The following is a 288,358-nucleotide window of genomic DNA, read 5'->3' on the forward strand; positions in this document are numbered from 1 at the left end:
TGCCCTCGATTTAAATGGTGGGCTTGTTGTTGTCAGGCTGCATGCCTTTTGAGTCTTGATATTTATGCAGCTTTGCACAGTCGTAATGCTCAGTGATTTCAAACAGAACATCCCTGGACGTAGATCTGAATAAATCACTTCATATGTGTCCTGAAACATTAATGTTAAGTCCAACTGTGCTGGTTGGTGAAGGCAAACAATAAGTGAAAGTGTGGAGCTTTAGTTTGAAAGTTGCCCACAAAATAGTGCGGTGGTTCAGAGCCTCAAAGGCTTGTTTTTGACCAAAGTGGGTGTTTCCTCCAACTTGGCTCCTTCTATTTCTCCCATGTCCTGTTTGGCAGCTGAAGCATATGCTATTACATAATTGAGAGCCTTTTAGTGTTGAAACAGTTTTTTGTTCTTGCAACAGGAGGAGACTCCAGCTTGGCTTCAAAGTGATGTTGTTGGAAATCAAAGACTAGGGCGGAGATCCACAGCCCTTTGCGGAAGGCAATGTTGTGGAGAAATGTTGTGACATAGCTATATAGAAGGCAGATGAGCTTATTACCAAATATCAAATCATTGTAAAAAAAAAATAAATAAAATGTTGGGGGGGGTTAAAGCACCCAGTTTGCCATGTTTCTAAGGAAGTTTGATAATTCCATCTCGTACATCCATTCACTTATTTCAGGTGATAAATATCTTGGAAAATGAATTACTCAACTGTAAATATGTCTATGGTGGTCTGCATGTAGGATATTTCATAACTCCCTTACTAATTTATGTCCTATGATTCTCATAAATATAGGTTTGACATCAAATTTGATGTGTTTGTCAACTTCCACCAAATCTGAAGCGATGGCAGCTATATGTCAGTGTGCAATGTCATTCTTTTCCACACCAGTGATGGGAGGGAAATGAAGAAAGCAACTTATGAAAGGAGCTGTTGTATTTGTGACATTCCCAAGCAGCAGGGGGAAAAAACAAGAGGACCAGACTGTAGACCCAGTCTTTCAATTGCATCTAAAATCGCTTTGCACCATTTGGAGTTTCACTGTTCCACTCTGTAAGAGCTCATCAATTCAGCCTCTGCAAATGTAAATAGAGGGTCCACACAGGAGATTTAGGTTGAGTGACAGCCATTATAATATGGGATTTTACATCTGCACATAAACCTGTAAGTAGAGACAAAGGGAGAGTGACAGAGGCTGGAGTGATCGCCTCAGATTTCCTGCAGAGTTTATGAGCCCAGATTAGAGACTCCGTGCAGCGATCATAAATCTGTGCTGCTGCCGAGGGTGATGGATGGAAGGAGCACGGTGGTGCCCCTTTCTTTTTACAGAGAGACTAGGTTGTCAGTTGGCAGGAAACTAATGCTATAAATAATATATGAATGCATGGTACCTTGTTACCTTGAGTTGGCTGCGTTTGAGTGTTATCATTGTCCCGTGGGCCAAAGTGGAATGTCACTCAATGAAACTGTTAGCAGGTGGGAAAAGATTTCTGCAGCACCAGCACCCGATGAAGAGCAAATTTGATTAGATCACGGCAAAATAAGCAAATAAATTTGAAAGCATGTGGGAGTCCTTTATGTAGAAAAATAAATTAGCAGCTGCATGAAGCCGCACACCTGTGGTTTGAAATGTTGCCTACATGGAAACTAGACAGTTTTAAAATGTGATTTTCATACCATGAGCAAAAAAGGGTGATTTCCTGAAATTGTCAAATATGGTGAGATTGTTCAAATGGTTAAAACTGGTCAATTTTAACGATGTTGGAAACATTAAAAGCATAATTTCTTACGAAGCAACACTGAAGATGTCAAAGCATGGGTGACTGAAAGAGACTGAGGAAGAACTCTTACTCGCTGAACAGATTGATAAAAACTCCTTACTTAAAACAGATTGTAACACTATTCTGGAATGAAATTATGGATATAGAATAATCCTGTGCCAATTGAAAGGGAAAAAAATAACTAAACCTCAAACAAAAACTTTTAATTTTGGTGATGAATTGCAATAGCTGTTAGCAAGACAAAGGGCGAGCAGGAAAAAAGGGCAACTTACAAAATCAAATGTAAATCAGGGTCATTGTTCACAGACACAAAATACATCAATGACTCGTTTAAAGACTTCTATTCAAAATTATACACCTCTAGTTCAAAAGCCACAGAAGATGACTTTAATCAGTTTTTCAGTTCACCCCCCATTTCCAAAATCTGATGCAAGTTTACAGAGACAAACTGGACTCAGACTTCTTGTTGCTAGAGGTGCAGGGAGTGATATAAAATGAAAAAATTCAAATGGACCCCGACAGTTACAGACCCATCACTGTCCTAAATTATCACCTGAAAGTAATAATCCTTGCCATTCTTTCTAACAACCACACTGCTAGATATACAATATCAGCACTGGTCTCACAAATACCATTATTTACATTTCATTGTCTATCCCCAAGTAACATGACAAAATTACCTCATCACAATCAATAAGGATAATGGTTTTTTTTCAGTTTTGTACCTTTATGATTTCTAATTTGGGATGATTATAGAATATCATGTAATGGAGGTTAAATAGCCAGTCAAAACATACTTTCATATTCTACCCTGCTCAGCAGATAATAGTAGTTATTAGTGTTGAGGGTTGAAGAGCAGTAGAATTGTATCTTGTTGAATTCCACTTATCACACTTTCCATTAAGGTAATCAGCGTGGGAAAGTGAAACAACAATATTCGAATGAGTTGATCTGAAGGAAAATTAGTTCTGGTTGTGGTTGGAATTTATGTGCTGGTGTGGGAGAAACGACTGGGGCACAATTACAGATGAAACGGCTCCGAAAACAGTGTAGTTTAATGTAATGCAAACTGGTATTTGTTAGAATTTTGAATCTCTCTAAAATTATATATATATCATATCTGTTGTATCTGAGCAGATTCAAGCTAAATAAATAATAAAAAAAAATAAAATAAAAAATAACCTTCAGGTTTATTCAAGTCTCTTAGCACTGCCATATCACAGACACTATAAGCTCTGCTGAAGGGCGTCTGTGTGTATGCATGCTAAATTGATATCAGGGAGACGAGTGGGCGGGACATGTCATTCACTCTGGCCGCATTATTGGCCACTGTGGTGGAACAGATTAAAGGTGATGGTCCCCGAGTCGTCTATCCAGGCGTTTTTGCCACTTTGGGTCTATAATGACGGCTTTAAACAGCTTTCAGTGATTTTTTTTTTTTTTGATGTGAACAGAAGGAGAAAGAACATGTGCGATGGTTCAAATATTCCATCTGAAATGAGAAAAGCGGCAACACAGAGGAAGTTAAAGGTTCTATTCCCACTGTGGCTGAGATGATAGATGAAGACGTTTGTGTCACCGGGGTGCAGTGTTTTATTCTCGCAGTGACTGCAATACTAAATATACATCACTAAAACACTGCAAAGCATCTGGGGGACATACCCACGACCTAGCGTACATTACTATTGAAGAGCTGATAAAAAATAAATAAATAAATAAATCCAAGGGCAATCAAAAGAATGTTTAATTTTTTATGATCCTACGTGGAATGGCTGAGATGATGCAACCTGAGCAAATTGACAGCAGTACTCTACATTGTCTCGCAGTACTTTGAACACTGTTTTATGTTGAGTGCGCGCACACTCAGACACACACACACACACACTGTGAGCACACCTCTTCACTTCATTTATATTCACACGGATACAAAGATCACACCCATTGCACTGACTGTCAAAGCAAAATGTCAAATTTTGATAACACACAACACATATCCACAAAATATATCTTAAGATTGAGGTCATTTGATAATTAAAAAAAAAATCTTTTTTCCTTTTAATATTGGAAATCGATCATATTTCAGAGAATATATGCGAATCCTTCTGAAGATTGCATTATTCACACAGTCAATAAAAAAAAGTCAATCCACAGTGTTAGCCAGTAGGATCTGGCATGTTGACATTATGCACATTTCCATAACTGTTAATGACAGATATGATCAAGTTTTGTCATTAACATCACAACAACAAATACTGGTTTTTAAGAGTGAGATTGAATAAACGTTTGCCTTTGTAATTGTTCTGGTCTACCACATGGTAGCTAACAAAATACCACGATCAGGCGGTGTTAAAAAAAAAACAAAAAACGAAGCTGGCTGGCTTTTTCTAGGTTCATGACCTTGTGAGCAGTTTAGAGAGAGGCCAGAAATATCTGATAAATCACAAATGATTGTTTAACATTGTAATCCAGATCTACAAGATTCACAGTTTTAATATGATTACAGCAATCATTGTCTTCATTTATGATGCATTTATGCTTTCATCCTTTACCTGCACGGTATACTGATGATAGAATACGCTGAATAAAATGTCCGGAAAACATGCCACAGGGTGTTGCAGTGACAGAAGAAGAGTGGCAAAAGAAGACGGGAGAGGGAAAAACAAAAGAAATCACACCCACCAGTGGGGATGCCGCGTGAAGGATCTTGACCTAAGCACTGGCGCTCATTCAATTACGTTTTTGATGTGCCAGTGCAGACAGCGTGTGGGTGTGCTGCTCTGATTGTAAATGATATGCAAAAATCATGCGGATAAACATGTCGAGGGCAGGCCCCGCTGAGTCGCTTACTGTAACAGCATTTTCTCAAATAAGAACATACATTTCAATTTGGGTGTTTGTTCTTTCAAGTGTATGTGCCGGAGTAATTCATCTGATTGCACGTCGTTCTGTGTCTGTACCGGCATATGGCTAATAGCCATGGTTTGTTTGCTTGCTCTGCCCGTGATATCAGTCACAACGACTCTCCTCGGCTCATATGCGAAGGAGCGGCGCAAAGTTTTGTCTGCAGGAAGCCACTGGCCGGTTGCACATTACCGTCTCGCTCGGTGGCCCGGTGTGTAATTGCGGCGCTGCATCTCAGATAAGCTTGTTGTAATCGTCTAGAGTACAATGAGAGGCGGTTTTACAGACTAACATTTTCAAACAGCAGGGTCCATTGTAAAACTGGAATACGTGTGTGTTCATTTAGTGCTCTGCTTTCGTCAGTGATCCGACTCGGTTATCCTCATATGTTGGGTTATATGTATGCATATGTTATCATTTTGTCACGTCAATGCTTTCACAAGCACATGGACGTTTTGTTGTCGTTATCAGACCGACAAGCTTTCTTGTAAGATGTTTGGAAAATGTAGGCAAAAAGACGATCCTCAGGGGGAAAAAGATGGAATACTTCCGGCACAATTTTTGGAATCATGGGTGAATTTCAGGCCTCACAAGTCACCAAAGATCAGGTTCACACTCGGTGTTTCTCACTCTGACTCTGGGAAATTCCCTCCTGCAAATGGCAATTAACTAACAACACAATGCTGCCCCAAAGCCCCAATTATTCCCAAAACAATATTTCTCCCTGACAAAGTCTATAAATTGGGACTTCAAACAAACACACACACACACACACACACACACACACACACACACACACACACACACACACACACACACACACACACACAACACAGGGATGGCCACTTTCACTGCAATCCCTCACTCACAGTCACACAAACAAATTACGAGGTGGCGTGCGCACACACACTCACACAAATCAAACGCGGAGCCGCTGTCACAGTTTCACTACATTAACACTCTCACAGATACACAGTGACGACAACCTTGGCCAGCATTGCTTCCTTTGTCATGAGCTCTCTGATATTTTCAAACCCTAAAACACTGAAGCCCAGACACATTTTATTGGCGCGGTGTGTATGTTTGTGCAGTAATATCACTCACAGTGTTTGAATATGCGTCATCATGTGGAGGTGTGACTTTCAGAGTCGGCCACCATAATGGGATTCAGGCCTTTTCCCTTTCCAGGCTTGGTTTGAGGTTTCTGTGTTGATGTTTTTTAATTTAATTATTTAATTAATTTGTACACTTTTGTAGAATGAATACAAAGTGTTGTTGGGAATAGACCCGTATTAAATGCGTTTCCATTTAATGTGAGGAAGCGGGGTTAAACTTGGCCGTTTCTACAAATTCACAACATCAATCACTGTGTCAACAGCTCTTTCCTGGTCAAGGTGTCCTTTGCATCTACCGATGGTCTCATTTTCGTGTTTAAGTGTTGTCTCTGCATCCACGTCGTGTACATATTTTCACAGATTTTTTTATATTTTGTATATTCCTGCTTCAGGCTATGCATCCGTAATACCAGAAGATCTGAAGCTCTACCACTGCAGTTCAAGCTTTCACTCTCGCTCTCTGCTTGCCCTCCTGTCCTGCTGGCTGCTCAGCACTCTCAGTGGGAAGTGAAAGGCACTTACCAGCTATGTTTCCTTCCGAAATGTCAACCGTGTAGGAAGTAAAATTTGTGAAAAGACATTTTGGTGCGTTTCAGTTTAGCACCAGCTGCTTATTTATCAATGTTTCATTGGCTTCACTATCCTGCTCGAAAATAACAAATCTGTATCGTTCACTGACATAAAGATTCAAAGAGATCGTTTTTGAACAGCCTACAAATTTGCAAGGTACCCAGTTTGGCTTTCTGGTGTAGAACATCACACTAATTTTGGAATTTGACTTCATTATTTGGGGAGACAGTATATGACGGGTGCAAAAAAATCTGACACCCAATCTGACAATTTGACAATGTTGTCCATGCCTCATCTGATGTTGTTTTTTTTAAAGGGGCCTGCTTCAGTATGACAGTTTACATGGCTACAACCAGTTTACGCCACTGTAACATTTTTGGCAAATACACAGATGGAGTGTTCTTAGATTAAAATCCACTGTCAAGGTTGGGAGAGCATATCATCTTTTTCACCCTTAGTAGTAGTAGCTCCCAGTGGACGATTCCATTACTATTGTTATACAGAATGTGCTCAGGATTGAGTATAATACCCTGAGACTGCAGAAATGGTAGAAATGCACAAGATAAATCAAATTAATATACCTTTTGTTCACACTGCACCTCGCAACAAGCTGTACCTAACTCTTGGCCCGCTCTCTTGTAGAATAGGACTACTGGAAAGATAGAAGAAAAGCTTGTCCTTCTCATTGATCCAATTTTCAGGGTTTCCTCTATAGCCCCGCCCCCAATCTTCTGTTACCAAGACGGCAACGGTTCTCATGTGGCTACTTAGAATCTTTCCATTAAATCGAAGCTATTTGGCTTCGAAATACGCTGATTCATCACTGCCATAGGCCTCCTGTGCTTTTGAAATATTCATGACGCTTCAGATACATTTTCAGACTTGTTTGATGCCCCGGGCAATGGTGAACCTGTACAGTGGAACATACAAAGCCTGCGCGGGTATGCTTGCATGTGCTAAAAAAGAAGGATCAAATGATTCCTGCAGGACTCATAACTTTCCACAGAGTTGACCACATGGACAATTCATTCAACAGCACGCCCCGGGGCACAGACTTGTGAAAGGGACCCCTACTCATTCCTGGTACCCTGTCTAAGAGAGACACAAAATCTAAACCAAGCAAGAACTGTAGCCTTGATCTTGCGTTTTTGTGATTTTCTTAAATTTTTTTTGTCACATTGGGCATATTTATTTTGCACCATTTTGCACCTCTGGAAAGCTATTGCGCTTCTCTGTTATTTTTTTGTCAGTCTTTGGCTCTTTTGGGTTGTCACTAAATAACGAAGCACTATGCTATTATCAAAATGCGTAGATCTGGCATATACACTTTGTATGATGGCGCAACTGACGGGTCATAAGTAAATTGTATGTCACACGTACACTCAAAAATGTTGAAAAGGGCAGAGAAAAGATGGTAGTATAGTCATATGCAAATTATAGCATGCTAAGCAGAAACAGTTCATCTGTATCAGATAATTTTAATGAAACCGGCATTCATGAGTTGAATTGAATCTATTGGAATTTATCACATCCAGTCTGGATCTATCTTTAGAGCCTTGCACCAAATGAGACAGTCCAAAGAACAGAAGCAGCTTTTGCAGCTTATCGGTACATGACCAGCTATAAGTAGCATTAATACTGGGCTCTGCACACAGCAGCTGCGATGCAATAGGAGCCCAAAATAAACAGGAGCTTTTCTGACCTACATCTTATCTACATATTTGGAATATCCATCGTCTTTCAACAAATTATACTTTAAAAGTGAATCAGTCATGAGGTGCGTTTTGGATGTCCATTTGCACAACAAAGGTGATCGGAGCCACTGAAAACACAACTTTTTGAAAATGCTCTGACTCCCATTTCCAAGGAAACTGGGGGGGGCTCCATTTTTCTAAAACGCTACTACTGCAAATCCACACCACTGCCGTAGTAAATAGTTGGATAATAGATGGCAAATACATGGATAACAACAACAATGGCGACCTCCAGAGTGGCATGACTTCCAGTCCATATTCCTTTGGAACTTGGCAGTTTTATATTTGAGAGTCACCCGTTACAGCAGTCGTATTTGGTCGTCTGTCCATACGAATGTCAGTGTACTCCCATTGTTGATATTTATAGTATACTGTTCTTTGTGCGTGACAGTGTGACAATGGCCTATGACATTTATCACACCAAATGTTAAAATGTCACTCTTGAATGAAAGGGAACAGGTGCGGTAAACTTTGGCAAAGGTTTTCCTGAGCTTTAGTTTGGAGCTACAATGATTGTGCAAAATGAAAATTGCCATCGATTACGTCCCTGAAATTGCTTGATTAAAATGCATGTCAGATGAGTAGCTTTCCATGCCTTATTTTTGCATTACTCTGTCTGCCATCGTGTTTTGCATTATTCTTAAAGGTCAGTGTGCTATCAAGCAAGCAGCTAAAATGTCATCTTGTGCCGCGGTAAATTGTTCACACTTCTTGCTAATAAAGACATCTGTTTTAGAACGTAAACCGTCTTTGGTGCGTCTGGCATTTCAAAGACAGCGCTCGTGTTTGAATATAAAGGATCTTGGGCTATTTTTAGTGCTCTCACGACCCATGCGCGCACGCACACACATACACGCGTGCTCACACTTTAACACAAAGACACACACACGCAGGCAGGTCAATCTGGCGCGGCCTAACAATGAGAAATGGCTACAAGTGCCGCGTGTGGGAAAGGATTCAGAGATGGAACAGGAGTAAAAGAAAGGGAGAAGGTGATTTTGCTGAAGAGGAAGCGATGTAGAAGCCAATGCACATTATGAAACCTTTTCATCAGCAAATTGAACAGCAAGTATAGCACATTGGTTGTACAATAAATCTTTATATTTGTCTATTTGGCCTCTTATAAACAAAAGATAGCACAAAATAGATATAAGGCAACTGAGAGAAGTGTTTGCCAATCACATGACGTGGATGCATTCGGGATTGTTTAAACATAAATTGAACAGTAATCCAGGTCCACTCAGCGTCACATGCAGGATTTTAAAGGGTGATTGCTATTATCAGCTGACAGTTCTTCAAATCGAAACTCAAATCTGTATGTGGCGCTGCAGCCGAAGACACATCTTGAATTCATGCAGAAAACAGAAGCTGATTGTTTATCACAAATACCAAATGAAGTTTAGTGAGATTTACACAACTTATCCTGTGTAATATATGGACTAACTGAGAAGGTGATGAAGGGAAAGCCAAACCAGGTCAAACTATATATTAGTGCACCGTGTATGGAATTGTTGAGGATTTTCAATTTTTCATGAAACAACTGCAGGTGGATACATAATTTTAGCCCACCAAAAGCCAAATTTCACCAGTAAACGTTCAACATTCAGTTCTCAAGTCATGCAGCCGTTTAACTTATAATGTAACTTCAACAGTCATGAAGGCTTGGTTATCGTAATACAATTTATTTGATAAGTCGTCCGTCACTAAGCCTTTCAATTAGGGCTGAAACCACTAAATGATCTAATCGGCTAAAATTAAATATTAAGAGTGAAAGTTAAGAAGTAATTTTCTCATTGATTAGTTGGTTGACAGCAATTTTTTTACCATAAGCTGTTTTTCTTTTTTTAAATTTCAACCAATGTGTTCTTGCAGCTACCACCGTGTGGCAGTAATGAGCCACCTGTGGCTGTAATGTAATGCACAGCAGGAGAAGCAGCGAACCGCCAATAGTTGGCCTTGTCACCTGCGCCACGGCTTGTTCAACGCTTGGAGCAAGATGCTGGAGGTGACTGCCGAAAGATCCAAGAAACGGGGAAAAAAAACGACACAACTTTGGATAAAATAAGTTATCCAAAGTGTGGGAACACTTCACACTAAATCGACAGAAATAGTGTATGACCTGCAAACTGAGACAAGATTGAAACAGCAGTTTATATTTCTGTCCAATTATTGCTCATTAAGCTCACTGTGTTTGTGTTAAACTGTTTTTTCCCCAGAATTACTCAAATAAAATATAAAGGATTTAAGTCAAGTTCTACAAGGCAGTTAAACTGGAAACCAGCTCATGGGTGGTCCTTCCTGAAATGTACTTTACTGCATTGCAAGGGACCTGTAGAGAATTGTCACAGGATTAACCTCCTCCCTTTGGCAATCCGAGTCTTTACGGAAAACACACAAGTTCACCTGTTCAGCTCACAACGCACTGATTTATTTCTTAGTCTCCATACTCAAGAGTTCAATTCAAAGCTCAGAGCCAGACAATACCCTCAAGACAATAAAGAGAGAGCACATCGGAAGTAAATATTGCATCAAGCTTCGCGAGGTGAATGCGAGGTTCATTGAAATTCCATCATAGCGCCAAAAAAATGCAGTGGAAATTGTGCCCGCTATATGGAAGCATTTTCGATTAACTTTGGTATTTGATGAGCATTTGACACCAATTTTGGATGCCTTGATAAATATCTGTCTCGCCAAAGATTTGGGGATAAAGGACAGCCAGTCGGTGAAAAAATGGAGAGCGCGATCTCAAGTCTGAGTATGTTTTCAAGAAACTTGGTATATAGGGCTTGGTATATTTACAATATAAATCAGTAAATGGGAATTCTAAGAAGGTGGGGGGGGGGGGGGGTACAAGAACATGGAAAGGACTGAGTTAAACTGAAAAAAAATCTTATGTTGACCTTGTTATTGATCACCTCTTTCCAAAATAAAAAATAGGATGTAATGATTATATTTATTAACTAGAATAATGTATTCAATTACATTTTATCAAGGTTCAACCTTTTTACCTCTTTTTTTTTTTTTAATCGAGAAAACCAAGTAAATGAAAATCGATGGTGCACCATTGCAACATGTTATGGATTTCAACTTCATCTCAGGTTTAATTTCCTGCAGCTCAGCTGCCAGTCAACTCAGCACTCATGGTGACCTGCTGTACACAAGTCTGTGGGTGTGCGGGCAGCTTTCCTTACTCACATCGGGTTCATAACAGTGATGGTTTGTTTTGGTTTTAGGTGAGCTTCTTCTTCAAACCGACGTGTTCGGCACCTTGATACTTGGGAGGCTTCACTGAGGCCACGCTTACACAACAACATTAAAAGAGGATATCTTTTGCTTTATCGTTTCTGGAAAGCTTTGCGTGCATTTTGCAGTATTTTACAAACAATGTTCGTTTACACAGAAATTGCAGGTCATGGTAAAACATGGAGAAAAGAATGCAGACGCTGTAATTCAACATTGTTACTTGGTGTAGCTGAACGGTTACATGACATTCATTTAAATCCCAGCACAGGAATATTATAATTTTAGTAGTGGCTGTGATTCTCTGCAGGTCAATGTGTGGTGTGACGCTCTGCTGCACCCGACATTGTAGCATTACCTGCTCTATTATCTCTTGTAGTATCTCAATGATTGTGACATCCCTTCAAACGCCTCTCATATTAGCAACTTAATCGAGCGCTTGTTGGAGAAATCAAACCATTCCGGCTTTTAATGTGCGGTGCCAAACAGCTGCTCTGGTGACAGGTGATTTGCGACTGTTGCCCTGTGTAATAGTTTGGAGACATTTTGAATGCTAATAGCTACAAAACAGAAGTTTGTGGGGAAAAAAATAAAAAAATTGACACCCGTGTCCTTTACTGAACAAGACAATCTTTCATTCCACCACAGCAGATTACATAAAAAAAAAAGAAAGAAGACCTGTCCTACCAGCAAAAGAAATTTGCATAGACTATTGTACAAAGAGGATTACAGGAGATTACTGATGCCGCAACCATTCAAATTATTTAGATTAAAACCCATTATATTATTACATCATCAGCTCTGATTAAAAAAAGAAATAAGTATATCTGAGAAGAGTGAATCTGGTTGCCCATAATACGCCAATTTAAAAGTAGGCAACAGTATGTAGGGATTACTTAATGCCACACATCGGCTGTGGGTCACAGCAGTCAGTAAATGTTGTTTGAGTTAAGTACACGAGCAGCTGAATCTCCACAGAGTTATGGTGACTCACTACCACATCTGATTTTACAATGTGGTATCAAGAATGATTGGGTTGTAGCCAGCAAGAGGATTTCTAAACATGTCAATCTTGTGCCAATGGATAGGTCTTTTTTTTTTATTTTTTATTTTTTATAAATGTTCCGGGCTACAAATGTCACATACTGTAACGTTCAATCCTGCTCTGTCAAAATCTGGGGTTCAGCCACGTTCTGTAGCAAATGAAGAGCATCTCTAAATGTTAATGCAGGTGTGTGCGTCTGTGTGCACGAACCCAAATGTGTGTAACGCACTGTGCATCTGCGCCGCTCATCTTCCTACTTATTTGATTTCTAATCATCATTTCCACTACAAGTCTCAAAGGAGTGGTTGTACAGTTTGCATTTGTGTATCCGTGTGTGTGTGTGTGTGTGTGTGTGTGTGTGTGTGTGTGTGTGTGTGTGTGTGTGTGTGTGTGTGTGTGTGTGTGTGTGTGTGTGTGTGTGTGTGTGTGTGTGTGTGTGTGTGTGTGTGTGTGTGTGTGTGTGTGTGTAAATGGCTTAGGGAACTGTCGCAAGGTAGCCGATGTAATTTCAGTCGGGAATCCCATCATGAATTCTTATGGTCTTATCTGTCTATTATTGCAAGCTTAGTGTGAGTCTGCGTACATGTGCACACTGTAAGTATGCAGCGGCAGTTTGCAGATTTCACGCTGTACGTTCTGAATACACTCCTGAAATGTCAAGAATTGACATTGCTGATACATTTATGACCCCTTGTTTTACAGACCCCTTTTTAGTGTTTCGAGAGTACCTATTTACCTTTATTAAAAAAAGAAAAGAAAAGAAAAATAAGGCGCACCCAAAAATTGGTGCTAAAGAGTGACATTTCCAACAGAGTAGCTGATAATGAGCAAGCATCATTTCCCTCTCTGCCCTTTAGTTTGTTCTCTGCTTCACACTCTATCCAATGGCTTTCGATAGATACAAATGTAAGATAGAACATCCTGGAGGGGATACAAGGAGCATCTAAAATACACTGTTTTTCAATGTTGTTTATTCATGGAATTTGATTGAATGTTCATTTCAATCAGAAAACAAGTAAACTCGTATTGCTTATGCCGATATTTGGACACAAGTTTGTGTGTTCCAAGAATGGGGCTGAAAGACAACTGTTTGAAATGACATCGCAGAGAAAAATATATTTTTTTTTTTTACAAAACAGCCTCATTGCTATTTTCAGTACTGCAAACTCTACTAATGACTATTCCTAAGACCTGCCATCGTCAACATGCAAATTAGCCTCTCACTTTAAAATGTTTTTAACTTTCAGTGCAGCATTTATACCAGTAGAGTTCACATTACTGTGACAGGTGGTCCTTGCCAAAAACCCATTGAACAGTTCTGGAAATAGTATTGTAACGATCGTTCTGAATCACCACAAAAGAGGTGCTTGAGTTGAAGACAGAATGAAAATCCTGGTGAAATAAAAGACGTATTTCTTCTGCCAGTGGCCATTACATCAGCGTCGCATTAACATATTTAATTATGACCTTAATGGAAATGTCTGACACTCTAGTCTCCGGCTGCCTCAAACCTCAAGCTGCATTATAACAAATGTAAGCTTGATTACATGTAATTGCCTTAGATTCAGTTATTAAATTGTTTTCAGTTATTAAAAAAAAAATAAAACTGCATTTGGCATATTTGGAGCCAACATCTTTTAATTAAACATGACTAACTGAAAAACGGTTGTTGGTTTTTATGAGTTCTATACTCACCAGACCTGTAAAGATGCTGTGCTGCGGTTGCTGTCACCAAGATGTAGGCTACTTAATGCGAGGTGGGGCCTCCATGATTGGGTCTTGGTTGTCCAGCACATTCCAAACATACTCAAACCGATTGAAAACTGGTCAATTTGAGGTTTGTTGCTGGTCAAGTTCATCTTAAATAAAAGTATTGTCCAAGGTGTGTGCTTCCATTGCTTTAGAGGCTGAGTCTGCAGCTCATATGCTTATTGCTTGTGTTGTCATCAGTGAACTGTAAGGCGCAGGTCTAAAGCCGCTCAAACCAAGCTTTGCGCTCAACTTGCACCAGTGAGTCTTGTTCCCACGACCTTGTCACTGCTTCATCTTTTCTAGTTCTAGTCTGGCCACCACTGTTTGGTACTTGCAACTGTAATTTTTGATAATTAGACTGTCCCACCCTCTAACAAATGTAACGATAGATTGTTACCAAGGTAACCATCAGTGGTCCTAATGTTATGGCTGATCGGTGTAAGCTGAAGATAAAAGGAGATGAAATATCCTGGCAGTCTGAAGAGACCCTTTGTCCTCCAAGATGGAAGTTAGTGTCAAGGAGCTCAAAGATCGGAAAAAGACTTGTGGAAGTAGACGATAAAACCAAGTGAGGATGAGAAGGACAAGGTAAAGAACTGTCGAGACAGAAGAGGAACACATGTTGAGAACACTATATTAGACCCAAAATAGCATCTAGGCTGTGGCTTTGGATTTTTTTATTTATTTTACTGAGTACTTCAAGTGTTTAAAGGATACTGCCAGCAGGAGCAGCAGCACAGAGATAAACATTCCTCTGTTATTGTTGTTGTTTACTGGATGCTATGAGAAAGAGCAAGCATTAAAATTCATTGCAATATCACAAGATAGAGGTGATGTGTTTGAGTGGGATTGTGTTTACAGAGCCACCATGCAGAATGTAACCTTAACTCCCACTATAAGGCTTTGGATTTACATTTAGTGGAAAAAGGGGAATCACATTTCTGATGTCTGTATCGTTCCTGTATGAGTTTTTTTCCAAACAAAGTAAAACATTTTGAGAAGCTGACCATATGTACTTTATAACCAAGATGGATGCAGGAACTACACTCGGAGTAGATCCACACTTTGTGTAAATACTATAGATACTTTAGTGTGATGTGTCCTTTCAATTCATATTTACCCAGTAAAGGTAAATGCTGGGGCTTTTTTTTTTTTAAAGTCAGTTTGCATTTAAATACTGTTTTTTTTATATCTACTTTGGACCATAGTATACTACCAACATATGCTCCTAACATATGCAAATGTTCCAATATTTCAAAAAATTATTTGGAGAGTCAACAATCCACAACAAGTATGTTAAGAGTCGCGTGGCTCCTGTGCATTGTGTATTTTGTGAAGGCGTGCAGGGAACAAGTGGTTGCATTAGGATGGAGAGTACCCTGGATTCAGCGCCGACAAAGTGCCTTGCAGGAGATGTAAAGTGGCTATAAATATGATATATTTATGTTATATTTGCTGTCATCTCATATGACACACTATGGCTTGTGTTTTTCAACCGTTAGAGTGAACTAAACTGAACGAGTGATGTTGAAGATAGAACTGGTTTCAGACATTAACAGCTCGATTCTTCGTGCTGTATGGGAATGAGGGATGGAGGCATTAAATATATGAGAAGGACAGAGCCGTAGAAGTTTGTTCATCCACAAATACATCAAATGTCAGCCTCTCTGGTGTAAATGTGTGATTTTATCTATCCTCAATAATATCTTGGCACTAGTATGACATATTTGCATGAAGTCAACCGGATAAAGCATTTGGCACATGTTCAACAGAGAGAAAGCTTAAGGTGTGACTGTAAACATGTTCCCAAACTTTTGGAAACAGACTGAATTCTGATCACACGTTATCCAATGTTTTACAGACACAACCATCAAGTTTATGTAAGTGCTTGCATTAGCAGAATGGACAGGCCCCTGAACAATACAACTAAAACATTTCAGGTATGCTTTGTGCTCAACAACAAGACTCTTTTTTTTTTTTCTTTCTTTACATTTGACCTATGGACACAAAAAAAAAATGCTAATTGGTGATTTGTGATGATGCAAAGGCTGTAAAAACATCATTTCTACCTTCTTCAACAATGCTTCGCTGAAGCATCGGGTTATAGTACTTACAATTTTTACTGGCTGAGATCTCACCAAGGACATAAAAAATTTATAAAGGAGCCAAAATAGCAGCAGGAATTCTTCAATTGGAGCATATGAAGAAGAAGAAGAAGAAGAAAAAAGAACTGCTGCACAAACACTACACACTTGGCTTGTCTTGTGTTTAGTCTGTTCAAACCTTGTAGGTCTGTGCTACATTCAGTTAAAATCGGACGCCTGGTGCGATTTGTTCTCATGGAAATAAATAGACCAAAACCCACTTTGATCCACAGTCACTTGCTCAGATGACACCGCTCACATTTTCTACACAATCTATCGGATTCATAATTGAGCAATGTTAACGGCACATGGCGGATCTGACTTTATTCAATAAAAATAAATAAATAAATAATTACTGCGTCTGGCGATAGTATCTTTGAGATAAAAGGTTAAAGACCACTAAGACAGGATGAATTGAACCTGATGATTCATAACGAGTGTGACGAGCCACATTGGTCTTGTGAGCTCCTCTTGTTTTGAAAGACTGATTGTTGTTGGATTTTTTTTTTTTAAATGTCAACCCAAGAGACAACAACTGAGACTTCTTGGAACCACGGCGTGGTCAGTCATGGATCTGAGCTCAAAGGATCATCACCTCATTCCCATCGATAAGATTAAAACGTATAATTCTACCCAGGTAGCGTTAGATCTTTATTGAAACACTCACTACATAGTGAAGGAGAACACAGCTCCCTTAATTTGGGCACTTTTGAAGAAACACATTTTGCCCCTTTAACTAAAGTAAAATTCAAGAAAGGACCTTTTATATTTTGCAGGTTTATTAGATTTTTTTTGTAAGTTTGAAAGCGTCTTATTTTCATATGTGTAAAAATGTATAATTGTCACTGAGACAATAAATGTTATTGTTGTTCAGCTTCACCTCTACTCCTTTTATTTGAGTAGACCAAAGGTTTTCAAATAACAAACCTAGGTTGTCGCACCGTAGTTTTTACAGCTATATTGCTTCAGAAGCTGTCTGTACTACAGAATAACGTTTTACATGTATTGTTGTAATGTGTTTCTTATTAATTTTACGTATTTATCAATTGCACCATTGATATCTTTACAAATTATTATTTTTTTTCTTAGGGCCAATGGTTAAAAATGATCAAATATTGAAGGAAAAAAAAATGTTTACAGATAAAAACAAAAATTTTAAAAGTTTCATAGATTACACGAAAATCGCTAAAATATACAGCATCTTCTTTTAAATGGTAAATTAATGTGGCCATTTATCAGTTGAACTAAAATCCCTGCTATTAGTTTGCTATATTGAGTTTGAAATTAAACTGAAATGTTGAATCATGAACAAACTGGATGATATCCTAAAATGACTGAGCGCTCAATGGGGTTTGCTGCTGATCCGCCCAATATATTACATAGTATCTCCTTTTATTCATCCTACTTCAATTTATGCAAATCCTTCTGCACATCAGCAGAAGTCCTGTGACCTTATCTCCTGGATCCATTACCACATCACATGCTGTACCACATGGCCGAGACCCTTTTTACTGTATGTGTGCGTGTGCTGGGGGTATATGTTTGATCTTGTAAGGGAATGAGGGCGCCAGCTTGATTGTATGCGCGCGTACATACCAGAGCACTCCGGATTGAAGCAGAGGCGAGCATGTGTAGGCGGAGGATACGAGCAGCTCAGGATTAATGGTTGGAAAAAAACAACAAAATAAAACAACCTTTTATCCTGGATGAATAAACATAGTGAACAAACAAAGAATCTTCACTTTTTGTAAGAGGTGCATTCGGGTAATGGCCCTGTAGGACAATTGAGCGTCTAGAGTAAAGTTTTAGTGTAATTTCTCCTCTTTTCATTTTCCTTCTGCTTTTATCTGGCATTCCAAGCGAGGGGATTTAAGTTTATTCCTGAATTCTTTCAGCAGTTTGGTGGGAGCTCAACAACTCAGACATGGGAATGATCAGTTTGTAAGATGCTGAGCAACGTATTGAGTCAGACTGATAAACTCCGAGGGTGCGTTCACACAGAGACAGTCCGGGCACTCAGTTTGATCGGGCAAACTCGTGCCGTTGCGAGAGCTGCTCATTTGAGGCACTTCTGCCAAACACTGGCTAAATGTCGGAAGGTGCACACGGGTTAATTACCATACCAACCATGCAGTTGCTCATCAGATGAGAAAATGGAGGCCTGTTTAATGATCGGAGTCCGCTTGGAAGTGAACCACGGACAACACTGTCAAGTGGGTTGGAGTTTTCGCGTTGCATGGGTGAGCTTTCACATCTGCACAAATGAATCCGACTATCAGAGGAAGTAACTAAGGCCATACAGCGCTGGTGTGAAAGTGTCCTAAAGACCCCGTCACGACACGGTTTCAAAAAGCAGCAACGGCTTACAACAATGCAGCTGTCATTTTCTCGTCCAGTGCCTATGCTGCAGAAATAGCCGCCGTCGGTACTGGGCTCACTGTCGCGGAACATGGCCTCATAATGCAGACGTCTGATCAGACGGCTTCGGGTCAGATGGTTTGCTGGCTAAACTGTTTGCAGGGTTGTAAATGGACCCAACAAATATGATAACAGAGAGGAGGATAAGATGAGAACACACATAAGGTCGAGACATAAAAATAGATTAATTGGTGATGAATAGTAAAGAAGGTAACGGGAAGAATGGATGGTCAATGTGGTAACTGAAAGCTTTAGTACAGTTCACAACAACACTTCTCCAATTTCTGCTGCAAGAACACCTTTGCTAACTCCTCTAATGATTACCCCAATACCAACCTCTGGTTCATTAACCTTTACCACACTTCTACATGTCATAATGGAACAGTGATCATCAAAACACATTTTAAACACACGCTTATCTACAGCAGCTGCATTTTAAACTCTGAGCCGTGTCCAGTTGTCCCGGGCCTGCTCGGATCCCCTCGTGTAATAGCCTCCTTCCAGGGAATGTTGGGGATGTTGAGTCAATCTTTCCAGACAGCGTTCTCCACAAAAAAGCCAACAGCATGCACTGTGACTGACAATGGGAATCACTGTAACCTCGTTTCAAAGGCGACATTTATGCAACACAATCAAGTCACTATTTCGGACTTGTTGAAGAGCTCAAAAACAGGAGATCTCTCACGGTGCTGGCATGGTTTTATAGAAACGCACTGTGAGCAATGCACATGGAGTCAAAAATGTCAGAACTTAGGTTTCACTTGAAGACTTAACCCAGTAAGCAGCTGTGATTGTCTTAGTCTTAGAGATTCTGAAGCATTTTGTTTACCAGCTGCCAAAGAATATTAAGAAGAGTGTTTAGAGTGTGAATGACCATATAGTGATACCTCAGAGTATGGATGAGAGAAGAGTCCAAAGAGGAGAAAAATAAATTTCAGAAGGAGAGTGAAAAGTGTTTCTGGGTATTTAGTGACTTTTTTTTTATTTGATGCAAGAAAACTTCAGTTGAAGCATTTATAGTGAAAAATGTAGGTCACACCGAACTATCACATATTTTGTTTCGCTGAAAAAGAATGTCATCCACTGTTATTAAACTGCTTTTTTGTTTGTTCTGGAAATCTGAGGAATGAATCGATAGTGTGGGGACCATTTTCACCAGCATCTTTATGGAACGAATGACGATTTCTAGGAACACAATCCATCGTGTGATGACTCGCCACTATCTAATCATCCACATGTCTTGTCCATATGATGCACTAGTCCAGCAAATGTTTGTTCAGTGATTATCAACATTCTGTGAAGTTGTTCTGAGGTTTCATCGTTGCATCTGCATTGATGCGTTGGAGTTTGTCTATTCGATAGCTTCAGAATCCCATTCCATGGAGGCAGCTTTTATCTGGCATTCCAAGCGAGGGGATTTAAGTTTATTCCTGAATTCTTTCAGCAGTTTGGTGGGAGCTCAACAACTCAGACATGGGAATGATCAGTTTGTAAGATGCTGAGCAACGTATTGAGTCAGACTGATAAACTCCGAGGGTGCGTTCACACAGAGACAGTCCGGGCACTCAGTTTGATCGGGCAAACTCGTGCCGTTGCGAGAGCTGCTCATTTGAGGCACTTCTGCCAAACACTGGCTAAATGTCGGAAGGTGCACACGGGTTAATTACCATACCAACCATGCAGTTGCTCATCAGATGAGAAAATGGAGGCCTGTTTAATGATCGGAGTCCGCTTGGAAGTGAACCACGGACAACACTGTCAAGTGGGTTGGAGTTTTCGCGTTGCATGGGTGAGCTTTCACATCTGCACAAATGAATCCGACTATCAGAGGAAGTAACTAAGGCCATACAGCGCTGGTGTGAAAGTGTCCTAAAGACCCCGTCACGACACGGTTTCAAAAAGCAGCAACGGCTTACAACAATGCAGCTGTCATTTTCTCGTCCAGTGCCCATGCTGCAGAAATAGCCGCCGTCGGTACTGGGCTCACTGTCGCGGAACATGGCCTCATAATGCAGACGTCTGATCAGACGGCTTCGGGTCAGATGGTTTGCTGGCTAAACTGTTTGCAGGGTTGTAAATGGACCCAACAAATATGATAACAGAGAGGAGGATAAGATGAGAACACACATAAGGTCGAGACATAAAAATAGATTAATTGGTGATGAATAGTAAAGAAGGTAACGGGAAGAATGGATGGTCAATGTGGTAACTGAAAGCTGCGCCGTGAGGATGAATGAGAAAAGTCAGGGGTGATAGGGGAAGAGGGACGAATAAGTATGAATGGACAAAACGTGACAGGAGAGGATTACAGGAGGGGAATGAATGGTTGGCGAGAGCGATTGAATGAATTGAAGGATGGGAAACTGTCAAATTAATATGTTTTTTTATAAGAATTAACTGAAGTTATTCTATGAAGACACAAGGTAGAAAATTGCTTTTTTTCTATGCTGGGCCACACTTGTTCCACAAAAACATAATGGAATGGGTGATGATTTTAAGAAGATTTACAATTACTTTCCACTTCTGATAACAGGTATAGCAAATAATGTAATACTTTCTTAGGAAATTGGCCCAAGGGCCTCACAGATTGGGTACAGGGGTCCTCAGGCTGACAGTTGCTCATCAGTTTACTCAGTATTATTATCCTTGTAAGGACTTTTAGGTTAAACTTTTCTGTGTGATTTAACATGAAAACATGAGTAACATTCACAACTCAATCTGTCCATCAGTCTTTTTCATCCTGATATTTTGCTCAGTGTCAAACTCAAAAATTGAGGAACATTTTCTGGAGATTCACTCTGAACACTTACAGTCTTCATCCCGGGGCCATGACCTCGCTTCATCTGGACATGCGACGCAGCCCAGCGGCCCAGGTGTCAGGCTGACACACCAGACACCCTGGTTCACGACCGCTCTCTTCTGTGTGTGATGAGCACTCGTTAGGTTTCAGAGAAAATGTTTCGTGACCTGGCGTAGGTCAAGGACATGGTTTTATTTAACTTGACCAGGCTGGAGCAACCTGTAAGAATCTCCTGTTAGTAGCGCACATCTGTTCCTTTATATTCATTAGAGAACGCTGGAAATCAGGACTGTCCACAATGTATTTGCTATGATTGCATGATGGGAAACTTTATTAAAGCTTGGGCAAGGGCAAAATCATGCAGCAATAATGCGAATAGTGGCGGGGGGTAAGCAATAGCTTCCTTTGTGGCTGAGGATGCTTTTTAAAACCTTCACCGCTGTAGATGAGAGGAGATAAGGACACACTAAATTGTCCCAGTCACTTCATTTCCTGTAATGTCCAGTTATTGGAATCCAGAATCCTGTCTAAAAAAAGGGAAAATCTATAACCTGTGAAAGTTGGAGAACCTAAAACCCAAAGGGATATTCCCAATACTTTAAAAAAAAATAATAAAGGAAAGACTGAATTATAAAATCCAATTATAAATGGTATACTTCACAAAATAAGTAGAGAGGTAAGGGAAAATAAACTAAAGCTTTTTTAAATTCAGAGTGTGGGTTGATCGGGAGGGTAACTCTTTGGTCCCTGCACTGAATGTCTCTGCTCGTGGCTTAGTGTCGTAATTCTTCTTTGAGCTTCTTTTATTTTGCAGAGAAGAGTTTTCAGCTTCAGGTTGAACATTTTCTGGCTGTAAAATTCTATTGTCCAATGCAGTCCTCTGGTCCTCCCAGGCACCTGTGAATCCCCTCGCTACAAAATCCCCCGAAATACCAAATAACAGCAGTTTGGACCCATCTTTTTATACCCCTAATCAACATGATTTGCAACATACACAGTCAACTTCACAGGATGGTTGCCCACTCGTCACAAACCTCTATGATTGGTTTCACGTTTCTAACAGTGAGCCAAGATTGTACGTAGGTGTACGTGATATTTACCAGGCATCACCGCCGGGAAACGTCTGCTTTTCGCGATGGTCGTTGCAACGATCTCTCGACCTTTAGTACAGTTCACAACAACACTTCTCCAATTTCTGCTGCAAGAACACCTTTGCTAACTCCTCTAATGATTACCCCAATACCAACCTCTGGTTCATTAACCTTTACCACACTTCTACATGTCATAATGGAACAGTGATCATCAAAACACATTTTAAACACACGCTTATCTACAGCAGCTGCATTTTAAACTCTGAGCCGTGTCCAGTTGTCCCGGGCCTGCTCGGATCCCCTCGTGTAATAGCCTCCTTCCAGGGAATGTTGGGGATGTTGAGTCAATCTTTCCAGACAGCGTTCTCCACAAAAAAGCCAACAGCATGCACTGTGACTGACAATGGGAATCACTGTAACCTCGTTTCAAAGGCGACATTTATGCAACACAATCAAGTCACTATTTCGGACTTGTTGAAGAGCTCAAAAACAGGAGATCTCTCACGGTGCTGGCATGGTTTTATAGAAACGCACTGTGAGCAATGCACATGGAGTCAAAAATGTCAGAACTTAGGTTTCACTTGAAGACTTAACCCAGTAAGCAGCTGTGATTGTCTTAGTCTTAGAGATTCTGAAGCATTTTGTTTACCAGCTGCCAAAGAATATTAAGAAGAGTGTTTAGAGTGTGAATGACCATATAGTGATACCTCAGAGTATGGATGAGAGAAGAGTCCAAAGAGGAGAAAAATAAATTTCAGAAGGAGAGTGAAAAGTGTTTCTGGGTATTTAGTGACTTTTTTTTTATTTGATGCAAGAAAACTTCAGTTGAAGCATTTATAGTGAAAAATGTAGGTCACACCGAACTATCACATATTTTGTTTCGCTGAAAAAGAATGTCATCCACTGTTATTAAACTGCTTTTTTGTTTGTTCTGGAAATCTGAGGAATGAATCGATAGTGTGGGGACCATTTTCACCAGCATCTTTATGGAACGAATGACGATTTCTAGGAACACAATCCATCGTGTGATGACTCGCCACTATCTAATCATCCACATGTCTTGTCCATATGATGCACTAGTCCAGCAAATGTTTGTTCAGTGATTATCAACATTCTGTGAAGTTGTTCTGAGGTTTCATCGTTGCATCTGCATTGATGCGTTGGAGTTTGTCTATTCGATAGCTTCAGAATCCCATTCCATGGAGGCAGTTGTCTGCATATATGTTGTTGAGTTCACTCGTGTGTTTAGAGCTAATGGTGCTTGATCAAGGAAAGTAATTCATACAATTTTCCATGAGGGTTAACAATTAATTTTCAGACAAAACGGTATTTTAGGGAGACTATTTGCAGAGATTCTCCATCTTATAGAGACTGACTCAATGAAGCTGAGATCAGGGCTCCGATGCATGACACATTTGCACCAAGCGTTCCCTTGGGATGTAAGCAGTTGTGTTTCCACTGCAATGTTGCACTTAACTTGAAAATATGTAGGACAAAAAAAGTACTGTGGCCATATATCTTAAATGCACTGATAATGCAAATGACAATACAAGTACACTTTGTCTTTTTCAACTACGTATATGCCAAATGCATCTTCCAAGGTAAAATTAGAGACCTGCTAAGTGTAAAAGCCATTATAATGCAGAACGGTTATATTGAAATGTTGAAGACGTGATGAAAACAAATTGTCAAACCATTTATTGAAAAATGTGTTCATTCGACATGCTGTCGCTTTTTTAGTGGGATTAAATTGGCTTTGAGTGAACTTGTTTCATACGTGCCTGTACAATACTGTAATACAAAAATGCCAACATTGTCAGTATGAACATCCTGCGTTCTCTACACTTTTGTGTAGGAATTTTTTATTTTGAAGAATAACAAACACTTTATCATGCAAGAATAAACAATTGTTTGTCCGTGCTCCTCTCTTATAAATATATATATATATATTTTTTTTTAAATCTTCCATTTTTATTTGTTTGGGTTTGGCTCAATGTGCTTGTGCATACGTCTATGTTAAGGTCTCTCAAGCAGAAGATTAAAAAATACAAATACGGCTCCTGCATTCATGCCTGTTAAGCTCCTCTGTGTCCCCGTGTAAATAAACAAAGAGCTGAATGTGCACCAGCATGCCGGCCCTCCCTTGTGCTTGTCACTTCCCGGTTTTTTGGGTCTCCAGCTCCTCACTGTCGCCGCATCTTTTCCTTCCACAGCCGACTCGGGCACCATGGCATAAATTAGAAAAGTTTCATTAAACATGTATGAGACTGTAGAGATCACAGGAGATTACCGCCGTATGAAGAAGTCAGACAATACATTGAGTTGAGGAGTTTATCCAACTTTTTTCTGGATTTTGCATTCCCTTGCGTTCCGTGTGAGTTCACATGACTTGGTTCTGGTGACTCGACCCCATGAAAAGATATTCTGCCTGAGCGGTGCATTCATGTGTATATTGCTTGGCTAGAATTTTTAGTTGAATGCTGCTGATCTGCCTGGTTCTAATAGTAGTTTGTTTTCCTGTTTTGAATCAAAATGTTTGTGCATGTGTCTACTTCACAGAGGTTTGTACCAGGACAAGCAGGGAAGCCCAGTCCCACGCTTCATGTTCAATTCAACAACTTTATTTGTTTTTTTTTAAATGTAAAAACAACCCATATGAAAGTCAAAGTGCAGTGTTTATGTAAGAGTCAACAAGCATTTAAAGGATTGCAGCATGTTCTTGTGGGCACTGAGACATGGCGAAGCTTGGCATTTGGCATTTCCTCCGGCCTCACAATGGGATCGTGTTTGTTGTTTGTGTCCCTGAAACACCCTTTTTGTTTTGCTCCTGTTTATTGTATGCTTCACTTCCTGTCTGGACAGTGCGGTCCAGCTAGGGCAGCGATGGTACACTCAATTATTTGCACTGATGTCGGATGTCATTTTGAGGGTTTCTTTGAAGTGCTGATTAAACACACATGTTCACACATGCATACAGGCGTACCAACCCATTCAAAATATGTGTGCTGCTTGCTTGTGATACAGAGGTACGACAACGTGCACCACAAATGACTTAATCTGGCACTTTGGGTTCTGGCATTGGCTATCCTTTGTTTTGTTTTTTTTGTATTTACATGCATTTTCTCTGCAAACACAATAATGAATATGACTGCTATGACATGACAACCACAACTTCTATGTTGATGCTTGATTTGATAAAATAGTCAGTATTGTCTCTGAAATGAATGATCAACCTGATGATGCTGACAGAATTCAAAATCAGCTAATCGTCCTGTGAATTACTCAATTTCAAGTTTTCAGAACTTCAACTCCCTTCAACTTTATTTATACAGCACCACATACTGTATAACAGTCATTTCTAGGTGCTTTTAACAGAGAGAAACCCAACAAATTAACTTGAAGGGACAATTCAAGTTCAAATATCACAGTGGCATCAGTATCACAGAGCCCTTAACCAATTTAGAAACATTAATTTGAGAAACATATTTCTTTGGACTGGGGAGGGGAGTCAAATATACACCACAGGAAATCACGCAAGCTACTCGAGCCAGGGGACTTCACACAGGTAGGCAGGTGTGATAGCCATTACATAGGAGGAAGTAAAGAGCAAGAACAGAAATGGAAAGGTCACAGTGACTTTGGATTTACACTCCCGGACGAGAAAAAAAAATAGGAACTTCTGAAGAACAAGACAGTATTTTGAAAATAATGTCCATTTGACATGGAAATGGCAGAGATGCTGAAAACAATCCGAGGCCACTAGTGGGTGCTGTTGTTTGTTTTTGTAATACAAACACATGCACGCAGAGGACAATATGTCACGTAAACAGACACCCACAATGCAACAAAAGCTTTCCGCTTTCACTTGGAGTCACTGTGTAAATTGGGCCTTAAATTGAAGTTCTTGCTGTGGAAGAACAAAACTGAGTGAATTCAACATGAATAGAATTGTATGACAATGTTTCGTTGTGGTAATATCACTTCATTTAGACAACTTATTTACTGATGTTACTCTGAAAACCCTTACATAAATGAATCCACATAAATAGTTTTGAGACCAATATCATTTCTTCTCACTGAGTAAACTTGTGGAACTAACTTCAAAAGTATCACAGTTTAATAGATGGATTAAAAATGTGAATCACCAACTGTATGAGTACACAAAGCAGCATGACTGGTTGCTGTATTCTAGATTGTGAAGCCAGAAATCGGAGGAACAGAAGAAGGCTAAAGATTGGGCTTTTAGCTCTTCTCAGCAGGAACTGCAGATAGTCCATAAATCCCTATCTGTCTCTGAGCAAAGTTAGAAGCAGTACCTAGTTAAAAGTCAATGCTGCAGACCTATTAGCAGAAAGCAGCGAAAAAGCAAACTTTGGCTTTAGTGGGTGTAGCGGCTGACCTAACTTGCTATTGCAACGAACACGAGACAAGTTTTATATCATACTGCTCAGTGTCTTTTCACATGCATCTATTGTAAATGATGAGTCAGTATAATTGACCTTGATTTTGTCTCATTGAATTTCACTAATCGTAGCCTGATTTCAAATGCATTGTATTGTATGATTGTATCGACTGCATTGTGATATCTGCCATTCAATGCTTTCCCAGTGAGGCGACTTTAGTCATACAGGGTTTACGTATGTACCTGGGAGCGTTTTATGGAGTTCAAATAAAGGAGAACATTGTCAGAAGCATTGATATAGTATGCAATATGATCCACGATGAAGTGGCAATATATTTCAGTTAGACTCAGTTGGGTTGCAGTGACGGCAAACAATATGTTCACATAATAGGATAGAATCAAAGCATGTAAAGCCTTTACATGTCCCTTCCACCCTTTAAAGTGACAATAAAGACGTAATGGATGTGAAATGTGTACAAATATGTAAGCTGTTTCACAGACAATAGAGGCTCCGCTGCATACTCCATATTGCTTTAGGCTGTCTATTGCATTCACCAAAAAGACTCCTTTTATTTTTCTGACCAGCAGCAAAGGTATTTAGCAGTGGAGCTCACAAATCTGCCTCAAACCTGAAGAAGGGCTTAAATACTATTCAGACTGTTCAGTGCTTTATGGACATCATCACATCTTGAATGCTATGGAGCAGTTTATCCTAGTCACTGACATCCATCTATGTTGTGTACATCTTTATCCATCCTGTAGTTGTAGTAGATTTAAGCAAACTATGGAAGATGACAGGATCCATCCTATAGGCAGGTCACCTGTCCATTGCAGGGATGATTCAAAGGAACAATCACCCGCGCTAACATGCACATCTACAACCAATTTTAAGCCAGCAAAAAAACTTAAATGACACGTTCTCGGACTGAGGTTACATGCAAACTCTGCCTATATAGGGCCCCAGGCCTCAACACATACTGAGGACAATGCAAGAGTGCTAGCCACTACACTAATGTGCGGCCTGTAGAGCTGATCTGTTCAAGTCAAACTTATCTATTTGTGATTCAGAGAAACCCTGCAGTCATTGTTAAGATAAAGTGTGGACGAGAGTCATGTCGTAGATCACTGGTGCATATTTTAAACCCTGCCATTTACAGATTTCCCATGGGTAGAAACCACAAATTTGCAGAGAATATATTGTCTTTTTCAGTTGTTGTTTTTTTTTTCCTTTTTTTTTATTTATCAAATCAACATGGAGACATGATTGTATAAGCAAGTACTCAGTGGTGGGATTTTAGTGGAGTCTCTGCTGTGAATTTTCAAGTAGCACATTACTTGTATCTATTTTGTCTTGGGAGGTTCCACAACGGCAGGGGGTGCTGCTAAAAGCAAACATCAGAAAGAAGTGGGTAACCAAAGCATAAAAGTGTACATGGTTGGAAGGAATAACACGAGGACAGATAGGGGAATATCCTGCCCTCGCAGCTAAACGTTTGGGATGCGACAAAGCCCCTTCAAGACCTTATCCACCACCAATAGTGGCAGTGTTTTTCAACAAATCTAATAATCTGACATATATGATCATTAATATAGTTTTCTTGTGAACCTGCGAATGAACCATAGAGCTCTTGGTCCAGTCGTATTGTTAAAGTTTCCACTAAAATGGGAATCAGTCATTTTTAGTCAAGATGAAGCTCAGTGCTGAAGCCATCCAACAAAGGATGAAAGGTATGGTCACCAGTACTTTGATTAACACTGAAGTGTTCCAAAGTTTAGCAGTCTTATGCGATTCTTATCTGTTACACTATGTGTCCGTCATACATACACCATACCTTCAGGAAGCAAATGAACAAACCTGAGACTCAAGTCATTGTTCCAGAACCATTTTTGTACAATGGAAAAAGTTTGGTAGGGGAATACATGGTCCCACTTTTTACCTCCTTATCTGCAAACTATTGTTTTGGTGCAGTGATCAGGTGTGAAATCTCTGACAGTATCAGAAAATAGTCTCAGACTGCCTGCGGTTGTACAACCATGACATCCGCCATCTGTGAACCTGTCTTAACTTTCCGACAGGAGGCAACAGATTCTAAGCCATGATCAAAGATATTGTCACGGTTGCTCGTTCTTCCATCCGAGACGGCCAGATTCACAGTGTGTCGCCTCCCTAAGAAACTCGTGACAACAAAAAAACACAGAGTCACAAGCAATTTGAGAGTCATCCAGTGGGCTATCTAAGCTATTTAAGCCCAGTGTTTGGAGGAAGTCAGACAAATCCACACAGGCACAAGAAGAAAATGCAAAACACACCGAAAGCAAACTGGCAGCATTCCTGGCTCTATTCTGTTCTGAAATCAGTGTCATATCAAGGTAAAAACATACCAAAACTACACAAACTAACAAGGAACCCAAATGAAAACAACCATAATTAGGGATCGTTATCAATAAATAACTGTGACAAAGCAAACATGAACAGATGAAGAAAGCTTGATAAAATCAATAAATAGAAATTGAAAATGTGATTTACAACTAAAGACTCTGTCTAGTCATTCAGAAACGAGCCCTTTATGTACATTCTCGGTTCAACCTCTTATGTGGACTGCCTGATTGGTCTTCCAGGAAACCACCCATTTAAGTTTTTGTAATTTGACACCAGCCTCACTGTCTTGCAGACTACTGTTGTGGCAAGGGCAGAAGGCCATATCAGTAATGGAACACATCCAACTCCCTGTAGACAGGAGGATTAATTAAAATAAAAAGGGAAATTTACTGCTGGTGTTATAAAAAATATTTGGATAAGTATGATTATTTACTATTTATTCTCATTAAATTGTTTCTGGTTGTCCGTTAGGACCAAACAGCAGCGCTGGGAGAAACACATGAGTCGGAGTCTTCTGATGAATAAATTCCATTCAAGAAAGCCCTCACAGTATGCTTTAGGTGGGATGCGAGTTAACTTTTTTGATCATTCTGCTGTTCTTTGAAGTGATTCTGCATCACAAGCTGTGTGGTTATGACCATTCTCCTCTCTCGGCCGAGCATATTGACCCAGCGGGTGAACAACAGCTGCTCCTCCGGCCAGTGTGAGCCACAAAATGCAGCGCCGCTCCCCTCCGGGTTTAATAAAAGCGCAGAGCTTGAAATGTTTCCTTCCCGAACGGGATATCCACCCGATGAAACAACCCCTGAGGTCCTGCCTGCTGCTTGAAAGGTAAACTCTCAAATGGGTTATCGAGTTTCACTGCAGCATCCGCAGCAGTGAACAAGCACACGACCAAAAACCCAAATCTTACTTACTTAGTACATTGGTCTCATTTTTCCATTATAATACTAGACAGTGACAAAATATGAGAAAAAAAAAAAGCGGTTGTTGACTACAAGACTATAGTGTAAACATAAAACGAGGCAATCGATTATATTGGAAAGGCATACCTATTTAAAGTTTGGTTAGAAAAGAGGAATGCATTTTTAGGATAAGCAAGAAAGCCGTGTTAATCCATCAAACAAAAATCATGACTAGTTTATGAAGCGAGCATGAAATAAACCAAACACGATATTGGGTACAACATGTCAGCAGCAGGTACTGGTGCTGGAAATGAGTTTTGGTCCTTTATCATCAACCTCAAAATTAATTCAGAATCTTTTTGAATGAATAAAGGACAAAAAAAAAAAAAAGAAACTTTCTCTCTTATTTTTTGTTAATCACCAGATAGATGATTACCAAAATATAATGCCACTAATTTATGCAGGAAAGATGAAGCCGCTTAATTTGCGCAAATGTCTTGTAAAAGCTTTGAAAAGGCAATATGATTCTTGTTTAGCTGTTGAGGGGTAATTAAAAAGAATGAGCCTGAGCAGGTGAATAAAAGCTTAATTTGCATTATTTTGATTCCAAGAATCCACCATATTTGTCATTTTTGACTGCAGTCTCATTTGAATCGATGATGAGCAGCAATAGAGACCGAAAAGCTCACCACGAGGATTTTTTCCTCGTCTGTCAAGATTAGACACTCGTCAGACTAGCAGATGTCGGAACTTGGCTTTTCATGGTATTACTCTGACTCTAGATTTTGATGATTGTTTTGTAATTTTTGGGAATCAGCCCATCGTGTGTTTCAGTGTTCATATATTGATTGAGGTGATGCTCCTGCGTAGAACCAAAAGATCAAAACTACACTTCAAAGAATCCCTGATTGAAATAGCTAATTATTGTGTATCTTTGTAGAAGTGTTCAGGAAACCTACAACATCCATCTCAAAAAGTGAGAAAAGCAGGATCTCTTCAAAGATCATAACTAAAAGACAAAATGTTTCTCCTTTTTTTTTTTTTTTTGTTTAGACACTTTTTCTCCAGCTGGGTCAACCACCAGCTACAGCCTCAGTGTGTGCTTATCTTTACAGGGTCCTTGGAGTTTGTTTGATTTTTGTTCGGCTCTGACATGCTGTGCCTACACTGACGTCTAATAATCCTCAAGGGGTGACCTTTAAATTCAGTTAGAATAACTCTCCTCTTTGTTTTATTTCAGTCTTTGCTCACACTATCTTCAGAGGGCTCTTTTGTCTTAGTATCTACGGTTATTGGGAATGAAAAAAACAAAAACAAAACTGTGTTAATGAAGTGTTAATTAATAGCTCAAGTAACCAAATCATCAAAAGAATTAGTGGTAATTGATGAGACGCTGCCTCTGTTTGTTCATCTGTTTAGTGAGCGATCAGTAACATCCAGGCTGTCTTCAAAAAAAGGAAAGTTCTCAAAAGAAAATGTAAAAATAACATGAAACAATCCTTGCTCAAAGGGACATTTATAATAAATAACTTGTTTAAAAGACAATTAAAATAGCTGTGGCTCAGTATTTCCACTCCCAAGGCTGGCAATCCGATCACCCATGATGTAAGACAAGACACAGAATCCTGTGTTGTTCCCATGAGTGTGCAAGCATCTTGCATAGTGGCTGCTACTGTTGGTGCGTGCGTGAATGGATGAATGTCAGTGTTGGCAGATTTCAAAAGAAGCTCAAAACAAGCAACTTTCTGTTGAAACCAACCAACCATCCCTCTTCTGTACTGCTTCATCCTGTCGATGGACACTAGAAGCAATCCCAGATAAATACATGTTCAAAGGCAGGTTATAGAATAAAAGGAATAAATAAAATATTCTATACTGAACAGCATAAAACAGGTGTGCTGTGAACATTTGTAAATTTTATTTAAAGCTGCACTGAGTGTATTTCCGGAAGCAGTGATGTTTTGTTTCCCTACTTTTTGTGAACATCTGAATCTCCAGGTACGGCTGGAAATACTCTTTCACCTTCTGTTCATCCCTTTTTACATTATATTTTTGAGGAGTACCTCTATATACTGAATTTTGTCATGATTTTACGAAGCTTTAGCCACGTGATGATGTAACATAACATGATTCTTTGAGAACACGCAAGATGATAACAGTAATGAGCACCACAAAACAATTACCGACCCATCTCTCCAGAGATTTTACAGACGGCACCGGGAAATATTACAGACCTGAAGGATATTATCACGTGGCTTACGGATGGGTTTCAAAAGGAGTCATTGTGGGTCAACTTTACAGCCCAACTCTCAATGTCCAGCTGTGTGGTGACAAAGAAATCCGCCTCGGACTGAAGGAAGCTTCACAAAGGAGGCTCTGTCTTCCCTGACTACAGCTATAGTTGAGGACCCCATCATTAAAAAGAATTCCAAAGCTATGACTCACTGCGCTCATTTTGAAAAATCTTGTGCTGCTACCGGGCTCATTCCAGTTCTCGATTAGGAGTTTGATTTTGCGTGTGAATTTTACTGATACAGCCCCTTTGCCATCTCAAGGCGACAAATAATTTGAATAAACTTTTTATTTTCTGAGCAGCTGGGGGAAATCTCTAATATCTCCCCTTCCTGCCCCGTGGAACAAGGCAGTCTAACAGGCCGATAGGACTGAACACCTGGCTCCAGTTAACCTACACCCAGAACTCGCATGGTTTTATTGACATTTTTACCTTGTTCGTGAACCGGCCCTTGTTCTACAGGGCACGCAGGCCGGGCCGCCATGTGTTGGCTTCCAACGTTCACGTGGTTCAGCCACAACACCTGGTGGTTGACCATTACCCCACTGTGTCTTCATGGTGCCCCCCCCCCCCCCCCCAAACCTCCAGTTCTGTTTTTTTGCACCTGCTGCTTGAAGTTAATCTTTAGTCACATCCATGAACTTCATGAGAAGCCAGTGTAATTTTTTTAAGTATCAGTGTGGTCTGGATAAACATACACTGTCTGGCTGATCGATGGGAACACTATGACAAGACCTGCTGCAAAGTGAGCACATGATAAATGTTTCTGTTTATATGCCAGGAATCAGGTGGTTCATTCTGTGTTCTTGAGGTGGCCGCAGACTAATGTTGTGATTGAAAACCTACTTGACACCACCTTGATGGTGTCCTGGATTCCTGGTCAGATTTTGAGGCTCACCACCATGATGGCAGGATTACTCCTTCAAGCTTCCCTTTCATAGACTGTCACAGTCTCACACTTTCTTCTTTTTTTTTTATTGCTTGATCCAATTGCAAAAAGAGCCAAGACAATGTGTGAGATATTAACACAGATTGCTATGTGATATTGTTTCTTTTTTAACAAACAATTTAGCAATGAAGGATGTTTTACCTTACTGGTATGTTTCGACATGTCTTCTTCAGAGCATCATCTGACGCGTGATGACATGTCGAGACGTGTCGGTAAGGTAAAACATCCTTCATTGCTAAGGTAAGACGACAAAATAATCATTATTCAGCTCGAGATGACTTTGATTTGCAAATTGCATTGACCCATATTTCATTCAGAACATAAAAGTCAATGGATCAAAAGATGACACACAGAGCCTCATGATGTGAAGAGGAAGGACCTTCCGTAGGTGGTGAGGGTGGCAGAAAAATTATCCTAATTATTATATAGTTTTCCAATCCATTGGACATATATTTGTGCATAATACTGCAAATGTAAACCTTTCATAACTTCAGTCAAATTGTTGGTGGGCTGACATTATCTTTCCACAATATCACTTGGCGTGGTGTAGTAGGTCGACTTCTGTTCAACTCATCTCTACCATCTTGCCCTTGAGCATCGCGGTCTCATTTGCCTCTGTGTAGGATTTTGAGACGCGCGTGAACACCATGACCTGAAGGACTATAACATGAAACAAAACTCAAACTCCATCTCTTGCATCTCATTTACTCGCTTTGGCTATCGCACAATTATATCAGGCCCCTCTGTAAGATGCTGTGAAAAATGACTCATCCTTCTGTTCTCGCCTTCTTTCTTCTCTCGTTAACTTTGTTTTTCTTCCCTCAACTCCCCTCTCCTGCTCTGCCAATCCCCTAATTTGTCCTCTCTCTATTCCACCCCCCCCCCCCCCCCCCCCCCACACACACACACACCCATTTCCCTTTTTCATCCTGTTTTTAAATCCACGCTCCAGCTCTCATCCTCCATCCACCCGACTTGCCCTGTTCTCCCTCCTGCTCGCCACCTCCCCAATGTACTTTCCTCTTCTTCTCCTCCTCCAAAGCTTGTGGTCCTGGTTAATAATTGATTCTGGCTGTCACAGTGTGCTGACAAAGACAACAGCAGGGCCATTAAAAGTTCCTCGCCTGTTCTTTCTTCCTGTTTTTTTTTTTCTCCCCTCCTTCACTTTAAAGACGAAGGCGCGCGCGCACACACACACACACACACACACACACACACACACACACACACACACACACACACACACACACACACACACACACACACACACACACACACACACACACACACACACACACACACACACACACACACACAGTGTCTCTTCTCTTTTCCCCTTCATCCTCTCCTCTTCTCCCTCCCCCTCTGCCGCCCATCCTTCTGCTCCTTTAAAACAGTTGACTTCTCCCTGGATCCTCTCTATTCTCCGCCTTGCTTGCCTCTTCGTATCTCACCCTTCATCCCTGCCTCTCTCCTCTTCCACTCTTAGTTGTCTTCGCCCATGTCGGTCTAATCCAAGCAACACCTAAGCTGATGTTCGCTCTGATACATCACAGCAGATGATATGTCGTTGAGGGAAGTACCAATGCCATTCTTATGTCAAAATGGTTTCTACTTTTGTATTCAGATCATGATGATGATGATTGCCAAACATTGTTTCAGGGTCTTGACAGTGTAAGAGTATCAGGATCTAGACATTGTCAAGAGTTGATAGTTTTGGATGCTGCAATTCAGATCTCCAAGGTCTTCAATATTTGTGACTGCATCTTTCTGTGGTAACCATCCACCATTGTGTCTGTTTAAAGTTAGTTGTACATTCAACTTTATCAAGTTATTATTCAATTACAATTCAAAAACATTGCAGACAATGAAGAGGTTGCATAAGCAGATGGTTTTATGATTCTAGATCTATATTCCTGAAGAATGCCTAATTTGGGCTTGATATCGTGAGGGGATCAGTAAAGTATTAGTCGTCTCTACTCTCTGGAAGCTCACATTTCATTTCTGTTGCCTGATGCATTTTGAAGAGAAAAAAAAACTTAGATGAAAAAATGAAATAAGAACTTTAGAATATGACATGTTCATTTTGGATGGACTTCCATTCCCCCCTTGTTCTCTAAGCGCACACACACACACACACACACACACACACACACACACACACACACACACACACACACACACACACACACACACACACACACACACACACACACACACACACACACACACACACTGTGTGGATTACACCTGTGTCTGACTCTTCTTGCACCTAGACACGTATCCCTCGATGCAAATGCTGCAATACAGACACAGAATGCCCCACGTGCAACCCCCCCCACAGTTCAGGGAGAGGCGGAACAGCACTAATCTGACACGCTCCGTCTCCCACATTCATTACCAACACTATAATCCAGCACACCTCCGATGTGATCAGCCTCCAATTAGAAATCCATCAAGCCCAAGGTGCGTTTAATTGCTTTGTCGGTGCCGTACTTCCCAAGCCGCCACCTTTCTCCCTCCCAGCTCTGCCTCCACTCACTCGGATATGCACTCCTCCCAGGCTGCAGGATGCAATTTTGCACTGACAATGATACGCTATTGCTGACAACGGTGTTCATCCAGCACAAGTTTGTACTAACAGATGCAGAATTGAGTTCCTCGTAAATTAGCTCATTGATTGAGGCTGTGTTGCACTGTAGTGTGGCGTAATTGACTTCATGGCTATCTGTTGGTGAATTTTGCTGTGATACGCACAACATTCCTGTCTTGTTTAACCACAACAAAGTGGCGACAGTGTTTGGAGGTGCGACTTCATGAGATTGCTTTAGGAAAGGTGTGACATTGTAATCAGTCCCAGAAAGTCCGCCTCACGGATGAGCAAGATAAATATATAATCTTACCCAGAAAACTTGCTTGAATCTTCTTCACCTCTCATCTGAAGTGATTCTTCAGAGTTGGAGACACCTTTCAAATCAGAAATGGCCTTGTCAAGAACGTAAAGTAAGTCAAGTGGTTATTGGGATACTTTCTTGGATGAACCACACCCTTGGGATGACAAAGAGTGCGTTTGGTCAACTAAAAATACAAAAATGGTAATAATGTCATGTCACTCAGTTATTCACCTTACATTGATATCTAAGCTGGTTTCCTGTCAACCTCTGTTTCCAGTACTTATTTCCTGTATCAATAAATAAAGTAATAAATGTTGGTCTTCCTGGGAAACGAGTCAGGAACATTTGCTTTAAAATTTAATTTATATTATATTGGAGGGTTTAAAATTGTCCCCATCCTGGATCATTCCTGTAAATAGAAGTTAAGTTTTAATTTTATTCCAATTATATAAAATAATATAAAAAGCCATCAAATGCTACCAATGTAAAATATTTAGTGGCAAATCCCATTCTTCCTTATGTGTTTATTTTCGCAGGTGTTATCAGAAATTCGTGTCCAATAACGCAGATTTTCCACTGCCTTGATGGATAAGCTCATAAGCATGAGGTTTGCAAACTGACCTGATTGTTAAAACCACGCCACATTTATTTATTTTTTTTACCTAAAAACCATTTCAGCATAGTTCATTTGATGCAGAGATGTCTGATTACAAGCTGCAAAGACTTAACATGGACTCAATTTACGTAAAATGCACACAGTACAAGGGGGCACCGGTGCTTTCTCTACTTCCACTCCTGGAATATTAACATAATTTATGGAAATATGATGGCATCAAAGAAGCACAGCAAAGGCTCTGGCTTCTGTTGGCAGCTTCACACTCACAGAGGCAGACTCCCTTGGGTATTTCCACAATGCATATTTTAATTAGCTGTGCATTGTCTCTGACTCGTACTTTACATACAGATTTTAGCAAGCGTTTCCCAAGATGCCGCTTGAACAAGCATCATTCAGCAAGCGCATTTAAACTGCTTCTATGTGTTTTTAGATTGGGTAGAAAAATAGCTGATATTATGGCTTACCAACAATCCAAAGAGTTGCATTGCTCATTGGATGTCAATATAGCAATGTGAAACTATACAACAGTTATTTGGAGAGATTTACTTAGAATTTAGTTTCAGAAAACTTCAATGGGACAAAACTACCAAAAACTGACCCCAACTATTCTACTGGATCATGCATAAACAAAACCTTTAAATTACTCATGCTGATGTTTAATGTGAAATATACAGGAAGTTAATATTTGACAGACCAGTATTTTTGTTTTACTTAATCGTTACTGGCTCTAACTATACTGGCAGTACATTCTGTTTTAGCACTAGTCATGATAGTCATCGTAATACCTGAATATAATTGAAACTCAAATAATATATCTGGTGGTTTAGCCACCTTCCCGTGGGCTCACCACCTGCAGGAAAGGTTCTTAATCGATGCAATGTGATCTGGGTGACAGTGCTCAGACTGCCACCCCCGCGACCCGGAAACGGATAAGCGAGAGAAAATGGATGGATGGATGAATGGAAATTTATGATGAGCCTATCTAGAGTGTAATGTACTTATTATTTACATTTTGTATGATGATTGGGAGAGTTATAGGTTTCACTTCACTATATACTGGTGTTTTCATCTCTTAACATGTCCACACTGACCCAACAATGGTGACTACTGCCATACCAGGCATTCTCACAACTTCCATCGAAAACAATTTTGGGTTTAGTGTCTTGCTCAACATATGGACCAGGAGAGAAATGAGCTCAAATGTATTTATTTTTTAATCTTCTCTTCACGATTTGTTTCTTTGCTTCTCTTGCAATACCAACAATGGCTCCAGGTCTTTGTCCTCTGATTGCCAATATTAGTTGTTTACATTTAGTGCCCTGTTAACACACAGATGTTATTGCATTCTGGGAGTTTGTTTACGCGGCGATGGGGCTCGGCGGCACAAAAAAGGTTTTTGAAAATGGCTCCCAAAGTAGATCATGATAAAACGCTCCAATTCCATCTCCGTATAGGAAAACACAACTTTTCTGAAATGCTGCTCCTGCGCGTACGCGCCATGGCCGTGGTAAATAGTTCTGCAAGGGCACCAGTAGATCGACAACAGTACTGGCAGAGTTCAGAGTGCCATGACACTCAGTCCATATTGTCCTGGGACTTCTGAGTTTTATCGTTTCCCATAATGGCAAACCAACTTTGTCGTCTGTCCATACGAATGTCCGTGTACTCGTAATATTTAATGTTTATAATGTATTGTTTTCTGTAAATGTGTATATATATAGAGAGAGAGGGAGAGCGAGAGAGAGGCCATACTAAGAAAAGGTGTAACATGACACACCGGCCCTGAATGGATTATTTATATATATATATATATTGAAAATACAACAGGAAGGTACCTTCATCCGCACTTAGAAAACCACAGAGGAAATAATCGGCTGCTGTCACTCATGACCGACAGCAGCTGCGACAACGCATGCCTACTTGGCTCAGTTGGCTTAAGTACTTTCACTTATTCCAACATTTTGTGGTGGTCCGTGTCTTGGTGTCATTTTCCACCACCTTCTACCAAAACGTTTCTCTCGGTTGGATCACTCTGTCTTATATGGGCACTTTTCTTTGTTTTTGACACACTAATGACGACATGTTAGCATCTCAGTGGGGTGACACTCTGCACGATTAGTTGAACGCTCTGCTTAAATCCAATATTGGAGGTGTAATACCTGCTGGTCGGGTTCCAGTAAATCCCATAATGGCTCCTTACAGACACAATAAGCTCATTAGCAGGTAAACCCTTTTGTAATCTTGACACATATTGGCTTTTAACCCAGGCTCAGGAAATCATAGGCGTCTTTCCCGGGGCCTCAAACTGAACAGTTAAGAAAGCTTTTTATTCACAGGGAGAGTCATCTTATCTGGATGTGTTTTTTCATTTCATTTCTTTCTTTCTGAATGTATGAATAACAAAAGATGCAATTTTGATGCCACAGGCCATTCTATTAGTCATTACTGTGGTTTAGTGAAAGCGTTAACTGCTTCACCCAGTTTTCATTACTACTCTCTTCATGCTACCATGCCTTGCTTGTTATCAACACATGATTGATTCTGCAGGAACTGGCATGTTATGTTCACTAAGGATAAAGTATGTGATTGGCCTTTCTTTGATCCATTAAAAAGGAATTGATTGTCATTGGCTAAAACTCAGAAATTTGAGCGGAAATCTGTTTAGGCTGGGATGGAGACATGGCTTTGAAATCAGATGTTGATCTTCAAAAATGTAATTGAAAATATTCTCACATATAGTATGTGTACTCACAACACAGACATAACAGAGTAAGTTGGTAATAAAAAGAATGGTCTTTAAACTGCAGGTGTAAAGCTTGAATTATATATATTTAAGAAAACAAACAAAAAAACTATGACGATAGTTGTACTGATGTTTTTAGTTTTTTTTTTGCTGTGCAGTTCTGAGATGCAACTCACAAGCAAGCGATTCACACCTCCGTGAAGTTGCGTCCTACTCCACGTAAAACTCCCTGAAAATAGTCCCAATCATTTATGCTGCGTTACTGCTGGAAAAATTCCTGTTTATGCTGCGTTGCTAAATAATTTCCCCAGGGATTAACAAAGTGATTCTGAAGTTTTAAATATATAACAAGTTTATTATGAGATTATGGTGCCATACAGAACCCCACATTGTCCAACTTGAACAAAAAACATTTGTATTGGTTCCTTTTCTGTCCTTATATTAACCTTAAGTTGCCTTTTGGGGGAATACATGCATACATTCGGACATTTTATACTTGTCTGTAGAGAGGAGTTTATTACAGCCTCATATAAAATCCACAATAATGATAGTAATACTATTAAAGCAAACAGAGCTCTGGTATCCAAATTCGGGTATCGGGATCGGATCGGAAGTGAAACAACATGGATCGGTGCATCCCTAGAAAAACTGTGGGCTTTTCTGAGAGTGGACTTGGAGCCAGTGAGGTATCTAAGGATCAATGCATGAATACATGCTACCAATTAGGTTGGAAATCTTTCTTGTATGCGTACTAATTGTGACTGTGCTTAGGAGCAACTCTCACCACCGAGCTCAACTGATTCATATCGCCTAATAGTCACTGTTTTGACTTATACCTTTATGAAGGAAGGACACACTGTTCCTTTGCCTTGCAACTGCAACTGCTCTCATTAGAATCATATTCCGATATCATTTGCTTTCCCACATGTCAATATCGTTTGTCTGTATGTTATCTATGCACAATCTTACATTTATAACAGCATGAACCATTCTGACATTGTACTAATGCTCAATAATGGATAAGACAGCCCCTGGAGATGTCAGGCTTCACAAACAGGGGTCAAACTGGGGCAACATATCCGTTCATAACCTAAAGGGTTAAGCAATCAAACGTCTGTCATCATCCAAGACATATGTCTACACGTGAAAGGAAAAAATGGGCATCATTTTGTTTTGTTTTCATTGCGGTGACATAAACCTGGAAAGGAGGTGAAAAGAAATCACAGAGTGTCAAGCTGATTCTGGATGAGGCCTCTCCAAGAGAGTGAGAATGAAAGACAGGGGGCAAGAGCCAGAGAGTGAGAGAAGGTTAGTGAGAGACGCTGAGGGGATTGAGAGCGATGTGAGAAGAAGAGAGCAACGTGAAGAGCAGAGGACATGGACACCAAGCTATGAAGTATAAGTGGAATTATATATTTAACATTGTCATCGAGAGAATTTGCCTAGAAAGATTCCTGTGTTTCTTGGGTTTCCTGTAGGATACCAAAAGTTGTATAATCATACAGATGAAGGCTTTGGATTGTGAATACAAAGGCAATATGCCACTCAACTGTGTGGATACAGACATTTATGTCGGAAAGTGGTATCAAACATTAGGGCACATAAAACTACCAGTCACTACTTTAATATATTAGGCAAGTGTTATTGTAAATATTAAAAACAGTGCATAGGAACGAAACAATGAAGACTGCATGTCAAGTACAGCCTTAATGCTAAGAATCCAGAACCTTGCCAACTCTTCCTGTTCACTTTGAAGAAAACAATGTCATGTAGCTACAGCAAGTAAGTTGAGACCAGACGGATCAGACGGAGCTCACGTGGGCTCATTCAACACACACACCATCCATTTGATTTAGCAAGAGAGGCCTACATGAGTGCTCGCAGTTCTCCCAAGATTACCATCACATTATATACCCTTAGAGAAGGGACTTTCATGCACTAAGCCCCTCAACAATTACACTAAATAACCCTCAGGTCTTTAGCATTGATATTCTTATTATACTCATTAGAAACCAGTAGTGTTTAGCGCTAGCTGTAGTTTTACTGTCCACAATGAGCTGTTAGTCTAGCCTCTAACCTGGATAAGTGGGGCACGGTGGCAATAAAGCACGTTTAGTTATAGATTACATCGGGGAGGGTTGTACTGCTGAAGTCCTCTTTGTCTCTCCCTACTATAGCATCAAAAGTCAACGGGTACTAAAAGAGCCTGATTTTCTTATCTTTGAAAGGATACATCCTGTTGATTGTGCTTAACCCCTCCTCACATTAATACAAGCTCAACTGGGAAGATATAGTATATTCAATGGTTATTGGATATTTATTTTTTTAAAGTGTTTAATCCATAGTCACAGACATGGCTGATCCACATGATGGCGTCATTATGTGCATTTTATTATGTAAAATTTAACAAACACATACCTGCTTTTTCTCTTGGCAAATCCAATATATTTAATGTTGCATCACTGCAAAGGGTTCATTCATGCACTTCAATAATATTACAGTGTTAAATCTAAGCAAAACAATACGGTTATCTATAGTCTACATGGCTTGAGTTCTTTTCATCAATGTACCAGTGGATCATTCAAGACATTTATATACAATATAACATTTTCTGAGTTTAGTGATCCACTCATTTCTGGGTTAAACCGGGTCACGAGTTTAGTCGGTTTGCCTAAATAGTGGCACATCCTGTAAAGTCTCATTTTCAAAATGTTCTCTCTGTGTTGCTTCTCAAGTTGTGTTGAGTGACGCAAAACAGAACCTAATCGCCAACATAGCTTGTGTCGTAGCTCTCTGCGGGAAGATGGCTGATTGAGATGAGCTGTGCAGGACTCCTGCGGCTCCACACATTCACACAAGTGTAGACTGAGACAATTACGCATCATGCGGTTTTAATTGTCTGGTTTACGTCTACGTATATGTGCGACTTTTTTTCTTTTTTTTTCCTCCTCTTTCTTCTGATTTCTTGCATACCAACATGCTCACACCTGTGTCCATAAATATATATGCAAAAATCCACCTGCTCTCATTATCGACCTAAACATGGAGCTGACTGTGTTGACGTAGTTAAAATGCAAACTGAATAGTTGATTCCTCTTGAAGAATAGGAATAATCCAGCAGAGGATTCATCGGTCTTTTAACTTCAAACATTATACATACAATGTAACTGCACTTCAACTGAATTTTTAATTATTCCCTATGAAATATATTATCATGTGTCAGAGAATAAGAAGGTTTTATCTAAGTGATAAATCTCATCGACTGTGCAGTTATGGATTCAATTAACATATCTTACATCACATGAATGCATTTCAGCAAGAATCCTTCTCACGAACCACCGTTGCCTAAAATTCCATTGTGGATATATTCTGCTTTTTAACCCTTTCAAGGCATTTCATAGCTGTACTGAGTGCCAATGCTTTAGCAATAAGGTTTCTTGTGTGTGACACTGACTATCATGGATATCCATGGTAACCAAGGCAGGAATATCTTTATCCATTTGCAGTGATGTGATGGTTCCACTTTTGTCTTAGACACCAAGAGCAATTGGTTAGGTTTTGAAAAATACAGTATTTAAAAAGAAATACAGTTTACCTTAATTATCAGCTGTTAGGGCAATTTTACCTCATAAAAATGCCACCAAAATAAGGCGAAGTGCATTGTGTTGCATTTATAGTTATGCAGATATAACAGCTGTTGTGCAAAAATCACAACAGCTGTTATACACATTTGCATGTGATACAAGACCAACTGCAAAGCGTTTTTTTTTTTTTTTTTCAGATGTTTGTTCAAACACAGCACATACATCGGAAATAGAAGCTCACACTGGATGACAATAATTGGTCGGCGTACTGCTGTTGTTGGGCCTGAAGGTGCTGTAAAGGCATCTGGTTCATTCAGTAGCAGATAATCCATGAATTCCAATATTGATCACGAGAGAGGCAAGTATAGCTGCTGAAGCTCAAGCCTCCATCCACATGGCTTCTAGCTAAATGAATCCACTTATTCATCCTTCAGTTAAGAGCATGACCTTCTGTTCCTCAGCATTATGAGCCTTTTGTTTTAGACATGTTCAGAGATCTCTGTAACTTGTAAATCAATAATTCTACTTCAGAACTGAAAATACTGGAATATCTTCCGATGACTTAAACAACCTATCATCTTAGAAGTTTTCCGAGATCAAACCTCTGAATTCACCTGATGCATCTACATGCTGGCTTACTAATCAACAGATAACACAGATGTTAATTATTCATGTTGTTGTAAAACCACGTAACTGTTAAAAAGTATTTCTTTATGCATATATATTGAATACAATATGTGCAAAGGTCCAGGTCTCTCTTAACCTCTTCAGAATGTCCACACACAATTAAAACACATCAGAAATCATTGTAAGAGTGGAAAAAAAAACCATTAGTGAACTGAAACACTAGTATTGGAAAAAAAAATAAAAAATTGGATTCTGGCTGTAGAATAGTGAACAAGTCAACAAATAAACAAAACAGTTTGAGTGTGTGTTACTGTCTGTCTCTATGTTATGTGCAGTTCTGGTCCCCTTTTCTTCACTTACCGTCGGACAGGATCGTCTTCAGCGCTCCTTGACCTTACATTAAACCCTGAGCAGTGTCGAAGAAGGATCACAGAAGGTTAGTTTATAGTGTGATTTTATAAGTATATGTTGCCTATAAGCCATATAATAATTAAAAGTGCCAGTGTATGTGAAGAATAACCCATCATCCCCCTCCCTACGCAGAGAGCCCATTAGCATATCCTAAACACAACGCAAGTGGTGTAAAAAATGGGTAGTGAGGACTTTGTTTTCTACCAGAAGAAGAGACGTGCAAACAAACTTTGAGTTGTTTTCACAAGGTGGATTTCTTTTTCCACTTATTGCAGACAGACATTATAGGTGCAGTGTTGAAATTCTTATTGTCATCTTATGACGAAAGTCCACAGGAAATTATTAATGGTGTAGAGAGACCCTGCTGCTCATTTGGTGATGAAGGCTGATCAACGGATTCATATTTTCTTTTTTCTTGTATCGTTGAGGAATGAGCACAACATTCAAACATATGCTTAAAGTGATCAAATCTAATTTCTAACTTTTTTTTTTTTTTTTTTGGATGGGGAAGACGAAAGTTGCCAGACGTGTCTGTGATTGTACCAGAAATATAATCAGTGTTATTTTTCCACAAATGACAAGATGAACGATTCACAGGGAAATCTCATCAATGTACTTTTTCGTTTTGGAATCAATTTGATTGCTTTTCAGAGATGCTTGCAAATTTGCTGCATGTCATTGCTCGTAATGACAGACTCATAGGCAACATCGGAAATGGTGGCAAACGTTACAACAGCCACCCGAGCTGCTAATCACGGCGATGAAGGTTTATCAGTTTCCTACACCGGAGCACAATACCCGATTGCTCACGGGTTTATTTTGGCCAACCGGACCTGTGAGAAATTTGCTCCTGTTGGTTCGGCACCATTTCCCTGGAAGAGATTAAAGTGGATTTAATTACATTTTAAAACAAGCACTCAGACACTGACAAGCACACGGTCACATATCGGTACGTTGAAACAGGTTTAATTTGACTGAAGGCCCCGAGGGAGTCATTTAGAGTTGGTTTATTCTGCACACATTGCCCTTCACTTGTTAAAAGAATAATGACTGATAATCTAAAACATTGCCTTTTTCTTTTTTGTAATCTCAACACAGTGGTTGCAAAAGGTTGCGCATGAAAAAGTACCTTGATTCCAGTGCGGCATGTGAAGCTGGAGATGAATCAAACATTTTCCTCCTTGTTGCTCGTTTATATACAACACATGCGTGTTGAGATGCGGGCGTGGGTAAAACCTGTTGTCTGTGAGTATTCCATCATGTAAACATCTCACCATGTCCTGAGGGCAAAACAAGCGAGGAGAGGAGCTCAGACTACCTGATGACTGTCGGAAACACACACACACACACACACACATGCACACACGCACACACACACACACACACACACACACACACACACACTTACACGCACGCATACACACGTAAACACGAAATGCATTACCACGGTGCAGCTTTCACCATCCCTGCTCTATAGGGAGATTTAAATGCTCCCACTGCAATATAATTTGCTTTCATAAGCATTAATTGCGATGTGCCTTCGCTATTTAGACACCAGCGAGTTAGGCACCTCGTGTAGTCCACCTGCTCATTGCAATGCTGATAATATACCGACTCAAAGCACACGGGGATGAGAAAAGAAAAGCTTCAACAAACGCATCATTTGGTGGACGCTTTTAGGCAGCATCCCTTAAGTGGATGCAAACATATGGTTTCGGATTTATGTGCTGCAAATTGGTTCCCGGGAACAAAATGGAACGTTTGCGTCACAATGCTGCTAAGATGCACGGAAGTCAGTGCTATTCGAGGGTTTTTCACAATGACTAGTCTAAATCTATTTGTTTATTGTATACAAACGCTCAAAACCACACCAAGGGGGGGAAGTTAGGATCACCGGTAATCCTCTCATGTACATTTTTTTACTACGAGAGGACACCAGAGTACCTGGAGGAAACCCATGCACACGTGGCGAGAACATGCAATCCGGCCAGTATTTGAACCCACAACATTCATGTGAGAGCGCTGACCACTGGCCTACTGTGCCGACACCGAAAAACATCCATGTGAAGTAAATTGATGACCCCGACAGGTCCAGCGGGACGGATGTGAACGTGTGTGTACTTTTCTCTTCGTGTTTCTTTCCTTCTGTCACAGTCAGCCGGGATCAGCCTCAGCACCCTGCAACTCCAAATTGGATTAGGTAGTATAGAAGATGGATGGATAAAGGAAATTGTGCTAACATAATGGGGAACATCATTTATAACTCGAGATATGTGCCTTAAGTGTTACGCCACAAGTGTCCCCATTGCATTGTTCCTCACATAAAGCTCAAAACCGCTTACAGTATCAAAAACAACACAGTCCAGCCATATTTTGGAAATCTTTGCATCCACTATGAAAGCCAAAATGAGTTATTTCTGCGGTCTAAAACAGATTTTAATGGTCTGTTTTTTAATCACTTACATTATGTTTGGTGTGCTTTAAGTGACAAATGAAGACATGAGTTGGATAAGCGTGGATGATTCAGATTAACAGTGTTTGGTCCAGTGTGCAGACTGCATACATATATATATATATATATATATATATATATATGCAGCCCATAAACAGCCCCTGGGGCTACGACACACAATTATCCAGAGACAATTGAAACGACACCTTGAACAAATTTCCAGGAAGCTTTTATTGGATGAGGTCCATGTTTTTGCTCGCCATTTCCCTTTCTTCTCTGTTTTTCCATGTTTTCTGCAGCCGATCGTCCTCCAGAGACTTAGGGTTGGCCTTGGGTCGACACGAGACAAAGCGAGAGGCAGAAGGGAGACGGCGCAAAGGAATGAGAGGAAAGGGAGGGAGAAGGATAAGAGTGAAACTGCCTGGGCTTGTTTTTCCTTCTGTCTGTGTCTTTCTGTTGCAACATCTTGCAGTAGTGTCTATTATGATTCATTAATTTAAGCTGTTTGGCACACCGATTCTAATTGCAGCTCGGATTTCATTTACTTTTCGATGGCACATATTCCCGCTCCCGCTTTGCCTCATCAAATCACATCACGTCATTGTTCAAAATGAGGCCAACAAGAATCCTTGGTTTCTAAACCCACTGCGCTTGTTTATTAATTTGCCTTCACCAGGTTCTTCCTGTTCTCGTGCCTCAGTGGGATTTGGGTTTGTGAGAAAGCTGTGAAACTCTCAAGATGTATCTCCAGGCGACTAGTAATTATCAGGTGAATGATCCAACAAAGAGTGTTGAAAATTAACAGATGCTAATGAGGCAAAAATAAATGGCCTGCCACTGCCAACGTAGATTCGTAATGCAAATAAACAACTAGGGGCCCAAATGCAAGAGGTGTGTTTGTATGTGTGTGTGTGTGTGTGTGTGTACACTTCCTTTTCTTGTGGTTTCGGAGTTTGGTGTTGATTTAAAAAAATAATAAAATATATATATATATATATATATATATATATATATATATATATATATATATATATATATATATATATATATATATATTTATTTATTTATTTTTCTTAATGTCTGGTGTAAATGCTGTCAAATGACAAGCCCATGGTAATTGTTTTCAAAACACTGTTGAACGGGACACTGTTTGCACATATTTTTATTTATTTTTTATTTTTTGTATGGCTTCCTTAAATAGATGCTGCAAGGATGTAGATTTTAGATATCCAGCTGCTAGATTGTGTGATGGAGTGTGCGACACGATGATTTTATTGAAAGATAAGCAACTTTATCTTTTGCTCATCTGAATTCGTAACTAACATGGGCTGTATTGCCATTAGCCAGTGTTCGTGTGTAATTATTCTGCTGCTGTGATTAATATTGATATTGATATCTTTATTTATTTTGAACATGTAAAAGAGAAATGTAGAAGGGACAACGGAATCTGTCTCCAATACATGCAAGTGTGAATGTACATGAAGGAAAAGGAGTAGGAAGAAGTATAAACTTATTTAATCCTGCCCCTCAACTGTGGAGTACATGTTTGTATGAAAATTGGTCTAAACCAGGTTTTAATCACGTTTGAGATTTTAGAGTTGGATGTTCACCCAGAAGATTTTATGATTGGGCATTGGCATTGTTGATTTTTTTTTTAAATTAAGGATGATCACAAAACAAAACAAACTCACAAGATGAATTAGTCTGAAAAAATAACTAAATAGACGCTCAGTTGCTGCTCACTACCACAGTATTAATTACTGTGCTTAGTATAACACAACTCAGCTGGAGTATCTCACACACAAAGAAATTCATTTAAAAACACAAGAATATTACAAAAAAAAAAAACCCTGTGCTTGAAGAAAACCGAAATGGGAACTTTTGAATAAGAGCTACTGAACTGTAAACGCACATCCAGTTTAAGAAACTCCCCAATGAGGTTGTCCTTTTTCTTTGTTTCCGCTCGAGCTGACAAGCTTTCAAAAAGGAGAAAAAAAAAAAACAACAACCCCCAAGACAACACCTCGGATTACCAACCCTGGCTTTGAAATCAATTACATTAGAATGTATTGGGTGAGATATTCGCTTGTCACACATCATCAGGAGTTTCTCCTCCTGCTTTGTGACCATTATTCATGACTCTCGAATATTAGGACGGGACACTTGCAGTCTGTGAGACCAACCGGCTTAACATCAAACACAAAGGACATACCGTATCACAATCCAAAAGCATATTTTGCAAAGCCCCAAACCCAGAAATCAAACCACCTAATTGTTTTCCATGTGCTGTCAATACGGATGCAGCATTTATCGGGTCGATTTCAGTAGCACTTGCAGTGCAAATAGAGTAACAGCTCTGAAAAATATAACTGGGGTAAAATTAATTGGGTGTTGATTTATTACCAGTCATGATTCCACTGAACTATTATTTTTTTGTCTGAGAAAAAGTCAACAAAGTTTAGTGACAACACCAAATTACTGCTTCCTCCATGGCCCCAGCAATTGGAATGAAGTCATGCAGACATATACGCACGATCTGGTCATTATTGATCGTCTCATAAAAGAGGCAAAATAGTTTCTGAAGACAGACTTATGATTAGCCTTTCCATTTGCCTTGATGCGTTGTCAATACATAAGTGTTTTACACGGTTCGTCAAACACTTAACAGCAACTTTGGTTCAATGGATATACTCTTTTGTATTTTTGTGTAATTGATTTCAGCTCCCACTTCATGCATTTATCTCCATTTGTTCAGTGGGGGTTGATAATTTCCCACCCTGACTGCAGCCCTCTCCCGAAACATGGTGAACATGTCTAGTTGTAATTGTTGGGAGAGGATATACCGGTTTAAAAAATACCAGTTGAATGCACTCCCCAATACAGTCAACAGGTTGCCTGAATATACCAGTATTATCATCCATGCATGTGAATCACAGAGTTTTCAAAGGAGTTACAACGACACAAAATATTCACCTCCTTCAGGGTTTGTCACGTGATTCTGGTGTTGACAAGTGATACTCATGAGTGACTCACAAGTGGGAAGATGCACATAAATGGGGAGTTTGAAGGAACGTCATTCCTTTTCAATATGTCTTGTCATGTTAGCATTATATTCTGTAAGGGCGGCGTTAATATTTTCTCAGTTGCTCTCATATGGTACATTAGCAGTGGTCAAATTGAGGCAATATGCAGAGTGCGTGTTCTGTGCAGAAGGAGCGGCGGCGGTCCGGTGAAAATACTTGCTGTGACCATTCCTTAGTAGTGAAGGATTTAGTGATAGGATGGGGTGTGGGTAAAAAAAAAAAAAATGAAATAAATACTTGACTCCCTGCTGCTCTGGTCACGGATTGATGAAAGGAGGAATCAAAAAGCCATATAGAACAGGTGGCGAGTCAATCACTCCTTTATTAAATAACAAGGAACACGAGGAACGTCACAACACAGAGAAAGCCTGGAGCACCAGGAACGCAGAGATGACAGGAAAGCAACCCACGCTCTTACACAGGCGAACCGGCAGACAAGACAAATAACAAAAGCCCTGCACATTACTACTCGGAACTGCTTATCCTAACATTGACTCTTTTTTTACCCCCAAGAATTGTAGCTGAGTATATCTGACATACATTTTTATGGAATTCACGCCTTTAATTTTTTCAAGTCCGGTATTTTCAAGTCTTCATGATGGACCTTAACCACAGTGAAGTTGAGCGTTGCTGACTGATAAAAAGCTGTCTCCAGGTATCCCTCCATTTGTCTCTCCGTCCTTCCATTAATCCATCTATCTATTCAGTCATCTTCCTTCCTGAGGGGTCTGCATTGTATCATGGTGGCAATATGGAGAGCAAAGAATCCCTAGAAGATATCCCTGCCACGACTTTCGGTTCTTCTCTGTGCAGAGGAGAAGCAACTCTGAATCTCTTGGACTTGGATGAGTTCCTTCCTACGTCATGAAATGAGATCAGCACAAAAAAAAATCACTTCACTCTCTGCAAAATGTTTGATTTCATGTAAGTGACACTCCTGCACTGGAAAATGTGCTTATATTTGTAGCCAATCTTCAAATCGTCAGTTTTAGTGTTGTAGCTGTTCCCGTATAGGTTTTAAAAGGTCTTTGCTTGCACATTGTTAATTTAGTCTGCTTTTACCTGCTATTTCTGTCTTCAGATCCAGACCCTGCCGGTTGCACTGCGAGGAGAAATCAGCAAGATTAATCCAGGCTCAACAATGTGGGTGAGAAAATGACCTAAATTTCTTGCGGCAGCTCTTTTCTGTAGTGTGAGCTGCTATTAAATAAACAAATCAAGCAGAAAGGCCTATTTCCTAAGACTTAGCAGGCAATGTCTAGTCATAGAGAAGTAAGAAGTATAATTTCTATTTTTTGTGATGAGGCGGTGGAGAGACGAGACAACACCAAGTAGATGGAAATAAAAAAGGTGAAAGGAGGAATGGTGTGGCGATAAAGAAATCAGACAGCATTGTGAAGTGTGCCCCCTGCAGTGTTTGTGATGGACTCTTCCAGCATGGAGCAAGCTTATGTAGCAGGCAGACACTGAATCATAAACCATTGCTAACAATATGGGATATTTTATCGTTATCAACACACAGTGCACACCATTTGACTCACAAGGACACATTAGGATTCCGGTATTGACAGGATGTCAAATATGTATTTATGGAACCAAGTAACTTCATTTTCACGTTTAGACAGGAGTGACTGTATTGTTTGTTTCACAAATATTTTCTTTAACCTATCTATGAAACAGTACGCGAGTACAAATGTTACTCCACTTTCAGAGTTCAAGAACTGGGAAACTTTTCATTGGAATACGTTTTTTCAAGTTTTTCAATTGGTCTCCTGATCTTTTGTTTTTCTACCATTATAAATTCCAGATTTTTTGAATACCACATCCATATGCATTATAAAATGGATTATTATTAATGGATATTGTACACATCAGATGAATACCCCCAGTAAATGTTTATTTTATAATTTGGCTTATTCCATGTATTTTCAAATTACATGTCAATTATGCATACCGACAAGCTTTAAAATTGGTAATATGCCAACATGGACGATGAAAACATTAAATCTGCACTGATTCACCTGTAAAATTGCATATTAAACACACAAGAGCTTTGTGCTGTTTGTGTCAAAGTGAAAACACAAATATCCCACCTATTGTCCAACATTGAAAACAGGCAAGGACATCTCCATAGAGTGCAGAATTTCCGTCACCACAATGACTCATATTCAATCACCAAAACTTTTCTGGGTTGTCTAGGTTTTTCTCTCACTTGATAACAAAACAGCCCCCAACTGAAAAAGAAAAATGAAACCGGCAATACAGTAATGCAAATGTTACCCCAGAAAGGCTCGTTGAAAAAAATAAATATTGAAATGTTTTATTGTTACCTGGATAAAATTGCATGCAAAAGAAAGAGAGAGAGAAAAAAAACCCACATTTTGCCAGAGGGAGGTTTAGCTGATGCTGCCTTGAACTGGATCAAAACGAGACAAATGACATGAAAAAGAAATTGTGTCTCAAGAACAATCATTCATATTCAAATAGCTTGATGTGAACTCTAAAATCCTTCAATGCCATACCTGAGCTTCACACTTCAGTCGCTCAGAGGTTCTACAGGCCGTTCAAATTGTAGCCTGAAGAAACCAAAGATTTTATTTGTTCATTATTACTTCATAAAAAACTGAACACAGAATCTTATCTAAAGGTTGTATGAAGATAAAACACATACATTTTTTGGGATTAAGGGGATAGTGAACAGCTTCCAAAACCTAAAGGCAGTTTACTTTGGGAAAGGATAATTTTTAAAGATATCGACAAGTCCGTCACTAGATTACACAGACATGGAGGTGCAAATTGCAAATGATTTGTGATTTTGTTTTTGGGAAAAGTTTAATGATTTCACATTCAATTTAAATTGCTATCAATGCCGATGGACTATGGGCTCAAACGAACAACACATCTCATGGCGAGGACGTCTACAACAATCCAAAAAGTAATTAATTTTATGTTAATCAAAAATGTGATTGGGGAAGGATAGCTGGTCCCTTACGAGGATGAGTGGAAAAACCGATTCAAAATTCAATGGAAAACGTTTAATTAAACACTATTTTTTGAGTGCAGCTGGTGAAATGGTTCGGTTCTTTATCACAATGCAGGCACTTGTAAATTGTGTTACAAAAATACAAGTTCCAATACCATTAAACAGACCGTTTATCTAATAAACCACTGATGAAGGGATTAACTCATTGACGCAGTGGTCACTAACTAGGTGAATTTGATTACATCTTGTGTGAACTTGTCCACAGTGTCATCTTAATGACGTCAATGGCTCTTTGGATTATTTGGACGGAGAAAAATCTTCTTTTTGTTGTTGTTAAGATGAAATGCTTACAAATGTCCTGCTTCACATCAAATTAGTTTTATTTATTTTCCTTTATATACAAATGAACAGTTTTTCATCAACAGACTGATGTGGTTTTTTTGCTCAAACAGGACTCCAGAAACAAGCATCCACTCCTGGATAAATTCATGAGCTATAAATAAGGTGCATCTCCCACTTTTGAAATCTGCTTCGACAACTAGAACCCGCCAAAACTCTCAGCAGCTGAACAGTGACGTGGCGCAGACTGATATGGCCCTGTTCTAAACAGCTGAGCTTGAATGAGCAGCGGCCCCAATTCATGATCAAAATACCTCATCAAAGTGACGTTCGTTGCCATCTTAATTAACCTCCATGTCTCTCGAGCGTTTCTCCTCCCTGGCGGCACCCTGCTGTCAAACAACTACTCACTGCGTAAAGTGGGAGTCACTTTAATGCCAGCTGAAGAAAATAACAGTTTTTCCTTACTGTTGCTGACGTGTAAATGAATCTATGCTTGAAATATAAAAGTGTATGAGTTTCAGGTTGTATGCAAATATCAATCACATATAATATCAACATGTTTCAAAATATTTGACTTTCTGATGAAAAACTATTTGAATATTTTTTTCCCCCCTCATTAAACTTAAGTTTTGTTTCTCAAGCTTGAGTGAAGGCTGAATGTTTGCGGTACGTGTAACCATGTGTTCGTGATGCCGGCCTTTGCTGCAGCCCACTCTGTCATGACGGGGAAAAACAAAAAGTGTTGGGAGTTATCAGGACGCAAGAATCTACTCATTTCTGCAGTGACGAGCAAACAAGGACATAAACACATCACTCGATTGCTTTTCAAGTAGACGAGCAATTCAAGCCAGAGCAACCCTCCCATCACACTCACTCACAAACATGTTTATTTTTTAACAATGTATAGAGCGGCCTTGTTCATACAGACTGCATCGGCCCTTTTTTTACCCAGTTCCTCCAGAATTGAAATGAAATCTCGTCGTAGAAGGTGAGCGGGGCCGAGGAAGAGATGATGCCTGACAAGCTGTGTTTTAAAGATCGTGGAAAAACATTTTGGATGTGGCATAACAGAGAAAAAAATAAGGTAAATGAACCATAACATCAACAAATCAATGTTTTGTGCAGTCACTGCATTGTATGACAGTCTGAACCATCTGTGTAGCTCCTCTCTGCTGATAGATATGACCTTTACTCGGTGAATGGAAATTTAAATAACACATGAGGGATAGTTAGGTAGAAGGAAACAATACAGATAGAATTGCAGAATTGAGGAGTTACAGTCATAGATCAGCCAGACACCGGCAAACAAACCACATCTCATAAACATGCAAAAGGAGGGTTCAAATTAAAGGCAAATGATTTTTTCTCACAAGGTCTTGTTCTCCAACTCCACCTTCGGAACCATTGCTCCAAAGCAAACAGTCTAAAGTCCAAGGCCCTAGTTATTTTCTTGTGAGTTCGGTTCAGTGCATTATTTATTTTTGTACATATTCTTGTTTCAATGCAACTTCTTTGAGAGCTTGTGAAGTCTTTTCTTTTCCTAATTGCTCATACATGCTCATGTGGGAAATTTTCAGTCTTTATCTACATTTTAATGCAGACATTAAATTAACCAGCACGGTGTTGTAGTTTGTTGTACAGGAAACTCACTATCAAGCTGTTTTCATCAAGAAGCAGTGGAAGAGAAGGCTGTATCTCAGGACTGGGGAACGTTCCTTTGTTAATATGTCAACTTTCTATGTGACACCTCAGCTGACACTCAATTTTGGGTTTCAGGCTGTTTACACAATGTTTCAAGTGAAACTCGTTTTTCTTTTTCTGCTTCAGACAGGTTTTGCGTTTTACCCCAAAATGAGAGAAATCCTGGAAACGATCTAGTTTTCATGTTGGTCCACCAGTGGGTGCTGTTGGTTGTTTTGTAATGAAACTACACTCGACTATAAAACTCTAAAAGTCCCAGGAGAATAGCCACTGGAAGTCATGACACTCTGGAGGCCCCCATCGCTGTTATTGTCCATCTACTTGTACATGTGCAGAAGAAGTAAATACTGTGGCGGTGGTGCTAATGCACAGTCGCAGGATTTCAAAAAGTTGTGTTTTCCTCCGTCTCCAATGGTAAAGGAGATTAAGGGTTTTACAAAAAAAATGGTGGTTTACCCCATTTGACTCTTTTCCAAAAAGTTCCACCTTGGGAGACGAGATCGACTGACAGAAATAGAGATCAACCAACCAGCATTATGATTGGAGGATGATCCAAGGCCAACCTTGAGCTGCCACATAAGCTGAACTGTCTCTTTTTTTTTCCTTTTGTATCGCAACAGACGAACATAATACCGATATGTGTGATAGACAATCAAGAAATATGGCAATACCTGCAGCATTAAACTCTTCAATATGATATAACGCCCATTACTCAAAATGCCGCGACCTGAAATGAACTGTTAGTTAATTTTCTGTTGCTCAAATGCGGCACTTATCACATCCGTTGTGTCCTAATGTCATACTAAAAATGACGTCTCCCCGTCTTTTGCAGTGCATTATAGTTCCATTCGGTTTCGATAATGAGCACATTATTGTTCGTGATGGTAGGTGTTCTGCTTTTTCGTCATTAGACGTGTTTCTTTGCTCCATATCACCGTTTGACAGTAATGATGTTGTTTGTCGTTTTACTTTGCTCTTTTTATGTGTGCTCTTACTCGTGTAAGGAAATAATATCAAAACGCTTTTGGTGTAAAAGATAATTGAAATTCAAAAAGCATTCTGCGTGCGTGTATGTGTGTGTGTGTGTGTGTGTGTGTGTGTGTGTGTGTGTGTGTGTGTGTGTGTGTGTGTGTGTGTGTGTGTGTGTGTGTGTGTGTGTGTGTGTGTGTGTGTGTGTGTGTGTGTGTGTGTGTGTGTGTGTCTGGTTTCTGGCTCTATCAGTGTATCTCATTGTGCAGTCTGTTGCGGCATGTTGCAGTGGAGTCTATTAGGAGTCATTAATTTGAGCTGCATGGCAGATTGATGCTAATTGTAGCTCTGAATCCATTTACTGTCAGAGAGGAAGACAGACTGAGCGAGAGAGAGGAAGAGAGAGCGAGATAGAGACAGAGAGAGAAACAAAGATTCCTCGGCAAAGGGGCCTCTATCCTGTAGCGTCAGCCATACATGCATAAATAGGCCACGCTTTTAAAACCAAAGAACTGGTACAACTCTTTAAAGCTCACACTGTATGAATATGATATTACACAATGAAAAGTTGCCCAGGTACATTATTATCAGAGCAAACAAATGCTGCACAGGATATGCCCTTTCTAAAGGTTGCATATCTGAAATGTTGGAAAAGAATAAGATCGACTATTGGTGCCACAGGGGATTTTCTGAGTAGAGAGAGAGAGAGAGAGAGAGAGAGAGAGAGAGAGAGAGAGAGACCGGCCGTGGTCATCAATCTAAAGAGATAGATGGTATTTCATCTTTCAAATTCACATTGGATGAGGAGCCGGGACACTTTCGAATGGTGGGAGCACAGATTTATTCGACTAAGTCTTTTATTATTAGTCAGGGCTCTGAGTACATCCAAGAACTCTAAAACGGACAGAGTTAATAACTCCACCCGCCTGTACGCTCCTGCTAGAGGACAACCACACACACAGTTCCTGTCTCCTTGCTTACTTCTGTCACTCTTATGAACATGGTTAATATGACCAGACAAAGACACTGCACTAGGTTCCTTGTATGTGATGGACAGGAAGGCACCAGGCTCATCCATTGTTCCTCTGGCCGTGATGGCTTTTAAGTTGGTGGTGGACACATGCTGACCAAAAGGTACACGTTATTAGTTTGATTGATATTGGGATTCCCTTTTTTTCCACCAAAGGGCGGGTTGCATTTAGTTTAAATCGGTTCAGTTCCATATCAATATATCCTCCTTGTGTCAGTTTGGCAATACGTGACGGGTGAATTGTTAAGCATGCTGATTCAGCCCTTAAGAATCCCTTACTTCAACCTCGCAGCCTGTGACCATATTTTTTTAGATAATAGACCGCAGCTTAAAATGTGTGACAATTTCAGCTCCAAACAACAGATTTCTTTTGCCATTTTTTTTTTTTTCTATGCTAATAACCCTTAAATAATGGAGCATTTTCACCTGTTTCTTCACTGTGAGTAATTGGTAAGAGCATATGTATAATATCAACATGATGCTGAAAGGCCAGAGATTCCATTATGTGCTGGTAATGAGGATGAAGAGTTCCCATTACCTCTCAGAGTCGCATCTCTCAGTTAAGGATTTGTCCCTAAAGTCCCACAAAAAGCACTCAGGTGCTTTAAACCACAAGTGTCTATAAGTGTGCTCCTCTAGATGAGCAAAGATTCTGTGCGATGAAAATGTTCTGTATGAAGACATTTACACCCGGATGACCAATCAGATAATTTCCTCTGTACGCTTGACGATACACACGCCTTCATTATGTTCTTGCTTATTTTGGGAAGTTTCGACAAAATCATTATTTTTCTCTCTGCATCGTCACTGTCCTTGCCCAAATACCCTCATACACAGTGATAGATGTGTTTGCTTTCCAATAGGTTTACCCAGTCTAGAATGCATAGTCAGGTGGCGCCATTAATCTCAGTAAAGTCCCTCATATTGATCGGTTTCACTCAGGTTGCAGGGCACTGGTGTTCTTGGGAGGTAAATCACCATAAGAATGTACACAATGACAATAATTCACTGTTAAGGTTGGCAAAGAATACAAAGTCAAAATAAGATGTAAACTGACAACAGGGATTTTTTTACTTGGATGAAGTGAAATTCTCATCATCCCTACCCATAACATTATTACCACCTGCCTAATGTTATATAGTTCTCTGTTTTGGTTCAGATATGGACATGATCTGATGAGGAATGGACTACAATATCTTGGTATTTGGAACAAAGATGTCAGCAGCAGATCCTTTGAGTTCTGGAAATTACAAAGTCCAGCCTATACGGATTGAACTTTTTTGTCCAGCAAACACATATGCAAAGTATTCTTTTCTCATTTTTGTAATTGTGAAACGTGCCTAATCAATCTGAAAGACAACACTAACATCAAGGAATATTGTTTACAAGAAAGAGTTAATACAACAGAATTCAGAGAGAGGGTTTGTGTCTCAGTGATAGCCACAGGGATGCTTTCCCAGCAGAACAATGCCCAAAGCATGACAATGCCTCTGCAGCTTGCTTCTTCATGTGGTGAATTCTGCTATCAGCGATGCACATGCACCCAGACGTCCACATGTTGTAGAATGTGATTGATTGACAAACTGTAGCTGTATTTTTTTTTTTAGCTGTCAAATACACAAGCAAATGAGAAGAAAGTTGTACTATAGTTTCCAAAAGCTTGACGAATGCCTCAAAGGCCTTTAGTCTATACCTAGAACTACTTTGCATAAAGTACAACCACATCAGTAGCAGCATTTCCTAATGTGTTTCTCCACATTTAGCCATAACATACATTAAACCACCAAGTACGATGTGACTGGACTGAAAGTAAGTTACAGAAAAATGCACAATATGTTGTTAATGGTGTGCGAGATGAAAGTCAAAAGCATCCAGACATTCAGACAATATCTGCGCCAGTAAAAAAGCAGCATGTGGACAAAACGTCTTCACTTGAGTTTAACTCTGTATAGCCATGCACCTTGACATCATTTGTAATTCAGTTTTCTAATTGTACCTCTACAACCAGATTGCATGAGCTGGTCCAGATTCCAGAACCACTTGCGTTCACTAATGGTCACCCTAAGGCCACAAACAGACCACAGACAAAACACTGAATCACATTAACAGAAGATGTTAAACTATTTCAAATAAAGGTAATGGACAGACTGCAAGAAAATTGAAAACTCACCGCAGTTCGTCCTCCACTGGTTTTCACAAGGTGTAGTTAGGTCTGCACCTGCTCTGTCACATCCTGCCTTGCAAATAGTTCAGTACCTGCTGGATGTCACACTTTTTTTTCACTCTCCACGGGCTTCTACTTTTTGCTAATCCGCTCCCATGTTGTTGCTTATACAACTGTGTCCAAACAATGTCCTGACGATGTGTTAAATTTTGTAAATAAAAACGAAATGCAATGATTTGCAAATTTTTCACTTTCATTTTGGATTTGGAGTCGGCAGAAAAGTTGTTGACTGGGTCATGTTTATAGGAAGAAAGCGTTCTTTATTAATTCCCTTGGAGAAATGATTTATTTTTCTGCGTTTACCAATGTTATTTCTCGGATGCAGTGGGCAGCCACATTACAACACTCTTAAGGTCTCACAGTGGTGACGTGTCCAATTTCAAACTTCTGATCACGCTTCTCGAACCTCTAGGCTACAACTGCCCAAAAACATATGGAGAATGAGAGGCATCGATTCCACTCTAATCCCCCAATTCTCCCATTTCTCGACTAGAAGACCCTTTTTTTTTTTTAAGTTCATACAACTCATAATCAGAAGAAAATCTATATCAAAAATTTCCAGTGCACAGCATCTGTGGCCACTAGATGGCACTGTACGACAAAAAGCCACACGGCAGAACGTAAACTAAAAATGTGAAATTGTGCAGCAAATGGAAACAAACACTATAATGTCTTTTTCTGCTGCTCCAGGAAACTTGTGAGAGGATGGTGAAAAGCACGGCAGATGGAGTGGGAGGAGCAAAGCGACAGATGGGTTCTCCAACAGCAGCTGATTACCAAGGTTTGTTAACAAGGGAGTTACATCTGTGCACTTAAAAATAAGTGCGGCATACACCAGAGTAAATGCTTATTCTTCTTAATGATGCGATTTTTGACAAACACTACATATACCCATGTGCCACTTATACTTTTGAAAATACGGTAACTGACTTTTTGATAGATTCAATTTTTTCTCTGACGAGGATTTTTGGCGGGTTTTTTTGTATATGATGCTACATTGGTAAAAGCTGTGGACTGCATGCAGGTCAATTCAGTTCCTGGACTTCCATGGAGGCAGTGCATAGTTTAGCATGGTCTTACTGAATTATCTGTGTTTTCCCCATTCACCATCGGTAGTTCTGGTTGGCTGTTTCCTCCATAGGCACAAATGCAACTCCATACAATCAGAAATGCTGTTTTCAACCTGATCATAACAAGCTCGATGAATTCTCTCATCTTTAGCTAACAGGAAATGGCTTCAGTTCAAATTAGTAATTTCTGATCCTTTTGGCGAGAGAACAACTTTTCACTTTGCAGCAGTTAAATTAAAATGACCTTTATCCAGGAAAAGACGACAGGTCCTTTCGACCACATAACATGTAAAGTTAGCTTTTGGTTTTGGAGATTTCATCCGATTCTCTGAACTAATTGATTTCCAAACTCTGTATACAACATCATTTTATTAAAGTTTTTCCAATAACAACAATGGCGGCCTCCGGTGTGGCATGACTCCCACATTGTCCTGGGACTTGGTAGTCGCACACCAGCTCTGCAATCATGTCACAGCAACACTACAATTAAATAATTTTAATTTGATAAGTTTAGCTCTCAGACCACATGTAGTCTGAAGGTGAATAGGATTAAAATAATCCACTGGTTAAGTCAGTTTCCCCCGGTGCTGTATACCTAAGTGGGGGTTCACACATCAGTGGCTGCACTGCAGGACATGTAGTTGGTTCCAACAGTGTTATTTTCTCAGGAAGGTTTCAAGCTGTGTCACCAAAATCAATAAACAATCAATAAATACATTCATTTAAAGAAATATATAAGAGTACCTTGGTGCCAGGTCATTCATCAGTGACATTTTTAGCATTTGGTCATTAATAGTTTTACTCCTTTTAGAATCTGCAGTGAAAATCTTAATGTAAAGATTTTGTTCTCAAACAGAATCAAAAATATCAGATCGATTTTGGAGAAAATAAATTATTTGACATATGTCCAGTTAATCTATTGTTCAAGCAGACTTAATCAACTCTAAACATTTGCATCTTAGGAATATGAACTATGATGGTTAAACTAATTGTGACGCGACTAAATTTTGAACTATCAATGCTGACTAATTGTTGAAAAGCTGAAAGTTTGGGAATAAGACATGACATTGTAAATCGAGACTGTAACGTGGATACATGTGTCACGTTTGCCTAAAAAAAGAAAGTTATTGAAAAGGGGGCTTTCAAAAAATGTGTGAAACCTCACCAACTCTCCTGTCGTGCAAATTCACCATCTTTTTGTTGCCCCCCACGTTTCGCGAAATCAGCGTCGGAGAAGAATACTGGCTTCTACTTTTACATCAAAGGAAAAAAGAGACGCAAATAAGAAAAAAAAGAAAAGTTGAGAAAGAAGTGTTGAGCAGGAGAGAGATTAAAAGAAAAAAGTTCTTCTGGTTTAATTTTACTATCTCTCATCCTGTAATGACCCTGCTCCCTCTCCCTGGCCTGCCAGTTCACTTATGAATATAGACAGACCTTTAATCACTGCCTCATGTATCCAGCAGCAGATAACGTTCATCCGCCCGGTGTTATGATAACAGTGGCGGGGCGAGAAGCTCACTTGAGAAGCTTAAGTGAAACCCGACCGTCATGTATTGACTTTGCAGAGCTGCTTCGTAGCCGGTTTACACTGGCGCCACAGAGCAGAACGTTGTTTGTGTGAGGGACCGCAGGCAAGTTGAAGTGACAAAGTGCAGATTGAAGTCACGAGTTGTCAGACCAATGAAAGACAGAGCAACACATGGGAGCGACACTAAACTTAAGGGGGACTCCACGCTTTCCCTGCTCTGACGTTGTCAAAATTAGATTTCCACGTGTCAAAACGAACTATAAAAAGATTTTAGGATGTAAAGCAGAACTGGGGGGGTGCCTAATGCAGTTTGCGCCCCAAAAAAGAAGACGAACCTTCCACACTCTTGGGGGTTTTCATTTGGCTTTTGTGTCCCGATTTACTCGACATGGTTTTAAGTGAAAACACATTGTTTTTGCATTTTCATTTCGGAAACTTTCTGTTTTCACACTGCAACTGTCTGAAAATGATGTCTGTCTTTACAGAAACGGCACAATTGCTGAAACTGATGTAGTTAGCATGCCAGGCCACAAGTTGGCGCTGTTTTTGGAATAAAACCACACGTGTTTAAATTGCTATTCCAGGTGAGTCTCAGCTATAAAGCTTCCAGGTTCCAGGAGAACGTGGAATGGGAGTCATGAGGCCGCCATTGTTGTTATCGCCAATCTACTTGTGCATGTGCAGAAGAATCATTTACTCCGGCCATGGTACACATGTGCAGTAGCAACATTTCTGAAAAGTTCCTCTTCCCCCCGTTTACTCCGAGGTAGGATTGGAGCGTTTTTTTAAAAGCTCCACCTCGGGACCCGTTTTCAAAAAAGTTGCATTTCCTCCGAGAACCATTGTTGTGTAAACAAACCCCGACAAGGCAATGGCATTTGTTTTTTTGTTTTCACTTTGTCATGTGAACGGGTCCTTTGCGGTTTTTACTGGAGAAAGTTGTTTAGATGTGGAATGTTTCTCTTTGCTCACCGAACCACAACCCGATGCGGATTAGGCTTGAAAGAAATGGGTGACGACTTTCAGTTTTGCACCGATTCTTGTTTGATCCTGTTGAGTTTGTTCCCGAAACATAGCGAGACCTGCTTTCCAAATGGCCTGATCGTTTAAAACAGGTTTTGGAAGAGAGTGTTTGCGCTTCAACAAACCGGTTGCTCTAATTCTGCAATGACAGCAGAGTTTGTTGTAGTTGAACTAAATCAAGGAAGTGTGAAAGTACATTTAATTATTCAGGACACTTTGTTAACGATCGTTGACAAAATCGGTTCTATATTCATTCATTCATTCATTAAGGCGACATGGTAGAGACTATATGAATCATATGACTCCTCCCCAGAAGAAACAGCCATCTGGCTTTTTGTGCCAATGTTTGCTCTTTAATCTTAATAAAAATAAAAGAGAACCCTTTTTATAGGGAGAAAAGACCAAACTCAAGAGTCTCAGCTGCCATCATGACAAACGGATGGAGAAGAACAAAAGGACCATAACTCACTGTCAGAATAGCCCTTTGGTAAGACAGTTACTTTTGAGAGGAAATCATTACCAGAACAAGTGGTATTTGCACCACATAGAGAGAACCGTATGAGAAGTTAAGAGACAATAGGGGAAGGAGAAACTTATTTAAATCATTTTTAGTGGCAGTTGCACAAATGTGGCTGATGACATTGCTTTTTCTCTCACTACAGCTTCCCCTCAGAAACTGTGACAACCAACAGAAAGTCCATTTTAAAGTATATTTAGTTACTTTCCACCAAGCGATCCAGTAAATAAAGTTATGACAGAAGTCTGACAGACACTTGTTTTTTGATAAAACATTTCATGCGTTTACGATGCTTTTTCATATTTAAAATAAATGAAATTTGCAGGCAATACCAAACCACTGTACTGTGTTTTCATGCAAAATTTAGGCATTGAAAAACAAAATGACAATGACATCTTCAACTTTTGTCTCTTAGTCTTGTTGGTCATTGGATGTTAAATAGTTATGAAGTAAGAATAAAACATGCTTGTGGTTCCCAGAGGATGCTCTACTGTGGCAAACCTGGAACCTATCTATTAAGTACTGTAATAGGGTTAACATTTTTGTTTTTGAAAAGCTTAACATTTACCAGATTAATTGTTTTATTGTTGTTGTTTTTTTCCTAATTCATCATTCATAGATTCATGATTGTAGAACTGTGTGTGGGACTTTAGTCATCTTGAGGGTAATGTTCTGAAATGTCTCGATAAAAAGCACTAAAACTAACAGTGCATATTAATGTCTCTCCCGCGATGATTTACACTTTTTTTTTTGCTGACATCGAGTCAACTCTTTGTTTCATTTTCACAAAGGCCTATTTGAGGAAACTCATGATCTGGTCACGTCACTGAATTCGTTATGAGTTTGCACATCAAACTTTCTTTTTAAATCATATTCCAAGAACTGTTGGCGCCAATTGTGTCTATAAGTTTTCTTTGTGAAATTGCTATACATTTACATAATGATAAGAGATATTATTTGAAGTATTCTTGATTTTGTAGTTTAATTGATGATTCGAATTGTGAAGATCTCTCCTCCTCCTAGTCAGGCCCTCCTCCTTATAATCAGGAGGAGGTGCAGCTGTGAGTGTGGGAGGAGTGACAGGCACAGGTAGAGGCCTGTAAAAACTCTAATCCATGTTAAGTGTTTGTGTTAATTAAGAAAGTCAACCACGGAGAGTATTTTTTTGTTTGTTTAAATAAATTGTTCATCTTTTATTTGAAGCCTGGAAAATCTCTTCGCGAGTGCTTTTTACTTTCTGCGAGTCGAAAATCTCCTCAAATGGCGACTCTTAATATAGAGTTTTGACACAAAAGAGTAGCCATAACAAGAACCTTTGTCAGATAGGCACAGTACAAGGCTTTTTTCTTCTTTTTTTTTTTTTTTTTTATTCTCCCAGCGATTCAGCAACTTGACAATGGGCTTCAGGAGTCCTTTCAGACATAAAGAAATAAGACATTCTTTCTATATGAATACATTTCTCTGTACTACAGCCGTCAAAAGAAAAATAGACCCGGGACATCCCCACGAAGTCAACCACTGTGAGGGAGGACCCCGGGTTTAGCTTTAATGGGGTTACAACAGCCTGTCAAACAAATTTTCATTGCAGCTTTCTTCAGTACAAAAACATCAATGCCATGGTGTTGGCACCCTGAACCAGTGTACTGTACAACATTTCCAGTATTGCTGCGGCTTCTTACAGTCCCCAGCTTTTGCCATTACAGCAGACATGTAAAGACTTTCATGAAGAGGGAGCACACGAGGATGCCCACGAGTGATACAGACCAGCCTGTGGAAACATGGATAGGAAACCTCATGCTTTGATAATGTGCCCAGAACTGTCACAAATGAAAAGAATGACATATGGATGCATTCATGCGCGAGAGAACAAGGTTTTTTGTATGGTGGAATGTATGGTGCCTTGGCCCTGTAGGTTCCTCCTTTTCAAATGTACAATGATAAGCAGGTAGGAAGATAAGTTTTCCACTGTCTGTGTATAGTGAGGTGTTACACTTACTTAATAACATTTTGAAACAATTGTAATTGTGAGAGTAGTGTTAAAGCAACATCTATCCATCTTCATCACAGGGCAAAGACAGTCAAACAGAAACACACTTCCGGGTAGTTTAGGTTTACCAATTAAGCTCACACGCAAGCGGTCTGGATTTGAATCTGCAATGATGTTGCTACGCCCTTAAAGCAACATCCTCTGTATTTCAACTTTAGTATAATTCTGAAGGAAAAACTCAACTCAAACTCAAAATTACTTTTTAATGGACATATTTTGAAATAGTCTCATTATACAATAGAGAGAAAGTGTCGGTTTTGAATACTTCCATGCAATAAAACTGTCCAGTACTTTACCCATGCATAAATCTCAATGTTTTCAAATGTGCCACAAAAAGTTTTTGTGGTGCAAATGTGTTTATCAGCCCAGGTGTTTATCTCTCAGTTGCAACTACTTAGGTAATTGCTTTCCTTTTGATTTTTGATTTCCTGTGTACACAGTTGTGGCCAACTGTAAAAATTTTTTTTACAAATATTATTGGGCAGGAGTCTTTTCAAGGTGACTCTACTCGTCAATTCAACCAACATGTACGTATGTGTTTGGACTGTGGAGGGACATTACCTCACATAAAGGAACACAGGAAAAAAACTAAACAAAAAGAAAACATTTAAAATCCAAAGGATAAACCAAAGCCCGAATTGCTACGAGTTGAAAGTACTAAGCACTGCAGCACCACCCATCAATATTCAAAGACGTTTCATTCAAATCGTCGTCATGCTGTTAAATCTGAGATGTTTGGTCAGTGATTGTAAAGGAAGGTTGGGCTGTTATCTCTAAGCAGCATACCGGTATTGGATATCTTTGTTACATCAAACAATGGAGGGACAATACACGGTAAGAGCAAACAGGGAGACCAAAGCATAAGGATTGATCTTCCTTTGTGCGTGTGCTATTGTGTGTTGGGCTCTCGCTAACGTTTACAAGAAGAGTTTAGCAAAGGGGGGAGGATTTAATCAGATACCCAGCAGAGGAAAGTCTGTTTTCACACTGACAACATGCTGATTGTAATGCACACGTTTGTATTTTTCCATTCGAAAAGCGAAACAAAACAATAAAGAGACAATTTGCTTGTTTGATTTCCATGATTGAGCCATTTTATCCCAGAAAACACACAAAGTCGACAGTGGTTATTGATTTGTTATTACTGTTGGTCAGTTTAGGGAAGAGCAGAATGTATTCGAGAAGAGAGCCATGTGCTTCCAGTCAATGAGCTGTATATGTTTTTGAATGTGTTTGTATCACAGAGTCGATAACGCCACAACATTGCCTGATTAAGTCAATTACCCCACATTTAAACAAAACAAAACAAAAAAACCCACCAATATCGTTCAATGATTGAATCCATGGCTATTGATTCCGAGTCACTTGACATTGATAGTCATTGTGATGACTAATGACTAAACCCAGACTGAAATTCTTTAAACACATGCTTCCGTTTAAGGATATTTCCAGTCCTCTCAGCAAAATGCGTTTTCCCAATGGAACTGCCTATCAACACAGTGGCACTCGTTTTTTTTACTTCTGTGGCAGTGAACCTCATCCAATCTGTACATCGAGGTTTTGTAACAGGCAGTTTGCAATGAATCACGTTTTCCAGGCGAAAAAATTAGACACATTGCCAATGATGCATGCTGACAATATAAATGCGAGTTAGAAAACTCAAGTAGCTAACTAATAAGTCAGTCAGATCATTTCATCGGCGTACATTGATGGACAGCGCCTGAAAGAACGACTCAAGTTGGCAGTTTTTCTTTTTTTTCTCGTCAACAAAATTTTCAGAAAGTGTCACATTCATTCTCTCACCTTTTTTTTTTTTTTTGAAACTATTACATGTTTCTAACCCGGAGGTTCCCTCAAAGTCTATCTAAACTACTAACCTGCAATATATCTCTGCCCATCCATCCTTCTTCTGTAGAGTTTTATCTTATTCAGGGTTAACAATGAGCAAAGAGAAGGAACACCCAGTAAAGGTCACAAGTCTATTACAGGAAAAATGCAAAGACACATTTACACTTAAAGACAATTTGGAGCCACAGGTTAACCTCAATCACATGTTTTCAATGGCGGAATGAGCACTGGTAGTAGTAATATGTACATGAGTCTAACTAATGTAACACAGCTTGAGCTTCAAACTAGCAGTGTTTTACATATAATCAACCGAAGAGCATCATTACAAGTATGCTGTGTGTTGCTCTGTGTTATTTTTGACAGTTTTGAAATGTGAAGACATTCAGACCTTCCTGTTTAAAGCTGTGTTTATGTGTACACACATTGAGAAACTGATACAATGTAAACACAGTATTTTACTCATCGATGCCAATTTGCTTCATTGTCAGACTTCAAATGAGGGAATATTTCATTCGAATCAATAGTCGCATGCTCCACTCCGCTCTCCACTTGCAGGATCACCTGCTGGTGTCGAAGAGAAGAAGTCTACTTCTTCTGCTCTATTTGTTACTGCGGATGGAAATGTGCTTGCGATGCACTGCCCCCTGCAGTTTGGGAGCGGGAGCCGCGTGTAGTATAAATAGCGCACACGTTCTCTCATGCTGATTCCGCACGTCTAAGTTCTGCACGTCACGCCCTTGCGTCAAGCATTAAACAGCCTTTACTGATGTTCTTCCTCTTCCATGTTACCTTGTTTTTGTGTCTCTGGAGCAGCAGATGTTTTGGAGCTTGGCCCGTGTGCCCAGCCTCTTTGAAAGCTCCTAAATTTGCCGCTCATATCAGAGCTTTAGACGCTGGGTTTATTAGTGATGCCAGCCTTGTTGTTCAGTGCTGAACGAGTAAGAGGCTTGCAGGGCGGCTTATCTGTCGGGGTGCACACACACACACACACACGTGTGCGCATCTGACACATCACGGAAATGCACCCTCAATATGAAAAGGCAAAGGCGTCGACACATGCTTACAAAAATGAGATGGCGCAAGCATGCATGTGAACATAGATAGTGATGCAACTGTTATTAAGGGTTCTCTCCCAAACATACGAGCACACAAGTTGTATTTGGTCATGCTGAGGTGTAAACAATTGAAAGATGTTTTCAGAGCGATTGTGGCCTTGTCTTGCTGGATGCTGCATGGATTTAAGGCATGCAGTCGAGACTTATCTGTGTGCCAGTATACACACATGCGTCCTCTCCCTCACAAACGTGCATCCACGCACTCAGAGAAACCTTATCTGAGTCAGCGTAGATAACATTGTTAGTCGGAGAGTAAGAAGCAGCATGAAACGAACACGTATCGGCCGAAGGAAAGTGCTTGCATGGTCACGCGACACGCGCAAGCATTGGTTCTAGGGTCATTGAGTCTCAAAGCAACATAAATATAACAAACAATGCTGCTTGTCTGGAGAATCTATTAGTACATGTATGCATGGGTTGTGTAGATTACGCAGATGTTGGGGGGGGGGGGGGGGGGGTTGTTAAGGTTGGGTAAAGAGCATGTAGTAATGCTTGAGTTCAGAATGAGTCAATACATTGTTCCACAAACATGTGGTATCATATAATTTGCGTGCTATTGTGTGTTTCTCACTATTGTTTTAGGTGAAGACACATTTTAAAGTTGAACTAAGTTGAGGGTTTGGCAAGTTGTACATATGTTCCCTAAAATTATTAGAACACAGCTCTGTGTGTATTTGTGTGTGTGTGTGTGTGTGTGTGTGTGTGTGTGTGTGTGTGTGTGTGTGTGTGTGTGTGTGTGTGTGCGTGTGCGTGTGCGTGTGCGTGTGCGTGTGCGTGTGCGTGTGCGTGTGCGTGTGTTTAAGCTGTCGTATAGAAAAAAGTGTTTTCAGCCTTATTATTCCAGAACAAAGCTGACTGTGTCAGAGCTGTCAAGACCTTGTCCGCTAATGAACCTCATACTGTATCCGTAGATGCTTCATGCACCAGAAATGACTCGACACTATAAAAGGCCAAGTTTAGTGTTCAAATGCCTCACCGGTGCAGGCCTTTCCCCTCGTACTCATACTCTTGCCGCCAAACAGATAAGGCTTTCATTTCACTGTACTTTCCTGTTGTTATTAATCCCTCTTTGCTGGCATCAGTCCTAACGTTTGTACTAAAGCTGGCTTGTCCTGGCTCCTCTTGGTCACAGGCTCCAGTTTCTAATACAATTGGAATTACAGCACCCCACTCTGATTTCAACAATATAATCATGTTCGTTGTTGCTATGCATTTGTTTTAATTACATTGTGGAGATTTGGCAAAAGCTAATGACCCAAGTACATAACTTCCCATTCTGCCTGTTCTGTCAGCAGATAAACAAAGTTTCATTAGTAACACAGTTTCACAGACATTAATTGGAAGCCCAAAGTGTAAACGATTATATATAGGGTATCTACCTGGATGTGACTCTCCAATAAGCAGAAGTGCCCTACGATCATGTAAAAGCTCTGTAATTCCTCAAAACTGCAGTACCGTAATTTCTGGAATATAAGCCACTTCTTTTTTCACACGCTTTGAACCCTGCAGCTTAAACAATGACATGACTAATTTATGGATTTTTACAGGTTAATGAGCTTCATGCCGCCAATACATTTAGCCTTGTCACATCAGACCAACGCAATTGCTGAACAGGTCACAGTGGACCAGTGAAACTGTTTTCATTGGTCCATTTGAATTACTGGTAAATCGAGCGCACTCACACTAAATAGGCTAAACTTGCCAAGGTGACCAAATGGAAATCGTGTAATATCACTGTAACTCCAGGGAAACTGACCGCTCGGCTTTACAAGGCAATGATTTCAAGTGAAAACGCAAAACCTTTGTTGTGTTTTACTTGTCAGTTTAGGCAGCGGTGCTCAGAGCCACTGAAAACGACTCCAAAGGTGGAACTTTTCGAAAATGCTCCGACTCCTTTGCCGTGGAAATGGGCGAAGTCGCCTCGTTCTGAAAACGCACGGGGCCCGTCTCCTTGTAGACGGCAGAAGCCCTGCTACTGTGCTCGCACACCACGGAAGTAGTAAATAGTTATTCTGCACTTGAAATGTCGTTGTGTAAACGGCGGCCTGAGTTGAAAGTTCTGCCTTTCTCCACTAACATTTGTCTGGTTGTCTCTGCTGGCATTTCAACAACCAACATGCCGAAATCATCTCTTGTTTGAGGAGCTTGGTGGTTTTCATGAGTGTAAACTCTCATTCACTCGATCAAAAGGGGCCAATGAGGGATGACTCATTAGGCTGCTCTCTGTGTCAATAATATGCCGTTTTTTTTGTTTTGTTTTTAAATCCCTCTCTGGTTTTCATGGGTTGTTAATCAACAGGGAACAAAAGTGATAAATTCCTGCCGGTCTATTTCAGAGCAGTTTTGTTTTTCAGGACAACGTACAGAGGAAGTTTAGTTCAGTCAGTGACACATGCAGCATGACAGAGACCGAGTCTTTTCATTCCCACTGGAGCTCACTATCACTGATCTGTCCATTTTTCTTTTTTTTTTTAAGTGACAAACGTTGGCATGTTAAAAAAAACAGACAAACAAAAATGCCAGCGTTTGATCGGCTTTTCCTGTCAGTTTTTGGGGTCTGGGTGCTTTTTCCTCAGACTGATGACATAATGGTGAAAAGACAGCCGTCTGAGTTCAAGCTGGACTACAGTTGTACGTCTCTGGAAACAGCGTGTTACACCTTCAATCTTCTACACCAGCCCAGACTGGCTTCAAACCCAGTGTCAGGGACGTTGAGCTCTCGAGCCTTTCCATGCGTTCAGTAATAATTCTCTCTACTATCTATGTCTGTAAACACAGTTGAAGTCCACAGTACTGTCTCCTTTGATTGCTTTTTGAGCTCTCCATATTCTTACTTTGCACTCAGTGACAGCATATTTTTTTTGCAGCTTGACAGTTATTATAAGATTTGGCAGCATTGATCAGCATCAACTTAATATGACCACCAGTAATTGTGTAGCTGATTAATTTGAGCTACTTATGCACCACTTCTCAGGATAGTTTTACTTTATGCAATGAAAAGTGTAAGAGATTGTTTGTTCACAATTAATTTTTCATTTCCATTTTTTTTTACTTCATTTCAGACATGCTCAAAATATTAAAAGACAAGACGACAAAGAGTGGATGTTTCATCCTCCTTTTACTCTGATTACAAGACGCCCTCACCTTTTCTGACTCATTAAAAAAGTTCTTATAGTCAGGCCAAGTTTTATGGGCAAAGTAATTAAAATATAGACAAAAAACTGTATTGACCTTGTGTGCAATCGTTGAACGTTCAGCTGTAATACAAAACAATAGTTGTGAGTGGCTGTGAACACTCACATAGTGAACTGTGATGTTCCCCTATTAACCTGGACTCTGGTGAGTGAAGCTCCTGATCACGATTGGAATGAAAATCTATGAGTTCATTTGTAATATATTGATCATCAACAAATCAGTCATACATACAGTTCTTGGGGAATATGTGAGACCAACAGTTGACTTTCAGAACATGTTCCCAAAACCCATTTTCCTTCAACAGCTGCGGTGGAAACAGGAACCTCTTTGAACCTTATGTCTATTTTTTGTTTCAAAAAAGAGAGAGAGAGAAAAAAAAAAAAACACCCTCACCTTGAGTTTATAGAATTTATAACAAGGGGATTGTCCTTAACAAGCAAAGTGTCACAAGCGGCCACTGACCGATGCTCCTGACATTCTAAGCCAGTAAAAGTGAAGGCTTCCACTGGTGCTGATCAGGGCATTGATTGTCTGATCATCTGGGGACCGTGTTGGAAACAGTGGTAAGACTGAAATAATTGGATGGCTGGATAGAAAATCCGCTCGCTGAGACTTGGATCAGTGATCAGAGTGGTCAACATCTAGCAAGCAATTTGAGATAAGGTTTGGGCTACTGTAAGGCTGTGTGGGAAGCACCGTTTGCTGATTCTTTCTGCTGCCATTGCAGGACATATGCTTGAGGAACACTTCGGGGAGGTAATCATTAAAATTTACGTGCCAGACCAAAGTCAGACTACATTCCGATCATGTTGGTGTCATCCCCTATCAGATGAAGCAAAATCTGAGGATAGAAGCACAAAGGCGCTGTCAGTATCAACATAAGCTCCTCTAGATCTGGCCTTCTGTCACTGTGGATCAACCTATTGATTAACTGTTATAGCTATTGCAGACGGCAGCAGGTCATATTGGCTGCAATCCTTTTGCGTACAGATGAGTGGTCAGGAAAGTATGCACTCAGCAGTGACTTAGTGCTTCAATCGAGATCTTTTTCCGTTCCCTCTATTACCTACACAGCCATCTTCCGTTCGTGGCATGTAACGGCTATCAAAATAACAATTACAGCAGTCAATTGTTCGGGAATCTTCACAGAAAAACACGACTTTCCTCACTTGCCATCCAAGCAAACTATTGAGTATCAGTTGTGTAACTGATGTGTAATCAGTGTAATCTCACAAGATTTGTGCGAAAAATTGTCAATGAATTCACCACAGATGTCTTTGACCAGAACATACCGATAATCATACATGTATTCAGTCCTGTTTGCAGATTCTGTCTGGGACTCAACAGACGAATGACAACTGCTTTAGTTTGAAAATACCCAGTTGACCTAACAAAATTACCATTGCTGATACTTTTGATTGGTGCCAGTCTGATTTATGTCGATGGTCGATTCCTACTTAACCTACAGAAAGCAGTCGACAGGTGGATACTAAAGTTACCATATCCAGGAAACTTGGATTCACTTTACATTGTGAAAAGAAGCTGAGTAAACTCACACGGGCCAAAGGAGAACATGTAGACTTTACACAGAAAGTATTGGGTATGAATCAGTAACCTTCCGCTGTGTTGGGACAGTGCAACACAGTAGCTCTAAACTGGGTTAACAACGTTAAGTTGTTTAGGCATTAGAAGTTCTTAGTAAGGAAAAGCTTTCACTGATAAGAGAAAAAAAGACGATTGTGGTTTTTGTTTCACACGTCTGGCTCACACCAGCTTTCCAGATAGTGATTCTCTACGTCGTCCCATGTTTCACCCTAATTAGCCCGGTGACAGGGACTGTTTATTTACTTACACTAGAGGCCACTATAGGTCCCCATGAATCTTAACCTCTGGCACAACTCTGGACAGCCAAATATGTTTGGGACTGATAAAAGCCCCCCACAAGATTTCAAAATAGAGTGAAAGTGCATTATAATTTGCTGTAGTGTAGTGCATCCAGAAAGAGGCAATTCCTCTGGAAATACAATAGAACTGTTTTTACTGGAGCCTTCCCATTTTTATGAGGAGAACATTCAAGTAACTGCTGACATTGATCCACATATTTTCTGTTTATTGAAAATTCAAAAAGCATTGATTTGGTGAAGTACAGGTTTTAGTGCCTTTGCGCAATAACAAACAACAGGGTTTGGCCAGTTAACAGCTTTCAGCTCACTGGGTGGGTAGCTGGATGGAAATCAATTCAAAACGCTAAACTTTCATCAGCTTAGTTGTTTCTTGCAAGTAATGCACAGATCAGTTTATACCTAACCCACGGGGATAGTTTTTTTTTTTTTCATCCTCACCAACGATACTTTATAACGGCTTGTACAAATGTGTTTTGTGCACAATCGCTTTTTTTTTTTTATCGTCTGTCCTATTTATCTATTTATTTATTTGAATTTCTTAGTTATCAATACCTCCATAAACATTGGCGTGTACTGCAGCGCTTACTGCAGCTTATACAGTGTGTATAACAATACCGTCATTAGGGCTACTCAGACTACTTTCTGCCACACTCTCGGTGGTGTGGTATGTTGAGAGCGACATATTTCAGATCTCAGAGGAATCCGGGTTAGTGGGGAAGTAGACCACGTTTTGGTGGGTAGTAGCAGAAAACAGATGACCAAGGTTGACTGTGTAGCTTTTAGTGCGCAGATGAAGATGGAAAGGAGTAGTGAAGACAGACGGCAGGTATGTAATCTTGAAGGAACAGCCTGTTAGCAGATCACTTAGCGCAACGGGTATGGCAGTTAAGTCGAAAATAGAATTTATTGCATTTGTAAAAAGTGTTTAACCACCACGAAAAGAGATTTCAGAATTGATGGCAGCACTGGATGGAGGAAGAACTACAGGTACATACAATCTACTCTATATTTGTAAGTCGACAGTCTGATGACTTTAAATGGTAAACCGATTGTCGATGCCCTCCATTTTATGAGTGCCTGGCCAGCGGATGAAAAGTCATTCCAGTGAAGAGCTATCCCATCAGCCACCTGACAATATCTCAATGAGCCTAACAGCCGTTAAGAGCCGATCAATAAACCGATTGGCAGCAGTAGTAACCTGAAGGTTAGATTTGGTAGGTTTATTGTCCTGATAAGTCATTCGGTGGCCCTCAGGTAACAGCTCGATGTAAAACCTCAGCTTAAGCCAAGCTACATTCTATAGAGAGGATATGCTGCTTGAGTTAACAACATAAAGAGACAGATTTGGTTCAATCTTGAATTTGCTTGTTGAACTCATGCAACAACCCTTTCTGTTGTACAGTGGACATGAACTATTATTGAACCAGAACATATATAGTGCAATGTAATGCCATTAGCAGTTCACTTAACCATGAATATCTGTATCGGTCTGCTGAGGCAAGTGATTTCACTGTACAAATATAATGACCCTTTTAGCAAAGTATAGCATGCAGCTAACCCACTTATAATATGACCATTCTCCCCTTTAAATGATAATCCCAGCTTGTTTCAACCTGCTGTATTACCCATGTGGCTGCTTTATAAAGATGGGCGGCAGTGGCAAAATACCCCCACGGAGCCTAATGACGATGGCTGCAAATCTTTAATGGTCTGCTGATTTTATTTGAACTGGAGTTCACAGAGGAAGAGTTAAATCAAAAGGAAAGTCAGAGGCAGAAGAGGAAACACAACAAGACTGTTGTGAAATACAATGCAGCTCTGGCAGCTTAGTGGCGTACCTGCTGCCATGCTGCCAAATGAAGATGAAAACCATTGCAGCGAGAAAAAATAACACAAACACAAAATAAAAAGCAAACACCGAACGAAAACTGGGACCTGTTGAGGAAGGAATTGGTAAATCGCCATGTGTGTACAGATGAGATTAATGCCAGCTGTAGAGCAACAACTAATGAATTTGGGGCTTTGAAAAACTGGAACAAAAGATCAAGACCGACCGGGTCTTACGGTCATCTCTCCATATGGTGAGGAAAATCTATTGCAGGATGTAAAAACATATTCCATTTACCATACGTCTTCACCTTTACACCCACTTGAGCACAGGCGCATATTAAATGCAAATCTAGCAGAACATGGGCGTCAATAGGGAAAGGCCTGTCAAAGAAATCAGTTCCAAACAGTTGATGCGGGGAAAGAAATGGACATTGCACGTCTCAGTAAATGTTGGAGAGACTTCAAGTTCATTTTTTTTTCAAGAGATCACCTCTTGTGGCCACAACAAAGGTGACGGGTACAACAACAAAAAAATGAATTGACTCCAAACAACCACTGGTCCAAAAAGGTTTGGACAGTGTCCATTCATCAATTTACTAGACTCCATGTTTTTGGATTGTGGGTGGAAACCGGAAAACTCGTGCATGCAGAAGAACATGGGACCTGTGAACAGACCTCATGGCTTTCTCTAGACCAAAGTGCGAACCACTACACTCCTGTGCAGCCCCGCTCAGACCTATATTATGTGATTTGTAAAAACAGGATGGATTATTAATTATTCACAGTACAATAAGTTTAGTCGCTTCGGCCGTTTTGAATTTGATTGCAGTGCCACAGGTCAAAGAGCTCAAGAAAAGAGTGGATGAAAAAAAAAAAAAAGCTCAAGAAGCATCTTCCAGCTAAGTAAGCTCAATAACAATAAGTTAGTAAAATAATTCGTCATCAACGGAGCTTTATAGAGCAGCAGAGTTTCTGAGAGGTAATAATACAGGTCCACTGCACACTTCCACCCTTTCATCAGTCTGTACTTGATTTACAACAAACCCTGGGCCCTCTGTGCCCTTTCAAAGTAAAAATGTAGATCAACAGTATTTAAATACAAAAAGTTTCACCTTGAGAGGCCTTTTCAAAATGTTTCAGCGGTTCCGAGCACCGGCGTTGTGTAAACAGACACACAGGAGGCAGTGAAATTCATCAATTTCTACTTGAAAACACTGTCGTGTAAACTGGACCGATATGTGAATCGAATACCCTGGACAGGTCGCCAGTCCATCACTGACAGACACACACACTCACATTCACACCCACAGGGGATTTGGCTTGAAATGTATACGTTTGGATTTTAGAAGGAAGCTGTAGAAGAGGAACAACATGCAGACAAACAATATATCTGACTGTGATGTAGGTTGAAAGACTAAATCTACGTTCGGCATTCTGAATCTTCTTTTTTTTTTTTTTTTTTTTTTTTGCATGAATGTCATGGATTGAAGTGAAATGCATGTACTGGATCATGCATCTCTTTCTCATTCTCTGACACGTTTTTTCAAACTGAGAAATGGCTGGAGAGAAGAGGGATGGAAGGCTGAGAAAATGTAATCTCGTGGAGGGTGATAGATATATTGGATTTCACTCTTCTGTAGGGTTCCACGTGGGGCAGTGGAGGATGGCAGTCGCACCTTCTCTTCCATTTCTCCCGTGCTTGATGTGCAGAATGACCGACGAGGAAAGGAGGAGGAGGAGTAGGTGGAGGAAATCATTCACTCCACCTGAGTGAAAGAAATGAAGAAATCAGGTCCGGGACGTATGTTTGTCAGTAAGATTTGATCTCGGATTGGCTTTCAATCTGCATCAAAAAAAAAACAACAAAAAAAAAAACTAATAAAAAAGAGATTTTGGTAGAATAACTTTCATGCAGCAGCTTTTGAGACATCAAGCGAGAAATTTTCAGTCAAAACTCAGTCAGGCAATCTGTCCATTTCTACTTCACAATAAAAGCCAGGGAACTATTCCATATGCCAACTGCTTGGACCCTACGTGCACCTTCAACAGCCTAAGAACCAATATTGCTCATTGGAGGGTGTGAAGCATCTATCTACGCACTGCACTGTGCGTACTGGAGACTGGAGACCGGCATATGGCACAGCTCGGAGCAACGTGCCGAGCAGCTAAAACTAATGAGCAACATCGGGCAAACTCTGCTGGTCCAAATGTCTCTGCTGATTAAGTTGCTGGTTTTGTATGAACTATCTTTCACCTCCTCTTGATATTTTGGCAAATCATTATCTACAGCCCGCCTTATGTTTTGTCATGGTCATTATTATTAAAGAATCTCCAGTATGCGGACGTCGCTCGTCCTCCCCATTGCTGATGGAGCAGGTGATACTCGCTGGGTTGTATCGGGAGAGCTGTCACAAGTACGAGTAGCTACACTGTGCAGTATCGGACCAGATACCGGTATCGGCGCGTCCCTAGATACGACTATGTAAAGTTTTACGTTTGTTTGAATTTTAAGCGTAGTGCTTCTGAATCCTGCTCTTTAAGTACCACTGTCCTAGATATCTCCCTGCTTCTTTAATGGAGCCACGCCTTTTGAGAGGTTGACTCATTATTGTAGAAATCATTTTGTGTTGGAGGAATCTAGAGCACGCAAGGAATTCGGGGTGCCTGAGGGAGCAGGATTGAGGCACACTGGCCTATACTATGTTTCAGAACTCGTTTCAGGGCATAAATGTCAGAGACGACAGACACATCTGTTGTGCAAAGAAGCTGCTTATAGATTAGTGAAGCGGTGCCAAATGAAGGGCTGTTATTCTGAAAGGCACAGCAGGAAGCCGGGTCCTTGCGTGTTGGTAAACCTGACGCTCGCCTTGCCCACCGCGCTGCGCGGATTAACGGTGCGGGAGAAGCGACCGACCTGCGCGGAGCAGCGAGGATCAGCGGGACCGGCGCGTTAAGCTTTTGGTGTGACACTGACCGGACAACGGCTTTACAGGGACCGTATTCAGCCTTTTTGATACTAAAACAAAACAAAAAACAATCTATTATTTTCTGGCTCCGGCTTACTGTGTATTTGGAATTCTCTCGCTCTCTCTCTCTTTCTCTCTCTCTTTTTTTTTTAAACTCCAGACCGCAGAGGAGACGCACAGAGTTAACAGGGTGAGCAACATGCGCAAAGGCTAGGAGGCAGACAGAGAGAGGGTGAGAGAGGAGTGGGGGAAAAAAAAAATCCCTTCTCCAGAAACTGTCCAACAAGCCAGGGAAGGGTCGCTTGTGGATTTTATAAGAGTGCGAGAAAATGCAATAAAAAGAAAAGAAAAGAAAACAAGGGATTTATCCAAAAAAATGGAGTAATCGGACTCTTCCACCCTTTTACCTGGGATTCTTTCTCTCGGAATTCTTCCCGTTTCACCTGCACCACCTGGAAGAAGGGGGAAGGAAGACGGGAAAAAGAAAAGGAGGATACTGAGGAGGAGGTGGCGGTGTGCCAGACGAAAGGTGGGCTAGAACCATTCCAGCTCGTTTCTCGGATGGTATTCTTCTTTCACCCCGCGGATGGAGGGATGAGACCGGGAGAGAAGACCGGGGAGAGCGAGAAAGAGAGAGGAGGGAGAAAAGGAGCAGGATGTAGTCGTCGGGCGCTGTAAGAATGCAAAACGGACGCACCCCTGTGGAAGGCAGGATTGAACTATAGAAAAAGGAAAGAAAAATACCCAAACGGAATTTACAGCCACCCAAAGGAAATTTACACACATTTACCTCGAAAAGCGCGCACATATATGGGGCATAAGCTCTCCTCTGGAGTCTATTTGTGTGGAGTTACAACTACAATCGGCACCATCATTGTAACGATGGGATTTGGAGAGATAATTGCGCCCTGACACTCAGTGAGCTGAAGGAACGTATCCACAGAGGTAAAGTTTAATCTCTTTTATTCCTTTGTTTTTTACTCGCAGGGTAGGCCGCTTGTTCTTTCTACTCAAGGATCTATTTTAACATTTATTTCTCTGGTGGAAGAGCAGGGCTGTTGTTGAATAAGGAGTTATTTCTAGATTCCCTCCCCGAGACGGATGGTCTGGGTGCTAAAGCGGGGCGAGGGGGGACAGGCAGAGTGTATTTTGATAGCGGTGAGGGTGGAGGAGGGAAATAAAGAGACCGGAGGGAGGGTGGAGAAAGAGGGGGGGGGACTGGAAGAGCGAGAAGGTGCCGCGGTAGAAAAGAGACAAATCGAGCAGTGAGAACATTACAAGGTCAAAATTGAGCCTGATGTAAGTTCGAAAGGCTCTTTACGCGCCTGTGCTCGGCGGACTCGGGCTGCACAGAGACTTTCTGTAGAGGCTGCATGCATTCATTTCAGCAGCAGCTCTGCACCCACTTCAGCGCGTGCGCGTCGGTCTGTGCGTGCGCGCGCGAGCTCAATCGGAAAGAAGCAAAAAAAACTTTAAGGCGCACACGCCTTTTCTTTCTTTTTCTTTTTTTCTTTTTTTTACTTGATGCGCCACGCACCGCATCGAACGCATCTTCGTGGAAGACAGATCGTTATGTGTCCACTCACACTCAAATGTATCACGCGTATCTGCGATTGTTGGCACGAGCGTAAGATGATGGTGCTTTATACATCCCTGACGTCTGGATGTGTGCGTCTGTACGCGCGCATCACCTGTCAGTTCTAAACGATGATTGGTGTGCGTGCACGCGCGCCCTTGTCCTCACTGGATATGTGACACCCAGTCAATGGATATGGGAGTCGATCGCATCCAGTCCATTTTGGATTTCAGATCTGACAATCTTATAATGTTGTCAAACCTTGTGCGTTGCAGTGCATTTCAGCATGAATGCTTTTTATGTCATTTTGCATGTAAAAATTGACAAAGTGCACGTGACAGGAATGGATTGGAGAGGAAGAAAAGGGTCTTGTGCATTCATACCCACTCTTTTGCTCTTCTCGCTCCATGTTAGCAGTAGAGAACCTCTGGTGTGAGAAAAAAAAGAAGTCCCATCGTATCCCTAAACGCATGCTTCTCCTTTGTGTCTTGCCTGAGAATCATTTTGTCTTTATGGGCGAGGATGTAATGCATAGAGCGGGTATTTTAGACATTGTGCCATTTGTGATGAAAACCTATGTGGAAGGGATGTAATGCAATGCCAACAACTCCCAACTATACAATAAGTACATTGCAAGAGCCAAAGTGTAGCAGGTGCCATAGTTGCAGGCTGATTAAAAAGACCCAGCATATCGTTGATTTTCAATGTGAAAGCCTCTAATAACACCCTTCAACAAATGGCAATTACACCCATGAATCAGCCATTTACAGCATCTTCAATGTGAAAATATAACATTTTTTAAATATATAAATAGTATGTGGTTCGACTAGTTTGCTATTGGAATAACCACAAGCACAAAAAAATAAATAAATCACAACAAGGGGTGTGTATGTAATCTAAGAGGGGATATACTCTTTACTCCAATAAAAACACACTCATTATAGGAAAAAAGAGATGAAGTTTGCTCTGATGATCACACCGAGTTCACTGTGGGATTTTCTGGCCTTTGACTTGGAGGTCTTTGCTAAAGCTTCTAAGGGCCTCTTGGCTGTTTAATTATGATGTGCAGTAAATCAATAGAAATGAGCTCATTTTAACCAACCATTCCCCACTGATGGTCTGTGCAGTTTATTATTCTTTATTTCAGGGCTGTGTAATGATAACAGGTGAAAAATGTGCACTCCCTTTCTCTTTCTTGGCTGTGGCTCCGTCCCTGGCTGGATTGGAATTCCAGGCCGCTTGCAATGGTACAGTGGCTTGCATTGATTGATCAAGGCAATAAATTTATGCACACGAGCCACTCATGCTGGTGCTAATGGCCCGTGGATATGGAGGCATTATGCAAATGCATCGGCAGTGTTCGGGAAAAAAAAAAGGGGGGGGGGGGTGAATGAACGAGAGGGAGAAACCGGTGATTTTCAGTCCATTTTAGTTGTATTTAGCCTCCCTATTTACGTCTGAGAGGAGTTGTTTGCCGTGCCATTAGGTTCGGGATGAATGGCAGCACGCTTGCAGTTCCCGACTGGGCTGTTGTGCTTTTACAGTAAGAAACATGTATTGAGGGTGAGAATAAAAATAATTAAAGTATGTTTTCTACAGCTTCTCCTGGCTGGTGTTTGACATGTGCTTTAAATACTACCTATTGTAATGACAGGTGTCTGGTTAGCTTTTAAGACTCTCAGCATGTGAAACGCATCTCTCCCACATCCCTGATTACCTTTCTCTCATTACTTTTGTCTCTCCGTCACCTTCATAGTTAAAAAGGAAAAACCCTGAGACACATCCTGATGGAGCACAGCAGCGCCAAGAGGCTGTAAGGTCTGCGCTTTATTCTTCACAGGGGCAAGAGGAGAGTTTTATTACACCCGTCTTTCTTCTTGCCCTGTGTTTATCTCCCTGCAACTTTCCCACTCGCTTTTCCTCCATGTGTTTCGCTATCTGACAGAGGGCTGCAGGATCCTGCAGCGTGGGTGGTGGAGCTCTAATTCAATTTATTCTGCTGCTCAGAGAGAGAAAGAGAGAGATAGAGAGAGAGAGAGAGAGAGAGAGAGAGACCACAGATGTTAGAGTACATTTCCTATTAGCAGCAGAGAGGCAGGACTTATAGCGAGCTGGCCTGACGCTGTGACATCTTGATCGGCTCTGTGGCCGAGCGAAGCAACGCACGATGGAGTGTGTCATTATCAAGCACAACACATCCTTAAAAAGTGAGTCCGTGGGGAGGGAATAAAGATTAACCACTCACCCTATATCTGTCTCTCGCCCCAACCACTGTCCGAAAGGCACATGATTGACAGCTCAACGGGAAGCTGCCAGACGAACTGTCCTGGTGACACATTCAAGGCTCGATCATTACATTGAAACTGAAGCAGCAGAAAGGCTTGGTAGAGCGTTCTGTCTCATCATGTAGGATATTCTGCATGTAATTCAGTTTCTATGAATTCTGCTCTGGTCTACAGTGGCATTTTATGAACCACAGATGTTGGGACAACTCAGTAGTTAGCATTATTGTGGCATTGAAAACGACCAACTATGGTTGAACATTTTGTTTGTGACAGGTTTTTTTTTCTGAATCATGAAGAAGCATTTGTTAACTTTTGTCAAGCAAATTACAGGAAGTGTCCTGTAATTTGCTTGACAAAAGTTAAAACACCCATGACATACTTGTTCTGTTGGTTGGTGCATAGGAGCTGCATATGAAGAGCTGCTAAGCTGCTGTCTCACTCTTCCCGACTCATACATTCCGTATAATTCAATGTATTATTGTGGTCTTGCTGTGAATTGGACATGTTGCCTTCACAAGACATGCATACATAGATAATTATATGCACGCACGCACGCACAGGAAGCATCCCCAGATTAGTTCAATTGCAGATGAAAGTGAATCATTTTTACTAGTTACTGAAGTTGAAAGGGAGCCTAATAATATTGTACCTCAGTTCCTAATAATGTGCACCTGACTGTGTAATTGTATTGGTGTATTGACACGTGGGCTGAGCTGTACTTTATGGGAAAGTCAAATGACTGACTCACTCATTAGGTCACAGAAACATGCCTTGTTTATTTCAAGAAGCTCTATTATCCGGAAATGAATGCTTCATGAAATAAACAGATTTGTTAATGAAGGACAATGACAAGACGCATCAACAAAATGGGTGACATAAACTACTAACTTGCAAACAGCAGCAGACACCAGCTTTTATTTAAAGCTGCCATTACATCACAGCTGTCACAGTTTAAAGCTCCTGTTATTCACTGTTGGACATAATCAGTGTTGCAGTCAGGAGGATTGTTTGTACTGTTAGGTTTGGCTTGGGAACAGGCTCAAAACACTAGACACCAAAGAGTATAATTTTATTATTTTAAAAGGCCAGAATTAAAAATCCAAAAGGCAAAAAACATTGAGCGTTATCCGCCAGAGAAACAGGGACACTGGAGCACAAGAACACAGAAGCACAGCCAAGGCAAAAACACAGACGGCCCGACTACCAGAGCACACAAGAAAAAGCCAATAAATACCAAAGTCCCCAGGTGAAGACAATCACATGCTCAGGTGAAGAACATCAGGGCAGTGAACAGCAATCAAACACAGGGAGGGGAAGCCAAGGAGACCGAAACCAGAGACAGTCACAAAAAAACAGAAGTGACAAAAACGTGAACCATGACCACTACAAGATTAATGAGCCACTTTTTCAGTAAACAGGAGTTTTGTGGAATAGTAACCATCACGTAACACTGGAAGTAGCTTTTTGTTCTTTCTCTTCAAGCTGTGATTTGGCAGGCTGACATCCAGTTGATCTGGTTATGACAATACAAGCTTTTTAAAGGCTCTACAAAGAAATAATAAATAGCACACACTTGCAAGTGTCACATAGTGTCTGTCCATTCTCCTCCAGAATACCAAAAAGTCATTTTGGAGAATCTTTTTAAACAGTAAGCTATTGACTGGCTGACACAGAGACCAGTGTTTCTGTGCCATCAAGTCACTCTAAATAATGTCTCTCTCTGCCAAGGCAGGATTAGACTCTGGCTGACTGCTAGCTCCAGTTAAGTTCCTGCTTAAAATCCATTACACAGTCTTTAATTATATTAGAGCAGATTTGTATGTTGTTGCCGTTGCTTGTTTTTCCTGTGCCATTTGGTTGTAATTTCAGCTCATTTTCCATTTAACTGCCACTGCAGCCAGGCTTTCTTTTTCTTTCTTTCTTTCTTTCTTTCTTTCTTTCTTTCTTTCTTTCTTTCTTTCTTTCTTTCTTTCTTTCTTTCTTTCTTTCTTTCTTTCTTTCTTTCGACAGCCATTGTGTGTGTGTGTGTGCATGTGTGTGTGTGCGCGTGCGTGCGTGTGTGACATGACAGCTGTGAAACATGTCTAGCGATAATGAGCTGTGTGCAGTGCAGATAAGTGCTTGAACGTGACAAGATGCAGACAGACTTATGACTTCCCACCCCTCTTCCTCCATTTGTCTGATTGCCTTGCGTGTGTTTGCATGAAGCACATGATTATAGGTCTATTTGTTAACCATTAATGTCATTTTTATTTATTTATTTATTTTTTCTGATGAATGGCGAGGGAAATAAGGCAATACAGTAAGATCTCACGTTAGATCAGAGGTTTTTATCTCAGGCCTGTTCGACATCAGATCACCACTTTTGCTGCACATCTTCATGTGTTTCTTTTTAACTTTATACATCACTCAAAAACATAGTAATTATTTCTTATCAGACTCTCAGATTTTGTGCTAGCAAGATTATTTCTACAGTTAAATAATTTATGAAAGCAGATATCCTCTGTTAGTTTGTATGTTACGATCTTTATCATGCAAATGTAAAATAAAAAAAATACGAGTGGCATGAGAGCCTCATAATCTCTGAATTACAACCATATAAAAGCCTTACTACCAAGACACACATTTTGTTTGAAATAGATTCACGTTAGCTGTATGTGTTTGATGATTATAATTATATATGGTATTCGGTAAAGTAAGATTTATTGTTGACCTTAACAAAAAGAATATCAAGAAACTGACTTATGACGGGGAGAAAAATGGTAAAAGGTGAGATCTGTGCCCAGGCAGCACAGTAGTGTAGCGGTCGGGACTCCTGCCTCATGGTGAGCGCTCCCCTGTGCGTTTGTGTGGGTTTTTTTTTTCCCCCCCATGTACAATCAAAGACATGCTTGCTCGCTTCATTAAGGACTATGACTTGAGCACAGTGTGAACAGTGAGTGTTTATCTGTTTCTTTGTTTTTGCTCTGTGATGGACTGGCGACCAATCAAAGGTGTGCCCTGGATTCATCCATAGTCAGTTGGGATTGGCTCCAGCACCCCGAGACTCTAAATGGGCTAAAGCAGGTTCAGAAGATGGATGGCTCGGAATTTTTTTCCCGCAAGTGAAAACAAGCTTGTTCAGTTCACTGTTGACTCCGAATCGTCTGCATGTGTGATGTTGTCTGTCCGTGATGAAGCTCATTTACTATTTGCTGATATATGCGATATGCTCATGTATAAGATATCAATGTGTTCACACATACAGTATACTTGTTGATGTGTATATGACGTCTTCTATCAGGACTTTGATGACTTTAATGATATTTCAATCTTCTGTGACTTTTTGAAGAATTCCTGCTGCATTTTGGTTACGGAAGTTGCTATTTGGTATAAATATAAGTTTTATGGCAGCGTATTGCAGATCCATTTCAAAGTGGGAAGCAGTCTTTGAAGTCTTGCGTTACTTATGCCCAAGTTTTGAACATTTTCATGAATGTTCTGCCAAATTATTGTATCATCACGGGATCTGACATGACAAATATCTTCCACAAAGAACAGCACATTCAATAAAAAAGGAGATCGGACTAAAAGGGAGTTTTTGTTTTTTTTAGGTTTGCTTTTTCTGCCTTATCCTCTGAACACCAGGCTTATTATAAATATTGCAACCCAGTTGTCACCAGTGGGATTCCACCAGACATGGCGCTGAATCTATAAAACTGGCCCGCACTCCATAAAATCACCGCTTCAGATTAGCACAACCCAGCAGTACAGTAGCTCTTCTGAGCAAATCCCGAGGGTGAAGTGTGTGAAGCTTTTTATAAATCAGAAGAGATGCTTTGTAGTCCTGCCATTTGGAAAATATTACTAAAATCCTGTCGTAGACAGCCGAAGCCGGATCCGACAAGGGCACAGGCAGCATTAAAGAGCTATAACATTACACATCCAACGATAACTTTGTGAGAGATATTGTGCAGCCAAAAAAAAAGGACATGGGTATAAATCCTGCCTGGGCCGACCAGCACTTCGTGACTCCTCAGGTAGTGTTTGCAGACTCCATCCTCGCTATGTCCCCGCCCACACAACAGCTGACAGAGTCGCTGACTTTGTACAAATGGAGATGCTAGTGAGTCCCCAGCCTGTGACTCTGTTTTCTGCAGGACTGCATTTGTGTGAGTATGTCCGCCGAAATCATCTGGTGTGTCTTGCATTATGAGCAGTGGAAGGAGAATAGAATGTATTCCAATGCTCTGCCGTCTGATAGTAATTCTTAGATAACAGACAATGAAACAGATCACGCAGTCTCACTGAACATTTTCTCTTTTCTTGTCCTCAGGCAAGTAGACATTTGCTACATACTGTACATTTGACATTTTCCCCGTCTTCATCACAGACTTGTCCTTTTAACAGCTGTTGATGAAGACGGGAGAATCCTGTGGAAATATGTCAAAGGAATGTTTCAAAAACCTACTTGCCTGAAGAGAAGAAAAGGGAAAATACTAATAATGAAACTAACTCCGGAATGAACTTATTAGAACTAGTTTCACTGAAGTTTACAAAAGAATATTACTTTTGTTTGGAAACTATTTTCTTGAAGAGTAGCAGCTCCTTGATTCTGATCCAACTGAGCCGTCTTTCAGACAGCAACATGATTTCGTTGTACTATTCTATGAATGATCCCAGTTACATTAGCATTAGCAGCTTCAAATTCTTTGTCTGCTGCTGATTGGATGTTGTTTGTGATTCTGTTTTCTTGTTTTGTTTCTGCATGTTGTTGCTGTAATTTTTTCTCGTTATGTTACTTTAAGAAAAAAAAAAAAGCTTATACAGCATCTTCTTCCAAATAATTTACACACCTTGAGCCGGACTTTATGAGCTAAGATTTCATCAGACTGACCCACATAATGCTGACAGCTCAGCAGATGTTTCTCACCAACAATTCAACAACATGGAAATTTGTACCTCGTTAAGAACTAAAAGATATTCAGTTAGAAAATTAGAGGAATATATAACCAGCTGGAGAACAGACACCAAGAAATACCTGGCATCAAAGACTGCAAGCTACTGCCAATGCTGGAGAGCACTTTACTAGCTGGGTGTTGAAAGAAGAGGGCAGGAGACCATGAAATGGTTAATTACTCTGCAGCTCTGTTTTCATTTCTTTGCGATTGCTTTCCAACTTCTTCTGTATCTGACACCCTCTAATGGCGGGCCGGCTCGAGGTGTGATTCTTTGCCAATAAAGTGTATGTGTAGGCCTAGATACCCTTTGAAAAATACAGTTAAGGCCAAATCCATAAATAACAGTACGGTCTTTGTCAACTTGTCAGGTTGAATAAAACCAGAAAAAAAAAGCACAGACCACCATTTCTACCGTCTCAAGACTCAAGCTGTCAAAGCCTAGGAGCATAAATACAGATCTGTTTTTTGTTGTAGGTCTTTTAAAGCCTTCATTAGATTCACAGATTCATTACTGACAATGGGAATGGATTCATCATGCTGAGAGCCGTTTTCAACGTGGAGATTATAGGCAGCAAATGAGGAAACCTACAGGCTTTCACTGAAAGTGGGTCACTGCTGCAGCAGAAGAATTCTGTAGTTTAGAATAGCACAAGTACATTAAACACAGTCACACAAAAAAAAAAAGACAACAGGATTGATTATACTAGTCTCATACAAAATAGATTTTTAAATTGAAGTGTTGCAATTGTGGAAAGGATTACATTCAACTTGGAGTAAGGAGTACAGGTAATAATCACATCAGTTCCCAGCCACATTGATACTCACCGAGCCAAATATTCCATTGTAGCTTCACATGCACTTACCAGCTGCAGGTTTCACAAGCAAAAACTACCTCATGCGGCTGCAGCTAAAAATAGAAATGGAAGCCTATGCTGTTTGAGGGCAAGTTTGACATTTCAGAACAATCGATAGACAGCTCCTCCTACAAACGACCGAAAACGTGTAATAATTGGACGCTGTAGATTCCATAGCTCAGGACCAATGACAACTAATCATGTAGGTGCTACACGTTCCTTATTGAATAGCACCTTGCAGGTGTAGAAACCCAGAAAGCTCTTGATGCGACTGCAGCCTTATTTTTATTTTTACTTAATTTATCCCAGAATTATTGACAGTAAGTACACATAATGTAAGACACGTTTACATCAATTCATGTTACACCTGCCACAAAGAAAGTCTACAGCCAAAAGATATATTTGACCTTAAAGATGAAGAAATAAAGCAAATACCGTAATTTCCGGACTATAAGCCGCAACTTTTTTCATGCGCTATGATCCCTGCGTCTTATACAATGACGGGGCTAATACATAAATTTTTAAGGGTTACCGGTTTTTAGGAAGGCAAACACTGTCCCGGACATGCAGCTCTCCCTCTCCCTAAAAATAAAACGTTCTGCATTTAGTAGCAGAGATGGCACTCAGTGGAACTGCTGTGAATTAGGTTTTCAGCACTATGGACAGCTCTCCACTAGTTCTGAGCTGGCATCCATAGTGCAATATAATTTCAGGACCATGGACAGCTCTCCTTATAAACCATGCCATAAACAGCAAATTGTGACAGATTTTTAAAAATGTTTTTAATCTCAAACAAGAAATCTGTCACAAACTGCTCTGTTTACGATGTCAGGATTTATTGGTCCCAGACTAGATCCGAAGTGTTTCTGGCAATATTGAAAATATTTAGTTTGAGGTGATCACGTACTAAAATGGATTGATTCTGCCTGGTTGCGGTGATCCAGGACAGCTCAAGACAGACTCATGGCTTAATAACTAACAGGAGCAATGCACAAAGTCACATGAAGCTCAAATCTGACTGAAATCCGTGGTTAAGCTAACAAGTTAACAGCTGACTTATGGTCACCAGCAAACTGCAAACTAGCTAGCCGGGTTTTGAATGTATCATTGATACGCTGGACTTCCGGTACAATGGAAAAGAGATTAAAATGCTCTGCGTCCCGGACAGAATGGGACGTGGTCACCCTAATTCCGGCTGACAAGTTCACGTGAGATACCTGTCATATCCCCTCTGCGTGCGGCAACCTGGTCTGGCACCCGGGCAGAGTGCAGGACTGCCCAGGATATTTATTTTTTTTGTCCTGTCTGGTCCTACTAAATCCGCTCCGTTCGTGGCTTACTTAACTGGCACTAGTACACATGATTTCAGCACTATGGACAGCTCCTCAATTATTTTTTAATGTGACATTTAGCATTTCACAACCATGGATAGCTCACCATTGATTGCAGCCAGTACATTTTTGACATTTCAGGACCATGGACAGCTCACCATTGACTTCAGTCCATGCACGTTTGACATTTCAGAACCATGGACAGCTCACCATTGACTGCAGTCAGTACATTTTTGACATTTCAGAACCATGGATAGCCCCTGGTGCGCCTTCAAAATGCACCTTTTGCATTTTTAGGCACACAGCTGCAGCTCCTCAACTAACTTCAATCAATTCCAGGCATTTCAGACCCAAGCCAACTTCTTCAACAGTTAGATCCTGCAGTTAAAGCATGTATCTGAAGTTCCGAAAAGATATTTTCATTTCATTTCAGCCCCACAGCTGTGCTCACTTACTGATGAGCAAAATGTTGAATTCAACTTGCAATCAATATCCATAGTAAAGACAGATTTATTTGGCTCTGGCATTTGTTTATCCTCACAGGTGTTTTAGCTACATCAGCACTATATGGGTCCTGTTTTATAATTGTACTATAGATCTTCTTTAAATGTAATGTGAGGTTGGTTTTCATAGATGGGTTTAAAACACTTCAGTGACCAACTGACCCGTGATCTAATAATGTCATTGTATCAATATTTAATCTCAGGCTATTGACGGTCATTGAATGATGCACGTCCCAAGTCAGTGCAATTGACTGTCAAATCATTGCTCTCGTATTAAAGCATGTCACTTCTCATCCATTGAAAATGACAGATTTTCGATGATCTCTTTTAGAGTTCTAACGGTGTGAAATATGTAAGGGAAAAAAAATTGATTTAGCTAACATCCATCAACAGCTGTATAATAATCATCAGTCACCATGATGCGCTTAACGTTTTTGTCATCCACCATGCCTGTGACGTGTTGTGTTTTAGTCACCGCGGCGTGGAGGCCAACAGTGAAGATGTTTTTTTTGGAGCAGCAGAGGGACTGAAAAACTGAGTAGATTAAATGGTGCATTTAATTAAGAGGCTTGGGATCGGCAAGTCAGAGATCAGTCGTGGCCCATGCCAACAATAGCTACATTTAGCCTAGCTTGTTAGCGTGCGCCATCTGTTCACACACAGATTACCGCAACACAGCAGGCGCCTGAGCTACAAGTGCATTATTTTGCTTCAGCGCTGCATAGGCAGCCACTCAGGAGGCTTGCACCCCCCCCCCCCCCCCACACACACACACACACACACACACACACAAACCTTCCCAGGGATTGTCTCTGGGTCCAGTGATCAAAAAGGTCATATTTATCCATTCATCTTGCTTGAAGTTTAAAACAACTGCGTGACTCTTTACCGTGTTTAGGAGGGGGCAGTTCATATCACTGAAATATCCAGCGCCTCTGTGTTATGAATGAATGAATGGTTTATTTGGTTTGCAGTTTCAATACAAAGGTTGAATTTTGTGCATTCAGTTCATAGTGCTTTTAAGTTCACACACACATGTTGTTGTTGTTTTTTTTTTAGAGAGATTATATTTACGTGATACTCTGTGTCACAATAAAATCGATATATATTAATACAAGCCTAACATTTGCAGCCATAGTGGTAAAATGAAAACCCGCCGTTAATGTATTTTCCAGTAAATACAAGAGAAAATAATCATTGTAGCTTTCTATGTTGCAAAATAAAAAAAAAAGAATGACCCAGAAGTTTTGACTTGAGTTTACGTTTTTGCAGATTCATCAACATACATTTTCTTTGGCTTGATTAGTGAGAGGCCCATTGCGTTGATGGTGGAGTTGTCCCGGCCGGGTGTTTGTTATGCGGTTTTGGTTCCCCCAGCTACACATCACATGCTCAGTTTCAAAGTGCCGTTAGTTTCAGTTAAGGTTCATCCATCTGCTTCACAAGCAGTAATGACTTCCAAATCACTGCATCCCACTTAGCTAGCTTTTACACCAAACACTATAAATAGGAGCCAGTTAATCCTCGCCGTTAGCTGTGTGTTTTTTTTTTTTTTTTCTCCCACCATTTATTTATTTATTTATTTATTTCACTTTCTTTCTCTCTGTCTGGCACTAACCTAAGCTCGGCAAGCTGCTACGCCGCAACAGCCACTTCAAAATCTGATGATTAGATGGGTTTGTCTGAAGGAGGTTGAAGCAATTCCAGGCAGTTGCCATAAACTTGGAGGACATCGAGCAACACAGTTAATGGTTTTGAATAAAGGCTTCCCAGTGCTGAGTTGCGGTGAAAGGTCAAGTGAAAGGATCAAGTAGGAATCTTCACTGCAAGAGCTATGCGTTACCAAAATTGGGTTATTTAAAGAGAATGTTTAAGTTCTGCCGAAATTAGTGCTTCGAGCTCCACAGGGCTCCTTTAAGTTCTAGTGAAATATAAACAGTTGAGTTTCTGTATATATTTTCTAATCATCAATGCCAATGTAGAAATTGACAAAGAAAGTGCATAGGTCATTTCAATTCAGTTTTACTTATTGATTGCCAATAACGCCGTCCTCATTTTGTGCCACTTTTAAGCAAGCATTAGTGGCTGTTGAATTAAAAAAAAAATTATAACAGGAAGAAACAGAACCAGACTTTAAACTTTGAGAAAGGCAAATTTGTATGGATACACAAATGTTATACACTTTAGTATCCGCTTTTTTTTCTTTTTGGTCTTGGACAATGTCACTCCACTTGAAGTTTGGCGGTGTGGTTAAAAAAAATTAAAAATATCACAAATGAATAAAAGTGGTTTCCAAGAAAAGTTTATTTATCTTTTCATATTTACAGAAGCTGTTTTAAATGGTTTAATCTCATTAATCAATTGTCTGTGAAATCCTCCTCTGTTATTGTGTCTCTCCATACCCTTAGGGGCTGTTTGTCTCTCATAGTGTCAGTCAGAATGGCTTGATCTCTCTCTCTCTGCCACCCTGCACACACACACACACACACACACACACACACACACACACACACACACACACACACACACACACACACACACACACACACACACACACACACACACTCATGAATGCATGCACGCAGTAAACAAATACAGTCTGTTCAAAAACAAACACAAGTGAGGAAAGCAATTGCTTTTAGCAAGCCTCTTCCTCTCTACGGTCTGATCCACACTTTCTTTGTTCATGTGTACATTATTACATCACTACTTGGCTATATCAGGGATTTTACAAGCTGCGAAGGAAGGAGGGGATGTTATTCTTAGCCAGATTGTCATTTTTAAACGTTTATCTAACTCATAGCATCAGTGGTAGATTTTGTTATTTTAACGTGCTGTTGATGTTTCTCTGACTGGATCGCGTGCGTCACTGTCTGACACCGATTGCCTTATTTTGTTAAAACATTTCAGTGAAGTCAAATAATGGCAGAAGACGTCAAGCTCTCAGATCAGGATAAATGAGAATGATGATTCAAACTGAATCTTTCTAGATTAAGATTTATGAATCAACGAGCATGCGTTTAGTCATTTTTTTTGCCAATGTGAAATTGGTCAAACAGTAATTACAGTGTGATTCTGGTAGTTTTAGATGATCTTCCTAATCCATTACTGGTGAAACCAATCGTCATTGTTTTTTTGGGTGGGGTGGTAATTTGGTTGAGAGTCGAACAGCATGTGAACCAAAGGTTGACAATGTGTTTATGTATAAAAACTTAGCCCTCTTTGATCGTCTCCATTTTGTATTACTTACTGTAAATACTTTGTATTGTGTCGAGAAATGCATTTAGGATGAGCAAAGGGAAAGTAAGGTGATATCCAGATTTTTTGGGGACGTTTACTTTATATCTTTCACAGCATACTCTTCCCGGAAATCCGCAGAGCGTCTTTTTTTTTTTTGAAGCCCGTTATCATGACTTGCAATCAGTTTATATACCTGGATCAGCAGTTTGTGCAGTGCTGAGTATGCTGTGATTAATGGAGACCATGCAGAGCGTGGATTCATAAAGCACAAATATATCCCTGCAAAGCTTGCACACAAAAACAATCTACTTGTGTAGGCAAGTATCAGAAGACACACACACACACACACACATACACACACACACACACACACACACACGCACACGCACACGCACACGCCATGTGGGCTGATAAAAGGATGTGCAGCATTACTGCAGCTGCCCTCTGGGAAACAAAACAAAGGTATGACTCAATCATTTACCGGCACCCTACGATGAGTCAGCACATTTACAAGACATAGACGAAGCATTCCAAACGTTGGTTTTGTGGACTTGCTCGGACACGCATATGTAAAAGAGTAAAAGCTCTAGACATTTTAATGGAGCGAAAGCATCTTGACCTTTGGACTTATCCTTGACCACACGAGTAATAGTGGGGAGTCGAGTAGCTGTACAGTTTAAACTGACTTGTTTTTGCCGACCCGTTATGGCTCAGGTTTTCACATTAGCGTAACAGATTACGACTAAAGAATGCCATTTGTCCTTTAAAGGCCAATTCATACTTTGTGCGTGTCTGCAGGGTGCACGTTGACCCACGTCATGTACCTCTGCGGTTGAACGCGAGCAGCTCAATTTTTGTGACCGTGCAGACTGAACACATCATCCCACATCCGCCAGAGCAATGAACAACAACAACAATGGACGTCCACTTCGAGGAGCACTTGATCCGCTGGTATCCCCATCTGTACAATCCCAATTTAAAAGAATGTCAAGAACTCCTGGTTTGATGTATCAAAAACTTTAGGAAAGGACGTGAACCCTGATGCATAGTAAGAATAGAATGGCGTGTATGGTCTGCGCGCAATTTCACAGTGGTCTGTGGACACGCAATGCAGAAAACATAGAAGAGCCTCAACACTCCTGAGTTTTCATACTGGATGTGTTTTTACAGTGGCCAGATCAAGGTTTGCTTTCCAAAGCGTGCTAGAAATGTCACATGCAATGGAAAGAGCGTGGAGAAGATCTTTTCTTTTTGTGTCTTTTCAGTCGCAAGGGCAGGTTTCGCCTGCAATGATACGGTTGCAGACTTAGGGTCAAAGGTTCACTCTGCTCCTCGCACTTGTAGTTTAGTTTATCTATGAAAAGGATGGGCCACTTGCAGAAAAGCAATGTCGCCAAGGAGATTAATAAAGTGTGCTTAATATGGAAATGTCAATTTTGTTAAGGATTCAGAATGGTTGATTGCAGTTATTCAGTTTAGAGAAGCTGGAAAAGTTACTTGAGTGTGTGAAACTCTTATACAGATAAAGATATACCTGGGCCAAATCTGGAATCAAACTTAAAAACAGTACTAGGGAATCCAAAGTAATCACGCCCATCGTTGTCCACACATTGATAAAATAGCAAAAAAATAGATAAAAGTCTTCAGAAGCTGATGCAGCTGAGAGTCATCGCCTCCTCACTGCTGTGGCAAAAACCTCATCCTTTCTGGGTATTACTCACCCCAAAAAAAAGAGTTTTTCCAACAGTCCCTATGAAAAGATCACAGCTGCTGTCATCGGGCTCACAAGTCCGAATAGTACTGGTACATTTTGGGTCTGAAGCCTGACAGCTCCTTCCTTGGCCTCACGTGGCTCCATTGTTGTCTGAGTCTCTTAAAATGCATTAACATGCTCCACACCACTGTAGCTGACATGTTCCTTCATCACAAGATTGTGGCCCCCGCGGTTTCTTCTGAGTCGATTTTGTGCGTTGGTGCAAACCTAATGAGGATCTATCTACGGCTATCTATCGAAAGTACGCTCAGATCTGATCACATTGGATTAGAAATTACAATCCTCACAAGTATTAGATTTTTATGTTTTTTTGATGACACGTTCAGACTGATGTAAAGTAACTCAGTCAGTCTTTTTTTTTAATATTAATGCTGTTTTGTTGATTTGAATTCCTTCACAACAATAAAAAAAAACAATCTATAAATCTATAAAAAAGTGTTTTATTTGCAATCTTTTATTCCATAATCAACAGTGTTTTATTTTTTTTACATTGACAACATATATATTATTAAAATGAAAACATCTGGATGTAAACTTAGAAAGGATGACAGCCGTTTCAGGAAACGAGTATGTCGATGTCACACTGTGCAGGAATCACACAAGTTAAGTTGAAGGTCAGTTGTTCATTTTCTTTGCTGCATGTACTGAGTAAACACACCACTGGTTGCAGTTTAGAAGAAAAGGGCTGGCAAGCATTAAAGCGGCGCAAGTCACTTGGCTTGGGGGATTTATTTAATTCTTATTTACCGAGTCCAGGTGTATTGCGAGGTGCAGTGAGTCACAGCCTGTGACCCAGTTGAGCTTTGTTGCTCAGCGTGACCTCATTCTGACTGCTCAGTAAAACAAATCTGATGCTGCTGCAGCGGTTTGCATCAGCACGAGACGACCGAGGCTGAAAACTTGCTTCATTCGTGCTTGGATAAGCAAATGTTGAAAACAATATTAATGCTGCTCCTGCTTTAGATTATTGTGTATCCTTTATGTAATCAGGGATTTCAGGAGTCAGAATAAACAACCTTACTTCCACAGTGAAGCTATATAACAGAGCAGAGCATAGAAAGCTGCGTGTGTGTGCACACTTGTACTATATGTATGCATTGTGTGTGTGCGTTGTGTGTGTGATCTCAGGTGATTGTCGAGCTTACAGACAACAGGCAAGTTGGCCTTAATCCTGCCCAGGGTGTACTGTATGTGTGTGGTCGTATTAGATGTGTCATATGTAGCACGTTAGCTGGTGGTCACAAGACCACACACACAGCACACGGCGACATAATCCTGTTAGCGAGGCTTTGGCTCAAAGGAAATATCTGATTGTACTAACAGTATCCAGGCAGTGTTTGCTTCTCTTGCCATCTCTCTGGGTACTCTTGTTTTACTGTGCGTGCGAGGTCCAAAACCTGGTGGCTGACTTCTTTCTTTGTCCAGAGAACCAAAATGATTTATTCCACAATATCTGCCGTGTATTTGAGGGTTTGTTTTAGTGTGAAGGTTAAAATTAGGTCAAGGTTTAAGTTGAGTTCATGTTCAGAATTACGCGCTTTTGATATTATTACCATTAGTAGTAGTGGTAGTTGAAATACGCAAAGATTTAATCCAAGATTTTGTTTATTTTTTATTTTTTCACACATTGTATAACAAAACATGCTGAGAGTGTTCACTGTAGTTCAGTGTTATTCATGAGCTCAGCTGGAAAATACATATAGCAGCAGCATCATTGGGAAGCCCATGTTTCCCCAATGGACATATTCACCTTGCATTTGTTTGGAGGCTGTGAGAAGCCAGTGCATGAGACGAGTGATATATGTAATGATGGTGGGGGGGTGGGGGGGCAGACTTGGGGATGGCCTTGTGTTGTGGTTTGAGCCTCTACAAACTGATTCCACTAGAATCAACATTTGAAGCACAAACACTTTCAGGCCAATGTATGATACTCTGACTATAAAGTCTTCTGACTATAAAGTGTACCTAATCAGGACATTCAAGATGGAAATCTGCTGTATTCAGGACAAAACACGTTTTTCAAGAAGGCAAAACAACGATTTGAAGGGCCGTCACAGCTCAACATTGCTGGTATGGCACTGTTAGCCTTTAGTTTAAAGCACTGCTAAGCCTAAGTAGCTTTTTAAAGCTGCGAGCATAGCTGCGGCATCTTAGCCATTTTACTTTATCTTCTTTGTCTTACTGTGTGTGTGTGTGTGTGTGTGGGGGGGGGGGTCTGTTCCAGATTTGTAAATAGATAATAACAAAATCCAAAGAAAAGCTGCTCTCTGTGAATAGAATTCCCGTGTGTTAAAAGTGCGTTCCGTTAACTGTCTTGTGTTTGGTATGTTATTTAAAATCCAGCTGATGGCTTGGAGTGTTCTGCAGAGAACACTTATCATTAATCTGGTCTGTTTATGTGGCTGTAATCTACTTTAATCTTATTGTTTCTGTCAGTCTAATTTGTACTTCAGGAACCTGGTGGAGAATTTGGCAACACAACGGTGCCAGGTGACCAGCTCTCTAATCTTGCTCGTAGGCATGGTTGAGTGGAGATATTATTAAATGTGTCGGGGTTACATTTCAAACTACAGGTGACTGATTTAAAAGAAAAATTATAAATCTATTGGATTTGTGGAGACTGTCCTCGGTGTTATATAGCTGCCGCTGCTGTAGAGTCCATGGCCAGGCCAGTTGCCAATGTACATTGTACCTTGACTTGAGTCCATTATCAGCTCGGGATGTCCTTCGCTCCAAGGGAGCTGACTCTTCTGTCCACAACAGTTTGTCCGAGTGACCGCCTCTGAATTATCCTTATTGTTGTGATCTTTTCCAGGATGACACCATCCAAAGGGATAGTAAGATGGTTTGATAATTATCCAAATGGTGTGAATAACTAGCTTTCACTCTAACACCCATGACAGATTTCAAACTTTCCAATGTCACCATTGAGAACACAGAATAAGTTTTATTATCCCAGTTTGACTTGGATAATCACAACTAAATTATACTAACCTTTTCTGTTGGCATGTGATGATACTGTTGAATTTTTATGAGTTGCTTATCTGTCAATAGTCAATGGTATTTTCTTTCTTTTTTTTTTCTAGTTGACAGAATTACCACCTGAGTTAATATGTCTTCATATTAATGACACATCCTGTTGGTTTCATTATCAAGTTTTGCCATCACTTTTAATTGGTCCTTCTGTCTCCTTGTGGGTGTTATTGCGTTTTAGGAAGACATCAATGAATATGTGTGCCTTGTTTCCATTCTGAGCACGTTTGCACACACGTGTGTGTGTGTGTGTGTGTCCGTGTGTGCGTGCGTGCGTGTGTGCGTTTGTGATCATGATGTCGTGATCTGAAGCCATCTGGGTTGCCTGGTGCATTTGCATAGCTGGTGTTAACCATGATACATATTCATAACCCGGGTTGAGAATGGTATGAATATTTATTTTGGCTCCAGGCTATAGACGGGTGGAGTGGGTGTGATTCCAATCAGAGGAACAGAACCTTTTGCATGGTTGATGGAAACACTTGATGATTGCTTGTGGAACCTTCAGTGTGAAAGGCCAGGTCATGCGGATATATGAATCGGCGTGGATATGTAGCTTGATTCAGACAGCGGGGGCTCTAGCACGGCTTGCTGCAAGAACAAAACGCTGAAACATTTTATATGGCGAGGGACTATGGATGGTGATTTCCTCCAAGTAAGCTACGGTCAATAACAAAACAAATGATTTAGTTAGTTTTGAGGTCTTGACTGTCTGAGGTCTTTGTAAATGTAAAAAGATTGATGACAAAGTGGAACAATGGCTTCTGGCCTTTGTGGTGGCAAAACCTTTTATATTAAATGGAGATATTGTGTTTGATTATTTGCACACTAAGCTACCATCAGTATATCTTTCTAAACCTATGATATGATAGTTAGGGGACATCTTGGTATTCGGGGTGTTCCCCAATGATGCTTCGACACAGGGAGAGGTCCACAAACTGTGTCACAGTGTTTATAATGTAACAGCAAAATTCACCAACATGTTAAAAATGTCCAAACTTACTCCTTCAAACTATTTACAGACATTATCGGGTTAAAAACTATGAGTGATTCTGGACATATCCAAATGATTTTCCATGCGTGCGTCGTATATGAGTGTTAAATTAACCTGTTGTGATTTTCAATTTCGAGGTAATACAGTGTTTGCCTGTAAATGGTTAAAAGCACTCTTGGAACAAGAGAAGAGCCGCAGGGTAAATTATCCGGCAAAGTCCTATTTAGATGCTTCACTGGGAGCATTGAATGACTCTTTGTTAGCACTGTTAACTGCTTGCTTGGCACTTTACTTGATTGAAGTACAGTTGGAATATTTGAGCAGTTATCACTGCCTCTGCAGCTGCTTCGGCTATCCTGTAAATTACCCAAATTGCCAATTCAGTGAAGCAAATACCTTTAATATTAGCACCGGGGACATTCACAATGATGCTGTGTTTCATTCTTCTTTTTGTGGCCAGTCAGTTGGACGATCACCAGCAAAGCTCACTTCGGCAACCTCAAAGGAAAATAAAGGTCTATATTTATTTCCATCTGATTTTTATCCAATTTGGCAAGCACACTTTTGGCTTTGATCTGCTCCTCCGTCAGTGCTGCCTTTGTTTTGAAGTCGTAACTGACAAAAACAGTGATGATGAATGTGTGCGAAAATAGCAACAAGCAATGCGCCGACACAAACATGTGAGTAATTAGCAGTAAAGGAAATATGTGGCTTTTTGCAATAAACACACGCTGTGATGCATTCGCTTTGAAGCAGACTGATCTCAGGCCCTGAAGTACAGTAATTTTACAGGCCCCAGGGGGCCCTGTTTTCCTGATGGGCCATATGTTTAGCAATGCTAAATAATACGATAAGCCTCAGTGTGAAACATTAAAATCTATTCAGGAGAGGAACATTTTACAACAGAAATGAGGTTTGATTTGAAGGAAAGGATCCAATAGTCGAGCTGAAGTGGAGGAAAAAACACTTTTTCCCTAAGATATCCATCACATCAAGAAGGATTTCTGGCACGAGTTATATTTTAGGAGAGTCGGGTGTTTTAGGAGATGATTGGATGTACGTATGAATGAATTTTTCAGACATGCCACCACATGTCATTTAACCGACACACATAGTTCTCTGTGTACTTGGGTACATTCAGTAAAGTAAAATTAGGATTCAATGCGTTGTGCATTCATGCTTGGGATGTCAACATATTCCGCCATTCAGACATTACCCTACTGCCCTAGATGCCCACCCACTAGTATATACATACCCGTGGCTAAGACAAGCAAGGAAAGTATGGGCAAGGACAAAACATTAACTAACCCCTACAGCCTGATTTACATGAGGTTTTTAAGTGAAAACTGTGAACTTTCATTACGTTTTGGCTCTTTGTTTATATAACAGCAGTGTTCTTATTTCAAGAAAGCAGCTCTATTTGAAAATGTTATAAATAGGCCTCCTATATATATATATATATATATATATATATATATAGATAGATAGATAGATAGATAGATAGATATCTATATCTATATATACAGTATGTGCTTACCTGATGTTGTGCAACCCCACTGCGTGTGATTTGTAGCTATGATTCATGTGCTCCAATTACTCTCCTAAGTAAGTAGTTACTTATTTGCAGTTACTAGTATAAAAACGAACTACTTTTGTAGTACTTTTAATAATGATGCTTAAATGTCTGCACATGGCGTAACATTTATCGATTTTAATAGAAAAACATTTTCCATTTAAGGTATTACGGTCCTGTTTACGTGACGTATTCAAGCGAAAACGGGATAATTGTGTTGCATTCTGGGTTTACATGACAGTACTCAGTGCCACTGCAAAGGCACGTTTTTGTAAACAACTCCTAAAGTGCAACTTCTCAAAGGTTTCATTACAAAAAAAACACTAACAGCACCTAATAGTGGCCCAACATGAAAACTAAATGGTTTTCAGCATTTCTGCCATTTCCATGTGAAAAGACATCATTTTCAAAACTTTATATGAAACTTTTCTGAAATGAAAAGGAAAAAATCATTGTGTTTGCTTGAAATGTCGTAGTGTAAACGGGGTCTACAACTATTAACATATCCTAGAAAGTAGGTAAAACTTCAGAAGCAGTATATTAGTATAACTTACACACAGACATGCAGGTAGTTTATATTTAAGGCACAGTGCAATGACCACTCTCTGACCATTAAATCTGAAAACCAACATCCATGACATACACTGTTCTGGTAATACCATTGCTTTTGATGTAATTAATGAATTCAATTACCCTTCTTAGCCTCTTTTTCTCAGTGCAGTGGGAGTTTTGAATATAAAAGGGCTGTTTGTGATTGAGTCCATAAATCATCAGCATGCAGGACAGATCGCAGGGAAAGTGCCAAACTATAATGATCTTTCACTGTCGGTAATACACCCTCATTCACACGCTGCATTGTTTGCCAGCACCGCGTTGAATACTGATAAAAATCTGAATTTGAAATAGAATATCTCCTGTGCAGAGGTGTGCCGATTTTCCAAGAGGTCGGGAAAAGGAGTGAGTAAGGCGTTATTTCTCATCATAGTTTTGATCATGAAGAGAAAATAAGCGAGAGTACAAATTCACAAGTGTATGACAGCTGAGATGGATTCATGGGTATAAATATAAAAGACAACAAAATCCATTGTCACGTAAACAGACACTCAAAACATATCACAATTATTTTCATTTTCACTTGAGAACATTGTTTAAAAAGCCCCTCGTTGATCCCACGTGTAGTTTTGGGCAGAATTTTCTGTTGTTAAAAAACAAAAAACAAAAAAAAAAACATTTTGGAAGTCAAGCATCAAACACAGGTAATACTTGGTGTGAGACAATATTTGTGTTGTGTGTTAAAGTTTTGTGAGAAGCGTCAGCCCTACTATACTTTCTGTATATGAAATAGTGTAGATGAAAAGAAGACTATGAAAAGAAAAGAAAAAGGACTTGAGCAGAGAGGGTATATGAAGGGAGGGAATATACCTTCTATTCCCCTCTGGAAAAATCACACCCGAGGGACACGCATTTATTTCTCTTGGTACAATAAGTGATTTTATGTGCGTTTAAATGCCAATGTCGGAGAGTGAAAGACTGATGCACATCTGCACTTTTAAGACGCTGGACTGTTTCCTTTTTTTTTTTTTTCTTCTTTTTTTTTCTCAAGGGCATGCGGGAGTAAAGGTGGAGTAATCCAGAATCGAACATCATTCAGCCACACAAACTGCACGCTATCCCAAATGCTTTAAAAGAAAACACCGGGGGAAGAACAAAGAGGCTCCTTGAAGAATAGACATGAATTATTCACTCCATTAGATAAGAGCACAACGAGAGCTTGAGAGAGGGAGAGACATAGAGGGAGAAATGGAGATGGAGTGCAAGGCAATGCAAAGAAGGAGGGAGACAGATGGATCGACAAGGACACTGGGGCTTCATATTGTATTAGCAGCGATGATGACGGAGTCTCAGGGAAGGTTCATTCAGAGATTTAAGATCAAATAAAGCAGCTTGCCGTCATTTACTAAACTGTCTAAAACTCCACAGGGTGCAGAAATATTACATCAACTTAAATAGATAAATAAATAAATGTACTTCTTCCCTGTTAAGATACATGGCATTACTTATCAGTATGGAGCCAGACACTGTGGAAATGAAGGTCTTTTTTCTGACTGTAGAGGTGCTTTTTTTTTTTTTTTTTTTTTTTTTTTGGTTACCTGAAGGAAAGAGTTTATCCAGTGAAAGTCCACAGCCAGCCGCGGCTTAGCTGCAGCATCTGTGCTGCTTTCCACCCAGATATGCTTTATCAGATTCAGGCGTAGGCCCCCTCTTTTGTATTCTGCTGCTAATGCAGTAGAGCTGTAGTCACTTCAGACAATCCGGATGCTGTAGCCGGTATAATGAAACTAGTTACTGCTAAGTGCAGGGTGCTTTATCAGCTGCACACAGTTGTTGTGATCTGCACTGCAGTGCGTCAGGAGCTCCATAGCTGGGCTAACTGGGCCTGGAGCATGTGGCGGAAATTAGCTGTATGTGTTTATTTAATTGGAAATGTGTTTTTACATAAAATTAACTCACAGCAGCTGAGCATCAGGAACTATCATCCCCCGTTAGACCACTTTCCTGTGGTGCTATGTATTGAAGTATTGCATAATTAATGTTTTTTGTATTGGTAATATGTAGCTGCGGAAGTGTTGCCTCAGTCGACACATTCGGATACTGAAATAAACTATATAATACCACATGGATTCATAATGCATCTAAATGTAGGATACGATATTCAAGTTTAGTTTACCTTTTCTTTTAACAAGACGTCTTGCAGTGGTTAGGACGTCTCTTGAAGAGATCGAGCCACAGTTGTAGCCAATACAGTTGTGTAGATCCCACAAAACATGCATACAACTACCAAACAACGCCGTACTGATAATTGTACATGCAAATCATAAGAAAAGCAACAACAACAATATTCAGCATATTACTAACGATACGTTTGAATTTATTGATGAGTATGGACGCCTGTTGCTTTAGATCTCTTTGGCAATGACTCCCAAGATCAGAGTGGAGAGTGTGAAAAGGCATATTTTCACTTACTCTTTTCAAATCATACATTATAGGTCTGTGAAAAAAAAAAATAGAAACTACTTCAAAGAGCCTACCTCGTGGCTGTCGTAGCTGGGAGCTCACCAAACTGAAATACCTTCAGGTATTGAAGATCGACACAAGTATGATTGTAAAGGCAGTCTGCCCAGTCGTTGATCAAGGTATTCATAGTTGCGTGTGCTAGATCTTTGTTCCTCAACACTTAAAGCCTAATGCATCTTCATCGACTTATATAGGTTGTGCAAATACCACCCATTCATCATGTACACCTGCTTTATGCCGAGTGGGGTCGCGAGCAGCTGCCATTATGCAAGAGACAAGGTGCATCCTCGAAAGATTGCTGAACCACTACTGTACACGTTCACACCTATGGATAATTTAGATCCAACAATGAACCTAAGGTGAAACCTAAGCATGTCTTCGTATTGTAGGAGGAAACTGAAGTTGCTTTAAAAAAAACAAAACAGTTCCATCTCGGTCTCTATTGATGTAAGTTTACAACGGTTCCACTCATCCGTCTGCCTTTTTATACCCACTTCACCCAGATTAGGGTCACGCATGACACGAGCCATTACCAGGAGACAAAGGGCAAAAAGCAGGATATATACTGACACAGAGAGACAGTTTTACCTTTTAATCAACCATATGCAAGTCTTTGGATAAAAGACTGTTCATACTGAGGTCCACTCTCTAGTCATCAACTTATTGCAGCTTCTGTAACCCAATGATTTGCGCTTTACCTCACAGAACTTCATTACAACTTAATTCTGAGTAATTAAGTACAGATGTGAAAGTTTATATAGTAAAAAGAGGCACTATTAAAAACTTACATTTTTCTAAATAGTGGAGTCTGTTTTGTGCATTTGTTTTGCCAGAGAAAAAAAAAACAGTACATGGGTGATGTAAGAGTGGTCACTAGGCTGAAGATGCAAGCAGAATCGTCTGCATTCGGTGTGTGATTGGTTGCTGGGTTTGGCATGTGATTCACCCGGCTCGACTAATGAATAGCCGAGCTTACTTAGTGGGAGGCTATTGTTGTGGAAGGAACGGCGTTACCCTCTCCTGAAGACAGACCTCTGAGGGCGTAGTGCCTTCTTCAGCGGCGCTCTACTTGCATTCGGAGATTCTGAGAAAAAAAGACTTTAAAAAGAGACACTGACCCTGCTTTCCTATAACTTACATCACTGAATTGCAGCTCGACTGACACCGTAGCTGTGCAGCAATAGGACTTTACCACGTTAGTGAAGATGATATATCGGCTGCAAACAGGCCTGTGATGGAGACAGATGAAAAGTTACTGAGTCCTATATATCAAGGGATTTTTATTTCAAAATGTTCAATTGTGCTTCTGTAGCAGCTCCCAGGAAAAAAGACTAAAGATTATAAAAGAGAGGAGTGAGATTAGAGAGGCGTATAGGATAAACAATCACATGGAAACCTTTGAAATCTCATTCTTTTCCCGTAGCAGGGAAAAGAACGCAAGGCAGAGCCATAGAGAGAGAATCAAAATACTAGAGTGATTGCAGAGTCAGATTGAATTTCATCATTTATTCAATAGTCCGAGAGAAGAAGGGAGAAAGGTGAAGTAAGAGGATGAGAGGGAGAGAGAGAGGGAGAGAGATAGAGACTAAGAGGCTTTAAAAAGACCCTGTAAGAAGTTTAATATCAGGTTTCCTAATCTTCTTTCTCCATTTCTTCCCCCAACCATCAGCTCCACAGCTGGCAGACAGTGACTGGGGAGGGCGGGCTCCACAGGACTACAATGAGGTAATTATTTATGTTGAGCAGGCTTTGCAAGCAGCGATGCAGGATGAAGAAATGTCAGGGGAGGAAGAATCAGCTTGGTTTCAGCTCAGAAAGCCAACAAGGTTTCTGCATAGAGGGGATGCTCTTTGCAAGTGAGATTGCAGTGCCGCTCCTGTTTGCTGCCTGATAAATGGACACAAACAGTCATTTGTCAAAGTATTACATCCAGGCACAGGCCACATTATTAGAGCGATACTACCACTGTTGACTGCAGAATCAGAAAAGGAAAAGCCAAATTGAAAACTCAAAACCCAAATTAGATGTCTTCCAATGATTAACACACAATATTGAACGTTTTGCTGAATGAAAGTAATGAAGTATATACAAGAGAAGACTGTCTGATGGTAGATAGTGTTTTATTAGTAAAGTCATGAGAAACTAACCTATAGTATTTGAGAGTTTTACTGTAACTGCTGCAAAGTGCATATCTATGTTGAATCTAGTACACATCTGTTGCTCAGTTAGTAGATTGGCTCATCTTCCAATCTCAAGTTGGTAGTTTGATACACCTCTTTCCCATACAAGTGTTGAAGTTTCCTTTGGAAGGACACTGAGCCCCGACTCGCCCGGAATGTGTGGAGGCATATTGCATGTTGAAGGGGAAGTCAATTTACTACAAAGATTACAACAACTTTCTAATGGAAAAGTAGAAATCTGGGTTCCAGAGAAAATACAGAAAGATACAAGGTCTTCAAGCTTGATGATTGTTGTACTCTTCCCTTTTAATGGGTTCCCGGTGAAGGACAAATATAGGTTGTGAAAGTCTGCTCCGAGGTATTCTGTAGCCTACAAGTAGACCTGTGGTCCTCTTGGGAAAACCAGGTGACCCGGAAAGTGTGAAGGAATGAATCAAATAATGAGAATGTGTGGGACCCAGTGAAATCATGACGAACCCTCAAGGTTTCGGTTATAATATCATTGCAACTTAAAATATGAATACAAATGTATTTATATATTAATACAAAGTGTCAATTTGGTGGAGGGGAAATGATGGGCGTGTGCATGTCTTCATCCATCCATCCGTCCGTCCGTCCGTCCGTCCGTCCGTCCGTCCGTCCGTCCATCCATCCGTCCGTCCATCATTTCATTAACACATAAGTTGAGAACTGGGTGCAAGGGTAGAAAGGTAAAAAAAAAAAAATTGTGAAATGCTTGTACAATACCATGAATATTAAAACGGATACACTTTAAATAGGAATTCTCTGAGAAACCCATATCGAGAAATGCTTTTTAAATGCCTAAACACCCAAAAGCCGCCATCCATAAAGCAAAGTCTACAGCAGTAGGCAATGAAATGTATTTCAAGTCAGACGATCAATTTAGAATAACTGAAGTAGGTTTGCATTTATTCAAATTATTTAGTTATGGTGTTTTTTGCTTGGACAGTTGGTAAAATGACTTTAATCACTCTGAGAGAGGATTCATGAGAAAAAAACACATACACAAGATAAAATAGAATATTCAGACTGCCGTTTCTCCTTTTGCCATGATGTGTTGATGCAGTAGTAGCGAGAAGGCAGGCCTGTTCTGAGAGCAACTTTCATGATTTTCACACCGTCTCCATAATGACCTGGTGGATTTACTGCATACTCGGAAGGCGATGCTGGGTGTCCTTGCGATCTTCAAGCTAAATTAACAGAACTCAGAGTGTTTGGATAGAATTCAGGGTTTGTATGTTATTTTGCTGATCCCTTGAAAAATTTGATTTTCTGGTGAAATCTCAGTTCACCGGATATTTGAATCCCACTGTCACTGGGTCATTATTGTGGGTTCTTGAGCAAGGCTGTGCCGATCTTACAGCTCACAGAAACATATACTCCAAATGCTGATGTCTTTTTCAAATGATTATATTTCTTAGAGTTTACCTACTATATAAGTCGAACAGCCTTTTTTTAGACAGACAGCCAGACAGACAGGAGATTGGATAAGGTGGTGCTGATTTGCTAACGTGTGGCAATGTGCTTTTGCTGGAACCCGGGGTGTCACTGCAGAGGTCCGGACTGAATAATGTGACGGCGTTCCTCATTTGTCTCCAAACCTGCGGGGAATCGAGCTACTTGTTATCCGTCCGCAGCTGTTCGGTTAGAAATGACAAGAGTCCATGACTAACACAGCCAAGACACCTGGTCAGGAACAAACGCCACGAGCACACCCGCACCCACAGACGCCGCGGTCAGGCTGCCAGATGTTGTCCAGACAGGGTAATTGAAAGGAGAACTGCGGGGACAAAAGGAAGCGAACAACAAGGCAGGAAACCGGGGAGAAGAAAGTGTGAAAGAGGTAAAGAGGATAGTGCTTGTTAGGCTCCTGAGGGAGGAGGGAGCAGGTAACTCAGGAAGGTTGTATGAGGAAAGGATATTTAAAAAAAAAAAAAAAAGAGTTACTGAGAAGAGGAAAATGGTGAAGTCATTTTTGGGTGAGGTGGGTGGAAAGATGGATTTCAGAGGAGAAGCTGCACAGCCATGGTTGCAATATAAAAAGCGACAATGTGCATTACTCAATAAGAGAACGAAAGGACAAACTAAAGTGTAAGAGGGAGGCTGCACAATGGGAGGAGCAGCAAAACAAATAAGTCTTCAAATCAATTGAAGTGACGAGAAAATGGCAGTAATGGAAGTGAAAAACATGAAATTATTTAGCATACCTTAACTCATTTTATGTATTGCCCAATTAAAATCTGTAAAATCTAAAGTTAAATGCACCAAAACAGACAACAAAGGTCCTGTTTGCTCATATATGTGTACAGCTTTTATGTGGCTTCAGTGAAAGGATGATTGAGACACTGCTTTCCAAAATTCCAGTCACATCATTACAAAATGAAAACTGGAACATCAAATAGAAAATTAGAAAGGCAGCCAGCCAAAAATCTTAACTGATTACTGAGATTATGAGCCGTTGCAATTAGACAACACTCCTTTAACCTTCTCTTGCAACACTCATCTCCCTTATTTTCTCTCAACACTTTTCCCTCTTGGCTCCTCAGTAGTCAACACTACAGCATCATATTTGTCTCAATCCAAAAGACATTAAGCCTCGCCACTCTCACACACACACACACACACACACACACACACACACACACACACACACACACACACACACACACACACACACACACACACACACACACACACACACACACACACACACACACACACACACACACACACACACACAATTGCATTGGTTTGACCATCTAAATGCTATTTGTACAGCTCAATTCAGCTCACAGTGGGCAAGCTGGGAGCAGCCTCACAGCCAATTCACTAAATGCCCCTGCTGTGTGCAAGTGTTTGACTGTTTGCTAATGGGAATATGGCTGTGGGTTACCTTTGCCAGCAAGCCTCTTCATTTGAGGTGTAATGATGTCAGTGGCAGAACGGAAAGCTCAGCCGTGTTCCAGTCGTTTTGCTCTTACTTGCTTTCCTTGGTGGGAGTGACGAGAGCATCAGACGCACCAGAGGCAAAAGAGAGTGACAAGCAGTCCCGCTTTTCATTCATACATGTAAATACAAGCACATGGCAGTTTGTTACCTCCTTTGTGAGAATAAATTATTAAATATGCTTCTAACTGATGATTTCATTATGATTTGGGGGGAAATGTGATAGAGAGCAACAAATTGCCTTCCTGCTATTCCCAATGCTTTACTCTGAATACATTAGCTATTGACTGACACACACACACACACACACACACACACACACACACACACACACACACACACACACACACACACACACACACACACACACACACACACACACACGTATTTGATAGCGCACAGTCTTGGCACTGAGCCCTTCCACTGTGTTCCTTGACAAACTAGGGACATAATGGATCCCCCATAACATCAAGCACAGACACACACACACGCACGCACACACACACACACGGACAAGCACACACACAGGGGAAAAGACATGAGTGAGGAGGCATAATTGAGATGTTTCAGCATGAGACAAGGGGAATCGGTGCTCACTGGCATGCATGCAAATTCAGGAGAGAAAAAAACCCAGCACACACACACACACACACACACACACACACACACACACACACACACACACACACACACACACACACACACACACACACACACACACACACACACACACACACACACACACACACACAAAAAAAGCAAAGCTACATTTTCCTGACTATTAGGCTCTTCAATAAAGAGACAGGAGCCTAATTTACTGAAGCTTCTAGTGATTACAACCATGGCAAAATGTTCTCAATTTCTGTTCTCTGCAAAGGAATTAAAACGCTCTCACATTCATGAAATGGATAATATTTCCTAATATCTAAGCGATACAGTGCAGCTGAAGGTTGTTTTTACTGTTACCCTTCTAATTGAAGCCTTGCATTACTATGGATTACGCCAACGTTTTGCGTCCGACAACTTACTAATGCCTTTTGTTTGCATTTGGTATGAAATTGTGTGGAGATCATGATGTTAATTGAATCTACGGCACTTCTGAGTTTCATGCAAGTGATTCACAAATAGATATTTGATCTTTCATGCAGAGTTTTGAAATCGCATTCATCGAGAGTGACTTTCCCTTTAATCTTTTGTTGTGTGTCACTACTTAACTATCGCACATCCACAAAGCCACATGGACATATGCTAAATGGGAGAGAAAGCATCAAAATCATTAAATCAGTGGATTTGTATCAAGACGCTAATATTAAAAATTTGCATTGTGGTCATTTGCCAAACAGGAAAATTACACATTCAATGTAAGAACATCCTGTGACCATTCAAATGCATTGTCATATGCAAAAATGTAATTGGGTAAATGAGTAAAATTAAACAGAACCATTATGAAAAGACACTTTCAAATACTGTATCCGATTTTTGTTGAAGTCAACACCTCTTATTTATAAACTACAGTGGATTACTTTTATGCTACATTTTTAAAAGTTATTTGTCGTAGTGATAATAAAAGTAGAAATAATGTTGTTTACAGATAAAGACTTGTTTCTCATTTAGCCACCGTAAGCACATCATTTGCCAAACTTTTTAAAAGGGATGGAAATTTCAGGGATGTATTCTCAAAGTTGTAAATCCAACCTTGAAATTGGCCTCCACAACCTGATCATTTTCATTCATAGTGTATATACCTCACACAAAATACCAGTTGCCTCTTCACAAACTGCAACACATAAGTCCTCTCGCGTACTTTTTTGCTGGACTGCGACATCAACTGTCACTTTCACTGTCGCTTGTTCAAAGGAGGTGTTTGCTGAGCAGTGCTGTGTTCTTGTCTGGTGAAAGTCGTGTCTCACATTCGCTCACAGTTGCACACACTTCACCGCTCAGATTTTACTCTGCCTGCTCCATGAAGATCCTGCATGACTTTCACACCTATTTCCAGTCTTACCAGCATCACAGCACCTTGTTAAAATGTCTCGCTCTGGGCCTCCTGAAGAGGAGACTTTTCTTTCTGCCCATTACAACATCCTGGAGAGATGGAGAAAAGAGAATGTTAATGCCCTTTAAATCTATAAAAAGAACCACACTGACTATGTGAGGTTACTTGGTCACACTAGCCGGTAAATGCAAAAGTGAATTTTGCCTGTAACCATTGAGCACCATTCCTAATTGATAAATTGGAGGTAAATGGGGATAAAGAAGAGTTATATATTATGCTGTGACTTTAAAGTTGACAGGTGTCATAATACAGGCTCATTAACAACATAATCAATCACCCGGTAAAGCCTCTAAAACTAAGCACTCTTCTCACTTTCTCCCTTTGCTGTCTTTCTATCCTCCCTTATTGAAATCAATCCAAACAAACAAATTCACACCGACTTCAAGCTGCTTACCTCAACTGTCTTGATGTGAATCGGTGGTTTAAACCACTGTCCACCAGGTCACAGCTTGCATGACATAAAAAAAAAACAACACTTCACGGGCACATTTGAGTCAAAAGAATATCAGCCATGATGTCTGGCATGCCCAGAGAGCGGCAGTGTGACACACACACACACACACACACACACACACACACACACACACACACACACGCATCCAACCAACTATCACTGTTGCATCAGGGGCTTTTAGCGCTTCTTTCCCGACCGACTGGTCTTACTAGAAGCCGTGAAAAGAAACAAGAAAGGGCAAAGTAAATCCACAGGAAGATGTTGCTCAAAGGTTTGCAGGCTGCTGCAGAATATGGTTGCGACAGCCTCCTCCCGGTTCTCGTATTGAAGTGAGTTTGATCTTGATCAAATGTGATCAAATGCAAATTCAGTTCCAAGTCTGTTGATCAAACCTGGAGCCTTCATAATGCCCTCACAGATCTTTTTTTGGAATATCTGTCATGAAACTAGGCAGATAAGAGACATAGCTGAATGTCTCAGGACACATGAATAGATATGTGATAACAGACACAGGACTGAGGGTTCAACACATGGCTGGAAAGAAAAAAACTCTCCGCTGGGATTTTAAAATAAAGCCGGCGACAAATAAAACAAAACTAGTCAAGGAATTGCAGACAAGAGAAGGATGACTCAGAGGACGTGACTTACAAGGACATAAGACGAAACAACACAAATAACTGGTGACATCCAGACAGAGCAAATGTGAGGCTGTCGATGAGAAATAGGTGAGGCACATTAGAGGGGGGTGGACGTATGGAGGCGCACACGCACAAATGTATTGTACAATGAAACATGGAGATATAAAACAAATCCAACACTAAGATTTAGGACCAGTTTTTCTGGGCAAAACAATCAGACTACAACATAACTCCAGAGGAGACGAGGCAGACCAGTTTAAGCAGATGAGAAACCTGAGACAGTGACACAAGACCAGACGAGATCAGGCAACCATATCCATTACGACACCTACGATCCTAAACTGAGACATAAAGGATTCAGACAAGACATGCCACACCTGAAATTACTGATCTATATCAGTAGTTGGTGTAGGGCTGGAATCACCTTTTCTTCATCCAACACACGGAGAAGCTGTAGTTTCTGTCTTCCTACTGAGCCAAACCGTAAAGAGCATAGTTGAAACGCTTGTACGGTCCTCACCATGTCATTCAGAAATCAGATAACAGAACATGTCCTCCCACTGGAAAGGCCTAATATCAGACCTGCTTTGCATATATATCCCTTTGCTTGTTTCATGTGACGTACAGTCTTGTTGGTGAGTGCTTTGCACTGAAATGTTTGTCAGAACACATAGTATTAGTTCCCAAAGTTGGCCACTTGTTTATGCAGACAATGCACTATTGTGAAACTTAATTTAATGAAATAGCGTTTCCATAATAAACAACCCAGGAATTTATGCATGACAGACAATTTCCTGGAACTTAGACAATTAGTAAGTGTTCTTCTCTTTCTTCATCATAATCAACAACCGGGAACCTAAAAAAAAACATTTTGAAAGGATGTTTGAGACTCATAACGGTGATCTAATGTATTGGAATTGTTCAAAGCAATGTAAATGAAGGACAATATTGATGTGCCTCACAGTAGCATGAGCAACGTTTGTGTTAAAGATTGTAAAAATAACAGATGTGGGGTTTTTTTTTTCTTCTTTTTTTTTTTAATTACAGATACAGCCTGGTCCCCAGTTGGATGCCTCCAGGATGGAAGTTGTCACCTCTGCTGTAAGTATTCTTCTTTATGCTTTTACATGATGATAAAATCATATTGATATTTGCCAGTCCAAGTGAATGCCATCACTGCATTGGACAATCATGGAATGTGGCGGACTGCGGCCACGTTTTAGACTGATTACTCTAAGATTGGCTCTCAGGTTTAGAAAATCAGTTCTGTGATAGCAGCAGACTGCAAAACCAGGGCTGATGTCTATGTTTGGTTAAAGCCTTCCAACTCACTCCTCTGTTTCTGCTGACAGAGGGAATTTTGGTAAATCTGTCAATGGATTTTGGAAGTGATGTGACTCGGGGAAGTGTTTTTACACTTCAAACACACACATCCACTGAGAGGACGTTACACGCCCTTATACTGTTCTCTCTATTTGCGTTATACTGCCTATAAGGAATAGTTGAGAAAATAATATTGCCTAATGTTATAATGTGAAAGTTTGATAAAATAATACAAAATAAAGCAGACATTTTATTGTCCTCATGTATTGCATCATAACAGATAACTTTGTTCAGATTATAGTATTAATAGTTCTGTACAATGCTTTTTGCTCTATTGGTGTTATCAGCTCTCAGCTTGAACTTTTCAAACATACCTGGTTTGTTTTCTCTATAGTCGTGCCTTGGCTACTGTATATGGCTATAAATATTATGAATATTGATTAACCATGAAGTGTATTTGTTACGAACCAAAATGTAGATTTACACTTTGTAGTTTGTTCGTTCTGCTTTCACATCTACTTTTTCCAGTCTGGTCTTAAAGACTGTACTACATTTCCATGACTAATGAGCATGATGACACCGGACGCATCGTGTTTCAAGGACGACTCAAACATGGCTTTATGGGAAATAGCATTGTTATGTTGCTACAATCGGAGTATCCTTTAGTTGCTATGTTGTGCAACTCATGGAAGCACATTTTCCTATTTTGCACCATGATTTCCTATTTTATCCAGTGCTTAAGTCTGTTTCATACACCCCTGTACAATCCCTGGGCCTTTGGCCTTGTTTACTTAACACAGCAGATATAACACTATTCCTACAGGTTGTTGTGTTTGTGAAGTTGACAAAAAATCAAGTCATTGAATCAGGTTTTATAGCCATAGCTTTTGGGCATTTTCTTTCCCCATGTTTGATCACAATTCATCAGACTGTGCAAACAATTTTACCTCAAACTTTTGAGCAGTGCAATTGGCTCACACCTCAGTGCATTTTTTTGACACCACAATCACACTTTACAATAGTTTTACTGGAGCTGCTCCAAAAACAACCTCTTCAGGTTGGTCTGGTCTGTTTTTGTCCGCGACAGAGTGGCGTGTTCGCATGTATCCTGTCGCACTGTACTTGATCCCAAAACTCAGCGTGGTTGCCCAAAGACAGGCCAGTGTGAAAAGTTTCTTTAGAATTTTGTCAGGAGAAAAATGTGAAGATGTGAAGCGGTGAATGTGACACACCTGATACCTTTGGTACGGATACTGTGAGAAATATGAAACTATACGTTAGTAACTGTTCCAGAAATTTTAAAGAAACTTTCTGAGTATATTGTCAGACTGAAAGGCTCATGAATTGGTGGAAGCAGAGTAAAAGAATTATTCCTAATTCTGCTGATTGTCCAAGGGTTTTGGTTAGTTGTGAATTTTCCCCATTAAAAATGTGCCTTCAAAGAAGCTTTCTTATTTTGCTTTAAGGATGACGAAGCTAAACCACATTAAATACGTGCCTGTAATGATAACGTACTAAAAAGAATTGGATCTACGTCAAATGAATTTTCCATTCAGACATGCTGGGCTTTTCAGAAATGATTATGTTGCACAGGAGGTGTCCTGCTGCAGCAATTCTCCTCGGCTGCAGCTGTGTTATAATAGGGTCTTAGGGTGAACAAAATCAGATTCTCTCATGCTAGAATTTATTGAGGAAGCACAATTGTGACAAGGTGCCACTGGAGAGGTGGTAAAATGTTTCTGCCAATTAGCTGTGAGACACGGTGTCGGAAAACAAGATGGAGCCAAGGATTGCTCGTTTTCACTCCCGCTCACCTTTTCTCATTATCACGCTGATTCGTTTTCAATTCTGCACAATGATCCGTTTTGGGCTTCTGTGTGATTACATTCCATCTAATATGGAATGCTGAATCACAGAAAGTCTTCAAGTGTACAGACTTACAGCTCTCTGGACTGGCACAATTTGCGTGTGTTAGGGCTGCATGTAAATAAGGATGCATGGAAACAAAGGAGGGTTTTAAAAAGTAGGAGGTCATGATGTGTTCAAACTTATTTAATACTAAAATCAGGCATCTGACTATTATTATCATTATTATTATTATTATTATTATTATTATTATTATTATTATTATTATTATTATTATTATTATTATTATTATTATTATTATTATTATAATAGTGGGCACATTGACACATTTATGGCAGTGGTTAACACTAGTGACTCACAAATAAGAAAGTCCTCATTTGAATCCAGGCCGCTTGTGTTCTGGTTGGAGTTTCTGCACTATCCCTATAATGGACGAACATTATTTGCCATGGTAGCCTTTGGTATCCTTTGACTTTGAATTTTCCAGATTAATAATCATCCATGTGCTGATAATAATGGACTAATGATTTGTTGGTCACTTATCTTCACAATGATAGTTTGCTGGGTACCACAACTTTCACAAAACTCCACAACCAAGGGCATCAAAGTCAAACTCAACCTTTGGCAATGTGTTTTGTTTAGGGTTGTCATTCATGCAGTTTGGTTTCTACAATATAGAGGATTATAAAAGCAAAGAAAGGCCATTGACTGAGTTGATGTGTTAAAATGTTATAAGCAAAAGTAAATACAATAATTTTGCAACTATTCATTTGTTTAGTATAAAAAGTATATATATTTGCAAGGTCATAACATTTTCAGGACAGTGATCCTTGAACAGGTCTATCGAACCTGGGAAAAAAAGGCGTTCTGATATTGTCTTTTAAATGTTCACATTTTCAGGGTGGTAATTTATCCACAGCCTCTCCTGTAATGCGCATGTAGAGCTTTTTAAAAATGTAAATCTGAATAAAACATGTATTGTATAGACCACTTGTTTGATCATGCCTAGTTAATCGATAAGCTCCGGTGCAGAGCGAATTAAAAAAATAAATAAAAATAAATTCTCAGAGTGTACTTACATTTATAAATGAATGCACATTGATTGAAGCTTGACTGAGCAAACAGATTAGTTATAAGTTATAATGGTGCACGCTCAGTTGTTTACACTGAAGTAATTGTGAAGTGATTACTAAATAACATTCCGCTGTGGCTGCATTTTGCGCAAGGGTTTAAAATGAGCTTAAACTATGACTTTATGTTGACTCCACTGGGTCTGGAGATGCAGTATGACTCGGAGCTTGTGTATGCGACTATAGGCTTCATGCAAAGCAAGGAGTTCTAGCACAATCCGGTAATTAGATGTACAACATGATGCTCATGCACTAAGCTCCCAATTAAGACAGAGTTCATTTATTATTCCCATAAAATTTATGATACATGGTGTTGTGTGTGTGTGTGTGTGTGTGTGTGTGTGTGTGTGTGTGTGTGTGTGTGTGTGTGTGTGTGTGTGTGTGTGTGGGTGTGTGTGGGTGTGTGTGGGTGGGTCTAGTGCTCATGCATCATATCAAGGCTGACATTTAATGTACTGCTCTGATTAATCACCGTTATGCATATAAGCACATAGAAATACAACACACACACACACACACACACACACACACACACACACACACACACACACACACACAAGCAGTTCAATTCAAGGTTACAGTCCAGACATCTTTACCTTGCAGTACACCAGAAGGTGACATTGTTTTGGCCGAGCTGGAGAGTCGTGTTTGCAGCTGCCGTTTTGTCGGTGTGAGCACAAATCTGTGAGAATAACACATGAGCAAAACAATTATTCACGTGGCGCTCAAATAAATGGGTGAAAGCACACTAAGTGTTATCAATTTAGTGCTTCTACTTGTTAGTTGTAGGACAGTAGAGCACGAGCTGTAATATATAACTGAAAGGAGTCACACTGAATACTTGAAGCTGGGCAGACACGGGCAGGAAAAATGACACGTTTTTAGTGACGAGAATCCAAAAGGCATATGAGAGAGAGAAAAAACAAACCGGGGACACAATGACCTACTTTAAAGAGAAAGTACTATGTATGATTTCCGCTGCGTCTTGAAGACAGGGAGGCAGCTTTCATTGAAGCGACTTTGAAAAATCCTACATGGAGACAGCGAAGACAGCTGGACACCAAACAGTGATTTTAAAAGTTAATGATCAAAATAACTGCTCTTCTAGAGGTTGTCACAGTGAAAGAAAATGAGCCTGGGATATAACTATATTGAGAGCACTAATATACAGTTTTTATCTCTGAATACAAGGTCTTTCTTTTTCAACCAGGGTTCCCGCCGACTGTCACACTTTACTAAGGGAACATTTTAATGCAGGCTGTAGTAATTTGCTTCTCTACCAGCCCACGCTTTGCCTTTGCCTTGATTGTTCCGCTTTCACAAAAGTAATAAAATTGGGCACTGTTTAATATCAGTGTAGCGCTATTTCGGTGCACTCCCTAATTGGGGCATGGAGGTGGCAGCATCATGCCTGTACTGCCTCTCGGAAGCTCTTACAGTTTATCTGGTCAGCATTAATGTTGCGTATACATAGAGGGCAGAGATGTGTGTGCACAAAACTTGCTCGAGAGCTCAGTAATCTGGAAAGGTGACGTGCTGCCTTTACGTTACGACACTGACCCGACGTGAACGGCTGCGATAATGCCAAAGCGGTTTCCAGACAAGTGTCTGCTCGTCCTCGGGTGGCCGAGATCAGGTCATATGCAAATCCCACGGAGAAAATGAGGAGAGACCTGAGGTTGGCAGGTCACAGACAGTTAAACGTCCGGTGTGATGGAACTTAAGCCTGTCAGCCAGGAGGAAACACACAAAGTGGCCTAAAGAAAATTATTTATTTTTTTTAAATTATTATGGGTTCCTGTGATGAAACATTGATAGGGGGGGAAAAAAATCATCATAAAAGAAACAAGCACTGATAGTCGTTTCTACAACTGCGCTGATTTTTGAAAATGATATTACTGCTTGCTAAATCATTGGAAAAAACACAAATTAGTGGCACAAGTTAGATTCTGCTCTCACCGTTGTTTACTATGAACAAGGATTCATCAACACACTCTTATGATGTATGCACCTGGATAGAAAAGGTGTTATTCACACATTTCAGGCTTTTATTTTTTCTACTCTGACAAATCAAACTATCTGCTGTGAAGAAGCACAACACAAAACTGTTGATATATGTCAATGCTGCTATAATCATTATCAATTCATAATATTATCTTATTCGCCCATGCCATGGTATCGTGGTCATTTTTTGTGCGCAGTTTGCATATTCTCTCAAGTGGGGCCAAACATAATGACTTTTTTTTTTTTTTTTACTTCAGGTTCACTACTTGTAATTTGTACATAGGTACAAAACAATTACCAATGCTTTCAAAGTGAAAGCTTTCTTGGACAAGTCATTATAAAGCCTTGAAAGCCTCAATAATTTCATGCCCAGTTCAAATCAATGTTTATTACTTAGAAACACATTTGGATGATGGTTTTCCTCTGTATCACAAGCCATGCACTCACTTGCCTTTTTTTGTTATGCATGTTATGTGAAGTTTTTTTTTTTTTTATTATTTTTTTTTTTTCCATGAGCTAGTGCTGACTAGGCTTGTGTATGACTTGTGTTTTGGTTGGTAGTTAGTTCAAGCGTGAACGGTTGTAAATCATTTAGTTTTGCTCACAGTTGATTTTTGTTGAGCCAGTTTGCGACAGCGAGAGTATGAAGTACGTGTATCTGTTTCCCTTCCCCAGCCCAGTCACAGCTCGTTCTTCCCATGAACTTGGTTTAGTTTCTTGTGAAAGTCACAAGTTAATCTTTGATCTTAAGCTGTTTCTACTGATGTGTTACTGTGAATTCACTTCATTTGTTGCACTCCAGGCCATTTTCTGACCTATTATCCCGTATTGGAAATTCTAGGATGGCCTCCAGCTCAATCTGTGATCCGGAGTCAAAATAAACTGGTGGGAAAAATTTATAAACATCTATGCACATATTTATCCAGTTTCCACGCCGTGCCAGGTCTAATATTTCTGGAAGAACTTTTACGAGCTCCATCTTGAGATAAGATATCCCTTTATTTATCTCGGATGTGGAGAAATTTCTTGGCTTTCTTCCAAATTGTAACCTCCCAAACACACAAACGCTGACTCGGAACATATCATCCCACATGTTTTCACCCGAAAAGACCCATCGTCATGTGTTCGACAGAAAATACTTTCCACTTGTTTTCCTCAAAAATACTGAGATGTGTGCTTAATTGGTCTAACTTCAGCTGATGGTAAGAGTATTGCATTTACTAGTGTAATACTACTGATGACTTGTTGTCACCACCAGTTTGGTTAAACAAATTGTAATTGTAAAAACATTTATAAATAAACACAGCGGAGAGCAGTAAAAGTTTCTCGTGGAGTACCTTTTCCACAGAGCTGCCGTCACTGTTGCCCTCACATGCTTTCAGTGTCCACCTCGATGACAGCGCGAGAGTGAGGGAGCGGGAGCACGCAGCAAAGTCGAGCGAGTATAATGTCATCTCAGAAAATGAGAGAGGTAAAGGCTGCGACCTGCGTACAGCTCTCCGTGCCTGACACAATGACTGTTAACAATGGAATTACATCTCTGTCTGGCAGACAGCCCGGCCTTGCCTAACCCAATATAACACAAGCAGTTTGTTCAAAGTTAGGCTTTACAAGAGGAAGATATCAGAGGCAGACGGAGTTTGAACCCAGAAAGAAATGCTGCTGGATGGATTGTCGTGCCCATAAACTTAAACAAATGTGATTTTCAGAACAAATGTTCTTATGGCTTTATTTTCCAAAGAGGAGCTTGAAGATTTCCTTTTTTTTTTCTGATACAAGATGGAACAGGGATCATAAACCTGTTTGAAACTAATGAGTATTAATGATCACTTGTCACAAACTGTTTGAATAACTAGAGTGGCACCTTAGAAGGTCTGATATTTTCTAATGGTTATACTAGGCACATCTTTTAGAACATGTTCACACTGACATGGCTCCTGTAGGCATCCAGATACTCACTGGCTCTATGTGATAGATTTACTAAGAACCGGTACAGAAGGATAACTATTGGGTTTATTGGCTGATCAACTAACAATAACAGGTGATAGTGTGGTGAAACAGATACAATGGAAAACAGCTCAAATGTCTTCAGACAGTGGAAATGATACTTAGCATTGTGTATCAGCATAAAGTCCTCACAAAGGTTTGCATGATATGGAACCTACATCATTAGTCAGACTGGCTTTTAATACTCAGTAATAAGATGACATTTTATTTTATTTTATTTTATTTTATTCATTTATTTTTTATTTTATGTTATTTTATTTTACCCTATTCTTGATAGAGTGAACATTTTTACACTTGTTCTCTTTTAATTTCTTTCTTTCTCATGTTACTGTTTGATTTTACTGGAAAGCCCTTAGGTCACCTTGAATGTTGTAAAGGGCTTTATAAATATGTTTTGATCGATTTTTGCTTGATTGATGCATATTATAAAAGCAGAAGCACTACAATAATAGTTGACATTTTTGGTTTGTCAGAATCGATCCTCAGCACTTCCAGCGAGTAAATCATCCTCTACTTGTGTGTGCAGTAAGTTTTTTCCCCCATATTTCTTTTTAGATATTTATACATATAATAGATCAGCCAACTTATGTTGGAGAACCGTGTTCGAAAATAAAATGTGAAATCACTGATGTCTGGAGTCAAACCATTAAACCACCCTCAGCCGTCCGACTAAAGCAAAGGGATGATACACCTTAAAATAAAGCCTCACTTTTTAATAGTGTTGTTGGTGTTCTTTACTGAGCTGACTTCCCCTGTCAGCTGGTTAACTTTGCCTTTGTTCTACCAGCAAATCTTGCCAAGATGTAAGGATCTGCTAAGCGCGCTACTTTTTTTTCTTCTTCCCTTGAATGATGAAATGGAGCAGATTAAATCCATGTGGTGAAGCCTGGCGGATTAGCAGACGTTCATAATTCTGCCGTGGTTACTGTGATTGCTTTACCCATGGGTGGTGAACCTAAGTTTGAATATTCAGCGACTACTTTCTGGTTCTTGTCCTTCTTGGGCACTTCCTGTAAATGAATGTTTGTCTTTATGGCATAATTATTACTGGTAACTCTCTTCGCTGAGGTGATCCATGTTGGAATTGTGCAGACTAATATTTTTGACAGTGGATATGCTCGAGCCATCTGAGAAGGAGTATTCATTTTTATAAAGACTTTCAGTAGTTGCATTTTATAGAATCAAAAAGGTTTGGTCAAATGAAATTGTGTGTTTTGTGACAAGTTCAGTTTAGAGTTTGGTTCATTAAGACTCATTCAAAATAAGGATGTTTTCATGTTTCTAAAAAACAAAAAAACAGTCTCATCTCAACTTGTCATAGTACTTAATAACTTCTAACTTAAGAAATGTAAATGGAAAGTAAGACATTTATATTAAGAAATAAAAGTCAAGTATGGCTTTAGTTTCATCCCCATTTTGCTACAGTTTGTAGAAATACTATTCATAATGACCTTGCTTATGTTGATGATGTAGTTTCAGATCAAGGAACCTTACAGAGTAATTGGTACCAAAATAATCAGACTAAAACAAAACAAAGTCATAACTTGTTTGTTACAGTTTAAATACTAAAGTTTTGGAATGCACACAATGTAGGGGAAAAAAAACCCTAAAAGAAAAATCTTCAACCCATCAATCATTGAGTTATGCATGTGACAAAAACCATCTACTGTAATGCCTGTTGTTGTAATTGTGTACACTTTCAATAACTTCGGACAAAAAAGAATGTCAGAATGCCACGCATGTCTGCTTTTTCTGAACGAATAATATTCAACCTTCATTCAGCACAATGGAAAGAACTCATGTGCTGTGTGGGAAAATGCACATGCAGTCCTGTAAAAGAACTGCACTTCTGTTGTGTATTATTTGAATGCCTCAAGAGGAATAAAGCAGGCGCATACTGTTCTGTATTGTACGTACGAGGCTTGATTGTGTGCGTGCGGCGGTAGTTTTAGTAAAGGACAGGTCGTGGTATTAGTCAGCGAGAGGGTCACTAACATCAAGGCAAACAGATGGTGGGTGTTCCCATCACGACATTATGCAATAGATATATAGGTTGTGTGGGATTGTATTATGCAATATTAGGACAAAGATTAAAGTGTAATCTGTCAGAACGGGTGCATGCGTGTCATACAGAGGTTTATGAAGGACATGATGCATTTTTAAGGTGGTTCACAGACAACAGAATAACATGTCGGCTCAAAAGCTCATTTCTAAAGCTGCCAATTACAAGACAACAGGTAGAAAATCACCTTGCATGCTGGTTCATTACGATTCTTTTATGCAACCCAGTGAACGGCCGCGAGACGCAGTTTAAAAGGCTCCTGATAGTAAGTTGACCCTTGCACGCAGACATGTTTTTCCACCACGTGTTATGTGTTATGTGTTCAAAGGACACATACACGCTGTTTAAACACGGATCGTGTTATAGCGTTTACATATTGCATCTGCGATTTCAGCGGTTTTGTGCTTTTCCCCGTACACGCCTCACATGAATTAAACACGCACATGAGGAAAAAATTATAAACCCTACAGTTACTCTCTACTCATGGGTGTATGTGTTTGGCAGTTTGTGGATGGTCCCAGTGTTGAATTGTGTTTGTGCTTATATGTTATGTATAAATAGACTTGCTGTGTGCGGCTCAAAGCGCGGGGCAGGGTACTAACGCTGCCGGTTCAGTGGGTTCAGCTCCACTGGGGCCTGCCACACTGAAATTATGTACAGTACCCAGTGAACCTGAAGAGGCTTTGGACTAAAAAGAAGAAGGGGAAAAAAAAAAAGAAAAGAAACTTGGCTATTGTGTTATACAGTAAGTGGAACTGTTTTTACATCACCATATATGAAATAAACATAAATCTGAGCGGTCACTGGGATGTAATGAGTCACTTTTATGCATTTGTTTTTCTCTGTTCAGTCTTTTCGCAGAGAGTCACTGACTCGGAATTAACTTATAGCCATACTGTTCCCCATCCTCCTCCTCCTCCTCCTCCCTTTTTTTTTTTTTTATACCCTCGGCCTGAAGAGAATATGGCATAACTAACCAGATGAGTTACATATGGATGGTAATTAGTTAGAGGCTGTCTGCTCAGGCTGAACGGATCGCTGATTTCACACCATACAGGAATGGTCCCCCCCCCCACCCCCCTAGATCGCCTCTGACAATGCTAGAATACACAACTACATTCATCGACACACAAAACACAGGTGTCTTCAAAATGAAAGCGTTAGGTGTTCCCCCGGGTATGCTCCAGATCTTGAAAAAGAGTCTGCGCATCTAATAACCCCCCCCCCCCCCCCCCCCCGCCGAAGTTAAACATACTGATTTCACTGAAATGGATGTGAATCACAATCCTACTGAGCCACACTGATGCTGATAAAATGAGAAAACCACAGTTGATTGTATTTATTTTTTTACATCTACACGAGCATTAAAATTGAGGTTGTGTTCGGAGGAGCAGTCAGAAACACTAACTGCCAATGAGACTTTCTTTATCGGGAATGTCCGGAATGGATTTCTGCCTTTGTATTTAAGCAATTTCCAATTGGTCGGGCGTGTTTATCCAAACAATGCACAATAACTCACAGGTCTGGTTGGCGTCTCGTAAATGAAGAAATCTTTTTGAGACGAAAGTAATGAGTCGATATGAGAGAAATAGTTGCGCTCAGTTGTTGGATCACATCAGCAATCAAAAACACGTTATTGGTGAGAAATCACTACATGTGGGCTCTTGATGATTTGTTTGTGTACACATTCCCAGTGCTGGAACACAAATCACCGCTTTTTGGTTGAATAAAAGTCGAAAGGTTTCTCAACTTAATACTGCTCCCCATTACTCTGAGCATGAGAAGGTTATTATTTCTCCTTTGCTTTTGTCCAGCTTTAAAAAAAAATTTAAATTACTAAACAAAAAACAAATAAAGAGACTATTCTCTTATTAAAGAAAAACCCGGCAGACATTTTCATAATTTGCAATCGAATATTCTATCAACTGTCACTCGCAGTATTGAAAGTTCTATAGATGAAATAATCCACTAAATATACAGCGGATGGAAAACATCTGTAGCTGACAAGAGAAATGTGTGAAAATTAAAAAAAACAAACCCCAAAGCAACTTGTCAGAAACATCATCACCAGAGCCAAGAGTGCTTTCGAGAAACCTTCACCATACTCATGTTGTAAAAAGATTTGCTAAGCAGAAATACGGAGGCTGTTCTGTGAGCCCAGTGACATTAGTACTTTGCCTTTTGGACAGATGGGATTAAAAGTCAACCCGTACTCAAACCATTAAAGATAATCCCCGTAAAATGAACCTCATAGTGTTTGCTGCTTCTTTCCATGTGCAGTCATAGAGGAATATTGCCACGATTTTTGTGGTGTTTTATTGTTTAAATGTACTGAATGAAACTCTGTAGATTATTCCAACATTTTCTCACATTTTCTTTGTGTTACTTGTGTCATGAGAATAAATGAAGAAGTAAATCCTGGACAACCAGTCCCAAGTGTGGAAGGAATCTGTTTTCCCGCGGTGACATATAGCGTACCATTTTATTATGAATGAACTGAATTCACTCTGGTTTTGGAGCTTCTGTTGACTCGCCGAAAGATTCTCTATGATTCTTTAACTGACCTCACAATGAAACCTGTCAATGACAAGTTGCGGTAGACCTCACTGTCTGCATTACAGACGGCCTTTGACTTTCCTAATGACTTTCCTAATGGACATTTTAGCAGCTGAAAAGGACACTTGCACCAAAGACCCTTTGTAAGAAAGATCAATGAACACATTAGGATTGTATTTCTTGAAAAGGATTTCTTGAGAACGTTGCAGCCACCAATCACAGTCAATTTAAAACAATTGAATCAGGTCAACTGGATTTGATTATATGTCAAAGGAACATGTTTCACCGCTTATTCACGCTTATGTAAGTGGATTTATCATCTTAGACAGATAAGAGCACACACACAGACATAAGCTCTGTTAGTCAATGTTAGATTTGTCATCATTCCATCATCTACAAGCCTTTAACATTGTTCTAGATATTTAATAGACATTATGAGCACTGGTAGGTGTAGCGAATGACACCGATTTTCGTTATTGTGACACTTGTTAATGGATTGGCTTTATTAAGCAGCATATAAACATTTTGTCACAAATCTGGTGTGTTAGACGCAGCAAACATGGTCATTCATAATTATTCAAGCAAGTCTGTCACAGTGCAATGGCTGATTGGTGAATGTCCAATGTAATATATCCTAAATTAGGGACTTGTGCGAATTCGAAGTATATCATAATCACCAAAAAGCCAATAAAATCTTCAATTCCCTGCAGATGTACAGTGATAAAAGTTATATCCAATATGGGGTTAATATAAGCCAGTTGACCGCACGTAGTGTATATGCTGTGTTTTCTTGACGTTTAAACGTTGTAAATCTCTTTACATCCAAAGTCAAATTCACCGTCGTGGACAAAAAAGTGCTCAGTCATCACTGTGAGCAACTTTTATTTATTGACTTTTCCAAGGACACTTCAACATTTGGACCGGCAGAGACAGTGATTGAACTTATTCCGATCATTGAATTGAAGGAGATTTCCGCTTAACGACAGGAGTCACCCCCATCTTAGAGCCTCAGATAGGCTACTTATAGTAAAATCCATATTTTACTAATACTCATATTTCACCAGCCAGTCCTACCCAATAGGAGTTCTGGGTTACTCTGTAATGTTATTGTGCCCCTGGCGGTTCAAAGTTTTCTATATGTATGCATGTAGGTAAAATATACCGTGTTTCATTTTCCATGCGCAGCTTCAACTAATTTCTTTCCGAGTTCCTTCAGTTCCTTTCTGTTTTTAGCAAAGGAAGACACAAGAATCCACACCATGCTTGCAGGATTTCAGCTACTGCTTTCCAACCAAACTTTAACCATGTCGCACCAACTAATAACTGAGTACTCTCCCTATGTGCTCAGTGGCATAGAACATACTACTTTCTGAGATGGTGTGGATACTGTGAGAAATGTGGGGTTTACTGAGTCGTATTTCGTAGTGCAAGTATAAATGCGTGATGCAATTTGTCGTTTAAAACCACATTTTATAGCTCGGGGCCATGTAGCTTATCTGACTTACGCTGAATGCAGCCATCCTAACCCAACTGCTCTTCAAAACTTATTTTGCTCTTTGGTCAAAGATGCAAACTTTGCTGGAATACTCACAACCACTGCTGTCCCAGATACACGTATACACAGCAATAAACACACTGCAGCAGAATGTAGCCTGGCCTATTTTTGAAAATAATGTTGTGTGTGTGTGTGTGTGTGTGTGTGTGTGTGTGTGTGTGTGTGTGTGTGTGTGTGTGTGTGTGTGTGTGTGTGTGTGTGTGTGTGTGTGTGTGTGTGTGTGTGTGTGTGTGTGTGTGTGTGTGTGTGTGTTCGTAGTTGTCTGATGTCCTTTGAAGTTTGCGGGCATTTTATAGAAAGATATATAATTATGCACAAACACACACGTGTGTGTGTGTGTGTTTGTGTACGTGTGTGTGTGTGCCTGCGTGGTTCCAGACGGGCCAGTTTCACAGGGCTGCAGATCAAAGGCATTTGTGTCTCGGTGGTGAACTGTCTTCAACTCTTTCTTCTCTCTTCGTTGCCTTTACTTGAGTTGAGGTCGGTCCTCGAGTACCGTTTTCTTGGACCTAGATATGATACATTAGATCACCTGAAAGTTCAGCTGCGTTTTATACGGGAAGGTTTTGACAGATGGATGAGTGTTGAGGTGTTGTGTTATCACACGTGCAAAGCTGTATATGCTGAGTTCATTTATATCATATTCATCATGGGTTTTTTTTTTTTTTTTTTTTTCAGATCGCTGTCGATTTTTACCCAAGTGCATTTAGTATCCACAAGAGGATGTGTTGCAGCTATAAAGGCTTTCACACTGTCGATATGTGTTTCTTTCCTTTGGCTGCACATTCAGCCTCACTTCGTACTCACACAGCCTGAGCTGTTGGTGCTTCTCCAATTATTTCATCGATTTTCCACAATTAAATGTCAACATAGATTGTCAACAAGCATGTCTGTCGATTTTGGTAAAACGGAGAACTCAGGAGAGAAAACAATGCATGCTGAAGGAGAACTTGTAATTAAACCATTCGACGGTTAACCACCATGAGGCATTGGCTCATAGTATCATACAAAAAAAAGTTATACTGCAGCAAACTTATTCCATACAGCACTTGGTCCCAAATGAAAAGGAAAAGCAAAGTTTACAGTTGCGTTTAATTACAGTGTATTCAACATTGAAAAAAAAAAAATCAAAATCAAAATTCCCTTTTTTAGCATGACATATTTAGTAAAATATAGACAGCCGTACCAAACGCAATCAAACAAACCTATTCAATATTGGTAACATATTTTGAGATATATAATCACTTTTTATTCATTCTTATTATAACCTCCCCTTGTGCTTTTTTCATCCATCTTTCAACAGCTCTGCTCTTTTCTCATATAGAGACCTTTTCTCTCTATCTCAATCATCTAGCTTAGCTTCCTGCAATCACTTGATCATTTGGAGAATCCATAATGTGAAGTTGTTGTTGTTTTTTTTTTTCTTCTTTGAAATAGTTACGTCTACATACATTTTTATCAGCTTTTGGTTGTTTTGAACCTGCTAGGTCCTGTGAAAAAAAACAAAAACTGTAGGATGTTTTATTGCTCAGGCCTAAATCAAAAGTAACGGTATTCATTATAGTGGAAAATCTGTTCACAAGCTAGAAAACATAAGCTACACTAATTAATTATTATTGACACAAAAATGATGGGTGCACTGAAATTTTGCAAGACATAAACGCATGCAATCTGCATTATTTTATGTAATTATTATAGATCGGTGTCTATATTATTATAGATAGGTATGTAGAGCTACATTATGTAATAAGTGTTGCAATATGTAACAAGTTATTACAAAATGTGGCCATGTTTATTACAAAATGAGTTCAAGAATTTTATTACAAAATGCGGCAGATTATTACAAAATGCGGCGTTATTACATAATGAGTTGAAAATGTATTACATATTGCACAGTTATTACATAATGTGGCGCTACAGGTTTCCATCATGTAAACCTGAATAGCGTTAACCAGTCGATGAGACGACACCTTGTGTGTGTTTGATTTAGGTCACTGGTGCATTAAATGTGTTCTTAATTGAGGTAGATGCCGCTTTGGTCACTAATGTCAGGTATTATATTATCATCCATAACTACCACAAACTGCATTTTTTGTGCCTGTGTGTTATTTCTACAAACCCACATGCACAGTCATACTGCTTCCCCACTTATTTCTGATCCGTGTATGTGTTTGCAGTGTTGGTGCTGAGGGATATGTCACTTCTGTAAATGTGGGAAATTTGCCCCACAGCAGCTGCTTCAACTAATTTGGCTCACGTCTTTTAATTAATTGTCACATTTTTTTTGACTGCTGTTTTAACAGATGTGACAGACCCCCCCCCCCCCCCCCCCCCCCCCCCCCAAAAAAAAACCTCCTCCAAAAATATGTTTTATCAGTATGTGTTGTATTATTTTCCCTGAACAATGTGAATAATGATGAATATGGATTTATATGCAGTTGCAATATAGCATATGCAATAGGTGACCCCGTGCTTCTGAACAAGTTGGTTGGATGATTTTAATTAGAATAAGAAATCCGACTCGTTCATAGTTAAAAAAAATTTTTTCCTGTTTTGCTTGCTTCTTCACTTCAGTGCGCTACCATAGTCACAACTTTTTTTTTAAATTCTCTTAACTACCGCTTCATAACCCTGTTATGTTAATTAAAAACTGAGTACACCTGACAGCGAGATGACAAAACAAAACAAAACAGGATTAAGCATAGTAAAGGAAAACATTAAAAAGTGCCCACATCTGGAAAAGTAATAGCCTGGATGTGTGAAATTCAAGATTGCATAGTGTGCGGAATCTAAACAAGTCTTTGTATGCATGGACGGTTTGTTTCTTACAGCTGCAATCACTCTAGAACAGGTTCCTTAATCCCAATTCTCAATATGTCAATGATAATTCTAATGTCATTTTCACAAAGGATGCCCTCTTCATTTATAAGCACAAATTCATCTTGTTTTGCAATCTCCAAGAAAAAGTTCAACATTTATGCTTCAGATACTCAAAGACGTTTGTTCTCTCTCTCTCTCTCTCTCTCTCTCTCTCTCTCTCTCTCTCTCTCTCTCTCTCTCTCTCTCTCTCTCTCTCGTCTTTTTGAGGAGAAACCATCTGTTTATTAGGCCTGTGAAAATGTATTAAGCCTGACATATCGCTGCAATGCAGCTCAATGGACTTAACAGTCTGGAACAAATAACAGTATTATTCAGAGTGGATTACACTTACACTTGCCTGGACCACCTGTTTCACAAAATCAAAATGGCATAAATCCCACAAATGAAATAAATAAATTCAGATGAATTAAATAAATAAAACTCGATTTCACTGTAGGGGATTAAGCCCGTGTTGACTTAGCGAGTGAACTGAAAACACTAAACAGCTGTCGGCCTCGCCAGCAGGTCGCCCGTCGAGCTTTCCAGCCTCAGAATAGCGATTCAGCTTCTTCAGCGCGATGCCAGTTGTCGGTGAACTCCCAGGCTACGGCCAGGTACAATGACTGTAGTCGTGAGTGTGTGAAACCTGCCGGCTATGAACTGCTGTAGTGTTCAGATTCACTTGTGCCCCAAATGAGTGTGCAGCATTGTGACACTCAGTGATAAGTCGCTCTGGGGAATGCAGTGTTGTCAAGTGGTCATGTTGTTGTTGTTGTTTTGTTTTTTTTAATATAAAGTTTATGTACTTTAGTGAGAAACACTTTTTGAGAGGCTGCTGCAAAATTTCAATCTCCTACATTGTTGGCTCGTGAAAAGATCATGTTTCATTGAAAAAGCGTCATGTGCATATTACTAACAGTCGAATTAATATTGATATCTAATAAGGGCACAATGAAACATTTTCATTGCTGTTTACAACAGAACAATGCACCATGTCACCAATCAGTGTTCGCTCACATTCGTGACCTTGAACTGACTTGCGAGTGATGCCCCACCCTCTTCCAGTCATTAGATCTGTGTCCAGTGAAAAGCCTTTGGGATGTAGTCGGATCGGAGATTGGCAGCACGAACAAGCAGCTGACAAACAAAACGTCGCACAGGGTTTGATGGGATCAAGTAAACCGACAGCAGAATCTGGAAGGGATGTTCCGGCATCTTGTTGCAATCCCAGCACCATGGACTGATGTTGATTAAAAGCAAAAGGACACATGTCATCCCCATGTGAGCACATTGGTGAACAGCTGACCATCAAGGTGATAGGCAACGTGTTCAAAGTGACCCACAGAAACCAAATCAGTATGCGTTTTTAGGGTTAGTCTGTACACACATTATTGAGAGGCCAAATTCATTGAGAGAAACTTTGTTCACAGTAATTGGTGAATTGACTCTTCTACTTTTGGAAAGAAGTATCGATCATACAAATATATCATCCCTGCATTTTGAAGGTAAACATCACAAGTTTGAATCTGTAGCGATATGGATCAGCATCTCTAAGTCAAAGTCCTTGGTTCTCTCAAAAGATGCCCTCTCAAGGGTAGAATCTTTTCAGGTGGAGGCCGGCATTCAAGTATCTTATTCATGAGATCAGTCACTGATTTGGACAGAGAGTCTGACTTTGGGTCATGACCAAAATAGATACTGGAGGCAAGCGGCCGATAGGAGTTTTCTCTGCAGGATAGTGTAAGAAACTTCTAAGGCATAATTGTGTTCAAATTCTATTTGATGTTTTCTGATGTGTATCTTGGGGTTTCATCAAATTAGACTTTCTTTTGTCTTATGGAGATCCGCAGTAATGCATGGGCAAATACATGGTCCAGATCTGCAAGTCTGGTGTGAAACGGCTTCAAACAAGATTGCTAATGAGAGCAGGGCAGTCTGGGGATTTGATTCAGCTGACTCGGAGCTTACCATTCCAAAACTGTGTATACTATGTGTCTGAGCATGACTTTCATAAAGCTCAGCATTTGGCCCTGAGGTTGGTGAGTTATTTTGTATTGATTAACAATCCACAATTCAAATTCCAACTATCACTGTGGTCGTTGTGGAGTGTTTTTGGAATGTTGTGTTTATCACATCACCACATTTGGGTAATGAAAATACACCAAAGCTCATTTACATTAGCCCCGAGATCAAAAGCTGCATGTGATGGTTTCCACTGGTGGGTGAGACCTCAAGCATCCTTTTTTTTAATTTTTTATTTTTCAAAGCAATTTGTCAGTACCTAATAAATAAATGAAAAAGGAGTTAAAGATCTGAGCTCCAGCAGGAATCACGGCTCATGATACATTTTTCTTAATGTTTTTGAAATTGCTCACATAACATGTTACTGGCATCAGGAGGAGAGTGTTGATAAGTTTGATAACGATTTGCTAACAGTTACTTAGCAACAGCGGGGGGTTATGATAATGAAGTGCTTCCACCAAAAATTAAAAGCTGAACCTTTTTCTGACCTTCATAATAGGTCTGGAAATCTGTCTGTGTGTAGCGAGGCCTCTTGTGCAGAACGTCTGTGCAAAGCCGGGACTCGACCCCAGCACACTGTATCAAGGTCTTAGTGAACCGTGTCGTTCTTCAAAGTTAGTGTTGGTTTAGTAATACAGCTACTTTACTAGGGACTGAAAACAAAAAAAAAGGAGTCCCTTTTCCAGTATCTCTAAAAGTCTTACACAGTCAGGCCTGTCTTGATAATATACATTTTATTGCAGTGTTGCCGTACCACAGTTTTGCCACTGCATGCTTTTTCAAACAGTGTTATGTCAATGTTTGCGTTATCGATCATTATTTGCTGTCGTGTAATTAAGATGTTAATAAGGGTGCCACGTTGGGTGACAGGTTGTATTTAAATAGAATAATTTAACCATGAGCGTTCATTACATAAACAGCTTTTGCATCTGTTTGAAAGTGCACCCTGCGTCAGTAATGGAGTAATATTACATATTCAATTAAAACCCCAATAATTATTTATTGTTTTTATTTTTTGAAGTATCTAAATAGCCTTAGGCACCTGAACATTGTCAAACCACAAACTTCTGCTAATATTTTTCAGACATAGGTTTAAAAAAGAGTGAGCTACTATTCTATCATGTAAAGGAGTATGTATGTATGTAAAGTATCTTGCGATTTACTACTTGTGTTTGTTAAAATAACATGGTTCTTTTGTTTTGGTGAATTTGAGCTGAATTGTCTTTTTAAAAAGATAAATGTGAGTGGACACAGGGTGAACCTTGGAGTGCTTTGTCAGACCGTTCAGAGGATAATCAGGCGCTTTTTCCACAGGATGAAGATCTTGTGGTACATTTCGATGACGTTTGAGGCATTGCGTATTTCTTCTGATGTGGGGGATCGGAATAGTTTGAGTGATTTCTCTACTATGATTTTTGTTTTTCATGAAGACAGTTTTTAAAAAAAAAGAACGCACAACACCAGCCGCGAAATCCAAACTTTGCACCTTATGAAAGGGCCTTTCGAGTCCTCTTCAGAGCGACGGCATTCGCAACTCAAGCAAAGTAGAAACACCCAAAGGTTTAAGAGAGTTTTGACTTTCAAAAGTAGCACTTGAAATTGAAAATTGCAGGTTTTTTCGAGAGAAAGACGTGGAAGCATTTTGTAGCATGCAGTGGCTTCTCAAAGGATGCCGTGAAAGGCGCTAAAACCAGCTCTGCAGCCTTCTGCAAGCACGTCTTTTTTTTTCTCTGCCTCTGTTGGTGTGAAAAGAGCTTAAGTGGAGATAAGTCCCTTGGAATGGGATTTCAGAAGAAAACTCTGCTTGCACTCACAAAGTGTGTGTGTGTGTGCGTGTGTGTGTGTGTGTGTGTGTGTGTGTGTGTGTGTGTGTGTGTGTGTGTGTGTGTGTGTGTGTGTGTGTGTGTGTGTGTGTGTGTGTGTGTGTTTCAGTGCTGAATGTACATCACTGTAGGAGTTTGGTGCCCACTTTCTCTGCCCTGGTTGTGGTCTTCAATTCTCAGGCGCATATGTTGGACTTTCTTTTTTTAGCTCCTGATGGAACGGGATGCGATAGTGTTCAGTCAGTTTGTAAAGATTTTAAGTGTGGTACAATTAGTAATTCATGCTACAATTTTAAGTTAACCGCACGGTATACAATTTGGAAACTTGTTTTACACAGAAGTACAATATTAATAGTTTATATTTGTATTTAGATGTAATGATGCCTTGTAGAGTCAATCCTATCAATGGATTTCCCCCTATACATAGATAGTATTTGTTTTTTTGCAGCTACTGTAAAACACTTTATACATTAGTCTCATTAGGTCTGGCTCGCTTACAGTTTATTGATGTCATTAATTTCTCACAGCCTTTTCACAGTTTAAATATGTATTTCTACTCACAAGTTACAATTTTCACACATTCCAGTTACTCATAAATAAACATCGCGGTTGTATTTATTTGGCTTAATTTCTTTATATATGTTTTGCTGTGTTTATTTATGCTTGTGTTTCATTCACAAACTTTTAAATCTATTCAGTACATACATCTTCCCATCCCTTGGCTTGACTTCATCCAAGTTAGGGTCACAAGGGCTTCAATCTAAAACGGTTGACGTTGGTCGAGACCGCATGTACATCTGTGGTTTATTTAGTTTTGCAACTGTTATATTGTGACATATAAACTGGCAACCTGTCCAGTTTGTGACTAACCTATCATCTGAGAGTTTTAGCGTCATTTTTGCATTTTCACTTCAGGAACGTTTTGCACTTGCACCGCAATGTTTTGAAAACAATGTCTTGTTAACACATAAAAGGGAGAAACAGGGACAGTGTAGGTGCTGTTATTGACTGGGAGTCACGCCGCTCTTGAGGCCACCGTTGTTGTTATTGTCCATCTACCTGTGCATGTGCAGAAGAATTATGCTGTTCCGAGCACATGCATAGTAGCAGCGTTTTAGAAAACGTGTCCCCCCCCCCCCCGCGCGCGTTTACAAGGCATTTTCAAAAAGTTCCACCTTGGAAGCCATTTTCAGTGGCTTCGAGCAGAGTTGTGGCGTAAACGAAGACCCAAAGCGCAACAGACATTTTCCATTTTCACTTTTTATTGTGTAAACAGGGCCTTTTTGAGACACTAACGGTTAGCTAAGTGTAATTTCAATTCACGATAACAATGTTGCGAAAAATATTGACAGGAATCAAATTTGCTAGTCATGTTTGTGAGATAATGGAGGCATGAAACCTTTTTTTCTTTTTTTTTTCTCCATGAAGTGAAATGTAAAGCTTGCCGCATACAACGCAAGAGAAGGTTTGATCTTGCTTCCTTCATGACACTTTGAGTCTGCGCCATGACAGCATTGCCGAGGGGGTGGACAGAGGGAGATCTGCTGAAGGATGATGGGTAGCGAGAGGGAGGCTGGATGGTGGGTGGGCGAGCAGAGAAATGGATGGATATATAGATAATTAGAGAGAGAGAGAGAGAGAGAGAGAGAGAGAGAGAGAGAGAGAGAGAGAGAGAGAGAGAGAGAGAGAGAGAGAGAGAGAGAGAGAGAGAGAGAGAGAGAGAGAGAGAGAGAGAGAGAGAGAGAGAGAGAGAGAGAGAGAGAGAGAGAGAAGGAGTGATACGGGCAGTGGGTGGCAGTCGCAGAGGGTGAGATGGTAAAGAATGACAAAATCAGAGATAAAAGATAGACCCACAAAGCAAACCCATGCTCACATACACAAACATGGCATTTTGTAACTGGTGCATCTTTTTACACTGAGATATGTGAAGTTGTATGTAAGAGAATTAATAATAATTGATTTGATCCTGTTGTCCGTCACTGTCATGGGACTTTTTTTTTAAATGTCGACAGTAAATAAGTATAACCTTAGTAAATAAGCTTATAACAATTTCATGCGGAGTCCAGCAAGACAAGAAATCTTAGATGGTCGGGGGGGATGACTTTTTTCCTGTATGAATTTTGCCCATTAGTTTCTGAAAAGAAATCCAGATAAAAATAAATAATCAGTCAGAAAAACTATTGACAATTCTAGTCAAGTACACATTTTTAGTGCATAAACTGTTGTAGGTGTAATAGAAATTAATTAATAATACAATACATGTTTGCGTATGTATGTGTGGGAGAACAGTTCTGATTGTTATGCCCTGTGGATATCAACGGTCCTTCATATTTTATAAGGTGAAAAAGGTTTAGGAGATCCAACGCATTGGGGCGCACAATGTAGTTTTAGCTCTTCCGGGTGGGCCCTCATCTAGCCACACATTGAGATCCAGTGTTTTATGGCGACTCCTGCAAACCCAGACTATCTGATCACACAATCACCTTATAAATCAAAGGTAAGAGGTACTCTGGATGTGAAAATATGATCGGACCTTGACTTAAATTCCATGCTCCCTTCAGTGCGATGTATTTTCATTATGGTAGTACGCATGGCCTGTTTAATTATAAAGAACTAGATGTCTTAACAAGTAACTCGTATGCTTCACACTATCAATTACAGACTCAGAAATCTGCAGAATCCTGCTGCAAGTTAAGAACGTGTAATAACGAAAAAATGAATAAGTCAGCAGGGTGTGGTGTTCCATGAACCTCACTGGCCGGATTTGTTCATTCACTTTTGCTCCACTGTGGGATTGTAGGTCGTCAGATTGTGAAATAAAGAAAATGCAGCTGGTGCTAAGTTCAAAATTGCCGGTATTTATTTTCAGAGCCCAGACTTACCGTCTGACAATATGGAGATGAGAACTCAAGCAGTCACTGGCAGCGTTTGAACACAGCCACAGCTCCTGTTAGCTGTGTTGTCGACACTGGCGCTTTTGTGTTTGATGTCTCTGCGAGTGTAGCTTTACTGGGCATGTGCTTTATTTTCGCCGAATACAGTTTTCACAGCTGGCGTGTGGCTCTTCACAGTCGTGAAACACGTTACTCACACGCTTGCTTGCTTGCTCGCCCGCTAAAAAGCACTCTTGCACAATCTGGGTTGTGTAACTGCCAATAACTGACCACACCTCGGTTATATAAAGTGCTCTCTGTAGTACACGGCAGGCTTAAAATGTAATTGGATTATTTAATATGTGGAAATTTGTAGGGACATCTATATCATTGTCTTTTACTACTGAGCGGGTTTGACTCGAAAGATAATGCCGTGTTAGACTTACTTATCATTCCCAGTTTGCTGCACACTCTTCTGCAAAAACAACACTGTGCATTTGTATGATGATAGAATCATGGACAGCATAGAAATTACAAACAATTAGCTTTTTTTTTTTGTGTGTGTGATGATAAAATGATACTCTACAGCCCAAGAGTGATGAAACTGCAGATGCCGTTAGACAAGCAAAGGGGCTTCTGCCAAATTATGCAAATTCTGCAGCAGATGCTTTGGAAGATGTTAAAATTGGATGGAGTACCTTTAGCATGTCCAAGAAAAACAGCCTGGCTTCTATTATAGCCATTCTGCAATGGGGGGGTTTATGACCTGTGAAGGGTGTCCTTCAGAGGCATCAGAGAACGCATCACCGTGCAGGACAAACTCAAGATTAGTCATCATCACTAATCTAGACCTCGATATTTTGTCTGTTGCACCTTCCCGTGACTAAACTCATTACAGCATTTGCAAGGAAGACAGGTGAGCCGTACCGGTGATGGTTCAGTCGGGAGAGTGGGTTGTACTTAATGTGTTTCATTGCCAAAGTGTCCTTGGGGAAGACGCTAACCTAAACAGCCATAGGCAACTGTTGGAAGTCGTTTCCATGGTTTGGTCATTACTTCTAAATGCTATTTTGGAAATAGGTGGAAACAGGCCTAACCTGAACCTCAGTCAAGTTTCAGCAAACAACTTGTGTCCAACACTTCAAAATTAACTTTTTATACATCATTTTATATATTTTCTGAGTTAACGTTTAGGATGCAACAGATGTCCCAGTGATTGTTTTGTTTGTCAGATGGTGTATTGGCTTGAATAAATATTGTTATTTTATACATCTTTCGCAATGCAACACGCCTTAAGAGTATTCCCTGCTGTTTTTAATCAACAGTTTCAATAAACCAAATTAAAGCCACAACATCAACAACAGAAATGAGCTGTTTCAAATATTACCGCTTCCAACACGGCCACTCGGTTATTGCTGGTTTCTTTTACAGGTGGACGCTTTCTGAGGCAGCTCTATCTTCTGGAGGTCCAGACATATAAAAGTCACCTAATCCAGTATTTGCAATGTTTTACATATTTACAGAAATGGACTTGTATTTTATTTTTTTTCTCTGTTAAAGCTGGGAACTGAATAGAAGGCACAGCCATTAATTCTCTCTGTGTGGTGTAGGAACAGAGCAGAAAGCTTAAGCTGGGAATCTGCAGTGCAGGGCTTTACACAGAAACACAAATGCAAACACACACACACACACACACACACACACACACACACACACACACACACACACACACACACACACACACACACACACACACACACACACACACACACACACACACACAGACACTGTTCTCCTGCTTACTGACCTGTTTCAATAATTCAGAAGACTGGCTTACTGGCTGGCTATGGTCTCTATCCATGGACTCGGTCAAGCACATCTCTCTCTCTCTCTCTCTCTCTCTCTCTCTCTCTCTCTCTCTCTCTCTCTCTCTCTCTCTCTCTCTCACAAACACACACAGTGACCTAAACAGTGATCTTTTTTTTCATATTGCTGCACTTTTACTGTCGTTCAGATCCATAGATTTGAGGTCATAAAGATCTTAATTCCATGGCACATTCATCCTTTCTTATTTGTGTTTGAGTGTGTACCCCAGCACCCAAAGTGTCCGATTCAAGCATATAGCCAGGTTAACTTCAAGCAATATGTTGTGAATGTGAATAAACTTGAGCGGAGTCGTAGTCCAGATTTTTATTCCCTCAAAAAAACCATAAATAAACATTGTTTGAGTAACATGATACAGCAATAATTTTCTTTTGGCAACCGTGGACATTTCTGTGGGAATATGTTTTATTTACACATCAAAGACTTCATATATCAGCCAATGGAGATCATCGATCATATTTTCTTTCCGAGGTTCTTGCTGGTAACCAACAGTTTAAAATCAATAGAAAAAAAAAATAAAAAATGGTGGGAATCAATCAAAATGTTCCTCTTCCAGAAAAACAGGCTATACATGAAATAGTCCATGTGCATTTTAAAGTTAAAACCCAATTTTGTCATGATTGTATCTTGTATCTTGATTGCTATGAATGATTCAAACAATGTTTTACTGAATTGTGTCATTGGGATTATTTTATCATTTACATTATTATTGTTATTTGGAGGTTTAAAGGAATGGTAATGATTACTGTTGATATGCGCCTATATTATGCACTTCATGAAAATGAGCTGGCATCAGTGGCTCACTCTTCAATTCTGTCATTAACATAACTTGGTTTTGCTTCAGGATCGGTGGAACATGTTTGTCTTTGTATTCATATTCCATACAGATATTCATGTGGTAATATTCGTAATTCTATTGAAGAGCCATGTTGATGCAGAGTCCTTTTAGTGGAAGACAGGGATCTGATCAGTAAGAATATGATACAGGCCAAACAATGTATGATGAGTAAGTGTTAAAAATAAATATAAGAAATCCTGCTCCGGATCACATCTCTCTGTAACTGTGATTCTCAACTAAAATAATCAGTTGTCATCTGTTCAAATGTGCAGTCTTCCATTTTTTTTTTTCCACTCTCAGTGACAATATGTGGGCTGATATCTTTCTACTGCATTCGTCTGCAAAGACACAGTGGTTTTGTTTTTGTGGTGTCTTTATATTTTTCCTGCTGTGAACCCTGCGATAAATAACAAACAAGCTGTTCTTTATCAGACTTCCTGTGGCTGTTCAGCCTAGTTATCTCTTTGCTTATCTTACTCTGTAAACACATAAGATGCTAAGTAATTGAAAGTGTTTACTATCAGTAGACCCTTTATTTGTGGGGATTGTTGCAGCTTTCATCATCATGTGGAACATTATGTTGAATGGTGTTGCTGTAAGAATTTCACCACAGGTACCAAGGCCTCATTAAGAGGAGACAGCGTTCCCTCGCAAAGGTCAGATTAAATCTAAGTCAGTGTCGCCTCACTCCATGGGCAAGAGATCACTGGTGTGTTTTCAGGAGTGTACAAATGAAAATGAGCTTGGACTCCACAGTTTTGCAGGATGTGGTTGTCTGGTGCAAATGTACAAGAAGATACACTCATAAAACCAAATAAACCAAATTAAGTACTACAGAGGAAATAAATCATACATGAAATTAAGAGTAAATCTAATCATGAACGTCAGTATTCCGGGCAGGTCCCCAGATTGTCAAAGGGACAATGAAAAGGAGACATGCAATAACAAACACGCGTGAGGCAGGACTTCTAACCACTACAACAAAGTGTCACCCCAACAATAGTGTCTGTGAGCAAATCATACACTGGAAATAACAATTCAGAAAGCGCAAATGTTATTGGCATCACATAGGAGTAGCTGCGATCCATTTCCATTTCAGTTCCAGAAGTTTTAAAAGGGGTTAAGTTTAATGTTCTGTCGCCTGCTCCGAACGGAAGTGTCTGGGTGTTACTAGCAGGCATGCTGCGTTTCTCAAATGATTCAAAAACGCGGTACACAAAGTATTTATTTGAACCTACTTATATTTGTTTACCTATTTCTTACAAGTTGCACTGTGGAAAATGTGTTACAAATGTTTAGGTTATCGACTTTCAGTGCAGTGGAACTTTTTCAGGGCACTTTGGGTTTTTAATCGCTGCAAGATGACAGGCAGCCTCGCATTGGCAGTCCGTGAGTGCTTTTGATGATTAACTGTAACAAACATTTTTTTTTTTTTTAGAGTGCATTCAGGTAAAACAGATTCGATTAGAGACGTCGGATGACTTTTATTTGTCTGTGTCTGTAAATAGCTGCTGCGACAGAGGTTGCCGTGGCGTCACATAATAGCCTTGGACCGGATTCTGCGGCGCAAGCAAATTAAGCAGGACACTCTCCACTTTTGTAGTCACAGCCTCTTTTCCTTCGGGGTCCATTTCAGGGAAGAATGGCATTTCAAAACTTCAGAGGTATCTTGTTTCAAATCAGTCATCCGGTACTTGGCGAGAATTAGCATGTAAAACACCATGTAATGTCTGCATGCTTGATATGCAAAACTTATATTGCCTTTCTCAAACATGCATTATTATTTTTCCAGCCTCTGTGCCAAAGGGTGTGTTGATGCACTTGTGAAGCTGGTGCCCTTGGAAGGAGGAGAGGGTGTGGTAGTGCATATTAACAGCAGACCAAAGACCAGAAAACCGATGATTCCCTCTTAAAAACATTTCAATGTCAGCACTGGCATTTGACAGCACAGTGATGAATGAATAAATGTGAAGAGACAGACGTACCTGCCATCGAAATCCACTGGGCTGGAGAAGGTAGATGTTCTGGATGTGATAAAAAGCATGTGTTTGTGCCATTCAGGCACATTTCATTTAAGGTGGTGCGATAACTCTTCATGCATGTGTGCATGTGTGTGTTTGCATGTGAGATACTGCAGATACCAGACAAAAACCACACTATCGATGTGAGAGCGATCTCTCAACCCTCTCCCCTGCATCTATCTTTATCTCCCTCCATCCTTGTCCTTTTCACTTTCACATACGTTTCCCTTCTCCCCAGTGTTTGTCTTTGTGTGAATGTTTTGCCTCATTGTGTCCTCTCTCCAGACCTTCTTCCCTCCTCTGTCACACTCACCTTTTGAGTTAATTTCCCTTTTAGCCCTGTCCCATTCACCCTCCCTCCCAATTCACTCTTTGCCCTCTTTCTTTCTCTCCTTGCTTGGTTTTGATCCCTCCCTCCCTCTCTCCCACCCTCCGTCCTGCTGGCTCAGCTGGTATAGAGGCGGCCTCTGTTTCAGCTACGTCCTCTGTCCTTTTGAAGGAGGAAAGTGAAAAGCAAGAGGCAAAGAGAAGGATGCGCGAATGGGGGGAGGGTGGGGATGGATGGAGGGAAGAAGTGAGCCATGGGTGAGGAATGAGAGGAAAAGAATCCAAGTGGGAAAATGGGATGAAGAACGCAGGATATGTGTGGATCAATGGTCCGGGTTGTTCAAGTCATTGATATCCAGTAGCAACGGCGTGTGAGGGCAGATTTCCTGTGTGAGAGGATCAGTCTTTGGGATGTGCACTCTCAACTCTTCACTCTTCCGCTTAGTTCACCGATGCACCGTTGCAGCTCTTTTGCTCTCAATTCAAGGCCACACAAGCTCACACACAGGCAGCGCAGAGGAATCCTACACACTTTAACTGAGCCGTAGATGATATATAGAAAGGAAACGACGTGTAATGTTAAAAAACCCAAAGACGTATTCGGAAATCTGTTTTTGAATCAAATACTAAATATGAATTGCTTTATTCTTTCTTTATCCCATAGTGAGTAAACGAAACCTTCTGAAGATTGTGGACCGGCATCCTCTCCCATGATGTTGTAGCTGTGGTAACATGTGATCATTGTGAAGAAGACAGTTACCCATTTTTGCATCTCCAAAGGTAAGATAATTAATTACCTTGTTTTCAGTCTATTTCTTGTTTTATCGACAGCTATACGTATTGTGTTTCAGGCCTTTATCATTCTTGTTATTCATTTTGATGACCAAAGACCAAAGCTTTATTGGTGGACCGTAATCAACTAAACAATGGTTACTTTGTTCAAATGTGGATGTGTACAGCTCTGATGATGTATGTTTTTGCTGAAAGTCCCATCCAAGTGGTATACCACTTCCTGTAAATTCTCCCCTGTTTTCAGTCTTCATGCCAAACTAAAGGCATCCATTTCTTGGCTCCATACCAAGGTTCCTGAATTCAGAGAGAAAGGCAAAAATCCCTATCTGATTGGCCAGTGTGCCAAAATGAATATGAGCCTCTTCGGCTTTAACAGAAACCACCGTTTTAGTTTTGTTGTATTGTATTAGTTTGATGTTACAGTAGTGAAAAAAGCTCCCTACCCCTGGGTCAAAGCAACAGGCTTTAGATGTGTCAATGTGATACCAGATTGGTTCGCTTTGACCTTGCAGTTGAAATAGATCAGTTGATCCATCGAGCATTGTTTGGGTGTCTAATAGAAACCTGATCTGTGTCATATAGTTTTGTGAATTTTCCATGGAGTGCTGATCTATATAGAGAAAACCAGGTTTTAACTCTTCTCCACAATGGAAAATGCCCTGTGGCCCTAACTCCAATTATGATCGTTCCTCTTTTTGGATAACAAGTCTTCAGGTTCCATTCTCCATTTTCTTTCTTTCTGCTTCTGATAATCTTCTATGTCCCTGCTAATGTTTCTAGGCCTGAATATTGTATCTTGTCATCTTCTTGAAGGCTTTCTCTGTGAGAAATCCACCTTTAACCTCCTCACCCCTGGAGACTCAGCTGCTCATTCCTTCCTCACTGTGCACCCTGAGCCTCCCTCTTTGTCTTTCCCTACCAAAGGGCTGCTTTCCTGAGCTTGCCTCCCCCTTGCCCCTCTGTTCAGCTCTCTGTTAGAACTCCACTTCTAACCTCGATACATCCCTCTGGGGTGTGACTGACTGCTGAACTCAGCTAGAAAGAGGCAGGGGGAGGAAGAAGAGGGGAGGAAAGAGAGGTAGACATTAGAAGGTATAAAGTGGTCAAGTCAAAGATCGATCTAGACTGATGCCTGGACTCATTGATGGGGTTGTTTTCATTTGATAGAAACAGAAACAAACAGTCAGCAATTACCAGCAATCATTTCAATCAATGGGACCATTTTAAAGAAAAACATCGCCGCTGTCTTGAAGTGAGCGTTTGTTGCTAGTTTATCGGACGTTTTGTTCTGAACGTGCTGGTTTATTATCATTGTTTACCTTGTTTTACCAGAGTTGAGTTAGACAACCACACTCAAGTATATTGTCAATAGACCAGAAGGACTTTTTTTTCCTCCCCAAATCCAAAACCTCAGAACTAACTACCTCTCGCTTACTCAGTTGTCAAAAGACACACGTTTGGAATTATTTTAATTATGATACCTAAATATCCAGTGTCTGAATTTTTTTTCATGCATCAAATTCATAATACTTGTTGCATTTCCCATAATTGTGGTCGTTGCTGATGATGCATCCAATGAAGTGAGTTTGTCAAAACTTTGCAGGATAAACCAGTGAACTGAGTGTACAACTTCAGATTTTGACACAATCACAATTCGTTAATGCCTAAAAACGGATCCATCCATTTTTTTAGACTACTTTTTTTTTTAACCTGGTCCATCACAGAACACCTAGTGTGAAATTGTAATTTGTATTCCTGCTGCCAGTTACATGCCTGACAGGCTGTTGCGGATTCCCTTGTCGCTATAGGTGGATGCAGAAATCTGAACTGCAGGGACCATGTTTGCCACTTGCATGTAAAATCCATCAGTGAAACCAATTTCCTGGATTGCATGTTCAGAACGATACTGTCCTTTAAATTATTCTTCACTGAATATAAACATATATGGAATTTGCTTAATGTGCTAGAATATAAGTCCAAATATATTTAAAACTCTGCATTGTATGTGTCACTTCACCTGGGTTATGTTTATTCTCAGCATCTTTCAATCATTTAGTCCCGCATGGATGCATAAGCGTCACGAGTGAGAGACATGTAGTGATACAGCACGCCGTTTCCTCCTATCTTCTTTTTTTTTGCTTCAGGGAGAGAGGGAGCGTGAGATGTGCAGATGTGAGATGTGAGACACGCTCAGGGAGAGATGGGAGATCAAACAAGCAGCCCTGTGTTTGTTTTATCTTTTTAATGAACAGAGTGTCACACTTTTCGATGCCTCAGAGTTCACGCAGAGGCCTGGACGCTGATTGGGGAATTCAACCTGCAACCCCAGAAGGTTTTTTTGAGAGTGACTTGAACTAATGCTCTCTTCAGAGTACAACATCCGTGTGTGTGTGTGTGTGTGTGTGTGTGTGTGTGTGTGTGTGTGTGTGTGTGTGTGTGTGTGTGTGTGTGTGTGTGTGTGTGTTTACCCCTGACGGCTCAGCAAAACCGATCAAAGTCAAGTCCCTCTGTCCCCTACTGGCTTTGATGAATGGAGGGGTGAGAAGGAAGGCTGAATATATGAGGGGATGAATAGTGACATAAAAGTGCAAGAAGCTGAGTGAATTGACAGATTGGGAGGGTGGAGTAGGGCAGATGGATATGTTTGACCTTCTCATCACCTTCAACAGTCGCGGCCCTTTAAGGGACACATTTCCTCTTTTTGTTTCCATGTTTGTCCCTCCTGGAAATGCCAACCTCAAAACAGTATTGTTTATTCAGTTTAGTCAAAAAACATGAAGAATTACACATGAAACACTCTTGGATTACAAAACAAATAGTACAGCAGTTTGTTGCGAAAGAAGCTATTAACTAAAACGATTGATGTAGAAGTCCTTTGACGTATAGGACTACTTTCAGCTTACTTGCTGGGTTTGTCAGCTAACTATTAATGTGTATGTCTGTATTTATACAATAAAATGTGTTGTTACAGGACACTCAACAGTGAGCGGGTCTTTAACCATTTTCTGGCTTGCCTACCTTATAGTATAAGTATAATCTTATATGATTCAATCACAGCACCACTTAGAAGCCCAAGTATTGTGAGAAAAAGTCAGATCACCATCAGGTTGCAAAGAACACATTAGAATTAGGAGACCAAACACTATTCTCATTATCACACCATATTTGAACCGTTTCATCAGTTTAATATGAAATGAAAGTTCCCCTTTATTATACTGCACTAGATTATTATTTCAAGAGTCGTCTGAACAGGTCTTCATCTTAACTTCTGTCTGGTGGTTGCGAACGGGTTCATAGTGATAATTGTTGTCGTGTGTGTCGTTCCCGTCATCCATTCTTTTTTTTTCGTCTTTCTTTCCTTTGTCAACCTCATGGTCACCCTCTTCTCCGGCAGCTCTTCACTCCGTCATAATCTGTCTAGATTCTGTGTATGCTCTCTGTTTCTCTCTCTCTCTCTCGCAGAGAGTTGAACGACTGTCTGGGATCGTTGGGTCAGGTTTGGCAGCTGAGGCCTGCTGGGAGGGAGGTGGGCAGTTCTCGTCTGTGTCACCCAGCCCCCCCCCTTGACTTGGCTCCGGTCCTGTGGGATAGAAGGTGTGAGGAAGGGATCAAGGATGTTGAGGGGGATAATTTATACATGAGAGGAAGTGCAAATACATAGGACACACACCCTAAGGTATTCCATTAGTCACGCTTACAACTTCCCCCCTCTTTCTATTGCTGTACTGCTGTTGCTTTTGTGTACCGGTGTTAGTCATGCTGAACACTTTACTTCCTTTTTTTGTTTTCGCTTCATCTTGGAGAAGACAGACTCCCAGCATGACACGGATGCAAATTACAACGGTACATGGATGCAATCTCGCATGCCGTTTGACTGCAGCTTGAATGCAGTTGCTTTGAATCAAAGTAGAGTGTGAAGAGGCATAATTTGATGCTTTTGCATAAAATGTGTAAAACAACAAAATTACATTGACCGGTTGACCATGAAGCAGGATTACATAGGGTGTGTTACTTTGTAGATTTCGCACCAGCAGCGTCAAGATGCAGAAGTACTTACTGTCGGCCTTGTCTGTGAGGCAGGCGAGGCATTCAACTCCCATTGAAAAGACAAAACAGTTAAAGGGGTTTTGTTATGGAACCAAGTTCTTCTTACCCAACTGGGGACTGAGCAGCTCCAGGGTGCTGCAGTGCATCCTCATCTGCCAGTTTCGGTTTGATACGCCTCTGCTGATAACAGTTTGCACATGATAGGTTGCAAAATATTCACAGACTACTTAACATGTATCTCCCCGAGGTAATTACTGACTCATTAGATGCAAAATGCAGTCAAACATTGAGAGATTGCACCATGAGCTGTGGTCCCCACCAAAATCAATGCAATTATTCGAAATTGCAAAAGAAAAATCAATAAATATATTTAAAAAAAATTAATTATTTATTTGGGTATAAACCAGTATGGAAAAATGACTGCGTTGCTTGGTAACTTTCACTTTAATACTGTCTTCCGATGGGCAAAGACAGTGGTGAGTAGAACAAAGGAGAGAGTAATATAACAGTTTATTCTGAGCGGGTGATGTTATGTAGGTGTGGACGAGTTGATGAAATCATGAAGGATGGGAGCCAACAAAATGGTTTTCCTTTTCATTGTGAGCACGTCTTGTGTTTACTGTGGTAATTGTTTGTTGAGGAACCAAGTTAGATGGAGACAACTGGTAGTATCATTGGTTGTATTCACAGTATTGCAGGATTCACCATAGGAAATAACAGTCTTTTTTTTTTTTTTTTTTCACTCACTTAGCTATACCAATACGATCTTGCTAACTCAAGGTCCAAAGAAAACTTGGGTAGTTTGTGTACATTTTTTAAATAATATTTTTTGGGGGGGTGAAAATGCACCATTTTTGTTTTTTCAATTTGTGAAAAGTCTCACGTTTACATGCACCATTTTGAAAACAATGTTCATTTACACAGAAACAGCAGCGACACTGAACTATGTAGTTTTCATATAGGGCCACTATTGGGTGCTGTTGTTTATTTTTGGAATGAAAAAGCATTATTGTGCAAACAATGTTTGAAAAAAGCAAGCAACAGTAACAGCTAATCACACATCCAAATATCTCGAAACCCATTGGATGGGACTAAGACGTATCAATTGCAGGTGTCTGTTGTAACAGTGAGGGATCAATAAAATCTTAAGTCTCGTCCAAAAAACTGATTGCATTATTCACGAAACAACTTTGAGCTAAATGATTATCAACCGAATTGACACTTTAGAAGCCACATGTAAGAACCATTGATGTCTTCAGTCTGGCAACAAGACTCACTGGAACAAATGCACACAATCATTTTTAGAAACGTCTTCAGCTTTCTCTGAGAGTTCAACTGAACTACGTTACTGAAGTGTACTGAAGACTAAAAGGGAATAAATGAGTGACTCTACACCCAAAAAAAATCCTTTCAGGTCTCCGTTAGTACAGCTTGCTTCAGAAATACACAATCTGGGATTTTGCTTTGAAAACACAAGTCTGTTTCCCTGATGCAAACATATGAAGTAGTTATTGAAAGAAATAGTGGCTCTTCATGAAAAAAAAAGAAATAAAAATTCATTTGAGGAAAAACTGATATAACTGTTCATTTCAGACAGTGAAAAGTAGAAATACTTTAGTTACTAAAGGGACAAAAAAAAAAAAAAAGGGCTCCTGTGAGCACTTTAAGCTTTGAACAGTGTGACTGAATGACCACTTGTTTGTTATTGGTATTACATTACATTACATTACAAGTATCATCAGAAAAATCCAACAATTCCACATGAGCATAAGGGAGTCTGGAAAGGGAAAGAAACCGCATATAAGAGGAGGAAACCTTTTGCAGAAAAAGGCTCAGAGGTGGCAGCTTTCTGCAAAATCTCATTTTGAGCTCCAGAAGGAGCAATTTCCACTCAAGTCCCCCCAAATCTTTGCGACTTAATAAAAACTGACAATGTTCAATAAGCCTGTCAGTTGAATGTACTGATTCATCTTGTTTATATCCTCCCTTTCCTTTCTGGCACCTATTAGGCTCTATCTGTTAATTTAGGAGTGATATACTGGTGTTCAGAAGTAGCATGCACATTTGGTTGGCTGAATACTCAAATTAGATTCTTTATTGTGCAGATAAAAACAGACAAAGCTTCTGAATTTCCTCTTACTTTCTGCTGTATTAAGGCCATTCCTCCTTGTTTATGAGATCTTGAGATGCAGTAGTGCTTCACAAAGGATGCCCCAAAGGATTTTGTTATCTTTCGTATAGGAAGTGAATTTCTGTCTCTATTGCTACCTCATCGCATTGCACACACTCGTATTATTTGTGACTTCCTTTCCAAAATTCTTGGCTGTTCTCTCTGTGTCTCTGTTGTTCTCCCACCGTAGGCAGAAGCAGGAAATGGAGTGTGTTAAACAGGATGTGAGGCTAGCCATACTTGTTTATTTTATACTAAAAGCCCAAAGCGTGGCTGCGAACCACCGATGGATGATATAAATGGTCAGAGGCAGCATGGTCAGACACTGAATCTTATTGCAATGCAAGTGGTGACACTTCCAATCGTGAAATGCTGAAAAATGTTTGGTCTCAGTGCAGTCAAAATATTTCATCTATGTATGATTAAAAAAAGAAATGGTTTACACAACTCGGTTGGTTGGTTGGTTGGTTGGTTGGTTGGCTGGCGACCGACCTGGGTTAACTCTGTGGCTTCTTTATGTGAAGTTTGCTCTCCCTGTAACAATGTGGTACTCAGCTTCCTCCCACAATCCAACGATGCGCTTCAACCTGTGACTCTAGATTGACTAAGTGTGTGTTTTTTTTTTCTTCTTCTTGCTTTTAACACATTGTGGGGACAAAAAAAGGAAATCGTTCACACGCTGCCTGATATATCCCATCCATTCAGAGCTGCCTCTGTAATGAGATAAACAGTCTTAATGCCATTCACCTGTCAGTGATTTTAATTCCATGTCTGCTTGTGTGCTCACGACGCCACCAGCGGTTTCCGCTCTAAAAAGCCCACCATGAATCAGCCTTTCAGGGGGTAGCATTTAAAAAAAAATCTAAGATGATTCGGGTTTATCTAAAATGTGGTAGATACATTCTTCTCTGTGCTTTTTATACATTTCACAAATGCATATAGGCTCCACATTTGTGCCTCACTGACTTGTTTCTCTGTTAAATGTGACGGGTTCAGGGAGACAGTTTGCAGATGCCAAGCTGCTCTTCCCTCGAGCTAAATGCGCCTCTACCAGCATGTCTGGCACCTTTTCATGGCTACGCTGTCTCACGTACACACTCTTGTTTTTTTTCTCCCCCCCCCCCCCCCCCTTACAGATTTTCACCTTCTTCTTCCAGCTCAGGTAGCTTCTGTCTCCCTTGTTTGTCTCTCAATCTGTGGTCAGTTTCTCTCTCTAGTTTTTTATTGACCAGCACGGGTTCCTTTTTTCCTCCTATTTTCTTTCAAACGGAGAATCCAGAGCTCATTTACTTTGCTCGCGGCCTTTGTTACAAATCCTTCTTTCGCTGTTTCTTTGCGTAAACCTCCACCCTTGTTTTTCCTGTGAAAAAAAAATAATAAATGGAGACGCTCCAGAGCATCACAGATTCCCTACGGAAAGTTGGTCTGCAGAAGGGTTTGTCCTTTTTCTCACATCTTTGATGGAAATTTGTTCGCTTTCAGAGATGAAAGGATCACGTCGGAGGTTTTCTTTCTTTTTCATTTTTCTTTTTTTTTTTTTTTTTTTAGGGGTGGGTCGTTTTGTGGGCTCTGCGCTGTAATTGGGCTGCATTTTATGTTTTGCTTGTTATTTGTAGCATTCTTTGTGTTTTTTTTTTTCCTGTAGAGCTGAATTGCCCCGAGACTGACCGAAAAAGCATTCCCGAGGCATTTCTGCAAGTGCCAGTGTGTGAAATGTAGGCCTGAGTGGGGGAGATAATGCCCGTGTTTGTAACCGGATCCATGTCCAGAAGCCACTCCTCGGCACATCACTCAGCAACACTACCTAAAACAGGGGACAAAGAAACGAGAAAACAACAGGCAAAAGACGAGATTAACAGGATGGAAGGAGAGCAACGGTAGAGAAGAGAAATTTAAGTATAGTTCACTAAGGCTTTTCTCCAAAAAAACACTGGTCCAATCATACCTTAGAATGCACAGTAGGTATTTCTCTTCGTGCTGAAAGTGGCATGCACGGGAGTTTTAGAGCTAGACAGAGTTGTATTTAGGGTTACTTACTTTTTCAGTTGGCTTTGCAAAGTCACATGAACAGTAGGAGGCGAGTGTCATGGAAAAAATATTGCTTGATGAGATGAAGAGGTGAAAGGAGCACTCAGAGACGCTGGATCGGATGCCCACATGGAGGAGTTTATTGAAAAGTTGTCAACGGGGGCCTGGAGAAATGAATCAGCTGCAGAGAGGGCCGTTTCAAAGTTTGCTGACTCGAGCTGCTTCTGATGTATTCATCCTTTTGGGTTCGTGCCGGAATTAGCAAAACACAAACGTGGTTTGACTCCAAATGTCTGCAAATGTCAGGGTCATTTATGGGATGGTCATAGAAGTAAAATGTGCGTCTTAATTCACATTATTTCGCCTTTCTCAGTTCCTTACAGATAGATGCCATAGATGCTTTCATTATAACAATTTGTGAAGGTGCATTTCTCTGTTTACATGATGTTACAAGTCAAATACTGACTGACACACACACACACACACACACACACACACACACACACACACACACACACACACACACACATATATATGCAGGAAAATTCTTCAAGCAACATATTTGCAAAAGAGGACTGGATAAAACAGATACATCTCGATAAAAAAATAAATAAAAAATTCATTCTCACTGGAGACGTAACATAACCTGAAGCTACAAATTCACTTTTAGCAGTTTTCAGTTTTAGCGAGACAATCAGGATGTTCATGTCCTTAAATAACTCCAGGGAAGCAGTACTTTTTAAAGACTACACAAAGCAATAAACACAAACACACAGATAATCACGGCGCAAACCTTTAAGCGCCTAACTGTACATTGCCCACACTTGGCTTAACCCAAATAATATAACTCTTAAGTAAGCGTTTTATTAATAAATAGATGCACACATTATTATCTATGGTGTAAGTAGAGACTGTGGTACATGTACATGTGTGCAAATACACAAGGAATGACAAGCAAAATCACAAACCTGCTGCGAAAAGGCATATCTACTTCAAAGTATCTCATTGGAATCATTATTTGTTCAAATATGCACACACCTTTTAATTTTCCCATAATTATTATTTGTTTTGACACTCAACAGTGACTGACTCGTTTTTGATTGTTTAAAGTTTCAGCGGTTAGTGAAAATTAATATTGTCAGCACAATTCAATGGTTTTAATTTTTATTTCTCCTAAAACAAACGGGTCTTGTTTGGAAATCAGAAAACAATACCAAAGGTGAATATTTCCAACAAATATCCTGCCTTATTCCTCAGACATCTCTCATTATGTGTGTTGTTTAGTAATACACATGATCATTTTTAATTGACAGTTTTCAATTTTTAGCTACGTAGTTAAGTGTGTGGATATTTTAATGAAGTTGTAACTAAAAAAAGCTGTCTCAAAACAGTCAAGCACCTATTTGAGCGACCCAGAAACGTTTTAGGAAACTCTACACGTGTTGCTGTCAGCTTGCCAAGTGACTTGCTTATTATATGGAGCGACATGACAACATGAATTTCTTATTACAGTGAAAGCGTTCTGACAGCAGTGGTCTATTCAAAAGGGTCTTAACTTTTTGGGTTGAGTCCAGGCTGTTTGCTGATAACACCCTCTATGGTCCAAGAGGGACGATAACGACTTCATACTAGATTATTACTCAAGCAGCATGTTTTTCTCTGTGTACCAAACACAGGCAGTGCCTGATAACAGCTCTGACAGCTGGCCATCAGCCATTCAGTGTGTCCCAGCAGGACAAGTGATTTACAAGAAGATGATCTTTACTTAAAAGAAACGAGTAAAGGAACACAGTGATGTGTGTTCGAAATTCAGATTTGATGGGGTTTAAGCTCAGCTGCGTGCCTGATTCCATCTCGTACCTAGTCTCCCTCTGTCTTTTTCACTTCATGCACTTGTCCCATGATGACTTTGTTAACTGCTGATGTATGTGGAACATTCAGTTCGGAAGTGCTCTGCGGTTGCCCATATATAGACATGGATGACTGCTGTTTTCTTTGGAGAAATATGTTGTCGACTCCCTCACCAGGAAATTCGCCGCCTACGCCTTCGTAATGACTTCTGTGTGCGTGTGTATGTGTGTGTGAGTGTGTGTGGGCACGTGTCCAGTTTACCAACTGTCAGCACAGGCTGTAGACTTAAGTACAACCAACAGACGGTTGAGTCATATGGTCTAATGAATGTCAGTCAATTTAAAAGGCCAAATATGATCAATAAATAAACAGATGTGCTCTAACGAGACAATATACTACTAACTATAAAAATCCTTTTGCGCAATTCAGAGTGCCACCAACAGTGTTGTTTAGATTACTGTAAATACAAAGGCACCAATGAGCTGGAAAAATAATGCATGGTTTTTTATGCATTAGTGGCGTTAATAAGATGTTGATGTGACACTTCACCTCTGCTGTACTGAGATTGTTGCCCTTTATTTCAGCTGAAGTTGCATAAAGAGCAGCTTGCATCTGTATGTTAGTGCTCCGTAAGGAAACACGATGTATGAACTAATGACTATGAACCTCCAGCATAAACACATTTGAGATAAACTGCATGCAAACAGTGGCATAGAGGTCCTGTCAACTGAAACTATTGTTTATTTATTGGTATTAGTCAGATGGCCTCTGTCTTAGTTCAATAATATGCAGACTTTTCCCAACATTGGACAGGGGTTTAGTGGAACAGGAGTAACGGTTTTCCAGCTTGACAACTGGGCATGCCTATACAAAAAGTAAATTGTATTTCGTTGCCCAGGAGAAACCGAGGGAGAGGCATTTTACCCAGTGGGATTCTACATCAGCTATATCATTGGTGCTCTGTGAAAGTCCAACTGGTGGCGTTCCTTTTTTGCAGTTTAAAACAGGATTTTCACGATTGTTGGTTTGACCAAAAGGCTACTTACTTGTGTGAAGCAAACATACTGAGGGTTTTCTGCACCGAGGATACAAAATGCACCTTCCCATGAGTCCAGCCCCCAGGAGGCGTCGGGGTAAGCAGTGAGATGTTAGCATAGTGATTGTATTCACGCCAGGAATGTCAACAAGGATTAAAGGTATGCGAGGATATCGCAGAAGGATAATGATATTCCTCACTGCTCCAGGACACTCACATATCCTCGACACAATATATATTCTGCTCTGTCAGAGAAAAATCTGCCACCTTCAATTGGAATTGCATCAATGGCTGTGCTGAACTTCCTCTGATGATCTTCCCTCTTCTCTCCCAGCAGCACAGGGCTAACCATAACTGCTCACAGGCAACCGCTCAGGCCCGCAGGGAACTGGTGGAGCTGAGTTCCAGATCCCGGAGGCTCCTCTGCACCAGCCACATTTGCAGTAGATCTAGTGAAACAGCCTTGACCGATGATACTAGGGGGGCCTCAGGGACAGGAAATGTGATCTCAGATGTGAACCACTAAGCCATGGATCTGCAGCTTGACTGCAACAGTACATCTGGTCTTCAAGCCCATTGAGGCCGAGGCACTAACAGTACAATTTGGCAGCACAAGTCCTAACAAGAAACCCTCAGCATCATACAGCAACTCATGAGGGGATCGTATTATTGATATTGGAAGTTCTACTAATATTTTTCTGGCGTGACCTGTGATTTAATTTGAATGAAATCCTGATGCTTGTCCAAGGAAATCACAAAGATTACATTAGGTGGTGTTTCAGGGCTGTTTCTTATAAATAATCAATGACCATATGTATGGTGAGCAACGTACAGACAATACTTTAATAATTTAAGATTACATAGCATGGTATTATTCATCACTTGTGTATATAAAATAGTTCTTATGACGATATATAAAAGGTATTTGATGTATTTCTATTCTGCTCATATTAAAGTACGTATTCATCCATACAAAGCATTACATTAAAGTTATTTTATCCAACCTTCAGGGATCATTTTGTAATATAACTCATGTGTTTATACCAAGATAAAACATGAATGGCAAAAGCTTTCCTAAACTGTTATATTACATGCTTTGACACAATAATAAATTCAGAGCACTTTCTTCTCTGGCACTGCACAGCCTTGCTCCTGTGTTCACACTTGGCATCACTGACTTAGATTTCAAATTTACAAATTGTGCTTTAACTCCACAAATTTTATTTTTTTTCTTATTGAGCACTACTATTTTCAAGCTCCATCGTATTACAGGTGACAGAGTTTACTATCGTTGAGACATGCAATGAGATAATAATAATAATATTAATATTAATTGGTGCCCTGTGAGCTTATCAGGTTACGTTTTAGCTCCAGTTGTAAAGGGACATTTAAATTACATTGGTACACTCTCCAAAAGGTATTAAAGGAAGGATGGTGTCCAGGTCAACTGTACATTGTAAAATGTTTTATGCAACAGGTCAAGCCAAGCCCGCGTGATCTCTTCAAGAGACTCTCAAACACCAGGGTGGGAAATACGGCTCGCTTCTGTTTTCCCCCAGTCGAGTATTTACACTCCACATTGTGACACGTGTGAAGTATTTTCATGCAAACAATATCATATGAAGTAATTTCCTTTGCCAGTTAGCAACTATCAATATTTTGTTAAGTGCATTGGAAACTGTTTACACATTCCTTTATTCGGGAGCTGTATGGTTTTAGTCATGGGGATATGCTTCTAGTCCACACAAGGATCCATAATCTCCATAACATGACTGTGTAAACTGATTTACACACACACACACACACAGACACACACACACACACACACACACACACTATCCTTTACTGTACACGTTGCATGATCCTCCAGCACTGAAGTGACAAGTAGCTTTTGATGGATAAATTTCGATTAGTCACACTTCCACGAAGTGTGTAGTGTGTATTGGCACTGGCATATACTGTGTGTGTGTGTGTGTGTGTGTGTGTGTGTGTGTGTGTGTGTGTGTGTGTGTGTGTGTGTGTGTGTGTGTGTGTGTGTGTGTGTGTGTGTGTGTGTGTGTGTGTGTATGTGTATATATATACACACACACACACACACACACACACACATATATATATATATATATATATATAGTGTGTGCACGTATTTTGATTTCATGGCTAACAGACGCTCAGCGTCAGTCTTTATACTCACAAGCATGTAGTAATCCTGCTGGTCTATAGTGTATATTTGTTTTTTTAAATGCACGCAAAGCATATATACACAGACATACTGTACATACTGCAGTGATCTGTATTTAACCCAGATACACTGTACGATTAGCCTGTGGCTATTGATAAGTCTCTGGCACGACGTAACACATGCACAGAGTAATAATAAGATATAAGGACTGGATCAATGACTGAGTTACTCTCCACTTGTATCACAGTGCTGCCCAATTACCTAAGTATTCAGAATTGCAGTAATTTAGCCGAAATTATGCAAAAAAGAAGAAACAGAGATGAGAGCTGTTTTACGTGCAAACATAAAATTTGCAGCTTATTCTTAGTTTCAGTGTTTTCTACCACCTTCTAATAATATTGATCCACTATGATGAGACTACAAGTGATAATGTGATCATGATAATTGATAAATCACTCACAGATACTGAAGTTTCATTAAGCATACTAGCAAATTGGCAGCTTTTTTTTGTCTCCTGTTTACTTCTCCCCTGTAGCTATGATGATTTAGCAGCCTGAGGTCCCATTTACATGATAACAGTATTCAGAGCCACTTAAAGTGCAACTTTTTGGAAAACAGCTCACAATGCGGAACTTTTAAAAAAATGCTCCAACTAGGTCTCGGTGTAAACAAGGGAAAATGCAACTTTTCTGAAAAGCTGTTTTTTTTTTTTTATAAGGTGTTGTTTTCTGCACACATGCGTGTGTGGTTTCATGACAAAAACAACCGATGGCACCCACTAGTGGTCCAACATGAAAACTACATTGTTTTCAGTGTTTCTGTATAAAAGGACGTAAACCTGAAACGAAAACGCAAAAACAATGTATTTTCAAGTTAATTGTTTTGGGGCCGTTCGTGGAAAATGGATCTCTCAAGATAACGTTCCATATTGACAGGAGACAAAAGAGACGTGTGTAAAGTTTACCGTAGTGGCTCAGCCACAGAATGTCAGACTTCATCCAACGAGATCGTCAGGAGGATCATCAAAACCTGCACAACAACACACGATTGCATTATGATTTATTTTTATCATAGGTTAATGTAGTTACAGCATGTTCCTACTTCACATTCATGCCTCTCAGTACACACTGACACTGGGGAGCTGCCCAGTTCAGCTTCACTCTGCTGCTTTTAACCGCGGCGCTGCTTCAGTGCAGCAGGCATGGAAGCGAAGAGTCTTTGCTCAAGGGCACGTTGGATACGGCTCCCTGTGCATGGAGCTAAATAAAATGTTGATTCATATTTAAAAAGCTTCTGCCTGTGCACCGTTAGGATTTTCTTTTGGGCGGTGGGGTACACACAGGACTTGACCCGCCCACAACCTTCCCTTCTTCTCCTTCTTTCACTTTGAGGTAGTCGACTACTATTTGTATTGCTATGACACGATGGGGACAGCAAGGGGCAAGGTAAACATTGAGCAAAAGCTTTATGCAACTTTAATAGTCTTCTGCTCCCTGTTTCTTTGCTGTGATTCCCTCTCCATACTTACCTCTTTCCTCCTGGTTCCTTCCTTACCACGCTTCCCTGCTCTTGCACTAACTTTTTTTTCTTTCTCAAAACTGAATACATTAAATTTGGCATTTGTCTGTGCGCACGATTGTGTGTTAAATGTGCTGTGTGTAAATTATGAAAGAGTGCGCTCATGTTTGGATGAGTGTAAATTATTTAACCCAGCCCCTCTCCTGCACACGCATAAATACACCATCCCCAGCGACAGGCTGCTTGCACGCCACACTCCTCCAAGTCTCTTTGTATCAGTCCGTCCCTTCTCCCTCTACCTCTCATTTCTTATTGAGTATTTTGGTTGAAAATTACAAGGTCAGTACAGCTTTATTCCCCCTCGTCTTCAGAAGTAAACATCTCAGTGGTTTGCCTTGGGACTACCACTTGACATTTTTGCATTTGGCCATCTCTGAAGCCGCTACATGAGTTTCTCAGCATTTTGAGAAATAGATTATTCATCTGTTGGTTGTACTTTTGGCTTGACATTTCAAATTTTTTGTGTATATGTTGTAGTTGGCTCAAATGTTAACAATCAGTTCCCAGTTAGATGACGGGCTTGGGTAGGATTGGGTTTGCATGATAGTGTGTCCGGGTTTCCCATTTAGTCAATGAAAAGGCAGGTTTGTTTTGTTAATTAATGTTTCTCTATTGCTGTTATGCGTGAACGTGTGCGTGTGTGTGCGTGTGTGTGTGTGTGTGTGTGTGTGTGTGTGTGTGTGTGTGTGTGTGTGTGTGTGTGTGTGTGTGTGTGTGTGTGTGTGTGTGTGTGCACGTACATTTTGTAGGATATGCATCTGCTTAGAAAAGGCAAGTATATATAATCAATGGATGAATTCAGATTTAGTTGGGAGAATATCAGTATTTCTGTAAGCTATGGATGTCAATGCATTCTTGTCTTTCATGAATTCCTTGTGTAATTCAACAGGAGGAATAAAGAAAAAAAAATGATGTGGGTGCCATGTACACACACTTGTCAGTTAAAGTTTGGTTCCTCTTTTCACTACCCTCCTTAACCTATAGGGCACATTGACTTGTAGTGTCGTGAGAAGAGAGTAGAGGCTTTTTTTATTCAGTCTTTCACCTGAAGTAAGTCGCAATCAGCTGTCAATGCTGAGGTATTGATGGACTGTTGTTCATTCTTTCTGGTTTCTCATTAGAATATCAGGTAAAATTGTATTACTCAGCAATTTGTTCCTAATGGCTATGAATAATTAAAAAAAATGCATTATCTCGATAGTATATTAACCACTGACGAAGTAAATGTTGTTGGATTATCTTCACTTTCTTAGAGGAAGCTATCCATTGCATGACCCCATTAGAATGCTTTATTGATTAATTTCCCTCCCTAATCAACACCCATTAGAGGAGAACCATATTAACTGTGGCAAGGTTTGGCTTTGACATAATACCTTCTGGAGAGCTATCTCTTGGTTGATCCCATCACAGAGCTTTCCATATAGCCACAGCTCTGGACTAAGCTGGGAAGATGAGGAATGAAGGATAGCAAATCAATATAATACATCTACCTCTGCCTGAATGGTGATAGTGGTTAAGTGGATCAATTTGCTTGAAGTGGACACTCGTGCTTGTTGTTCATTTAAGGATTGGAGTTCTCTCCTTGGAAATCCCTTTTTGGTTTAAGATCAGGATTGTTTGCCAAAATGTGGCACTGCATTTGACCTTTATATGGTTGTAACAGAATTAACTGACAGGGGTGTTTATACTGAAACATACAAGTGGGTGATTGCTGCCACCACACCAGGATACTTTCTATGAATATTGTTTTTTTTAACCAAATCTGTCACCTTGGACGTTATTTGTTGGTGAGTAACTGCAAAAAACAAACCACACATCTAATAAATTCATTACCAGCGGTTTAGCCGTTCTGTATCCCACAAAGAGATTTCCTCCAATATGAAAATTTTATTTTATTTTTTTCCCGTTACTGGGGAAGATTCAACTTTTGTCAGGCGTTAATGTCACTGTAATGTCATACTGTCTTCTTTCTTTTCTATTTTAAAGAAGGCAAGACTTGCATTTGAACCAACTCATTAGTGCACTGTTTATGACATTTTGACCCCCCCCCCCCCCCCAAAAAGAAAAATAAGCATACATAATATTTGACTGGTCAGTATAATGTGGTTAAAGCCTCTTGAGTATCAGATGTTTCCCATTATTAATTACATTATAGCTGAGGACTTGCTTTGAGAGAAAGTGTTTGTGTGTTTAGATTGCCGGAGGAAGAGCACACGGAGAAAGAACATCTAAAATGACGTCAATTTAAAAAAATGAGGTCCTTGTCATAAAACCTCTTTTGATGGGACAGAACATCATGTGTTCCACTGAGAATTACTCGCTGAAGGCAAGTACGCGACCCTTTTGTTTGCCCCTACAAAATTGAGTTTGAAGAGCGTCACAATAGCATTCTTTTCGTTGGAGCTTGTGGAAAGCCTGACTCAGTTGACTCGATGTACCAGTGCTTGAAGAAAACAGGCCTGCTCTACTTTCTCATTTCCTAAATGATATCAGACTGTAATGGCGAAATACGGTTTGATATAATGTAGTATTGTAAAGGAAAAAAACAAAACATGAATAATATTCATTTATTCAGAGTGGTGACTACATCTGATTTGTAAATACTCCCTGACAGCTCCATTGGAGAGGGTTTTTGAAGCATTATTTACAAGCAAATGTCTCCTTTCAGGCACAGGAAGATAATATGCAATTTAATTGTGGTTCAACATTGTAAGCAGGTGACGCTAAATATTCCCAGCAGTACCTGAACTCCTCTTGGGGAACCGTAATGAAATCATATCACATGTTTCCTAATGTCATTTTAGGTTATCACAGTTAATTTGCTGCCTATGTAATAGAAAAAAAAAAGAAAAAGCTACATATAAGACAGTTATCAGATTTGAGGCATTGTGTGTCGAATCTTCTTTTAAGAGAAAATCTGGTGAAATGGGGGGGAAAAAAGAACCTCAGTCAGCAATTCAGATTCAAGGTGTTGATGTTCGAGAACCACTGGGGCTGCTGGGAACTGTTAGAGGCTGTAGCTTTCTGATTGCTTGTGCATCAACACAGGGGGAACAAAAGTCAATATCTGAGATGTGAGGACTGAGTGGCAGGACAAAGAGGAGCTTTGGAAAGAAGAAGCTGCTCCGCCGTGCAGGAAATATCTTTTCAGTCAAATACCCCCCTGATTCAGCCTCTCTGTGATGTTTTGGAGTTAGTATTCTTTAATTGCCCGTGGGTAAAGGAAAGATGAATGCTTGTTTAGCCCCCCCCCAAAAAAAGAAAAGTTTTCCATTAAAGTTCCCAACCATTTTTTTCCCTCAGCACCTCTTTCAAGGCTCTGGGTAGAGTCTGGTATGATTTATTATTTTTTATATATTTTTTTTTTAATGTGCTAATGTAATTTTGACTACATTTAGTGGCAAAGCCTTACCTCACCCCCTGTGAACACAATTGCCATTTCCCTAGGTCTCTGTCTTGGCTTAACACTTATTGGCGATATGATAATTGTGAAAGTTATACGTCGTACACACACACACACACACACACACACACACACACACACACACACACACACACACACACACACACACACACACACACACACACACACACACTGCATTCCGGCCGCCTGCTGCCTCTCCTTCAAATGCACCAGTGCGGTACAGTCGAAAATAAGATGAGAGACAGACAGGCTTAGGGGCGAGAGAGACAGAGATCTTTTTTTTTTTTTGGAGTTCCACAATCCCCCTTCACACACGTTCGCCCATGTGATTCTTTTTCTGAACACGCAGACACACGTCTTCAGACCAACAATGTGTCATTACACTCTAATACCATAATATGTTTGCTACGCCCTCCCACTAGACTTTGCTCCGTAGGAGAACCCCGTTTACTAATCTGCATTCAAACACACGGAGAAGGTGTGTGTTTGTGCGTGCGCGCAAGCCTATGTGTAAGCAGATGCGTGTGTGTGTGTTAGTGTGTATTCTTACATAAGCATGCAGCCTCCTCTTGCCTCCAGGATGATGATGGAAACTGTTTGTCATCCTCCCACCTCTCTCTCTCTCTCTCTCTCTCTCTCTCTCTCTCTCTCTATCTCTCTCGCTCATTCAAATCAAATGCACCTAATTGGTATAACAACAACATTTCCAGTGTAGCACAAAAGCTCCGACATACATAGATAGCTAATTAATTATATATTCTACACTCATATCAGTCATGACGGAGATCAATTTAAGTGCAAGCGAATGGCTCAAAGAATGAATCTGTACGGGAGTGTTCTGGACAGCCCATCAGTACATTTTACTCATGAGAAAAGTACAGCGTTATTGCTTTTTATGTAGCCATTTTATCATGAATATGTCAGTTTGCTGCACTCCTGACAGATAATACTTTGAAATAAATCTAAAATAATGTCCCATATAGTCGATGCTTTCAGCAGCTGTGGTGATGGGGGAGGAAGTAGTCCAACTCGCTGAACCTCTCATTACGAGTGTCCATTAGGAATCTTCTACGAGCCACTTTGCTTTAACTTATAAGCGATTCCGTGCCCCTCTTTCTAAATTGGCCATATGGAAGGAGTTGCAAGTGAAACTGGTTGATGGGTGACGATAGGACATTGAAAAAAAAAAAACGGACAAAAGAAAAATTGTTTAATACAAAAGCAGACAGACTGGTACAGATTGCCAGGGGACTACTCTATATTCTGAAGGCGGATGATCTAGCTCTGTAAATGCTTTGACTAAGATCTGAAATGGCTTTTGATCCATTGTTGTTTCTGTGCATTATTCATTTTACACATTTCGTCACAAAAGAAAAGTAATTTGTTAAACATTAGTCCTCTCTTTCTTCTATGTTCACACACATAACATAGACTCTTCAGCCTCCACATTCAGGCCCTGTTTACACAATGCGATGGTTGCTGACTGGACTGTTACCAGTTACTGACAGTGCTCACAACAGCTTATCTGTTTTTTTGGGTTGTCTTTTTTTTTTTTTTTACTGACATTTCAAAAGTTTGCCTTGAATTTTTCCCGACACTTAAATGGAAACAGTGACTTCTTTTCTTCTCATCTCTTTTCAGTCTCTGTCAGTCTTCTATGAATGCGCTTCCCCGTCTACTGTATTTCAGTCCATTACTGTCACTGTCTGTCTGTCATAGCTGCTGATATAAGAAAGTCTGAACCGATTTAGACTGCTTTAATAAAATATACATTCCCTCTTCCTAATTCACGTTTAATACTTTTTCCCCCCCACCCCAGAGAGCTCATTATGAAAATAAATCCTCTCTGTGGTTCTTTTTTTTTTTCTCTTAGATTTTCATTCACTTTTTAAAATTGTTATTTTATCACATTGGTATGAAAAAGCATGACTTTTTCTTAACATGAATATTTTTTTCTCCTCAACTGCACTGCCTTCTGATTATCAAAAATTCACACTGATTAGGCTCATCATCTCTTATGCTCTGGCTTCGAGTAGCTTGTCCATGCCTGTGCTGCTACATCCAACAACCTGAAATATAGAAAAGATAGAATGAACACAGGAGGAATACTTTATTAATCTCAAGGGGAAATCGTTCACGCTGTGCTTCACACACAATTAATAGAATAGGTAATTGGAAAATGGTAGTAAACTAATTTGTGGAAGCTGTTTTGAGCAGTGGTTCGTGGTCAACTCCAGAGTACACCATGCCTTCAGCATTGAGTTGGCTGGTAGAAGCTCCACGTCTCAACAGTCTTAAATTTTGGCAAATGCCTGGATGGACGGTCATAAAAGTTTCAACAGGCAGTAGTGAGATGTGGGTATTGCCGGATATCAATGAACACACACACACACACACACACACACACAGAAATATGCAGGTTCTATTCAAGGTGAAATATCTGAAGATTCCATGAAGGTGTTCATGTGTGGGTCCATGTGGGTGTTTGCTTGTGTGGGTGAGAGCAAAAGATCTGGCACTGTGCAGGTATGTTTAGTGGATTTACTCTCAGAAAGGCTTTAAGGCTGATTTCTTCTCACCTTTAGCACTGGGCTATGTTAATAATGAATAATTCTAAAATTTGTCCAGTAACATCTCCACACATGACAAGCCAAAAATGACCAATCCTTTGTTTCTGTTGGCATAAATAAAATTGACAAAAAAACTGTTTCTGTGTCAATCATCACAGTGGAAATCAAGTAAACAAGAGAAGTGGTTTGGTGCATTCGTGCTGTCTGGTGTGCTCCTGATACAGGAACCTCCAGGGTAGAAAGAGAATAACTTGTGCATGGGCCTATAAGAATAATTTACTTTTTTCAGAGTTGATAAAATGTTTGTGTTTTGTTCAGAAATGACAGATATTGATGCTTCATGTGGCTTTGTATATGTAGTAGTGTCATTTTACTCATCGTCAAATAGTTTGATGATTATGGATGATTTTTAAATTACCCCTTTTTTCCGACAATTCCCATACGCATGAACAAATATTAGACAGCCTTCTTGTACTTTACGCTATAAAGATTTGTTTTGAATTTGAGTAAATCTTATGAACCTGAGCCTGAAAACCATTGAACACATGAACCTGCTGTAGCCCTCTCTTTGCTACAGTCACAGTTTCTGTCTGAAAGCACTTTCCCTTTTTTTCATTTTTTTTTTTTTTTAAACAAACCCTAAAATATTGAAATGCAAACTAGCTAATGCTTTTTTTTTTTTTTCTTCTTATAAAATAGCTTCTGCATTTCAAAAGGGATTTGGTAGCCTCTCAAGTAGAGGCATACCAGCTGACACAAAGCCTGTTAACCCAGAGAGAACATGGCAGAAGATCAGTGAACTGCCCTGGAGCTGCATTTGTGGCTGTAAACAATGATTCTTACATACCAACCATACATTAAACATGCCGCAGTTGTATATGAAACAACACGGCCTGAAGCTGCACTGGTTATTGATCAAATGTATTGGAAAACTCAATAAAACAAAAAACGAGTGTCAGGATATGTTCTTACAAGCCAACCAGGCTATACAATTATCTACTCTTGAATTCATTGTTTTTATTTGAAGAAAGCATACTGTTTATTCATTCAGTTTTTCTACTTTTAGGATATGTAGTGTCTGGTCTGGTTCCTTGGTTTTCCTTGCACAACCTTTTTCAACAACGACAGCCTAAAAAAGGATTTCTCTTGGTCATTAGGTTTTCTGCCACACGTCCATTGCACAACCTCCATTTTTTTTGCTTCACAGCATTCCCTCCTGTGGTGGCAGATTTCAGCTCTCTTCGAAGGGTTTTCAAAAGGATTTAGGTCAGGAATCTTTGCCAGTTCCTTCAGAAAAGTCCATTTCGGCTATTCGCTTTGTGTTTCTTGATGAGTGCTTGGGGTGATTTGCCCTGCTGAATGGCACCGGGCAACACGATTTGCTGAAAATATTTTGGTAAGCTCAATTCTGATATTATTTTGGGACATTTAATATTACAACAAAGCAGTTGGATGTGGTAGAAGTTGTCAAAAAAAGTGTTTTAAACACAACAATTATACCTCTCTCCTTTGTTCTTCTCCAAACCTTTACCATGCCAGAAGGCTCTGAAGACACCTTACTCAAAGGAGCTGATCATTCTCTGAACATGTTAGACTTTCCACATTGTTTTACTATTGATTGGTTGTTTTCCTTACAGGCATTGTTTCATCACCTGTAAATAAACTGATGTACTGCCTTTCCCCTGGGGAGATTTTCATCTGCTTTGGAGATGTTACACCAGAACAACTATGCCTCATCTAGGAAGGCTTTGTGTGAACAGTATTGCTTTTTGGTGCATTTTTCTTGGTAGTAATATCCCCCAAGGTCCATCAGCTACTGTCAGCCCGAAGCTCTTTCCACGCAATATGCACCAACATTTGCGTACTTTACTTACCGAAATGTTCTTGTTTCGTTTTCAATAGAGGGACTATAAAAAAAAAAAAAAAACCACACATATGTACTACTGTTCCACCTAAACCTGAGGCTTCCAGCCTTTCGAATCCCTAGGCACAGATTTGCTGTGTGCCAACGTGGCTACAGTAACAGTGCTGGTTGTGATGTGCTACACTAATGAGTTCCACAGTTTAAGAATCTTTATGTTTGTTCCCTGTAACCAGTCCGACAAAAGCAAAACATCTTTAGCCAGTAATTGCGTGTGATGAAATACTGAGGAGTGAACCACTTTCCGACTTTCATTTGCATCCCACCTCAGGTTGCTTTAATCTGTGGTCCTTAAGGCCCCATTTATACTACAATGTTCCAAGCGAAAACACATCGGTTTTGCATTTTCGTTTGAGGAAAATGTCACCTTTACAGAGCTGCTTTTTGAAAATGATGTTCAATTACAGAAGAATCCCTAACAAAGAGGTAGTTTTCATCTTGGGTGCAGTTGGTTGTTTTTGTAATAAAACCTCACACACATGCATGTAGAGAAGAATACGCAATTAACATTAACCATGGCGAGTAGATAGACATTCGTTTTTTACAGATTGCAGAGCTGGATTGCTATCTCAATGACTCTCAGCCATAAAACGAATAAGTCCCAAGAGAATATGGACTTGGAGTCATGCCTCTCTGGAGGCCGCCATTGTTGTTATTGTCCATCTTCTCGCGTATCTACAGAATAATTTTTCACTCCAGCTGTGGTGCGGAGGCAGAGTCCGAGCGTTTTCGAAAAGTTCGACCTTGGGAGCCTTTTTCAAAAATTTGCGTTTTCAGTGGCAGTTTCCGTGACACCCAAACCGCAGAGAAAGCTTTTGGTTCTTACTTGAAAACGTAAATGTAAACAGGGCCTAACTCTCAAATCACTCGTGACAAAGCAGCCAAAGTTACACAGGGGGATCACAAAGGACGTATTGAGCTTTTTGAACCAGCTAAATGGAGTCAGAGGAAGAAGTGTCTTTGTGAGTTATTGCTCTCCACGTCCTCTTACCACGGCAGGAGTTTGGCTTACATCGTGTAATGCAATTGAAATGGCGTCGTTCAAAAAGATGTTATCCGAGGCAAATGATGCATGGACTGTTATTTTGGTTTAAATCGCGAGCATTAACAGTCCTTGATCCCTCATAAAACAATGAGCTGTGAAACTACCTTACCCAAGCTACTCCTCAGCACTGATGAATGTACTTGCATACGTTTGGGGGGGATAGTGATAGTAATTTTATGGCATAGAAATTGTCTGGTGAGCATGATATAATCTGATGGCGGTTGATGGATTCACTCTGGTGTGTTTTTGAAAAATAGCACTGTGATGTAATGTTGTGGAAATAGCATTGTAGACCAGATATTACAGAGCACCGCCATGAATCAGGCACTTAAAGTACCCTGCCACCAAGATCTCCTGTTACACATCTTCCTCTCGTTTTCTCCTTCTTTCCTCTCACTACTTGTCTAATCCTAGCACTTATACTCATAATGCCTATGAGTGCATTTAAAAGGGGATCTAAAATCGATACTAAAGTGGTCCACATGTGTCTTGATAGAGATCAAGTGTATATGTCAGCGTGTTTGCATAAAACATTAATTTTGTGGACGGTTGTAAGCACACATGCTCCCTCGTCCTGCCTTTTTTAGACTGACCTTGGCAGTGATCATCTCATGTTGCTGGCTGCTCGTGTACTCTTATAAATGACCCCACTGGCTCGATCTGCCTTTGATTGGTTTGATTTCAACCATTAAATCCAATTTGCTTGTGAAAGGGAAATTGTGATGGAGGGCAGGAGGCAGGATAACCGAGGCTTTCTCAGCCTCGTATGCAATCATAACATGCACATCCAAAACGAACCGTGAGTCGGAGACAGTAAAGTGTATAGACTGCTAAACTAATATTAAACAGAGCATTGTAGTGCCAAAATGTGATTCTAATTCAAAATAATTCAAGTGGTTCTGAAAGACTCTGAACCTCGTCAAGTTTATTTTAATGGCAGGCAAAAAGCCTTTATTTATTCTTTATTTATTTATTTTCTTAAATCTGATTCAGTGGTTTATGTAGTAAGCCTAACTAAGTCATTTCAGTGCCAGCACTGTACAGTCTTCACCTCAGGCCTCGTTTACACAATTGAAATTTAATTGAAAACACAACTTGTTTAAAATGCTCTGACTCTGTCTCCACGGAAACAGGAGAACACAACTTTTCTGAACGCTGCGACTGCACATGTGCATCACAGCCGTAGTAAATAATTGTTTTGCACATGCGTGATTACATGGAGTCTATTGTCTCCCAGGACAATTTTCTCCTGGGACTTGGTAGATTTATAGCTGAGAGTCACTCGTAATAACAATCCAACTTTGTCGTCTGTCCATAGGAATGTCCGTGTGCTCGCCATTGTTCTGCATGCATGTGTTTGTGTGGTTTCACAACAAAAACAACCAACATCGCCAACTCGAGGCCTGACTTGCTAACTACATAATTTTCAGCATTTTTGCCATTTCTGTGTAAACTGACATCATTTTCAAAATGTTCTTCAAGAGCAGTTGATTAGAAAACAAGAAAAAAATGCATGGGACACTTTTTGCATGATAACGTACGACGTTATCAGAGTGAATTTCTGTTTACCCGTATCAGCATTAACCTATAGGTCTGCTCGTGGATATATGCTGTCGCTCATGTCATATAAAGTGTTGGTGTATGTGTTAGCACAATAGTGAACTCTTCTCATCGTGGGAGTCAGAGGAAAACAACCTATTGGGAAGGGAAGAAGGTTGTTGTTTATTCAGACCAAAGTGTAAACAGTTACCGTGTTTTTCACAAACTAATGAGGCTAGCATCTCCTAATTAGTTTGCCAGCTATGATCGTTAAAGTCATTTAGCAACAGTGAATGGAAACCATTTTCTTTTAATCTAAAGACTTATTGTGTCTAAAATGAATATGAATTTTGAGTGACAGATCCATCGCTATTATGTTAAGTTGCATATGCAAATTTCACTGCGCGCACATAAAATCTATTCAAGCTTCAATTTTGGATGCAAAGTGTGTATGCAGATGAGGTTTTAGCCTTGACTTGACTGGATTTCATGCCTGTGTTGGTTTTTATTTGTTTATATATATATATATATATATATATATATATATATATTGCTTTGCGCTGTGCTGTGCTGCGCTGCGCTGCATTCCCAAACTACACTAATTGAATAAAGAGTAATTGTGATGTATTTAGGCAGCAGCTGACCCCTGTTGTTCGAGTGGCTAAAGCCATTAGCTGAAGCAGAAGGTTCACTCCGGTGGACACGGAAATGCAAAGCCGAGCAGGCAGATGTGAGAGAACAGGAAAGTGGCAGGTCAGTTTAAGTGGCGTGGGCATTGGTGCATTTTTGTTATGCATTAGATGCTGGGACAAACAGCCAAGGCACATGCTTGAAGGCACAGAAGCCCATGTAAACTATTAAGTCAACTATTCACTCGCTTGAGAAAATGAAAGGCAGGAGCTAAAAGGTTTTCCCGCAGCAACTACAGGATGCTGTAATCTCCTCGATGCTTTGAATTACAAATTTTGTACGGAGTGTACAAACACCGGGGCGAGGTGCACTCCTATTTCTGATTTACCAAAATCCTACTTAATATGTGTTGTTTTTATTTTTTAAGACCATATCCAATGAGCATGGTCCAAAAAAAAAAGTCCAGGTCAGTAACTCAGGAAATTTAAGTCTAAAAACTAGTAACCTTGAAACTAGATTTCTGAAGGCAAGGTCATTATCTTCTTAAAAGGAGAATTATTGTAAACAGAGTCACATTACCTCACACGAGTGCATGTAATTAATTAAGTGGACGGCCCGTGTGAATGACCAGTGGCGAGTTGCATTTGCACGGGTCTCACGGTAGTTTGTATCCCAGCAACCCCTGGATGAGAGGTTCAAAGGTAACTCTTGAGCTGGAGAAAACAAGCAATGCTCAAGGTCCATTTAGGACCTGCTCTCAAGTCCCTCAATCATATTGTATGAGCTTGGCCACTTGCAATTTTTATGAGCACTTAAGCCCTTTCCACCTTGAACAGCCCCCGTCTGGGACCAGACTGCATCTGTTATTAAACCTGCAACCTGACACCCACTTTTAGAAAAGGGCCAGGCATTGTACATTTGAAGAAAAGTTGCATTGCACTAACACAGCTAGATCCAAAATGGGTGCAGCACCGCCGTGTCAGATGAGAGTCACAGTTAAAACCTTCAGTGTGACAGACTCAGTGTTGTCGGGACTGCTGTCTTCTCTTCATTGTAGTTTTGATTCGGCAACAGGAAAATCAAGTAGATCTTATTCTGGAATAGTAATGGAAGCAAAATGATCTGGAGTGTCTTTCACCCTCAGAACTCAAGGGTGTTCATTTTGACTGTGGAGTGGATGTTACTGAAACTTCGACAAACAAGCAGTGGCTGGAGAGAAATTAAGTACTGTTGGAAAAACAAAAAGGATTGTTATGAAATTCCTTTTGTCACATCTTATGCGTGTTTCTGTTTTGTCCACAAAATCATGTAGAAATACTGTCATCTGTGTCATTTTGAATGTCAGACTTCTGTTGCCTTTCCATTTTCTCTTTGTTGCTGGTTGCTGTAGACTCAAAAAGTCGACTTAATAACCACGAGTGTCAATCGCTTTTAAGTTCAGGGGTCACATACAATCCAATTTCATCTCTTGTGGGCCGGAGCAGTAAAATAGTGCCACAATAACCTTTAAATTTAAACATTAATAAAGTTGACCCAATGGAGAGGATGAGAGTGTGTGAGAGGTTTTAAAGAATCACATACTTCTAATCTCTTGAGATTAAGATTCTTGAATGCTTGCTTTAATGTATTTCTTTTATTTCTTTGTAAAGCACTATGACCTGCCTTGTGTCTGAATGGTGCTCTATAAATGAGTTTGCCTCGCCTTGCCTTTACAGTTTTTCTTTTTCACACAAGAGGATACGTGATGAAAAGGTCTATACTCCTGCTGAAACATAAGAGTTGCAACCGAAAATTACAGCAATCAGAACATAAAGCTAATTTTAATTATCCCATCTGGTGCAAAATAGAGTGAGATGTCCAAAAAGCTTCTCCTATAGCTGCTGCATTATGCATGTTTTTACAAACTCACCCTGACAGCATAGCTTTGAGGATCGCTTCATAGCAAAGAGATTCATGGAAGCGTCACTGATATCTCAGCTCTGGTCTCAGTGTTGTGTTTTGTTTGCTACTATTAAAAAATCTTTTTAAAACATGTATTTTCGCTTGGTGGCTTAGCGGCCTGGATTGGAGCCTTTATCATTCAAGGTTTGAATGATAAAGGCTTTGAAGGTTTGAAGCCCCTACAATAGATCCTCACAGAGCCTCCTTTAATTTAAACTTTCTTAAAATGTGAAGTGGATTCTTTTTGCAAGGCCAGATGCTGATAATTCACATCTGCACCTGCCGTAACAGTTAGAACTTTATACACCAATTCATTTTGGTTGCCGTGCTTTTGTCAAAATCTGTTCTGTTCACTAAAGATAATTCAGAGTTGTAGACATTTTAATTACAGTAGGAGTGTAAGATCAATTTGTATACTCATTCAAAAGTTCTTGGGTTAACTCAATAGATATATTCACTGCCGCGTTATGTTAATGTTTATTTATCGACACATTTTCTTTTCTTTTCCTAGGTCTGACAACATACTATAAACCAGATCTGTGTGATATTTGCAGTTATTACCAGAACCAGAAAGGGTGCATGAAAGGCATCTCGTGAATCATTATGAATAGAAAAAGACAAATAGAATCCCTTATATTTGCAGTACACTGACATGTATTTGTATGATTTCCACTTAATAAACCAAAGTTAGATGTACGAATATTTGTTACAATTTTCAGACTTTTTTCCAGTTCAGGCATCTGCTCCTCTTCAATATAAATCCATGCCGATAAGCATATTGATGTGTAAGCCAAACATAACTAATGCAATAATACCTATACAATCAACAATCCATTTTAATGTCCATATATTTAATTAATCTTCACATGCTATATTCCATATAGCTGATTGAAAAGGGAGCGAGCGTTGCATTAGAATTATGCTGCAGGACTCTGACAAATGTCTGCATAAGCTTCTGTATGTGCTTTCAAGAAGAAAGGCAGGTGAAATATAGACTCTGCAATGGTCTAATTTTCTCCATCATTCAAATCTCCAGAGGATTCGTGTCTGTGTGGATTTCTGTGCAGCCTCAATAGTCATACGTTGCGGTAAACAATGCTGCTCTTCTCGACAAGAGCCTGACGCTCAGAGACCGTAGGAGAACACTTCAACATATGAAGTATTTTCCTAACACTAACAAAACTAATCTATTTTAACACAGCGAGCGCCAGTGTAAACTACCTGACACTCCTCCGCTAAGAGCCCCACAGGGTCTCTCGATGACACTTTGGGACCATCAGAGTGGTTTCCTACTTCCAATGAGACATCACGCCGTGAAGATGGCGGCTACGAGACCTCGGCTCACACAAGCCAGTCCCATAAAAGTCCTCCTGGGAGTATATTTGGTTTTAGCTCACCATTGAAGTTTCAGCTGTTACAGAATGAAAGCCTAAACACCCTGCTTTAATGGCGATATAGAAAGGCAAAGATGGCCCATTCTAACCTACAACCTCATGACTGAAAGTTGACCCTTCATCCAAAGCCGTCCACGGTGCCACCCCATTGGCTCTGTCTGATTTTTGGGGACAGCCATGGAGAGATGAAGCCTCAGTTAAAGTTAATGTCAGCCCAGCCCAAACTGCAGTGATGTGGCTGCAAATCCAGTAAATGGACTGTAAAGTTCCTGATGCTGCTCCCTCCTTGACTTTGTTTTAACTTTTCAGATCCTTACCAGTGAGGTATTTAATAATATTATTTGTTCTAATATGTATATTGCCTGGTGCTATTTCCGAAGAGTGGGTTCTGATGGGTTTAAAACCAGAAAAAAATGAAATAAGCAAGTTTGTTTTTTTATTGCCTTTTGCTATTTGCTTTTGTTAAACCATGTGACCCTGTGGAGGAGAAAAAAAAAAAGGCGAGACATCTTCAATCACTCGTTCTTGGCAGACTCAAAAGAGTTTGAATGTGCAAATCCTTCCAAGCCATCGTTCTTAACTGCCAAACCAGTGCGCTTGTTATTCCCCTGAGATCTGAATGCAACCTGAAATCAGTTTTGCTATATGGAGCGTGTGGAGAATCCATTTGCGCTGTCTGGGGAGGAAGTCAGTTGTTCATCAGTGAACAAGCCAGGGGTGAAACTGGCTTTACGGAGGCAAGACCTTTTGAGGGGGCCGGCTGGACCATTTTCAAAAGAGCGCATAAGGCAGCTCCACGTCCATCTGTGAAGCGGAATCGTATTTGACGCACCACAACAAACAGAGCGGCTTAACTTCCTTTTCCTTTGCTCATAATCCATTGGGCTGATTTGTCATTCCACATGATCCAACTGGTCTTTACATGTCACCTCGAGGTATGCTCCGTCCTGAACTTGCAAGGCTTTTGTGGAATTGATCAAACTGGCAGATCGTCTTTCCCTCTCGAGTGGCAGATGTTGCTGGTAGCTTGCGTCTCATGTGTGAGCGCGACAGAAGACATCACCTACCTACCCTACTTCATCTTCTCTCTTAACATGAACCAGCACACATGCACACACATACCACTCGCTTTTCCGTTTCACACCTCAGCACTCATTTTAATTAGCTCTCTCTCTGATCTTTCTCTCCCTCCGCTCTCTGATAATTTTCACTCATTTCCTTCCCGTTTTCCAGAGTCTCTCTCACTCAGTCACTCTCATTACAGTCATTTCTCGGTGTAATTAATGAGCTGATATCTGCGTTCGTGTCACTCGGGTCATGAGCCCCCCCCTTCCCCCGCCCTGCTCTCTCTCCCTCTGTGCAATACCAGAGCGATATCAGCGTATATGACTCATCCGGTGCTCTATTTAGCTCTTTCTGCTCCTCCCTGCATCTTGCACTCGGAACAGCAACAAACGGAAAACCAGAGATCGTATGACCTCCGACATCACGGCCGGTTTCGTCTCAGTAATGAAGCAAACAAGAAAAGCGTTATACTTGAGAGAGGTGAATTGGCTTAATTATATCTGAGCAGAGATGAGATGTACCAAAAGCCGTAGCACTTACAGTACAGCCAACTGGTACCACTATTTTTTTCATCATTTCGATTGCAAACCATCAGCTTCTGAAGAACAAACTTAAACTGTGCCATACAATTTTTAATTTTTTTTTTTCCAGGTACCCAGCAATGTAGCAAAAGCCATGCACTTATTTTACTGCTTTAGATAAACTGGTGCAAATGATTCAAGCTCGATAGGGTAAAAAAAATAGTAATATTATTATAGAACCTCCAAACAGACTCTAAACCGATGAAGAGGCAGAGAATGATCACAAAATAATATAGAAGAGTTCAACTTGACCCAAAAGGCCATTTCTGGGAAACTCAGAACTTTCACAAATATCCAAAACTAATGTTGAAAGATACAAAAACATTATGAGAAACAAATTCCCAGCACACAAATGACCAAAGAGAGATTCCATGTGACTCCAAATGAAATAAAAATAACCCAACATGCCAATGAATGACACCAAAAAAAAAAAAAAAAAACACCACACATAGACTGAAGGGCGACAAACTCAAAATCTGTGAAACCTAGAACGTGGACATGGCGAGGTTTATAGTTACTGTGTGGAATAAATCTCAGATCTGTAGGGTTTGGAGAGAGGACTGCCAGTCTGACTGGCAGTGTCTGTCTGGGAAGAGCAATTCAGACACTCACAGTGATGAATTAACACCACAGATGGAGGCGAAACTCAACAAGAAAGCATTTTTTGTGTTAACATCGAAAGAGCCTGTCAGGGGAAATGCAGATCGCTGCAGCCGTAAAACACTGGTTTGTGCAGCAACGTTATCTGTTCTGATTTCAAAGAGTAACATCGACAGTGTGTCGATGAAAAGTATTAATTGATATTCATGCTTAAATAAACTGTGTTGTGCGTTATCATTAAGTAATACAGTAGCATGTTTCATATTTCACTTATTTGCAAGAAATACACACACACACACACACACACACACACACACACACACACACACACACACACACACACACACACGCACGCACACACACATATAGAGAGAGATTATATCTTATTCAAGATTGAAGTTATTAGAACATGGCAATCAGAGGCTAGACATCGAATGAACTGACAAGATGTTGATGGTCAACAGAGAGTCAACCTCGGGCTCTTTCCAACAAAATTAACTCCAATTCAAAGATGAACTGACGTTTCTTCTAAATCTGCTTTATCTCAAGAATGCCGTAACAAAAATTCCTGAAATTGCATCCAGTGATCTTGGCACATTGCAAATACTGCAGTAGTGAAAGTCCAATATCACTTTTAATGCAATATATGTGGAACACAATCCAATGTTCATTTAAGATTAAAAGTCTAATGGTATAAGACCCAGTCGATTGCCTCTTTTTCCGTGTTACTTATTAATGTGGAAAATCATGACTTAAAGCTGTAACTCCACATCATGATAATTATAGTGTATGCGCATATGGGAGGGTTATTTTAGGCAAAGCTCCCACTTCTATTTCACCCTGTTGAGATTTTGTGTTGTGTTGCTATATGACTGTGTACATGACGACATATGTGTTTGCGTGTTTGTTTGTTTGTTTGTTTGCGTGTGTGTGCATGACTTTGCACTGGGATCCCTTTAATCCTGATCCTTCCTTGTCCTTCAAACCCCAATCAAGGTTGTCATTAATGAGCTTTTTCTCTCATTCATTCTCTCTTCATTCTTTTCAAAACCCTCCAGTAATTAACTACAAGCACTGATGCTCGCTAATGATGCCTGTGTGTGTGTGTGTGTGTGCGTGTGCGCGTATGCGTGTGTGCGCGCGTGCGCAGATTGCTGAGCAATAAAATTACTCTGAACACCTCCCCATGTTTGATAGCAATGCCTAACAATTGACATATTATTTTGTAAGGTCTTGGGCATCATATACATAGTTGTTTTGTTTTTTTTGGTGCTTATTTGTACATCAGAATCTGGTAAGTGCAATAAACAAAACAAAAGAAAAAAACAGCGTTGGCTCACAAAAGCTACAAGGTCTCATAGAATCATATAATACCCGTCATAATTCTTAATACTGCACTAATCACATTGTATAGCTACTCTTAATTTGAATACATCTTCTAAGTGCAGTGGTTGATAAGTAGTCTATTATACAAGGGTCCGATGAAAAAGTTCTACTCAGTTGAGACGCAGATGCCCAAAGACTTGCCTTTGCAACAACCTCAGAAATTGGACTTCTATCATACTGTATAGTAACTATGTTGTCTCTATCTTAATGCCACGCAAACCACTCATAATTGCGCGTTGTTCAGAAGGTCAGATCACGTTTCATTTCGTAAAAAATAATGTTTACCCTTTTAAAGCACTCACGCTTTCTCGTTCACTTCTCAGACATCATCAAAACAAAGTTTTGCGAATCATTAACGTCTTTCTTTGTTTCTGTCTGGTTCCCAGGTGTTGTGTGCAGGTGGAGGCGGTGACCATGGAGAGGCTGTTGCTGTGCGTGATGCTGGCAGTTGCCATGGCAGTGCGGGCACAGATCTGCCCGAAGCGCTGCGTATGTCAGATCCTGTCACCCAACCTGGCAACCCTCTGTGCCAAGAAAGGTCTGCTGTTTGTACCGCCCAACATTGACAGACACACAGTGGAGCTGCGGCTGGCTGACAACTTTGTCACAAGGTGACGGTCACATCATTAATATTACCGTTGAGAGTGCATACACCAGCTTACTACATCACTGCCACAACTGCTGTTGTGTAACTTGAGACATGTTGATGGTTTTCACTGGTCCTACACTGGCACCTCGGCAACAGAAATTGCACAATTCCAAGTTGTGCTGTTCAAAATAGCAACCAAAATGTGTTGGTTTGACCAACTGACTGATCTGAGGACCCGTTTGTTTGGGTGTACCGTTTACACGACACTGGTCCTCGGAGTAATTTAAACTTTTTGACAACGGCTCTCAAGGTACAACTTTTTGAAAAGGGTCAGTCGCCATGTTAAGCGGGGAAAACGCAACTTTTTGAAAACGCTGCTACTGCACATGTGCACCACAGCGATAGGAAATAGTCCTTCTGCAACGCTTTGTTGTCGGTTCATAAAATTGTCCAAAGACTAGCAACTGTTAATGTTAGAGCGTATTGTTCTCTGCACGTGTATGTTTTCATTAGAAAAACAATCACCAGCGCCCACTAGTTGCCCAACTTGAAATCTACATGGTTTCTGCCGTTTCCTTGTAAATGCACATCGTTTTCACTTGAGACATTGTCGCGTAAATGTGGCATAAGTCCCACCTTCAACAGATGAGGTTAGAACTAAGCTGGGAAAAGTCACCTCTCTATCAAAGAAAACCGACATATTTAAAAGTGAATTGGACTTTCTGGACTTGTCTATTGTGTATTTACTCTTCAACATATTGTTGTAAATACAACAGCTTGAATAAAATAAAACAAAGCCCTGAGTAGTAAACTGAAAGTAAGGTCCAAAAAGAGAACTCATGTAGTGATGCTGGGGTAATTAGATTTAAAAAATATGCACGCGCACGCACGCACACACACCCACACACACACCCACACACACACACACACACACACACACACTTAAAGAGAGAAGCTGAACCAATAAAAAGAAATACCCATGATTAGGTTTCCGAAACCTGTATAAATGTAAAATACCTTCACTTATTGCAATTACCCTTTCAAGGGGCATCCTTTTGTGAAAATGAATAATTAAATTTTATTTATATTTAATAAAAAAATATTTTTTTACTACTACTACTCCTTTACTGAGAAAGATAAAACCCTCGGAAGTATAAAACAAGTAAATCATCTGTAATGCAGAATATATTACAATCAGCGCCATGGGGAATAACACATCACCGTAACATATCACGTTCGGCAGCATCAGGCTGATAAAGGGTTAATGTGATGTTAATTGTTAGTAAAGGTTGAGTGAGCTCATTATTGGTTACTTTGGCCATAATTTAAGAGAACTTGGAAGTACTGCAGTCTCTTTCTCGTGAGAAATGGTCACAATTTCACAAAACTGGAGTGTCTCAATAATAGAAAAGTAACTCAATCTACCTGACAGCAACTTGAATTAAGAGATGTTCACTTTTATATAAAATCAACAACAACCCTTATCTTAAAAAAACAAAAATGGATGCATTAGCATAACTAAATTAATATTCCCTTTTTTTTCCTGGAGCTGTTGCTGTTGGGTGAATGTTTTCCGTTTGTCTCACCTGTTTTGTTGTGGATTTTTCTTGTCATCATTAGCTAATGACAATGTCGTTGCTGTCAAGAAGTGCTGACATACAGATTATGGAGAACCTTCTTCCAACTAAACGACGTATATTTACCTGAAACTAATGAGTGAATCAATCACACTGACCCACACATAGGCTGACAGCTCAGCTAATGTGTGACAACAACACCCCATTCGCACAGTGGCGTGCATGTTAATAAAGCAAGGTGATTGGTAATCCAGTAGATTACACTTACTTTTATTTCTAGTAAAAGTATTTACATCAGGTGTAATATTTTAAAGAGTAACTGTCGCTGCATCGACAAACTAAAGGTTAAAAAACACAGTAATCCTTTTTAATATAGACTTTTTCAATGGAATACTACAAGTACAAAGTTGATGCCACTGCTGCCGTAAACCTCTATTTCTTTGACAGTCATTGGTTTATCCTTTATCGTGGTTATCATAACTCCCTGAAAGATAACCTCTCATACGAAAAGCCTCAAAATAAACTATCTTCATTGCTCATGTTCAGTTTTGTTTGTGTTCTTCATGAAGCGTTTATATGGAGCCCCCGGAAAGCATAAAATAAAATGTGGAGTTGAAAATGTTGGCGAAGTAATTTATCAGGCATAGTGGAGCGTTACGGCAAACAAATCTGCATTTGAAAAGTTGCAGAATTATGGGAGATTATGTGGCACAGAGTCTAAGCAGTGGGGGAAAAGGAGAGCAACAGAAGTGATTCAGAAAAAAGTTGCGAGATCTCGGAAGACGATTTCTAATAATAAAGTCTGCAAAAAAAAATAGTCAGTGCCTCTCACCACAATAATAGCAGGATGTCTGCTGAGAGCCGAGTCGATTTGTTCCTCCTTTTCAAACGCCTTAAAAACAGGCACGCACATAAAAATTGGAAATGTTTTCAGACATTGTAAAAGAAATGTATCTTTCTCTACGTGCATAAACTCCTCCCAGTATTTGTCGTCTGGTTGATACTGTGTGTTATTTAGTCAGGCCTGATCCTCAGTGATGTGGTGTTTACTTAGGAAACTATCCTCAGTAGAAAAGCTTCCACAATGTGTGTGTAATATCAAGTTTGCTCGTGTGTTTATGCGCGCAAACCCATACTAGATCAGGCCTTAAAACAGGAACGTTTACTTTATATTTTTTGTTACCTGTCAATTTTAATTAACACACACACAAATAAAGAAAAAAAAAAGACCAGTGGTGCTGTCTCTTACCATAACCACCATTCTGAAATCGATCTACTGGTAATGCTACTAATCTGTCTTACATAACTATGTCTGCAGACGAATAAAGAAGGAAATAAATACGTTATCAAAACTAAAGGTTGTAGTAGGTTAAACTCGATTACACAGTTTCTATATTGTTGTGTATAATGTTTTTGTTACAGGTGCAGGTTTCAAATTCCTTTGATTTATTTCAAATATATCGTGAAAATATTTAGAAAAAAGCCCGAGATCAGGCTAAGACTATCGACTCGATACCCACAGGTTTGGAAATGTCTATATTGTTTTTAAAAGTACTCACTTTTTGATTGTAAGCACACCACAGTAGCTCTGAGGGTTAGGGCTAACCCTACATCACCTCGAAGATTGAACGTTCTGATGACTACTTCTCTTGTAGGCCAATGTGTAAGATGAAAATATACATAATAATATGTAGGATTCTGGTTAATCTGAATGTATTGAAATGAACAAGTGTCATCATGACTATGGTGTCTTCGGGCAAATAGGCCTGTATCTCCATTGAATATGTTCAAGAAGCCGAATTTGACTTTTCTTTTCAGGCTTTAGGCACATTATCTGCGAGCACCATGATGAAATTAAACTGACTTGGGTGCTAAAAACTAAATAAAAAATCAGATGACAGAGTAAGTCATGGTCAGTTCATCATCAGCAGAGCAGCTCAAGGCTGTCTCCTGATGGCACTGCAGTTTCAAGCGTCAGCCGTCTGATCCGCAGCCTTCAGAGAGAGAGTTGTTCACGCTCACAAATATTGAATGAGCTCACCAGGATAAAAGGAATGCCGCATGTGAATGCTGTTTTAGAATGAGCTTTGGCTTTAAATATTAAAGGAGTTTGCCCCGTTTCCCCTTTCAAGTCCGCTGTGCATTTGAACCCTATTAAAAGACTGACAAACATGAGCATTGCTGATACAGACTCTTATCGGTGCTGCTACAGAAATGCTCAGAACAGAGCACATGTACTACTCCCGCCATGTGTTTGCTTCTTTTCTGATTCGGCTGTTTTCCTCTGTCCACAGTGTGAAAAGGAAGGATTTTGCAAACATGACACGACTGGTGGATCTCACGTTATCTAGAAACACCATCTCCTACATCACACCTCATGCCTTTGCTGATCTGGAAAACCTCAGAGCTCTGCACCTCAACAGGTACGACTCGACAACATGCACCTGTAGCGTTATTTTTTTCCTCCTTCCTGCTACAGTTCCAGCCTTGTAAAGACTCGCCTCTTCTCTCCTCTCTGAACCCTTCACAGTAATCGGCTTACGAGAATAGGCAACGATACGTTCAGCGGGATGTCCAAACTTCACCATCTAATTCTGAACAACAACCAGCTGGTGCTGATCCATCAGGGAGCGTTCAATGACCTGCTGGCGCTGGAAGAGCTGGACCTTAGTTATAATAACCTCGACTCTATTCCATGGGACGCCATCCAGGTCAGGAGCTTTTTGAACTGCGTGACCACTTTCAGGCCTGCTTGGCTCGAGGCTACTGGGAAAAGTAAAAGTTTTTACTCCATTCATCACTAACAAAGAAACCCTTTTTTTTTTTTTTCTTTCTCTCAATTGTGCAGAGAATGACAAGCCTCCACACGTTGAGTTTAGACCACAACATGTTGGACTTCATTCCAGAGGGAACCTTCTCCCTTCTACAGAAACTCAACCGACTAGATGTGACCTCCAACAAGCTCCAGAAGCTCCCGCCGGACCCACTGTTCCAACGAGCACAGGTATTCTTATCACGTTCGAACACCAACCTCGAGTACAGCCTGCAAAGCAGCAGTCCAGCATGACTTAACTCGAGTTGAACAAAGCTGGCGTAAGAACTAAAAATAGTGAGGGGCACTTATTAGATTAGGCTTTATTAATCCCACATGAGGTAATTCAGCTGTTTTAGCCTCTGAATTAAGAAATTGACTGCAGTAAAATGACAGGGCTTGCTCTGTCGCATAAATAGACATGTCTGCATCCTCTACAAAAGCAATATTTAGCGGTGACATTGCCTAAAGCAAGGGTGCACTGCATAATTCAAAGAAAAGAAAAAGGCCTGCACTATTTACCCGAGGAAGTATAAATTCGGGCCTTGTTTATAAAAACAATGATTTCAAGTTAAAGCTGAAAGCTTTCGTTTGGGTGTCTGTTAACACGACAACGGTGCTCAAAGTCACTGAAAGCCACTGAAAGCCCCGGTGTAAACCATTTGACAATGCTCCGACTCCATGGAAACAGGGGGAAAATGGAACTTGTCTGAATCGCTGCTCCTGCACAAGTACACCACGGCCGTATTAAACGGTTCTTCTGCACATGTGCAAGAACATCACCAATAAGAACAATGCCGGCCTGCAGAGTGTCCATATTCTCTTGAGACTAGTTCATTTTATAGTTGAGAGTCACCCAGACTAGCAGTCCCACTTCATCATCCGTCTTTACAAATGACCGTCCACTTGCCACTGTGAGTGTTTAAAGCACATTGTTCTCTGCACCCATGTGTGTATGTGGTTTTATTTGTTGTGTATTTATTTTTTGGATTTACCTTTTTCAGACACGACATGCTTGACTTACCATTAAAATAAATGTTTGACTTTCTAAACTAAGCCAACATTTCGTGTTAAAATGACCCCAAATAATCTTATTATATTTGAAATCTCACATATGTTAATATGTTATTTTAATATTCATATGTAATATACACAATCAGTTCTCACAACTCCTCAATCCCAAATGTCAGGAGTCCCCACTTCAGACTACTGGTTAGCCTTTACCAGCAAAAATGTAGAATCAAACAACACGTCATGAATTAATCAAATATGCTCTGACTAACAAAGATTCTTGTTTTCTTAATTCCACTTTTTCACAACTCTTCCAGGTCCTTGCCACGTCAGGGGCTATGAACCCCTCGTCCTTTGCGTTGTCCTTTGGGGGGAACCCTCTCCACTGTAACTGCGAGCTCCTCTGGCTGCGAAGGCTGAACAGGGAGGACGACCTGGAGACTTGTGCCACGCCACAGCACCTGTCAGGCCGATACTTCTGGTCCATCCCCGAGGAGGAGTTTCTCTGCGAGCCTCCGCTAATCACCAGATTCTCCCACGAGATGAGGGTTCTGGAGGGCCAGAGAGTAGCGCTTAGGTATTGGTTGTTACACAAAATGCATGAAAAAATTGTGCCCACAGTGAATGAAAAGGCAAGAGTAGTGTTTTTATTACATGAAATGCTTTTGCTATTATCCTACTACTATTTTCCCGTCCGTTCAATTTCTCTCACAAACAAGCACTCAAGAGCACAAACAGCCCAACTGCTCAATGATGCACAAGACAGGAACATTACACAAAAGATTTGGAGCAGGACAAAACTAAATCAAGACAACAACAGGTCTGAGAGATGATGATTGCCTCATTTGCATATATATTGGTCACACACGTTCAACCATGATAGATGTTATGTTTCAAAACGTGAAAATATGATGAAATTGAGACGAGAATAAAATGGGGCAAAGACAATAAATTAATTGTCAATATTCCATGCTTTTTTATTGTACCTCACCTTTGGATTCATGTATAAGAAATGAGTGAAGATTACCATGGGTCAACTTAACTGACATGATCTTTTACACCCAATTTAGCTCACGGATGGCAAAAAGTCGGGACCCATTGGCATTTTTATCATTGGATTTTGCATTGAGCAGACCATACCGACACACGCACTAAATAAAAAGTACAAATATGGGTCATTTTTAATGTGTCTATGCTTCCTTTAATTCAGAGCCATCTCTTTCATATTGCACTATAGAAGTTTATACCCTATGTTCAGATGTCTAACATTAACTTCAACTAAAACCATTGGGATTAATATGTAGGTCTCGTTACCACCAGAAATTCTTAGCAGGGATGAAACCACATTTTGGTCCTCTCAGTTTAAAAAAATAAATAAAAAATCTGCTTTCATACAAATTTTCACAGTCCATTATCCTCTTGACAACTCCAAAGAAGCTGTGATGTCCTAAATCAATTGTAGTGTTGAATTAGCTCTTGAGAGATAATGTATCAGACATTGGCATTTTGATTTTGGTTCCTTTCTAATTTTCTGTGAAGATAAGTTAGTGAAATAAACAACCTTTCTTCTTGTACTTTCTTGTCCCTGTGTGGCTAGAGGTTGTTGTCACGCTGCTGTTTATTCTTCGTCTCAGTGTTGCAGGTGGTTCATTATATGAGAGCAACTTGAGACAGATGGCAACTACCTCCAGCTTATATAAGACCCACTTTGTCTTCCTGGCAAATAGCAGCACAAGTTTACTCAACCTTTAATTCTTTAAGATGCATTTTATGATAAACATAATTATTTAACTTTTGGCCATAAAGTGTACTTGTATACGCAATTGTGTACAATGGCTTTACTTTATGTTTGCACAATATTTGGGATACTGTAATTCCCATCAGATACAAACAAAAACAGACTGGTGAAAAAAATTGAGCTCATGATAATTGTTAACACAATGAAGAATAAAATATATGCAGATTAATCAATTTATAATTTCTTTGATAATTTATATATTTAGGTATTTTAGTTTGAGTGTTCTGGACTGCTTCAATGTTTTCTGGTGTCAGTGAACAGCAACGTGACGAAACACTGCCTCGGAAATAAGAACCAGAAATATAAATATTTTTTAATAGCATTTTAAGGCAAAAAGGTTTTTGTTACACATGTATAGGAAACATATTGGATGATACAGTAAAGTCCATAAAAAAAGACCATACTTAATTTCTTAGAATTGTCATTAATATTTGCACTCATTTTGCCTTTTGTTCAGGCCTCAAGGGTTTAATGTGCTTTAGCCCAAATTAAAAGGCTTTTACTTTTGGCTTTTACGGAAGGATCTTTCTTTTAAGTCCATTGTAACTCCAATCCATGTGTCCACTAGCTTCCACTTTGACTCTTCCCTTCCACTCCTAGAGGGAATCCAGAAACATCTGTCTATCAGTGCTCTGCTTTTACTGTACAGCTGACCCCATTCTGTCTTACTTCTAGTAAGTTCCACTCCACTGATTTGCTTTCCTTGTAGGTGTAAGGCAAGAGGAGATCCAGAGCCAGCCATTCACTGGATCTCTCCAGAGGGAAAGCTGGTGTCCAACTCGTCTAGAACGCTTGTCTACACCAATGGGACGCTGGACATCCTCATCAGCACTGTGAAGGACACGGGTTCGTTCACCTGCATCTCCTCCAACCCCGCTGGCGAAGCCCACCAGACTGTGGACCTGGTGATTATAAAACTCCCCCATATCTCCAACAACACTAATAACATCCAAGAGCCGGACCCTGGTTCGTCGGATATTTCCACGTCAACCCGAGGCGGTGCCAACGGGAGCAACGTTACTGGAGACGTGAAGGGCGGGGTGGACAAGAGGGTGGTGACGGCTGAAGCCACGTCATCGACTGCACTTATTAAGTTCAACTTTCAAAGAAACATCCCGGGCATCAGGATGTTCCAGATACAGTACAACGGGAGCCAGGACGACTCGCTGGTTTACAGGTAAGATTGACAGTGTCAATGACGTTCATCACAGTGGAGTCAGACGGTTCCACACAGTGGAAACTGAACCTTGATGTGCCCAATGCAGAGGGAGAGAATTACTAAGTCTGACCCGTATGGATTAGATTACATTAGATTGGATGCAAAGTTAATGAACCTTTTGGAAAATGTGATCACAGGAAATGGAAACAGGACAAATTACAAAACTTGGCTGGACTGAAAATGGAAAGCAACCTGGGTGCTACAAGATTGTTAGCAGAAGAGCTTACAGAGGGGTTTCAAGTGAACAAGTCGCACTAGTGTGCTTCGAGGGCTCCACTATAGAGCACTTATGTGCACTACAAGATCATTTCAAAGTTGCTATGGGGTACTGTGATGTCAGTTTTAGGAAGCAACACTGGCACTACAGGATCATTAGAAATACAAGCTTGTAGACATCTTGTGGTCAATTTTTGTAACACACAGCGGTAAAACAAGTCATAATAGAACACAGTTAGAAGTGCAGTTTTCCAAGTCACACTTACAACAGATTATATAAAATAATGTAATTTCTTCTAAATGTCAAGAGCGGGATAAAGGAGTAACAATGGGTACCACAAGGGTGGAACACAAATAAGTCAGGAGTGATACAAACTTAATGGAGGTGATTCCTTGTCTGAATAGTCTGTGGCTAAAAGGGAAGGGAAGCAAAGAGAGGTAAGAAAATTTAAGTTCTTCTCAAACACTGGTAAAAACCAACGTAGCAGTCACACCCGCCGAACGGGGACAGCCTTGACGGGGAGAGCTCAGCTCGCCTTTCTTGACTCTTGCCATTTGTTCAGGATTACACAGATTAGATTGATCTCGCAGGGAATGATTGTCATTTGAACTAAATATTTGCTCTAGTGAAATGGGGGGAGGGCATTAACATACATGTACAACTTCTGCAGGGAATTATGCCAGCGTTATCTGCTTTCCATATCACCACTAATCCCCTGTACATTGTTCAGCATTAGACATCATCATCAGGAAAGCAGAAAAGCATTCAGATTGACCGGGTCACTATGACAACAGAGCCCCAAGATGTCAAGAAAGTCTTTTTAGAAAATTGAACTTGAGGGACGAGTTCTGAATGTCCAACTCTTAATCATGAGGTCTGTGTTGCTCTATGAGCCCGGCCATATACGTATAATTACCAAACAGGGATCATTCAGCGATTAATCTATTGATATTGTCTGTCTTGCATAGAATTCCTAATCTCTGTTCATAATTCATCAGCACTTAACCCCATTCAGAGAATGCATCATGGAGACATGGCGTCAACAGGGTTTATGTCTGTCTTGTAAAGGTACAATTGCATTAATATTGCTGTTTTAACTCTCTTGGTCACAGAGGATACCAAAGCTTCACCATAACACTTTCAAAAGGCTATTCTTGATTATTTACTGCACACACCCTGGATGGGAGAAGCAAAAATGCATAGATTCAGTAGGAGAATATGATGACAACTAAAACAACCAATTTATTGCAGGAGCAAAATATTACTGTTCATCATCCACTCTGATAGTCCCTCCCCTCCATCACATAGCACTTTCCTTCCTTTCTTTCTTCCTTCCCTCTGCAACTGGCTCTTCATTCATCTGCTTTCTCTCTTCCCTTCACTAAGTTGTTTGTGTTATTTTGCAGGTCTGTTGTTTTTAGATAGCAGATTGATTTCCATTCAACACCTCTGCTGGCTCAAAGCAGCAGTTCATTGATTCCACTTTTTCATTACCCAAACATAAGGAAGAAAGAGGAATGGGTGGGGGGGTGGGGTGGGGGGTGGGGGGTGGGGGGGTGGGGTGGGGGGCGGGGGGGTGGGGTAGTAAAGGTAGGATTGAAAGGAGGGGGAACGTGAAAGGATGAATGGAAAGCCTGGGGGAGATGGCTGGGAGGAGAGGCGGGGGGAGTGAGCAGGATAGAGGATGACAGACACAGAGAATGCAGCCCTATTGTCCTGGACAGGCCACTTACTTTTCAGGCTCAATAAGAGTTTATTGATTTGCTACACATTGACATTTCTGTGCTTGAGTCCCCACCGCCTCAGGATAATGCTGCTGGGTGTAAGAGGGCCGCTGTAGGTTTCCTCTATGCTGCCAATTCAGTCACTAATAGTTTGAAACTTCACAAGCATACCCACCTGGTTTTGTTGACCTGTGATCGGCTGCATATCTGAAATGTGATAGTTGTAACGCTTGATTCCGTATTGATCCCCAACTGCTGCTTCTTCCTCTGGAGGAACGACAAAGGGCAGTGCTCCCGGCGCCAACGGGGATTCAGTTACAAGCTCAAGGACACTTAAGACAGGCAGATGTTTACTGATACACTACCTGTGTTTTAACACTAGCCTCCTCCTGCTTAACAGTCATATTTCCATTCCAGAGGTAGGTCGGCTCCCCAGCTGCTCACGAATCCAGAATTTAGCAAGCCTTACAGCAAGCCAACTGCAAATCTGCTGTGGAAATGGTCGACGCTTGGGATTTATTCGCTTGTACTGGTCGATCTGAAGTCACACACTGCAGCTGTAGCTCAAGAGGTATAGAATGGGTCATCTTCCAGTGGTGCCTGTCTATCGGTTGGATTTTTCTTGGCCAAGACACTGAGCCTCAAGTCTCCTTCCAATGTTAACGGAGCAATGGTGGACCACTACTGTACAATGCTTGTTTTGTTGTGATTTCTCCTACCGGTAGTATTCATTTAAACTGAGAACCAAAAAAAACAAAAAGGTATATTCTGTACAGTACTAACTTCCGCACAGGATCAAACCGTGTGCTGCAGTTTAAAGGCTTGAATTTTGTTTCTTCCAGCCTGAGAAATTATAGTGATACATTTGTTTTCTTATACTTATACTTATACTTCATTACTATCACACCTAAAAACCCAATATCCTTACAACATTGCCTATACGTTTGAACAAAGCAGCCTACGCACGGTGAGTAAGCAGTTCTAAAAACCAGCACTAAATACAAAATCCCCAGGATTCAGTGTAAACCCAACAGTATTAGGCAGGAAGGGTAAAAAAGTGAGGTGAACCTGGTGTGTTTTCAGATGCAGAAACGGCTAATTGGAGGAACATTGTTTTCACATTGAGATGATAAACAATTTCTACTATTCTTGCTTGATTTCCCGGTAAGACACTGCACTTTTAATTCACACCATTTTCCTACTGAGAAATTGTGTGAGAGAAAGTCAGTACAAAGTTTTATGGACTGAAAAAAATATTCTTGTTTCCCTGATGAAGTTGTTACACGTCCATCAGTTCTTCAAACGACGCAAAAGCTGTTCCAGTCCAAACACATCTTGCGACTATTTACTGCTCCACTGTTTGAAGAAACAGGAAAACAGAAAACTGGGAACCGATTTTTTTTTTTTTGTACAATTCCACATGCTCTATTATTTGTTTTTGCTCCATCCTTCAACGGGCTTCACTTCATATATTTTAAGGCTGAACAGACATAACAAGCAGCTGGTGGGGAGATTCAACAATGAGGTGGTTATCGTAGCTGTCAATGATGAAGGCTGTGATAGACAAACAGTGTTTCTGCTATTGTCTGTTCCATCGTGAGTTGAGCTCAAACCAAAAGCAGCTCAAACCTTGCTTTTCTTATTTTTCATGACGGCCACAATCTGAATTACACGCGGCGTCCGATTATCATCCATCACCTTATCTATCACTTTCAACAGAGTGACAGGGAGCACCAGCGATCTATGAGGACAACTTTATGTGTTTTACACTCCAACATGTCTGTTTGTTAAATGAGATCTTCTTTAATGCTGATTACTTCAAGCTGGGTCATTAAATTGACGATGTAAGGAAAAGCCTTGGGAAAGGGGAAGGTGTGTCAGATTTCATCTATTCCGTCTTTGAGATTTAGTTAAATTGGTTCAGGCTTAAAATCACTGCATTATAGAGAGAGAGAAAAAAAAAAAAAAAAACATGACTGGGATTTCAACCAGAACTACTTCCAACGCATTTTGTTGAACCCTTTTGAAGATTCATCTAAAATAGTATTTTGTTTCTTGAAATAACCTTTTCCTCTTTTTTTTTTCTTCCATTAGACTACTTCACTGTGCAAAAGAGAAATGCATCAGTAGAGTAGTGCTGAGCCAGGACTGAGAATGATCACTCTCATTTTAATGTAAACTCGTGTTATTAGTCCACCGCACTACACTATTTCATTCTGAATGCTTAGCTATTTATTAACCAAGAGATGTTTGTTAAGCTTTTATGATAAGGCATGGAATGCCCTCTCCTCCTGTGCCTACTCATCCATCCGACTCATCTGAATGCTTTGTGCATTTGACTCCTTTCTTTCCTCCTTTGAGGGAACAAGAAGGAGCTTAATGGAGTCGTAGACACCACCTGTATCCAACACATCGCCGTGAGCCATTTTATTTCAGGGTCAGGTCACGGGAAGGCTGATGTCGAGGAAATGATGCTGTGACCTTTTGCACACGACCCGTCAAGAGACCAGGCTGTGCACGCAGTCTCTATCCTTTATGGCTCACTGGTTTTATTGAGCAATGCAATGTCGCGTCAATGATGACGGTAAAACTCACGGCCATCCCCGACCTCAATCGACAGAACAGTGACAAAGTACAAGGTGCTCATAGTCACATGTGGACCCTGTAATGAACTTCATTAAAATGGTTTGGCTGATAGTCTTAAGGTTAGAGTAAGAGTAATTCACTGAAAATAATATGAATAGATATTCATACTTGATATATGAAAAGCTGTTTAAATTGTTATACAGTATATATATTTATCTACAGCAGCTCGTCTGTTCATTCGGACCACACAGGCCGGCCGCACTCCCCACTGGCTCACCACTTTTCATTCTTGGCCGACTCTTGAAAAATACTGACCACTTACCTTCCACGTCGGCTTCCCGCAATGCCTGGAGCTTTGATGATGATCCGACTGTCATCTTGCCAACACAATGGCCCTTTTGTTAAACTCAAATCCTCACAATTGTCCATTTTTCCTGCTTTTACTGCTTTTGCTTTGAGGAGAAAGGGTTTATTGCACTTGCCATAATGTGTATCCAGTCCTTCACTGAAGTGATTTAACATTGACTATGCAGCTGAACCAAACAACACTGAATGATATTACACGTTAAACCTCATTTGGCAGCAGCAACCTCAACAATACACTTCCAGTAGCTGCTGATCAGAAGCTTGGGCTATTCTTCCTTCCTGAACTGTGTCAGCTCAACCAGATTGTTTAGATTTCTACTGTGAATATCTGAGCTCTTACACTGTGCGACACATTTTCCCTCAAACAATTGATTTTAGTCCACATTGTTGAATGGGTTCAAGTTTTATGCTTATTGATTAAATCATGTTGTAAAGTGTCTTTGAGTCTTTTAAAAAGGGCTCTACACATGAGATGTATTATTATTAGTATTATTATTATTATTATTATTATTATTATTATTATAGATAACTTGACAAAATTCAGATGTGCAGTAATGCTGACATCATGAATGTTTTGCAAACGGTAGATCAGTGACAAGAGATGTGACCCTCCATCAGTAATCACTTTCAACCATGATATACAATAGAATCGAATAAAGAGTAATGTATGCAAAGAAAACAGTGTCTTTGAATTAACTGGTAAATTTTCCACTTTTTTTTTTTTTTTAACAAAACTATTTAAAATTATATATCTCAGTCTGGGTCCGAAAAGTTGATGTGCTGCATTAGCTTTCAAACAGCTTTCAATTTTGATATTCGAATGTACATTAATCACCACAAAGTTAAAAGCTCTGGACCCACCAAGTCATGACTCTTCCACTGATCAGTGTTTATGTTCAAGCCTTTGCTCATAATCACGTTTTGGAGGTCACCATGTACAAGTGAATAAATCTGTGTGTTTTACTGGGGGATCATAGCATTTGGGCTTTTTCCCGAGGAAAGAGAACGTTGGCAGAATAGCCAAGAGCTGAGCAAAGCTAGGCGTTGGAAAGGAACCAGTCACATTGTGAACTTCTCTTTGGACCCAAAAACACATGCCCTGGACAAAATTGTTAATTTGGAGTAGGAAGAGGCTTCAGAATATGTGCCAAACCCATGGCTGCACTACCCATTCAAGCCACAAACTCTAGTTTGACCTTCCCTCTGTTACTTAAGAGCAGACACACACTTAAAGTCCATCTGTGCTCCATCTCAATCCTCATCTGCTCTCTGTGTTGTTTGCTTTTTTCGTCCTTCCTCTCTGTTCTTTAAGTAGTAGTTTTCCACTCCAGCAGATCCATCCAGCTACAGGGGCTGGTTGCTCCACATCAAGCAAATTGTGTGGCAAGTTTTTTTTGTTTTTTCTATTGAGACTACACAACAGGAGGCAGATGGGTTTTGAGGGAGAGGAATCTTTAAAAGAAAAAAAAAAGAAAAAATAGAAGGCATGCTCGCACTCTCCCTCTCTTTGTCTTTCTCTATCGCATTAAGCACTTTATCCTTGCCAACAGTCCCAGCGGCCCAGGTGTAACACCAAGCTCAGTTGTGCTTAAAGCGTGAAAAACCTTCGACTCTATCCCGTCTTAATGTTCCAATTCTGATTTTATAGCGCCATAAACATACAAGCGTGCCTGGCGCTACAGTGTTATTGGTATAAGTAGTCTATGGGGTTTTAAACATAGACTAGGAGTCTGGGTGCGGCTGTGGCTGGGGGCTGCCAAGGTGGTGAGGAGGATCGTGAAGCAAGGAGATTTAGATGGAGGAGCCGGGTGTGAAGAGTTAACGGCCTCTGTGATGAGGATTGGAAACAGAAAAAAAGGGGAGTATCGATAAAACAAAAGGCAAGAGGTTCCTCTGGGGATTGGGCGGAACAGCAGAGGAAGTTTGATACATAACAGAACAATGTGTTGTACTTTTGGACACAAATCTTTATTCCCCCTTTAAATGGTGCAACATTTGAAAACAACTTGCACATGTAGGATGAGACAAAAGTATGAGAGTTTCTTCCAAAATAGCTTAAGTCATTTGGTTTGATCAACTTCCGTTATGTTCATCTAACTTCACACATTAAACACACAATTTAAAGGTTCCAGTGGTTTGATTCAGTTCCACACAAGAGCTTGAATCCATTTGGCCTAGGGAACTTCACTGAGAAGTTCTGAATCAAATATTTAAAAAATAACTGTTATTATTGACTTTATTGCATCTAAAATGATCATATTTGTCCATGTTATTGGCCATTACTTACATTATTGGTTGTGTTTAGTACCTTGGCTTCCAGAGTGAGCAATTGTCTCATAAAATTATTGTTTCACAGTGGGGAAACAAAAGATGGTTAATGATAAAAGATAGTTCTTATTTAACCTACTTATGTAGTGAACTCATAGATATTTTTTTTTAAATAAAACAACAACAACAAAAAAAAACTAGTATTTTATGTTGCCCTTTGGGAAAATTATCCAGTTTTGAGAGCTTCTCCTTTAAAATGTGTTTAAATAACTTTAATATGGATGCAAACGGCTTTTTTTAACTCAGATAATTCGATATGTAATTGCAATACAGTTAAAAACTGTTGCCAGGTCATCAAACGTCGTTGGTTCGTTAAAGGAGGAATAAAATATCAAAATAAATAGTGTGAGAAAGTGGGGGATGGTCAGGAGGAGTAAAATAATAAGAGAAGGGGAGATTAGAAAAGATGGAAAGACTAAACATGTTACAGAAGCAAGGCAAGAACCTCAGTTTTAGAATAAATGCAGATTTCAGGAATAAGAGTATGCAGAGTGGATGTATGATGGGAGCATTAGGCAGCTGTAGATGACTCAGCCGGGGCAGAGGAATGGAGCTGAGCTGGGCACATGAAGGTCCACAGCGAGCTGCAGAGAGTGCTGAACCATCTTCCCCGCATCTGGGACACCATTTGCCGCACAGCACTTTGACATCCACTCTGCTCTGCTTGTGCTCAGCAGTAATGAGATCTTACGAGGCACACACTCTTTTTCTTTTAACCTGTCAAAAAGTGAGAAGATTTCCCCCTGCTGGCTGTTTTCTGACATTATTTACTGTTTTCTAATGTCTTAGTTCACAGATACGCTTTACAACCTGATAAATGTAAATTTTATGGTCCCGAACTATCATTTCAAAACAAAATACAATAGTCGCTAACCTTACTCAAGTTTCAAAAGGATGAAGGACATGTCCAGGCATCAGTGGCATAAATAAGTATTTGCATCTGTTTTATTATATTGGTAAGAAATCATTGGTGTTCATTTATCATTACTTTATATGTAAACATGTAAAGTGTCTTAATCAAACAACAACTGTGCATTTATCTGATTACTGTCATTGTGATTTGTGAGGGTGAATAGACACCAAACGCCTCCAACCTGCCATTGGCCATAATAAGCTGAGTCACAGATGAAGGTGGTCACTACCACCACACTTCAAATACAATCCAGACTGGACTGAAAGGGTTAAAACATTTGCCAGGCAGGCCTCGGTATGTCTCCTGTCCGAGATGCTAATAAGTTTTTTTTTTTTTTCATCTAAACGGTTGCTGACATCGCTTACAACGGCCATGCGAACCACAGCGGGAGGATTGATGCGGCCAATGAGCTTTTTAAACGTGGGCGGGCTTGTTCGAGAGTGACGATCGTCACTGAACCAGTCAGCAGACGGCTGTGTCGTAGCTCCTCCCAATGGAACCCGTACCGATGTGCTCAGTACCTCAGCGGAGTTGTTACTAAAAATAGTAACGGTTCGGGTCCCGCTCCAACCAGATCATTCACATCTTCGCTGGATGAATGTTGATGCTCCTCAGACGCATTTGGATTTCCAGAGCTTCAGTTTGTTAAAGTCAGTGCCGCTACAAACGACAAAGACCAAATGGTTTTTCAGGTTGAAGCACCCTCCATTCCAGGTTTTTTTTTTTGGGGGGGTTGAATAAAAACAGTTGTTCAGCATGAATGCCACTGCTAAGCGTGTCACTGTCAACATTGTCACTCTGAAGAATAAGTGCGAGCTTCACTAGATTAATTCAAACGTTAATGATTAATGCGGAGCCTTAGCAAATACCTGGTTTGTCAAAGTTTACGTTGATTGTAGTCGAATGCCTCTCAGCTATGATAATGTGAGGTGTAATAGCAGAACAACCCTGTAGAACTCCGTTAAATTTATTCTCCAGGTTGAATGCGTCAAGCATCACCTTTGACATTAGGTGTAGAATATAAACCATTTCTGCTCAGATTCATGTTTCAATGTGTGTACTGACTGCAGCTGAAGCAGTTTCATCTGCCGTACGAGGCATGTTTCCCCGAAAAGTAATTTGATATTCATTAAACTTAATTTCAGCTTTCCAATTTGTTTCATTAGACCATTATTCATTCTTTTTTTTTTTTTTGTCCTCTCTCGTCGGAAGCAGCAATTCATTAGACCATCATTTGAGGAAAATCTGACAATAGCTGCTCTGCTTTGAAAGATCCGGACAAAGTCAATAGCAGTGATGTCTCCAGCTATCATTCTTCTTAACCATTATGGTGTGCGGGGATGATTACGAGAGAGCAAATCCGAAGGATTGGGCTAATTATAGTTTGTAGATGGTAGTGAAATACTCTGGCATTTGAATGAGGCAGCAGTGTGTTTCCTTGGGAACTGTAATGATATGAATGTAATTAAAGAAGTAAATTTTAACGCTGTTTGTTGATGCAAAAGTCATTCTCTTTTTCTTTTCACCCCGTAAGCTGGTAACATGAGTGTCCCACTCCACCGCTGTAATAAGAAAAGAGCAGACTCATTGCCAGATCACTAGTCGGGTAGTTAACTTTTCCAGCAACCGCAAAGATTCTTCTCTCTCCAACTGACTTTGAACAGGGTTTAATGAATAAAAATGGAAGGAGAGGTGTTAGCAGAGCCCACCTGGCCTGAGCTCGGAATCCCTGTTCCACCTCTGAGTACAAGCTGTGTGGGTGCTTGTTAACCATTAGCTCTGGTACCAGGGGGCATTATGCATGGTGAAATGGAGATAATAAGCACGCTTCTGCAATGGTTTTTTTTTTTTTTTATTCTGCCAGAGAGACTGAGACCTATTAGCATGGCATTGTGCCATCTGCTGTGTAAGCCACATTAGCTGTGAGGTCAGCAATAATGGGGCAGGAGTTGAACTACCATTAATCCACTTCAGTTTGTGCTTAGAAACCGGTCATTCTTAAATGGTTTGATTGTACTTATGTGATTTACAGTGGGTTCTCCCGTCATGTCGGATTGTGCGGCTAATTATTAGATAAATTAACTCAATTAAAAAGATAGTTGGAGAAACTGAGTCTGGGGATAATTGTGACTGCATAATGCAAACACTTTTACTCTTGTATAATTAGCAACAACAACAAAAAAAAAAAGGTGGCAAAGAAAAGCTTGTGAGGGGTTGAGAATAATTCATGTTTAAAGAGGAGCAGTGTAAAGAAATTGTTTTTGAAAACCCATAATTGCTTCTATGTGCTATTTTGTCGGCTTTTCTGACGAAGTTTCTCATGTTCCAGGCTATTTAGTTTAGACGAGCCTGCACTGTGGTAGCACGGGAGGCTCTTGCTCGAAGCACTGAATACCATTTTATAAAATAATTGGACAACCTACTTTTACATATCTCTGACCTATATTTTGGTCCCCTCCCTCCCCGGTGCAAATTTATATTGTATTTTTTTTTCTTTTTTTTTTTTTAACAGTTCTAATGGGAGTTGGTATAGTGGTTAAATACAATAATAGTTAATGTTAGACTAATCAAACCACTGCAATAAATGTATATTTTTTTCAAGTCATCAGTCTCTCTACTGTGTGAGACCTTTAAAAAAATAAAAATAAAAACAACTTACTCATAATTTGGGTTTGTCTAGAATGGTTCACTAAGACAACGGATAAAATGTGCTCAACTGCATGTTGAAAGCATTTTATCAGCGGTCATCTATGAATAACGCCATGAGTGGGGTTTTGCATGCATTGGAACCTTTTCTCACTGCAGCGACCTGCTGCAAAGTGTATTTGTTTCTGTGTTTGTTTGCTTGTGTTCACCAATGTCAAAGTCAAACCTCCAGAAGACAACACAACACGTGCATGTTGTACATTAATTTGTGAGCATAAATGCATCCCAGTTCTTTGTGCAATCTGAAACACAGGGGCAATATTCCATATTCATGAAGACAAACTTACCATATTGATAGTGTGTGGTGATTTGCAAATGTGTCAGATGTGATCTTCAGGGTGTGTAGTTGGTGATCAACTTCCATGTGTGTGTGCCTGTAATATCCAGTGTTGAGTAGAAGAGGCCCAGCGAGTACTTTTCCAAGTAACTTTTGAAATAGCTCTTTATTGACTGTATTCCAGTTCTAAATTTCATTTCTCACAACTCTGAGGTTGCATTGGACTGGAAGTCTCAACTCTCATTCACTGTAGTCTCATTTCAGCAAGAAGTATGAAACATTAATTAGTGACATTTCCACCAAACTCTTAAATACCCCAACGTAATGATTCAGCAGAATTCATGGGCATTAAACTGAGATCAGCAGACGTTCTTCAAAACTGAACAATTGTTTCTCCCGTTATGAAACGCAAACACGCTACATAATACACAACTAATGAGCCATCCCAGAGCGGTGAATATGATTGAAAAACACTAGGAGCTGCTCACCCAGCGTGTCACACATGGTCTAACTGAGCTGTGCTGCTAGGCAGAGAAGTACAATTGAATTATTCGAAGTCCCAGCCCCTTATCGCACAGCTCCAGCTCGATCTGGAAGCCCTGGTATTGTGAGTTGAATCACTGCCACGAATGCCTATTTTTTATTTTTTTTCTTTCTTCCCTCCCTTGGAATATTGCATGTTTGTGGCCTGTAGGCTTTGTCCAGTATTTAATCAAGTGAAATGTCCTGAAATAGAACAATCTGGTATCATAGTTCACTGTTCTGTTCATGGAGGCATTCATTTGTCTCCAAAACAGAAAAAAAGTGCAGAATGGAAACCCTAGTTTTTTTTTTCCCCGGGTCCGGAGTGAGTTGATTAACATGCACGCCTGCACACACTTGTATCCTGTGCACATGCACTCCCAGTGAGGGTTCGGGTTTACCGGTGTGGAGAGTCCTATCAGTGATGGATGCTGGTACGGAGCCAGACACAGTGACAGCCACTCGGAAGAGGAGGCAGCCGCGGGACGGGAAGATTACTGTAATGGAGCTCACACATACATACTGCAGGCACACATGGGCACAAGTACACAAAGGCATTCTCATAGAGCAAGTAGATATTTTCTCTTGTGTGATGAAAGTGTAATGAAACCCAGCAACACACACACACATTTGTATACATATAAATATAAATATATATATACATGCAAGTGCCCTGGGCTGAGGGCTTGGCAGAGCAGAGTAGATAGATTAGTGTAATAGTCTCGGCCAAAGCAATCATCTGCCCACTGTAGGGCTTCAAATGCTGGCAGCAAGATCCAGCCCAGACACAAAGAAATTAGCCACAATGAATGAGTCAGTTTGGACGAGTTCACAATGCTAACAGCTCACAGTCAAGAAAGAATGGGAGGAAAAACATGAAAACCCACAAACTGCCAGCTAATATGCATAAAAACGCATTTTGCCATCTCAGCGTGCGTCCAAACACATCGTCAATTCCCTGCCTTTTCCGTCAGATGTATGCATCATGAATGACTGGCAATGAAAACTGACTTCTGCCTTCTGTGTTCTGTTAGTCGGAAAACTATATAATAACAGATTAAATTATTGCTTTAATGAATCCAACTCAACTCCTGATATCTTATAAGTGAATAGTTTATAGATGGAGGAATAGGAGATAATGGTCTTTATATGTGTCAAGATGAAAGCGTCCAAACAGAGAGATTGTAGTGTATTCAGTTTTTTTTTTTTTTTATGTGATATGAACTGTAATACAAATTATAATCTAAACAAGGGAGTTGTTATGATTATTCAGGCGAGATGAATGCGAGTTTCAGGTCTTTGCCTTTCACGCACGCTTTTATTTTCTCAATTTAGGTCCGTGGGAAAAACACTCCCAATGTTGGCACAATGTTGCTTGTGACTAGAGTGAAATAAATCTAAGCAATAAAAACTCTCAGTGAGTCATATAGTGAGGGTAATTACTTATTATTTTCTCTGTAAAAAAAATTTTTTAAATAAACTTAGAAGGAAGCATTAAATCATTATTTTATTATTTAATCAAAATATTGTGTTTTCTTGTTCTTTTACATGTTCCCAGTTAGTTATGCAGATTTATATTAATGATTTATATAAATGAACATGCTAAACTCAACTACTGCATTTTCCTCCCAGTCACATGAGGATTACATCCCAAACACAAAGCAGCACCACTTCCTTTTTCCAGGAATGGCAAAGATTCAGCATCATTAGGTCCACACAGTGACAAATGTGAGGACATTAAGAAACCACTTACTTAGGTGTCGGGGAATGCTAATGGCTCAAGGTAAAATGTGTATGCTGTTTAGTCTTTGCCAAGCATTTAAATTATGAGTCTATTCAGCTGCTGTCTTTTCAAAGGGATGACACAGCAAGTCATTGCAACTCGCACCATAAAACTTAGCTTGTTTACGCCGTAACCGGGATCGGAACCTCGGTACCCCCTCTCAAGGTTGATACTTTCCATAATAAAATAATTCCTAAAATAATATCATAAAGCTTAACACTTTACTCCAGGATGCAAAAAAAAGGTTGCGCTAGTGGAGTCAGTGTGACGTACGTCTTTTAATTTAAACTGTATTCCTTGATGGTAAATCAATCCAAATGGCATAAATGAGTAATAGAGGAGGAACCTAGAATGTGCTGGACATATAGTTAAAAAAAAAAAGAAAGGAAGAATGAAAGTGAAGAAAATATTTTTCCATGCTCTATTCAGAGATGTGAATACTTTTGTGGCTCATCGGACAACAGAAACACGCGTCCCCACACACGAATGGCGCTCAAGGCCACAGCAATAATAGCAAAATTAATAATTTTCCTTTTTCTGCGGCTGTTTACAAACGTGGCTGCTTGTATCGGAGCTTGTAAGTGCCGCTGTCATTGGCTCCCACCATTAACCTGCTCCCTTCAATGTCACTTTGTGTCCCTAATATGAAGAACGGCATTTCCTGTGTGCGTGTGAGAGAACACGTCTATGTGGCCAAGGTTCACCACCATAGAGATAAAAAAAAAAAAACATCAGGTGAATCATTGGCGAGCACTCTCATGGTCACCTCGCGTTCGGACGGTCCTGTTCGTATTCATGGGGTCATCCTTTGGGCAGAACAAAGCCACACACATTCTTTACAGTCTTGTTCTGTTGTTCCACTAAAGACAGAGTAGGACCCTCCTGCTCCATTCATCCCCCGAGCTCTTAATACCGACTATTAAACCTTAACATGTCGCCTTAACCTTCGTTTAAGTCCAGCGCTAAAGCAGTCGCTTTAACCTGGCCGCTGTAACCCTCTGCTGGTCCCAGCACTCGTAGGACCACGAGCTGTGAACTGGCTGCCCTCTTTGCTTTAATGAGGGATTTCATTTGCAATTTAATGAGGGTATCCAGTAAAGCTGACAAGTCTCTTTTAAGGAAACCGAAGGGCAAATGTGCTAAACCCTCCCCTCCCAGTCGGTATGACAAGGGTCTAGTGAAAAATAACCAGCTTTAACTCAAAGCAGCAAAGTACCTTTGTTTTCATCCAAAAAAAAAGAATCCCCCATTCGATCCTCTATCTCCCTTTTCATGGTTGAATAATACTCTAGGAGAGGACAACTTCGGAGTGCATTTGTGCTCTTTTGAAATATCCATGAGATGAAAATATTCTAACAGTGGATTGAACCCATTTATCATTTCTATTTTTCCATATTTGTCTTGTAGCTTCTTTTTTTTTGTTTCCTCATTGCATTCTTTTTTTTAGCACTACTGTATTGTGTTTGTTTTTCCTTTAGAGGATGCTGTAACACGCTTTTAGAAACAAACACGCTGCTATATTTCCTCACATGCTGGAGATGTCTGCCATGCCATGCTGTGTAATTGAGAATTATAGCAATTAAATTCCCCAAAAAGGGACATGGGAGAGTTGGAAGGTGTCGTCTCATGAAAAAGCTGACACGTTGAGTTTTTTTGACAAACAATGCAATGATAACACTCCCCCTCCAATAATTAAAATAATTTCCAACGGCACTTTGAAGACCTTGATGATTGAAATTAAAAACTAAGATTCTTCGCTTAAAATCTCTTTGATGTGCTTGTCAGAATTTTGAGAAAATGCCTTTCTTCGCCTCAAGAAAAGAAATCTGTCCTTCCTAGGATTCTCAGAAAATATCACTATTTATTTTTCTCTCCAACACACGCACACGCACACACACACACACGCACACACACACACACACACACACACACACACACACACACACACACACACACACACACACACACACACACACACACACACACACACACACACACACACACACACACAACACTGGTAGGGCGTCGAAAAAGTTTTCGGAGCTACATTGAGAACTTCTGATCGCCTCAATTTCCACGAGCTTCCTCTATATGTCGACCCGTATGGATTAGTAGGGCCTATTCTACCTGTCATGTTACCTCGTCTCTGCCTAATTTCAGCTTCTAATTTTAGCCATGGCTTTATTTGTCAATGAAACCATTACCTAAGGCTAGCTGCATAGGAGCACCAAGAACAGTTTTCCTTTAAGATCCTTCATATCGATTGCTTGAAAAAGGTATTAAAAGCTGGGTAATTGATTGATCCTACCCCCTTTCTCTTGCTTCTCTCATGCAGAATGATACCCCCATCGAGCAAGAACTTCCTTGTCAATAACCTTGCGGCGGGGACCCAGTACGACCTCTGCGTGCTGGCCATCTACGATGACGTCATCACCTCTTTGACGGCCACGCGAGTGGTCGGCTGTGTGCAGTTCACCACCGAGTCCGAGTACATGAGGTGTCATTTCATGCAGTCTCAGTTTCTCGGCGGGACCATGATCATCATCATCGGAGGGATAATAGTCGCCTCGGTGCTCGTTTTCATCATTATCCTGATGATACGGTACAAGGTGGGTCTCTGTCTGTCTCTCTTAATTTAGCTCTACAACAAAATGGAAGCAGGTTATCAGGTATTAGTTATTTAATATACACACCATGCCAAGTCAGAACAACCGATACGGCTGTGATTTGTAGCTCGACCTCACTAAGCAGCCACTCTCTGTGAATGTCCAGTCCAAGTCGATGTCATGTCCAAAGGGCTAAATGTCAAGTTTCATCTCGGAGTCTGGCGTCGCCTCTGTTTTGGCAAAGACTGTTTGGCCAGGCCATAATGTAAAACCTAATGACAACCGGAATCTGTTAAGAGAAGATGATCGCTTGGAAAAAGACATCCAGAGGTTGTTCCCTCAGGGTGGCCTCATGACATTCTCTCGACATAAATCAAATCCTTTTGGCGTAACTTGTACGACTCTCTTCAATGTGATTTGTGAAGCTTATATGCATGGAAACTTACTGACTTTTCAATCACCTTCTGTCAAAGTCCGACGTCCACAGTGAGTTGTGTTTTGATTTGTTGCTGCACACTGTCATGGTCTGTCACAATTCTTTTATTTACAAATGTCTGATTCGCCTAATTTCTGATGATTTCTTTTTATAGTAAATTGGTGTTCAATAAAATGTCTTTTTTTTTTTTCTTGCCCATGTTCTTTTCTGCCTAGTCATAAGGAGACACCAGACTGGAAAAGACAACTGTTATTCTTGCAGCTATACAAGTAATTAGCAGCTGATTTAACTGCACTTGTTCTAAAACACCCAATTACAACCAGACCAAACTATTTGCAAGAGAAATTTAGAAAGTTTTACGATAGTTCTCCGTTTGGCACCTAAATATAGTTATGCTCAATATGAAGTACGCAATTTAGAAAACTTGCATAAATTACTGGCCAATTGAGGATGAGTGTTTCATAAATCGTTTGACCTCGGTAGAATTATTCTCTAACATGTACTAAGCATTTATTTCATGATAGTCCTCCCCGAGTAGCCAAGGGCTGAGATATCTTTCTAATAGTGCTGACCGAAGGTGCTCCCTACAAAGGAATAATACAGAGACACATACAGGACAAGATTGTGGCGATTTCACATATAGGTCTTTACCTGGGTTTTCTGGGAGAACAAAAAAAAAAAAAAAAAAAAAGATGTCTTATGTGTATTTATAATTTTACTTTTAAAAGATTCTCATGTTCAATTAAAAGTCAACACTCGTGCTTTCCTCTTGCTCTGTCCTCAGGTGTGCAACCCTGGCGAAGGCGGCAAAGGTGTTTCACTGTCAATGACCAATGTTCACTCTCAGACCAATGGGCAGCAGTCGCAGGGATGCTCTGTGACTCCCAGTGCTTCGAAACATGGCTCAATTGGATTAGATGACCTCTCAGGAGACACGAAGAAGAGGAGCGGGGCAGCAGCGGGAGGAATGGGTGGGGGTAAGGATTTGATGACTCAATCGTCCGACTCGTCTCTGCCTGACTGCTCGACGACGACCCTTCTCAGCCAGACTTGGGCAGCCCGAAGCCCCACAAGTGGAATGGAGGAAAAAGCAGGTAAAGATGTAACTCAGGCCAGCTTGGTTTCGCCCACTGCAGCCTCCGGTTCCCTTTCTAAGCCGAAGCGGAAGCCTGCGCCCGGTAAGCCTGGTTTGGCCTGCTCCAACGCCCAGGCCCTGCCCGAGAACCTCGCCTCTGCCTCCTCCCCTCGCCCCCCTTCATCATCATCCTCCTCCTCCGCCATGGCCTCCTCCGCCCTCCTCTCCTCTTCAGTGCCCATGCCGCTGGAGAACCTCAACACCAACCGAAACAACTCCACTTCCCTTAACCAGACCCCGCCTCCTCCGCCCCCCGCCTTTTTCCCGTCCCCCTTTTCAACCCCCTACACGACGCCGAGCCCGGCCCCGTCCATCCGCTTCAGAGAGACTCCCATCCTGCGTCGGGCCCCTCGTGCCGGATCTGCCTCCGTCTCTGCCAAGTACCAGACTCTCCCTGTGGAGGAGGGTGGGAGGAGCAGGGCAAGGAGGAGGTACTCACTCAGTGAAGGGGGCGCAAAGACTCACTCCTTGACCCATCAGGGAGAAAGTGGGCCCAAACTAGGGCGGAAATTGAGGAACAAAAGGAGCCAATCAATGAGCGGGATGCTGCTCCCGAAAGATGGGGAGGGAGACTCAGACAAAGGGAGGTGTGATTCGGACTGGATCTTAGAAAGCACAGTCTGAACTGAAACGAGGCAGCAAGTGTGAAAAAACAAAACATGTTTGATAATTATTGTTTCAACTTTTTGTGTATGCAGTGGGAGTGATAGTTTGAATTTGTTTACAGGTGTATGCGTGAACAGCCTCTGTGTGTGTGTGTGTGTGTGTGTGTGTGTGTGTGTGTGTGTGTGTGTGTGTGTGTGTGTGTGTGTGTGTGTGTGTGTGTGTGTGTGTGTGTGTGTGTGTGTGTTTGTGTACTTTTTCTTTTTCAACCTGTTCCCAGTTTGTTTTTGTTTTTTTTGTTTTTTTGATTATTTTCATTCTGGTGTTTCACAGTGTTAAATACTTGGTTTACGTTTTTGTTTTGTTTTTTCCATTCACTTCAGCAGCATCTCTTTTGCCGCCGTCAGTCATTGAGCGAGTGGATAACTTGCCTTGTCTCGTAGAGTCCTCGAGTTGTCTCGTCGGTTCCACTTTATAGCACAAAAAAAAACAAAAAAAACAATGGACTTGCCACGTCATTTCCCGATTCACACTCACCTTCTCTGAAAAATACCACAAAAAGGGAAATATTACAGAACGAAAAACTGTAAAAGCACACCATTGTCAATGTTCACTCGCTCACAGAGTGTGCGCATCCATACCGTGGCAAGAGAACAGCAGTCGGTGCCTTCTTTTGCACTAACAGACCCTCACTAACAGATAATCGGATTTCGGACGACCACGACTCCACGAACGAGGGATCAGGATGGAGTTGGCGAGTGAAGGAAGAGAGCGATTTCACACATAGCCTTTCTTACCTACTGTGGAGTACAGACGTTTTCTTGACATTTAGAGACAAAAAGCAACAACGAAATGGAGACTCTAAGGGACCTCTTATGAAATTGATATTTTTTAAAAGGAAGAATTAAAAAAAACAAACAAACAAACAAACAAACAAAAAAAAAAAACATGCGAACCATGTGAGCTTTTCACTGACATTGGTATACTATGGCCTTGTTGGTCATGAGCGCCGAGAAAGCTTCTGTACAGAAAAAGACAACATGTACTGTGTTGTTATGTTGTGTAAAATAAAAAGGGAGAAAACAAAAACTGGAAATGTGACGGGTATCTTTTTAACATTTTTAACTGTTGCAACAAATGAAGCTATTTCTCCGCGGGCTACGTCGAATGTATTCCTGTATTTTCTTTCCTCAATGTTCGACACTCAATATGTGCAAATTGCTTCTCTTTAGACTGTGCTTGGAATCACGCAGGAATCCAACAAAGCTCCACATACTGACAGGTCCTTAAAGACAAATGAGGCCACGTCCACTCACCAAAGCATTTGCGTAAACTGCCTCTTCTCGTTTATGCTGGAAACGATGCCGCATCCCCTCCAGTTCACGGAAGGCATCTGACAACAGGTGAAAGTAAGAGCATGAAAAGAATGTCTTCCTATTCAACCCTTCGCTCAGTCATTTGTTTTTATTTGTGCAGATGCAAATTTGATTTCGTGATTTTACAGCGTGATCGAGTTGTTGACATTTTGGAGGATTAGTTGATTAACTATTTTTTCCCGTTGTGCTGCAGAGTTCGAACCTTTTGCCCTCAGTCAAGTTTTGAAAGACTGCTTAGAGAAGGGGGGAAAAAAAAAAAAAAATGGTTTCCTCCTCGGCCCATTTGCTTCATACAAAACCACACTGCTAAATTGACACTGCACAAATGAATGTCTTTATTTTCCTGTTATGTAATGTTGACTTTGCGAGCTGTTCTATCCACATGTGCATTCCAGCAAAATCACGCCTTGTGCGCACTGATGCCGGCGCACGCAAATGTATCGCTGCAGTTGGCCCGGACACGCTGACACACTCATTAAGCATTCCTTCTGGTTTTATGAGTCAAGGAAGAAAAGCAGAATAATTCGCTTTACAAACACGCTGACTTCATAACTTGTGATGCAACTTTCCAGGGAGAAAGAGAGGATACACCCTCGGTCTGGTATTTATTATCTCTCTGTTTGTCTGAATTACTTCTATTGTATGGAGGGAAGAAAATGATCCCTTCCTCAAGGAGATCAGAGAAAGTTCACCAGGATTTGAGGAGTGAAACTTGTAACAAGCTGCACATAATTTTTCTAAAATCAAGTCGCCCGGCTTCCCAGTGTTGCTAATGTTGGTTCATAATTGTCATCAATGAAAAAAAAAATGGGAGTGACAATATCCTGATATACAGACTGAGAATGCTTATTTTCACATTTCAATTTTTCTTTAATAATAATAAGAATAGGTGTCTTTATATGTAATGAATATCACTTTTACCAGCCAGTTGTCATTTTATTCTATAGTTTCACCTTGAAAATGTTTATAGAAACTCGTACTAAAAGAAGAAAACAAAAAACAGTCATCAGTTTTGACCCAACCTAAATGAATTTTTTTTTTTTTATTCATTTTTAAAACATGTAAAACATGCAAAATATAAAATAGATGTATGTTTTTACGAATGTGTTTATTATTTAGTTACTACCTGATTTAAACCCTTACAATTTGACATTTGAGTTTTACTGAATTAATGGGAATACAACACACACACACACACACACACACACACACACACACACACACACACACACACACACACACACACACTCATTAGTGCTGAGCTCATTATACAACACTTCAGCCCCTGAAGGCCAGAGTACTTCAGAATGAAAATTGAATAGCAGGCCACAGGGTGTCCATGACCACGTGTGTTCCTGAGTGCGTTATGTGTGTGCATTGTGTCGTGATGGGGATATGTATAACCATATGGACAACACGACATATGGACAAACTCGATACACAACACACGCTATGGCGTGAAACAAGAACAATACTGTAGGATTGTGTCTGTGTATACCAGTGTTTGTGTGTACTATTTACAGGGGGAAAAAAATGTCTTACACTAAATATGTTTATTTTACATCATTGAATAGAGAACCACTCAAAAACATTAGAAAGGCCGACATACAAATAAAACATCAAAATATATTTTTGATTCCTTCCTGTTCAACAGTTCATGAAGTTGTAGGCAGTTCCTTGAAAAGCAAAGGCGTCTAGTACATTCAAATATCATTCATGAGTTGCTGCACCATTGACTAAAATTGGGTTCCAAAAGCAATGACAAAGAATGTTCTTTTTTCAAGGGATGCTTTGTGTCCGAAATGTGAGCTGTTAAATAAAGCCCAGTTTTATGCTATGCAGCAGCTGTTCTCAGTCCTGAGCTCCATCTGTCACCTCCAGTCCTGCTCGGTGAGTCTAAGCTGATATGCTACATTGTGTGCGTGCATTTTAAATTCTGAAACTGAATGGGAGAGGGGAATTAGACTCGTTTATTTGATGTAATACATAAAACATTGCCACCCACAATGCAACCCATTTGACCTTTGCTGCACACCTTCGACAAAACGTGTTTGACATCAAAAAAAGAGAAAGTTGACTTGAGGTCAGTTCTTGTATTGTCGCCTCAGACGACTGAATGAGGGCCCAAGAGCTGCTTCTAGGGATAGTTCATGTAATTCTGAAGGCTGTCAGCAAAAACCTGATTACGTTTGTTGGGTTTTGACTTCCTGTTTACACGACAACGCTGCTCGGAGCCTCTGAGAATGCAACTTTTGAAAAACTGCTCCCAAACTGCAACTTTTTTGAAAATGCTTCGACTCCACTCGTGGCTCTACATGAAAACTCCATTGTTTTCACAGCGTTTCTGTAGTTTCCGTGTAAACAGACATCATTTTCCAAATGTTGTTGTGTAAATGTAAAACTTTTTGTGAAACAAAAGTGCAAAAAACTCCTGTTTCCTGCTTTTGCGAGTGCGGATTTGTTGGTTAAATATTATTCGAGACACCCTTTTCAGGACAGCATGCTCGAGATAAGTGAGGCAGTCTTGCCTGTAAAAGGCCAAAAGTTACAGTCACCTTGCCTCCAAGGCACTAATTCTCAGACATAAGTCTCTGTTTATTTTACAGCGTGGCGAAATGCTGTTATAACATGGCCTTTAGCCTGCACCATGAAATGTCAAGTTTTTCATGCGCCAGTGTGTCGGCCGTCATCTCAAGAGTACGAAAAGTGTTCCTGCAAACTTTCAGTCGCTGAGATTTCTCCTCAGTTTACCTTTATGACAGTCATTCACCACATGATGACTCCCACTGGTGCTGGTTCATGATCAGATGGCCTCCATTACAGCCCTCTGTCTGGCCCCGTTTCCCGGTAGAAACCTATCAGTACTTTCAGAGTCTTATTAGCAGTGTCTTGGTCACGGACTATTGCTTTAATCCGCTTCCACTTTTACATAAACTATTGCTCACTTCACAGAAATGTTTGACCAGATAAAGTGAAAAAAAATGAAAGATGGGTGGAGAGATGGAGAGAGGGGCAGAAAGGGAGATGGAATGGGGAAGAAGGATATATGAGGGGATATTCTTCTGCAAAGCCTCTTACCATTAAGCATTTACAGCTTAAGGACGGCATTCGAAGGTCAGTCAAGGAGGTGTGAAGCAGGAAGCATGCTTAGAGAGGAGATGAGCCGCGTGGACCTGCTCTGTCTGAGATGGACAGCTGCAGTCCGCCGGCTTCTTACGCAAATTAGAGGATGAGAAGCAGAATTGTGGGACGGGGTTGTGTTTCCTCTGTCATCTTCTCGCATGACACTCCAGCGACTCGTATTCCTCTTTAAACATTCACCCAGTGTCTGCTGCCGTCACGGCCTATTGAAATATAAAACCAGGTAGTGATAGGAGCACCGTAGTGGTGGCAGCAGTTGGGGGTAATTCTGGTTTGGAGTTCACTCACTCACTTTGATTAAATGTATTCATCAGCACTGAAACATGTCACTTTCATTAACTGTAAATTAACCTTCCAAATGAAGCCTGCCACTACACCAAAAAAATATACAAAAAATAAATAAACGTTAACAATCAAATATGCTCACAAAGCTCAGTAATGATTCCCTATCAGCTCTGTCAGTTCAGTTCTGTACATTAAAAACAGCAGCGTCTGATAATTGAAGTGAGAACATCCATTTGCGATTGCCTGTCAGAACAGTTTCATGTCAAACAATTTTCAGTAATTTAATTGCAGAGTGAATCAATTCCCCGTGTTGACGTTAACCGATAGTGACTTCACCCATACTGGCGGCGGCCCTCGGGTCGCCTCGCTACTGTACGTGTTGCTCTGCGAGCCTCATCGTGTTTCCGAAGCCGCATTAACAGTCACATGCATTTAAGGTGAAGATTTCAGGCTGTATTTAAAGCTACTTTTAGCGAAGTGAAACTGAGCGACCAAAGGTCAATTTGAAAAGAAGAAAATATACATATACAGTAAATACGTTTATACATAGAGTAAGTATTGTTTGCGCATACAAAATGTTAAAGGAGTCACTAAGTTAGTTTTATAATTGCAGTAGTGCTGGAATGGCTTCCCCTCTAGTGGCCACTGTAATTACGACAGAAGCTATGAAGAATATCACTCCATGAAGCAGAAAGTGACAAACATTGGTTAGATAGGTGACTAGAAGCAAATTTAAGTCCTTACATCATTTAGGCTAAACACATGCACATAGATATATACTGCAACCCCAGTAGTGATGGGGCTCTTCTCAGCATCTTTCCCCACCAGAGCTACAGAGACTCACTCTCTGTAGTTGCACGTCCAGTAAATAAAATGATAATCTATTCTTGCATATTTAATGCTTCCTTTGTGTAATCGTTGAAGGCCTTTTGTGTCTGGCTAAAATAGATCAGTGGTTCTTGGTTAAGATAAACAGAAAAGCAGTGTGGCAATGCTATTATGGCTGCTGTAAAAGCCACACAACACTACAATGAAATCACTTTATTCATGATATTTTTGTCTGTGAAGACAGACAATAATTTCGACAAAAATCTTATTTTCATTTTTCTTGAACCAAAAAAAAAGCTTTATTTATGTGTTCCATTCTTCATTACCATCATTAAACGTGACACAGTTTCATCTCACTGTTGCCGTGAAGAACAATATCATTTTTTTATGAAAGCGAAATAATAATTTATTTATACTTGATGGATACAATTAACTCGTTTGTGTTGTAGTAAATCTCCACCAGCAGGTTTTAGCTGACATCAATGTCAAATATCGTTTAATTAAGAAGGCAGTCACTGTAATCTATAATGACACTTTGCATTCCCAATGTCAGAAATATAAAGTCGTCCTTCATGTTTGATTGACACTGAACATGTGGGTCATATTTGGAGAGATTTGGGTCAAGGAGAGAAGTTTTAGGTCAAAAATAAATACATAGATGTACTGATTTGTACCTAAAAAGGTATGTACAGAAAACACAAGCCTTTTGTCTTTAGAGGTCCACATTTAAATATATAAGCCTTCAAGAATGGGATGACCCATGCTTTAAACTTGAGTTACAACAACAATCACCTGAAAAAGAATTACTGGTGCTTCTTCTTTCACAAAGCTTTGGCATCTACTTGTGAGACGAATCTCTTCTGATCTATGGGACGTACGTAAGTTCTTGGGGGCAAGCAGAGGGGACAAATATTATCCCGGTGCAAATCCAGACATTGTTCCTACTAGTTATTCATTTCATTCCCGTCACACAGTCAGGAGTGTTTGGCTCAATGCAGAGGAAGTGTTGGATGAACATGTTCGGAGCCGGCTCATCTGTGAAAAGACGCTAATACGCTTTCTATATGTGTTCGCAAATGCAGAGTGTGGGGAAGTTGACAGAAACATGGCAGATGTTGTTTTTGGCCGGTGTGCCAAGCGAACAGCTCTAATGGGATTGAATTGGACGCCTAATGTGAAGTTCTCCATAACACGTTCACACTTTCAAATTCCCCTCCTAAATCACACGGCAAACTGAGAAATTAACGCTATTAATGTGAATTGGTCAACACCTCCCTGAGTGATGGTTGGGGTGACGGTAACTGTAATCAGACGGCTATGGGCTCAACTATTGGTTGTTTTTGGTTATGAAATGTTGTTGGGTTCGGTGCTACTTCAACTCTACTGAGTGACGGTTAAGATTTGTGAAGAACACTTGGCTATTGGCAAATAGCAAGGTATTGCTTTTTGGACAACACTGCCATGTGAAAGCCACACTTTCGACTGATGCTGATAGAACAACACTGCTATGTTATAATGAGCACTATGAAGTGATAGAGCCAATGGAAAAAACACAATTGAGTGTTTTTTGGGATTAGGGTAATAGCAGTAATTGTTGATTAGAATTAGGGTAACATTACTGTGCTAGGCTAGATTTAGGATATTAATCTGCAATCATGTGGCTCATTCACTCCTCTGTGGTAGCTCCTAAACTATTCACAAAATCATCTTTGAATAAAACATCTTTTGTTTATCTTTCAATTTTATTTATATATCTGAGTGCCTTTCAAAGGGAGTTTTATCTCAAAGCTAAATGTGACAAATTAGACACCAAAAAACAAAAAATGGTTCAATAGTTTAAAATATGTACCACATCTCGCTATGCCAGCTACATGCTTTACCTCAAGAAATAAATATTGAGTTTAAAATACCCGGCTTGGTGAGTATGATAAATCAAAATAAAAGAAAAAAAACTTGTCGGAAAATACTTTCATTCAACATCTTCAGATGTCACTAAAAAGGCTGAGATAGCAAAAATAGCTAAAATTGTTAAGCAATGTCTTGAAAATGCCTCAACAAATGACATGTCCAAAAGTCATGTCTCAAAATGCTAAAACTACAAGTGAATATTGAAATGGCTGCGTCAAGGTGGCTAAATTAAGTTAAATAGGCTAAAATTAGTGTTAAAATGACTAAAAACTACTAATACAGCTTAATAATTTAATAAAGAATATATTATTCTAAATTGTAATAATCAAAGTCATTGTTAAACAACATGATATACAGTTTTTGTATATATAAGAAAACCATAGAACACTATATGAGTTTGTAAATAACCATTTTAAAAGGTGAACATTGTTTGCAGCTCTAGATACGCTTTGAAACAGCTCCTTCTGCCATAAGTCTTACTAATGGTTTTGGGAAACAATAGCTAATTGTTAAATAGTTAAAAAGCGTTCATTTCTATTGTGTCATGTCTCCTTCTGTGTCCCCGTCCATTTCTTAGTCAAGTCCTCTCCCCAGTGTAATCAAATCTCCTTCCCTCATGTTGCTGTGCTCGATGGTCTTTGTACCTTTGTGTCTCTGACACGAATTAACTGTGCTTAGGTGTTTTTGGACTCTGCTTCTGACCCCTGACTTCACTCCTGGCTTTTGGATACCTTTGCTTTGGCTCTGTTTAATAAACCCCGCTAATAATATAATATTAATACAGTCTGCTTTTGGGCTCACTGCAACCTTTAACATATTGGGTTGGAAAGAGACTTACAGCAACCCTATTGGGTAATGGGTCGAGTTGATAGATTAGGTTACAACAACAATGAACTATTGTGAGGCAACACATATATTAAGGGAAAGATTAAACAAACATTACTGGTTGATGGTTATTGCAGCAATACAGAGTAATGGTTAAGATAAACGCAAGAAACTGATGTGTTGAATTAGTTGGATTCATATTGTTCTCCTCACCAGAGTTCAGCTGACAGAGTTCTCCTCAGCTAACGATTTCGAAACTCGCAAGCAAACTCAGTTCTCTCCCATGTTCATTGTCAACACTATGAGAAGAAAGAACACAGACTGTATTTTCTGCCACACTCATGACAAAGTCTTTGATTTCCACGATGCAACAATAGTGCCTGAACGCAAGTTCAAGTAAATGTCAGTACCTTCCATTTGTTTCCAGTAAATGTGTCAAAATGCCAGTTGAGGAGAAACGACTTGACTGAAATGTCAACTTTGTCGGAAAAATAAGAAAAGTATTTAAAGTTCACTTGGGAGTTACAGAAGTTTTCCATACAGTAAACAAGCACAAAAAAACTATATGTATTTTTAGATTTGATTCACTTTACTTGGTGTAACTGGTGGCCAACCCCCCACCCCCTCCTCCTCGCGTCTTCACCGACTCCTGAACCGTCTCACTAAAGAGCTCTGTGAGTGCTGCTGATACACCGTAGCCAGCAACAGGATGACAGTACAGAGCAGAGACTGGCTCACTCGCAGACTGTGTTTACTTCAAGCTGTTCTGTCCCAGAAAAAAAAAGAGAAAAAAAAAGGACGCCATTGCTCCATGTTGCTGTTTGTCTTTGAATTTAACTTGCCAGCCAATTAGTCACACAGCTCGAGCTTTAAACAGAGTATGAATGGTTGAAGTCAGGGAACAAACACCTTCCTGCAGCGACACGCTGAGCGGAGGATGTCTGGCTCCCTCACGCAATGTTGAAAATGTGAGAGGGAGCTGAAGCACCGACGAGGCTTTGTCGGGAGAGAAACTCGACGGAGGGATGAAAAGATAAAGGAGGGGTTCGTCCAACCCTTATGCCACTCTTTCATCCATTTCTCCACCCTTCCATCCTAAAGCACCTTAAGTGTATACTCTCCTGCAGCACTGCCCCAGGAGGCCTGGCCTAATTTGAATAACTCCACGCTGTCTGACTTTTCATTTTCCGCGCCTCCGTTTTTTTCTTCCCAGAGGCAAGGATGAAAGCGGGAGGAAAGGAAGCTAAGAAAACGATGGATGGGAGCAAAGGGGGAAGTGGGGAGAGAGCAGTTGAAGGGACAACGTAGGAATCCATATTTATTAACCAAAAGGACGACGCTTCAGAGGAAAGTCCACGCTGTTGCAAATGTATTATTTCCATAGCAGAAAGTACTATGTTGTCAACACAGCATGTGTAAAAGATGGGGCATTAGCAATGCATACAAAGCAACCCGAGCTGTTATGTTAAAAAGCTTTTGCATACCACCTCAATTCTATCATGGATTTTAAAAACAGGTAGAAAATAAAATCTTTACCTAAACCTTCATCCGTCTACCAAACCACTTCATGCACCACAGAGTCCAGGGGCTCAATAGATCAAGACACAATCACATCAGCACCTAGAGGTTATTCAGGTCCACCATTTTATATCACTTGCATGTTTTTTGTACTATCCAATGTAGCAAGAAAACAAAAAAAGAAAACAGGAAAAGTCCACCCTGGAAAGCCAGATTGGAACCCAGAAGTAGTAGTGGGCAGATCGATCCAGATATCGATATTATCGATACCTACGTTGGTATCGATATCAAATATCAGTGCAATGAGATTGATACTTAGTTTCAGTTTCTCTCCTGTATGCATGCATGCTGCTCCATCTTGGACACTCTACTTGAAATAGTATTTTGTCCTAATTTGTTCTAGAGATAGTTTTATACACTTTGTTAAAAAAAACAGACATTAAGATGTGTGGGAGAAGATTATTTTGTTACTGTTGTTAAAAAAAAAAAAAGTTATTATGATGATAAATTATTTTCTGTTAACTTTGCCAAAATTGGGTCCTAGGTTTAACTAATAAATAAACCAAAGGAAAAATCATTAAAAAAAACACCTCAATATCATGAAAATTAAGACATATTTATCAATTTGATGATGCATTAACCTTGAATATTAAAAGGTTTCTGCATCAGATTGGTATCAACGATACTGGCCCTGTATTTACTTGGTATCAGATTGATAACAAATCTTGCAGTATCGCACACTACGACTAGGAACAATCTCCCTATGAGTTAGTCCTTACCATAAAAGCACTGTGCAGAATATTTACACTCTGAGCTTGTATATAATCACTCAAAAATGCAAAAGGTTTCAACAGAAAAATAATGCAGTCAGTGGCCTGTGGTTATTTTTTTTATGATTATTGCAAAACTCAGCAGTGGCATTAAAGCAAAAAAACAAAAAAAGTTAATTGAAGTGACCAATTCCAAAAATATTTAAATGACGAGTCATCCTATGTTGCTTCATAACCTCAATTATGGATCAGACTTCTTCGTCTGCTTTCTTCCGGAGCTGAAGTTTATCTTGCGTGGTTAAATTAGCTGTCAACCGAGTGCTAACAAAGCTGCCCTTAGTCCCCGAATTGGCCCTTTTCCTTATGAGGTGAATGCTTGCATGTCTGAGATGAAGGTAAATACAGACACCTTTGGGAAGGACCAGCAAAAGAGTAGAAGACAAAGGAATAGAAGATGAGGGAAGAAATGTATTTCTCTCGCAAAGTGAATAAAGAAACAACCGCCGGGGTTAGATAATTCCTCTTGTTTCCAATGTGGTTTCGAGTGTCTGTATCTATTAGAATCAAAGCCGAGTATTTCAAAACAAGAGAGAGAAAAAAAAACGCATCAGAAGTTTTAGGATAATTACCCCACAACACAGGTGGATTGGCAAGTTCTTGCAACATTTATATTCAGACCTCCGAGGGAATCGGTGCGAGAGTGAGTTCGATAGATAAACAATGACGGTGTGGAGGAGGTAGAGGGAGGAAACATGGGTAAACATACTCAACTGTGGGATAGATGTGCCGTGAAAGAGGGGGAGAAATCGATGGCGAGACAGTGATGAAAGGATAAAAAGAAATGTGGGAAGGTAAATAGAAACAGCCACTCCCTTTCCATTCCAAAAGCTCTAAATTCTGCCGCAATTTTCATTTCCTCCCCTCCCAGTCCCTCTCCTCGCTCATTCCCTCCATCCCAAAAGAGCAGGCGGCATTCGCCAATTTACTCCACTCCGCACTGTGACCATGCTCCTCAATCCTCCTCTGCGGATGGATGAATGAATGGTAAGTGGAAAGATGTTATAAAAGCGAGAGGAACAAGGGTGAGGGAGGTGGATACTCGGTAAGATTGACAAGACAAGGAGACGGGTGGGAATAAAACAAAATGCATGAATAACAAGTTTAAGTGAGTTGTATGGAGAACTGAGTGGATGTAAGATGGAAAAGATAATACGTATATATATATATATATATATATATATATGTTTGTTTGTTTGTTTGTATGTTTTACATTTGGTGAGCACATGCTGTAGCAAGAGAAGAGAGAGAACAGTGAAAAGAAGGAAAACAGGGAAAACTGCTCCTTGCAGGTTCCAGCTAACGTTACACAATGTCACATTGAAACTATCAGAGTGTAAATATGTTTTATTAAGTTTTGTGGCGGAATCGAAGACGATAACTACACCCAACCTGTAGAGATTTGCTGCACTTCCCATGTTGGTGCATATCCATATCAATGTATTCATATCACTAAAAATCTGATTTTGAATTATTATTATTATTTTTTTGTTTACTTTCTATGAATCACTTCATGGATTTCATGGATTAGCACCTTGCTATATCTCAGGACTGATAAGTTAATAATAACAATAAATTAAATAATGATGAGCGCCAAAGACTGTATTTTCCTCTTTTCACATATATATTATTTGAGTTGTTTATGTATATTTTGGATAGTTAAGAAGGTATTTGGTGAAATTGTTAGAAAGTAAAGAAAGGTACAAAAAAAAATAAAAAATAGAGAACAAAACTCAAAAATCCTGAGATCAGAGGAGACTAATGAAGAGACCCATGCAGAACGCTGAAGAACCAGCAAACAGAACACACAGGAGACACCTGCTTTAACACCGCAGCCACTGGGTGAAGACACACAGGGAGCAGCAATCATACACGAGGAGGGGAAGACAAGGAGCATGAAACAGGTGACAGAGTCAGAATCTCAAAATAACACAATAAATGTGCTCTACGATGTAATTACAATTACTATTAACAAAAACAAAAAAAATCCCAATACTTGGAGAATTTGTTTACTGGTAAACCACCTTTGTTTGAAAGCAACAGATATGGACTAGTGACAATGGGGGGGGGGGACCGCTGAGGTAAACACCAACACCCAGACAGCAAGAGCCGGTTCTCACAAAGCAAAGTTAATGTTTATTTAGGCTTGCTAATACATCAAAGGTTTCTGCGGATGCAGGCTTATGCTAATGCCGCTTACATCGGGACTTCTTTCATGTCGCTGTCAAGAGGACTGAGTTAGTTCAGGATTAATGAGAGACTCCTCCTCCATAAAACAGGAGTTTAGTGTCAGCGTAACCACTGAGACAAGGGCTCCAGCTAATGCTAAAGCTTGGAGAGATAGGAGCTGTACAGCTGATTTTAATACGTTTCCACCAAATAAAATTCGTCTGGAGCAGGAAAACATGTTAATTGTCCATATTTAAGAACAAAAAAACAAACAAACAAAAAAGATTGATGTGCATCCAAAAAAAAAAGTTGCATTCATGAAGTGTCGCAGGTACAATTTAGACATATTGTATTATATTTTTTACGTTTTGTGGCTATTTTTTTATATTTTTTCATGGATTTTCCCGCTTTCGTCAATTAGTGCATCTTGGTCATTTTAGCCTCTTTTGCCATTTATAGCCGCTCTGCATTTCCTAATGATTAGAGCAGTTTTAGCTGTACTGACACTTTGTTTTTCTCTTCCTAAAAAGAAAATCCATCCATCCATCCATCCTGCACACGCCTACAAGGTGCAGGAGCCAATCTCGGGAAATGTTTTGAAACAAAAAAACAAAACAAAACAAAGAAAACCTTACATTTCAGCACAAAATCCATATCTTTGAAAAAAAAAAACTGTCCATAGAATATGAAATGTTTACATCATTCGTGCAGGCACCCTGTGGTAGCAAGGGAAGGGGTACTCCAAACCAGACTGGATATATCTCATACATCCCTCGGGGTGTTTATCCAGACTTTACAGTGCACAGTTGGCCATCTTGCACTTTGTAAATCAGAAGGTTGCTCGTTATGTCTCCGCTGACTCATTGCACCGACATTTGAGCACAAAGCAATCATCAACCCAGCGCCCACTCATGCAAGGAGGAGATAAAAAAAGAAGAAGCCCAGATGCCCGGCCAGTACAATTCAAACAAAATCTTCACCAGTCGCAGGCCATATTTACTATCCTCCATCACTGAAGACGAGAAAGGCTGTAAAGCACACATTTAAACCACTTGTTGTTGTGGTGGCGAAGAGGGAACACAGAAAGGAGGGAAAACTTGTGGAAAGTACCCTTCAAAAGAAGGAGGGAAGCCAACAGCAAGAGCATAAGAGAGCAGACAGAAAGTAGTAAATGGAAAGAAAACAAGGGAAACGAAAACAAGCGAGATTTGCGGTAGAGAGGGAAAACAAGAAGGCTGGTGGATGAAAACAAATCCAAAAATCAAAATGGAGTGAGCTGCTTGCCTTTTTTCAATCGTTCTCTTTATCAATATTTTATCAATCCAATATTTCCTCCTGCAGAACAAGAGGGAGTGCTGGAGAAAAGGAAGAGGAAACTCATACGATCAAAGCAGGGTGGCTTGTTTACTTTTTTTTATTCTTGCATGTTCTCTAAAGGCCCTGTTTACACAACAACGTTTTCAAGTGAAAATGGAAAAACTTCTGTTGCATTTTGGGTGTCTGTTTACACTTTAAACGCTCTGATGGTGTCTAAATGGGGGAAAACGCAACTTTTCTGAACGGACATTCTGAGAACTTTGCCATCAAAATATGAAAGTTTTCTGAAACTAAAACACAAAGACAATTTGTTTTCACTTGAAACGTTGTGTAAACGGGGCCTGTGTGTATTTTTCAATAGGTACATCCGGAATTGGATTTTAATCCATTGCATTATGAATGTCAATGGTGCCTCACTTCTCCACACACGCTTTTAATCTGTAGTAACTTTATGATATGTAGATTTTGGAGAATAGATACATCTTCATTCTATCACAGGGCTGAACAAAAGCAGACAGCAAACACATCCGCAGCTACATGCAATCAAAAATGTGGCGAACACTTGGAGGACGCTCAGAGATGCACACGGGCAACATGCAAACTACACATGAAAAGATTCCTAGCCAGCAGTAGAACTGGAGCGTTCCCACTGTGAGGTCAAAGCACTAACCTCTACACCAAAAGGCTGAAAACCACCGCCCTACATTTATAATACAAAACAGCTATCACAATTAATTTACTCTGTGAATCATACCATGATTACCACTGAAAGGCTAGTTGTCCAACGTCTACAACAATTAGAATACTGGAGTTAAAGGATGACCCCTCTTTGACAATGCGTGGTGCATAGCTAAATGGCAAAAATAATGATGTTCATGGTGGAGATGTGATAGCAATACTCGATGTGCTTTTGCAGAAATGAATACGTATATATATATTATTTTTTTTTTCCAAATGCATTTTATCGTACACAGGTGCTTCGGCGATGGCAATTATGGCAAAAACATTTTTATGATGGAATGCATTTTACAGTCGGTGCACATGTACATTTCTCTCCACTAAGCCAGGGCTCTGCTGTGCGGCTGGACTCATAAATACTCTTCTTTACAGCTTCTGAATACCACAATTGCTGGATCCGAGGTGTTCCTAGAGAATACGGCAAAAATCAACCACTGTAATGTACTTCTTTTTTTCAACTTTGTCCAAACTCCGGACTGGCGGAAGCAAGACCCGATCCGAGCCGACTCTGAGTGAAGGAAAGGGGCCAGACAAGTCAGCGATCCATCACAAGGCGAACACAGACAGGACACACACTCACACTCACATCCACACCAACGGTCAATTTAGAATTACCAAAACAAAAACACTCATATGAATGTTTTTGTACTGTGAGGGGCAACTCGATCACCCAGACAAAATAAGATCCACTCATGCATATGAGGACCATGCAAAGTCAATACAGAAAACAAAATTCTGGACTTCAACCTGATGCCTGTGTGTAAGAATTTGCGTTTGACTCTCGGTAATAATGTGCACTGTCTCTTGATTTTGCGTTTGTGATGGCATTCATATGTTTGGGTGTACCTATATTTGGACATATACAGATAAGTATGTGTATGTATATGATAGTATTGGCAATTTTGTAATTATATATCTTGTGCAATATCTTTTTTTTTCTTTGGGTTGTGTATTGTGCTTGTTGTTTTTTTCACAAACGGTTTTTCCTCTTTGCTGCAGTCTGAGTACAAGTTTTTGTTGCTTTAAGTCGAGAGATGGAGGTTTACTTTGAAATCATTGGGCACTGACAAAGTGCTACCCAGTGATATGAGTGAGGACGATATGTATTGGTGATGAAATTGAGCTCAGACCAAAGACACATTTCCTGATAATAGTGGGATAATGTGTTTACACTAAGGGGAAATAATGCACAACTCTCTTACGGCAGGGGCGTACCAAGGTCGATGGTAAAGTCAGCCAGCGAACTGAGGGGTGAAGGAGCCATGCAAATGCAAACTGGATTATGCTTGTAATTTCCAGAGAAATGAGACCATAGGAGGGTATAACCCTGAGGAAATCTCTGCCTTAATATGCACAAATAAATATTTCAACATTTATAGATTGACACACAAATAATTACTCCTCCACAAATCTTATTTCCCCATACACAATTTGAGATAAAATCATGAAACTTAGACTCCAAATCATTCTGTTTGATCGACTCCATTATATGAGCAAAACCTTTCCTCACAAAAGCAAAAGCCTGAGCGAGGCTGTGTTTTTAAAAGCTGCTAATCACATGGTGTTCTGTACGATTTGTTGTGTTTGGAAGGTTCAGTGCTGCGTTGGAGCAGTCTGAAGGATTTCGGTATAAAATAATGGGACTCTGTGACGCCTGTGAGGTAAGTTAATTCTTCCACATCTGAAAACAGTCACAGCTTTGTGGCAGACACAGCAGCGCTTCTTTTGCTTGTCAACAGGCATTGTTTGCTAAACACAAACACACACACACACACACACACACACACACACACACACACACACACACACAAAAAAACAAGACAAAAAAAAAATAGAACAGAAAGATGACTGGCACAATGCGCGCTGGTTCGTGTGTATGTTTGTGTGAGATGCAGCAACAGTTATGTCATTACCGAGGTTGGCAGATGAACATAGAAGAAGACAAAGACCAGCACTGATAGGCTCACAGACAATACAGGGAGGGAGAATGAGGCGGAAGCTGGCAGAGAGAGCGACGCCAATGCTCAGCAAACACAGCACACGCTTCTCCCAAAGCAGTAACTACTGACCCCACACTGAACCCATGGCTCTGAGGCTATCTTTGTGTACATGTGAGTGTGTGTGTGGCCTGGCTTTTCACTCTAAATTCAAACAAGATTATACAGAACGGACACAAATGTGTAACACTCCATTATTAGATTAAATTCTTATCTACTGTATAGCTCTATAGCCACGAGCAGTCTATTTTGTTGCTGATTCATCAGTTCAAAATTTACTTTCAAGAAACATTAACGTCCAGAGTACAGAGCATCTTCCTCGAACTGACGAGTAACTTGAGCTGAACATAATGAGTGACTCAGTCAATAAGTGACGCACACAATGCTGAAATAGCAAGACAGATATTTCCCCAGGCCTAATTAAACAACTCTCCCAAGCTTACATCTTACATGTTTTTTTGTTTGGGTTTTTTTGCATTACCTATGCTTCTTCTGCGCTCACTGATGATTGCCACCAAGATCATTCGAAATTGTATCAATGGTCACCTGTAAATCTAAAGGTCTGAACTGACCACACCATGCTTTTTTAATAATATCGAAAGACATTTTGATCATTGGTATGGAAGAGCGATTTAAAGATTGTAGCTATATGAGGTTATCAGGGATAGATATGTGTGGCGACAATTAATAATCAAGTTGATGTGTTAGAAGAAGGAGAAAACAAGGCTAGTGTAGGGATTCGTTTAAGTTTAAGAAGCGCTAAATTGTGACAATGACTCAAGGGATCTGCTGTTAACACCATAGTGTCAGGTGGAACCTACACAATGGATTAATTCTAAAGCTGGAAGGTGTTTCTCAAAAAAAAAGAAAAAAGAGTCATAATTAGTTTATTATTACTAGGATGCTTATGATAATATATTGCCAGCTTGAATGTAAATTAGTGGACTATTCTTGCTGCCTACTGACTCAAATAACAGGTAAAGATCGATGATGTTATTTCACATCGATTGGCCGGATAAAATCCAACTATCAGCAGTCAGTTGGCCGAATACCACAAAGTCGGCAAAGCCCCGAGCTGCCGGGCTTTTGACTAAAGCCAGCAAATCTGATCACACCATTCGATGTCTGGCTTCCCACCAACGGCTGCTGGTATGTTCTGTGTTTTTCATGAGCCCGTGCTCACCCTGAGATCCTCAGATGCTCGTGTTAGGCTCTCTTGGCTTTTCCTGTTGACTTATGGACACGAGGTGACTGCGTTGTTGCTGCCAAATCTTCGAAACTCGATAAAACTGGCCCAAGGAGCTTCAGACTCCGAGTATCTGCTCTTCCATTTCCGATCCTGCCAAACTGACCTTCATCTAAGCGTGTTGTGACGAAACTGGACAGACCTTAAGCTTTAAATGCAGAGCCATAAGGTTAATGTTACGCTACCTGCTTCACTTTTGGCTTGAAACACTCTGCAGGGGTGTAAAAGGGAGCCGTGGGAGGTAAAAAGGAAAGTGACACAAGTGTTGACCGCTCGGTGTGGGAGACGAGCAGCTGCACTCGGAGACAGGGGCAAAATGCTCCTTTGCACTGAAATGAAGACTCTTCACTTCCTGAAAACCATGCACCAGCTCTGGCTGAAGCCACGAGGGCAGTGACAGCCTTAGCACAAGCATGACATTTTATTTTGTCAAATAAATGCTTGAAGAATAAACAACTTATGTTCACTTTTTTTTTTTTTTTTTTTGGAAGACAGGTAAAACTATAGAGATATTTATGTGGGTGTGGCATGTGTTAATCCTCTTCCACGCTTCTGTCTTCATATATTGCCCTTGTTTTGTGAATTCTCTCTGTTCCCAATCACAGCGACGCACACAATTACACAGCACGTTCGACTTCCCATCGTTTCCTCGCCGTTGGATTCTAGTGTTTTTGAGTTGTGTCAATAGAATGTTTGTCCTGTGTGTTTGCAATTGCCATCTGTCCTCAGTCCCACGCTGCCGCTTCACAGGCGGCATCGGGAGCACGAGTGAGGGAGCGCGGTCAGGGATTAGAGGATTAGAAAATAAAGAGATGACAGTGATGCCGATTATTATGTGGCTTATGAAGAAAGGGATCTGCATTGAATATGAAACTGTGAAAAGAAGAAAAAAAAATACTAGGTTGCAGATTACATATTTTTTTGTGTTGATTGCATAAAATAACATTAGTTAAGAAGCCAAAAGATACAATGAACTGATTTGCGAGACCTTAACGCAGAGGAGGATGGTTTTAAATTTGCAGATCAGCGCTCAAATCGTCTGCTGTGTTATTCATAACTCAGAAAAAAAGGGTCTTAAAGAGAATTATACTATTCATCCCACAGTTACGAATTTATGCTTAGATTCATCCCACTCAACAAGGACCGTTCTTTGACAATAATTGTGAAACACTGATGTATTTAGTGCAAGGGCGTCAAGCAAAGCTACTCAGCGCACCAGATGAGACTGCATTTTGAAAAACAAAAATAAAATGATTAACTGTAACTTTTCAAAAAAACCAACGGGTGATTCTCATCTGGGAGTGGCTTATCTATCTATTTTAGTGAAATGAGTAGACGACACAACACTGATACCTGAAATTGAAAAGCTGATTGCAACAACACGATTCATTGAAAACCAGCAACCCTTGTTGCTGGCATAGTAACAATAGTTGCACAGTTTTGGAAATGTGATGGTCTGAGACGTGTTGGGCTTTCAGCCACAAGAGTCTGAAAAGAAACAATTTGACCAGTGGAATTTCTATTGAAACATGTGCTATTGATTTAGTTCTCGAGACCTCTATTCAAAGCAACAAAGCCTTGAGAAATGTTGTGAACCTCTTCCTGACCAGTCTCCTGCTATAAAAGACCATCACTATGTCCAACATTATGTCACAGAAAAGCATTTTTCCACAGCTGATTGTACGCTGGGGCATGTAGAAAATGAATCCTTACATGCAGATTCCAGCTCATATATGATATTGCAAAGAGGTTAATTTAGAGAGAAATAAATAATCTACTACAGAATAACATCACGGTGCTTTACTGGCAACAGCAAGTAAACAAAAAAGAAAACAACAAGCCTTCTATGAATATGATTAGAGGGTTGTTGTATTAAAGAGGTGTTCACGCTTGTTTATTTGATGCCATGAAAATTAAAAAAAAAAAAAAAGAATATTTATGAAATGGATTTGTTGTATTACTTATTGCTCTTTAATGGTCTCTCTATATTTGCTCCATACAAGGATGCAAAACCTGAGCAGCGGAACCTGTGAGCGATGTGATAAGGTACCAATGAAAACTGTGTGTTTTATTTCTATTTTATTGTTTTTATTCTATATTATTTGCTCTTTTGATCTGCATTTTGATTTGAAAGTAAAAAAAAAAATAAATCATAATGGCATTTGATCCAGGTCATATCCTTTTCTTCTTTCTTTTTTTTTTCTTAAAGATTTCCTTTTATATTAACTCACATATAGACTGACAAAAAAATTATACAAAGTAGGAAACGCACGTTACCTTTTCCCAAAATATGAACAATAAATGTTGCGCCTGTCACATCCTCTGGAGCTCTTTGTTAAAAGTCTCTCAGTCAGTCAACAACAACAACAGAAAATATTCACTCAGTCCTTCTGGGGACAATGACTCAGACTTTGGCTTGAACTACCTTCGCCACACACCCACTTAAATCCTGCAGTTGAAGCCTGAAGTGCTTCATGTCAGGGGCCCAGCCAGCGGAGAGTCTCAACGATGCCATTATCAAATATAGCTCTAATAAAGCCCTTCCTCACACACTGGAGTCCTCGCCCCAAATCTCACTCGTGCTTTCTCCATCCAGTCGGATATGAAGGGGGCTGTGGTTGAGATGTCTCGAAGGTAAATACATGCTTCCCGACCTTGTGGTTTGACCTTGGTGATGGCGGCGAGTAGCACAATAAGTTCACACTGTGATCTGAGCGTCCCGGTTACCTGAGAGTCTGGGTGTACTGCAGCTGAAGGAAATGAGACCAAAGACCTCCTTCCAGAGTCACGTTTGATTTGACAGTTTAGGAACACCGTGTCCGACAATGTTGGAAAGCTATTTTTCTACTTGACGGTAAAGCGGTGTGTATTGTAGTCGACACTGAAATGGTTGAGTCATCCAAGACTTTATGTGACGAGACGGGAGGTAATAGTTGCAAACACACAGGTGAGGTGCTGAAATTAGGTATGCAAGGGGCAAAAACAGTCGTGTTCATATATATTTTTCCTTTTCTTATTCATGATGGAGGGTTCAATCAATCATCACAACATGTATGCATGGTGTATTGCTACCTTGTAAATGTGTAAGCTCGCATTTGAAAAGCTGCAGCCTGATGCCAGCATGATGTGTTGACTCACAGTCCAGAGCGTTCGCCTTCCATCAAATGTTGTTTTTTCCCACCATCCTTTCCAGATGAGAACCCAACAATTTCCATTTAACGAAATTGAGATAAACCTGACATTTACTCACTTCTGAGCAGAGATCACTAAATTTCAAAAAGTGTGATGTACGAGTTATGCACACAGTTTAAGAATGTGTGAAATCCTAGTCGCAAAATAAGTTTCATAATACATAAATTCAATACATCTCAATACATCAACAGTAACCATGAGTTTCCAGTTTTTGGCAGACACCAGTTGTGGCGTTCTCCTGCTGTACCCCATCTGCTCCAAATTGTGCAGTATTGCTCATCCAAAGATAGTTTTGATTGTAAACAGTGCTTCTATGAGATCATGCTGCATTTATGTCTTTCCCAACTCATCTCACCACTCTCATTTGATCTGTGCCATCAATAAGCTGTCTTCCCCCATAGAACTGTTATGTCCTGAACATTTTCTCTGAGTCACGCTATCTTATGGAAACTGGTGGTGGTTCTCAGGAGATCAGTAGTTGCCGGGATGCTCAAATCAACAATTGTGATGCGCTGACCAGTTCAATGTATGCCTGAAGCTGTTGGTGTTGTTCAATTGGTTACTGTTGCAGTCCCATCAGCCTTTCATTGAAAGTCTTTCATTCTGTGAGCAGTGCCATCTAGCTTGCAACCTCAAGTATAGGCTTGATCTAGCCTCGAGTCACGATGTAACTAAACATCTAATCGTTTTTTGGGAGGTTTTTTTTTTTTTTTTCATACAGCTCAGTATGAAAGAATTGTATCGAAAAGTAAAGGTTTTCAGAGTAAAAGCCTTTTTCCCCATTGATGTTTGCACCCTGCATGCACATGCATTAGCACCCATGCTGATGTTTATTTAATACTGCTCTAAGTGCTTTATCACTCCTCAAATTCAGCAGAGAGCACCGACTGGTCAAATGTTATATCGAGAGAATCAATATTTGTCGCACATCACTCTCTTTTTCCTTCCTTCTGTCTCTGGCCTTGACTGATGTTGGCATAGCAACGTTGCACTTCCTCTAAATTACAGAGTGGCAGCCAATCAAACACAAGCAGTGACCCTGGAGAGGCTGTGATAACAAATCAGCCATGGAGAAGAAGGGTGTCTGTGTGTGTGTGTGTGTGTGTGTGTGTGTGTGTGTGTGTGTGTGTGTGTGTGTGTGTGTGTGTGTGTGTGTGTGTGTGTGTGTGTGTGTGTGTGTGTGTGTGTGTGTGTGTGTGTGTGCGCATGTTGGTTTTTGTGCGTCATTGCAAGCAATGGACACTCAGCTCCTCGTGTCTTGTTGAGCAGAGACGTTTGACTTGAGGCTGTCCGATCTATTTTTCATTCTCCCGGCTCAGAGCCTCAATTTCCTCTTCTTTAACAGCTAAAAATTGTTATTAGATATTCTCTGCAACACTGAAGCTGTTTCAACAACAGGCCAGTTTCTGAGCACATGGTCATTCATCTTCTACGTCCACTTCTTCAAACATGAGCACGCTGGGTAACCTGAGCAGGTCACAAGTATTACGTCATTTAAAATACCACTTAATAAATAAATGAAATGGGTGAGATTTTCCAAACATCAACAGGTGAGTCTTTTTTTACACTACTGAGCATTATGCCAATTGAAATTAGTGTTGGTGACGAACAAACAGTCCTTCTAGTCAACTCTAATGAATCAGTCTGATGCTTCATAGTTAGTAGGCCTCCAATCCACTGCCAAAAGGAAATAAGACGATGCAAAGAAACAAACACAAGACCAGTTGATTTCTGATGAAATGCTAAATTAATTTGTCCAGCTGACACATATTTGTGAGACATGAGAGGATAAAAGCTCAGGATCAGCATGTGTGCTTCCAGCTGTGATGGGATGGCCTTAATTAGTGAAGCAGCAGATGAATTATCCGAAATTCAAGCAACACCTTACTGTTATGACTGCCACAATAATTTGCAGTGACACACTATAATATGCAGCTTCGTTCTTAGTGGGTCGGAGATCCAATACACACCCCCAGGCTCTGAATGGTCTTGTTGACAAAGAAGCAGAGTGATGGGCCACTGCGTCAGACGACCTAGCCACTGCAGTCACCCAACCTAAACACAGCCGGGGCGAGTTGAATTGAGTATTAAAGGAAAAGTAGAGAGAATGCCAAGTTCTTAATAACGTTGGTCAAGCTTCATAGTGGTATATGAGCTCCATGGTAAAGTTTTGATTGCTTTCTCAACATTACAATCTGGTACAGTGGTTAGCGCAGCATATTGCAGGTTCGGTTATATACTTGGGGACCTTTTCTCTGTGGGTATTTTATGTCATAATTCAAACAGTTTGATGTGTTATCCCAGACAGGACGTGCAGAAAAAGTTGGGACTGCTTCTCCACTGAAGTGTACATTTATTACACTGAGCAAGCGGATACACTTTCTTTTGAGTGGGCCCACAAAGAAAGACAGTTTAAATGTGCTTGGGAGCTTCAGCTTCTTTGGAATACTTTAAAATATGTGAACCCTAACCCAAATGAATGGGTAGGTTTAGTTGAACACCACCAAACATAGCAAGGGTTTCTGGTCAACAGGTTGACTTTTGAGATTATCCGTTAATTATACAGAGAAAATTTACTTGTATGGATGAGTTTGTTTCCAAGGTAACACGTGATTCTCTTTTCAGTTCCAGGTGATTGAAGGTGATACTTCAGCACAGCGTTTTCATGCGCTCTCTTCAAGATTTTGTACCAGCAAAGTCTCCCGTGACCTGGATTGATGTAGGGCAAAAACACACAGCATAAACCCCTTCATCATCTTGTCGTCTAGTCATTCGAGGTATGGGACGCAACCAGTGCACTACATTGTTCTTCTTCGCGGACAGAAGAAGATGTTATGAGTGACTCTCGGCTGTGACACAGTACAAAATACAGGCTTTGGATTTCATGGAGCTTCGGTGGCAAACCCTGGAGTTCACCAACACTTAAACTGAACTCTTTGTAACCCCCTCTACTACACTACTTTTGAAGGTGGTTGTGCTGTTGTTAGATCCCCAGAGAAGCAATAAAACGGCCTGTAATTTCGATGTAATTGGTGTTTCTCAATGTCTTTATTGCGTGTGAAGACTCACTCACGGTGCAACACCAAAACCTTTACCTGAGTTGGAAAAACTCAGCAAACCAAAAATCAATACAACAGATGAAGCAGTGTTCTGTCAGAAGCACACTCCGGCTCACACCATCGAAACAGGTTTCGAAATTTGGGAAGATTGTGATGAAGTGTGTGACAATCAAGTCAGGTATAAAGTTCTAATGCCCCTTTTAAAGCATAATTACAAAATAACAGTCACTTTAAAATGCAATAAATCTCTAATTCTAGTTTTCGAAACCTACTTTTTAAAAGATTTCACTTAATCTAAATGGTTAATTAGCCTATTCTGTTTAGTCTACTGAGTCCACTGACTTGTCTGAATATCAATTAGAACTCGGGAATTCATAATATCTACCTGCAAATTACCAAATTAGTTTCCTCAAATGAATCACTGGATCCCCTGAATCACTAAACTGTGCCCTTAAGGTACAATTAATTCACGCCAATTACCTTTGCCACGTTACTGTAGTAAGGAAAACTAGAACTGCAGTGCAACAACTTAGGAAGGGCACCATACTCCTCGGCAGTGGTGCAAAGCCTTGTTCACACAAATGAGGTTAATATCAGCTGTAACACCCAAGCAGATGTTATTCTGTGGTAGGTCCTGCAGTGTTGTTATTGACTTCTCAGAGTGTTTAGAATTCTTTATTATCCACCAGTATGAAGCTTGCAGGGAGGATATAATGAATGACTGAGGACTGAAAAACCTTTAGAGACAAAGGGGAAAAAAGGAAAAGCAGCCAGTAGCACAGCAGTTCGTTGTATTCTTTACCAACAAAAGAGGTGAACTGAGAGAGAAGAGAGGAACAAAGCCACAATTTAGCATAGCATGCACCTAATCAAAACAGGTAGGGGGAAAAAGCACTGGAGAGGAATATACTTTCACATTAGTGGAGGAAGCACATTTTATTCCTGGAAGGAAACGAAAGGAGATACAAGCAAATTAAGTAATATTTTCTGTGGGAGCAACATTATTGCATGTACAATATCTCGCTTTGGAGCACAAGGTAAGACAAGAGAGAACAAATGAAGAGGAAAAGACGTGTCTTATATTCCAGTCCATTGCCCACAACTGACAAGGTCTTACATCAGCGGAGCAATATGGCGATCCAGCCCACTGTGCCGTGTGTGAATTGGTAAAAGGCATTTTGTTTTTGTTTTAATCCCTGTGGGAGATGTAAATGAATGAAAAAGAAAAGTATGGTTAAACATGTTCGCATTGTGGAGGCAACGCATAAAAAAAATGACAAAGATCTCATTGAAATTCAAATGATTTTACACCCAAACTCCGTTTTACTTCCACAGACCTAGTGTGCTCTATATCTGATATTTACTTTCTATCTAGATAAGGCGAAAGCACATGCAAAAGAGAGTTGTAAATACACATATCATCTCGTGATGGGAACATAACACCGTATGAGAAACTTGAAGAGGACACTGGGCTAATGGTGGGTGTGATCGACTTGGGAAAATACAGTGTCACAGGTAATAGCGTCGTCAGCACAGACCCACATGTCACCCCGGCATGGTAAAAATAGCACAACAGCTGGTAAAGTTGTCATCATCTCGCATGCAGCGTCTGGTCATTACCAAGGTGGGAAATTCTGACTCATTTACAGAAATACCAGCGACTAAAGCAGCGTTCTGGCTGTGTTGTGCATGCCTGTTAAATATTGAACTTGAATGTCTTCTAATAAAATAAAATCTTGTTTTTGCGAATGACTATTGTAGTCTTTAAGGTCCAGATTGTCGTCCAGATTAGAATTCCAATCTGGGTCTTTCGAGATATTGACATTGACCATACAATATATTTAATCCACTATATTTGACTTTAATGCAAATAATTGATCTTTTTTGCCTGTAAAACCTCCCTGAATCCAGCCAGGAACAGCTTCACATGCTTCAAAGTGAAGACATTATGAATTGTTTCTTCTGATATGACCGACACATGTAAAACAAATTGGTTGCGATTAAGCAAACATAAGAGTTGGGATTGACCTTTGCCGACTAACTTATGCACAACTTTTATTTCAACCCACACACCTAGACATGTGCCATGAAGGATATTCACTCCACATGAGGAGAGACACTTGGGTTTCAGTGTTTAGTATTTAGTTCTTCGTTGTGATGTCCTGTGGATTGCAGCCTCAGGCTCCAGTTTATGGCCGAGCGCTGTGATCTTCTGCTGCTGGTGTCCTGCCTACTTTGAACTTCACAGGTTTCAATAAATGCAATGGATTGCTGTCATGTGATCTGCTTACAGAAGTAACATGCACTCAACAGGTGTAAATAATATTGCGACTGGTGAATGTAAATATATATGTTTTTTGTTTTTTTTTAATAGCCATAGCTACAGCTATAGGTGGTGAAGCTAATTTAAAAAAAAAAAACCTTGTGAATTGCAGTAATTTAGTCCTCAGAGAGGATGAGATGAAGTCAGAGTGCGTACTGACTTCATATCTGCATGTGGATCACATTTTAATACAAGGTGTAAATTAAGTCCGTCTCCGTTTCTCTCCTCTCCGCTTCCCTCCCCTGCGACTGGATTAGCTCTGAAGTGGACTCCTCATCTAAAGCTGCTATTGCACCCCTGCATTAGCTGCAGCATTCCATTCAACTACGTGATATTAATAGGGTCCCTGGATTAGTTAAGGGTGATGGAGGGGAGGAGGGGGAGAAAAGCTGGGGGAAAAAACCCAAAAAAAACATTGAACCAAATCAAACACAAGCCAGTATATGAGATAAGGAGATGAGAAAGTCCATTCCCTCTTGTACTCGATCTGCCCCGTGTGAATTCTGTTGAGATTTGAATCAAAGGTGTATTGATCTCCAAAGGTAAACAGCACAACAGACGGCAACTCGATGAAACCTGAAAAGAACACTGGATTCCCATTCGAGTTAATATTCCCACTATTTAATATCCAATGTACTGATAGAGTAAAAATAGAATGTGAATGAAATATTACGTTGAAAATTCATGAATATCTTTTCAGACAGTCATTGAAGAGATCAGAAGCTCTGACGAAGTAAAGACAAAATATTTAATAGAAAATTATCTGACACTGTACAACAATAATCACAAAGCTCGGATGGAGTCCTGAGTATGAGTGAGCTGTGTGCCGCTACTCACAAACGGTCAGAGCTTATACAGTCTGTAATAAAATAGGAACAACAACAACAACAACAACAACAACAACAACAACAACAACAACAATAACAACACATTTATTAAAGTTGCGTCAAAATAAGTCTGTCGTGAAAATGCTGTCTCTTCAGTTTGTTAAAACCGAACATTATTGAACTAACGCCTCCAGATAAAAACATCCATCAAATTTTCCTTTGGATAAAATGCAATTACCCTGGACAGACTGACCCAGAGAAACACGTTGAAACCCCTGGAGGATTTCAGAATGCAACCAGTATCTGTTTGCTGTGAGGTGGCAGTGCTAACCACTATACCTTTGTGATGCTCCATGTTCATGTCAGGTAAAAACAAAGGCAGTTCGATTGAGTCTTAACAGAGATGCAATGAAACGAAACAATAAAGACCGTCTGACTGTGGAGAATGTTTCTGCCATTCTTCACACTGTTGATTTGTTGGCCACACACTGACTTCATCCCTTCTTTTGTCCTGACCTGGTCACTTTGCATTTATGGAACACTATGCTTATTAATGTTGGCGAAGGGCATTGCAGAGAGAAAGTTGCAGGAAAATGACTGCAAAGTATGTGCTGTGGCGTATTTGCTGGATATGTATAAAGAGGACACCTGTTTGACATCAGCAGGTGTTGATATGTCAATGTTGCACTGCCCCCAAGGGGCCGACAACCTGTTAAAAACTACATCTACTAAGGATTATCCTAAATCTGCACAAGGTTAGAGTTGCGATCCCGCTTGAACACAATTTCCTTTTATAAGAAGAGACAATATACTTTTACTATTTATAAAAATGGAGATAACACACCCGCACTTGAGTGCTGTTGTTTTAAAACTTGTAGTGAAATGTAGTTCAGGAAATTTAAACGCCATCATTGTGTGCTAATATGTTAAAAAATTATTTAACATTCAAAGGTAAAAATGGACTCTTTCCTTATTTCCCCCCCAAGAAATGTCCAGTGGCTCTTATCTATGAAATGTAAACATAAGAAACAAACAAATAATAAATAAACCTTAAAGAAGTAGTGGGCGTTTCTCTCTTGTAAATCACTCAGTAATGAATTTTAATCTTCTATAATGACACAGAAACTGAAAGCGACACACAACCGAGAGACGTCAGAACAGCAGAGAAACCGACACCACAGTCACAAAAGATGGCTGCAAGTCCCTAAAAAGCTGAGAGTGAGAGGACATGATGGAAGATAAGGTTAAGTCATACACTCGCCAATGGAATTCATCGACCTCTGTCCGCGTCTCTTTCGGTCCCATGTGACTTTTATCTGGATTAGTGCCAAAGGTGATTGACAGGCCCACTAATCCAACTGGGTGGGTGGGTGGACGGGGGGTGGATGGGGGTGGGGGGGGCAATCCCGGCTTGAACACTCAATAATTGGCCTATCAGTCCAAAGCTTGAGCTGTTCAACTTAAGGGGGGGGAAATCCACTGGTGACATAGAGAATTTACGGGTGGGAGCGGGAGGGGGAAACACTATATGGTTTGTGTGTCGTCGTCCTATAAACCTATTGCACACTAACCCACAAATACTCAGTCAATACTCTTGTCACAGTGGGGGGAGGGGTCGGTTGACTTTACAAGAGTTGCAAGAGTTAGGGTGAGTTACTTTTTGCAAGGAGTAGTTACGGCATTTGTTCAGCATTTGTCTGCAGGGGTTACATTTCTGCAGGAAGCAAATTCAAATCAATGCAATTTGCCTATAAGACAAGACAATACGGCGGCTGTGTGCTTGTGTGTGAAATCGGGATTATGTTTGTGCGGTAGTGTTTGCTTCCAAGCTGGTGAGTATATCCTGCAGTGTGAACAGACTAATGAGGTGCAGTATATGAAAAACCTTGCACAATTGTAGCACAGGGTGTTGTTCCTCAACACTATCTATCTATCTGAGACTGTCTCATTACAGCCCAAACAAACAGTCATCACCAGTTGTAAGTTTTAGATTTGCCACCCATATTACCTTTCACTCTAGAAGCATCGGGCAAAGCCTTTTTTTTTTTTCATCATAAATGAACTATCTACTGGAATCAATAGGTGGCTTTTTTGATTCAGAACAGCAAATGCACAGCCAAAATGGCAGACGACTTAACAAGAACATTTAAGTTACTGACTGGGGTGTTCAATATTCCTACAATAAATATAAACTGTAAGGGCAGCTGTTAATTACTGAATTCAAGTGGTTCAGTCAGACACATGGCCACAGGACATGGTTTGATGAGTTCACTGTGGGATCAGTGGAATGATTGGCAGTGAGATTGCAACCGAGCCTAACTTCATGAATGCTCTACAGAATAAATCTAAATATAAAGACCCCTGCACTTTTTCTTTTTTACAGGGCTCATATTTGGAAAGGAAGGTTTGCTTGTTTACTGAACACGAACACACACACACACACACACACACACACCCAAACACACACCCACACCCACACCCACACCCACACCCACACCCACACCCACACACACCTTTTCCTGCTGTACGATGACACCGTCACAAAGGAAGTTCATTCGGCACATTAAAAATCATCCCCACAGGACCTCACTATCACTGATTTATTCGTCTTTTTTATTTTATTATTTTTTTATTAACAGCAGCATTATTTTTGCAACAGCTGATTCAGGGAGTGATTGTGTTTTGTTTTTAGTCAGCGGTTTCAATTTGTAGTCTGAGTTCAAGCTGGACCCCAGGTGCTTTTGCCCATAAAGATATTGCCCATTACACTGCATGAAGCTTCTACCCCAGCCCAGACTGGCTTTAAACTCAGTATGAGGGATGTAGAGCTCTTTGGAGCTGAATAACCGCCCTGGTTATGTTCATTCTGTCTTTACATTTTTTAGTCATGTAATCATTTCCTCTCCTGTCTATGTCTGTAAATCACTTTGAGGACTTGTGGAGCTGATTGTTTTCACCCATTCTGAACCATTGTTCGCTGTTTTGCTCCACTTTTTTTAGGTGTGAGTTTCCGTTATCTGGATTTTAAGACTTTTCCATAAAATGCAAAACTGTATGAGTTTATGTTTATCAAAAGAACAGGATGAAGAAGACACTATCCATTTTCGTTGGATTTTAACATTCTGGTCATAGAGTGTCCTCTTATTTCAAGTGTCGTGTCACTCATTCAACCGAATATTTCAGCAATTTTCCAACCTTGATTGTGCTCGCCTGCATTAACTCGCCAACGTAGTCTTGTTTGTAATTTTTCTGCTTCTGCCTCGGTCTGGATACCATGTGTGACCGATCGGCCGTGAACCATGCCTGAATGAAATTGCTAATAAATTGTGTTTTATAATGAATCCTGCCTGAGAGTTGTACATTTGAGTCCAGTGGGGATCTGCATTGCCTCAACATACTACACTCTGTGTAAACAAACAAAAAATATACGTAGAAGTCATTTCAAGTCATGGGCTTGACAATGTGCAACAGTTCAAGATTTTAGTGAAAAGAAAGAAAATAAAACCCGCCACTGAAGTTTTCAAAGCAATCATCACTGAATCATCATCGTAAGCAATGCAAGTAGCAGCCAGGATTCATGTAGTTGCCAACTTCCTTTTTCATCAGAAGACATTGAGAAAATGTTTGAAAACAACCACACAGCAAATTAACCTATTATGGTGAAGGATGAAATGTTTTCATAAACAGAAGAAACAGTTACAGAACATTGTAATCATGCATCTAATAAATGGCGTAATCAGTTCACATAGAGTGAGGACTGCTTATTTGAATAAAACTGTGGGTAGAATGATAGCTGCACTAGAGAGAGGAGAGAGCGCTGCAAAGCCTTTCGCAAACAGAAAAAGTAAGACTTTCTATGACTGCACTCGTATTTTGGAGTCACCTGCGACTGCCAGATAATTCTGTCTAGTCCCTATGCTATTTATTTAACATATCTAATAGAAGGTAAGCGCAAGATTGGTACCTTTCTGCACTCAGTATGTTAATAGTATAAATGAAAGTGGAGGGAGTTTCCGCAGTGGGACTGAAAAAGGAAAGTGAGACAATGCTGGACCCAAGAGAGAAAAATATAGGTTTGCCTCCAGCTACAGAGCCTGCCATCTATTGTTTGTCGCATATTCTACCGATCCAGCATTATCTTGGAGCCAAAATGTGCAGTTCCACTCAAGGAAACCACATGTTCTTCAAGATCAGGGGTTTCAAAGTATGCTTGCTTTAGCTTTTCCTACTTTTGCAGCCTGTGAAGCCACATGATATGATGTTGTATATCTGTGGTTTTTTTTGTGCTGTAAATGTAATTTATAATTTTTTTTTTAATTTTCTCTCCATTTAGCTCCTATAATTTACCGAACAAATATCAAACACTTCTTTACTGTTGCAGTCGATAATTATGACCATCACTTACTGAAGATCACAAGTAATAATGATCTGTTCAGCTTTGTCTCTACCCTATAGGCTAAACAAGCATACCTGAAGTTGGGTAACCAAGGCCACCATTTACACACAAAGTTTCAAGTAAAAACGCATCGTTTTTTGCCTTTTTCTTTCTGAATAATTTTGCACTCATTTTACTGTAGGTTATATCTAGAATGCGTATTGTAATGTGTTCCTGCTCGTGTTGTTTGTATAACGGATAGCCTAAGTTTTTTGTTTTTTTATAATTTTGGTGACTACTGATGTTTGACTCTGTATGCCTTGTGATGGACTGACGCTTACTGCGCCGTACACCCTCCCAAGGCTCTCTGGCATTCTCCAGTGAAGTCACGCTCCACACTTTGAAAATCATTTTTCTCCACAGCGCCAACGTAAACAACAGCAGCTCAACACAAAGCCCCGGTACCATCTGTTGCTAATGAAGCTGGCGTGTCTATTTATGCGTAGCCCACCACTACCCAGATGTGCACCTTTCCCACACATATGCTAACCACGAGAAGAAAATGTCACTTTTTTGAATATTCATATTTAAAATCTAAACATAACGTGGAGTCAATGTTTCGTCCAGATAAATCCACAGATGGCAGTAACAGCAGCATCGAGACGTCGAACACCTGTTATGAGTGAGACTACCAACCGAGATTCCTCTTGATATAATGGAGGTTTTGTTTCTTTTTCATTTCAGTTGGCCGAAAAATTTAGATGTTCTCTGGAGTCAATGGTTGAAAGTTATTTTGGTCCCTAATAAAACATTTAGATCATTCAAGATGTGACCGGGATCCTTGTCTGATTCTAAAAGAGAAGGCCAGCTAATGAGACAAGAGGACATATTGGACTGCAGGAGAAAAAAATGATTTACTCTGCTGCTCTTATAATCAAGTACAAATAAATGTATTTATTTTAAGTCTTTCGCAACACTGTTGTCTCTTTATCACTCTGTTGAAGTTCCGTTAAGCTGTCCAGAAGACAGCCTTTTAATATGTGGGGTTTATCTTTGTACTAGGTTGGCTTCTGACAATCCTGCAGTTTGGATGGTTACAGTTAAATTGATTTGCTCGGTGAAGGTGAGAGTTGGATCCATCCATCCACCCCAGTCTCATCCAAATTACATTTTAGTGACTATACCATCATTAAAGCCATGAACAGGCACAGCATTTGTTTGAGTACATGATCATATTGCTTCATATTCACAATGTTAATAATTTTTTTTTCATTCTTTTGTTGCATTTTTGTTTAACAACAGTTCATTCACCAAATATAATTGTAAAAAAATGTTTATAGCCTGGTGGCTTCAGTGTTTTCCTGAGTAAAAGCAAAAGTTTCAGTACCTCAACAACAATAAGTCAGTATGAATGAAAAAAGTTTTTTTGTCTTTTCGTTAAGAAAATGTTACATTAGTAATATGTAACCTATTACAACCACAATAGTTGAAACCACAATCAGGCGACATTTCCTAAAAACCCACACAGTTATGAGTAATTTGGTTTCAGTCTCCAACACATCTCTGTGGATTAAATAGCAATTAAACATGAATGTGGATGTGATGTCAACATTACTATGAGGCTGCATCAACCACAGTACAAGCTATTTGCTGCAGAACAACTTTAGTAATCGGAGTTATATAAATGCTGAATATTGGGTTGACCTATGCTTATTAAGGCTCGCCTCAAAAGTGATTCAACATAGCGTCATGACACAATATATTTGAAGAACTATTGTACTGTTTTCAGTTATTTAGCTGAACTCTTCACACATGCAAGACAGTAATAAATAATCACAAGAAGGATCAGAATGTTGTTTATTCCTCCATTAACCTTACTCAGTTTTTTCTGTATGTTTTATACAGACAACAGAAGATGGATGGATGGAACAGTAACAACCTTAATAATTCCATCGGGGTCAATAAAGACAGACACTGGAAAGAAGATTTACTCTGTTAATAATCAAAGAAACAGTCTCTTTTCATGGATGACAGTGATTTCATTCCACAGGGAAGAAACAGAAGCACACTTGGGATTGTGAGTTCACAGGTTCGAATCTCACAGCCGACTGGAGACCGCTGTGGATCTCTGACCAAGACCCTTAATCCCAATCAGCTCCCCTGAGTGCCGTAATGTGGCTTCCAACCACATCGTAGAAATGGTATGGCTAAATACAGAAAAAAAAATATTTCCCCAAGGGGATCAATAAAGAATATTTAGTTCAGTTTAATAATTTACCTATGGCTACATATCGTTCTTCAACTACTCTGAATGTTATGTAAATACATATGCAAATTTATACGATTGGTCAAAGTGAATCACAATCTAAATGCGATGTATTTCTTCAGCGTGATAAACAGCCACAGCCAGACATTTGGTGGCTGCACGCATCGGTGCGACTGGTCTGGTTGAGTGTGCTTTAATAAACCCTTAATCAGCTATTTCCTCAACGCCATGAAAAAAAAAATCCTCCAACACAGCTTGACTCATCCCTCCTACCTAATTTATATTCAATATATTATTAATATGAAATGTGTCGGGCTTTATTTTTAGCTTACTTCGCTCAGCGGGGAGGTTGAGAAAGGAAAACAGTGAGGGAGGAGAGGGACAGGGGGAGCGGGAAATATGTCAAAGCGACGAAAGAGCGGAATCAAGGATGGAAAGCGAGGGCAGAGACGGATAGAGAGACAGATTGATGCGGTCATGAAGCTAATAAAAGTGACCGGATTTTAGCTCCGTCTCCAAACAGGGAAGGACTCCAACTCCAAGCAGGCGGCACCCGGAGGAGGGAAATTAACAATCTGTCTGTTCGTTTAGTGACTTGTCGTTTCCTCATGCCTCTTGGGCGCCTGCAAGGAATCTTAAAAGGGACCAGACATGGCAGCAAGAGGAGCAAACAAAGGTTGACAAAGAGAAACAGAGGCAGAAATGGGCAGACATGCTTTATTCATTCCAACTTGAAAGTTGATGACATGCAGGTCACCTCTCAGCTGGTGAATTACTGTGTATTTAGGGATACTAACATATTCAATCCCATGAATAGTTAAAGTCCCAACAAGCAAGCTTTTGTCTAACAGAGGAATGGATAATTACAGATAAATAGATATAAATTACAATATGGCCCTTTGATGAATCCCTTATCAGAGGAAAGCATTTTAAAGTTAGACTGCAGTGTGATGCTGCAAAGCTAATGAATATAAATTATTGAAAGCTGCATTACGAGCAAAAGTTTGATCCTGTCCCTCGACAGAAGGCTCATTTACTTCAATCTGTCTGCAACTCTAAAGTTGAGAGCAATGTGACACTCTTCTCTCGCTCCTCTGCAACACTTTTTTTTTTATTGAAGCAACGTAATATATTATGCAGCTTGGCTTTATGTGTGAGAAAGCGTATTTGAAGAATCTCCAAGCGGAAGGGAGCTTTCACCCAGGGCGTCTCTGGAGCCCCAAATGAGCTCCAATGCATAAATGTCTTCTGAGCTGCTGCTTTCAACCATCAAGTGGGTCCCAAAGAAACCACATGTGATGTGAATACTCCAAGACAAAGCACTGAAAAAAGTCATGGAATTCAGTTGGGCCAAAGTTGATCTATTCTCATAAAGTTCTGCATGGTCGCTTGGCCAGCCCAGACCCCTGCGATCCTGCAGCTTCAACTGAACATAAGCCTTGGCTAATGCTAATGCTAATGCTAAAGCTCAGTGTCACCTCAATTATAGCGATAAAGTGGCTCGCTCACTCCCTATCGGACAAATAGTAATATACTCAAAAAGACTAATGAATTTAGCTGTGTTGCTTATTGCAAGATAGTAATTAGCTGCTCACTTCTTCCCGCCAAACATAGTGGTATTATTCACAACACTCCCATCGTCGCACCTCAACGTACTACCATTATCTCGCCGCTGTTTGCTGTCATCACCCAGGTGGAAGTCAAATAAGCTAATGCAACCATCTCACTGTGTCAGATTCACTATGATTTATGGTTTTTCTACAAACGACAGCCTTCGGTGGCTTTGATCCCGTTGCTCTTTGCCTTTAATTTATCATATCGCCCGCAACCGTCGACAGAGTAGGACTGTCACTTTATACGGCGGTTCTTACTGTGCTCTGATGAGAAAAAAATGTAATAAAAAAGATTTAATCAAGCCAGAGAGACACCACCTCTTTAAATTGACTATATCTTAATGTCCCCTTGGACCTAATGAGCATCTCATACAGCCGATTCCTGTCAGTTCATATTCCTTTAGGTTTAAAGCTCGGAACGCTTCTTTTAAACATGTATTTTTGGTCTGTTCTAGAGGGAGGCCCTGACAGTTTTTTCCTCCTAGTTACATACAAGTGCTGTTCCAAGAATGTTGATGTCTATTCGATACATTTCTTGCAGCTCGCTGGTTATTTCTTATGCCCCCGTCTTTGGTTTCTACATATTCATGTTGAATCATACATAAAATTAATTCATGAGTATGAAGCCAGATTTGCACCGTGGTTGAAATGTCTAACCGGAATAAATGTTTCAGAAATAAATGGATGGACTGTCGACCTGTCTGGGGTGTACTCTGCCTTTGCCCCACGGTTAGTGGGGATTGGCTCCAGGGCATTGCGATTCTGATAGAGAAGTATAAAAGGATGGTTGATAAAGTCTATTTAGTGTGTCCAAAAACAGAGTTGATGCACAGCATGTTCACACAGGGTCATACATTATACAAAAATCCTCTACTCTCATTCGTGTGCTTGTTAGGCAGATGGTACCCCAAGAGGTCTCAAACTGTGGTATTTCATATTAGAGGAATGTTTAGCTTGAAAAGTTTACAGGCTTTATCAGAGGCACCATACAAAAAAAGAAAAGAAAAAAAGAAAAAAAAAGTTTTCCTTTTAACAGCTTCATTCAGAATTTACCCAGAATGCAATTTGCTCGACTTTACAGCCTCTCTGACTTCCTCCTGAAAAAAACCCACAGCAAAGGGAGACCAACTCCCAGCAACGCACAGCAGCTTAACAATCATTTTCACTTTGAAAGTCATCTAAAGTTTTACCGTATCTACTAAGTGGTAGCTTTTGAAGCAATAACTCATGGCTGCCAGCACTCTCATTATTGCATGTTGTACAAAATAAGTTTAAAATTACTTTGAAAATGCTGAGATTTTTTTTTTTTCCAACTGAATTATTAAGGGTATTTTTTATTCGCTTGCAAATGTTCAACTTGTTCATTTTTCTTTGACAAAAGGCAACTTCGTGTAGCCAAGCGTTGTCTTTTAAAGTAATATTCAGCGTTTGCTTCGTGATGAAAAAGAGAAGGAATGTTTTCAAGAGGGGAATCTTAAAAAAAAAAAATCAGTGTGTGTGTGTGTGTGTTACAGATACCAAATATAGAATGTTGACATACCTTGCACATTCAGAGACTCAAATCCTGACAGATCCATGCACCTATCAACAACTTCTCCTGTTTTTAACATATAAACCTATAAAAGATTGAGAGTCATTTCTTCAAAACATTTAGCTTGTGCCGTGAAACAGCTGCTTTCAATAATCCCCTTGCAATAATCCTGTAACACGTACAAGTTAAGTTTCCCCTCATTGACAATTTTTCTACGTATATATTCCATAATGACTCAACTGCCACAGCTTGACTACCAGAGACAAATTCAGCCCAGCACATCCTGAGTATGTACATGATGAGTACCAAATAACGTCTCGACCATGACCTTTCGCATACTGGTTGGTCTGTGACGGTGTCGGCTCTTTGCCTCGAAAGAATTGTAGCTGAATGAGTCAGATGTGAGTCTCACAGTGTGTGTAATATGCTCATTAATGCTTGCAATAAGTTCAGAACTTCACCTGTACACTGGCTGCGAAGAGGCAGGTGTTATATTTCAGTGCTGACAGAGTAATGTCACAGAGTATAGTGAATCAGGACAATGTGACAGAACTCTTCTTTTGAATTACAAGATAGTACCCAAAGAAAAATCTAATTCAAAACAAATTAATGAAGAAAAAAAAAATCACGTTTTAATTGTTTCTTTAATTCTTAAAATTCCAGTTAGAATCCAATTTTTTGGGTGATTTATTCACGTTCATTCAGTTCAGTTAATTAGCTCTCCCAGACCATATGCACTGTATCGATACTACACTTAATCCTCACTTTTGCATGTGGGGCTCTTATTTCATTGAAGTCACGTCCGCAGTGCCAACAGCCTTTCCATCGTGACATTGATTCATTGTGAACAGCACTAATCAAGCAATTAAAGAGTCGTGGACTGGTTGACCAGCTTCATTGACTGTGACAATGCACGGGTCGCTTTAGGCCCTGTGACAATACGGCAAGTTGGAGAAACGCTAATAATGCCTGTCTTTCCATTCATAGTCAATGTCCCTATTTCGATAATGCTGGAAGTGTTATGTCTTGTGAAGAATTTTGACTGTTCATTCACCTCCCCAAACCGACTAACATGCTGTCAAGACAACCTTTTTAGAGATTACAATTTAAAAGTGGTGTTATGGCCATCTCAGTGTCTTGAAAGTAGTTATAACCGCTCTGAGAAAAAGTGACTAAAATACAAAAATGATTAGTTAATGCAGCTCATCTACACCTCAACAAACAGCTTTATATTTTTAATAGTGTATGGCAGTTCAGTCTATCCCGGTGTAATGCTGTTGATTAATGAAAAACTATTGAAGAAACTTCTCCTCTTGTAAGGAAGCCGTGCTCAGTCTCAAATCTGAACCTCTGAAGTTACCATGATAGCAAATGTGCAACTACAAAAAATGAAATGCAAGGTTAGATACTGCCAGGGTAATTGCATTCTTTATTTGCAAATAGAGACGAGAGAGAGAGAGAGAGAGAGAGAGAGAGAGAGCGAGAGAGAGAAAAGAAAAACCTGGGTTGAGTTGAGATTAAGGAAAACTACAAAAACTTCATTTGGTGACTTGACAGCTACTTTATTAAATTCTGAGTGACAACCAATTACATTATTTGTCCCACAAGATCTGTTCTCTCAACACAATATTAATTTGCAGCAACTGAACCATCACTAATGCTTTATTTCGTCGTCATGTTAATGTCACACTGCTCATGGTGCTTCAGCTTCAGCAGACTCGATGTAAAATCTTGAGTCTGATGTGTTGAAGTTCTGTGTAAAGTCCAGAAGTTATTCCAAGAAGTTCCATATAAATCGCCCCCTGAAGTCTTCCAGGTACCAGAGGCTGGAGCTCTTAGATGAGGCCTAATTCCATCTTTTGGACCAAGCACCCTTGGGACATAAATATTTTCATGAGAATTAAAGATTAGTGTTTTCACCTGATTATGCCATACTGTTCTTCTCACCTTGTCCCAAACATATTGATTTAATCTTTAACGTTTCCTGGGAAGTCTCTTTTTATAAAGAAGTTTAAGAAATTGTTTCTCAAAAGAACATGTGATGCTGGCTATGTCGTCTGATATTACATTTCTGGCGGGGGTGACGAGTTACTGGATGCAGGGACTCTTCATGTGACTTCTGCCCACAGAATTAAGCAGAGCTTAGAAAGGTTTGTTCGAGGTTGAGGCTGAAAGATCAGTTTAGAAATATTTCTTCTGTATTTTCTCTTTGCAGTTCATGCAAATGATATTTTCTTGGCAATTTATGCTTCTCCTTGTAAATTAAATTCCGATGCATTCTGTGTTTCAGATGCTCTGAAGTACAACATAGCCTTTTCATACTATCAGCAACTCATAATCGCAACGACCTTCACTTCAGCACGCGGCTCTAGCAATATCACCTGTCAGATCCCAGAGGGTCATTTCTCTGATTACGCCAAATGCTCATTCCCTCGCTTCCAATCCAGTAAAAAGTTAATAATTTCTTTTGGTTACACTTAAAGATAAAAAAGACTTGATACATCAATGTTATAATCCAGTGATCACCAGGATAGCCAACTCCTCACACCAAATGCACACGGGTAATTAAAGGATTGAATTAATGGTCTGACAGCACTGCTGAATGAATACCCCGGGGAGCATAGTCAGAAGCCTTTTTACACATCTATAAAACATATGTGGACCCAGTTAGTAAATCTCAAGTAGGCCTTGATTATTCTCCGTGAGGGGGTAAAAAGATAAATGTTCACAATTTCTCCTTAAAATGAAGTGTAATACTCAGCTGGTCTCCATTCCAATAGAGTTGAGCATACTTCTCTGTCAGATGTTACGGTTAATATATACAGGTTCTGACATCAAGTTATAGTCATTTAGTCACAGTTATGAAGCATAAGTGTAAGCGAAAAAGAACATGTGGCCTACTCGCCCTATATTACTTAACTAGGAATAATACCGCAAGTGACTTCACATGCAAACATTTGTGTAGGTTTGGCCCTGTTTACATGAAATGGTCATGAAAATAACGCTCACCTAAAATAACAACAGAACCTCTACCGAAGGTTGATGTGATGTGTGCCTCCTCTTCAAATGTTGAAAAACAGACACACTTGTAAAGAACACAAACATTTTCGAACTGTGTCCTATTTTATATTACTTTATGTTAATGTGCTTCTCACAGTATTTACCGGACACTTGATGATCTGACAGTCTACCAATATTCCATATCCATAAAGCAGAAGTGCTCAATTGTGTTTAATATGTGTTACTTTGCATTTCTCTCTGATGCAATCCTGACAGTGGATCGGCTTTCCCGTGTGTGCGGGCAATTTGAAGCTTGTGTCCATTTTAACTTCAGATCAGGCTCCCACTGTCAGCTTTACTTTCCAGACTTTCCTTTCCTGTTCGCTTTTTCTGTTTTCGATCCCTGCTAGGTTCTTTTGCCATCTTTGCCCCTCCACATTCCCTGCTTGTTTTAGACAGATTTATGTGTATGGAGGGGATTTGAAAATGTCCTGCTTCTTTCTGCTTTTTGGAACCCGCTCTACAATTCAGCTTTAAACTCACACACTCAGATGCTGATGGCAACAGCTTGAATACTTAAGTTTCTGTATCTTGTTCCAAGACACTCACTAAAAGAGGCTCAAATACAAACCTTGGAAGTGGAAAAAGACTTGCTCTCCCACCTAAGCAAAAGATAGCCTCTAAGTAATTATGGGTAATGTGACTCCGAATCAGCTTAGAGAATATACTGTCCAAACGTTTTTTTTATTTAAGTTTCAGTGTATGGTAAATAAAGTAAATATCTGTTGCAAACTGCGTCAGGGCTGATATTAATATTGCTGTCAGTCAGACGAAGGTCTGTACTGTCAATCTACCCCAGAAATTGTTGTCAGATCCTGAGAGTGCTGCCCTGACAACCATACTAATCAGGCCTCTGCAGCCTGATTACCATCGCAGAATTAATTGGAGCGTGGAGACTGACTCGCAGATTGCAGCCTAGTGGGTCTGGAAAGAGAACGCATGGTCTGTTTGATCTTCATTAGAAGGTGTTGGGCTTTTTGGTATTCGGAAAGTGAAATGATCAGTCTCCCTGATGATTTCTTACATATTAAATATCTATTAAGTATTTAAAGATGTATCCTTTGTTTTGCCTCAAAGCCCCTAATGAAAAGTTCTGGATGAGACGCTTTGGTAATTTCATTAGAATGGACAGGATAACTATCTTACAATATTGACAGCAAGTTAACATGGAGTAAGAGTTGTTCAACAGGGTTGGAATGGGAAGAGCCACCTGTTTGTCTCATGAGTGACAGAACTCTGCTCTGACTCCATGGTCACATAAATCATTTCCCCCGTGTAGAAACTTTTTGGGAGGATCCGAAATGCCAAGAACGAGTGCAGCTTGGTTGCATCAGTTCAAGAAACATGTGCCATGACTATTGGTGATGGAAACGTGTTCGAATGAGTATCGAGATGTTTCAATCAAGCCTTCAAGCCCACATGTTTGTTTTTCTAACCATATTTCTTTACAAGGCTGAACTCAGTTTTATTTTAATCCCCTTTTAAAGGAAATTTCTGAGTTTGACCAGCTTTTAGGAAGCACTCAGGGGTTTTGGTTATGCCCGTCTCCGGGCCAATATTACCACCAAAGAATTTGTATGATTTTTCATTACATTCAGGCTAAGGTCAGAGTATTTCAAGAAAAAAATTGAATAAAGTTTTTATCCTTGCTGCAAGGAAGAAGAAAAAAATATATCAGCGTTTGAATAAAACAGTGAGAGGGAGACAAGGCGTCGGTGTTAATTTCTTCAGCATTAGGTTCAAGCACCTGAAGTACCTACAGTAGTTTGAAAACTGAGTGCTTGGTTTGGGTTAGCATCACCAGTCCATTAATGTCACTTGAAGGCCATAAATGGGGTAATTTCACCATTAAATGTTGCTTGTGTTTGTTGGATTTTGAAAACCAAAACAAAGGGGAATGCGAGCCTGGCTTTGCACTAAATCTCTCTGTTCACCCCACATCCAGCACCCTGTGTTCAATCCAGCAATTCTATCCATTGTAGGTCTTCTCTCTGTTTAAAACAATTAAGCTTTTTTTTGTCCTACTGTATTCATTGATTGTTAATTAAGCTGTTTTAGCGTTTTTGTCATAATGGTTTTTGTTGATTTCCCTCCACATTTCAAACAGGCAAACATGTATTATTGGCTGTGAAAGCAAATGATTTTCACCACATGGAATGAAACACTTTATTTTCCTCCTTTCTTTATCATGGTTCCACCATGGCGAGCTTACCGAGAGGTGCAGTTGGACACACGGCATTTATCAACTTGAATTGAAGGCGGTGTGCGGCGAACAGAACAATGGCACACACATTTTGAACGACAAACATTGAACCAATTCTGGAATTTAAATGTCACATTTGTCACGTTGAACTGTGAGATAAGAGTCCATCCGAAAGTGTCTGGTGTGCAAATAAGATGAGAATAGAATGCCACTGTTTGTTTATTTACATACGATACTGTGAGAGCTCCACAAAGCCGAGGGGCTAAAGAGCTACGTGTAGCTCCGGAGACAGTGTGAGCACTTGTAAGTGGAGGCGGGTTGGGGTGAAGTATTACTGTTCCACACATTTTCAAATTTGTGCTTCAACCACAACGTTGCGCTGATGCGACTTGTTTTGTGGAGGAAGCTCAGGTATCAAACTTCTGCGATCACTTCATTAGGGTAGGGCTTCTTGTATGTGGACATCCTCATCCATCTGATTAAGATGTGCCCTGGTTGCCACCCATTAGATATTTAGCAGGCGTGTCCGACTGGGAGGAGCCTTGTCGTTGGCCCAGGAATGTCCTCATGGACTAAGTAGGAAAGAAAAAGAAATTGATGGAAGGAACAGTTTTGAGATGTGGAGGCCACCCTTTGGAAGAGCCAGTATTAAAAAAAAAAAAAAAGAAAAAAAAAAGCAAAACTTCAAAGTTTTATTGGTATTCATGCTTTAAGAAAACCCGGACCTATAAAACATTAGGCATGTGGTGATAATATTGGTTATATTGGCTGATTGGTAAAGTCAGGCTAAAAAAACTTTTCCTCGGAGAGTTAGTGGCAGCACCTCTTACAGTGATCGCGAAATACATCGGAGAGTCGGTCATTACCGATAAAAATGCCCTTGGTCTGGTTAATATCCTCTTAAAACTGGTCTGATGTCCGAATTTTTCATTTATCACTTTGAAAAAGCCAAGAATGTATTTTATAGAACTAAAAAATCAGTATCATTCATAGACATCTTTAATATTTTGACATGGTTTCAGAGTCATTTGTGAATTCTAGTCAGATAAGTTGTTTACTGCTGAAGTATTTATTGTTGTGAATTTTTTGTTCTTTTTTCACATTATGTTCACATTATGTTTCACATCTGTTTTGACAGTTTGTTAATAAAGTTTATATTACCATAAACCTGTCTTATTCTTCATAGTTTTGCAAATAAACAATACGTTGGGGAGTAGCTAAATATTTTCATCAAACTTTACTTCAGTCCAGTAAAAACTGCCTGATTACTGGACCAGTGTCCAGTAAAGAAATTTGGCATTTTGTGACCCCTGCTCTCAGTACGTAAGGTCATAAAACGCTATGCAAATACATTAAACTGCCAAAGTAATAATGGGTAAGGAAAAATGTGTAATCATTTTAAATGGAACATTATTTATCTACTTAGCTATGGTTATCAATCAATGTCACTCGATTAAAGAAAACGTGTTCCTCTGGGATGTTTTCTACTCGTGCGGTTCCGAACACACAAATCCACACACCAACATGAGCACCTTGCTGAATACATGCGGGTGCTAAGAATTTCCCACAGCAGGTAAACACAGGTGCAGAAAGACATATTTGTACATGTACACATACAAACACACACCCACACTCTCTTTGTTGATGGCGTAGTATTTATCTGCACAGAGTGGATGTAAACACACATGTACCACATCATTTTTATTTTTTTTAATATGCACACACTTGCACAACTTCCTCTTGAGTCACTGGGCATGAGAACATTTCCATGCATAATGAGGCTTGGTCACATTTGAATAATTGATAGGGGGAAATGGATTTGGGATCCCATTGTAATTTCTTCTCTGAGCAGAATCACCACCTTCCCAAAACAAGACACTGCTGAAAAATGTATACCAGAGGGAGGGTGATGGAGGCGGAATTTGGGTTTGTGTGTGTGAGAGAGAGAGAGAGCGAGAGAGAGAGAGAGAGAAAGAGAGAGAGAGAGAGAGAGAGAGAGAGAGAGAGAGAGAGTCAACATACTCAAGTGTTGATTAAATCAATATTCACATTTACCTGAAGCAGCTCTGTGTTGCCCTTCACACTTCCTACTGTCCGGTTCTCTCGTCTTCAACCACATTTCTTCCGCTCCATTCACTTTCTTTTCAATGCCTTTTTCAAGGATGCCTCCCCCCCCCCCCCCCCATCTCAGATTCTTATTTACTCTCTGTGGTGCACTCCTAATGCAGTTAACAAATACAATGGTTATAGACCATCTGTGCTCATCCCAAGTACCTAAGGAGTGAGGATAACATTGTAGCCGGCCTCATATGGATATTAGTGTTTAACACACTTGCATTAGGCTTTATTATGAGCACTCCCTTTTCAATAAGCAAAACATTGGTGACCTGTGAGAGCACATGCTGATTCTTTGTGTTGCATGTGAGAAGACTGTGCAGTTGGCAATGTTGTGTTTGTTATGAAAATGATTATATCCACTTGTTAGTTCTTTTAAAAGCAATGGAGTTATAATAGTAGTTACACCAACCTTGTATTTGGTTGGATATATTCAACTGGGTGCTGTTTGCTTGCAATAATAGACAGTTTTTGTTACGTTCATACATATTGTAATTATTTTGGTGTTGGTTTAAACACAACAGATGTAAAACGGAATACTTTTAATTTGTTGTTAGACAATCAAAACAGCGTTTCAACAATCAAAAATCTAAATATTCTGAATTTACTTCCCTCTAGGTGGTAAACTAAAGTCAGTGACATCAATATGACGGGAGGTCAATAACATGGTGTGACTTCTTTGTATAGGCATTGTAATGTGTGACTATATAGGGTCGGCATGATTCTATATATATTTTATATTTTCAACTGATGACAGAAAGTAAAAAAATGAAAAAAAAAAGTAATAATCTTGCTCACTATGTCATTATAACCCTTTTTTTAAATTTTGCATTCAGATTCAGATGTTGGCTGATGTTTTATAGTTGATCATCATATTAAAGAATGTCCCCCTGGGTTTGAAAAAGTACTCTGATTCTGATTTTGGTCCACATATGCCTCTTGTGATCTAAAAATAAAAGGATTGTTGCATAAAACTGAATGAAAACAGACTTGTGTAGAAAGGCTCCTGGTGTTTTTTCACCCGCTTCTGATATGTTTCTTTTCTCACTTGAGGCCATGTTTTATAAAAGCTCTTCGCTGTCTGATATTTCCTCCTTTTTCAATACCACTAATGATTTCTTGTGACACTTCAGTTTGGGGATAAAGAAGACCATTGATTCAGACATGCTGGATAATGGTATCTGGCTGCAATACTCAATAATTACAGGACAAAGATCGTTGCAGGTATTTTTCATTATGTACCTATGTTATGGACCGGCGTTTACCTTTTATTTTGTATGTTCTCATGCTTTTTACTTCATAATCTGCACATGTAGCACTTTGAGATTTATTTCCATAAATGTAAAGTGTTTTATAAATGAAAACTATTATAATAATAATAGTCATTATTGTTGTTGTTGTTGTTATGTTGCATCCAAAAGGCAGGTAAATAAAACAACTGCCTTAATTTGGACTATTTTTCAATACATTTGTCTAGTTTGTAAATACATATGGCGTAAGTTCAACCTGTATGCTGGATGTGCAGACTGTGCTGTGTGGATTTTGTTTAGTGTATTGACTGACATGCTGCCGTCTTGTCTGTCAAGTGCTTGCTGGCCTGAAGCCACGAGCTCCGCATCTTGTCAGTCAGGTGGATTGAGCGCCTAACAGGCTGCGGGGCTGCGATTAGCTGGCTCACGTCGCAGACGTTGTTACACTTCCGTGCGCGCATCTTCGAACAACCCGCTCTGTCAAGCTCTCAATGTTCCCAGATACCACTCAACAAGTCAATGTCAGGGGGTTATGTGACTGTGTAACACATACTGTCCTATCTTCCTTTCACATTCCGACTTTCAATAACGTACTGATACAACAAACAATATGGACAAGACTATTTTTACTCAACAGAAAACAGTGAATTACAAGAACGCAAAACTTTAGCTCACTTTGCATGAATTTCTTTCCCCACTGAGATCCATTTGCAGATGGCCGGTGGCAGTGTGGCGGTACATTTATAGAGGCCCTCCTTCCCTGAAACACAGCTTTATAGATTTTCCGCACAATAATCGTTACTCAACTCAGACTAGTCTCAGTCTGACCTCTATTGTGATACACATAAAAAAGAAGGGATGTCAGAAGTCAGCTGATGTAGAGAGCAACTAAAAGCTCTTCAATGAAGCAATCACAAGGCTTTACTCCTAAAGATCAATATTTGAGATCAGTTTGACAGTCATGCATTTTCTTCCAAAACATATACACACTCGAGTAACCATGAATATCTGGAAACAATCAAAGCTCCTAAAAAAGTTTTAAAAATCACGCAGGGTGCATTTCATACTCATGTCTTTGCATTATGGTTTACTGATACCGTATTTCACTCTCATGACAAAAATTATTACAATAACAAAAATATATATGTTCAATTTTTGTGTTATTTTATTAACCATGATTTCTTCTCAACACTCTCTCTAGTTCCTTGACATGACATGCTATAGTTGACTAATGTTTGTCAGTGTTTGACAAAATAATCCAAAGACAAGCAAAAAGACTTGTGTATGGATGCATGTGTATATTTGTGGTGGTTCTGTTCATATGTGTTGGTTCCATTTTGGGTTTGGGCAACATGACGTCACCTTGATATCCCACAATGCTCACTGGCGACTTCCGCAGTGGAATTGCCAATTATTGTTAACACCTATCACATGTGGGATATTGATTTCCTTTTTTCCGACACCACAGATTTTACCAAGTGACCCTTTCAATCAATTGCTTGTTTCACCTCGAGTTGCACCAGAGCTCTGCATTATGTAGCAGGAAGGGGAGAAGAGAGACCTTAGGATGCTATATGGCTCGATAAGGAACAATGTTTAAATAAATAGCAGATGGACAGGAAGGTGAGAGCAGTGCACAATCATACGTGGGGAATATTCTGCTCAGCCAAGTCATAAACTAGTCATCCTAGCTTGTGGCATGTAAACTTGGTCTGATTCATTCCAGCTGTCCAGGTAAATGTGACCCAAGCTGGAAATATTGATACAAATTCCCTACAAAAACTGTAATGCCCCTGTACTCCTTCACCTCCTCTTCTCCTGCCTTCAATCTAACAGTAGGTGATTTAAGTCATAAGCGAATTTCTTTGGTAGCTTCTTCGAGCATACTGTTAATAACAAAGTACCATTTTACCCTTTTAGATTTTTGTCCAAGAAGTTTTATTCTTGAGTAGCAATAAATTATTTCCATATTCAATAAAAATAAAGTGTCTCAATTACTAAGATGAACTCTCCAGTAGCTAAATGAACTACAATAATACATTAGTGTTTTTTTTATTTTTTTATTTTAATGTAGAGCAAAGTGGGCTGCCAGTCTGGTTTGATTGTCGTAAACCACAACGCTCCCAGCATATTCTCCCCAATATTGTCCATATAGAGGAATACAAATCACCCAGTGGGCTGCAGTTCTGCAGAAAGCACCACTGCGCTGCTAAGAGAGGTCATAGGAGAAAGGCCAGGCTGATCAGAGCTGACAGACAAACACCCAGACACATAGAAGACAACTTCAGTTTCCTTATCGTCATCATGCATCGCTATTTAAAGCTGGGCTTTTTTTTATTTGTTTGCAATCACAGTCATCTCATGTGTGGGTAACACAATGATTGACAACTACAGCTAAAAAGGCAACACCTTGAGGGAAAAAGAACATCACAAGACAAGGGATGTGTCAACCCACATGCAGGTTGAAGAAATCTATGTACAAGCCAAAAGAAAGCCTCTCGGTGTTCACATTAATAGGACAGGTCTGAATAAATAGCTCCACTGCTCTGGGTATCATTTTGGTCTGTGTATGACCCTTTGCTCAATCCACCTTTTTTTTCCATGTGGACTATTTCTGTAAATATTCATGACCGGAGGGAAGGGCCTAAAGGTGATCGTGAGTCACGCTTGGTCGCTTCAGCTGTCGGACCAAAACAGGACGACCATGCATATAAATCACGGGGGATGATCATAAATATTAAATCGATGGAATTTAGTAGCCCCATATTCCCTCAGAGCTCTCTGTTGAGACTCTGACCGGTTGGTGAAGTTGAAAATACAGGCAGTACATGTTTAACAGTTTTCTATCGATGTGTAACTATGTGACCTTTTAAATGCAAAAAAAAGAAGAAAAAAACCCTCCTTTTTTGGGGGGGATATAACTGTGGTATAAGTGAAATTGTCTCTGTAGGCCTTTGTAGACTTTATAATCATGTTGCATGATAGTTGCTGTTTGCTGCAAATTTGCAATAGGAAGGTTTGAGACAAAGGGGCAAAGTATACAAGTGAATCATTCTGCTCCCTTACATTCAAGAATCTGAAAACCTTTGTTCTGTATTGTATTTCTTTTTAAAATGAATGAAGTAAAAACAAATTGGTGAAGGAATTTTGAACTGAAACACTAACAAACTACACCTTTTCGTAATACTTCTACCAAATTCGCTGCATACACTATAAACAACGACATAATTCTTATTTATCCTAGATGCCTCTGCGTGGGCTCGAGGTGTGAGTGTGTGCATATGCTATTAACAGTGGTGCAAACTTAGCATTTATTTTTAAGCGAATCTGAGAATATCTGCGATTTTGTTTAAAACACAAAAATGCCTCAGAATACAAAGATGACTTTGTTTTCAGCAGTTTTTTGGATCCAATGTCTGAATGCTTTAATATTGTGTTTAGTGTCACCATAAAGTCATTTAGAAAGCCTCACGCTCAGCCAAGGCTTATGCTCTGCAATTATTTATGCACTCCACCATCATCTGTTGAAATTAAAATAAAATAAGCAAGGCAAATACCTCAATTCACATTTTTTATTTATCTGTTGGATTTTTTTTTTCCTCTCTATTGCTTTGATGCAAAGTGCAGGGAGGTGGAAGACAGGATACATTGTGGTTTGTTTTCAAATAAATTGATGTCAGAGTTAATGTAGACAATTTAACTGAGCCTTGTTTTCAAGGTTATTACTGTCTGCTGCTGTGTGCTTTAATATCAAACAGATAATCAACAGTTTGATTTACATGTTTGGACTGTAATGACAAGTTAATCATGACTGCCTCGCATCTGTATAACTGATTCTTTCCTCTCCTGATAAGATTCGACTGCTGCTCTCCTTTCTCTTTTGGTGTTTGCGTGCATAATTTTGCAAGTATTTTTTTTGGGACGATTTGTGTATCTGTGTGTATGATCAGCAGGAAAGCTTTCTCTCTGATGTGTGGCAGTGAATCACCCAACAGACTGAAGGCGTATGGGAGACAATGACTGTCTGGATTTGAATCTGCTCTCTCATCTATTGACCCACTGTCCTTCTCTTGCTGCATGTATTGTCTGACCAGGGACCAACTGTGCACTTTTGAATCAATATAAACACAAAGCAGTTCAGCCACTGTCCCTGATACTGAAAAATATAACAACTTTTTTTCCACCCTTCATTTTCAGCATAATAAAGGAAACTTTTAATACTGAAGGTGATACGGGAAGCTATTTCACAGTTTTTGTTTTTATTTCTATGTTTGAAAGTCTTTATGGTCTCGCTCCTAGATATTTATCAGATTTGCTTTTATTTGGAGTCACTTGATTATTGGAATCAGTGTGAGTGGGAGACAGTCGTCATTGGAAACACCGGCGTAAAACAAAAGAAGAAACGGATAGCACCGATGCATGGACATGATTTTGTTTCCTTGTATAAGTATAAGTACAATACTGTGCATGAATGCGTTATAGACATAAAAGACAAAACAAATGGTCTGTGTTTTTTCCAAGTGGTATCAATGCAGCATTTGCATGGCAATCACTTTTCCGATGCTCACACAATTACTACAATGTATTCAATTACATTAACTGCCTGGTGCGGTGTGACTTAACTAACGTAGGCCTTTGTGGCTTCAGCGTGTATCTATCACACCGAGTGAGACAAAAGCCCACAGTTCAACCACTGTAACAGAAATTGATTGTCTGTTTTCACCAGCTCCCTCTTGATGCACTGCATGGTGTCATCTGACAAAACCAGCAAGAGAAAAAAAAAAAAAGGAAAAGCCAGCTCTACCTTCAAGACAAACATAATGAGGCCTTATGATGTGTTATGATACTAGAGAGTTGCTGTGCAAGTCCATAATCATGACTCAACGTTTTGTCACAGTTCTCTTTGTGTTTTGCGGAGACAATTTGAGGAGGACAATGGCGGGGAAGAAACACACCTTGTGCTCAGAGATTTTCAGCTTTGACAGGAAATGCAGCGCGGAGTCGATGCGTGAACTTCCCTCGCCTTACTATTTAAAACTTTCAAGCAATCTTTCTGTTTGAAATCTACTGTTAGAGGCATTGTGTGTGTATAAGAATACTGAAAGCATATCAGTAGTAGGACCTCAATGAAGAAAAGTACTCTAAGTGATTTTACTGGAACACATTTTGCACAAAAAAAAAGTAATTGAAGGTTTATGGTTATAACCAGGTCTGTGGAAGCAAAGCAAGACATGAAATGGAGCTTTTTAACTGTCTGTCTATGTCCTGTAAGGTTAACTCGGCCGCCTCGACTGACACCAGGCTGAGAACTTACATTTGAAAGAATAAGCCAAAACAGATTGATTCATAAAGTGGGCAATATTAGAAGCCTTGCACAAGAGCTCTATTATATAGAGAACAAATGTCTAGAATATGATAGTCAGTACACTGTCTCACAACCAAATTTCCCATGTTATGTTTTTTTTTTTTTTTTTTTCTGGTTCACAACCCTCAACCCAGTCTATGTCAGACTACGCAACCCAAACTGATAATAAAGAGTTGATATTCAAATTAATTTCACAGCGCAGCCAAGACTACACATGCTATCAGAACGAAAGCATCTGCAACACAAGGTATGTCATTGGCTGTGTTGCTCACAGCGTTTATTGAAAGTCTCCCGAGCTGCAATTTCCAGATAAATGTTCAGCACTCACTTGATGTGCAGCGAGGGACCATAGCTGACATAGATGACATCCACACACATGCAGAGCTTCTGATGCTTTGCAGCCCCACGGCTCACAGCTATGCATTTGGCATCGGCTGCTGCTTGGAGCTCCGGTTATGCACTCCTCGAAAAAAAAAAAATCAGGATAAGCACATCAGTCACCCACGAGGAGGAGATCCGTACCGTTGCTAATGCATGTTGTAGTGACTGAGCTGCGTCTCGCTGTCATACAACTGTGGTAATTTACCATCTGTTGCAATGACATGTGTTATATGCCACAAAATCAAGTCATAAAACTGGAGCAACACCTGAACACTTCAATTAAAGCGGAATGGGAAATTGCTGGGGTCTGTAAATGTGAACTGACAATGATTGTGTGTGTGAGCCTGGTTAGGTTGAGACTGTCACAAGTAATTTAGGCGCCATAGTTACTTTGATAAGTAAGACAACATAGAGCGAACAAAAGCATGAGTCAGCATCCACACAGAGAGAGAGAGAGAGAGAGAGAGAGAGAGAGAGAGAGAGAGAGAGAGAGAGAGAGATACTGTCATTTGAGTGACTGATCTACTGACAGGCGCAAATGTAGACAATGATGTGGCGCCTTGTGTGTACAACACTCTTGACTGAATTAATGATGTATGACACAAATACTCAGAACTGCAGTGTACGATCAAGATGATACTCCAAATCTTTAACCTTTATGTTTCAGATCAATAAAAATGTCAAGAAGTGACTCAACTGCTGGAAATGAGAAATGAATACTGTAAACCTTGGGAAAAAAACAAAAACGGTAATTTACTCAGCAGGTTTTGGAACTTGAGAGGGAAAAGACATATTTCCTATCACTCTTGGCTATAAGATCCATTTAGACTTTGAACGGCAACCACAGTAATCTCCTAGGCCTTTACCAACACATTCAAACTGGGAGCAGAAGGTGAGCGAGTCCCACTCCAGTCGGCTTTAAGCTTTACAGCATATCTTAAAATCCGTGCAGCAAGTCATTACATGGACTTCTCAGTCTAATACCCAACCAATTTACTTCAACTTTACACTCAGCCCCGGCAAGGCCAGGCTCTTAACTGTCCCTGTCATTTCCGAAATGTGAGCAGGTGGTAGGTCATTTCATTTAATGGAAACAGTCTGCCTTGCCATGTTATGGAATTAGAAGCAAAGCACCTTCTTTGAAAAAAAAAAAAAAAAAGAGGCAAAAAACCTATTTCCACAGTCTGTCCTCCACCTGACCAAGCCTCAGCATCATTACCATTTTTTTTTTTTTTTTAAATCTATATGTGTGATGGTGTGCAATCACTCGGCCATTAGAACTTACAACGCCAGGCTTTCTGGTCTTTAAAAACCCCCAGTGAGATCATGTGCATGTGTGTGGGATGGAATCACAAGAAGGAAACCGGAGAGGAAGAAATCAAGTGGTCAACAACAACAACACTAAATCAGCCAATAGTTATATTTATCCCAGCTGGATTTGCCATTGTCATGTTTGAGTCAACATGAATTTAACTGGTGAGACAAAAAGAAAAAAAAAAAAAAATACTGCAGAATTAAAAAAAAAAGAAAAGAAAAAAAAAATGCACATATTAGAACATGAAATTATTTTCATTGTTGGCGGGACGGAGAAAGAAAAAAAATATTGATGATGAGAACTTTCCTTGTCTCAAAATATTTACACATAATTTGTGCTCTAAAACATTGTCAAAATGCAAAAACACAGTGAGTGAATAAGTGCATAAACTATACGGGTCCCTTACCGTTATACAACTATTTTAAGAAATAATGATTAAAATTGCATATAATAAAAATAGTAATTTCTTGTAAGGTGCTCCTTCAATGAAGCAGGGTACTTTTGCAGCATGCCTTGTTTAAAAGGCAGACAGGTTCATTAAAATGGTGAAGTTGAACTATAATCGCCACCTCACTGTTGTGTTTCAAAGCACTTTAACTGTGTAAATTTAACCTAATTTTACCCATGCTTTCATAAACAAAATATAAATATAGTTAAGTACACACAGCCGGTGCTTTAACCCACGGAGGGTGATCATTATGGCAGCAGCTTATATAGAAACATTCCACAAAATGTAAAGAAATGTATACATGTTTTTTTTTTGTTTTTTTTTATTGTAGTGCTGCTTCTCGGGAATATAACATATACTATTAAAAACATGTTTATTGATTCTTTGTTTTATTCTAAAAAAAAAAATAATTTCCCGTACTAAACACCCCATGCCTCTGAAGAATGAACAGATCAAAGTCTGTCGATTGGCTCTTTGAAGAAATCACCAAATCATCCATACCAAAGCCAAACTGCTCAGTCTGGAAAGCTTACCTCAACTAATCACCAAAGCTGAGGTGTAAAGTCAAGCAAGGTAATCTTTAAAGTGCTGAGAAAAGGATACCCAGACATAACCTTTAATTTTAGCTTGGGTTTGCCTTTTTTTTTCTAACAGATGGAGTCCAACTGGGACAAAGACACAATGCTGTGCCATAAGGCAAAGCTCTGCAGGTCCCCACTGTTAGAGAGAGAGAGAGAGAGAGAGAGAGAGAGAGAGAGAGAGAGAGAGAGAGAGAGAGAGAGAGATAGAGATAGATAGAGATAGATAGATAGATAGACAACCAGCTGAAATAAACTTACTTTGAACATAAAGAGGCCTCACTCCACAAAGGATGAGCAGTTTGACACACTGGGGAGAACTCTGTATAGATGTATATTTCTTCTTATTTAGAGGAGCCACTGGATGGGGTTCGGGGCATTATATTAGAATGACCCCAGGTGACTTTCCAGTGGAGTGTGCCAGGCACTGAAAAACAAGCACAAGACCCAACGACCAAAGTAGGAGATGCTGGAGAAAATTACATTTCGCAGTTGTCCTGGAAACAGCTCTGGGTCCCCAAGATGAGCTGAAGGAAAGGTGAGGAACGAACATGTCTGGGCTATTTCACTCTCCATATTGCCACTGCAATCCCAAGAGAGCAAAGTGGGTAGGAAGAGTGGTAGAACGTCACATTCAGGTGTGTGTATTTATGCTTAACTTAAAAACAAAATGAAAACCAGACCGAAAAACAGGACTAAATGCAATTGTTTTGTTGGATCACGGTTCATACTGATCTGCTACTGATCACCCAATACAGCGGTGCGTCGTCACAATGTTTTCAAACGCAGTGTTCCAGCTACTGTTGCCTGTAAATTGAATCACCTCTTACATGTAGATGCAACAGTAACGGCCAAAACATCTAATAAAAGCAGCCACATAAACACATCAGTTAATGGCTACAGAAGATTTAGAAGTTTTTTGTCACTGAAGAAGATTTATTAAGTTAGACTTACTGTATGTAACATAAATGGTACTCGAGTAAAAGCCACACACACACACACACACACACACACACACACTCACGTACAATAAGTACTTATAAGAAAACTCATGAAAGGCTTTTTTTATTAGAATTTTATTACCAAATACTCAAAAAAAATGGGACTTCCTCATGTTTATGCTGCCGCAAAACACAATTAAAAACATTAGAATACTAATTAACATTTCTTGTCCATCTATTACACATATAAATATATTAGATTTTGTCAGGATAAAAAGCCTCTGTTGGTAATTTTCCAATGGGGTAACAAAGGTAATAGAATTGAATAAAAATGGGCTGAAAACACATCTAACCAACACTGTCCATGTTTGCTTCAAGCACATATATTTTTCTTACTTTATTTTATTTATTTTTCTATTACCTAACACACATCTGATCAGTTTTCTAAAACTGTATCTTCTGTTTTGCCATTTGTCAATCTCTCTCCGGTAAGGTCAACCTAAGCCTAGATATGCCTATTCTGCCGATGTATCTTTGCGCTTCGCAGTGTAAACACATATGAATGGATCCAGTGAAGGAAGAAATTGTGTTCAGTTACGAATCAACTCACGACATTCTGTGGTTCCTCTTTGCTGACAAATGGATCCATCTCATGTCTGGATGTAGTTCAGACTGAATACACCTTTCCACAACGAGGGGTCAGCTTTAACAGCCCCCCCACCTCAGGGCATTTTATTTATTAGTGGTGATAGAGCCGATGGAAAGGAGACGTTTGCGCGTGTTGAAGGTAGGAACCACGAAAAAACAAGAAGATGAGCTGCTCAGGGGCAGAAGAACTCAGCGAGGTGAATTTAGTTGGGGGTCCCCCCACCCCCCCCAACCCCATTTTTTTGGTGTGTGCTTCATCACTGCAGGCAAACAGTGGATCAAAGAAGGCTGAGCGGAATCCAGCCAGGCGGGAGGAAGAGAGGGGGGGGGGTGTGCTCGGGTCCAAATCAGCGGGAAGCGGGATCAGTGTGTTTGCTTAATGGAAAGGATGCGTAGTCGCTCTTGGTCAGCGTTGGTACAGGGGTGGGGTGCTGGACCGCATGCTGGTTTTGTGACGCTTGTGATTTGACAGTTTGTTCACAGATCAGTGATTGTGCTCAGTGATATTTGCAATAAACTTTGACTTAATGTGAGGTAACATCAGGTCAAAATCAAAAGATGAGCGGAAGAAATTTGATCTGGAGATGTAATGGGGGGGGGGGACAAGATTAAAAAAAGTATATTAGAGAGAAGAAGAGAACAAATTGAAGGATGAAACAAGGGTAGATAAAACTGAAGTAAAAGGACACAGAGGAGAGGAAAAGAGGAGTGGGGTGATCAAATGCAATCCATCTCAGTTCCTGTCCAGCTGCTTAGGAGGGACTGCAGTGTCCGTGTGCGCGCACACACACACACACACACACACACACACACACACACACACACACGACAGTCTATTCTGTCGATGCCTGACACAGATACTGCAATGCAGAGAGAGAGAGATAAAGAGAGCGAGCGAGCAGAGGGGCTGGGTGGGGAGAAGAAAAGCAATGAGGAGGAGGAGGAGGAGGAGGAGGAGGAGGAGGAGGAGCAGATCGAACTGTGACAGAGGAGCGACAAAGAACCGATGAGAGCGGGGAAAGAGGTGAAGCGACAGAGAGAGTAGTTCTGAATACATTTGAGTGACAGAAAAGACGGCGTGAATGACGTACGAGGGAGGCAAGAGGGAGGGCTGATGGTGGTAGATGGGATTTTAGTCAGTGAGCTTTGATTCATTAGAAAAAACAAATAATTAGACTTGTCGCTAATTTATTTTGATTGAAACTGTTATCACTTCATCAGATTAAATTGTGACGGAAACGAGCAAAGAAATGGAGCCAACAGCAACTTCAGTTGTCCCAGCACAATTCACAGGTGCCGGTTAATAAAAATAGAATAATAAAACAAGTTTAATTGTTATACTATTGTTTTCTTTGACATGGACCAACATGTTTTACAGAGTCAGAGTAGGCACCATTAGGAGAGTTCTGGACCCTCAGTGGGGAACCACTACTCTAATAATTTAATAACATGTAAACAATGTTGATGAACACTAAAGACAAACACATCTCGGGCAATGTTTAACAGCACTGGAGTTGGTTGATTATTGCTATATTTATGAGCATCTTGGACTTGTAAAAAATAAAAATAAAAATAAAAAAATGAGAAGAGCTTTTAATTTCAAAAGAGAATAGCCTATAAAAGGATTTCTTTGAAGAGTAAATTAACTAAACACTGGCAGTAGGTGTCAAAGAGAACACCCCTCCAATAAAGTGCTTTTTCAACTGTTTACTTGATATATTTAACATGGCAAATGCACATACTTGGTTTTTGGATTTGATGAATCTCTTTTACTTTAAAGTCCTCCCAAAAGACGCCGTGGGCAACAACAGTTTCTGCCACAAACTGTCTCAAAGTTCCTTTGACCCGACTTTGCCAGATGGAAGATGGACCCAGGTGAACCCCAGAGGCTGTGGTGAACTATTGAATAGTGCATTCTGCGCTCAATCCAGTTCTCACTGTTTGAGAAATTCACCATATGTGGGCAGTGGCGCTTCATCCATCATGTTCACTGTTATACTTACTAACACATGCTGTGTTCATGCACCTTTGTAAGAGCAATGGCTGTCAAAATCAACTCATTGTACCATCATGTGGCATAAAGTGGAATTACATGACGAGCCTGGGATTTTCGGATTATCTTGCGACTTCATTATATTTGAATTCAATTTCAAATTAGGACTTTGGAATGTTTCAAATGGCAATTTAATCCCACTGAAAACCCTTTTTTTTTTTTTTTTCTGTTTGATTCTTTAAAGGTTCGAGTGGAAATGTATTGTCCCTGTCGGGCAATTTGTTGTTGAGTCAGCAGTAAAACGTACATAAAAGAAAAGAAAACACTATTTATAATATACCCATACTGACACCTCTACTGTCCTTACTGAACAGTCCAATCGCGGTTGGAATAAAAGAGGTAGGTAGACTGAACCGACGGCCTGACAGTAGCAATTGTATCAGTAAAAACAGAGGAGGACTCCAGTCAGTCAAGATTGCATGAGCTTTTTGTCTGGTTCAAGTTTTCAAGTTCTAATCTTGTATACCTTATTGAGGTTGTTGCAGCAGTGTTTCACAACACTCTCTAGTCGATTTTTGGTTTTTGAGTGTGAGTGACCCATACTAACAAAGCAAAAAGTGAGAAGCGATTCAGTAAAGCAAAAATAAAAAGTTTGACTGATGTTGAAATTCCTCAGTTTAAAAAATAAAGTAAATCAAAAAGAATCGAGGACACAGCTTTGAGTCGAACTGGTAGACGAGTGAAAGCTATTTGATAAAATGCTGAGCGCACAATTTTTATTTTTGGTTTGTGATTTTTGGGGGTCTAGAATTAAACTTTTGGATATCAGCATGAGCTCGTGATCAAGATTTCCCCTTGTTTTCAAATCCAAAAACAATCTGACTTTCACTCTTTATTTTAATTTGAATTCAGTGAGAGACCACGTGCATACAAAAAGTCCTAAAAACTGTCACACAAACTCTTTAAACTTAAGTTAGCTTTAAGGTGATCATGGCTGGTTTTGATCTATCTATAAACGACACTTTGCTTTTGTTTTGTTTTTTGTACCAAGGGTTAATTAGCGGCTGCATTTGCTTCCCACATGATGAAAGACATCAGAGTGTCTTAATGCTTACGTTCCCAAATGATGAACTCTTACTTTCATTGCTGAGTTCTCAGACTGTGGGGATATTACTTTAGAATATGTTTGACTCTGCAAGAAATGTAAGGCACGGCACAGCCAGCAAGTTGTAAACAAGATAAAAGACACTTTATGTAAAAAAAAAAAGAAATAACATAAAATAAAAAAAACCTGGCTGTTTTTTTCTACTTTGTCTAAGTTTGTCCATCCCGAGTTCTTCTCAGTGTAAAGCAGGGACACCCTTAGTACTTCTGTGTGCAGCTTGCATGCTGCTAACTGGTAATTAATTTGGTTCTCTCTGGGTGTACATACCGACAGTGGCAGTGCTTTCCCCCATGAGACGGTGCACAGAGCTCCACTTCTATTGGGGTCAGCTTGGGCTTCAACATCTTTCCCAGAGACACGTCAAACATGGACAGGATGAGACGAGGGATCGTAGCACCAGGGTTTGGTTCCTATAATTCCAGTCTGGATAAAATATCGTATTAATGTATAAGAAAAAGCTTGTGAGCAAACTGTGTGATGTCAAAAACCAGACATAAGGAATTTTGCACATCATTTCTCAAATAAATGGATTTTTTTAATCCTGGACTGATCAAAATATTTAATTTTGCCAAATACTGTGCTAACAACACATCTGTTTTGTTTGTTTGTTTCCCCCCCACAGTTCCCAATCATTCATCCTATAGTTTTCTCTGAATGTCCAGATTTTTCAGTCTGTCAGGAATTCAGTTTCTCAGTGGGTGACTAGTGGTTTTCCTCTTTCCTGCTCATTTATCAACTGCTCACAGTTGTCATGGCAGATAGTGGCCTGTCAGAACTGTCTACTGCCAACCAGCTCTTCATAAGTTGACATCAAGAAGTTGACATGGACTGATGCTTTTTTTTTTTTTTTTTGCCCCAGTGTTATTCATCATCTAATTCAAGCTGCCAGTAGACCTCCAGATTGTGGCCTAAATCAAACAAACGTGACATCAACCTCCGTCATATGTCCACAGATGGTTCAGTGGAAGTTGTCTGGTGTGAGAATGTGACAAAGATCACCTCGGTTCTCTCATGAAGCCAGAACTGACTCAGCAATGATAATATCAGTTATATTGTAACTCGTCTGCCAGATCTTTTGTTTTAATCTGGGAGATATTGATTCCTTGTCAAGGGTAGCTGATTCAAAGGAAAATAACAGATGGCCAATCTCCGAAGCTTCATATACTCCATATAAACATTCAGATTTTAGTTACTGCGAGTCTACTTCAAATGGACTCAATATAATAACTTGAACTAAAGTAACGGGTCATTTAAAATAACCAAGAATTAAAGCAAATATAGAAAGTGAAATGCCATTAAGTAACAGTTAGTGGTTAAATCATAGTTTTTATTGCTGCCAACCAAGAATTAGTATTTTTGGTATTATTTAGAGCAAATTACAGCCTTGCTCATATTCATAAAAAACCCCTAATGAATTAATTAACTAATATAGTGTACATCTTAAACAGTGCAGGTTTATTCAGACGATGCACACGCTTTGGATGTAGTTCTCAATGTCTCTGTGGAGTGTTTTTACAGGGTGATATTCATTCTAGAAAAGCTAATTAACTCTTCCTGCTCTTTCTTTCACCTAACTGGATAATACTCATGTACGGCAGATTCAAGTTAAAAGGCCACACTACAGATATAATTGATAACTGCCTTTCCCCTTGAGAGCAGGCCATAAGGAAGTGAAAGAAATATGTCCATTCATGTAAAAGTAAAAAAAAAAAAAAAAAAAAAAGTCACATATAGAGCGCGGCAGCTTTACTTCAGCGGAGCCAAAGCCACGCTGACACTCCAGCTCAGAGGCAGACACGTCCACGAAGTACAAGGACGCGGCACTTTGAACAATCACAGCTCATGTCTGATTTGGTATTTCTTTAAGTTCAACTGCACCTTCGTCCTGTCTGGTTTTTGTCTCTCATTGTGTCAATCTGCCTAGTTTTTTTGTTTTTTTTTCTCTATCTTTCTCACTCTTGAACATGGAGCAATGAGACCTTGCTTTCCAGGACACAAGACGATTCACAGCCGATGCTGATGTCACCTTTCTCCGTCTGTGGAGGGGAGGCGTGGTCGTCTCCATTGTGGATTTGTGTTGCATTCCGCGAGCATGACGTTGATTGATTTCCAGCCTCACAGGAAGGGTTTTTACATGAATCCATAAGTTTGATTGATGTCTTCCTCTATCTTTTATTGGCACTGGTGTGTAGGCTTGAATACGCTTGTGTGTCCGTACAAGGCTGTTTGTTTGGCGTGTGTGTGTGTTTGCACGTGTGTGTGTGCGTGTGTGTGTGTGTAAATGACTAAGCTAATGTTTGTCTCATGTAGATTTATTACAGGCAATTTTCTTGGGACGGTAGAAATAGATCAAATTTGTCCAAATTGCATAACGAGTTAACACTGAGAGACTAAACAGGGAGGAAGTGTTATCCGCCCCGCAGAATTTGTCCTTCAGCTTTTATTGTGCGGCTGCGGATTCATATGTCTTCATAGAAAGTTAAGCTCTTATCTGCAGAATACTGAAGCAGCCAGTGAAACAGAATCACAGGGAAGGAGTGAGAGTGGCTGCAGATGGACTGTCGGACAGTGGACTAACATTTTGTGTCTGGCTTTGGCCTCTCTGCATGCCATCTTTTGTCATCAATGTGTCTCCTTTGAAGCCATTTCTGTACCACTCTGTTATTTTGCATCAATCCGTGGTCATTTTAAACCTTTTTAGGCCATTATATCCTTTCATAGCCCATTTGGATCTTTTGTGGTCACTATTTTGCATCTTTGTGATCATTTTCTCCCACTTGTTTATTTTTTTTTGTCATTTTACATGTTTTTGTGGTAATGCTCTTTCTCTCTTATGGTACATTCGGATTTTTTGATATTAAATTGACCTCTCATTGTGTGTATATATAATAGTTTCACCTGTCTGTGCAACACTTCTAATTTATTGGGAATATTTTGTCTTAATTTGTGGTGATTAGGTTTCAGTTTTGCTTCTTCTTCATTGTTTCCAGGTCTGACTTTGTCTCTTATGGTCATATTGTATGTGTGTGGTATTTTCTGTCACTTTTTGGGGTAATTTTATTTTTCTCTTCTCTGTATTTCCTATTTTCTTGTTTTTGGGTTTCTTTGGAGCAGATTTGCTCTTCTCCTATAGTCATTTCCACGCTCCTTCCTATGTCTGTTCGGTACATTCTATCTTTCATAGTCATTTTGTGTTTCTTTTTGTCATGTGATTACTTTCCTTTTTGAAGCAATCCCAGCCCTCTTTCTGGTCACCGCATCTATGTTTTTATATTGTTTGCACCCCTGGGTCAGGATGCTATTGTTTTGGTAATGTGCCGTTTTTTTGGAAAAGTACACAAGCGGAGGGAAAATCACCACTATCCTCCGACGCTATTTTCTTGCATGTGAAGAAGCCACTAACAGAATAATCAATAGCCTGACAGCAGACTATCTTTTACATGCAACATGTCAAACTATGATTCCTAGCTTCCTGGTAAAAATGAGACAGAATCTGATCATGGCTGTCAGATATATTTAGCACTGAATTTAAAGCCGTAGGGTGTCTCTCGTGAATTTCTTGAACCTTTATTTTCCACAAGAGCCTCGCAAGCAAATGGAGAGGAAACAATTCTCTTTGATCGGAATATAAATGTTACATTATATATTGCCTCCGTGCGCTTTGCGTGATCATTCAAAATCAAAAAGGTGACTAACTCTTGCAAAATATCCAGAGATGTGAAATATTATCCCAGATGTGTGAATTTGTCACACAAAAAAAGGAAACTAGACAAGAGAAACGTTAACATAAATTTTGCGTCATACAAAAACCTGCAAAAGAAGCTCAAAAGGTGAACTTTCAGATGAAAGTAAGAGCTCCACTTAGATAACGACATACCATTTTATATTACTCAAAATATACCTCACTCGAGGTACAGTTAATAAAGAGTTGTTTTATGGATTTTGGGGAATGACAGGACATCCATAAAAAAGATCCAAACAACAGGCCACATTATGAAGATACAGGCCATTAAATATGTCAATTAAAAGAAGAGGAACTTAAGCACTAAAGACATATATTTTTCTTTTAGAGAGAAACAGATACTAATAAACATCCCAGCCACTGGGGGACCGTTAAACAGTATGAAACAACAAAGTGCTATATTATTTTTTGCCGGTCTAATGGAAAACCGTCATTGACAGGAAGTACCTTCCAGGTTGCAAGCGCAGGTTAGGGACTCAACGTATGTGTCAACAGGGGGCAATAGGGGCATAAAGAGTATCCACATAACAACAAAAAGATGCAAATGAAGAGGCAAAACGATCACAGAGATGTGGAAAATTAGGACAGAGCTGCGAAATCATCAAAAATTGTGGCAAAGGGATGGACAGAGATGTCATACGGTTCAAAAAATAACAGTGTTGTAAAGTTGATAACTTTACAGAAACAGCAAAGTAAGGGATAAAGGGGACATAAAAATGTTTGCCTACGATAATGTAAAAAATTGTCAAAGGTATGCCAAGCAGTCATAGAGTCAGAAAAAACAAGGATATTGATAAAATGTCATTTAAAAAAAAAGTATGGTCACAAGAAAACTGATGAGGTTCAAAATACGTACAAAACTCCTTCATAGAGATAAAAACAAAAAGATGCAAATAGATATGGAAGGTGGGTAAAATATAATTTCTCTTCATGAACCAATACAAGGTAGTATCTGTAAATCATAAAGGAGACGGGAAAACTTATGTTTCTTTTGTTTTTTTTAAATTGCAAAAAGAAACATTAAATTGCAAAAATATAATTGTGGCATTAAGAAATTAACTATATTAACATCAAATTACCCAATGGGGATGCTCAAGTCTAAAATGAGTTGTGTGACAGGTACAAAAATCATAACAATCAAAAGGGTCACAGAGGAATGTAAAAATGTTAAAGATAATTCGACAACAAGGACATGTAAAGTAGCCTAAAAAGGAAGAAATATTGCAATGAAGATCTGAACTGGAGTGCAATCTCGCACTGTTTTAATAGATACACTGTTGTCAGTGTTTTAATTCATGTATAGATTACTTAAAGGGGTCCTATTAAGCAAAATTCACATTTGAAAGGTATTCCAACAGTAATATGTGTTCCCATACCTGGAATGACGCCCCAGAAGTGAAGAAAATCTGTCCTCTCTCTCCCTGGCTTGTTTCATTTTTTAAAAAGTGTGTTGCTCCAACGAGCCAATCAGAAATCAAATCCTTTACAGTGTCATTGGGGGTTGTCATCCCAATCAAGCTAGGCCCTCCCTTTAACTCCTCCCACACTTAGGCAGCTCTGCTCTGGCACATGGCACCACGAGAGGAAGTACTTCCTCCTCTACCCAAGATGGGCATGTGTGGGCGGAGATAGCCCAGCTCACACAGACACAGCAGATTCTGAATGTAGCTCCTATGATTCAATTTTCAAATGGCTGAAAATCAAGTGAAAGCTGAATTTGGAGTCATTAAACTTTGAATACAATGGTTTTGGACCAACAAGATCCTTGTGGAATTGTTGAAAAGCTGGCTATTATGACCCCTTTAAGAATAATTTTCTTGAGCCTTTTTGTCCTCAAATCTGACTCATACACACACACACACACGCACACACACACACACACACACACACACACACACACACACACACACACACACACACACACACACACACACACACACACACACACACACACACACACACACACACACATAAAGACACACAAACACACACGACACATGGTGAAAAAGAGAATCCCATAAACCTGAGCTGGGTCAAAGTGGCAGCAATTAGCAATTTCACAGATCATCACGTTAATTACAGCAGAGAATAGGGACACAAACCAGTCAGTGTGCGCACACACACACACACACACACACACACACACACACACACACACACGGCATAAAAACACATCCGTCACACAGGCATGTACACGGCAGTGGCGAACAGATGTTGACTGGTTGCACCCCGGAGGGAAGACAAACTGCATTTGAAAGCGAAAAGAAAGCTAAATGTACAAAATGGAGAGGAATACAATGAGGGGGGGGGGGGGGGGGATCACCCAAAGCAGACCCGGGGAGTCACACAGCTAACCCACACTCTAATGAGAGGCCATATTAATTGAGGCAAGCAATTAATGAGTCTTGCTGCTAAATAATCCAATCCCAGCCTCCCTGTCAGTCTATCATAACATGAGCTTTACAGTCGCACGCCCACAGCCTTTGCAAAACACTGTGGAAAAGTACATGGGCGGACAATAAAAGGAGTAGCAAACAAGTGAACTGAATCAGAATGAGTGAATAGTTTGTAACCATATGTCTGTTTCTCACCACTGTTTAATAAGATCAATAATCAGGGGATCAGACCCAAGACTCACAGAGTGGAGTTACGACGGTCCTACTACCCGACCCCACCACAGCACCGGGACCCCACCGCAACGGCACGGCCCTTAAACTCCAGACTGAGATTGGTTCATCATCAGACCAACGCTCATCACAGACTTTTCTTAGTATTTGTACTTATCTCGCCTGTCTGCCACTCTCTCTCTCCCTCTTCTACTCCTCTCTCTCCCTGTCCTATCCCATGTACTTCTCCCCCCAACCGGTCAAGGCGGATGGCCGCCCTTCCAGAGTCTAGGGTCCGCCCCACGGTTTCTTCCTGAAGAGGGAGTTCTTATGAACTTCTCTCCATGCGAGGGAGTTTTTCCTGGCCACTGTTGCTTGTTACATCTGCTTGCTTTGGAAGGGTTTAGTTGGGTTCTGTTGTACTCTATCATTGTAAGAGTGCTTTGAGATGTTTGTTGATGTGATTTAGCACTTTAAAAATAAAATTGAATTGAATTGAAAAATTGAATAATCGAGGAAGAGGGAAAAACTGCATGAACACAAACTTGTTGGATACCTGAGAGGTGTACTGCAGACTGAGTTCACATGCGGACTACACCTGTGCACCCTGCAAAAAACATGCATGTCCTCACTTTATCTGCTAATGTGACGTGCCGGGGCCTCTTTACGTTGCTCTTCTGGCCTAAACAACAACACACCAACAAAAAAAACTGAAGAAACAATGTAAACACCTCTGGATTACAGTATAATTGCCTCCCGATGTGACAAAAATAACTTGCCTGAAACTGTGTCAGGCAGTACAAAAAATATTTCCAGACAAAATCCAGTGAGAGTGGCTAATGATTCATTTCGCACTTTGTCAAACTTTTTCAAAAAAAAAAGAAAACTTTCCTCCGAGATTGTAATAACTTGGTGTCACAATTCATTTCAAGCCGGAGAGATGGGGAGCGTACACGAAGCAGCAGAACAGTGAGAGGGGCTGCTAACAAGAACAGATGTAGAGACATGACAATGCAATTATAATGGTGCATTAATATTCTCCCTCATAGAGCTTATCAAATTAGTAGTGAGGGATAAAATACAATAAAACAAAGTGTACCGGGACACCCAGTGCCCAATAACTGCTAACAAGGTTGATTTTTGCAGCCCTCTTGAATCCTTCTGCTTTAGCGCAGCATGACGGTCCTTAAACTTGCATGAATTCGGCCCACGTCCCACCTCCATGTATGACCATCCCATCCGTTCTCAATTACGCACTCATTTAGTTTGGGTTCCTATCTTTAAAGACACAAATAACACAAACCTGTGAGATGAGTCAGCCTTCATGTTTAAAGTTCACCTGTCTGCACTGCGAAATAGTCAAGAGTTTTGAAAAAAAATAAGAATTGCTTTCTGACATGCTTGACAGGCTTTTCCTGGCTGTCTTGTAATTGGCACAAAATAAATAACGCTGAACTGAACTAAACCTGAGGCGGTGTGACACGGCGAACAAGTGGATCGTACAGTTGCAATGCTTTTAAAAGAAGGGAGGTCCTTCTTCTTCTCTTTTAGCTAAATTGTGACTTTCAGGAGTTAATAGTTGTCTCTCTGTGCTTTTCACCCAGTGACTCCAGTTCTCTAGTCTAGAAAAAGCAGGCATAGAAAATGAGTGGAAACACGAATCCACTGATTCCATAGATCATGGTGGGGAAAGTACTGAAGTGGTACAGCAACTTCTATATCACCAACTACAAACAAGCTCTTGTTTGAGTTTCCTCGAAAGAAGTTGTGTTGAACTTTTCAATTGACTCATGAAGCCGACAGTGAATAATTGTTTTCATAAAAGCTGGATCACCCACAGGGAAAGAGCAAATCTCTCTTTCCATTCCGGCCTTTTCCGGGAGACGACAATCCCTCACCAGTCACTACCACACCATCCCTTAGTTTACATTAGGCATCATTGATGAGAAAGCCATTAGGAAGTGACAGCATGAAACACTTCCTGAAAATGTCTATTTCTAAGAAGTAATTGTGGAGTCGAGAAGCAAATGCAGCTAAATTGTAATTTCCTTGCAAAACAACAAATATATATATATATATATATACACATGTATATTTTCATCAATAAAGGTATAAGCTGATTCCCAGGTGAATTTTGCTCTGTTTTACTTCTCACTAAATCGTGAGGCTTTCTTAATATCTGAGACCAAACTTTGTCCGAGTTTATTCAGAAAACCGCGGAGGAGGAAGACGTTGTACTTTGTTAATTCGTGTGGGGAAATCGATCACGTCGTTTCAATCCAGCAGCAGAGCGACAGAAAGAGGCCGGGGATCCAAATTACGTTCTTCTCTTGCCGGGCCTTTGGTCAGGCACACTGATGGCAGGAGTATCGAACTGTTAAACATGCAGCACATGTACAAGTGAAAGAGAGAGCGAGAGAGATAAAGAAAAGTCCTTTGGTCCTTTGAAGAAGACCAAATTTTGAAGAGTTGTCAGTTTTAAAAAGCCGCTTCTGCCAGACACAAAGCGAACCCACCCGCTAATGAGGGTGCATGTTAATTGAAGCTGCTAATTAATCAGGCCGCCTGCTAAGAAATCCCATTCGGTCCACTGTTTCATTCTGTCACAATATCAGCTATTACACATGAACACCCACATAGAAAAAGAAATCCCCAAAAGAGTAGTTCCAGTGGCTGAGCAGAACCCGACGACTTATTAAAATTCCTAATGGACACGCAAAATGTTTTGTTCCCACGTTTCATGCCAAACTGTAGGGTAGGTCAGAGGAAGCTTAGTATCATAAAACAGTTGCAGGGTGGGTTGTAAAACTTAATTTGGAATTTTAAGCTTTTAGCAGGCAGATTCCAACTGCATTCACATTCGCTAATCAGTGACAGAGGAGTGAAACACACAAGTCAGGGAGGGTGCTAGCGGCGCCCACAAAGTGTAATATTCATTATACGCCTTCACCACAATCTGTGCACGTCAGTCAGAGAAAACTGCCTGTCACAGGTCTAAGGCAGAGTGCTGGATTTGAGCTGCTTCAGCCGCTTCCCAGTGTCCGGCAGCCACACGTCTCTTTCTCGATGCTTCTGTGGTCTTTACCTGTTTCCTGTTGTCTGACAGACTCATCGCCCATGTCGTTGTAGACGCTGGTGGTTTTTATCTTGCTGATTTAATTTCAAAACCAAGAGCAATCATGTGATCCACTCATATTCAGTGAGTTATAAGTCGGTATGATTTGAGTAATGCAACTTATGTGCACAGGATGGCAGTATTGAGTCACTTTACCATAGAATTTCAACATGTTGGCATTAGTTTTTCGGTTTTCCCGAATTACCGGTGTCGGACTGCTGGAGACTTTTCTTCTGGTTTCAGACTGGAATAAGAGTGCGACATTTTGTGTTACAGGGTGCTGTTCTAGAAGGAATCTGTCTGGCCGTAGCCACTTCGCATGTTAACTTGAACAGTTTTTTTCTGTAACATTATGATAAATATTTTCTGGGTGAAAACATAAATTACACAGTGTGATTAGAGTGTTTTCCCTGCATGTGTTTTCATAAAAAAAAAGAAAAAAAAAAAAGACTTCTACTAAAATTAAAACAACATTATTTTCCCTTGAATAGAATTATTGCTTAGCGTTGTTAAGCTTCACTGATGATTCTGAAGGACTTGTAACCACTATTCAATGCAATTAAACTTTATTTATATAGCACCACATACAGTCATTTCTAGGTGTTTTTAATAGAGAGAAACCCCACAAACTAAAAACATCACATTTGTTACCAATGGATGAAATATCCAAGGTGGAGGAAGAGTCAGAGTCTCTGTACTGGGGGTTGATGAAGATGAATAACAGGTGTGCAGGTCAGCCAGAAAATAATCAACCACAACATACAGACACAAAAGGGATGCAATGTTCTTTAGAACATCAACAATAATGATTCCAGCACATTGGGTGTTGACTGTGAAAAGGCAAGGACACGTACGGTGCAGGTCTCGCCAGCAAGAACCAACTGAAGTACACACAAACGCACTCACATAAATTAGACCTTAACTCTGAAACCATTTAAGTGTGCGCACGGTGGTACGAGTAATAAAAGAGGCTGTGATTATAAGCAGCAGGAGAATCGGTTCACTTGGCAGACAGTGACAATTATGCAGTCGGTACATATTTAAATTTGCACGCGCAAATATGCACAGACACACGCGTCCAAAACCCAGAGACAGAGACGTTATGCTACATTTCACGAGGTCCCCACGACAAGAGGAGACGGGTAGATGCTACTGGAAGCCATGTTGTCAACACGGATATTTCACAGACACAGTATGTGTGTTTCTGCGTGTCGCCATTTGCTTAAACATCTGCATGAGCTCTTTTCCAGCACTATCTAAGACTCGGTGTGGGTGGATTCCATGAGCATTGAAGTCACGCACACAAGCACAGACACATGATATATATAAATACATATCCCGCAATAATTAATAGCCGAGCGGTTTCATATTGTGAAACTTGTGCGTGTCGTCCGTCTGTGTGGAAATTGTACCTGTCGCTCTCAATCTCCTTCTTTTAACTACGGCCAATGAATAATACAGAGGGCACTCAATACTTGGCACACACACACACACACACACACACACACACACACACACACACACACACACACACACACACACACACACACACACACACACACACACACACACACACACACGATAACTTTCCTCAGAGTGCCTCTCAATCAAAAGGTCTTGGATATCCTAACCATCATTCATTATTTGTTTTTTTTGTCATATTGTCTCTCCTCTGACCTCTTTCAATCTTGTCTTAAACGAACATAGAGTAAGCCACTCTTCATTATATTCAAATCATGACATTTCTTCGTCAGCCATTAGCTCCACATTGTGTCTGTAACAGCAACACTCAGTAAACAAAATGCCAAAGTGGTGTAAATGATTGTAAACCTTTCAATTTATAGCCATCAATGGGTGACTGAATCCAAAAGAATTCGTTTCTATAAAGATTTACAGGCTTTATGTTGTAATTGTTCGCTGTTATAGAAAGGCAGGGGTTACAAATTGATGCATTTTCACGATCCTAAAAAGCCTTTACGTTTACGCCCTGGCTTTATCAATGGGTGATGGCATTACTTTACAGAACATTTTGAGATGATTGCGAGTGAGTAGGACTTCCAGTAAAAACATTACTACTGTGATTGTACTAGCTGGTCTATATTTTGTTCGGAAGGTTTTTCAGCTTATGGGTTGGGTATGGGGGTTTAGGGTTGGTATGGGGGTAAGTTTGCAAGGACGAAAACCCACAGTGGACAGGTCAACACTGTGGCTCCCTGACCATGACTCTTGACCCCCCCCCCCCATCGTCTCCCTGGACTGTCTTATCGTGGAAATAATACTTTAGTTAATGTATTGATTGGCTTAAGCGTTTTTAAGATATGCACATAAGCAGTTAATGTACAGCCTCACATGCACTTTCAAGGATACTCCACATTACCTCCCACTGCGCTGTGAAGCATTGTTGCATATTCATATATTATTCACCAGAGTTGGGGGGAGTAAAGCATTCACAAAGTAACTGTTTCCCATGAGTTTGACTTTTAAACCACCATTGTGAAGTAAACGTGTCTATAACAACATGTGGGACCTTCCAAGCATGAAAATATTTCATGTACTAATTCGTGTCTTCAAGTAGGATGGACAGTTTTAGTATATTGAAATTTTCAAAGTCTTTATAGCTGACGTTCTTTTCGAAATCCCAAATCCTGTTGCACGGTTCATCTTCCATATGAAAACTTTTAATCAAGAAGTATGCCTCGGGACCCAAATAGCACGATAGAAAACCGGCTATAATGGGTTCTCTTGGGAGTGATGCAGAACGTCTCTCTGCAGTCATCACAAGGGTTTGTCTTGTCAGCAAAGTTGTCTCGGATGAGTTGGCATGCTGGCTGACTGACTGACAAACCGATTGAGGTCAAGCGTTATTTTAAAGTTGGCTGTTGTTTGACTGACAGGTGGTGAAGAAGTGAATGAAATATGTAGCCATTGTTGATTTTTTGATTGTATCCATACTTGTTGGCATGGATTTATTGGCTTCTGTCTGCAGTGGATAAAAGTCATTCAGCTTACACATACACGTACACACACACACACACACACACACACACACACACACACACACACACACACACACACACACACACACACACACACACACACACACACACACACAATCCCAATGGGTAAATATGTCTCTGTTTTGCCTTCAGGCACAGATTTATGACTCAATTGGAATTTTCTATCAGAATTCAAGTATTCAAGATGGTTTTCAGACAAAAACAGGCAGCAAGTACTTATTTTACCCTGAAAATATCATCGCACATGTGATTCTTGTGGTATTTTGTACGGAGATTGACTGCTACCCAGACAAAATGGTGCAGTTTCTATTGTTTACTTTCTTGCAATCAGTAATTATTAACGTCACTTCTACAGGAGCTGCAAAGACCATCTTGACTGGATACTGTGACCATCGTGATTTACACTACACCTCATCAGTGACGTTACTTGACAAGGTATCACGATATGGTATGGTACGATCACGGTATGCGAGTTGTTCTTAGCCTAAAAGAAGCACACAAAATTCCCTGAGATTTAGCAGATCACGCGATGAGCACAGGTGCAATATTCTTTCCAGTTCAACATTCGGCCCCATCGATGACAAAAAATTCCTCATTAGCTTGTTTTTCTGCCCTGGGGGGGGTTTCCCTAGAGTGCATTCTAAGCATCTGCCCAATAGCCACGGGGAGGGCCACTATTGCCGGCAGCATTACGAGGTGTTCAAGTCCGAAGCAGAGACGGAACTAACAACAAGCATATTTGTTACCGGAACAACAATTTCCTTTTAGCTGGCCCCCGATGTACACCTGCACTGCTCACCTAGCAGCTTGGAGCAGATCCGGGGGCGACCACTCCAGCGTCGGCGCCACGTCAATGCCTCTTCGCTAGAGGCACATGCAGACGTCAGCTGCTTCAATGTATGCGCTCGTCCTGTTAAAAGCCAGTGCTTTCTGGGGAGAAAAGAGACACAGAAAAGGAAAATAAATAGGTGGAGCAGCGGAGGAGCTCCAGGGTTTGTTACAAGCCAATGCAACAGGGGAGCAGAGATTTGATTGGCATGGATGTAAGGAGGCATACAAAAAAATGACAACAATATTGGAAAGACAAGTGCTATGCAAGACATGGTTTACAGTCATTTGCAAGTCAAGTGTAAAGTTATGCTTTTACATAGAAGCAACAGTAACTTCAGTGAGGTATTTGAGCATACATTTAGAAATCAGAATCAAATAAACATTAATAACTGTTTAGATTTCCCCTTAAGGAAGTACAACAGACCTACATATTGGTTGGGTTGACTGAATAAAATAAGCTACATACTTCTGCCATTTCTCATTCACTTTTAATCTCAACACGGCCCCCATGGTTACTGATGGTACTGCTTCATTGATTTGTCGCTTCAACGGATGACAAACTTTGTACATTTCTAACATAAATGACTCTTTACATGTAGAAGGTTTGTGCTCTTCTTCATTAGAAACAACTGGGATGACTAACTCCTGATTGACACAAATTCCCTTTTTCACTTCGCATTTTGAATCCTAATCCGATTACTTTCTCCAGTGATACTATGGACAGGAAAATACAAAAAAAATACACACACGCATTGTGGATCTGTGAAATCAGAGCCAGCTGCCATCTGTGACAGCAAATTAAGGATGCATTGAAAGCTTACTATCCATATGCTCCTGTATACAAATCAGTCTGCGCTGCTCTAATACCACACTGTCTCTGAGCACTGTTGTTGGTCCTGACATGTTTTGTAGGACAGAAAAAAAAAAAGCTTGCACATGGCATTATTGCTATGCTGCATGTGTATGCGGTTGGAAATAAATAAGTGTAACTGAACGCTGCTTCATGTGTTGTAAGTTAACAAGCGAGCCTTGGAAATTGATGGCAAAGGACAGAAACGACAGAGGGAGCAATGGAGGTTGAGATGAGGGGAGGACAGTTTTGTGACTGACGGAGAGAGAGAGAGAGAGGGGAGAGAGGGAGATAGGACAAGGACTTGCTGTTGGCAAAGATGAGCGTAAATGACAGTCACAGAGGTGAAAAGAGGGGATTAAATGACTGGGTTAGAGAGAGGTGAGGGTGGAGGAGAGGTGGGATCATCTGCCTGCAGCCGACTGAGTGACACCAAGAGGCGGAGATGGTCAGAGGCAGAGGAGAGAAAGGAATGTAAATCACCAGAGGGGCCTTTCACTTGAAGAGCTTTAGTCCTCAGAGTTGAGAGCAGAAACACAAGTTGAAGTGAAACCGTAATGATAGAGTATATCGACGGCGTTTGGCAGACTCACGCTGAAGCTTGATGTACATCTTGAGAAATCACTCCACAGCCTGACCTTCTGCACTCAAACCCAGACCTGGGATTAATGTTCAAAGGCTGTAAAATGGCTCAGATGGGGCTAAATGATGTGTGGTATGGCACACAGTCAATGCCAATTACGCTTTAAAAGGGACACCGCAAAAACTTTGTCCTATTAAAGAAGTGAGTGAAGAACTGCGACAAGGGGAGTGAAAAAATGTACACATTAACTCAAGACATTGCCATGGAAACATCTGGGACTCAGACGTATCAGCACAAAAGAAAGGATTAATATACTAAATGTAATAATTATATGTAATTATATGAAATTAAATCAATCAACTAACATCAATGGGAATTGATGCAACAGCACACTTTGGAGACTGGTCACAGTGCAGAACAATCAATGCATGTTATCTATGCTGTGTGCAGTTAATCAAGTGATCTATTGCTCCACGCTTTCTCAGACATTTGGAAAAGTTAGCGGCTATTTTCCATCTGGTGTACTGTTCTGTCACTGCTCAACTATCCAGATTGACAAAAGACGTTTCAGAGCTGACAGTTATTGAGTGTAAGACGAATAACATCATGTTTTAATGGAGCGATGGGGATCTTCGCTGTCTCATTTTGTGAACTGGTGGGTGAATGAAACAAGAGTGAAAGTTTCATTGTGATGCACCCAGGTGGCCCCTGATGAAATGTAGAGATGTCCATTGATAAAAAGAGCATTGTGTTGTGGGTGAATGATTTTGGGTTTCAATGGGTGACTTTCTTGAATTACAAGTATGGTCCTAAATCCAACAACCTCCATCACTCATGGTCAGTAAATCTGGGAATTAAATATGTTGAAGAAGTTACACATGCCAGTTATTTGCTTTGGTGGTGACACGTAGTCCACACGCAAAATGGAAATGCCCTATACACACTTTCACTGTCACACACAGTCGCGTAATGAAATGTTTAATGCAATGAAAATAAAATGTAAGCTCATCATAGTTAGAGGTGTGACGGTTACAGAGACGTACCAAGGTAAGGTCATGTTCCTTTGGGAGCACTTTGGTGTTTGGTACCTTGCCAAAGCACAAAGTTCATGCTGACTGTAGTCCCTCTTCCATACTTTGTTTACCTTCATTTGAATTACCCCTACATCTAATTCTTCTACATCTAATTACATCTCTTTGTATTAAATTATGTATTGTATAATGTAAAAGTGTATTTAATAATCACCATACACAAATATTATCTGAACAGAATGATCCATTTCTGAATTCTACCCTCCTCCCCCCCGCCCTTCCCACAAAATATCATTAGGGATTGCTGCACTAATAGTTATGTACATAAAATCTGTTTGTCATTTATTTTTTATTTTTTTTTTATTCTATGATAAAATCCTGCTCATTGATTCACACAAGCAACTCCATTGTTTTGTGATTATTGGCTCAGATCTGCACTCAACAAACTCCAGATGAAACAAGAGAGAAGCAGTCCAATGGGTAGTTAATTGCAAATGTCCCTTCAAATCAATAAACATTTCATTATTTTCTCTCTAGTTTCATTCTGGATCATTTTTGATGGGATTTCATGAAGTTGATGGAAATGATTGTCAGCTTCAACCATCACTCAAAACTCTTGGGTGTATGGATGGGAGTGAGGTGGGAGAACTTGCTGGATGGATACGCAGTCATTATTAACCACTTGCGTTAGATTGAGCCATCTCAATGGAAAATGAAAAGTATCAGATAGACCGCAGACTAAAATACAACTGAGGGCCATTATATGATAGAAGCGACCAGCTGGGAGCCTCTCAGCTGCTGTAACGTTTCATGGATTCCAACTGATGGAGACACCAAACTTAAATTAAAATGAATATACAGTGTATATATATATATATATATATATATATATATATATATATATATATATATATATATATATATATATATATATATATATATATATATATATAGATAGATAGATAGATGATGCAGAAAACCAAGTTCTCACTGTTCATACTGGTGTTACACCAGTCGAATTTGGCCCAATTCACTTTTGAAAAGAACATTTTTTTTTTAAATCAGGTAACAAATGCATTGATTCTCAGAATTTCAAATGAAAGAGCTGTCTGAAGAAAGAAGGATTTCACTACACATGGTAAAACTCGAACCACTTTTTAATGATTTTTGTTTTTATCTATTTTATTAAATTGTATTAATCCCCTTGCTGACTGTGGTTGGTATACTATCAATCCATCAATCAATTCTCTGCACTGCTTGTCCCGGCACTGGAGCAGATCCCAACACTCGAGTGCAGAATACCCAGAAAGGCCCTGGGCCATATTTGAACCCACGACCTTCTTGCTGTGAGGCGAGAACGCTATGATTCTTTGAGGTCCTAATTTTTTTCATTAAACAAAAATATAACACATTATACCTTTAAAGCGAATTCAAGGTGTTCATCTTAACAATGGATTCAAGTAAATGTAACGATCGATGCTACTGTAAAGCAATTTTAAAGATAAAACCTGTTACTGTGTCTCACTTTGTATGATTCATTGACCTTAACCATTTTGAGTGTATTTGTTGTAGGTAGAGTACCAAATTCTTTTCATCACACACGCAGTCCATTTAGCAGCATTTTTGTGATTTATTTTGCGAGAATATGATGGAATGGACAAAAATTGCAAGCCTGGGGGGAAGAAAAACCCCTCCTAAAATGAGTTATGTATTCACTTGCTATCATAATAATTGCACTGCATGTTTTTAAAATTGCTGCAACGAATTAAATTTTCTTTAGCTTGGTTTGAAGAACTTCTCATGTGTTGCAGCGATAAGCAAAGTCTAATCAGCAAAGTTTGCTCTCACAAAATGCCTGATATTACTAACATTTTCGGCAAAAAAAATCCCTCTCTTCTGTAATATTTGCAAGCCGTGTGTCCACTTAGTGATTGTTTTCAATAGTTGATGCTCAAATTGCAGGTGCATTGCTAACTCGCTCTGAATAATCTCAGTTGGTGGAGGCAGGCCTGGGTTGCTGGGGATTTGTTGTATTTGTGTCAATAGTCGCGATCGCAACATCCTGGAGTTTCCGGCTCGGGCTTATCATGTTAAGAATAATAGAGCTGCAGCCCAAGGCTTCGCATTCTCTTTGTGCATGCTGAATCATGGTGGCAGAAAGCGCAAGTATATCAATATGCTATTATTAAGCCACTTTTTAGTAGCACATCGAAGCCATTTATTGTACTCCACTTTCAAAGCCCTGCCATTATTTGGTACTAACTACAGTACATGTCCATGTGACATCAGTGATCCGCTCTTCAGTCAAAAGAACCATTAAGGTTCACTGGGAAGCAACAATCTGCTCAAAACATACAATATAAAAACAGGCAGACACTGACGTCGCGCTCCATTCACATTCAAACAAACTGGAGCGGACACAAAGAGGAATGGAGTCAACCATTTGGGTTGAGTTTTGTTTGGATGCTCGTTCCTGTTCAGTTCTTTCATTCTATTAAGTCTTCAGAGAAAGAGAGAAAAGTGAGAAAAGAGCCATTTAACACTAATCCTCACCAAATCATACATTCATTTGTGTGCAAAATGAGGGGATTTAACGCCAGCTCACAACCAGACAAGACTGGAATGAAATGGATACCAACATGGCTGCGAACGGAATGTGTGCGTGATTGCTACTGACTCCATTAGGTATGAGAACTGTGGGGGGAAAAAAATGGAGATGATTTGTCAATCATCTGAAAATGAGACACATGAAAAGTCCCTTTCAGCTGTATTGTGTGTGTGAGTGTGTGTGTGTGTGTATTAGTACCACAGTAATCATATTTGTGTGTGAAACACCCAAATGTTACGAAATTGCCTCACAGACACGCACATCTCATGTTACTGCATGATGGATGCAAATCTTCATTTATACAGAGTCATGTCATTACCGACAGGCAAAACTTTAAGTACACACATATAGAGCTTTACAGAGACACACATTGTATGACACAGACACGCATACATTTTCCGAGATCCACACTTTTAAGTATAAACGCCACTGTTTTTGAAAAGACACATATTTCACTCCATCCAGACACATTCTGCGAGATGAGGCTCATACTAACTGCAACCTGACTGACTTTATCAAACAGATGGACAGAAAAAGGCACTCTGCTTCTCCTGGAGGCTGTTCTTGCCTACCTGAGGGGTGAAAATCGTTGGCAAGGACTGATCCCGAGGTAATTCACCTCAACTGGACTTTCCGGGATACATTAAGGTTGCTGATACTTGGAGAGGTTGTCTTTCTGTCTTCAACCTTACCTCACTATGTTTTCTTCTGTATGAACCATATTATTTTTACTGATGTTCACACTCTGATGTCGTGCTAAGCACAGTTCTTGATCAATGCCACTTGCTTTGAACTTGTTGTTGACAATGTTTGTCAGGCTGCTGCAGTGCATACTGATCTATTTGTGTCATCTGAATCTAGTATGTTCCTTCAGAAATTTAGTCACAGTGGCAAGGTTATTGCATCAAAGATAATGAAAAGGATGAGAAATCCTTAAAAATAGACAAAAATGAGGAAAAACCTGCAGTTAATATTAAAGATTTGTCACAGTACCTTCCTGACTTTTGCAAAAAAAAAAAAAAGTAATAAATAAATAAATAATTACCCCCGACAATGCAGGATTTTAAATAGTAAACTAGACTTGTGGCAGAGCTGGAGTGTTTGATTTATTTTGTTTTTCCAAAACTTATCCGTTCAACTTGATAAGGCTGCCAGAGGCCTACACTGCACTACAGATGATCTGCTTGACGTTGATGGAGTGACTGCGTCTGATACCCTAACAAACCAGCATCGGAGTAAGCTGCTGATAGAAAGTGATGGATGGCTCACAGGATGTAGGGGTGACATGGAGGAGGGGATCTGAGGTGAAGAAAGACAGAACAGGAGATGGAGATGCATATTTTAGGTGACAGATAAGCGGACCAGCTCGTAACGTCATTTTAAAGCCTGTAACTCAAACATGTTTGCGTGAAACATCATCACGCTCGCCGGCTGTTAGAAGCTCATCCTCAAAATGTATTCTCTGCCATACGTCCCCAAGAGCCATTATCCAATAAAAATATTAGTGACGGTAACCACATATGACACTTGCCACACAATGGATTTCACTGCATTGTATAGATCACGTAAACAAAGGTCCCTTTACATAATGTATGTGACAGCATGGGCCTGTCACAGAGCACATTTCTGTCTTGTCTGTCACCCGTTTTATTTTGAAGTCTCACGCTGTCTCTCATTTCTTGCTCCTTGACTTCCCCTCGCCCTGTCTGATTGCCATTCCCTGCCCTGATGTCTTTCACCTGTGATTGTCTTCACCTGGTGACAGCGGATTGTATTGGGCTACGGCTGTTTGTCACGTTGCCAGTTCAGTTGTGTTCTCTGTGCCAGTTGTTTCAACGCTCCGGCCGCCCGTCCGACCGTGCGCCCGGCCAACGATGATTCAGCCGGCACTTGACAGATTATCTGATAACGACCCTCGCCTGCACGACTATGCCTCTGATTTCTCTCGGACACCCTTTCAACCGATTCTGACCCTCACCTGCCCGACTTACCTCTTACTTGCTCTCTGACGTCCTCGTCACTGGCTCAGATCCTCATCTGCATGACAACGGCACTCCTGGCAAAATACTCCACCTCCCATTTTCTCTGCATTTTTAATCCAGAGAACTTTTGCCTCGCCACCTGCTGTACCCAGCCTTTTGTTCACCGCTCACCTGTGACAAGACAAATGTTACCAGACCAATTATCCATAAGTAATTGTGCTATTTTGCTTTTTACTTTCTTGTGTCCCACAATGTTGACATGATTCGTCTAAACCTGCAACTCCCGAGACCCTGTAAAACAATGTCTAATTGCTATTTGAAAAAAATGTAATGTTTCACATTATGCAGGATGATAGACATTTTCAGTCGTCAGTTGTGTGTAAATTGTTACACACCTGTCAGTTCTTGCAATGAAAAGAGAAACGGTTTCATCAGAGGGTTTTGGTTTCCACAGTTATTCAATACGACATAACTCTGTTATGTTGTGGGGTGGCTATGGCTCATTTGGTCCCAATAGATGGACTGAGTACCTTGCTTGGCACATGAAGCAATATTTCCAATGGTTCAATGGATATTGGGAGATAAACAGATACCAATGTTCCTCACAATTCTTGTAACTCTATTTGAACATTAGACCATAGGCATGTTTAATCAAATGATATCGATCCCTTGCTGTATGTGTTCCATCACTGAAATCGATGTATGGGCGCTCAATACAAATCATTCAGGTCTACGTAGAGTAACGGCTTGGATTCAGGTCTTTTTATACACTGTATATGCATGGATGTATGCCTATGTATGTTAAAATATTTGCATGTTTCAAGCTGTATTATTTTTCAGACTTTCCTTTTTATGTGTGACTGATATCTCTCAACCTACAGGGAGATTTATTTTGTAGCAGCCGTGTTGTGCAGAGGATAAAGATACATTTACGTCCTGTTGGCAGAACAATGGCATGGCCTTTAATGTTAATAGATTGTCTGACCTAATCAATGATTCATGTTGAAAATAAGGGATTTGATTGAACTTTCTACAATCATACACAACACAGACATTTTCCATCTTAGGTTTATGCATTCTGCGAGTCTACATTCTGGACGTGACTATTAAAGGTATTGCAAGACTATCATTGATTCTGGTGACATTATATATTATGTGTGGATTGAGGGGAGAATTTGACAAAGTGACTGCATTAACTGTTTGAAGCACCAAGTCAAAAGTATAATTGTAAAATCGCAGTCGTTTTAGACTGAAGCAGTCATACAGATACAGGTAAGGTCTGGTGGAAATGTTTTGAAAGATTCTTCAATTCCAGGCCCACAGGGAAATAGTTCTGATAGTTCTTTGAGAATTAGCCATGGCAGACAATACACCATCATTTGAGGTCAGAACAGAAAAACGTTGCTTCCAAAAAAAAAAAAAAGTCTATTGTGTGTGTGTGAGTGTTTGTATGTGTGTTTCAAATAAATACATTTCAAGTGTGTTTTCATTCTAACCCATTAAAAGCTCCTTTCAAAATTCAAGTAGGTAGAAATAAGGGAAAACCAGCATGCCTTCTCTTTCCACCCCTCCACCCAACCCCCCCCCCCCCCCCCCCCCCCCCCCCCCCCCCCCCACCCCACTGGGGGTTGTGACACTGGCAATAATATCCAGCATTCCTCGGCTGATGAGATAAATCCTCATGTAGACCAGTTAGAAATGTTGTGAAGTGGTGCTTGAAATAAACAAGGCGGAACAGCTGCTTGGTGGTGAACAAGTGAGAGGCCTGCTGTTCATGCATCAAAGCGATTTTATCTCAGGTGTACGCTCCAAATAAAGTCAATAACCCCTCTTCCCATCTGGCAACAACAGGCATCTCGTATCGGTGTGCAAAACTCATTTCATTACTGCGAAACCTGATAGGAACTGCATCTGTTGCATGCAGTCATTTGTTTCCGTCTCTAATGGGGTTCATTTCTTTTCCTATTGTGTTGGTGTGGAAGGCAGAGGCGGTGTTTTGAGATGATGTCATTACAGAAAAAAAACAACCTCTGTCTCATGTCAACATTGGGTCGTTTCAACCCTTTAAGCCTTCAGCATGTATTTTGATGTGTGCTCCATATAAAAAAAAAAAAAAACCTCCAAAGATTCAATCTGTTACAGCTCCACAACTGTAAGCTTCGAATCAACAACCCCAGGCTCTATGGATCAGACATTTCAGGGAGACTTTTCCAATTCAATAAGTTTTATTGTCGATGTCTGAAAAACTCCAACAGAGATTTAAAAATTAACATCTTATCCCATTCTAGGTTGGTTACCAGCCTCATTACAGTGAATTAGTTAACCTTGACAACGCTGAATCTGCTCTGATTCTTTTCAGCTGCAACTTAATCAATTGCATTGACTGCTTCTTATAACATTCAGTTGAAATAGAAATCTCAGTATTGGATTTTCAAATTACACATATCTTTGTCATAAATGAAGTAGTTTTATTTGTTGAGGGTTTCACATTTTCATTCTTTTTTCTGTATTGGACATGTTTTATCAAGTCATTTCAGATATGCAGCACTGCCTCCATCGTAACAAAACATCCAATCAATATCGGGTTTGACCACCCCTTTCCAATCTAGGAGAACTTCACCACAGTTAGTAAAACCTTTACTGAGAATGCTGCTGCTCATGAAAATAAAGTTAGGCAGCTCAGTGATGCCAACACTCAGTTGGAAGACCCGGAGTTCACTTCCAAATTAGTTTGTGCCCGTGTGGATGTTCCTGCCTAATACAGCCCATGAACGTTTTTTTAAAGGTTGTTGGTGACCTAAAATGGAGTGTAGGAGTGAGTTTGAGTTGGACGATTGTGTGTCTTTCTTGAACAGTAATGGATCGCCAATCTTCCGAGTGTTTAACCGACCCGTTCAGTCAACGTAATCAGCTTCAACCCAGATGAACCTTTGATTAAAAAAGAACACTGAAGAGGGATGTTATGATCAGTGTTCATTTCAGACCCAAACACCAAACACCCTTCATAATAATGAAGGTTTCAAATGGGATTGCACTATGCTATTACCTAATATATTTCACAAACGGCGGTGGGAGAAAAAGAATAAAAACTACTAAGAGCAATAATAACTACATGTGCCCCAGCTGCCCCATTGATTACCTGCGGTCAATATACCCTCCAAATGAAAAGAGGTTGATAAACACAATGTGAGAGTTGATTGTCGGGAGTATTTTACACTGCAGAGCACACTGCAGATGTTTAGAATTAACATTTAAGCAATTAATCTACAGTAACGCACCAACATCACTATGTATAATGGAATGTTCAACCTACTCAATGTGCAACATCATTTGCATAATTCACCTCAAAAATCATTGTTGCTCATGTGTACAAATTCACAAGTTAAAAATGGTGATGAGGGATCAGCACCTTCCAGGGCGAGTTTCATCCGGCTCTCAAAGTTAAATGTTGAGTGTAAATTATTTGGAAAAAAGAGACCCAGAGGAAGCCGCAGAGAAAAAAATAGCTCCGACAGTAGGTGTATGAAATAAAAGAGTGAGATGAGGTGTTGATGGAGAGGGGGGGGGGGGGGAGAAAGGATGGGTAGGAAGGTGGGAAGACTTCAGTGCAAAAGAGAGGAGCAGGAAGTTGGAGGCAGGGAAGAAAGAGACACAAAATATGAGAGTCACAATTAAGAAAGGAAGTGACAGAGGAGTACAGTTATCTATCCTCTGAAGACAACGAAGAGAAGAAAACAGTAAAGAAGTAGAAAGGAATAAAGGATAAATAACTATGAGAGAGAAGGAAAGGGAAGGAAAATGGAGGCAAGAGGAGGGACATGATAGGATTAGAGGTTGGATAGATGGAGTGAGAGAGGGGAGGAAAGGGGGAGTCACAGACGGCTTGCACCTGATGGATTGAGGCAATCACTTCATCTTGGTAACCTGTTCATCCATCTCCAAACACCTTCACCCACACATCTTCCACTCTGGAAGGACGGATTTTCTCACAGAGCGTACAATGTCTTCCTCGGGCGGGACAAAGTGCTTCACTCAGCTTGTGTTTTGTGTGTGTGCACGCGCGTGTCTGTGTGTGTGTGTGTGTGTGTGTGTTTTTACATTTACTAGACTTACATCAAACTGATCTATCCTTTTGATCACCAGATTTGGGCGATAGTGACCAGTTGCACTTATTTTTACTCACAGAAATGAGGCGCCGAGATGTTTTACTGCCATCCTTTGAAAGATTACATCACCCTTGGCATGAGGCATTTGGATGCAGCATATCTGCTGTAGATGAGGAAGCACAGTCGGCATCGGAAAGAAGTATCACTTCACAGCAGGGACACTTGGGTTCAAAGTCGGGTTAAAGCCTCTCAGTGTGAACTTTGTACATTTTATTGGTGACTGCTTGGATTTCCTTCAGGTATCCCGGTTTCTGCCCACATTCTAAAGACACCCATGTTAAGTCAATTGGTGACTCAGCTGGCGGCCTGTCTGCTCAATGTGAGATGGATTGAGTTATCAATATTTAGAGGGAGCTTAATGCCGAGGCTCACGCTACTCTGCACTTTAAAGGAGCCGTTAAAGGTATATCAGTGGTGTGGATGCCTTCACACCTCAGGGCTAAAGATTCTAGATTTTTGTTTCAAATGATTCACAACAATTCGGAATAAAAGTTGTTTAAGGAGTTTCAGATTCTTTGGCGTGACAGTGAGCCGTTGCTGCCTAATTATTCCTGTGCAGCCACTGGAACTCACTAGTTTTGTTGTTTGACAGAGGTTCATTGATAAAATGTGAAACACTTTTAATTTTACTCCTGAAGGAGAACATATTACACTAATATGCCAGACTGACTTTGTCTGAACGTTAACCTACCTCTCAGCATAAATGCAAATTTTTTAAATCATTTTCATAATGCAGCAGGGAGAAGATGTCCGTGCCTTTAAGGACAAACACATTGATCTTTCCAAACTTCACTCCACTCGATTTGTCAAATCCAGCAGAGAAACGTGCAATCAAAAGCGTTCCAGGGATAACAGGGAAAAGTTTTGTCCCATTCAACTGCTGTCAAGAGGCTAATCGTTGGCTGCATTCAAGTACAGATGCTTCCACTTAATCAGAGCCACAGAGGAGCTCCAGTTCCATTTAATCTCTTCCAAATGAGCTTCGATGTTAGAAATTAAACTGCCAAAAACAAGCAATTATGTGATAGGTTACACTCAATGGTACAAGAATTCAGAGCATATTCAGGGTATCTTTAAACACTTTTTTTTTTTTCTTATATATGTGCGATTTATCCATTTCAAAAAATGTCTTTCTTACATTAACAATGTTGCCTTTATAAACAGTTGCATTTAGTTTGGCTCATATTTTGTCGATATGACTGAATTCTTCCCCAGTGAGAGATCACACTCTCCTGTTTTTATTTACATATTTATATGTAAAATGAATGAAATCAATTGAGGCCATGTTTACATGCATGAAAAAAATTTAAAATTAATTTAAAAAAGCATAATTTTTGTGTTTTCTTTCCTAAAAAGTTTCGTGTTCACAAAGCAGAAACGCTTAAAATGGTCTAGTTTTCATTTAGAGATGCTGTAGGTGCTTTTGTTTGTTTTTCTAAAGAGACCACACACTCATGCGCACAGAGAATAATATAAAACTGTCAGTCGAAGAATCCTATGAAACTTTGCAATGCAACATCCTGCGTTTGTGCCACGCACACATTATCCCACATCCTTCACCTGCAAGTATTTGGAGTATTTGAAGAGATTTGTAACCTCCACTCATCCAGCTTGTTGTATTTTATTTTGAAACTGTAACATTCTACGTGTTAAGAGTGTAATTAGGAGGCGATGAAGTGTTTTCCGTGTCTCATTCCTCGAACAGTTGCTCTGCCACTAGCATATTTTTTGGGGGGTTGCTTATTATTATTTTTTTTAAAGCCTGTGCGTGCAGCATTACGCTATAATGTTAAATAAGCTGCTGTTTACATGGACTTTGATTGGATCATTAACAGGGTTACACGTCTACTACCCCCTTCAATCCAATCAATCTGTAATTTCAATAGGATGGGGTCGATCTGTTTCAATAGAAGTGTTGACAAAATACAAATATAATTGTACAAGCATTTAATCGGATTGAGTTGTGGTGGATGTAAGTGCCGCTATTGTGTCTCATTAGTCGACTTTCGATATAAACCCAGCCAACCAAAGAAAACAAACAGATATAAAAAAAAAATTGTGAAATGTAATTACTCCTGATGCAAACATGCAGTGCTTTATTGAAAGCTCTCGATACGTGTTGTGTACAAAATGTGTTTTTTTGATATCCTCTGAGACTTTACGTTCCATCTCAGTATGTGTACGTAGACTGCAGGAAACATCATTCTGTATTTTGTGTTGTATGAAAAATAAAGAAATCAGTTCATCTATTGAGCGTATCGCTCGTTGTCAAAACGTCCCTTCCCAAGAATATTGCCTCGGTAAAAACACACATCACTGCATGTATAATGTAGATTTTAATGTTCTTAGTGTTTCTGGACCCACAGCAGCTGCAGCTTGTTCAAAAAGCTATCTTGCTCCTCTTCCTCACCCTAATTGTTTCCAGAGAGGCTGGAGGCAATGGCTTCAGGAAGGTGAAAGGAGAAAGGACCTTTACTTCAATTACCTGTCCCTTCTCTACAAACACTCTGTCACACACACACCACACACCACACACCACACACAGATAACCCAAGGGTATCCCGCTTGTGTGAGTCCATGCATGTGCTCAGCCCAGTGATGGGTAATTGAAATAAATTGCAGCACAGGGCAGATGGGTTGCTCGCCTCATTGTTAAGTGTCTGTGCAGAACTGTGTGAGTGCTTAATGCGTTTGTAAAACAACGGCCATTAAAGTGACAAATAGCCCGAGGTTTACGTGTCCACCGTCAGAACTCTCACGTATACAAGTCATACTATATAGTAACGGTGTATTTGCTCCTTTAGGGCTTCAAGAAAATAAGTTGCCAATGATAACAGAACTCCTAAAAGCTTTATTCATCCATTGCCATCCATCCAAGATGGTCTGAATTATAATGCAAGTTTTACATTTTCCTTATCATTCATTCGATAGTGCACAGTTGTTGTGTTTTTTTTGTCGTTTTTTTTTTTTCAGATCACAATTAAACATCTTATTTGGTTTGAACAGAACAATATAGGTGTTGACATATTACCTTGTAATAATAGTTGCAGTGCAACCAGCATTTATGTAAATTCCCACTGTCCCAAATTCCAAAGATTTTCAAACGCTAACTCTAACTGAATTAAAGAACGCAAGAGAGCATGTTACACACTTCAAACA

The 288,358-nt window shown here is 40.1% G+C and overlaps 1 protein-coding gene across 1 annotated transcript; it reads left to right on the forward strand.

Annotated features, from left to right (window-relative positions):
• The first annotated feature begins 78,450 nt into the window (after positions 1-78,450).
• lrfn5a (leucine rich repeat and fibronectin type III domain containing 5a) lies at positions 78,451-202,909 on the forward strand. Its single transcript, XM_080479742.1, has 12 exons — positions 78,451-79,179; positions 105,082-105,137; positions 112,755-112,808; positions 141,522-141,637; positions 175,024-175,248; positions 179,098-179,226; positions 179,334-179,514; positions 179,652-179,807; positions 180,944-181,203; positions 183,134-183,601; positions 199,401-199,674; positions 200,892-202,909. Exons 5-12 carry the CDS (start codon positions 175,052-175,054, stop codon positions 201,864-201,866), a joined length of 2,640 nt encoding a protein of 879 aa, XP_080335868.1. The 5' UTR covers positions 78,451-79,179; positions 105,082-105,137; positions 112,755-112,808; positions 141,522-141,637; positions 175,024-175,051; the 3' UTR covers positions 201,867-202,909.
• The last annotated feature ends 85,449 nt before the right edge of the window (positions 202,910-288,358 follow it).

This window comes from Lipophrys pholis, assembly GCF_963383615.2.
Source record: "Lipophrys pholis genome assembly, chromosome: 14".
In the NCBI taxonomy this organism is placed as follows: Eukaryota; Metazoa; Chordata; class Actinopteri; order Blenniiformes; family Blenniidae; genus Lipophrys; species Lipophrys pholis.

Coding starts and splice junctions, on each gene's coding strand:
- lrfn5a (XM_080479742.1), top strand. CDS start 175,052: ATGGAGAGGCTGTTGCTGTGCGTGATGCTGGCAGTTGCCATGGCAGTG. Junction 179,515..179,651: donor TTCCATGGGACGCCATCCAG/GTCAGGAGCTTT, acceptor TCAATTGTGCAG/AGAATGACAAGCCTCCACAC. Junction 183,602..199,400: donor GACGACTCGCTGGTTTACAG/GTAAGATTGACA, acceptor TCTCTCATGCAG/AATGATACCCCCATCGAGCA.